A 257,670-nucleotide genomic window follows, 5' to 3' on the forward strand; every position below is an offset into this window, starting at 1 on the left:
TCTTTTTAATTAAAAGATGAGTTCATTCATGATGGAAAACAAATTCTAGCCATGGCTAGAAGAAGGAGGAAGAGAAGGGAGGCAATGGGATAGAGAACGAATTCATGAAGTATCTTCACTTGCCAGTTGTTTGAAAACAGAAGTAAAACCCACTTCTCCTCCCCAGCTTCCTAAACGGTACTTTAACTGTATTTCCTATCCTGCTCTTTTCACTTCTCTGCCACCAGCATTGGAATGCTTTTACAGGGATCATTTAGTGGTGCTTTGAGTAGCAATTTGGGTGTCATATGGGTAAGCATCTAGGCTGACAGGCACTAACCATGCAAACTCTAGTAAGAACTGAGACTCCGTTGTACCCTCACAGGATTGATGTTTTACATTTGGTGCTGCCATTTGCTGTAGAGTCACATCTGATTGCTTTTAATAGGATTATGCAGTGCTACTGTACAACAGACTCTACTCCTAATTGGCAAAAGTTGCAAGACTTGACCCTGCAAAACACAGTGTTTTTCCTTTGAGATGTTCCTCTCTTGCTGCTGGGAGCTGAGGACCCTCAGTCCTTCCAGGAGTTGCTCAGCTAACTTCAGGGTCCAGTCTGTTTGAGCCTGTTAGCCTTCTCTGTGTATTAATTATCATCGCCATAGAAACAGACATAAAGTGCATTTGACTTAAAGAGGAATCACGATTAATATTTTGTAATTCCAATTTAAAATGTTATTAACCTTTCATAATCAGAACCTGATACTCCCAAATTTTGAAATGATACAGTATTTTATTAAGTTTTGAAGCTGCCTCCATTAAAATCACTGGAGGTGTTAAAGACATGTCTTTGACTTTTAATGGGATTGAGATAAACTCCTAAGTACCCAAACTAACCACAAGAATTTTTTATGAATTATGGAGTATGATGCTCCCACGAGATTGTGGAAAGAGTTTCACATCCCTACAGTATTAAAGAGCCTTGTTGCAATTATTACTCACTTTCTCCTGGCCTAAGCATCTGCGAGGCCAAAAGGGGATGCTGAAAGGAGGTGGGTCAGCAAAAAAAAACAGTATGAAAAGAGCGTGATGACTGTCAGATTATCAAAAGGAGACAAAAAGTTTAATATGCCTAATTATGGAATTTTTATGGAATTTGTAATCCAAACCATTGGCCACCTTTATTTTTCCAAGCAGAACCGAACGCTGTAATTCATGATACCTCTGGGACCAATCACACTGCAGTAACTTGTTAAAAACATAGCACATAACAGCATGTCCAAACTGGCCAACTGTATGGTCAAACCTGTCTGCTGATACCCACCTTGTTCTACTGGAGGAAGCAATTCACTGCATTACCAGAACTGTCTTTGCACAATGCTTCTGAGTGGGAACATGGATTAAACTTTTTCTCATTAATACACAGCTCATGGACAGCTCAGAAGCCCTTTGGGAAGGAGACAAGTCATCAAACTTCACAATGAGTAGCTACAGCTAAGGTAGCTTTAGCATCTTTTTCTGATCTCACTGTTTTCCTTAGGGAAAATCCTAGCGTAAAGGCAATATGCTCTGTGGTATGTTGCTGTACACCAGATCTTCAGGTGCCTTCAGCTGCCTGCCAGCTTAAATCACCAACATGAACATACATGCACACGTGGGATACACAACATGTGAGTTGTCCAGAGAACTCCACAGCAGCTCAGCTGACATCCTCGATGCAGTAAGTAAAGCCAATGAAAACATGATAACATCCTGGCATTTCAGTTCCCTTCACCTGTTGTAAAGCTACACCACACGAGTTTAGGAGGCTCTTGCTTTGCCCAGAAGGCACAGCTGGAGGACCAGTGGAGCACAGTCTGCGCTTACTGACACCTCCATGCCTGCATTTCTTCAAAGGCAAAACTCTTGCTGACTCAAACGGTGCAGGATCAGAGGGAAGATGCTCCTTGATTTCATCTGGGGATCTGGCCACCCTCGTTAGGTGCCATACCACAGATGATGCACAGACGCCTGAAACAAAAACATTTTCTCTCTCAGGAAATGGAAATGTAAAAACAAAGTATGAATGGTTCATCTAGTAAAAGCTTCACAGAGTGTTTGATCACACAGCAGTCAGAAGCTGCCTTAACTTTCTGTCTGCTTTTAGTGCAAAGTACAGCATAAAGCCTCCAAATGCAACAAAAACCCATGAACAGAGAAATACCTCATGTCTGTACACTTTTACACAGGTGCACTGTAATTTACACAGACTTTGTTATGGTTTACTTTTTGTACAACCCAGCCTTAAAATCACACATTAAAGTCATTAAGATTTGTAACTACGAGTAAAAGATATGAGTATTTGTAAGCTGCATTGCAAACAAAATGCCAAAAAAACAACCAAAACTTAATACCTAGAGTTATAAGCTGCAGGAATATTAAGATCTTATCTGGTAACAGCTTCATAGTATGCCATCAAGGAAATAAACACAAATGATTGTGAGTATTTATTTTTCCCAGTCTAAAAAAACTCATTGCATTTTTCGGGTGAAAAAACAACTGCTCAAACAAATCTGACAAGAAACCATCAAAAGTTGAACATACACACAAACACATATGGGAATCTATCTGTCTCTATCCACCCATATGATATATAATGCAATTTTACCATCTTTACTCCACCATGGAAAGCAAAGTCATGAAAAGCAATAAATACATGCTTATTTAAAATGCAATCACATTCAGCCCAGAACCTGTTGACATACCTATAGCTGTACTCTTCTTCTGATAATATTTAGCATTCTTCCATCTATTTACATGTTTACATCAAAATGCAGCTATTACATACAACCATTGCAAAGCATCCCAGGGAAACTGCGGATGTCTTACCCCTGTTTTATAGGCAGAGACAGAAATGCATCAAGTAACAGTCCACAGACACAGAATGAACTAGGATTAGAGGCAGAAATCAAATTCAGAGATCTGATTGGGGGGGAAATAAAGCATAAAATTTTGATTAATCAAAACTGCATAATTGTTGTAGAAACGTATCGGAAACAATCTCTCAGTGTCTCCCATGGTGCAGGGTGGGAGCTGGGATTTTCGTTGTCATATTCAGACATAGAAGAGAGCTCTGCTCCAGAATGGCTGAGCAGTTCTGTACTCATATCAAATACAGGTAGGAAAGAGTCTTGTCCTTCAACTAAAGTAGATTATTAGGGTTTTCAGTAATCAGTGTGAATGCCCCAAATACTCAGCTACTACTCACTGCTACTACCCTCACTCCATAAATAAATATATAAAACAAACAAAAAAAAGGTCTCATTTTCATCACAGTATAAACCAGGAAAAAAGAAGAAATCTCAAAAAATTTCATGGGATGCAAAATACCCAGGGAGCCGTATCTGGGAAGTGTGAACTCCCAAACAAGTATTTCTTTCTCCAAACCATGTCGCTTCTGTATGCTACTACTTCTATATCTCTCTCAAACAGAAAACACGGAAGCAGTAAGGCTGGGAGATGCAGCCAAGAGCAGCCACCTGCAGATACTAGGAAAGCCACAAAATATTTCCTGGAGCAGCAGATGCCAATGTTTAGCCTGCTACAGAAACTGAGGAGAAACAGAGAGGAGGCTCAAGTAGGAGAAAAACATGTGGAAAGCTTCTGTGCTTAACTTACTGAAGGATGGAGAGATTAAATTAAGAGATGGCTAAATAAAAATGTAAATCTGGGTTCATATGTCTTTTCTGGCAGGTATAAAATGTGCAGAATAAGCAGGAACGTATAGATTGTTGTTTTTCTTTGATTCAAGTCCACATTAATATTTCTGGTCTCAGAAATCTTCTCTCATTGAAAATGAGGTACTCCTGACAGAGGAGTTTCACATTCAGAACTGTTTAGCCTAAGGGTCTGAGCAGACCTGAATATGAGTCAATAACGTGAAGTGAAACAAAGTAAATAATGAAATCAATGGAAAAACTCCCATCGAGTCTAGCTCCCAGTGGACTACCGATCAGGCTGTAAGGCAGTAGGAATTTACCCAGTGGAACAGAAATCCTGAGAGGAAAAGATATTTAGGAAAAAAATATTTCTACATCTCTTTTAAAGCAATTAAGAGCTATGGAAGGAATTCAACCATTTGGTACTACAGTGCCCCTCATGATGATGCAAAGACCTACCTCACCAAGAGCCCAGGCTACTGCTGAGGCTAGTAGGAATGTGCTACATTTGTGCAGGAGAGCAAGTTGTTACTGGGGAGAGAAGCTATATTCCTTAATTGTTGTGCACATTGGCAATTGACCCATATTTTCTGTCAATTAAGACTTTTAAATTTAGGTTTCAACATAAAAGGAAAAGAAAACATGGTCAGCATGAGAAATACGCTGGGAGGAATGAATAGATAGTACTGCAAATAGGAAGAGGTCAGACCTTTTCTTCCACTTGCTGATTCCTTCTCAAAGGTTTAATTCGAACAATGCCTGAAAAAGCTGAATCATTTGTAAAGAATGATTAAAAAGCAATACGGAGTCGTTTGAGAAAAGATGGGTTATATGTGACCACAGAAAAAGAAATTAAATGTAGTAGGAGTGTAAAAATATTTCTGCTTGTCATTTAAAAAAATATATCTGATTACCTCCTTTTTCATCATTTGCCTTTTCCTGTTTCCCAGTTCAGTAGAATTAAAGGACCTTAGTGGGTCCCTTCAGCAACATTGTTTTCTGTTTGGCCAGAGCTTTTAGAGGATCCGAAATTGCCAGGTATTTTTCTGGACAGGAAGTACGAGCCGTGGGCTGTTTACCAGCGAGGTTTCTTAGACAAAGAAGTAAAGCACAGACTGCTTAAATGACCTGCACAAGGCAATATGGGAAATCTGGAGCAGAACTGAGAAAGAAACCCACACCTCTTCAGCCAGGATTCAGCACTGTGACACCTAGACCACACTTTTGTCACTACCTCAGTGTTATCACAAAAACAGAACAGGAATTAAATTCTGATAAATAATCAATTACATAAGCCAGGTAATCTGTCCTGGGGAAGATATGTTTTAATCACCAGTTCCCCTCATTCTTCAGCCAAAGCCTGATGGCTATGGCATTGCAAATCAAGAACTCAGATCTGGCAGAATAATGCAGAAAAAGATACAAGTTCTTTAGTGTTATGACTTACCTGCACTTCTTTGTTAAGTAAAGGAGAAACAATGCGGGTTGGTCACTCCTTCGAAATCATAATGAAAAAGTTAATTCTCTTGGAACTAATCAGATGCTACACACCGTTCTACGGTTATTCTATTGAACAAAGATCCATCTAAAGCAAAACCAGTCTAACACCTCTAAATGATGCAGTCACATGTATTTTCAGTTGTCACAAATAAGAGATGTAGTCACCCTCTTAGCATCAATTTTTGCTATATTGTTTTGTGGAAATTGTTCTCTTCAAAATTCATAAGATCTCTGTGTTCATTTAATTTTATCCATTCTGAAGAAAGATATTAATACTTTGGCAAAGATGCAGAGGTTATTGTTTGTAATGACGACTGCCCAATAGCTGGATGAGTTCAAAGGATCCCTGCCTTTTTTAATTCAAGACTGAATAGCATTATATCTTCTTTTGAATGCTGAGCTATAAAACCATCTGCCCGTACAGTTGTTCTAGATTTCTCATTATTTTTGACTGTGTACTATGCATTTGTTATTTTAAATTACAGTGCTGTAATTCACACCCACTGGCATGAGAGATGGAAACTGAAAAATCTTAATGCCTGCTAAAGGCTGAAGTGCTCAAGGGGGAGCAAGAAGCATAAACAAGCTGGCATGAATGCCATTCTCAGTGATTTTTTTACAGCAGTTGGGTTGAAACTTGTGCTTGCTGATGATAGATGTATTAAATCATCATGTCTGGAAGCCTTGACTCAACACCTCCCCATTGTAAGGCTCTGCTGGCCCATCTTGTGGCTCTAATACAGTGTGCAGAGCACTTGCACTGTGCTGCAACACACTCCAAGATGAAGGAGCTGCTACCAGGCACTCTCCTGGTAATGGACACCAGCTTAGGCACTTTGTGAATTGAGCCTCTAGAATTTTCCAGACTGACCAGAATAATGCAACAGCTGAGATATATACAAAAAAGCTTACATCCTATGATGTGTCTGTTAATATCTCCTTAAGAAAGTCCCACCACATTCATGAACTAGTAAGAAATGGCCTGGGAAGGAAAGGAAACACATATTAAAAGACAAACAAACTCCTTGCTGGGAATCCCCGATGTCCAGACTTGTTATAGTGAGTTCCTCTGAGATTTCCAGCACAGATGAAGGGCCTTTTTCTTTCTTACCTGTATCCTATTGAGACCCACAATAACATCTGCCTACAACCTTGCCACATGATGCTAAGAATTTTCCATAAATCTAATGAATTAAGATATCCTGCAGCAGAAACCTCATGGTCTGCTCCAACGTTTTATCGTTCTTTCGTACAAATAGTGCTGAATGTCTACACTGGGAATCTAGCTAAACACGTAATAGCCGGTACATTTTTAAAGGTGCAGTCTAAATTGTTCTATATGTATGTCCTTGTGTGGGCAAGCCTCTAATTCAAGAATGTTTATGCAGCCTCCTTAAATAATTATCTGCCTAAATAACATAAGAATTACCCTTCTGACAAGTGGCTAATAAGCCACTAAGGTTAGCATAAACTTTTTCCTAACAAGAATAAACTAAGTGTGACAGAGATACCAGAACTGGTTTCATTAAATCATAGAATAGCAGCTTTATTTAAACAAAGTTAATGCTGTCTGTAAAAACTTTTCAATGTTTAAAAGTCGGAAAGATTGGTGAGGGGTTCGGTAAACTACTTGTTGCTTCTGTTACTGGACTCTCAAGGGAGAAATCTGGAGAAAAACATACACATCCACACAACATGCCACTACACTCAGTCAACAGTATGCTCTGCTTTAAAAGTGGTATGGAAGAGCTCAGCTGGAAATTGAGTGTCGATGTTCTCTCGCATTGACCACAACAACATATTTGTCTTAGTGCTCTGACAGTTGAACAAGCAGGCATGCATGAATGATGCTTGGGGATGGCACTTGTGTATGTAATGCTTCCCAAACCTCTTCAAGGACATGTCATCCTTGGAACACGCAATTCCTAATTCTGTCAAGTTTAGTGATTCCACGGGTTATCTGCCAAGTAATTGTCACTTCTCTAACCTAAAAGTGTCTGGGGACAACTTCAGAGATCAATGGGAACACAGAGATATTTTGGCTTTCTCCTCTCTGCACGCTCGCCTCCCTTCAGCTGCAAGTTTTCCCCACATCACACCCTGTTTTCATACATCTATGTCCTCATCAAATGATGATCCTGTCGTAACTTGGAGCAGTACAGGGCAGACCTGAGCTAGCTTACGCTGAGCACCTCACAGCCAAGGTGACCATGGTGCAAGGGCTGTTGCAACAAATGAATGCTTGTGAGTGCTCCCGGCCCTGGCCCCAGTCACCTCTGCAGTCCTGCCTCCATGTTATCACACTTCCACTACTGCTTTCACCTCTGGCCACAAATAATCTACCCACACACATCCCTGCTCAGCCTCCTCCATCCTGCTTTGCTTGGTGGGCTCCTGGCTTCACCCCTGGGTCGTGCTCGGTGCTGTTTTACAGCTCCCAGCAGCCCATCCTGCGGCCACCTCGCACAGGGCTGAGACCCGGTTCTCACTACAGTTTCGGGAAGACGTATGCAAAAAGCACTGATTGTAGAGCTGGAGTACAGCAGCACACCTCACTAACTACTGCCTCATCACAGGAACAGACAGACCAGAAAACATCAAGCACGCACATTGAGGGCATGGGAGGCCAATGGCAAAGAATGGGGACCTAAGGCTGCCCTGACATCCGTAAACTGACCCGGCTTCTGAGCAATGCCCTGGGCACGCGTGCACAAACTTGTCAGCAGGGTCAGGAGCACACGTGCAGACCCCAGGTGTGAGCAAACATGCTTCGTCTCCTTTTCAGTCCAGAAACGGGCTACACTCATCTCAGAGGGACCCATAGCAACAAATCACCACCTCTTCTCCTTGGACTGACTCAGAGCACAGTAGAGCGAAGGAGATCTGCACAGAGGAACGGAGGGACAGTTAAGCATATCAGTAGGGCAAGGTATTATTCTGAAAGATTTGGGTGAGACTTTACCCTCTAATTTCAGCTGTGATTTCCCGAGTGGTCAAATGGCACATTGTCAGCTCACTTCCAGTTTTTTGCTTCCCTTGCCTCACCCCTGCTTTGAAAATGCAGACAAAAAGACGTAAAAATGCCATGCCACAACTGCAGTCTTACAATGTTCAAACAGAATGTCATTTTTCTTATGGTAGAGAAGCAAAAATAAGAAGCTTTATGCTTGTTGTAAAAAATAATATGCCATAAAATGTTATTAAATGCACCTCCATCCAAATACCATTTCATCTAAGTCTCCCTCTCCCAAAAAGAAACTGAGATTAGTTTGATCCATTACTGGAAAGTGACAAAATAGCATGTGTTTTGCTCAGTAAAAATTATAGGTGATCTCTGCAATTTCTTGTTAAGACTAGTCTCCCTGTGCTATCCTTGTAATTTGTCATTTTTACTCTGTCACTAACCCAGCTATCTACTAATGATGCAGAAAAACTCCCTTTACATAGACAGAAAAGAGGTTCCCTTCACTGGTCCTGCTTCACTGCCAGGGTGAGAGAAGAAGGGGAACGCCATCCTGGCAACGGAAATCAGGTGGTTCATAGCCAACTTCTGCACCAGCCTTTTGACGAGGAGGAAGAGGCTACAGGAGCGAAAGACATACTGTTTTGCCTGCCTCTGGTCACTTGGGCGAAGGGGACCTGCTCCTGTCCCGCCTTCTCATTCCCTCCCACTGCCTGCAAGCGCAGACTGATCCACAGCACTGCCCACCACACTGCCTGCAGGCACTGAGATGCTGTAGGGCGAACCACAGGATGCTCCATACTGACTATGCCGCAATCACATACAGGATAAGGTGCCAATACAATGAGGTAGCTATGCTGTAGTGCACTGACAAATGTGTTTATTAATACACTGTTGCAGACCTGTGGGCAGCCAGGAAGAAAGACGTGGCCTTCTGCCTTATTTTCTTAGCTGTGGATGTAAGAAAAAAATAATTCTATTTTCATTTAGGAAAGAGGATTCTATTTTTCCCACTGGTGCTGCTGGAAATAAATCCTTTCTTGGAAAGTAGAGTTATGTCATATAGCCAAAAGCATATGGGTTTTCTTACAGCATAAAAGCATAGTGTCCCTTCAATCTGCAAAAACAAAATGTAATTGCTCAGTAGTCTCAATTATTAAGACCTTCTTATATCAAAACCTTGAGACTCAGGCCAAAGGAACATGACTATGATCTTCATGGAATGTGCCCATACTGGATAGAGAGTAGCACCTACAAGGCCGTCCAGATCGTGTCCCTTCATGCACTGGAGACAACCTAACACAAAGGAAACTTGCTCTGAGTGCAAATCTCTCTTAAATTGCTCCAAAATGTGAGTTAAAATGCAGATTGAAAGTCCAGAGGGCATTCTATAATCTCACACAAGTTTGTTAATAAATGCTATATATTCCAATTTCTGCCTCTTTCCAAAAAAGCTATGAAGTCATTGTGCCACCACACGTTATTCTTTAGATTTTTTACCTTTAAATTTATGGCAGATTGGAAAGGTTAAAAAATTAATTTAGCAACAGATTTTACTTTCATAAAAACAAAAAATGCATTCAAAACAAGTTAGGAAAACAAGGAATGTGGTTTTTTTTCAAAAATCGGAATTTTCTGACTTGAAAGGAGTTGTGCTACTTCTGGGGGTTTTGAACAGTGGCAAAGCAGTTAACAAAATCTATGAAACGTAGGTCAAAAAATCTATATTTGAGACTGGAATTGTGGTCTCAGATAGAAGACATTAACTAATAAAAAGATGAACTCTCATGAGACATTCAGAGAAACACTTTTGTGTATTCCTTTTCTAGAAATATATCAACGCAGATTTCTATTTCACCTGTGTGAAAGACAGAAAGGAACTCCACTCTATAGCTTCCAGATCGGCAAGTGCCTTCCTATTTCACTTCTGGTGCCATCTTGTTTCCCTTGTGCTCTGCTTCTTTGAAGTATCTCTTTTCCAGCCATCTGGCCAAACATCTTTTTATTTTTTTGGTTAAGGAACTCATGAGAAAAAAACGAATGCCCGCTGATTTTGAACTGCGCACATGAGGCATCTATCACTTTATTTTCCAGCTATTCTATATATACTGACACGAAGTCAGCTCTTGTAGAATATACGTTATTCATGAAGACAGTCTCATTTGCCCTAAACAATGCTCTGCTTTTAATTACATTGTCACAGAACAGCTGAACGACTCTCAGGAGTCCATTCTGAAATTCTACAAAAAAAAATTACTTGGCTCAGACTCTGTTTACTGCAAGGTTGTATCTAAACTATATATCTCTATATACAGATAGATATGTAGACAAAAGATACAGATAATAGCTCTGGTAGTGGTGCCACTTCTTGGCTGGTGTTGCATCAAAGATACAACTGCCTCTGCATGCTCCTTGCTGCAAAGCAGAAACACAACAACATGATACAGTTGAACAAAAAATCTCCCAATCTTAGACTTTGCTACTTCCCATGCACTTCAACCCCAAATCCTATTCACTTGGACCATATAAGCCCCCCTGCTATAAAAGGTGTTCAAATCTGCTTTTGTTTGTGTCAGTTTATTTTCTCCCAGATCTTTATTTGGTTATGTAAATGATGTGCCTTAATGATACAATGATCCATCCTGGTTCTATCTGTATAGCATGGCAGAGGTCTTTGCTCGGTGCTCCATAGTCCTGTTCCCCTGATAACGCAGATAGGTTAAAGCTGTGATTTCCTTGGAAACAAAACCACAGAAAAGAGGGGTGAAGTGTGGGCATGAGTATCATGTCCCTGCAGCTTACACCTGAATCAGTCAGCTAGGAAGAGCTCCTAGGTGGTACACAGGCTTGCTCTTTCCACATGTTTCACAGTTATTTAGGATAGTAAGGAAAAATAAACAATAATTTATTAGGTAAAGGGTTTTTTTAACCTCTGTGAGACGGTGATATTGTTCAGGCTACTTTAAGCCTGACAGTGAAAAATCTGTTGCCTGTAATTGCAGATATGTAAACCGTAAAAGATCTAACTTAAGTTACTTTCCTTAAGTGAAAGGTGTGACCTAAATCTTACTAGAATACTTTGATAGCAAGAAGCTTCCTTATAATTCAATCAGAATGACAATGTAACAAATGGTAAATTAGAACAACCAGAAGACTGAGCTGTTGGAGTCTTAAAGTAAAACCACCAAAAGCCTGTCTAAAAAAGTCTATTTTCTTCCCACAAATCTATAATGCCAGAGAAAAACAGATTGACCCATCAGTTACAGGTTTAAAAACTGACACTGAAACTGCCCTTAGGTTTTGTTCACCTCAGCTGTAGAATCAGCTCTGCAAAGCTGTCTTCTGGTTAGAACCTGCCAGGGTGAAATTAAGTTGTGTTCCATTAATAGAAACTTCACACAGGGCCTGATGTTTATTCCTTAAGAATTTCTGAGTTTTAAAAGTCTTATTCTTAAACAGCGTTTTTAAATACATTGCTTCACAAACATTGCATGCATAATAATATAAAAAAATAATATTACATTTCAGAATAAAGATTTTGTTAAAGTGTGCAATTGTGCTGAAATTTGTCAATGAAGTGCTTACATGGGATTACTATTCATTCCTTGGAAATTTAGCTGTCTGATTCTTACAGTAACTGTTGATACAGAGAAAAAGGAATTGAGTAGTTCTAATAATCTACTTTTCACATCCAAATAGTATTTTCTGATTACTTTGGCCACTGCCATTCAGATGCTTGAACTCCCTTATTATAATACAGGTGGGGTTATTTACTCTTAAATCCAATTTTCAGCCCAAACCTCTTTAGCTGTTCACTGGTTTCCAGTGGAACAGTGTCAGAGTTTCTCACAGTTAACAGTTTCCTGTGGTTTCGTGTTAGAAAACAATTTCTTCCACTGAAAAACAACCCTTTGTGTTTCATATAAAGCTGTTATAATTACAAATAAGGGAAGACATATTTTACTAATATTTATTGTACCTTTTCATACCTAATGCAAAATCAGCATACGGTACTTGCCCAAGGAAAGACTTGAGAGGCAGAGCTTAGCTTCATAAATTCCTGCCTCAGCACAGCCTTTAGGAACATACTTACCTCTATGTTTAAAAAGAAGAATGCGGCTGAAGGTTTGCAGGAATCAAGGCCAAGAAGACTAATGCCCATCACTGCGAAGCAATGAATAGAATCATAGAATCATAGAATGGTTTGGGTTGGAAGGGACCTCAAAGATCATCTAGTTCCAAGCCCCCTGACATGGGCAGGGACACCCTCCACTACACCAGGTTGCCCAAAGCCTCATCCAACCTGGCCTTGAACACTTCCAGGGATGGGGCATCTACAACTTCTCTGGGGCATCTACAACTTCTCTGGGCAACCTGTTCCACTGCCTCACCACCCTCTGAGTGAAAAATTTCCTCCTTAGATCTGATCTAAATCTATCCTCTTTCAGTTTAAAGCCATTACCCCTTGTCCTATCACCATATACCCTTGTAAAAAGTCCCTCTCCAGCTTTTCTCTAGGCCCCCTTTAAGTACTGGAAGGCTGCAATAAGATCACCCCAGAGCCTTCTCTTCTCCAGGCTGAACAGCCTCAACTCTCTCAGCCTGTCTTCATAGCAGAGGTGCTCCAGCCCTCAGATCATCTGTGTGGCCCTCCTCTGGACCCACTCCAGCAGCAACATGTTCTTATTGTGTTGAGGACTCCAGAGCTGAACACAGTATTCCAGGTGGGGTCTCACAAGAGCAGAGTAGAGGGGCAGAATCACCTCCCTCGACCTGCTGGCCATACTTCTTTTGATGCAGCCCAGGATATGGTTGGCTTTCTGGGCTGCCAGCACACATTGCCGGCTCATGTTGAGCTTCTCATCCACCAGCACTTCCAAGTCCTTCTCCTCAGGGCTGCTCTCAATCCATTTTCTGCCCAGCCTGTACTTGTGCTTGAGATTGCCCTGACCCATGTGCAGGACCTTGCACTTGGCCTTGTTGAACTTCATGAGGTTCTCACAGACCCACCTCTCCAGCCTGTCAAGGTCCCTCTGGATGGCATCCCTTCCCTCCAGCGTGTCCACAACACCACTAAATTTGCTATGTGATAAATGGTCGCTTTCAAATCACAAAAGATATGTGAAAATCACCTTTGTGAAATGAAATAAGAAAATATCTAAGTCCGAGTACTAAATAATAAATCCTTCAGGGATTCAAAAGACTCCGTTAATTAGTAACAGAGTCTGAAATTTTAATCTCTAGGTCACCTATTCAAATCCAGCTAAATTCAGTAATAAAAGGTTATTGCTGTTTAATGACAGCTTCCTGAACAAGCAAAAAAAAGTAGGTTTAAAGGTAACCTTAAAGGAAGCCCAAGGACAGAGGGAGTCCGTCTATTGCCAGTCCAGCGATTTGAAAGAGAAAACACTCGTGTTAACGTCAGCCATAACACACCAGCATTTTTCCCCCACACTAATGGGAAAACTACAGCAATATTATATTTGAGTAAGCTAGGAAGTTTTTCCCTCTTTGATGCTGTTGAATTACCTCAGTTCTTCACAGCGATCCGTAAGGAAGGATCTTTCCTGCATGCAACGTTTCTGTTTGCCTGAATCACTGCACGGGAGAGGCTTTACACAGAGATGGTTTCTAGAAGAGAGAAATTATTTTGTGAGGTAATATAACAAGCAGTGGCTCGAGGGGAAAGGAAAACATGCAAGGTGCCAGGGGGCTGACTCTTTTCTTTCTTACAGCAGTTTTTAAAAAGCTGAACTGCGCAGGCTTTCATACCTCACGTGAACATTTCAGAGTGCATGGGCACTGCCAGATGAGACTGTGGATACTCTACCACTTCTTCACAGAGTAAAAAATCCTTGCAAAGGTGAAAGGCAAAGGATGGTCAGGACTATTGGATTCATCCCCAATAAGGGATAGATGTACACCCTCGGAGGGAAGACAAAGATCACCTATCAGCATTACAGCCAAGAACACTGATAATGAACTGCAGCTCAGTGCATCTTGCCACAGCTTTGGGACCAGCTCTGTGACGGGAACCTGTCAGAGTACAATTCAGTTACTTTTCACTAAAGCAATGACTGGAAACTGCATAAAAGACCTAATGCTTTACTCATTGCTTGTGAAAGGATTGTAAGAGAGGAAAGCCTGTTTTCACTAATAGTTCATGCTTTATGAACAAGGATACAGAGCTACTAGCACATATCGCTGTCAGGCAAGAGTGGTCTTTCTCTTGATCTTATATACCAGCACATTCACTTGCCTGCTTCTGATTCAGAAAACAGAATCTCCAGAGCTTTCTTACACCTCTGGAAGAAACCACTGGTGCTTGTCAGCTGCTCCTGGGTGATTATCACAGGCATTACTCTATAAGCTTCAGGAGTTTTCTCTGTTGCTGATGGAGAGAGATCATCTCTTCCAGAAGAGATTCAGAACAAAAGTCCAAAGCAGCTGTACTTTATCACATCTGAAAAGGCTTATCTTTCTCCACTGACTACAGAAGAGTCCATGGAAATGGCCCTCACTAGGCTCAGGGTAGCCTTGCACAATATTCCCTTTCTTCCTCCAGAGCGTATACTTTCCCATTACTTTGTCTTTGTTTACAAGCAGCCAGAAAAGGAAAGAGAAAGCTTGACTACCTACAATTTATCTTGCTTTGTAGGCTTTTTTTTTGTGTGTGTAATGTTTATTAATAACAAATTATGTTGACATAATTTAATAATTAATTTAATAATTAACTGGACTCTTTAGTGCATTGACCTCCTAAATTATAGGCAAGAAGAGCAACAAACAATGACAGAAGAAGCACCAATAATGCAGAGTCCTTCACTCGGGGTACAAAAACCCCAAGCATCACTATAGGCTCGGGGAAGAGTGGCTGGAGAGCTGCCTGGTGGAGAAGGACCTGGGGATGTTGGTTGACTACCGGCTTGATATGAGCCAGCAGTGTGCCCAGGTGGCCAAAAAGGCCAATGGGATACTGGCGTGTATCAAGAATAGTGTGACCAGCAGGAGCAGGGAAGTGATCCTGCCCCTGTACTCGGCACTGGTGAGGCCGCACCTGGAATATTGTGTCCAGTTTTGGGCCCCTCGCTTTAAGAGAGATATTGAGCTCCTGGAGCGGGTCCAAAGAAGGGCGACTAAACTGGTCAAGGGGCTGGAAAATAAAACTTATGAGGAGCGGCTGAGGGAGTTGGGGCTGTTTAGCCTGGAGAAGAGGAGGCTGAGGGGAGACCTGATTACAGCCTACAAATACTTGAGAAGGGATGGTGGGGAGGTAGGGGAAGGGCTCTTTACATTAATGATGGGTGATGGAACAAGAGGAAATGGGTATAAGCTTAGTCAGGGGAGATTCAGGTTGGATGTTAGAAAGTATTTCTTCTCTGAAAGGGTTGTCAGCCGCTGGAATAGGCTGCCCAGGGAGGTGGTTGAGTCCCCATCCCTGGATGTGTTTAAGAATAGGGTGGATGATCTACTTAGGGATATGGTTTAATGGGGATTAGGGACGGTTGGACTGGATGATCTCTAAGGCCTTTTCCAATCTAGAAATCTATGAAATATGAAATCTATGAAAACAGATTTTAACGTCCATATTAAAAATGAGTAACATTGCCTTTGGATTTTTCTAAGATACCAAGACTCAGACCATTTGCAGAATCAAGGGGTCTATACCAATAGGTCACATTTCACCTAAAAATAGCTAGAAGCAATTTTAGACCATGAAGTACAGTAGACTACTTTCTGATATCTAGATTTGACTGCATCTCACATTGGCTGAAGTTTCTCAGTAACCTTTTACTGTGTTTTACTCTGACAAGGACAATAATCAGGGTGAGGTAAAAGACAGGAGGGAGCAGTGGTCTTGACCACTCATACCTGGGCACAAGGAAGAAGCTGGAGATTTAGGGAGATCACAGATCAGGACTTCGTTAAGAACTGCTCAAAAAAGGGTCAAGCATAAATTTTCCTCTTCTTGATGTGTTTCTTCGCTTATCAACATTATTTCAGTCCTGTATTGCACCACATCCTGAAAATTCATCTTCACCAAGGCCAAAAGAGACCCAGACCCGTCTGATTCAGCACTTGAGACTGAGTGAAACCAAGACATGTTTTATCAGCCTACAGAGCACTAGAGCCTGATCTCAAGATCTCTTTTGACGACTGCAATCAACCTGAGTATAACTGATTGCAGGATTAGATTTATGTTTGTAAACATTTGAGTTCTGCGCTTAAAAAAAAACGACAAGCCTATTTGCTTGTCCATTCATTGCAGTTTTACACCTTTGAATAATGTCCACAGTGGAGTTTCTAGTGACAAGTTATAACTAGTAGATTTCTTATATAGTATAAGATAACTAACTTGCATTCTTTATTCATTTTTTTTATTAAAAGCAAACAAAAACAAATGAAAATCAATTTTTTGTAGTTTATTGCTTTATTGTTGGATATGTGGGAGAAGAAAGGAAAAACGTGAGTAAAAAGGACACCTTACAAGGGGCCAGTACCTTACCTGCAGGCAAGGCAATCTGGTCTACTTTACTTATGGTCATGCAAGAGTTGCTTATTTAATCCTACAATGCAGTTTTAAGAAAAAGCCTAAACTGCACCAAAATTCATTCAAGTCTCTTCAGCAATACCTTGCTGAGCAAATAGTTCAGTCAGGGAACTCTGCTCTTTCTTACTACTTTTGTTTTATTCCTGTGGGAAATGTTTAGGCAGGACATACTGTCTCTGTCAGGTTTGTACAGATAGTGTTGGAGAGGAATTTTAGTATTGGCCAGTTGCCACCTCACGAGTCTTTCACTAATATCAATGTACCCTACGGTAAAGGAAAAAACACTGCCAGTGGAGTGATAAACATTGGAAATATCATATGACATTATCTGTGTAATTTTTAAAAGATTATTCATATATTACTTTTATAAAAATATCTGGCTGCTATTTTTTAATTTTAAAGCTAGTTACTTCTCATATTCCCAGATGCTTGGGCTCTTTGGTACTCTATCTAGTTCTCCATCTCAATGATGGGCAGCTCACATTAAATCTCCACAGCTAAAAATTGAAAGAAAGCAAAGGATAAGGAGCACTAGACAGGCCTGTCACAGGACACAACTCAGCAACTTCTATTTACGGATCCACTTTCTATATCCACCCATCCTGTTTTGGAAAGGACAGTAGAGTAACTCATTTTAGGTTAATGCATTAAACGAAAGCAACCCAATCAGATTTCCTCGTTCTTAATATTATGTCTGCTTTACTTATGTGTTTAGGCACTCATCTTAGTATTTAGTTCACTGCGTTAAACATTCACGAGCCACTTCACAGATGAGCATGGTAGCAACTCTGCTGCCCTGGTGGCTTAACCTCCAAGCCGTGCTTATAAACAGATTCAGCTGCAGGGAACAGCACTGCTCCTGTGCAGAATTTGTCGGTCAAGGCTTCAGAGCACACGGCTGACACTCCATTACACAGATTATTTCCACATCACAGTAAGTAATCCAATTGACTAAAATAGGACAGAATTAGGCAGTATCTAACAGCAGTAATGGTAACAAAACTGGCTCTAAGAAAGACCTCACCCGCAATTTTGAAAGGCTTGTACTATGTCTGTATTTTTCCTGGTCAATATGCATCATCCTGGTCAAGATCTGGATGATTGCAGGTCAGTAAGGCTAAGAAATGCTGGTGTGTAGAGAAGGTGAGGAATAGCTGTTTTAAGGTCTCCTCCCTGCCTCTGGTTAGTGCAAGAGACAATTATAAAGATATCTTGTGCTGGACAATAACTATGGGTTGTGACTCTAGCTGGTAATAAATAATGTCTCGTGACATTATCTGGTTTCAGGGACAGACTTTTGTTCCCAAATGCCTGCTTTCTATTTCCTACTTTTCCTTCCACACACATAAAGCCCTAAGAACTGCTCTCTACCACCATCCTTTCAGCAGTCTGTGTACCATATGGTCCATATTCCATGGACAAATCATCCATATTTGTGTTGTCAGTCTTAAATTATTCTGGATCAGGCCTCTGGTTTCCCTCATGGAAGAGAACCAATGGCTTGAAGGATATACCAATGGGGCCAGCTCCAGGCTGGGGAGGATGTCTTCTGTGCAGGCTACAAAAGGATGGTAGAGTGCCAGTTGGTTGGTTCTTCAGGCAGCTGGATATAGGGGTGCATTGGAGGCAAGACTATATCCTAGAAGTCTGGCACCAACCCATGCTCCTAATCTCTCACTTTTGCTATGAGATGCTGATAGGCAATGGCTTAAACGAAGCTGTCGCCTTTCTACATGACCACAGGATGGCTACATGTGGCACAAACACATCAGTGATGGAGTGAAGAGCCAGAGGCGCAAAAAGACCTTGGTGGTAACAGTGTGGTCACTGAGATGCCTTGTGGAAGCCTCTCCACAGCCCCAGAAGGACAGTTAAAAGGACAGGACTGGTGAGACAACAAGTAAGAATGAACTTTCAACAACCCTTTTGAGAAACTGAACAGAGCTGCACAGCATTGGTCAGAAAGTAATTTTGCAAGTTTCTTTCCCCTGTATTCAGAGCTCTTTGCAGCTTTTTCAAACATTCTGGTACACCTTTGGCAAATTAGGTGTTATGTTTCAGTAGTGTATAAATGGTTTTCCACTAACATTCTGAGGCAAAGACTTGACTATTAATTTTTCTGGCCACCTGAGTTCTGCACTATCAAATTGTCACTATGAACTGAAACAGAGGAGTAAACGTAAGGCAACACAAGACAGAACATTTTTCTTTGAAGAGAGATGGCAAGGTTGTAGTAAAAGACAGCATGACACCAAACCACTTCTGATAAAGACTTTAAAGACAAGCCCATCTGGTTTTTCAAAGGCAGTACGTTCCAGCTCTCGCAGAAGGCATGGGACAGGTCGTGCCAGTCCAAACCGTTACAGAAACATGACTTTTCCCTGCCTGCTAGGTAGGATGAATTTATCTTTTCTTCCACTCCAAGGAGAGAGAAGAATAAATTACTTGCAGCTGCTTAAATGCTATGTGGTGAACTTTGTTGTCTATTAGGAAACACTCCTTACTGAAAAAATAAAAAAAAATCCTAATCGTAAAGATCTATTCCAGACTAGTTTACAAATCAATGTCTTCCTAATATAGATCAAACAATAATCTTTATGCCCATGAAAAGAAACTGCCTCTGTGCCAACTTTGGGGAGAAAAAGATGGAACAACAAGGTAAACCTATATTTAATGGGTGATTCTAGGAGCATGACAACCTTACCCAGAAGCCTCACTTTTCTCTGTTTGGAATTTGTCCTCTGTGCTCATGTACATATGTTAACAATTAACTTATTTTGTCGTCTTTCATCTATTGATTCAAATACATAAGAGGAAAGACAAACCAAATTGTTTTCATTTGAGCAAAATAGCTGATGCCAATGATGAGTGAAAAATAAGGAACAGACCATGAATACTTTTCAAATGTAGCAAGTTACTGGTTAACTTGAGAAAACACCAGATATTACCTCTTACAGTACGTATGTTATTTAAATATATTGATGTTGAACCACTACTACAAAAACTAATGACTGACCTTCCATGTTTGCAACTGCCCTGTGGGTTTGTTCAAGACAAAGGCAGGTTCTCACCCTGCTGGGAGGGACATTAAAGGAACTGAGTGTATAAAAGAGAACTAGAGAAACACACAGAGGCATGAAACTATGAAAAGCTCAGAGGACCTTCTTCCACTTGTACCCCACTTTGTAGATTTGATTTACATGTAAATATTAACCCTTTCCTCAAGACAATACATGCATGAAGACCAGTCTGAAAGTGAAAAATACATTCTTAAGTCTTCCACACCTTCTTTGAGTCAGGAGGGTTTCCCTAAGAAACGTTTGCTTCTGTCTCAATAATTATCTTCCCTTTTCAGCCTTGGATATTTTCCTGAGTCTCATCCTAAATAGAAATCTGCCTATCCAAAAGCTGCTTGCTGCTAATTCACTCTTGTCGTTCTTAAGTCTGGGATCCCATGCTGCCTGGTCCTTTTGGGGGGCATAAAGCACTCAGAGATGCCTTGAATTCACAAAACCATTACATATTGCAAGCTCAGGGTTGCAGCGATGGACCACAGCATCAAACCACATTGAAGCAATACAGCTGTCAATCAAATAGAAAGCTCAGGGACAACTGGACATATGTGGAGAAGAAAGGAGATCTGTGTTTCAGGAAGCCAGCCAAAAAAGTGAAATGAACCGGAACTGGTCTAGGATAGATGGTCAGTGGTGTACTACAAGTCCTTGGATGAGTAATTGAGCACTAAAAACTAGGAAGAATTTAATTTCTAAGAACCTCAAAACAACATTTAATCTAAGGATATTAAAGCAAACTCGATACATTAGTTCTTACTGTGAAATAGGTTAGCTCTTTTACTGCTAAGAAAACTAAGGCTCACCATCATACGGACAAAATATGGCAAAGCCATTTTTTTTATCTAGGCTTTCAATAAGATCCAGGTTTAGCCAAACAGCAAGAGCAAAGGTCAGATTAGCTCCAATTTTTTCTGCATCATTTAGCCCAAGCAGTAAATCAAACAAGGGAGTTTCAGTAGGATAAAAGATCAGATATGAAATGATGCTGAAACTTCTGGATTTCATTTAGAGAAGACAAATAATTCACAACTGTGTAAGATCTGAGCGGACACGTGTGCTCCGTGCGCACACACACCAGCTGGCAGTATGCAGCTGAGAGCCACTACTCTGATTTTACCGAAAAAAAATTCACACAGCCTGTCAGGTGGTAGCTGGACACATCTGACGCATTATCGCTACGTGTCAAGGTGAGTCAGGACACACATGGCACAGACAGGAAAATTAAAAAGATTAACTCTCCATCACCAAAAGGCTTTTGTGGCTTGGAGTAAGAGAATCCATGAAGGATCAATGTAACCAGCCACAACAATTTTGAACAAAAGTCTGTGAAGAGGAAACATGCAGTAGTCCTAACTAGAACCACTGGAAAAAGGTGCATCACTTTTTTCCAGAGACAGTAAATAGTGGAATATTTTCACAGGAAAGATTAACTAAAAAAATAATTAAATACATAACCTCACTGCTTATAACCTCAAAGCTATGTAAGACGCAGAAAGAGAAAGTGACTTTAAAATAGACTCAAAAATAAAGTTGAAGTAATACCTCAGTCAATCAGGGTACAGTCAGTAAGTCACATCTTGTACTTTTCTATTAAAATGTGCTGCTGAGCAGAATTAACTCATCTAGTTAGGGAAATAACCATTGGGAAGAGAGGCACAAGGACATCACTTCAACTATTACATGAGGGCAATTTGCATAATCCACGTGGCATCACATGTAGTTGGGGTGATAAAAGCTCAGGAACATTTTCAGCTTTGTTTTTTATGAAATAGGCAAGGAGCTATTAACTATGGAATCAAAATCTTGCACAAATCAAGCACTTCTAATACAAAGAAATAAATGAATAGTTCACACTGTCCTCTGGTTTTAAGATGTCTTGTTGATATTTTTAGTCATCTATTATATTATACTTTTATTCCTTAGCACAGTTATTGGCTTAGTAATCTCCACTCTAACCACTTTTCCTTGGGGCTATACACTAAAAAAGCCAGCTTTGGTTTGCAACCAAGACGTCCAGTTATTCCCATCATTTAGCTGCTAAATACAGCTGTTGAATGGCTGCAAAACCCAGTTCCAATGTCCATGTCTCGTTCTCTGCCAACGCTACTCCCCTCTGCTTCAGGAAAATGATGTCACCCTGGAAAAGAAAGTAAGTTGCTTTTCCAAGGATCCTCTTATAAATTTGTTGCCTCCTCATCTTGATTTAATCTTGTTAGAACAAACTCTAAGCTCGTACCTGTAAATGCAATATACAAACTTGATGACAATGAAGAAAGCGCTGCTGGGAGAAAACAGTTGCTACACTCATAGTGCTGGAGTAAGACGTTTTAGTGCAATTGGAGATAATTAAGACTAAAAGAAAACACAGTAGTAAATTGTTTTCAGTCACTCACAATCCACTGAGCTTTGTCCCTTAAATATATGCTGTATCTGGTGGCCTTCTACCTTTGCTGGGGACTGTGGGTACAGAAATGGGAGACTGGAAGTAAAAGAACATATCAACCTCTATGTAACAGCAGTCTCTTCAATTCCAAGGGACAAGGGAAGAGAACAGAGGTGCCTGTCATGACTTTTAATGATCTCTTAAAGATCTAAGGTCCAGATGGAGTTTCATGAGATCTCTCAAAACAACTTCATCCTTAATTGCTATGAGAATAATTGTATGAGACACCAATCTGAATCTTAAATGGTGAAATACCATAAAAATTAACTTCCATTTCTCAGCTCCATAGCTAAAATTCTCTTCAAGTATGTGAGCATTGATAAATTGGTCTGCAAAGAGAGATAAAAGTTTGTAGGTCTTTTTCTTTCCTTTATTTTCCTGCCTCTCCCTTGCACACATAACACCATGGCCTCGTTTGCTTGCACTGAAGGACTGCAGAGTCTATAACAGAAGCAATAAAAAAAAAAAAGATGAAAAGCAAAGAGTAACTTCAGTGAGATATTCTCAAAGATGCCATCTGAGGTTGAGTATGATATCTTCATTTTCATACTGAATACGATCCTGCAAGTGGTCAGAGTTCAAATTCTAGACTCAAGCTTCTTGCAATGTTGAAGAAAACACTTTTAATCTTTCATGTTTTTATAGAATGAGAGTTAAACATTTTCTCTAGGCAGCATTTCTTGCAGTTCATCTTCTGTGCCTTCTGAAATCTTGGGGAAGAAAGGGCAGAGATTTTCTGCCCTTAGCTGGATGCCTAGCTGGACACTTTCGGTGAACCTTCCTAATAAGCACTGAAAGCTGCATGCATTACTGATTCTTCATTATGAGACATGAATGATCCCCTCCCTTAGGTGGGGATAGAAGGAGTTATGACGAATAATTCCAAAGATACTGGTAGGAAAGAGACCTTTCATAACATTGATGCGCCCTGCCAGAAAAGGGTTGAAGGAGCGGAGTGAGAAGTTCTCCAAGTTTACAGCTTGATATTCCTGGTACATTTCTACAGTAGTTGTAAACTTTGAATATTAGCCACATTCAACTTATGTGTTTAATTAGAGGAAATGTTTGAGACAGGTTGTCATAGAACTTCATTTTCTTTCTTCTGTTTTTCTTCCTCAAATAGGAGACAAATCTTCAACACTTGTCTTATTGGGAAGGGAATTAACTGGTGTCTACCGTCTCTCAGATTAGTGCCCTTGCTCTTAGGTTGTAGGCTTCTCTGGGGGTGGAGTGTTCTCATTTATGGACTGTTGAGCAACACAAAAAACTTGGAAAACTTTTCTCCTCTTTGCCCTCAGAGTTCTGCACTCTGCTCTGAGTCATAGCACTACTTCAAAAAGAAAAGTGGGGAATGTACATGTTCTCCAGGACATTACTGCAAGGCAAAAGTGAATAATTTGAAACCCCTGAGACTACAAAACATGTTGAACACAGATCTCCAACTTCCTGAGCAAGTGCTCTAACCACAGGACTCCTAAATAAGTGGTCAACACTTCTCTCTTCTAGGCTCTTAAAGAAAAGCATGAGGCAGTCCCTTATTCTCAAAGCGCTGAAGATTGAGCAAAGTTTTTGTGGTTGTGAATCACACTTTCCTCACATACTGAACTCAGAACTGCAGCCAAGCGCCAAAATCGGAGAGACAGCATTTCATACACATCTGGTCCTCGAATGGCTGAAGCCTCCTTCCAAACAGTATGCTGGGTGTTATGAATCCAGCTTGTGAGCCCTGGGAACTCTAAGTCGATGTCACGCTACTTACTTTCCCTACGAAGAGCTGGATGTCTAACTCAGGGTTGTGAATCACATGTGCAAAGGCAAGCCTGTTAGAAGCATCTCTGAAGAGCTGCGCAAACGTATCGCATGTCAAAAGGAAGCTGACCAGTAACTTTTTACAGTTAATCTTAACCAGAATGTAAGCGGTATCGTTACAAACTCGCTATCTGAAAATATGTATCAATCAGTATCTCTGCATCAGCTGAATGTGCCTAAAAATGGGCCAACTGTTAATAGCCTCCTTATCTGTTACATGTATCTTTTAGACCATTCAGGCTAATTCCCTATCACTAGGCAAGATCTAAGGCTAGAACCATGGCAAATTAGGTGTAGCTGGTTAAACAAAAACAAAAACAAAAACACAAAACAAAAACAAAAAACCCACAAAACAACAACAACAACAACAACAAAAACAAACAAAAAACCCAAACCCACAAAAACCCCAGTAGAGTTATTTTTTTTCCAGGCCGTTCAGTCAACACGCAGCAAATTTGCCCATTCAGAGCACTTATTATAGAAAAGTGTCTTGTCCCTTGATTATGCAAATCTCCCTCTCACCTCCTCTCATGCATCAGTTCTACCTTTCTCTAAATGCCTGACCTCTGCATGATTGCTGGAAAATGATTCCCGATCCTGCAGCTGAACCCACAGAAGAGGTATTTCCCTCTGTGGGAGAGATGCAGCCCAGTGTTTTGTTGGTATAACCAAACTGGATCAGACCCAGCCTTGCCCAGCATAGCAAAACAACTGCCTGAAAACATGTGGGTTTTTTTTCCATTTAGCTGATGTCATCCAAGAAGTAATGCAGCTCAATTAGGGAAGACAAAAAAAAAAAAAAAAGAAATTAAAAAATACCCAACTCAAAGTGTCAGCCCGCTCATTGTTTCCACTGGGTGGGTATGCTGATAAAGCTGCATCAAAAGAGGCTTTTCCAGTGCAAGTCCTGGTGCAGGTGGTGGGCTTTCCACTGCTGTCGTTACATTACTGCAAGCAGCAGACTTCATTTGTTGATGCTTTATTTGGATTTTTTGACACTATTTAGCACCTACCAATGTAGTTTTACTTTACAGCTGCATTGCCTGTTGGACACAGCCGGTCGAAACTGAGCATGTACAACCCTTGGTTCTACTACTTGTATTTGAGATACTTTTTTCAGAGATACTCCCTGTATTTTTGCATTCTTTGGAACGTCTTGTACCGTTCTGTATTGTGCCTAAAGTGAATTATTGACAAAAAAAACAAGCGACTTGTACAGTAATGTTGGGTTGAGGCAGTTTTTCATTCTTTCAGCCTCCGTTGCGCTCATGTCGTGAACAGCTCTGTACGCCAGTAACTTTGCATGCATCAATAATCCTGCTGAATAGTCCCCACGTGACTTTGCTGGTAACCATTTGTAACATTAGGTGTTAACAACTGGGAAGCTCTGCATACGAAATTTAGGGTCCTGTTCAGAGGAGGTGTCCCATTTTAGGGTCTAGATTATTGCTGTCCTTGGAATGATCATCTCATCGCAGAGGCTAGAGAATCTAGCAATCATCACAGAGGCTAGACAATTTCTGTCTTTGCATAGAAAATACTGGTTGTTTCTTACCTCATGCTCAGGAAATGAGCAAGATGTCCCAAAGATGGTGATGAGGGTGGCAGTGAAACTCATGGCGTGGATTCACATTTAACCCCTAGCACCCAGGATGGACACCAAAAGAAGGCAAGAGGCTGGTGAGCTCAGAGGGCTTTTTAGGAGACACAGGAGCAGAACCCCATGTGATGGTTATTTTCAACTCTTGCACCCATTCACAAAGTGCTATGGAAGTATGGTGACCTAAGGAATTACTTCAGAATACTGACGAAAGGCACTTCTTCCCGCAATAAATTCTGCCCCCAAATATTATCACCTAAGTAGTGATGAGTTTTGAGGGCAATCTGTGAAAAATATTATACGCCCCCATACACAGCGATTGAAACAATATGCTCACTGAAGCTGAGAGTGGTGTTTCACCATTTAGGAAGCTTTTTCATCAGTCAGCTGACTTTCAATAGCTAAACTCCATATTTGCTACCTTAAATGTTGCTTTAAAAAAAAAAAAAGCAGCATAGATTCTTATCTCCTTTTCCAAGCAGACTGAATTATTCAATCCTAAACAGTTTTATCTTGGCACAGCTATCAGGCTACGTTACACATTTCTGGGAAATGCGTGTCAAAATCAGAGTGCGTATTGTTTAGTTTAAGGAATAGCTTCACATCTAAATGTGGGGCAATGCAACTCAGGAAAAAAAAATAGAATTTAAAAGAAAACCAGTGTAAAAACTAAAAGAAATCACTGATTTTGCTGGATGCGAAATTGGGTCCCTGATCCTTCAGTTTCAGGTACAATCCTGAAATTTGACAGAAGCGTTTGCTCATATACTTGAGAGAGTTTTGCAGGACTTGGTTCAATGTTTCTATGTAACTGTCTTCTCTAAACCTGTTTTTAATTAATCACCTATTACCTATTCTAACTTCTAAAGAAGGGGATTTAGAAAAGCACTGGGCAGCAGCCTTACTCTATTCCTATTAAGTCAGTGGTAAAACTCCCCTTAATTCCACCGGGAGCAGAATTAGCCCCGTGCCAAGCCCATTTTCAAAACCGCGTCTTTACAGCTTATGCAATGCCGTCTCCCTGCCCTTGTTTAAAGCACAGACTTCCCTCTACCGTTTTTTTTTTTTCCCCTCGCAAAATAAATTCATGCAAATGCACAAACAAACCAACCTCAGCATCGCAACTTCTGGGACCAACATATCTCAGCTTTCCTTCCGACTCTGTGGTTTGCATTTTGGAGGACACGTCTAAGTTTACGGTGCTGAACTGCTGCCAAAGTCTAGGTGGACTCTAAGCATGTTCCAAAAAAGTTGGAGATACACCTCTGGGCGTCGTCTGGATTCCGTTTTTCAGTTAAAGTGACCCAGCATTTTATTGTGGTTCCCTGCTTCTCATATCCCCGCTGTTTGTTACACTGCTCTGTAACAGAAGCAAAATTACAAATCGGTATCTTAGTTATTTTTGAAACTTTCGCTCTCACGGGAGGCTTGGGGACCTCGGTGCAGCGATTTGACCAGCCGTCAAACATGACATTTCTTTGCGCCATCACGCGTTGTTTTTTTCCTTTGCGCTAGCTTAGATGAAAAGTCAAATTTCCGCGCTCGCATGGATATATGCCCCCTACTTCCTCGCAACAGAGGCACCCTTCACCTGCAGAAAAGGAAACTAGAATTAAAGCCCCGTTTTTATGGCAAAGAACGAGGCTCCTCCCAGGAGAGCGGGCCGGGATCTGCCCCCAGCCCCGCGCCGCCGCCGGGCCCGCTCACCCGGGCAGGTGCGCGCCACCGCCTCCCCGCGCATCGCCCCTCGCCGCCTGCGCGTACGAGTGCGCGTACGCGCGCGTGCACGGGTGCCCGCGAGCGGGCACGGGTGCGCGTGCACGTGTGCGCGCACATCCGCGGAGGGGCACGCCCGCGTGCGCACAAGCGTGCACGTGGGTGCGCGTGTGCGCGCGTGCCTGCCTGCCGGCACGTGCCGGTGCCGTGCGCCCGCCTCCGGCCGCCGCCGGCCGCCACCGCCCGCGGGGAGGAAGCGGCCGCCCCCGCCGCCCCGGCCGGGCGGGCCCGCCGCCGCCCCGTCCCCCGCAGGGCAGGGCAGGGCAGGCAGCGCCCGGGAAGCCCGCTCCGGGGCCGAACCCCAGAACCCGCGGGGCCCGGCAGCGCGGGAGGGCGGCGGAGCGGCGGCGCCCGCGCCCCGCGCCGCCCCCGGCCCGCCCCGCCCCGCCCGCGCCCCGCCCCCCCCGCCATTGGGCCGGCGGCGGCCCCGGCCCGCCCCGCCCCGCCCCCGGCTGCCCGGCAGTTCCGCGCGGGCGGAGCGGGGAGCGGCACCCGCGGCGGCGGGCCGGCAGCATGGGCTGGAGCTGACAGCGCCCGCCCCGCAGACGCCGAGCGCTGCCGGCGGAGGAGCGGCGGGAGCGCGGCCGCGGGGAAGAGGAGAAAAGTTGCCGCGTCCGCCCGGGGAAACTTTCTGCCGCCCAGGCGGGGAGGGGGCGGCGGAGCCGAGCCGTCCGGTTGCGGTGCGGTGCGATCCCTGCGCGGCGGCGGCGGGGCGCGCTGCGCTGCGCTGAGGCGGCGCGGGGGCCATGCCCGCCGCCAGCCTGCTGCCGCTCTTTGGTAGCGCGGCGGGGCCGGGGGCGCTGGGCGGCCCCGCGGGCGGCGGCGCGGGCGGCGGGGGCAGGAAGGCAGCGGGCCCCGGCGCGTTCCGGCTGACGGAGAAGTTCGTGCTGCTCCTGGTGTTCAGCGCCTTCATCACCCTCTGCTTCGGGGCCATCTTCTTCCTGCCCGACTCCTCCAAGCTCCTTAGCGGCGTCTTCTTCCACTCGGCCGCCCTGCAGCCGCCGCCGCCGCCGCCCGGCGGGCAGCCCCGCGCCCCGCCGCAGCCCGCGGGCGGCCCGGCGGCGGCGGAGGCGGCGGCGGCCGCGGGCGGGGCGGGCAGCCTGGAGCGGATCCGCGCGGACCACGAGCGGGCTCTGCGGGAGGCCAAGGAGACGCTGCAGAAGCTGCCCGAGGAGATCCGCAGGGACATCCGCCAGGACAAGGAGAAACTTCTGCAGGACGCCCGCGGCAGGAAGGAGGCGGGCGCCCCCGGGCTGCCCCAGCGCCTCTTCCGCCAGCCCGTCGGCGCCGTGGGGCAGGAGCCCGCCGACCCCGCCGTCCGGCAGAGGAGGGCCAAAATCAAAGAGGTGGGTGGCGGCGGCCGGGGACGCGCCTCGGCACCCCCGCGCGGAGCAACAGGTCGCTGCCGGCGGGGCGGGGGGGGAGACCTGAGCCTTCCTACCTCCTCCTCCTCCCCGCGGGAGAGGGTCTTTGTGGCCATCTCTTCCTCAGCAGCCGCCGCGCAGGTCGGCTTCGTCGCCCGCAGTTGCATCCTCGCAGCCCGCGGTGCGTCCCGCGCCCTTGCGCGGCCGCGGAGCGAGCGCTTGCCTGCGGACCCGGCTGCGCCTCTCCCAGCTGTTGCACCGAAACCCGGGGAAGGCAGCAGAGCCCGGGAGCGCCGGCAGGCTGCCGGGCTCCTCTGGGGGAGCCGGGGCCGGGGAGGAAAAGCGGCGCCCGGCAACCCCATTGCGACGCAGGTCTGCCTGCGCGCCCCGTGGAGCATCCCATCCCGGGCTCGGCCGCCGGTGGGTGAGCTGCCAGTGTCCCCGCAGGGTACCGGAGCCGCGGGGGGTAGGCGCCCTCCCCGTGCCACACTGGGGGCAGAGGAGGAGTTGCCCTGTGCTGTCCTGCGCGGCTCCGACGGGTACGTGTCCAAGTGCGAGGCGTGCGGCGCTTCAGGGATGTCGCGATCCGTCTCGGATTCGTGCGGTTCGCTGTTCTGTGATAGCGGCGATCTAAAGAGTTGAGAGTATTTGGCAAAATACAGTCAATTTGGGTTACAGCGGTAAAGCATCTGAGCTGTAACGTGTTTTGACAAATTCCTTCAACTGTCTTGTTCGTTCGTGCTGCTTGGTTGGTTCAAGTACCGCTTTAAAGTCCTTCCTTCCAGAAATTCTCCAAACTGTGTATAGGTAAGACTGTCGTGAGCACAGCTTGACAGGGTCCTCTGGCAGAAGAAGAATTTCCTCGATAATGTAGTTCAACTTCCCGTCGTTACTGGCTGGTTTATTTATCGAACTGACAATTTCAGCAGCCTGCAGAGATTAGGGTTTATGAATTAATTAGTAGTATATGTTTCCTGTTCTGTGGCGATGGAAATGAGATAGGAGTGAGACTGTAACTACTGAGTATTTCTATGTTTGAGAAACATCGTTAGCCTTGTTTGGACTGATTTATTTTTATGGCACGTTTGTACGGAGCGGTCTGAAAAGTGAGCCCAGACATCGCACAGAGCACCAGGTAATGAGCTCTCGCAAATCTCAAGTTGTGGTCTTGTGCCCTGGAGTCCTCGCATCGGTTTAACTATTTTAGCAAATTGTGCGGCAGTCCTAAGCAGTAAATACTAATGCAAAGGTATTTTCAGGGGAGAAACTCTCAAGAGTGCATGGTATAGACCGCATCTTGGTGTGCAGAGACTACGTTCTCTTCTGTTTCAGTCACACAGCCTCCCTGAGGCTTACGGAACAATTACAAATACCAGCAAACTCTTTTCCCAGTTATCTTGAATGGCCGTGTAGAAGTATTTAGAAGTAATGAGACTCCAGACCTGATGTACGTGATTCTGTAGTATAGAAGACTGCAACAAGTAAATAAACAGAGGGAAGAAAATAAAACTTAGACTGCTTTTGCTGGTCCCACTCTGTGCAAGCTACTCCAAGTTATCTTTTATTATATATGGATACACGTGTGTATGTGTGCATGTATTTGTGTGCTTGGGCATATATGTATGTGGACATACGTACCCCCATTATCTCTTCAATTTTTCATCTTCTCTTTCCATTCCCTCACTCTTCTTTCTCTTCCACTTCTACACAGGAACCATGAACAGCACAGTAACTCCCCAAACCAGATTTTTGGCCGTCTAAGCATAGGAGATGACAGAGAGGCTGCACTCAGTTTCCAGATCTTTATTTTTCTTTCATTTTTCAGTATAATTCCTCAATACTTTCTTTTCCTCCTGGTTCAGGGTTCAGTATATGACTGTAACATGTTGTTTACTTAATTGCTCTTGCATTTTTGCAGTATTTTGACTGGTTTTATTTTTCTCTTTTTAAAGAATGCTTCCTTTTTTTTTTTTTTTTCCCTCCCCTCACTGACCTTAAAACAGTGTTTCCTATTCTGTGTTAACTTGCTTCACATTGTTTCATGTGTGGGCCTTTATGTTGCTTTTCTCTCTGTCTTTGCAAGCTCTTTATCAACTTTTTTTATGTTGATACTTTATTGTCAAGCTGGAATTCTGATTTGCAGTCTTTTTAGAAATAGTTTTAAATTGTAACTTTTTAAAGTGTGGATTTTTGTACTGCACTGTCCATGCACAGAAACTGGAATTACTGCTTAAAGCTCCTCTCCTTGTGCCTGGTGATTGCATGCTGGAGCTGCAAACATAAAGAGTCTTTCTGCTTTCGTACCCTTTTTGAATCTGCATTGTATGATGTACATTGTGTACCTAGAACTCAAAATTTGAAGCTATTCCTGTGGATATCTCTGACAGAAGGAAGTGGGCTACTTTAAAGGAAAAGAATGCCAAGAAATAAGGTTGTTCTTCCCTGCATTTCTGTCCTGGAAGAGCTCTGTATCATCAACATGCTGATATAAAGCTGAGGGGGAAGAGAGCGTAGACATGTTTTGTTCACTTACTGTTTTAAATTTCAAGTTGAAATAAGTGTTGAGAAGTCTGGCCATTTCTAATAGGGTTTACAATAAGAAAACAATAAAATGCCATGACTTTATAGCATTTCTTAACAAAGTTTTGTTATAGAAATTTTAACCATTTTTTTCTACGGCGTACTTTTTTTTGTATTTAAAAAAAAAAAAGGTGAAACTTAAAAAAACGCAGGAATATAGATTCTTGAACTTTATTTAGTCTCAAAACCAGCACAGTATGACAAATAACTAGAAAAATAAGTTGCTAGAAGCTTATTGAGCAAGTAAAAGACTTGTGGAAACACAGAGAAGTGGGGATGGTGTTGCTGTCACTGCCTTCCATTTCACCAGAACGATATGGTTGCTCTCCAAGTCTGTGTGTGGTGACCGTCCAGCTGTGTTCCACCCACAGGGCCTGCCTGCACGCAGGTGTACCCGTAGGAGTAAGGGATGTGGGCCAAAGAGTAGAGATACTACTGAGTGCTGCAGTGTTCCTCTCTTTCTCTTATGATGAGTTACAGGCAAACTCAAAAGAAACAGGGTCTATCAGTACTGCCGGCAGTGGGGTTTGCCCAGTGCTTCCTGCTGTAAAACCGCTGACAGTTGCTTGTGGCTGCTGAATTTTTTTACTGGCTGACCTCACACGTTGCTTGCTCTGAGCGTCTTCCTCATGCCGGATGCTTCCAAGAAAGCTTGAGCAAAGAGGCACGGTTGCTTTTGAGCATACCAGTGTGTTTGTAATTTTTCAGAACTTGAGTTCTTCGGGCAGTTCCACTGATGCTCTGGTGTCTCCATGACTTGGGGCAAAGCCTGGGTACCTGGTACACCTCACTCTGGTCTCTGTTTTGGTGTCCTGATAGGAACCCCAGACTGTGAATGAGGAAGTTGTGATTTGTATTGCTGCTCTTCCAGTGATTCGTTTGAGAGATGGCCCCTCTTTTGAGCAAGTACCTCCTGTGATATCTGTTCTCCATCTGTAAAAAAGGGAGAGTGGAAGGCAGTGATGACTCTGTTCCACTCGAGCTGGAAGTCTTCCGTTTCTGCTCTTGTCACTGTTGATTGTAGCTGGACATCATTATTTCTGATGTCCAGAGATGACTCGCAGGTGCATCGGCAGTTTGGAAAAGGTGGCAGCTTAATATGAACAAAAGACGTGACTAGAAGAGGATGGTACTAGTGGGACAGACTATGGAGGCAGGAGATGCACTGTTTCAATTAGAGAAATCTGACTTTGAATCTTTTCCAAGTCTCATTCCTCTCTCTCCCGCCCAAAAAAAAGTGATTGAATTATTTAGGTGCTAAGAAAACAGCAAAAACTGAACTCTTTTTATTTCAGAGGAACGGAATAGAAAACGATGAATGAGCTAGCTGAGGTACTAGAAGCAATATAATCACATTAGTGCAGTGGTCTGCCCAGGCTAATTAATCCTGCTGAACAGCAAGCTATTGGTGTTGGTGGAGCACCATACTAATGCAGCTGTGCTGCTCTTGTACAAGGTAGCTAGCTTGGAAACTGCACGCATTATTGTTCGGAGCTGTTTGGACTTGTTTTCGGGATAAAAGCCTCCTTGGTAAACTGGAATCGATGTCCAAAGAACATGATCATGCGGTGCTCCAAATCCTTGCAGAGCTCTCAAGTGTTGCAGTCATCTAGTAGAAGTCCTGGAGAGGAGAATTTTATTCATTGATTCTACAGTCAGTCCTGAGCACTAGTCCTTTGAGCTGGATGGAGCAATGGTCATAAGTCAGCAAAACAGGCTGCAGCTGAAGATTACTTCATGCTGGCTTCTATAAAGAACAAATTGAGGTTGCATTGGCACTGTGAATTCTAGAGCTTCCTAAGTCCTCAGCATTCGTTTTGTTTGTTTGATTGTTTCCTATGTCTTTTATTCGGTTTTCTCAGTAATGTTGCAGGAAAGTTCAGAAGTATCTGGAGGAAAGAAAGCTTGTGAGCATGGAAATAAAGCACTAATCAGAGATCTAACACGTACTTGACATAGCAGCACTTGGGCTTAATCAGAACCCTCCAATAACAAAGAGGAGTGATGGCAAAATTACAGGAGGTGGCTGACTGCTGAAGAGGGGTGGTTGGCCCCTTGTGCCTTCCTGCATGTGTCCATTGCTTGTTTTCCTACTGCCTGGTATCCCGGTGCTGCTGCTTCGGAGGGTCCAGTGACAAGTTGGGGGGAGATTTATTTCCTTTTCGTGATTTTTATGAGACAAAGTGAGCTCACTAATAGTTGTTGCTGTCAAAAGAGGGGGGAAAGTCTCTTCTTACCACTTTTGACTGCCTTCTCCCACCATCTACTTTGAGTTAATTCCACTGTAGCCCTCCGTAAGCTGCTTCAGCTCACTAGACCAGCAGAAAACTGCCAGAGCAAAAAAAGTTGGATAGTTTTCCCTGAGTTGGTGAGTTGAAGGCCTTGGTAGAAGCATTGACTTGGTGCTAGTTTTGGCCGTGATGAGGGAACAGTTCTATGCAGATGAATGAGGTTTGAAGTCTCTTTCAGTAGCCTTGTTTTAGGAGCTGGTATCTGATCTTCTGGCCTAGCTTCTCCATTAAAATTGAATCTCCACAATGTGCTGTTTGCAGAGCAAAGGTTCAATCTACTGTAATAAGCTTCTGTAGCAGGCTGAAGTGCTGTGTTTCAGGAGACTGTTACCTCCCAACCCCTCTTCTCAGAACAGAGAAGGGGAAAAGAAACACAGTGGCAGAAATTACTGAAACGCCAGCTCCTGCAGACCAACATTCAGAGTGCTTTTACTGGGAGGAAGGCCCACTTCATAGGAGGAAGATGGAAAGAGTTAAAATGCAACTGTGGAAGTATTGAGTAGTTTGGATTTCAAACAGAAAAAGGCATCTTCGCTGATGGTTTCCTTAAGAACAAGATACAATGAAAGGACAGGAATTGACATGTAATGAATGAGTAAGCAATGTGGTGATTCCTGGCAACGTGCTGATGATGCAATGCATTTCAAAAGAAGTTTTCTTAAAGTACTTTGTGACCTTAATGGTGACATCTCGTAGCAGTCATGCAGTTTGTCAAAGGAGTTTAAAAACTAATCTTGGCTTTTTCTTTTTCCTCAAAGTTTTATTTACCTACCTATAATGTTCAGTATTCTTGTATCACTAGTTCTTTTTGAGCGTTTTGCAGTCGTTTCTTTCCTGGTAAATACTGTTGGGTTTTGAGGGTTTTTTGGTTGTTTTTTTTTTTTTTTTTTGGGGGGGGGGGGGGGAAGGTAATGATTTTATAAAAGACTGTAAGGAGGAGAATTAAATGCCTAAATACAAGGAATCAAATATGGAAGATAGGTAGGTGCCTTATACCCCTAATTTAAGAGCATCCTTACAAAGCTCACAGACATTCTCCCTAGGTTTGTTGGGAGATTCTTCACTCTGGTGAAGTGGCAGCTGGAGGTGGAAGGGGTTATCTTATGGCATGTAAAATGCCACAAAACATTAAGTTATATTGCTTGCTTGAGGATAATGGCACTACAAAATGCAGATAATCATAGAATAGTTTGGGTTGGAAGGGACCTTTGAAGGTCATCTAGTCCAGCGCCCAGAGAAGCTTCATCTGTGTTACTAAGAGTGTGATTCAGTGACTCTGTTAAGCAACCGCTTGTTTCTGTTGCTTGCCAGACCCTATGCAGACCTGCTAGCGGGACAGAAAGCTACCCCTGCTTTTGTTGGGTTTGTGGCCTTGTGGGATAGGGAGCCAAAATAGCTTAGTGGAGGTCTGAGGACTGTGGAAGCAGTGGATCCCCACTAAGCCAGTGCATTTGAAAGGAGAGCAAAGTGGAGGACAATGGGATCGAGGCATCTTTTTGTCCTCAAGACATGAAATCGGGTATGCCTTTGCCAAATTAATGTTCTTTCTGCAGGGAGCCCTTAAGGTCTTTTTAGGGGAGGACATTGTTTCAGGTGAGTTGCTTCAGCTGCCGGTTTCTGAGAACCTGGCAGCCTCTTCTTAGCCAAATGACTTGAAGTTTCTGCCATGCAGGCAAATGCCTCTCTGATTTGAACATCGGTCATGAGATGGAGGGACGTCTCAGTGCGTGGCTGTGTGCGTATTTGACCAGAATAGGGTGTGATGCTGTTGCTAGTTCATGTTTTTTCAGCCTTACACCTGTTTTCTCTGAGCTAAGAAGAATTTTTAGTTTTCTTCCGTTCAGACTTGGTCTACATTCTCAATAGGTAAATTTACCAAAACTAACTGAATGTCTTATGTAACTAGATCCTCAGAATTGTGGTGAAAATGAAAAGGCTTTAAATGTTCGGTGGAAAACATCTGGCTTTCAGAAAAAAATCAAGCACATGATTAATTCTTTAACTGAAAACCCACGTGTGCACTTTATGTAAAGGCAAAACTTAAATTCCAGAAACACACAGGACTCCTTTCCTGAAAGCTAAATAAGGTGATGTAAAGACATGAGGTAAAGCTTAAAATGAAATGTCTCCTGCATTTTGGCAAAAGTTATAGTCTCATGGTGATGATTTTGTCTTGAATGATAGTGTAGCAGCCTATGACAGCCATTCAATATAAAGAAATAGATTAAATCATAATGTTGGTGAATACAGTTGCTTAACGCTGTAGTTCTATGGGCAAACTGAAGGAGAAAAATTCTGCCTGTTTGTTAAAATCTGCCATTAAGGCCAAAAAGTGTCGTATCTCACTCTAGGGGAGAATAAGAATGGTAGACAGCCAGGCTTTGATAGCTTCTTTGAACATTAATGAAAGCACAGGACTATGAAAAGGAAATCATGGAGGGACAGGACACAATGCTTCCTGTGGAAGGTAATTAGTCCTTTACAGAGCACTTGTATGACTGCTGGATGGACGCACCTTGTCTTAAAGCTATCTGAAACATGCTGCTGTAAGAGTTGTTCAGTGTGTTAACTTTCTATTTCGTTGTTTTGGTTTGGTTTTTGTTTTTGTTTTTCTAGCTTGGGGAGCCAGCATAGGTGTAAATTTCTGTGGTTTTCTGCTTAAATAGAGTATCTTAACAAGTAGCTCCTTTATTTGCAAATAATAAATTTGCCTTCCTAACTTGTTTGGCAAAACAAGAGTCTAATACTTCAGGAAAGTAGCTTTGAATCAGTGTTTGCTGCTGTCTAACGGTGCAGCACTTCTGGCAATAAACTGCCACCTGAGATGGTGCAGAGATGATGAAACACTCTGCTTGTGTGCTTTTTGGTAACAAACTCAACTATTCAGATGCATCTCTGTGTAACGTACGCTTTAGACATTCAGTTTTGAAAGGTTTTGTGGACTAAGTTATTTCTAGAACTGTCATTTTACCAATGAAGAAAATAATTGTTTAGGTGGGCCTATGAATTTAGTATCTGGTACATTGCCCATATTGCTCAATATACTGGTTCCTTCCTTAGTGTGAAAATCTCCTTTATCCACAAAATTTGTATACGGATTTTTTTAATTTTTTTTTAAGCATGCAATTTTTAAGAATGTGTGCATGCTTGTAAGAAGTATCTCTGTTTTTCTGTTTTCTGTGACTTTTTATAATCGAGTCTGCAAGTATGTCATGAAAACATAGTTGGTGAGTAATAAAGCGCATGCTTGCCTGAACCAGATTAGATGAAATCTCTTACAGAACTGTGGTTAAGTCCCTGTTGTATCGGCAGTCTTGCCTGTGGAGTCCAGAAGACTTTACCTACCCATTGTGAGAAAGCAGTTTGATTTCTCCAGGGTTGAGAGGGGTCTAGTGACTTGCTCAAGATCGCTCAGCGTGATGGTAAGGAGCAGAGCTTGAGCACCTGGCTCTGATTTGTTTTTTCCCGGCTAAAGCAGGGGCTGTTGCTGTGTGGTGGGCGAGGGCTGTCTTCGATTCTACCCACGCTGCACGTCTCTAGCCTGGGCACGTCAGCTCACTAGGGTCAGTTTAAACCCAGGTTTTGGAGTCTGACTCACAGCTGCGCATGGACAGCTGTGGTTTGTCACTGAACTGCTGCTGGTCACACTGTGTGTTACAGGGGGAGGCTGAACCTGAGACTCTCTGGTTCTGTTTAGGTCACTGGCTGTAAGCTTTTTAAGCAATACTTGAAATCAAATGCTCTGGTCCAACACTGTTTTGAAGAAAGGCAAGTAGGGTAGAAAACCTCCCAGTTTGCCTTTCTTGCATCTTGAAATCTTCAGGTTGAACTCTGTTGCAGCCAAGAAACGCTTGTACGAAATAATGCGACAACTTGCTATATCTCTGCGGTTTAGCTGATTGGATTTTATAGCTGGTGTTTATGAAGATACAGGTATTGCTCATTCTGATGCCTCTAATTTTAAAAGCTTTTCAAACAGATTGCATGAGCGCATAAACTGCTGTTACATTCTTATAACTGTTAAAGTTAAACATTCATAGCCCTTGTGGGAACACTGAGATATGCAGTCTCTTATGCAAAGGTAACTACAAGTGTAAAATCTACTTTCATTTATCCTCCCACTCCCTCTTGGAAACTGTACGTACCTTGGCTTTTAAATTGTCTTAGGGAGAAAGCAAGTGAATGGAAGTCTGGCTTCTAAGAAGCTTAGGCCTTTTTTTTGAAAATGCAAATCTCTAATAAAGTAAGAAAAGACACGAAGATCAGAAGGGGCAGTAGGCAATATTGAGCAGAGGACCAAAATGATGCTGTGTGATGGAGGAGCTGATGACTACGGAAAGTCCGGCTGTTACAAGTCTTCCTGACCGCATCTCGAAAATTATTTCAGAAGAATCAACTTTTTTCTCTGATGCTGGGCAGAAACAGAAGTTGCAATTTTAATGTAAAAACATGCAGCTTTGCACTTCTCGTGTGATGACATATGTTGCCGGCACTTAGGTTAGAGGCAGTACTGTGTATTGTTTATATGAACAAAGTAGAAAGGAAAGAACATTTGATACTTTTTTCCAGAATTTTACATCATCTGACTTGTGTAGGGGTGATCTTATTGCTTGGCAACATAAACTCTCTTTTTCAATTATTTATTCAAAGTCAGTATGTGCTTTTAAAACATTGCAGTAAAGTTGCATTAGATCAGCGTGGCTTGTTTCTTTAATTAGTATTCAGACCACTGTGAGACTATTTTCTTAAAGTATCTGCATATTTTTCTTTTGCCTAGTCCACTGCATAATAAACATCTCTGTGCCTTTTGAAATTTCTTTTGTTCAGGGATTGCTTTCTTCCAAGGAAACAGGAAGTAGCTCATGTGAAAGAATGAAAGCAAAATGTTTTTTAGTTTGGTAAAGTGTAGTGCTTAAGGAGATAGTAATTTTACTATTCAGTGATACACACATGCAGATGCAGACCCAGTCTTTAACTCCACTGTCAGTTTTCTCACTGCCTTTGAGCACTGACATCTGTTGGTGCACTGAATAGTGATACTGATGATAAAGCTTTGCCCATACTGCTGTCTGTAGGGAAATGTGCTGCTTGTTACTGTGGTTATAGTTCTCCACCCATCTGTGATTTTGAGAATTGCACTTCAAATTTTGTGTTGGACCTAGACAGTAATAATATATTCTTTAAACCAAAGCTTAAAGGAGAGAAATAGATGTTAATCATTTGCGGTGATGGATTTCCGTATGCCCCTCTTCCCCCTCTTCCCTCATGCAACAGAAAACCTAATTACCATTTAGAGAGTAGAAGAGTTATACATATTACATATTTTAAAAGTCTTAATACTTCAAAGCTGCATGCTGCTTGCTTTGTTCTGCTGAGATCGTCTGAAGAATCACCATGGGAAAAACTATGCTATGTAAAGACAAACTGCAAGTTGACTGATATTTTTATGTCTTGTTCTGTAAAGCTCTAGAGCAGGCATGGTGCTGAACCTGAACTGACTCTTCATAGAAATGTGTGATCTTGTCAAGGGCTGAAGTGACATCACAGATCAAGAAGGGCATTTCAAAAAATGATCTTTCTGAAGAAAAGACCATAAGAGTCATGCAGTTTCTTTAAAAAAATCACTGTATTCATATATCAGGACAGAGATGTATTTGTATCTCTCTGCATATATATGTTTTACATAAGAGCCAAACATACTGTACAGTTGGTAAATGATAAATTCTGTTGTCTGGAACTGAAGATGTAGTTTTTTGGGGACAAACTCTGATCTGAATAAACACCTTGAAAAAGTAAATGGCATAACATTGTTTTTTTCTTCCCAAGTAGTCATCTAAATTGAAAAGATAATATACATATGCTGCAAGCAAAACATTAGGATGGAGCGAAAAAGTCCTTGCATCTCAATAATCAGTTTTGCTTAAGTTATTTTTTTTATTCTGTAAATCTGAACCTTGCAGAAAGTGGATACTCTGTGAGAAAGTTTTCAGACTTCATGGAAACAGTTTTCTTATGCAGCCTGATCATCTGAAAGCATTATGGAGACATAGTTGGTCTGTATTTGTGCCCACTGTAGTCCTGTTTGTTCTTTGTCCCAACCTTCTGCTTACCATATGATTTTGTTGTTGAGAAGCAGAGAGATTCACACTTACCACTGGACCTCTGGAGTTCTGTTCTCCTGCTTAGAGCCATGCTAATTTCAAAATTAAATCAGATTGCTCAGTCTTGTGCGCACAAGCGTGGAAAATCTCTGTAGGGGGGGAGATTCTGTGGCCCCTCTGGACAAATATATTCCATTGTCTGAAGACCCTTATTGTAGGTTTTGGTTGTGGTTTAGGCTGATCCGGCAACTAAACTCCACACAGCTGCTCTCTCACTCCTTCTCCAGTAAAGTGGAGAGGAGAAAAAATGTAATAAAGAGACTGAGGGTCGAGACAAGAACAGAGGGAGCACTCACCAACCATGGTCCCGGGCAAAACAGACTCGGATAGGAAATCATAGAATCATAGAATGGTTAGGGTTGGAAGGGACCTTAAAGATCATCTAGTTCCAACCCCCCTGCTGTGGGCAGAGAAACCCTCCACTACGCCAGGTTGCTCAAAGCCTCATCCAACCTGGCCTTGAACACTTCCAGGGATGGGGCAGCCACAACTTCTGTGGGCAACCTGTTCCACTGCCTCACCACCCTCGATGTAAAAAATTTCTTCCTCATATCTGATTGAAATCTCCCCTCTTTCAATTTGAATCCATTGCCCCTTGTCCTATCACTACACGCCCTTGTAAAAAGTCCCTCTCCAGCTTTCCTGTAGGCCCCCTTTAGGTACTGGAAAGCTGCTATAAGATCACCCCGGAGCCTTCTCTTCTCCAGGCTGAACAGCCCCAACTCTCTCAGCCTGACTTCATAGCAGAGGTGTTCCAGCCCTTGGATCATCTTCGTGGCCCTCCTCTGGACCCGCTCCAGCAGCTCCATGCCCTTCTTGTGTTGGGGACTCCAGAGCTGAACGCAGTATTCCAGGTGGGGTCTCACAAGAGCTGAGTAGAGGGGCAGAATCACTTCCCTCAACTTGCTGGCCACGCTCCTTTTGATACAGCCCAGGATACGATTTGCTTTCTGGGCTGCCAGCGCACATTGTCGGCTCCTGTTGAGCTTCTCATCCACCAGCACTCCCAAGTCCTTTTCCTCAGGGCTGCTCTCAATCCCAGCCTGTACTTGTGCTTGGGATTGCCCTGAATAAAGCAGTTCATTTTATTAACAGTTACTTTGAAAAGATAGAGATAAAGAAAGCCAGTTAATTGAGAGGATCAAAAGAAAACAAGGCCAGATCTTAAAAACAACACCCCCCCACCCCTTTTCCTTTTCTTCTCGGCTCTACCTCCTCCCCCAGCGGTGCAGGGGGACAGGGAATGGGGGAGTGCAGGTCAGTTCATCCCATGTTGTTACTGATATTCCTTTCTCAAAGGAGGAGGAGTCCTTAAACCCTTTTTTTCCCCTTGCTCCAGTGGATCCCCTACTCTCGAGGAAAATCCACGAACTTCTCCAGCGTGAGTCCTACCTGCAGGATGCAATCCCTCCCCGTTGGATTGCTCCGGTGTGGGCTTTACCACAGTCTCGGATTCTTAGGGAGTTATTGCCACTCGCTCCAGGTGTGGGTCATCACACAGACTCTAAATGCGTCTCTCCCTTGTCATGCTCCCATGCTTCACGATCGTCCTCAGGCCCAGGCATCTCTTCTCCAATGTGGCTTCTCCATGGGCTGTTAGTGGGTCTCTGCTCCACTGAGACTGTCCTGGCTGCAGGGTTCCGCCTGCCGTCTCGCCACTGGTTGCAGGGGAAACTCAGTTCCGGCACATCTTATCCCGTTCTATCTTCACCGGCCTGGTGTCTGTGTAGCCATTTCTCTCAGATCTCAGTCCTCTCTGGGTGAACTCGGCCCGGTGGGCACCGTGGGAGCGGGGCTCTCCCCGAGTTCCCCAAGCGGGTCTGCCGTGGCCATCCTCAGCGGGTGGCGCCGGCCCAGCACGGGCCACCACCCAGCTGGGAGCCGGGGAGCAGGGGCAGCGCCCCCCTCCCCTCTCCTCACTCCTGGGCAAAGCACCTTTTCCTGTTCCTTTGTTCCGACTTAAACAGGGCAATTCACAGAGGCGCTGATTGGCTCAAACCCCAAGGGGGATGGGAGTCCGATCTGGTGGCCAGAACCGGGAGATCATAGGCAGCAAATCCCCTCTCCTGCCACTAGAACCACCCCACACACATCAAACCATCACAGTTTTTTAAGTTATTATTGTACCTAGTTGAAATTTCTTTTGCTGCAACTTGTGACCACTGCCTTTTCTCCTTTCATTGTGCACCACTGAGAAGAGCTTGGCTACCTTTTCCCTGTGGGCACCAACTAAGTCATTAAGAAGCCTTCTGTTCTGTAGTCCAAACAAACGCATCTATCTCTTCTTTTATGTCGTGTGTTCTCCATTTTTTATTTTAAAAATCTTTTAATTGGTACAACGGAGCTGAAAACCAAGAACAGGTCTCCCATTTGAGGCATGAGGTATGTCACATAGAAAGTGTTAATTTCTTCCCATCACTAGCAAGCATTTTGGCTATTGCAGTCCACTGTACAGTTAGCCTTCGTCACTGCAAGAATGCCTGACATACTTGTGTTCAACAGGTTGTTCACCAGGACCCCCAGGACATTTGCTGCAAAGTTGTTCTCTAGCCTGTAAGTTCCTATCATGTGGAACTGTGGCGTGGTATTATTCCACATTAGGTATAAGATTTTTGCAATTGCTTTTTTTTGGGGCTTGTCAGCTCAGTTTTCCAGCCTGTTGAGGTCCTTCAAGTGGGAGCCCTGCTCTCCACCTTCTTGATTGCTGGAGTTTGGTGTTACCTATGAAGTCAGTGAGGGTGCTCTGTTGTTCAGATTAACCTCGGAGATATGTCACTCATAGCTAGCTGCTAGTTAGACTTTGACCTATTTACTGCTTTCTTGAGCTTGTCAGTCCAACCACTTTTTTCATCAACTTTTTTGACCAGCCATCTAGTCCATAGTGATAAGTGGGACTGCGTCAAAAAGCGTACTAAAGGCAAGGTAAATGATGTCTGCAGCTCTGTCCTCATCCACAGATCCAGTGGCTTCATCATAATAAGTAACTGGGTTGGTTGAGCACATTTTGCCTTTGGGAAATTATGCTTGCTGTTCGCAAAGGTCTTTCTGCCCTTCGTGTTCCTGGAAATAGATTCAAGGAGGATTTGCTCCATTTTTTTCCCAGGGTTTGGAATAAGGCTGACCGACCCGTAGTTTCCCTGAATCTTCCTTCTTGCTTTTTTCCTCACTTACCAGGGAACTATGGCCACTATGGTCACTATGGCCTTTCAACGGTGATCTAGAGAGGCTTTGCAGTAACATCAGCCAACTCCCTCAGCACTGTCAGAAACATCTCATCTGGTCTCATGGACTTGTGTATGTCCATTTTGCTGAAGTACTCCATCCCTAGGTTGATCTTCATTTACCACTAAGCCCTGTGAGTATGCCTGGCCACTAAAGACCAAGGCAAAAAAGACAGAGTGCTTGTGCCTTTTCATGTCTTTGCCACTGTTTTTCTCAACCTATTGAGCTGCAGGTCCCTGTTGTGTTTGGTCCTTCTTTTGTTGCTGATGTACCTGTACAGGCTCCTCCCGTCCCGTGGCAGTTTTCAGCTGACCTTTGACTTCCATGCTGCCATGGGGCAGCCCCTGCCTGCTCCTCCTCTGGAAGCTTCCCTGGGGGCTTGGGCTCAGCTGAGTACTCCCCACGCAGCCACCCCGATCTCTTACTATGGGCTGTTCTCATACTTGAAGACTGACAAGGTCACCTGGGCACCTTTGCCCTAGGAGAACTCTTCCATGGAATCTTGATTTGTTCCCCTGAAGTCCTGGGTCTTTATTACTTGCCTTCCTAAGTTCCTTCAGGATCTTAAACTCTCTTGTCTAGCATTTAAATAGGCTTGGGATGTAGACATTTCTCATTCATGCATTAATTGTTTTGAAGCACAGTTTTCTTACGGGAGGTGGAGAAGGGCAACTGCATGTTAGCTCAGCGAGTATTTTGAAATTTAAAAAAAATGAGGAAATGTTTACTGGACAAACAGGTATGGTTAACATAAGGAATTACCATTTGAATTTTTGAAATATAAGATATTGATGGAAAACTAAACTCTTAGTTGCACCTTTTATCACTTTTGTGAGTGTAAATGGGTTACTAGCATACTGACGTGAGGTGGGAGACACACCATTGAAGAATTGTGTGCTGTTCTGAAGCATCTTTCTTCTGCATACCTCTGATCAAAATATCAATCTTCTGACGTATAAACATTGCAAATATAAAACTAAGGACGTGAAAGCTAATATCATGTCAGTTCAAAGTTGATAAGCTCAGAGTTTGTATTGTAACTGACATGGATACCATTGGATTAGATTTAAAACACAGTTCTGTTTGATTTCTTTCTTAAGAGTCTAATTTCCATCTGTTTTGTGTGACTTACTGCATGGTTTACAGCAGGCACTGTAAATGTTTTTACAGTAGGGTTGTACTATTGCACTGCACAACCAATTCAGGAGAGTCCAACTCATCAGCATTTGATTTTCTGTCACTTTTGACATCACAAAGAGCTCTGGCTTTACAGAAGCTTGGTTCTGAAAATGAAGTCTTTCTTTATACTGCCTCATGCTCAGTGCCCGAACTTGCTAGTCACTTCTAAAAGGGTAGGTTTCCAGCATTATAGCGATACAGGAGCATCCCTTCACTTTGACATGCCTATTCTGATTTTGTGATGTGAGAAGCAAAGCTCTCCCTAGCTATAGCAGGGGCTATATAACCTTCCTTTTGCCCCAACTTTATGATCCTTTGTTATGGGAACAGTGATCACCCATAGTTTTTATTTGGCACTTAAAGCAAAAGTGTGAAAAGGTAGCTGTAAAACCTACATGAGTACTTTTGATGGAAACAAGTTTAAGGAAAGGATCTCTGAGTTTTGGGAAGGAGTCAAGCTTGTTTTAACTTTCATTAGACTTTTTTTCCCTTAAATTTTCTACTAAGTCTGTGTATGGAGGTTTCATTTCATCAAGAAAGTAAGTTATTTTGAATCTTATTTAGCAATCTAAATTGTCACCAGCAGCTGCATCTCTACTTTTATATTTTTGACCTGTGATTTGAAGGAAAAATCCAGCATTTCATTTTCTGATGTAAAGCAGGTCCTGTGGTCTAAGCTATTGAAGCTCACACCACTTGAGTCTCTTGCATGTGAAAAGAAACTTTAGATGAATGCTCTTCTGACCTGTATGTGCTGAGCATTGACAAAATATTTTCTTTTGTTAGCTGTAGTCTTGATCATGAGAACCTAGGAGGACACAACTATTACAAAGTTATTTTAAACACAGAATAGTGTACTGCAAGATGTGACGTGTTCATTTCAGGGTGACTTTACAGGAGCCGCCTGGTGTGCTAATTGCCCATTTCTGTGTTCTGTGATGAGGTGATTTTGTGGAGTTTTTTCTTCCCTTCTGTTTGAACACAATATTTTTGTGGTGCCTATTTTATTTTTTATTTGCCATGAGGAGTCTTATCCACTTCGGATTCGTGCCACTGTTTGAAAAGAGTGTATGTTTTATTTTCTGAGGAAGGAACAAGGCCAGCAGCTACTGCCAAAGACAAGAAAACAGCTTTGAAAGTCCTCTGTGCTTGTGTGAACACTGCAGTGCAAATAAATGGGGACATGATCTACTACCTCAATGTCAAACACACCTAGTGTCTGTTTTACCAGCCCTGCCTTATGTCCATGTGGAGAAACATTTCCCTGAGAACTTTGTGGCTGGTTTTACTGCAGTTTCACCAATAATGATTCTCTTGTACTTGGTAACTTCATGTTGCTGTTAGTCTTGTGTTAGGTGGGGAACTTCTGCAGGATGTAAAATGAGTGGTGAATGTGCTATAATCAAACAAAAATAATTTATTCATAATTTCTTTTGGATATTCCTGCTGTGTTTTAATATCCAGTTTCAAATATGCTTTTTATAGGAAACATCCTGGGTGGCATTGTATGTGCCGTAATCAAATCAACTGGGAATTTGTTATGTGTAATTTTTCTACCACCAACTTGTTGCCTCCCCAAAACCCCCCTCAAATTTCAACTTCTGTCTTTTCCTTAAAATAGTTAAGGACTTGACTGAATTCTCCAAAGATGTTATAGAGAAGGAGGAGAGAAACAGAGTGAAAGTATGTGAAGGAAAACTTGCTCATCTTTCATTTGAAAACTAATAATTGGGAACACCACAAATGTGCCACGTTTTACCAGAGAAACTAGCATATAAAAGAGTGTTTGGAGTGAAGTGGAGGAAGTTTTGTTTATGTATGTATATGTATATATAAATATGTGTGTGTGTTAATGAAGAGACCACAGAAGAAGCTCATACCTTAATGTGCGGAATTATTGCCAAAGAAGTAGAGCCACACTGTAATTTTTAAGATCTTTTAAATATGGTAAAGATAGAGTTGTAGCACGTTTTTCTGTCTGTATTTGCTCTTACTGTAATTAGCATGAATGTTTCACAGCCGTTATGGTTTGTGTATGAGACTGAAACCTGGGAAAGGCCCTCGTTTTGGCTGGTGAGTAGGGAGGAGGTGTTTGGCAGCTTGAATGTTGAAAGGTAGTTCTTGAAACTTACAGTTGTATATGAAGATGTACTAATGACTTTGTTTAATGAAATCTGATTGAATGTTTTATCATTCATATATTTTACCTTTTGCCCTTTGGACTGCTGGGGAGAAATAATATTTTTGATCTTCAGAAGTGCTACTACTAATTAAATGTAGACCTCTGGATAAGAACAATATTTGCTTGCAAGTCACAACATGTTTAAAAATAAATTTTATTAACTATTTTATAGCTTACTGAAAATTCTACTCAGCAGTACTAGATCAGATTTTTATACAAGGAATTTGAGAACAATTCATTTTTACAATTAATCCATCTGGTTGACTCCTCTCACTTTGGGACATCACTCGTTTCGTTTGTGCTCTCCATCTTTTGTGATATAGTTAGTGTTATGGAAGTAGCTATGACCTCAGTAATATCTCCAGATGAATTTAGAAATATTTTTGTGGTTTTTTTCTAGCAGAATTTTCATTTCTTTTAGCATCTATCCCTAAACCTACTTGATTCTATTTCCGCAGACAAATACTGAAAATACGTATTGTGAGAAAAAAGCAAGTATTTTTTACTTCTTTTACACCTTTTAAGATCTATACAGTCAACCACTTTCCCAAAATCAGCACCAGCCCATGTTCCTTTCGTTCTCCCTCGGGCTTTGGCAGTACACTTAAAAATCTAACCAGCCATGGCCCTGCCAGATCAGAGCTGGAGGCAAATTCACCAGTAACCCCGTGTGTTTTTGGCACACATCTTGCCACTGAAAAATGCTCTTCCCTGAAGGCAGAGTGCATGTGCTGATGTTGATCGTAGAAGAGATGTATGTGCACTTGGTGCCAAGCCTTTTGGACTTGCAGGGGCCAATTGTTTCTGGAAATGAATGGGGATTGTGGAATATTTGTTCTTTTTCTTGAAACTTTGGTCATGCGATGAACATGCATTCCTTTATTTGCTTTATAACGTGGACGAAAGCCAAGCCAACTAAAACTATAGTTCACTTTGATCTGTACAAACCATACCTTGCATGAACAAATTGATTACAGTAGTTTGCTCTCAAGAAGAATATTAGTGTGCACATATGGGATCACCTGCAGATCCCTCCAGCTGGGGCAAGGGATGAAACTCTCCCACTGTCTGCCTTTTAAGGATACTCATGACATAATGGCATGAAACTGGCTTTTTGCAATGCTTTCTTAAAGCATTCTAATATCCCTTCTTCAGTGTTGAGAATGGAAATGGATAAGAATTCGGGCACTGCAGTGGATGAGTGCTTCCTTTCTTTATGGCTGTATCTGTCAGTTTCAAACAAGGCAAATGCTGCTCCACAGAGACTGCTGTTCCCGAGAAAGAAAGCAGTAAGCAATTTCTCTTAAAATCAATGAAAAAACCACCAGACTGCAAATATTAAACAAGCTTTTCAGGGCATGTATTTTGGAGGACTGTAATATTTGAATTTGAGTTTATTTAATACTGTCAGGAAACTTTGAATGCAGATGTACTTATGATGTTTTGCCTCTCTCACAGACTCTTTTTTTTTCCATTCTGCTTGACACCCCCTTGGGTTTAGTCTGCAGGCTGATTACAGCACTAGCTTGCACCAGACAGCATTATTGACTTTTAGAAGCAGGTATGTACATTTGATGCTGACTTTAAAGCTTCCTCAAAAAATGTAAAATAGTTGCTCAGTATTTAAACTTGATAGTTTTTTGCTGTGGCTTCTGATTATCACCTATTAACAAATAGCAGTATCATCGTTTATAAGGTAGTGTCCTGGTTTTGACTGAGACAGCGTTTTTCTTTTTAGCAGCTAGAAGAGCCCTGCATTTTGGATTTAGCCTGGGATTCATTATGAGAAGAATGTTGATAGCGCCCTGATGTTTATAGTTGGTACTGAGGCCCCAAGGACTTTTCAGCTTGTTGTGTTCTTGCCAGTGTGCAGGAGCACAACGGGCTGGGGGGGAGCATGGCTAGGACAGAGGATCCACAACTCCCCTTAGGATTTGAACTTAGATTTAGGATTGAGGGACAATAGAGTATTCCATATCATGCAGCGTCATGTCCAGTATATAGAAGAGAGTTGACTGGGAAGAAGCACACTCATCTGGGGGCTTGTTCTCTTGGACTCTGGGAGTGCTGTCTCTTTCTCTCACTACTTTTTCAGGCCTCTCGCTTTTCTGGGATTGTAGTGTCGGGACTTGTCTGTTTTGGAATCCTTTACCAGGATGGGACAGGCATTGGTCACTAGGTGATGAGCAATTACACTGTGTATCACTTGTTTGTATATATTATTATCATTATACATCTATAGATTCATATATTATTATTATCATTATTTCATTTAATTTTATAATTATTATTACATTTTATTTTTATTATTATTATTCATAGAATCATAGAATCATAGAATGGCATAGACTGGAAGGGACCTTAGAGATCATCTAATCCAACCTCCCTGTCATGAGCAGGGACGCCTCTCAACTAGACCAGGCTACTCAAGGCTCCATCCAACCTGGCCTTGAACACGTCCAGGGAGGGGGCATCCACAACTTCTCTGGGCAATTTATTCCAAAGTTTTACCACCCTCGTACTGAAGAATTTCTTCCTAAAATCTAATCTAAATCTGTTCTCCTTCAACTTAAACCCATTTCCCCTTGTCCTATCAGTGGACACTCTTGTAAAAAGTCCCTCCCCAGCCTTCCTGTAGGTTCCCTTCAGGTATTAGAAGGCAGCTATTAGGTCCTCCCGAAGTCTTCTCTTTTCAAGGCTGAACAATGCCAGCTCCCACAACCTGTCCTCCTAGCAGAGGTGCTCCAGCCCTTGGATCATCTTTGTGGCCCTCCTCTGAACACGCTCCAACAAATCTATGTCTCTCTTATGATGGGGACACCAGAACTGGACGCAGTATTCGAAGTGGGGTCTCACAAGAGCAGAGTAAAGGGGGAGAATCACCTCGCTTGACCTGCTGACTACGCTTCTCTTGATACATCCCAGGATGCATTAGGCCTTCTGGGCTGCATGGCTCATGTTGAGCTTCTCATCTATAAACACCCCCAAATCCTTCTCTTCAGGGCTACTCTCAACCCACTCTGTGCCCAGTTTGTATTTGTGCCTAGGATTGGCCCGACCCAGGTGAAGGACCTTGCATTTTGACTTGTTGAAGCTCATGCAGTTTGCACTGGCCCATTTCTCAAGCCTATCAAGGTCCCTCTGTATGACATCTCTTCCCTCAAGTGAATCTACGGCACCACACAGCTTGGTGTCATCGGCAAACTTACTGAGGGTGCGCTCAATGTCGTCATCCATGTTGCTGATAAAGATGTTGAACAGCACTGGACCCAGAACAGACCCCTGAGGGACACCGCTTGACACTGGTCTCCATGTAGACATCGCATCATTGACCACAACTCTTTGAGTGCAACCATTCAGCCAGTTCTTTATCCACTGAGTGGTCCATCTGTCAAATCCATGTCTCTCCATTTTAGAGACAAGGATGTCATGTGGGATAGTGTCAAACGCCTTGCGCAAGTCCAGGAAAATGACATCCGTTCATTAATTATTAAATTGTTCAACCCACGAGTCTCCTTCCCTTTTCCCCTTTAATTCTTTTCCCTATTTCCTGGGAGTGGGGGAGACTGAGCGAGTGGCTGCGTGGTGTTTAGTTGCTGGCTGGGCTAAACCAGCGTGGAGTCAGCTAGAGAAATTGAAAGTCTGAGCTGCTGCATATTTTAATTTCACTGATGCATTTGTGGGACCAACAACAGGCCAACCCTCTGGCGTTCAGTTATTGACCAGAGGCCCTGGTACGAGACCAGCTCCAGTAGCACCATGTGCCGGAGCAAAGTCACCTCTCCTGTACCGCACAGCCCAAGAGCTTTCCTGCCGTGTCTTGCTGCTCTGGGACGGGACATGAAAAGCCCCAGCCTTCAGGACTCCAGCTGCGGACTCTGCCTGGTGTGACGCTCCTGGAGGGGTCTGCTTTGCTTTAGCTGGAGCAATGGTTAGTGGCCTGTTTCAGAGCCAGTGACAGACGAACACACTGCCTGGTAGCTTTCATCAAAGATGCTGTGCTAGTACGTGCAAAAGAAGTAGCTGATTCAAAGCTGATTTCTCCTCAAAGAAATGATGGCCTTAAAAGAATACAGGCTATTAATGGGTACAAGTAGAATACAAGGAAATGAGCCTCTTCTGTTCAGCAGGGTAAGGCAGTGATAGAGCTGGCTTGTTTGTTTTTATGACTGACAGATAGGACAATAAGATTTCCCCTTCAGCATCCACATCAGCACTTCAGTGCCTTCCTTATCTAGAGCAGGTAAACTTTTAACTCTCAGTTAACCAAGCTAAAAGTTTGTAAATAGGCTTAATCTGGCCTGGTTGTAACTACATGTGAATCTTTTTGGGGACTAACCATCACTGTTAAGAGCTGTTACTGTGGCAGCAGTAGTACACTAGCATAGGGCACAGCGTTGAGTTTCCAGATATAGAGTTATGTTGTTTTAGATAAAAAACATACCTTCCCATCCTTAGGTATGCTGCTCGGTCATAACTTAATGAAAAGTTTCCACCTTTAGTCATAGGCTTAGCTTTTACTTAACGGATCTCACAGAACTGATGTTTGTTTTTTGTTGTTTTTTTTTTTAATGATGCTTTAGACCACTAGCTTTTTATTTAAGTGACAAGCTAATTCTATCAAGTCTGAATCTCCTGGCCACGCAGAATCCTGTATTTTGACTGCTCTTTTCAAAGTGAATTTACTTGTTAGAACAAGTTCCACTTCCTTCTTAGAGAGTAGCACCTTATTTATGTGGAGGAGTCAAATTTTAATTTTGACACACATTTCTTTGTACTAGCCCTCAGCTCATATTTCAAATACATACAGGTTTGCTATTTCAGGAAACACTTATCAGATAAGTGTATGAAAAAGATACAAGTGAAAGTCAGTGGACTCTTGAACTCCTACTGTCTGTCCACAGGGGCCTGTAGGTTGCTGGGGTTCTAAATTAATACCATACTTTTTAAAGAAAAATACTTCCTTTTACTTATCCAAAATGGGGTATATATACATATGCCCAGCAATACTGCATTGCTAAAAATTAAGAGCAATGAGGTATTTTAAGATACTCTGAAGTAGCTCCTAACAACATGCTCCAAGTCAAGAAAGAATTGTTAAAATAAATGTGGATATGCCAGAACAGAGGTCTCCAGATTGCCTTTGTAAGCCTTGACAGTCAAACAAAGAGAGTCCTGAAATATTCCATGTGCTTGGCAGACCTAAATCACTGGCTGCAGAGGGTGATGGGGCTTGCTTTTTATGATTGACAGGAAACAACTAGGTATACATTGTGTTCTACTGTAAACAAGTGATGCCAGGATCTTCCAAAGTGTCCTGGTTTTAAAACAAAGAAACGAGCAAAAAAATAACTAATACGGATCCAAGTCATGATGTGCAGTGAGCTCTCTATGTGTGATAAATCATGTCCTGTGCGTGTGGAAAATATAATCCAGCATTTTGTGAAAGTGGGCAGACAAGGCAGACTTACGGGTGTATCAGGAGGTTTTTTTGTGATGGATTTTCTTTTCAAGTGGTCATTACAGGATGGAAACCTTGGAATGAGAATGACATAGCTTTTCTCTGTTAGTCTCAAGCACAGCAGCAGGGGAGCATTTGGAAGAAAGGAAATGTCTCTCAAATTCTTTGATGTCAGAGTGAAACATTTCACATTTTTGTAAAAAAGTAGTATTATTCTAACAACTATTTCTTCCCCTTTCATTCTTGTGAAAGGATAAGTTGTAAGAATGAAACATTGCAGTTTTGAGAAGACTGTAAGAAGCTGTCTAAATAGCTTATATGTTTGACTTCTGTGCTCAAACAGGGAGCTTTGTATAGTTCTGGAGAAATGTAATATCCTTAGAAGGACTGAAACCTCTGTGTCCGAACTGTCATCTCTAAGACATGTTAGTTTAACGTGCTAAATGTTATATTTGAATCCTTAGAAGTTAAAATCTCTGGATTTCTGTAATTTGATTCTGAAATCAGTAAGTGTATGGAGGCATTGAGATCATAGGCAGGTAACCTGCACATCAGTGTAAGCGAAAGGGTGCTGCTCATGAACGTGGTGTAGACACTGGATGCTAAGAAAACACATGATAACACATGGCTATTTTATGTAAGGTTTTTATGGATGGATCTTATGAAGCGTTTCACAGAAGACCAGAACTGCTTCCCAATTTTAGAATGCAGGAGCTAAGGCAGATTTAAAACATTTCTGCTCCTTCTAATACACAAATAGTAGATAATTAGAAGGAGGCTAAATTACACATCTGTGACAGTCATTCTATTCTCCACTGAAGATCTTTACCAAAATACATAATAAAAGCATACTTTGTTTCAAAATTTCAAGATTAAATAGATTCAGTATTTTCCAGGAAAATAAGGTAATTGAGAGAAAGAGGTCATAATAAGACATCAATTTTTATTATGTATTTAGTGGTGTTATTTAAGCCCATTCTGAAAAATATTCCTGTTTGTCGAATATAGGGCACATGAAATGAAACTACTAGGTGACAAATCATAACAAACCTGTTCTTTAGATATTGTGTTGTAGAGCTGTAGAGCCCTTTCTGCAAGATGTTGTGAATATCAAAAATTTACACAAGTTGAGAAAACAGTTGAGTAATTTCACGAAAGAAAACTCTACTGAGGGTTATTAATCATACAGGCATCACATCTGACTCTGAAAGTCCCCAACTCTCAAGCTCTGAACACTCCTATTACTCACAGGAAGTATTTCTGTTTGCTTGTCCTATTCCTAAACTTTTGTTAGGGATAGGAAGCTGCAGTACATAAGCCTCTTAGACTCTCGTCTAGCAGTTATTTTTTATGTTGAAGATCTTCTGAGAACTGGAACAGTTGTTGCCTGGTTTGTACTGAGAGAAGTCTACTTTTGAGAGAGGAACAACTGAAAAAGGCCCTGAAGATGGATGCTGAAATTGTTTCAGAATGGCACAAACAGAATTTCTACCTGTCTTAAACAGAATTACATTAGTATTACCCAAATGCTCAGTTAATAAGCTATAAACATGGGGAAAGGTCTGTTCCATCCTGTACATTTTTAGGAGGTCAGGAGACCCCCCTTAGCTGTTTCCTCATCGGCAGGAGGAAGAGCACCCAGGTTCCCCCTCACCGCATAAGTTGAATGCAGATATGACCAGAGCATCAACAGATTTATTGTCCTGTTCCAAGACGCACTGATAATGTGCCCTAAAACACCTAGTTTCTTTCCCCTTGTATTCCCTTCTCCCATTCTTCCCTTTCCAAGTTCTTTCCATTTACCATCCCTGTTGCTTCCCAGTTAAACATCTCAGCCCTGTTTCCCTTTCCCCACTGGCCTCACTTCTGCTGACTGGTAAATTCCGTTAAGCTGGCAGTCTCCTTCTGTTCTCTCTAGTGCCTGCCTGCCCTTTCTCGTGTTGCTGTCTTGTCAGTGGTGCCACAACACAAGGGTGAGCCGTCTGCATATACGCTACTCCTCCGCTGTTACCTGCAGCATTTTGCACTTGGTGGTGGTGTTATCTTGTTAGAGGCACCACAAGCCTGGGCGTGCCATTCGCACGCCACCCTGGCATACAGAAAGTCTTGTAGTCTGCAATTCTTTGTGTCTGTGCACTGGTAAAGATCACAGAATACTATAGTTTACATATACCTCCATGTTTATATAACTATAGATGTGGCTGGGGATTTCCTAAAGTCTTTATATTGGGATAACCACAGCTGTTTGCATTGGAGATCAGGGGACTTGGTAGGTGGAAAAGGGTAGACTTGGAAAAGGGATCAAGCCCAGAGCTGGACAGAGAACATTTCTTGTGGAAAAATTTGAGATTTAGGGAAGAAATGTGAGACAAAACAACAATCTATTTATTTTCTGAAAATGTTTCGCCTAAGAATAGAATCTTCAGAAGTTACAAAATTTGCTCATGGGCAACCACTATACCAGAAATGAAAATTGACAGGACCTGTCAAGCAGTCTGCTGGGTAAGCTCAGTCCCTGCCTGCTCTGCTCTGCTCCTCACCCATCAGCCTGCCTGGAATGGACTTGGTCAAATTCGGCTTTCTATCCATAGCAAGTGAAGTTGATGGTTTTTTGGATTTTTGTTTGGTTGGTTTTGATGGGGTGAGAGGGAGCTGGTTTTTAACATGGACAACTGGATTTTTAACAGGGAACTTCACCAACTCTACTCTGCCGGAGACTTTGTAGCTCAGTGTCGTGGTTTTAGGCTGATCCAGCAACTAAAACTCACACAGTCTCTCCTTCTCCAGTAAAGTAGAGAGAAAAAAAAAAAAAAAAAGGGACTGAGGGTTGAGACAAGAACAGAGGGAGCACCCACCAACTGTGGTCCCGGGCAAAACAGACAGGGCTTTCTTAAAGCAAAACAGTTTATTAATGGTTACTTAGAAGGACAAAGGGAAACAAAACCAGTTACTCGAGAGGACAGAAAGAAACAAAACCAGATCTTAAAACCAACACCTTCCCCCCCCGCCTTTTCCTTTTCCTCCCGGCTCTACCTCCTCCCCCCAGCAGCACAGCGGGCAGGGACTGGGGGAGTGCAGGTCAGTTCATTCCGTGCTGTTACTGCTGCTTCTCTCTTAAAGGAGGAGGAGTCCTTACACCCTTTTCCCCTGCTCCAATGGATCCCCTACCCACGAGGAAAAATCCACAAACTTCTCCAGCGTGAGTCCAGCCCACTGGAAACAATCCTTCCCCACAGATTGCTCCGGTGTGGGCTTTACCACAGTCTCGGGTACTTAGGGAGCTGTAGCCACTCGCTCCGGCGTGGGTCGTCACGCAGACTCCAGATGCCTCTCTGCCTTGCCGTGCGTCCCAACACGACCATCCTCAGGCTCAGGCATCTTCTCCCCACGGGCTGCGAGTGGGTCTCTACTCCACCGAGGCCGTCCTGGTTGCAGGGGGGCCGCCTGCTATCTCACCATCAGCCGCAGGGGAAACTCGGCTCCGGCACACCTCCTCCCACTCCATCCTCACTGACCTGCTGTCGATGCGGCTGTTTCTCTCAGATCTCAGTCCTCTCCAGGGGAACTCAGCCCAGTGGGCACCCTGGGAGTGGGGTGCCCCCGAGTTCCCCAGCTGGCTCCGCCGCCTCCATTCTCTGTGGGCGGCGCCGGCCCGACGCAGGCAGCCACCCAGCCGGGAGCCAGGGAGCAGGGGCAGTGCCCTCCTCCCTTCTCTGCTCGCTCCTGGGCAAAGCACCTTTTCCGGTTCCTTTGTCCTGACTTAAATAGGGCAATTCGCAGAGGCGCCCTATTGGCTCAACCCCAAAGGGGATGGCAGTCTGATCTGGTGGCCAGAACTAAGCCTAACCCGGTTCCAAAACCGGGGAGGTCACAGGGAGCAAAACCCCTCTCCTGCCACCAGAACCACCCCCCCTCCACATCAAACCATGACACTCAGTGACTTGACACAGGTATTATTTTTTGGAAGTTATTGTAACAATTTGGATGTTTTGTTTTAATTTTTGCTGCATATTTTGGCTTATCTTTGAATTGTTTCTTGGAAACAGTTGTAGCAAACTCTCAGATGATTTTGGATAGTTTAGGCTGAACTATCCAGAACAGTTTGAGGGAGTGCAAAGACTTTTGTATCCGGAAGGATACTGGTGCTCTGGTCACCCGCGACATAGAGAAGGCTGAGGTACTCAATGAATTTTTTGCCTCAGTCTTCACTGATAAAGCCTCTTGTCTTACCACCCAAGCTGTGGAAAGAACTAGCAGGGACTGTGAGGATGAACCACCGCCCACTGTACTTGAAGAGCAGGTTTGGGAACATCTGAGGAACTTGAAGGTGCACAAGTCCATGGGACCTGATGAGATCCATCCGTGGGTCCTGAAGGAACTGGCGGATGAAGTTGCCAAGCCACTGGCCATTGTATTTGAGAAGTCGTGGCGGTCTGGCGAGGTCCCCGATGACTGGAAGAGAGGGAACATAACCCCCATTTTTAAAAAGGGGAACAAGGAGAACCCGGGCAACTACAGGCCGGTCAGCCTCACCTCTGTGCCTGGCAAGGTCATGGAGCAGATTCTCCTGGGAACCATGCTAAGGCACATGGAGAGCAAGGAGGTGGTGGGTGACAGCCAACATGGCTTCACCAAAGGCAGATCGTGCCTGACCAACTTGGTGGCCTTTTATGATGGGGTGACAACATCGGTGGACAAGGGTCGACCAACGGATGTCATCTACCTGGACTTGTGCAAAGCTTTTGACACTGTCCCGCACGACATTCTTCTCTCTAAACTAGAGAGGCATGGGTTTGATGGATGGACCACTCGGTGGATAAGGAATTGGCTCAATGGCCGTACTCAGAGAGTAGTGGTCAACGGCTCGATGTCCATGTGGAGACCGGTCACGAGTGGCGTCCCTCAGGGGTCCGTGTTGGGCCCGGCCCTCTTCAACATCTTTGTCGGTGACGTGGACAGTGGCATGGAGTGCACCCTCAGCAAGTTCGTCGATGACACCAAGCTGTGTGGTGCCGTCGACACGCTGGAAGGGAGGGATGCCATCCAGAGGGACCTCGACAGGCTGGAGAGGTGGGCCCGTACCAACCTCATGAAGTTTAACCAGGCCAAGTGCAAGGTCCTACATCTGGGTCATGGCAATCCCAGGCACAAATACAGACTGGGCGGAGAATGGATCGTGAGCAGCCCTGAGGAGAAGGACTTGGGAGTACTGGTGGACGAGAAGCTCAATATGAGCCGGCAATGTGCTCTTGCGGCCCAGAAGGCCAACCGTGTCCTGGGCTGCATCAAGAGGAGCGTGGCCAGCAGGTCAAGGGAGGTGATTCTCCCCCTCTACTCTGCCCTCGTGAGACCTCACTTGGAGTATTGCGTCCAGTTCTGGAGTCCCCAACATAAGAAGGACATGGACCAGTTGGAGAGGGTCCAGAGGAGGGCCACGAAGATGCTAAGAGGGCTGGAGCACCTTTCCTATGAGGACAGGCTGAAAGAGTTGGGGCTGTTCAGCCTGGAGAAGAGGAGGCTCCGGGGTGACCTTATAGCGGTCTTCCAGTACCTCAAGGGGGCCTACAAGAAAGATGGGGAGAGGCTGTTCAGGAGGGCCAGTTGTGATAGGACAAGGGGTAATGGTTTTAAAATAGAGGGAGGTAGATTCAGGTTGGATATTAGGAAAAAATTTTTTACCATGAGAGTTGTAGAACACTGGAACAGGTTGCCCAGAGAGGTGGTGGATGCTCCATCCCTGGAGACGTTCAAGGCCCGGTTGGATGAGGCCCTGAGCAACCTGATCTAGTTGGAGATATCCCTGTTCCTTGCAGGGGGGTTGGACTAGATGACCTTTGAAGGTCCCTTCCAGCCCTAACGATTCTATGATTCTATGATTCTGTATTGTAGTTTTAAGTACAATAAACACTTTGATTGATCTCCTTTGGGGAACTTGAAATAAAATGTGGAATCGACAGAGCTGATCTGGGAAACTTGCCTGCATTTACATGTCTGTCTGAAAAAAGCAAGAGAATTAAAAGAAAGGAGTAATATGTTGTGGAAAACAAGTCCCATCCACAGTCTTTCCTTTCTCCAAGCTTGCAGGTCAGTTAGCTCTATAACTGAGTTCCCTGTTCCTGCTTCTAAAGGGACAGAAATTTCAGATGACTGCATTGTATTATGGAGGAGCAGCCCATCTTCCATATTTTTTAATGATACCTTATGTATTTGTGTGAGGCACCATATATATGCCGAGAAACTGGTAAGTTTAGATGGCAATGCAAAGCTAAAATTTTTATCCATTGTGAGAATAAGTCTCTACTGGGTGGGTGGGGTGGAAGGTGTTTTCTAATAACACTACACTGCATGAGAGTCATCATGCCATTAGCTGTGTTACAGATAGCACAAATTGCAATTATGCTCCATTTGTGCTGTGAGAGCTATAAGGCATTTGAAGTACTTTTTGTTAACAGCTTAGGAAATGCAGTATGAAATTTGGACCACTATGACCATCTGATCTCTCAGATCCTTCAGTATCCCATGAAGTGGTCACCATCTGAATCTTCTGGCAATGATTCCCGAGTGTTTACCTTTTCAGTCACAAACCTAACATTTGTGTTTTATTTTCTGCTTTTCTCTTGTACAAAGATGTTCGGGAGGAGCTCTTACTTTACTTTTATCTTGTCTTTTTGTCCATTTACAAATAAGTAGAGCTGATTTTTCAGCCTTTTCATTGAGGCAAACATCTCCATGCCTCTTAATTGAATTCTTTGTCTTTCTACTGCCAGGAGGTGATTGGAACAGGCCACTAGTATTCATCTTGGCTGTTTTAATTGTGTATCAGTTTTATGGTTTTCCATTCATTTCCCTATACAACTGTAAGGAAAGCATAAGCACAGACATCCCTCCATAAGCCTATGACAGTTCTTCTCAAATCCATGTAGAGCTGATGAAATATCAACTATTGCTATCTCATTAATAAAGGCTTCTTACTGAGGAACATTTAGATATGTAAGAAAAGTGTTGTGTAAAGCATCAATATGCTATGTATAGCACTCGAAGAGATGCTACCTAAGGGTTAAATTACTTCTAGTACATAAAAGCTGATTTGTATAGATTTTTAAGGTTGTTTTTAAATGAGGTCTTTCCACAAAAGGATTCACTGCATATATATACTTTTCAGTATAAAGGTGTCATTTCCAAGCTGTCATCATTAGCTCCAGCTGGGATTAAGGAAATTACAGACATCAGTAGGTACATTTCATGTGCTGGGCAGGAGGGCAAGTGTCTTACTACTCTTTTGCAGATGTGTTCATCTGAACTGGAAAGCTGACAAATCTGGTCACCGTTATGTAACATATATATACTGTGGTAGTGGAATTAAGCAAAAGTTGTAAGGTCTGAGTGTCATGCATTTTGGGAACTTCAGCACTGGTTGTGTCAGGATACACAGGCCAGGTAATCACATAAATGTTTCAAGAGGAAAACGAATGCGAGACAAAGAACGGTAATGTTTACGTTTACAGTATCAATTTTGAATGCTGTAGTAAAACTGCTAAAGGAAAATAACTGATACGTGTTTTTTGTTGTGGTGGTTCTTTCACTGTTCATACACAGAGTGATGACTAATTCGCAACAACAAATTTTTGCCTCAGAAAATTTGGTACAGTACAGCCCGTGTTTCCTGGAGATAGTTTGAGGGCTGCAGAAATAAATCTTTCTTAAAATAATTTTCTTCTGAAATCAAACGTGGCCCTGGGTAAACTGTTTGATCAGTCCTGACCAAGATAAGTAGATGTAAATGTGAAATCATGAATTCATACATGACACTGGATCTTTATCATGTTTCGCCAGGGTCTCATTATCTTAATTGTTCTTCTTGAGTTTTTCTGTTAAATCAACAAGTAGATAGTTCTTAACTTCCTGTCAGAAATGAGCTGGCGGTGTTTCACATAGCTGAAGTAGTTTATTCAATATAGAAAATACGCTGAGATATTTCTGAAGGCTGGGAAAAACCTTTAACAACTCATAATTCTCATCTGGAATATTTTAAACAGCCACAATCTTGGCCTGGAATTTGAGTTGTGTCCTTGTTGTCGATGGGGAGAAGCAGGTCGATTTACCTGGTCTGTAAAATGTAGGCAAATATGTGCAATCCGTACTGAATTCAATAGGATGGCAGGATAACTTGGTCTGGAGGTCCATGGAAGTCCCTGGTCCAGCCATGCTGCAGCGGACTCAGTGCTGGGGTCTCCCCAGGCTGCCCAGGGCTGTGCCCTTCGGGGCTGGAAACCCTGTGGATGGAGCTGCCACAGCCTCCCCGGGCAGCCTGTGTCTCTGCCCTGCTGGAACCTGGGAAAAGCCTTTTCCTTGTCACCATCTGAACCTCTTTTGCTTGGTCCAGCTGATGCCCCTTGTCTCTCTGTCTCCTGTTCTGGACCACCTCCCCACAGGTGCTGGGGGCTGCTGTCCACCCCTCCAAAGCCATCTCTCCCCAGGCTGGGCCAGCCCCATCCCCCAGCCTCTCCTCACTAGGCAACTGCTCCAGCCATGACCAGCTTGGGCACCGTCCTGCTGGATTCACACCAGTTTATTGATATCTTTCCTGTACTGGGAGGCCTAGAACTGGATACAGTATCTAGATGTGGTCTCCTGAGTGCTGAGAACAGGGGGATAATCCCATCCCTTGGTGGGTGGGCTGTGGTCTTGCTGCCCAGGCACTACTGGCACATGCACAGCTCCCTGTACACCAGTGTCCCAGTGCCTTCTCTGCAGAGCTTCTCTCTGGCCTCTCCAGCCTGTACCGGCACCAGGGGTTATGGACTTTGCATTTGTCCCCATCGAGTTTTATGAAGTTCACTTTGGCTTGTTCCTCCAGCCTCTCTTGGCCTTTGTGAATGTCAGCCCTGACTCCCAGATGGCATTTCCCTTCCCCACCCAATTTGGAGTCACCTGCAAACTTGATAAGGATGCACTGCATCACATTCTCCAGGTCACTGATGTAGATGTTAAAAGGAAGGGGGGAAAAAAAAAAGAAGTCATAAATTAGTATCATCTGCTTTTGACCTCTGTGTAACTGGTTTTCAGCTGTTGGGAAGCAGTCCAATCCTTTTGCTCTAATTTCAGGCTATTAGGCTGAAGATACTTCTCTGAGGGTAGCGGTAATGATGCAGACTTAGCCCTTCATCCATGCAGCAACTGCATATCAGATTAGTCTATGTAAATACTTTTCAGTGAACAGGCTCTCTGACTTCTGGAAGTGCAGTTTCACCATGGCCACAATAATGAGTTTTAGCAGAGGAGTACTTCAGCTTCTTCAACTGGATGCTGGAGAGAGGAGAGGGGAGTGGAAGGGAAGAGCTCATTTGGGGCAGGGGAAGAGAAGAAAAATACTTACAGCTGACAATTAGTGGCACATGGATAAGGATTTTATGTGATGTAGTCTGGTCAAAAGCTAATGGCCTGAGGATGGGGAAAGTATTGCCAGTTCTCAGTACTTTGGAAAGCTCAAAAGTACTCAGAGCTTTGTGAATTCAGTGATGTCGAACTTAGTAAGTTTCTCATTAACTGATATCTAATAGTTTTTATAACTGATTTGTGTTTTTATTTACTGTTATTAGCTACATAACTAGGTTGGTGGCCGTCCCAAGTCTACTAATAATGGATGGCTCGCTGTTCAATTTTTTTTCTGTAAGAAAAAAAAAATTCTATGAAAAAACACTTTTAAAAGTAATTGCTTTGAAAGAATGCAATGAAGTAAAAGGAAATACAATTAAAGAAAAAATGCATTTAGAAAATATGTCTGAAATTTTGCCTTTTAGTGCTGGTATGGCATTCCTATCACAACTAAAACTTACCATCAAGGATACTCTCTTGTCCCTCCCAATTTCTGACATGTGCTCTCGTAGGGAAGCAGGATTGTGGGATGAACGTAGACTTGTTCCCCGAGGGGGAGAACCTTCTGGTGGATTGTTGTTGGTTTTTTTGTTGTTTTTCCTATTTGGTTTTTGTTTTGAAGGATGTCCTGGGTAGGCCTGAATATACTGACAGTTTCCATGTAATGAGGTGGACAAAAGTTTGTTACTTACTGGCTTTAGTGGCAGAGTAAAACTTACGAGCATGGAAGGGGAAGTTGCGAGTTCTAAATATGGGAAAAAAAAACCCCAACAGGTTCTTTAAATCTGCCTACTTTCTTTTTGTGGATTTTAGTTGAGCTCTGAAACAACAACTTGAATCACCTTGACATTAATAACTTCATCTGGATGTGTTGTACTGCATAGCACTGTGCTTATTTTTTATTTGCATTACCCCTGCTGAGATTGGTAACTTCAGTAGTAGCATGGCTACGTAGTGCCAGGTACCCAATGAACAAGTAGGAGATATAGTCTGTGCCCTGCATAATTCATAATCAAATTAGAAGCAAACCTTATCAAATAACTGTTTAAAGAACAGTAGGAAAAAAGTAGAGAACAAAAGCATGACTGTTACATGCAGTTGCGGGAGCCTAGCTGTGCACACCGTTCAGCCTGGGAGTTCTGCAAACTGTAGCAAGTCCTAAGTAGACCAGGGGAAAAAAAAGAAGACACTGAGCGCGGTGGGTCTTGTGTATACCATTATTCTTCATAAGAGTTGTGTTTCCACAAATGGCTTTCTTTTTTCTTTCCCTTTTATGACCTTAGCCAAATTATACATGAACTTCAGAGGCTGCTACTAATTCTGCATAAGATCAAAGAAGTACATTAGTTTTTTCTGCAACATAAGCAATGCTTTTCTGCTTTAAGTGAAAATACTTCAGCTTTCTTTCTAGTTATTGTCAGTAATGAAGCAGGATTTGAGTTTGTGCACATTACCTTGTGTTTATCTTTAACGGATGTTTCACTAATGCAATCATCTCTGTGATTTCGTTCTTTAAAAATTAGCTTTCAGTGACTTTACTTAGGAAAAAAAAACTATTAGAGCATCACTGCTTTGTCCCATCACAGGGATTTAAAAAAAAAAAAATAATCCAAACTGCTGAAATCATAGATTATCTGAAGAAACATCATCTACTTCTTATGCGAGTAATAAGGAAATATTTTTTCAGTCTATCTGTTATAGAGTCCATCTGACTTTTTTGCTAAGTGTTTGACGAGGACTTAGCTTTGCAAAAGTGCAGTAGTCTTGAGTGACAAGCTGTAGGCTACGATTTTTTTCTGAAATGCAGATCTTGGTAACAGTTGCCAAGTTGTAAGATAGGAGCTGTATGGCTTGTTTTTTACGCTGCTCTTTTGTTTGTAACTGGATGACTTAGATGGTTCATTTAGGATTTCCATCTTGTGCATGTATATGGTTGTAAATGGTGACTGAAACATAGAGTGTCTTCAACATTAATGTCAGCTATGCTCCATTTCATAAAGCTACACTTCAATGCAGTATTTTCATTTCTTTTTCTACTGTTGGTAGCTACTGAGAGTGTTATTAGTTCCTCTACTAGTAATTGAGAGTTGGAGGCCAAAGCAGTTCGAGAGCATCGTAATTGATGCTTTCAAGGCAGATGTTTTCAGCAAAAACTCTTAAAATGCTTGCAGAACATATTCAAATCCTAGCTTACCTGGGAGCTAGGTAAGCTCCTAAATAAATCATCCAAATAAATCATCCAAATAAATCATCCAAATAAATCATCCAAACCCCTCAGTTTTAAAAGGAAAGAGTAATTTCTTACGTACCACTTTTCTTTCTATACGTTGGGCAAAAGACAGCTGAAGTTGAGCAAAGTAATCTAAAATTGAGCTAAAACTTTTCTATTTCAGATGGTTCAAGGTAGGATGAATGCTGTTATAATGGACTTGGGTAACTATATGGGCAATATTTTTGAAGCACGCTATTTTTCTGTTCCTGAAATTGATTATTTCATTCGACTGAAATTAGCCAGACCTTCTACTTCAGAAAGTGCAAAGACAGTGCTCTTTGTGGGGAGGGTCATGCGTTGCTCTTTCCTTCCTAGGTTTTGTTTAGCCAAGGAAAGGGTCTCTGCTAGGATGCTTCTGTGCTCCACCAGATAGTTTGTTTTTCTTATATCTGTGGTGTTGGGATGGCCAGGTAAGAAGCAAACTGTAGATACCAGCTTGTACTGGATGTGTTTGGAGTATGGAGGTGAACTCTAGTCTTCCTTCAAGTTTCTCTGCCTTGTCGCCTTGTGACTTCTACTACAGTGAACTGCGAGATAGTTAAAGCACTGTGTCCCAGTGCTTACTCAGAATTTGGGTGTCTCCAGTTTTTCAGTAAACTTGTACTTTTAGAAGTGTTTTACTGTTCAGCAAAGAGATATGCCTGACAAATGAGTAAAATGTAGCTTGTTATCATTGAGTAGTTTGGTACGTTGTACAAACATTTTCAAATGAGCGCTTTTTTTTTTTTTTCCCCAATACGGACATATCAAAGCATCAAGGCTGCTGTTCTTATTAATTATTTCTTACATGAAATAGTCTAATTTTTCCTGTGTGCTTGTGCATTAAATAAAATATGCAGTAATAGAATAAGTGTAGAAAATACCTTACCTGCAAATTTCCTGTTCTCTTTAGTTACCTTTTAATTAGAATTCTTGTTACAGTATTAACAGGATAATATATTCCTTTTGAAACGTGTAACAGAATGAGGCACTGTTCAACGTCTGTCCCTGGTTAACAAATGATGCCTAGAACAGCATATGATGAATATTAGTTGGATACTTTAATACACTACTAAAAAGGCTTATGAGCTACTGTGAGGAGTAGAAAATAGAAGAACAGAAGCTTATCTATAACTTAACATAACACACGTGGGAATAATACTTAACATTTCTGTCAGGCTTTCCATTTGAGGGTTTTGAAGTGCTTTGCAATACAAATGACGAATTAATCCTCAGAATAGTCCTTAATGTTTTTATTTTCCCTCTTAGCTCCTTTTTAATATGCAGATATTAGATTTTTGTTTTTGCAGGCAAGAAATGAATTATTTGTAGGAAACTGAAATGCTGAGGAGTAGCAGGAGTTGGCTCACATATCCCTTTAATACAGAGCATTAAGTACCGAACCATACGAAACATTTCATGATGTGATGTGCATGCTTTATATTAACGGAGAACCCTGTCAATCAGTTTGGCTACCTCTAGCTCATTTGGCTACCTCTTGTCATTTTAAGAGCTGTAAGTATTTCCCCACCTGGTGTGCGGCATGCCCTATGCAGTGGGTGCCGCTCTCTGATGAACTTCTGAGTTGTTAGGAGTTCTTCACTCCCATCACAATGCGAAACAACGCTGTGAGCTGAATGGCAAGTGCCTAAACGTTCCCAAAATCTCTAGCTGCTTCTTAGTGGAAAAGAGCAACTGGGAATTCTTGTTACTGGCCCATTAACTAATACAAGCGTCTCCGTCGAGGATTTACTTGGCCAAGTGGAAGTCCCGTCAGGAAGCACTCACCGGAACTCCTCCAGCTTCCCGGCGCTTCAGATCATGGTTGTCACCCACCTGCTAAATTAGAAGTGGTGACACTTTGGCAGTGGCTGTTAAACAAACACTGACAGTGTATGTAGCTTGCTCGGGATGATGCCATTAGGAAATGAGATTATAAACACCAGAAATCTGTCAAGCTCCTGATTTGTAATAATCTTCTTGCTGACAGATAAGAAGTGGTTATATATACATGAAGGTTCATAGTGACAGGATTTATTTTACGTGTCTTGGAGGAGAAAAACAAATTCTGTTGCCAGTAGGGTAAGGGAGTATGTTTTCGTTTGTATCTTCTTTTGTCAGATTCAAGGGAAAAAAAAGTAAGCAATATCCAATGAGATGAACCTTCTTTTTTGATTTGAGGTTGTTTGGTTTGGGTTTTGTTTACAGTTTTGTTTCTGGAATAAGAAATAGTAACTAAAAATGAAGAGCTTAGAATAAAATTCTGTCAACTATAAATGCTCATTTTTCATTTGAAACCAAACTCTAGACACAAATCTACTTACAGAAAACCTGATTTGAATATAAACCAGTTTTATCTAGTTTTCTAGTGAATCTTGGTCTTCAGTCAGGAAGTTAACTTCAAGTTTTTGTTTTATGAAAAGTTTCTTAAAACTAATGTTGCCAGCAGTCTAGCATAACAGTAGACAGTGGCAGTGTAACTGGTAAAAAACCAAAACCAGACATGTATCGCTCTTAGTCATATCTGTGTGTCTGCTTAGATGAGGTTATGAATTAATTAGTGAAGAAGAAACTTCAGTAGAACACCCTATGTCTTTACCGAAAATTTTTACTATAGAGCAAGTCTCAACAGGGTAAAAAGCTGCACATACTGGTACAAATTATTTGTAAATACAATTAATTTTTTTAAGGCAATTCAAGGCAGTTATTAGTGATCAGAACACTTCTAGATGGAGAAGACAGTGGAATGTGTTACAATTACATGCAGAACTGCAAGAAAAGCTAGAAACAAAGGGTTTGAAGTACTACCAAAGCAATAATAGTGAATTATGACAAAAGTAACAAACTTTTGCTCTGAAACAAGGGAAATTGTCAAATGGTTTCGCAATGTAATTGTGCTTCCTAATCCTAGAAAAAAGTGTTATTTATTGAGATCTAGGGAAAAATTCGCCTATTACTTCATATTTCCAAGATGCAAATTATTCAAGACAAGATCAATGAAACTCAGTTAATAACTTATATTTATACAGAAGTGCAATATTGCCCTAAATACCGTTATGAAGATGATGAAACACAAATGTAATACTTCTGATAACTAAAATAAAAAAGATGATAGTGTGTTGCCAAAAATTACTCACTGTGATAATCAGTAGATTCTGTAAGAGCATATGAAACAGAGCTCTCATATACGCAGCATGATCTTGTGAAAACTGACAGTGAATTAGCTGAACGAGACCATACAATTTTTCACAGAGAAATCCTGATTGGTAAGAATACCTTCAAAGGTAAAGTTACATTTATTAATAACAGATTTCTGGAATGATTGTGAAGTTTTTCAGCTATACTGCAATTTGGCTGGTACTTGGGGACTGTGAAAACAGTTGAGAATAGGACTTTCAATAGGGGTTGGGCAAGATGACCTCCTGAGTCCCTTCCAACCTCAACCCTTCTGTGATTTTGATTCACTAAGTCTCATTTAGATTCGATTGTTGATTAACCGTAATGGGAACGGAAAGTAAGAAAGTAAAGCTGTCTAAAGCTTGAGTTTTTGCTCATGATTAATGTAGTAGTGTCATCAGAGCGAAGAAACCAGCTGGAGGTTGTGTTGTGGTCACAAACTTCCCACACTGGAGGTACTATGAGACATTGTGGTGGGTTCATGTGGGCCAGCAGCCAAGCACCCACACAGCTGTTGGCCCACCTGGTGGGGCTGGGGGAGAGAACAGGAAGAATGAAAGCGAGAAAACCAGTGGGTCAAGATAAAGACAGTTTATTAGGTGAAGGAAGGTGAAGGCAGGGAGAAGTGATGCAAAGGCAATCATTCACCACCTCCCACAAGCAGACTGATGCCCAGTCAGTTTCTCAGCAATGGCCGCCTTGAAAAAATCCCTCCTTCTTCTACCTCTGCCCTAGTTTCTATTGCTGAGTGTGACATTACATGGTAGGGAATATCCCTTTGGCCAGCTGGAGTAAGCTCTTCCAGCCATGTCCCCACTCAACCTCTTGGCCAACCCCAAACCTACTTGTTGGGGGGAGCTGTAAAGGGGCAGGATTGGGAAAAAGAGAAAGCTTTGATGTTATACAAGCACTGTTGAGCAATAGCCAAAATATTGCTATGTTATCAGCATTATTTTAGCCACAGATTCAAAACAGAGCACCATATGGGCTGCTCTGAAGAGTGGTAACCACATCCTGGCCAGACCCAGTACAGTCATCAACCATGTGAGTTAAATTGAACAGGGGAAAGGTTAAAGTGGAACGTGTATAAAGGTTTCTTACTAAATCTAAGGACTTTGTTTCCCTTGCTGATGCGTTTTAGTTACAGCAACAGGAAGGAGAGATAATTCAGGGAGACTAGACTGAATGAACATGTAGTTCTGGTAAGGAACAGTTTAAAAGGTGAGAATAACGTAAATGTGTAAAAAGATCATTGTAAACTGAGAAAAAGATTAATTAATCTAGCAAAAGGAGTTTGGTAGAGATTAGAAAAGCAAACTGTTATGTTTTCTTCAGAGTTTTGTTGTGTTTTTTTTTAACTTGTCTCTTCATGTCTTGGGCTTCCAGTACTTCTTCCAGTCTTCTGCCTTCCTCCCTTGTCTTGGCATGGTTTAAATGGCTCTGTTGAAAGTCAGGATGGTGCTATTTCGTGCAACTAAAAGTTTTTTTTTTCCATTAATGTCCCAGTTCTAGAAGGTGCTTGAATTCTTTGCCTGACATCCTCTGTGACATGTCTCCAGCTTGTATCTAACTGCTAAAATAAACCTTATTAAGTTCTTATTATTTTCACTCCACCTGGTACTGCAGTAGTTTGCATCTAAATACCACGATTACTATGCTGATTCAGCATCACTCTTGTTTTCTGGCAATGTGTCATGCCTGAACTCTTGCATACTCCTGTTTGAATAGAACTATATTTTCCATGTTTCAAGTGGCTTATGTGTCCTCCATAGACATTGTGTTAGAGTGCTTGGGGAGATGGCAGTAACTCAAATACCAAGAAATGGGAGTGCATTATCATCATCTTTTGGTTGGCCAGCATTATAACCATAGTAAAAGTCTTTTTCTGCTTCTGGAGAACAAATCTGATTTTATATTTTTTTAAATGTTCAGTGGATTGAGAGGGATTTAAAAATTATCCTTCAAAGTGCTTCCTTTAGAGCTAACAAAAGAAATGCACAAGTGCTTTCGTGCATAATGTCATACCTTCACCTTTTTCTTTGTGACATTACTGATATCAATTACAATAGCATACTTCAATCTTCTTCAACTGAGGTTAGGTAGTGTTTGGGCATTTTCTGACTTCATAAGTAAAAATCAGTGCCCTATTTTTCTCTGAAGATGTAAAAGCAGCCAGCTTACTAGTGAGACAACGCTAGCCAGCCAAGCCTTCGACTGCTGCTTCTGGTTGTGAAAGGCCTTAGTTAGAGCTCCATCAGAAACAGACTTTGCTAATGTAGACATAGGACTTCCTAGTGAGCTGTCAGGCTCTTCTAGAGTTTGAAGTTCAATGAGCATATCTTAGTAAATCTAGAAGAACTGAGGAATTTGTCTATGCAAATGTATCTCTGCCTATTGACATGCTGGAGGAATAATAAGGAATTATTTGAAAGCACTTGGGTGAAATAATTTTATTAATTGCACTGTAGAGAAGTTTGAAAGTATCTAGAATAATCTGGTCAAAAGCTGTTAGACTCTTCATCATAAAGAATTTCTCTTTTTAACAGTATCCATAATGTGTTGAAATACAGATGATCTTAGTAACAGTCATCTTGAGACATTTCAAATGATCAACAGTACTTCTACAAGTAGTCAGAGGTGTGTTCAAAACGGCCCTTGTGAATTAAAAAAATCTGGAGATACTGATTTGGGGACGTCTCATGCAAACGGAAAGGTGAAGACAGCAAAGACAGATGGACTTCTCCAAACAGCTGTTAAAATTCATTCCTGAACTCCTAGTGCTAGGAGTAGGGCCAAAGCAAAGGCTTAATTATCAGTGGGCTAGGTCTATTAAAATTGCTACTTAATATGTTAGAACTTTTTCATTCTTATGTAGAAAATACAGCTATTAACAAATAAGAAATTAATTTTAGTGGGAAACTTAATACAGTTTTGTAATTTTCACAGGAGGAAAAGCATGTAGAGCATTTTCCATGTATTAAATTCTAGAAATTGAGACTTCCTGCTAAGTTAGAAGCACAAACTCACTTGTTCAGCAGGCAGTGTTGATTAAGATGAGTCTTTAAGGCTCCCATATCTATGGGCTATTTTCACAGTAAGTACAAAAACACTGAGTCCTAGTAACTTTTTGCTAAATAGCCATTCACATTTGTGTCTTGTTGGAATAACTCCTGTCCTTTTGAATCACAAGAGGGCTTGCTGCCTGCCTTTAGAGTCGCATTTTAGAATCATAGAATCATAGAATGGTTAGGGCTGGAAGGGACCTTCAAAGGTCATCTAGTCCAACCCCCCTGCAAGGAACAGGGATATCTCCAACTAGATCAGGTTGCTCAGGGCCTTGTCCAACCTGGCCTTGAACGTCTCCAGGGATGGAGCATCCACCACCTCTCTGGGCAACCTGTTCCAGTGTTCTACCACTCTCATAGTAAAAAATTTTTTCCTAATATCCAACCTGAACCTACCTCCCTCTATTTTAAAACCATTACCCCTTGTCCTATCATAACTGGCCCTCCTGAACAGCCTCTCCCCATCTTTCCTGTAGGCCCCCTTGAGGTACTGGAAGACCGCTATAAGGTCACCCCGGAGCCTCTTCTCCAGGCTGAACAGCCCCAACTCTTTCAGCCTGTCCTCATAGGAAAGGTGCTCCAGCCCTCTTATCATCTTCGTGGCCCTCCTCTGGACCCTCTCCAACTGGTCCATGTCCTTCTTATGTTGGGGACTCCAGAACTGGACGCAGTACTCCAAGTGAGGTCTCACGAGGGCAGAGTAGAGGGGGAGAATCACCTCCCTCGACCTGCTGGCCACGCTCCTCTTGATGCAGCCCAGGACGCGGTTGGCCTTCTGGGCCGCAAGAGCACATTGCCGGCTCATATTGAGCTTCTCGTCCACCAGTACTCCCAAGTCCTTCTCCTCAGGGCTGCTCTCGATCCAATCACCACCCAGTCTGTATTTATGCCTGGGATTGCCACGACCCAGATGTAGGACCTTGCATTTGGCCTGGTTAAACTTCATGAGGTTGGTACGGGCCCACCTCTCCAGCCTGTCAAGGTCCCTCTGGATGGCATCCCTCCCTTCCAGCGTGTCGACAGCACCACACAGCTTGGTGTCATCGGCGAACTTGCTGAGGGTGCACTCCATGCCACTGTCCACGTCACCGACAAAGATGTTGAAGAGGGCCGGGCCCAACACGGACCCCTGAGGGACGCCACTTGTGACCGGTCTCCACTTGGACATTGAGCCGTTGACCACTACTCTCTGAGTGCGGCCATTGAGCCAATTCCTTATCCACCGAGTGGTCCATCCATCAAACCCATGACTCTCTAATTTAGAGAGAAGAATGTCGTGCGGGACAGTGTCAAAAGCTTTGTACAAGTCCAGGTAGATGACATCCATTGGTCGACCCTTGTCCACCGATGCTGTCACCCCATCGTAAAAGGCCACCAAGTTGGTCAGGCACGATCTGCCTTTGGTGAAGCCATGTTGGCTGTCACCCACCACCTCCTTGCTCTCCATGTGCCTTAGCATAGTTCCCAGGAGAATCTGCTCCATGACCTTGCCAGGCACAGAGGTGAGGCTGACCGGTCTGTAGTTGCCCAGGTCCTCCTTGTTCCCCTTTTTAAAAATGGGGGTTATGTTCCCTCTCTTCCAGTCATCGGGGACCTCGCCAGACCGCCACGACTTCTCGAATACAATAGCCAGTGGCTTGGCAACTTCATCCGCCAGTTCCTTCAGGACCCGCGGATGGATCTCATCAGGTCCCATGGACTTGTGCACCTTCAAGTTCCTCAGATTTTGCTCTCAATGTTATGTCCATAAACCTCCAGATGTCTAAAGCGAGGATGTTCTAAAGGTGCATTTTCTTCTGAGGAAACGTACTTGCTAAGCTTGGTGTTTTTATCTAAATCTAGACTTTCTGGAAGAGTCTTCAAAACTTTACTTAGCCAAAATAGATTAATTAAATCTTTTGCTCAGAAGATTCTGGTATTTTTTTTCCCCCATGGAAATATTTCTTAAGGTTTGTGTTGTTTTTTTTTCAAATTACAAGTTTTGTCTGTCTACTTGGCTTTTTGAATTCATGCATTATGATTTTCTAAGAATCATTTAGACAAATGTACCTGAGTAGTTGGACTCAGCAAAATGAGAGGACATTTTGGGGGAAAAAAAACCACCAAACACCATTTGTTGTTCATTAGCATGCAATAATAAATATTGTTAGGAGGTAGTTGTCTACTGTTCGGGTTAGCTTCTTGCCTTACTGCCTAAGGGTTGACTATCAACAGGGTAATCAGAGTGGTTTCTCTTAAGAGCTTACTTGTGCATTTACAATGCAATATCAACAAAATGTCGATCAGTTTGAAAAAAATAAAGACAACTCAGTACATATGGGACATCTTGTAGCATCATATATATTTTGTGACTGTTTTGGTTGAACTGAACTGGGTCTAGAATTGTTCCTGCCTTTCCCAGTTGGTACTCATGGCAGTCTAACTTGGGCAATGAGGCAGGAAAAAAATAATCCTCAAAAGAAAAATTTCACTTGCAAAAGTTTGTGTTTCCTGAACTGACTTGGTGTGGGCGTAGATGAGCACTGCATCTCTCATGCAAGAGAAAGAGCAGGGATGTGCTAGGAGAAAAAGGAGGGGAAAAGGGAAGGACCATGGCAGTACTGGCTTGAGCAATTTTGGTTTTGTTATAACGCTGCATCTTTAGGCACTTTGATTCAGATCACTTAATTACAGGTTTAGTGGTTGTGTTGTGTTTTGTTTTGTTTTGTTTTTTAAAAAGAGCCCTTCTGTGTTGTGTTCCTAGATTAAGATTAAACAAATTCAAAGATTCTGATTCTGATGTGATTTTATGAGAAAACCTTTGACAAAGCACAGAAAACATCAGGCTCAGTGCAAATCAGGATTTAGCCTACTGAAATCTTTGAGAATTTGTACATTAATATCTAAAGCTGAGCTTGCAGGTCTGGCACATGATGGCAGGGCAAAATAAAACTCTCTTGTATAATGTACAAAATTAATAGAAAACTTCAATTGGTAAATTCAAAAATATGCTGTGGCCAAATGTTTGGTTTCATATGATCTTGATCCCTGTAGCCAGGGATTGGGAATGCCCCATAGACATAAAGTCTACCACTTGGCTGCCTATTACCAGTTCTGCACTGGGACAGAATGCCCTGTTCCTTGAGAGCTCTAAGCCGTTCTGCAGTAAAGTCAGCAAGGGAAACCGCTCCCGCTGTGCAGGGTATGGGTGCCATCCATGGCCTGAGACTATTTTGACAGAGCCTCTTACTTGCTGCCTTTCAGCTGAGATTGACACCAGGCTAATCTTCTGATTGAAAATGCTCACTTATTAAATGCAGATGCTGATTTTTGCATTTGTAAAGCTGGGCCTGTAAGGGCTCTAGAGTAAATTAACATCCCTGAATTTTCCTGCAGGATAGATGTGTGTATTTATGCTTCCACAAATAGCAAAGAAACTTTATTCTCACAAGTGTGGCAGTACTCTAGAAAATCTGTTGTCATTCATTATAGTCTGTCTCAATGCAGATTTTTAATTGACATAATCTCTCTGTGATTTGAGCAAAGGAAAAAGGAAGGAAGAAAGTGCAGGATTATTATTATCAGCGTGTCCCAAGGCTGTTGCTTTTAAATTTAGGATTATAGCTGTTATTTAACAGAATTATCCTTGACACGCATGACCTCAAGAAGAAGTCTGAAAGCAAGGGCAGAGCAGCATTGTCAGCTGACAGCCTGAAGCAGTATCTTTGAAAAGGTCTGAAATTGTCACATTTTGTCTAGAAGATGACCTCTGGCAGTCCCACTGCTGCTCAGCCTTGTGGAAGAGGGGAGGGAAGTGACAATGAGATGTCAGAATCTTTCTGTTACGTAAAGTCAGGCTGCTTGTGGTGGCCCTTAAAGAAGACTCTTCCTGAGCAGACGTTAAATGTGGTGGTTGGCAAAGGGTGGTTGGACCTTCTGGAGTGACAGTGGTACTTCACCAGGCCTGGAGAGCTGTGTGCATTGTCCTCGTTGCATGTTTGAGGAGGAAAAGGTGGGCTCCTGGCCATGCACCTGGACCACCCCAAAATGACCGTTTGGGCTAAATCGGTCTGATTGTGGTGGTAGAGAGTGTGAGGTGTCCTTGAGTCAACCCACCGCCCCAGCTTCTGGGCGTGGATGTCCTTGGCTCTTAACCGCTCTCAGAGGGTGAGAGCTATGCTGGGTTCCCTGAGGCAGTTTCCCAAACCAGTATTTATTTGTGATGCACTTCTTTATGCAAAACATATTTTCATAGCGATAGTTTAGTTGTAAAGGTTTTTGGCTGTTTGTGCAAAATGACGTGTGAAAGTAGCTACAGAGACGTTCAGTAGCATTTACAGTCATAGAAGATTATATCATAATAACCTCAAAACCTTTCCTAGGTATTTCACCCACCCACTTCAGCTTTATTCTTCTGTTATTAGCTGTACTGAGTTTCAACTAGCTAGTTTTATGCAAGAAAATCTCTGCCAGAATCTGAAAACTACTGTGAGCTGAATTTTGACCTTAAAAATTCCTGCTCTAGGAGAAAAAACTTCCTTAAAAATGTTACTTCCCACAGTTTCAAATGTGTATGATTAAAGGAAGTAAGATCTTATTTGAATTGATATATAATACAATAAATTCCCTTCCTAAAAATTAATCGTTCTTGAGTGTGTCTTGACCATAAGCATGTGGGTAACAGTAGAGGTGGATGGGAGAGACATGGAATTCTTGTGGTAACCATCTCACTGCCACTCGGAAAACAGTGCCACTGTTACTCTATATTGAGCATTTCATAGTTCTAATGCATACAACATGAATTTAATTAAGCATTGAATTAAATGTGTTTAATACTGAGAATGTTCTCAAGTCAGTATTTGCTGTGGCTTCTTGCTAAATCAACATTATAATCCTGCTTTCGTTTCCCTACAGATGATGAAGCACGCCTGGGATAATTATAAGCGTTACGCGTGGGGATTAAATGAACTGAAACCCATATCTAAGCAAGGACATTCAAGCAATTTGTTTGGTGAGTAGAGTGTACCTTTGTGCTTAGTGACGTTAGCATAAAACAGCAAATCAGCTGAAAAGCTTATGGGTGATAAACATGTTCTTTCTACCCTCCGTCGTGCAGCGTGGTGTTTCTTGCTTAGGTTACGTATCAAAAGTAACAGTAAGTGAAGGTGATGCTTTCTATGACTTTTATAGATTCCCTTCTGAATGAGAAAAAATGAAGCACGTCATTGCTGCAGGATAGGGATGTAGTTTTGTTGTACTAAATACTGCCCTGCCTTAAACTTTTCCTATGAAGTGGCACTCTTTGACACCGCATTCAGTAAGCAGGAAACGAAAACTGTGAGAGAGGAAACAAATTCTGTACGAGGAACAAAAGATGCTCTCTGTAGTCATGAAGGCAGCTGAAGCTCTCTACAGTTCTCAGGAATTTATTTCCATTCCTTAAAAAACTTGTTAATCTATATCAGTCAGGCTTTCTTATCAGGCTTTCTCTTTCATGAATATAACCGTTATTTGCACCTCTAAATGTTACACAGGAGATACTTAAATAACACCCAAGTTGTTATCAGTGTAGAACAAATACGGGGCTGAGAAGTTCTAGTAGGAGAGGCACACAGCAGAAATCCAGTGTAATGAGGCAAGACTTTTTCAATGTTGAAGTGGGACGTAGGGCTGGATAAACAGCAGCCAGAGCCAACAGCGTTCTGAAGCATGAGAAAGCAGCCCTATGAACTGTCGTCAGGTTCAGTTTTGCAGAAAAATGAAGAATTAAACTGTTTGACAGCAATCTTTGTATTCAAATAGCTTCTGTTTTCCAAACAGAAAGCTGAAAAATGGACTCATCTCTATAGCCGAGACAAAATCAATACATTATTTTGATTTTAACAGGAACTTATTTTGTTGAATGTTTGGAAAAGATAGTTTGAAGTGGAAACATTTCCTAAAACAACCTAAATAGAGCACTTATCAAATCCTCAACTATATTTGGAAGTTGCTAAGAGACAGTAGTTGTGATTACAAAAATAATTTTGAAAATACAACGTCTAAATTGATCTTGCTGCACTGCTTGTCAACCCAAGATAACATCAAAAATGTTACTAGGTCATTATTATATGGTTAGTTGGTGGACTTTAAATATGAATTGGATGCTTGAAACCAAAGTAGTTTGGGTGAACTTCAGGTTTAAGTCAGGCTTCTGATTTCTTGAAAACTATCTTCATTCAGATAACTGATAGTTGTGCAATTTAATATCATATTTGAAGAACTATTTAATGTGATCCTGTTTGCTTTGAATTATTGGAGGATAACAAAATAGCACGTGATGTGTTGACAATTAAAATGCTTAATGAGTTTCATTTGGAATCGAAGTGGTATAAAACTTTACAAGGTTTGAGTTCTTAATGAAATTGCACAGATAACCAGAAAAAGCCGTAGATGTATTATTGACTTGTGAAACTCTTAAGCAGAAGTTCCGTGGATGTTGCATAAGAATAAGTCACTGCAGGCACTATTAAGTTTGAAACACGCAAGTGCTGAATTTGAACGTGAAAGTGCGTTTAAAGGAGTGAGAGCCAGAGTCAGTCTAAATGCAGATCACTTTCTCATCATGGTCATCTAGTATAAGATCTTATTGCTGAGGAGATTTCCTAGAAACATCTTCACTCTTATTGATCTTGCTGGCAAATCAAAATAAGCATTAGATCTCTTTCTGCTGAATTGCTTTACTGAGTACTAAATGGCAGCGTATCTGCAGATCTGTCTCATAAGCTACCCTTTCCTGAATCCATAATCTCCTTTTGTGTTTCAGAAACAAATCTTGGTTTCTGTAATCTTGTCCTGATCATTAGATCTGATGTGTACCTTCATGTTTGAATTCAACAAATGCCTTCTTTTTCATAAAGCAATAAAAGGATGATCTGGCTTTGTTTTGTTTTGTTGTTGTTTTGTTTTTTTTTGTCAAATAGTTAAACTTCTTTTTCCTCATGAAACAAAACAAACAAGTTTCCTTATCATCTTTGTTTCTGGTTCTTCTTTAAAAAAAAAAAAAAAAGAATTCCAAATGGTTGATGACTTTTAAGGTAATTTTGAATTGAATTATTTGAGAATAGATTAGCTCCAGCTCTGTGTCCCGCGAATCTCCTCGCAATCTTTAGAAATCAAGTAAGACCTTCAGTTCATTGTCATGTATCATAGCTATCTCTAATTTGCCATGATCATCTTTTCTTCTTGCTTCCAGGTCTCAGTTTTTCAAAAATACAAGTTTCTGATTGTCTTAATAGCAGTAAGATATAGCATATTTAATTAGCCAGCTATTTAATTTTGAACACTTCCCCTCCTATGAATGAATTGGTGCAGTTATGGTACTTTGCATATATTGAGAGTGTCTGTTATGGGATAGAAACTTGAAATACCTCACTGTGGGGAACAGCAGGTTCCAATGCTGCAGCTCACTGATGCTTAATGTTCTATTAAGTTGCAGACAGTATAGCTCTCCTGACACAGAAGAGGAGAGTTGTTTTCAAGTGATATTGCTTTGCTAAGCTTAATTTCAAAAGTATAAATGCCATGAAACCAACTTTTGAAGATAAGGACCTACCTTGGTATTCTGTGAGCAGTGTGTGTGGATGGTATATTTGATAAGTTGGTGGAGTCTTTAGACTGGTAGACTGTAGACAGAGCAGCCCTGAGGTAAAGGACTTGGGAGTGCTGGTGGATGAGAAGCTCAACATGAATCGACAATGTGCGCTGGCAGCCCAGAAAGCCAACCGTATCCTGGGCTGCATCAAAAGAAGCGTGGCCAGCAGGTCGAGGGAAGTGATTCTGCCTCTCTACTCTGCTCTCGTGAGACCCCACCTAGAATACTGTGTTCAGCTCTGGAGTCCCCAACACAATAAGGACATGGAGCTACTGGAACGAGTCCAGAGGAGGGCCACGAAGATGATTTGAGGGCTGGAGCACCTCTGCTATGAAGACAGGCTGAGAGAGTTGGGGCTGTTCAGCCTGGAGAAGAGAAGGCTCCGGGGCGATCTTATAGCAGCCTTCCAGTACTTAAAGGGGGCCTAGAGGAAAGCTGGAGAGGGACTTTTTACAAGGGTGTGTAGTGATAGGACAAGGGGCAATGGCTTTAAACTGAAAGAGGGGAGATTTAGATTAGATCTAAGGAGGAAATTTTTCACTCAGAGGGTGGTGAGGCAGTGGAACAGGTTGCCCAGAGAAGTTGTAGATGCCCCATCCCTGGAAGTGTTCAAGGCCAAGTTGGATGAGGCTTTGGGCAACCTGGTGTAGTGGAGGGTTTCCCTGCCCATGTCAGGGGGGTTGGAACTAGATGATCTTTGAGGTCCCTTCCAACCCTAACCATTCTATGATTCTATGAGCAGAAGCAACTAAGTCCCACCCAGCTGCTCACTCGCTTCCCCCGATGGGATAAGGGAGAGAATCGGAAGGGTAAAAGTGAGAGAACTTGTGGGTTGAGGTGAAGATAGTTTAACAAGTGAAGCAAAAGCCCTGCACACAAGCAAAGCAAAACAAGGAATTCCTTCAGTGCTTCCACTGGGCAGGCAGGTCTTCAGCTATCTCTAGGAAAGGAGGGCACCATCTGCTTCGGAAGACAAATGCCATCTCTCCGGACATTCCCCGCTTCCTTCTTCTTCCCCCAGCTTTATATGCTGAGCATGACATTGTTATATGGTGTGGAATAACCCTTTGGTCAGTTGGGGTCAGCTGTCCCTGCTGTATTTTCTCCCAACTTCTTGTGCATCCTCAGCCTTCTCAATGGTGGGGTGGTGTGAGGAGCAGAAAAGGCCTTGGCTCTATGTGAGCACTGCTCAGCAATAACAAAAACATCCCTGTGTTATCAACACTGTTTTCAGTACAAATCCAAAACACAGCCCCATGCTAGCTACCACGAAGAAAATTAACTTAATCCCAGCCAAAACCAGCGCAAGTTGCTTCCCCTCACATGGGCACACTAAAAATAATTAGCTTTTGGAGAAAGGCTACATACATAAACTGAAATATTTATGTTTCAAGCCAAAGCCACACACTTGCCTCTGACCATTGCAAAGTCTTTTCAGCACATCCATGTAATGTTTTGGTTTCCTTTTTATTTGCCACTTTAGCTTTTACCGTGTTGTCTTGGCAAGTAACTAACATTATTGTGGGTTTTTTATAGTTTACTCCAACTAGAAAGAATTCAGTTACAATAACAACTACTTGAAAAGGCAGAGACGAAGAGTCATTACTAGTTGTCTCTGTAGCATTCTTATTAGTTTAATTCCATGAAGTGTACAACTATTTCTAGACTAATCAAGTAAATTGGAATAGCTAAGCATCTCTTTGCACCATAGCTGTGCACCAGCAAACCCAGGCATTTCTCCTATGCTGCTATGACTTCTGCTGCACGTACTAATCGTGCTCTGCCCATACCTGGTAGAAAGTAGACCCTGAGTAAATGCTGTTAATTTTGAATACTTTGACCTTTAAAATTTCAGATTACCGTTAACAGTGTTTGCTAAAATAAAGCTTTATCCGTCTACTTTCCTAGTGTGGAAGTGGCAAAATCACGGTTTTGACAATTTTTTCACAGCACTGCACCACCAGCCCCCTAACCTGGGAGCTATTCTTCTCCAAGCCTTCTGTACTAATTTAAAATTAATGAGCATTGCTGCACTAGCAGAGAGCTCTTTCTAGAAGTGTTTTCTGCACTTAAGTGAGTCTTACTAAAGGGCTTTTTTAATTATCTGTATTTCATGTGCTGTATTGCCAGTTTAATAATATTGTAACTTGTGGGCATAATATAATTAGTCTCCACGAGTGACAAAGGACCTTTTCTGGAGGGGAAAAGGGAGTCACTTAGTAAATACTCACAATATACAAAGCCAAAGTACTATAATTTACAATATGCTGTTCCTTCCACTTTGAACTGATTTTTGTGGTTTCTGGTATGGAGCATTAAGGTATATGAAGATTTTTAAGGCCTGCCAAAATTCGTACTAAGAACTGTCTTGCAGTGTACAACAATGTGTATTTTTAAACTGTAAGTTAATTAATATAGCTTTAGAAAATTATGGTACATGTATTTAAACAATATGTTAATTTAAATCGAGACGCTTAAACAGCTTCCCCACCCCCCAGCCTTGTTTCTTTTCACTGTTGCTGCTGAATTCCTTGGAATTTTGGATTTCAGTATGTGGCCTTAATTTTAGAAGTAACCCTGTCATCTTTCCCAACTAAATTAATAGAAACTCGTCTAAAGAGTAATATTAGCAGATACGTGGACGAATACACATATTCATACAACACAGCATTTGTGAGAGGAGGTCATGCTGCACAACTGCTGTTTTTTCAAATAACTTGGTCTATATGAAGACAAGTTTATTGTCGTCTTAGATTTCCAGAAAGCATTTTTCAGGGTTATTGCTGACCTCTTGCAAGGATCCCTTATGCTCTCAAATTACTTATCACAGCACTGGAAAATTAAGTGACCAGAGTGAGAGTCTGGCAGTGCTAACAAGTTAGTCAAGGTAGCTACAGCAATAGCAAACTGCAAGTGATTCCAGGAACCTGGAAGGATTCCCTGACAGATGATAATTGCACTTTAAAATAGCAAATGGTTTCTAACATGCCTGAATTTAAACTGGTATATAGCAGCATGGGAGATGGAATTCTAAGTTAATATGCAGAATTGGTGGACTTGAACTCAGAAGTGGGAAAGATCGAAAACTTTTGAGTACAATATATGGAGGCTCATAAAAAGTGGCCTAGATGAGGTGAACAAGGATTTATTGTTCCTTGTGGGGAACAGTATCCTTTATAAGGAGTGGAAATACCAAATCAGTAGGCGACGTGTTCAAACAAACAAAAGAAGGTGGTTCATAACGAAACGTGTAGCTGAGCTGCGTGGGTGCCAGAAGTGTGGTGGATGCCAAAGGCTTCAATGGAAGGCAAAGAGGAGGAAAAATTCATCGAGCTCTATTAAATGCAGAGGCCCAAGAGCTCGCTCTAAAATGCACAGATATGGATACTAGAGATTGGAAGAGTATTCTAGAAATAGCACAGTATTGTTTCATTTTCACATATGAAAAGTTAGATCTGTAAAAACTTAAGAGTCTTGTTTCTTTTCCCACTCTTACCAGCTGGCAATAGTAACTGAAATTAAAAATGTTAGTGTTGCTGGAGGTTTGCCAGTACTTGAGTAAGAGTTTCATGTTTTGGCATAGCACCCTTTAATAATTAATCACTCTTGACACTTTAAATTGCTAATGATATTGGATAGGAACCTTTTCAGTGAACTTTATTTAAAGGAAAACATTTTTTTTTAAATCTGAGTCAGCTTTTTAAACAATGGTGTAAGAAACCTACAGCTCTAATCAAAACGTTGATTTTGTCAAACCTATATCCTTGAATATATTGAGAATAATGTAGTTCAGAGTCATTACTGTACAATGTATATGCATATAAAGCTGGAAAAAAATTGGATGCTTGATTGATTTTTATTTTTTATTTTTTTTTAAAATGGCATATTTAATGCTACAGAAGTTATCTGGTCTAATTTCCCATGTTAAGAAAATATGAACTGTTCTAAGTGGCCAGATTAAGAAAAAATTATGATGAATTATATTGCTGGAATTTTGAATCTGAAATGACAAACTGAAGGAAGATTTAATGGAATACATCTGCTATGACTGAGCTTCTTAAACTTACAGTAACTGGAAGGTGACGACAAGTTTGCCTGACTGGCTGAAAACAATGAAGAGTCTGAGAAGATCAGGGTGGGGCTGAGTGCAACTCAAATGTGGCTACGTATGAAATTTTCTTTCTTTTCCACAGTAATACAAAGTAGCTTTAAAAAGCAGTTCTTCTGACAATAATTGAGGAAACATTTTTTTGAAATTCGCACTGTTTTTTGAAGTGATATCCATTATTATTTGCATGTGCTGAATTTCCATCACATAAAAAAGTTACAAATATGGATGTCCCATATTAATTTTCGTGCTTCATATCAGAAACACAAAACTGTAACTTTTTTCTGGAAGAAAAAATAACATTCTCATCTTCTACCTTGACTGATTTCTTTTGCTTTCTCTTCAGTTAAGTAGCTTGTAGGATATTTTACATGTTCTGTATTAATCACTTACATGGAGTAAATGATGCTGCTAGTAAAGAGGAGAGAGAAAAACAGAAGTGGGTTTAACAAAGGAAGTAAAACGGAGCGTATATGAGTACTTGGTCTGGAGGTTTCGATAGAGACTAATAATGTTTCACTTTGGTAGGCTTGTACATCTGGTTACCTCTTTTATCCTCAAAATTACTCAGTTCGAGCTTATGTTTTATGAATTTCAAGTCCATCTTCTCTACCTCGAGTATGCTATTTTTTTTGTATTATCTGCAAAATATATCTAATTTCCTGAGGTGTATGAATTTCCTCCGAGTATTGCTTGTGATATCTTCCTTCTGCCGAGGGCAACTACGAAACTCTACCATGGTGACTGCAACTTTGCTGGCACTTTTTGTAACCCAGTGCTCACTGTTAATCAAATGTATAGCAGTACATTAGGTGTTTAACAAAACAGTCTTCCTGTCCAAATATTCTGTGTCATGTGAGTGCGTATTGTAATTGCCTAGCAATAATCTTTGCCTCTTGTAGACCATGACTGCTGTGTAATTCCTTGGGCGTGTTGTGTAGGAACTAACATGAATGATAACTGTATTTAATAATTTATGTGGTGTGCTTTGAGAAGCATAGGATATATAGACTTGTGAAATGTTTGGTCTTATTCCATAATAAGAAATGTTCATTTAAGTTGTTTGCATTCCTTTTTGTGTCGTTCACACACACACACACACACACAGACACACACACACTTCCTTGTTTATCTGCCTGGTTATAAGTGAGCTGTTCAGCTACACAATTTCCTTAGCACTCTTAAGTTTGGATTATCCTGTTGGCTAACTTAGTGTAAACTGCAATTATTCACAAGTCATAATTCTGGCCTCTAAACTGACACTTTAAAGATGTATTCTGTGTCCTTTTATCTTTTATCAAGAATTTTGAAGTATAACTGTTGGAGACAATTGACTATTTAATTGTCATGTTAATTGCTTTATTCTGTGTTCTGGAGCCTTCATAACAATAGCAAATGTCATTTCAAATAAAGTAAGGCCTACTTGAGATTCTCCCTTTTTCTTCGGTCTTCCTGCAGATTCGGGAAAAAAATAAATCGTAGGAAGTTGGTGGCTCCAAGGGTGATTTCTCAATAAGATTGAATTTTCTCCTCTTTTTCTTCTGACTCAGTAGTGAGTTGCAGCTCAACTACTAATCCTTAAAATTGAAAGTTCAACTGTTTAGAGGTGGTGTTAGCTGTATTACAAGAGGATTATCACAAAGAATGTCATTGCCCGCTGAGCCTATCACAATCCACTCAAGCAAATCAGGTTATAGATGATTTTTCCATAAGTACAGCTCAGTTGTAAAAGTTCACCAAGAGCTGCTTTTGTTGTATGGAGTTACTAAACATCTCCAGAGCCTTTGTAGTAGTGTTCTTGAGCACATGTCCTCCAGCAGTTTTCCACAATTGCTCTTGCTTTCTCATGAGCTCAGGAAAAATACAAGTTACTTAGCCAAGTTTAAAGGAATGCTTTTCCTTTAATATGAGAGAAAGACAGCCAAGCTCCAAATAAGCTCTGGGAAGATATGATGTCCTTCTTACCAAAGTATGCTGCGGTTTTATTAGTGGAATATCTAGGGGAAAATATATAGATTCCTTCCTTCAGAGTAGGAAAGGGATGTTCCAAAAAGGATGCTATATGCAGTTAGCAGCTGCTCAAACAGAGAGAGCATCTGATTCTGTCAAATGTACCAAGTAACTGTTACAATAATCTCAGCTATTATTTTGTTTAAGGTGATACAAATGGAAAATTATTTTTTTACCTGGAAGCTTGAGTTATGAAGGTGTCAATCCTACTATATGGAGGTCTCCAATCACTCCTCCATTTCATGAGGAAGCAGAAAACCTTGATGGTAGTAGTTGCAAGAGTTGACTGAAATATTGGATTTCCTATTTAAATATGAATAATTAAATTCTGATACTTGATGAGTCTATAAGACTGAGTTTACTTTTTCATCAGGTATTTCAGAGGCAAAATGATAATCAAGTTTTGTAAAGTTAGTTGTAACTACTGTCTTGTTTTTCCCTTAGTGCAATCAATTCCTGAATGAGTAGTCAACTATCCACCCCAGTCATTAGCCCTGCTGGGATACAGAGAGATTGGACCTAATGACTTTCTCTGTTCCTTGCAACTAAATTATTCTGCAATTCTAAATGTTTGTGTCTGTATCTAGAGTCTTCTCTAAAGAATATCTTAACAGTAGATAAGAATTATAAATAATTCTCATTTATAATGAGAATTGCTGGAGCCAAATTCAAAAATACAAAATTGAGTAAAGTGGCCAAAATTGAATTTTTGACAGTATTCAGTAAATAGGAATTCAGACTTTTCTTAGATGAAAATGGTGTTTTAAAAGGTCACTATAAATTCAAAAGAAGCCTGAGAAAATCATTTGAATGGCTTTATTTTCTCCCCGACCCTCTACATTACCCTTTCAGTACAGACTCATGAACACTTAATCCATGCCAAAGTGAATATACTCATGATATTTCATCTTGCGATGTTAAGTGAAGGCCAGTAAACTGGCTCTTACCTGTCTCCACAACAGAGGCAGAAGGATGCCACTTTTGCAAACACCCAGAACTTGCTCTGAAAACGGATGTCTGGCAGCCTGTCCTGAGCTGAGAAATTCAGATGTGTGCAAGTTTGCCTTTGGTCCCCCAGTGCTATCTTGAGCAAGTTACATCGTGATGTACAGTATCAGAAAAATTGTTTCTCAGAGAGGGTACTTCTTACAGGGCTTGCTTAACTGAGATGTGATCACTACTTACCAGCTTCTTAAAGCTTTTTGTATATTATTGAGTGTAGAAACAAAAAAGCATCTCCAAACTGAAAGAAACAGTCATTTCTCCATTTATTGAGATTTATTGTCTATTCTGAATTACATTTTACAGTGAACTGTTACATCAGTGTTTAAAAATGCAAAATCATGACTGAAAATGCAGTGCATCAGAACCGCTCGTCAAAACTTCGATACTGGAAGAAATACGTAAATGTTATGATGCTGTATTGTGGAATGAGAATCAAAGTTAAGACTGTGAATTGCTAGTTGCCCGCTTGAATGCTTATACGCCCAATTTTTAATTGAATTAATTGAAATCAGATTTTGAAATGAGAATTAATTTAAATTAATTAGATCTAACTGAAAAGCCTGATGTTGGAAAATAAATCACTGGCTCTTCATGTGTTTCAGGTAACATTCAAGGAGCAACAATAGTGGATGCCCTTGATACACTCTACATCATGGAAATGAAAGAGGAATTCAAGGAAGCCAAGGAGTGGGTTGAAAAAAACTTAGATTTCAATGTGGTAAGTAGTGTTGCTGATTAATATTTAATGCTCTGTTAGTCTCCAGGGGCCAAGTTAGGACTGGGTTCTGATATTGCAAGCATGATACAAGGCTACAGAATTTAGATGACTGATAGATAAAACATGGCAGGAAGCAGGAATGTAATAAACTTACTGCTCTGCTTATACGCAGTTTTCAATCTGAGAGATTTAGGTAGATAGGAGGCAACCAGCTAGACTGAAGGAAGGAAAAAGGAATAGAGTATTTACCATTGTAAAAGTAAATAACAAACTTTTCAGCCCTTTTGGATGGAGGAATTGGGACACTTCAAGCGTAAATTTTTTTAGTTATGTAAACACTTTACATAACTTTTCGCTTTATGCAATCTTCCACAAATTAGACTTGCATCTAGAGAAAGCTACACGCCATACACACCATAAAGTTCCTTTATGTATTCCAGTAAAGTTGAATCCTGTGAGTTAGGCTGAACTGTTGGCACAAACTGAGCTGCTTTAGCCTTAAGAGGCACCAGGTCATCACAACGGCATGTACAAATCATGCTATTAGCTGATAAATGTGCAGTTGAAAAGAAAGTTCATTATTAAAGTTTTTATTTTGGAAAGGCCCTGAACAGGCAAGAACCTCTGTAAAACTTCAATTAAATTGAAAAGTCCTGGAGTCCTGGGTTTGGTCTTTTTTTTTTTTTTTTTTTTTTTTTTTCCTTATGGGCCAGAGTATGTATTGTAATTGCTGGGTACTGAGAGCTAATGGAATACTTCTGCTGATCGGTGTAGTAAAGTGTGAAAGCGTTTTAGGCATGGTACACTGAACATTTAAAAGCTCTTGTAGTTGATGTGTGTAATGGTAGAAACACTTTCTGAAAACAAAGTACTCTTTCTAATATGTTATGCAGAAGTCAGGATTAATTAGCTTCTCTTATATGCTTGAGAATTAATTCTCATTTTAAGGAGGAGGAGTTAATAACAGTGGATATTATATAGCTTATTTAAGCAGCAATTTAGTGTGCATTTATGTTTACATTAATAATGTAAATACAGGATGTTAAACTATGCTTCTGAGTAGTGTCAGATTACATGCTAACATTATCTTGTGTGTAAAATTTTTTTTCTAAAGAAATTTTTGTAATAGTAAATCCCTGTCTTATTAGCTTAGCGTTATTAAGATGTTTAAAAATGTAAGAACAAAACTTGATAGAAAATAGCAAACTCCACTTTAAAGGAAGAGCTGAGCTCCACTTAGAGGAACATCATAAAGAACCTTAGAGTAATTTACGTTAATAACACTAAAATCTTTCATTTTATGTAAATCTTGCTATACTTTTGTACTGGAAACTTCTAGATAGCATTGCCTACAATTTCAGCTCCTCTTGTTAATTTATGTACTTTTTAAAATCATGTAGCACTTATTTATTGTTTCTCAGTAATGCTTAAAAGCTATGAAGTCTTTCAAAAGGCCTGAAATTTTGTATCGCGTTGGTCGGTCAATGCACCAATTCCCCCGATTTACCAAAACTGCTTTACAGATAATACTGATATGCATCAGGAACAGTATCTCGTTCCTGATATTCCTGTGAATAGCTGCCTTGAGTTCAACACTTCACAAAATTATTTTACCTAATACTTCATAGCCATATAGAATTGAATTTTACAGTGGCATCAGGAATGAGTAGATGAATTTTCCCAAAGTGGAACCAGGAAATGAAAATAAATAACTGCAACACCAACTTTAATAATTGACGTCAGTTTGTTTAATGGCTGAACTGTTTGAAGCTACTCAACTTTTACGTGTGTTTAGTTTTCCGCTCTAAATATAATTTCTAGTTTGAAATGCTGCTTTGTACTTGTATCTTATGGTTTAAAGGTGGAACTTACTTAACACAAAGAAGAGCAGGGCCCTCTCTTTAAGCATTTTAGAAACCTTTCTCCCAAGAAAGTGATTTAGTTTTCAATAACTGACACACTGACACATCCTCAAGTATTATTTCTTGTGAATAGTATAAAATGTGTGTGTTTGATGTTTCTGGTCATTTCCTGGGCAGTGACTGCTTAATCAGCTTTTGAGGAAACATGTTTGGTCTGTATTTGTATAAATAGGATTAATTTTTTCTCTCCATTTAATCTTAGAACTATGCTTTTTAAATTTTAAATTTTCTTTAAGGTGTTCTTTACAAAAATAACTGTGACTGTATTCTGTGACAGAATCTTTCTATTCTACATCAACGCCATTGGATAAAACAAGTTTTCCTCTCTAAAAGTTTGTAATATGTCAGATACTCATTGTATGTGTTGATCAACGTGATGTGCTGATAGTCCATTCTTGTCACCTGGTCATAAAAGTTTGCAATTGTCACTTTGTAAAGTAGGCACTAGTTTATCCATATAAGAGGTTTTATGGAATAAAGATGACTTAATGGGAAATGACATCATCTCTTCACGTTACATTTCAGTCCTTCAATTCAATTAATTAGTTGTCAGGGATACTCTTGTCTACGTTTTTGTAGAAAGCAAACTGTTTTGATTTCAAAGGGAAATTCTAGGTAAGTGCCACCTTCCTCGACAAACTTGTCAATTTTGGTAAGCTTGAGAGTAGACATGTTTGGACGCTTCCCCTTTTGGAGTAAAACAAGCTTAGGCTATTTTTATTATAGCTGGAGCTGCTAGCCCTGTGATTTTATAACAGATACCCACATAGCAATGCTTGGAATTTTTTTCTCTCATAACTACTGAAATTCCTCGTATTTGGTACCTTGCTGAAGTTTCAGCCAAACTGTGTAGTCCTTCAGGAATTAAGTTGCATTTTCTGATTCTGTCAATATTTTAAGAGATTTAGACATGCTCATACCTTTGGAAAAAGTTGACATTTAGCAGCGGCTAAATCCATGGTCTTTGCACATGGATGCGTGCTCTGCTTAAATCACTTCATCTCCATGGGAGTGTATCTTTGCTTTTCAGTTAATATAGCTGAGGATTTGGTGTGACCTCCCCAAGCACGCTGCTGCCCGCACACCCTTTTCACAGTGCTTGTGCACCACTCTGCCCAAGGGCCAGGTGGTATATCAACACCTTGCGACGGAGGAAAAAGGAGCCAGTCTTTCACAGGATCACTAGGGAGCTTGGCTGTTTCCTAGCTACAACTACGCATTGCTGTGTGCTTCTCTGTTTTATTTTTTTTATTATTTTCTTTAGGACCTGCACACACACAGAGCATTCATAGCTTCCTGAAAGAGTTTCTGTACCACCACCCAACTTCTGCTTCACACTGGGGAGAAAAAAGCTATCTGTCTCTGCAGTGCAAGGTGTGAACCACAGTGAATCAATACTTGGGGAAAAAGAGGTTGCAAAAGAGGGATCTTAATGAGACAGCTGAAGGAGTCAGGAGTGGGGAGCGGTGGTGCAAGAGCTGAGCCACTTGGCACAGCAGTGAAGGGTTGGGAGATGCCAAGTGCTGGAATTGATGGTGCTTCATTTCTACACCGAGATACGTCCCAACTTCTTTAGGACGTGAGACTAATTGATCCATCCCCCTCTACTTCAGCCCTCCTAAACTCCTTCCTTGCAAAAAGGCAGACTTGCCCATACTGCATACTGGGAACAGTCCTTGTCCTATGGTGTCCTAAAGCATGCCTGGACATTGACTGGAGCAGCAGGGGCCCAAACCAGACCAGAGGTGCTAACAATTAAATGGTATGTGGGACAGTGCTTGAATTAGTGCCCTGACCCACTGATCAGCTGTCTGATGTGGATGTAGTCAGGCAGGACCAGAAGGGGAACAAGGTATGGAGCAGGGAGCCATGCACTTGTTGGGAGAAGAGGAAAATAGTTTCTTCTAACGTAAGATTTCTCAAAGGTGAATTTGTGGTCAAACTAAAATAACTGTCCTGTTGGTTATTAGTGAATTTTGCTTTGTTTGTCTTCTCCCTCTCTATTTTTGGCCAAAATGAAGTATGGCAGGAAGTTATGATTGCTCGGTCGGATACAAGTGACAGCAGTCTGTGGAATAGCTCTATCTATGTGGATGTAATTTAGTTGACTTTAGTTGACATTTTGTGCAAGCACTGACTCATCATGCATTTTTCGTCGCATCGCAGATGTGATTGTTAACTGCACAAAATGGATCCACCCAGGAAAGAGTTGATGATGCGCTTTGGGGAAAGTATGAAGAGTGTTCCATTATTTGCTCTTGAAGATAGGTACTAAATGAGTTAAGGAACTGAATAAAGAGAAGGGAATGAGTAAGATGGCAAGGATACGTTGAGGATTGTGTCCCGCCAGCGCTCTTAAGCAAAGCAGTTTACAGAGGGCAGTCAGTCACTGTATCTGATTTTATAAGCCACCCTGAAGCCTTGCTTACCAGTTCTGATTTTCATCTTCGTACTTAGCTTTGCAAATTTGGTTTGCATGTAATATATCTGCTGTTCTGGGAACTAGAAAAGAGTGGAAAAAGTATAGAAACTTGGAATTACGTTTATCTCTACTGCCATGTATAAATTAACATCCAAGATCCCAGAGTAGCAAATATTATTTGGATCTAATTATTAATGCTTCAAGCATTTATCTTTAGCTGAAATCTGTCTGTGGTGTGGTAGTCAGTAACAGGACGAACTTTTAGAATCCAGAATGTTATTTCAAACTTCAGCATTTACAAGTTTAAATCCTACTACTCTCAAACTGTAGGTATTATGATTGTCTTGTAATTGTATTTAACAGTCCATGACCTCATGTTCTGGCTTGGAGGCAGATAGGTTTTGGTGCTTTATTCCTGGTGTTTTTTCCTCTTTAAGTGAGAAAATCAGAAGGTTTCCTAATATAACAATTTGCAACAGGATGGCTTTCCTATCTAAAAAGAAAAAAAGACATGTGGGAGGTGGGAGTAAATGGACTTCACATAAGTGTATAATGGGTCTGTGAGGAAGCTTAACAAAACCAGCAGTTGAAAATGGTTCTTTAATTTGTAGGACTATTTGTTTACTAGTTTGCCACGTAACTTGTTACTACACTCTAAATGCCAAATTTCAAAGTGACTTGATTTTATTTTGATTATGATTAAGAAATTTTTTTGATGGGCTGAAAGGAGTCCCTGCAAATTTATTATTAAATGCAGCTCTTTTGCTGCTAGAGTTTATTAATGCCTTCAGTAACAATTTCTTTTTGTGCCTGTTTAAGATATTACAGTTTGCCATGTGGGGACTGCAGCAAGGTTAAATAGCATGATATGCAATAACTGAGCTCCAACGCTTGCACTAAAAAGATTGCTAAAATTGTTTCCCTTGTCTGTGGGAACTGAGTATTTTAACAAGCTGCCACTCAGTTTCATTTGTGGAATAAGAATGAAACTTTTTTTCCCCCCACAACTACAAGTAATTAAAATGTTGTTTAATTACAGTAGCTTAAAGTGAGCTGTTGTAGTAGTCTTCATGTCTCTATCATACTTCCTGGGCTGCCTGACAATGCTGAGATTTGTTGTTGTTTTTCCCAACCTTTGTGCTTCAGTAGTAATAATAATTACAAGTCCCTCTCATTTCACTTGATATGTGGGCCCTTTGTGTCCATTATTTTAGTCTAGATTTATGTACATTATTCAGCATTGTTCAGTGTAGGGTTCCTGGCGTTCTCTTGCACAGCCTGTTAAGCTGCAGCATACAGGCTGTTTGTGATGGCACGGTATGGTGTGTGGGGAGTCACTATATTCCTTGTACTTAGGAGCAATGGATAGAAATGCAGATGAAGTGACTGAAGTTTTATTACACTCTCGATGAGACAAGAACAGGAGAACTGAAGTAAGTTTTGGAAAGAATCTGTGCAATAAAGAAGACTGAAACAAAATTATTTGGTAGGATTTGTGGCCTTATTTGGATCTTTATAAAAACTAAGAGTAAGCTCTTTTATCAAATAAGAATTAAAGTGACTTGATTATTGTGAATACATTCATCCACGTAAAGAGCACACAGTATTTTCTCCAATTGAATTATGAATGGCAGAGCAAGTAGCAGTGCTGATGAGTGTCGGGTGGAAGCTCATACTAGATGAATAAAATTGGGTTATATTTCAAATTTTGTGTTTATAAGTGAGGGTGACTTCCCATGAGAAAATGTAGAAATTGTTTTGGCCTTGGTCTGCGAATTTGTGAAGAGGAAGTATTTCGGGAAAGACATATGTTAAGAAAACAATCCAGAAGGATGTAAATACTGATTTTTTGGGAAACTGTAGGCGTCCAATAGAAGGGCTTCAAGAGAGTCCATCTGACAGTAGTTTTGTTGTCTGAACAGTGCTTTCAACATTAAAATTCAACTACAGCTGGTTGAAGCTTCAGCGGTTTACCAGTTGTAGACATAATCCTCCAGTTTATGGAAGGGTGAGGGAAGTGAGGTGGTGAGGTGCAGCTGAGATCAGATGGGCACTGTCATAGATTTGCAAATAAAATACAAATGCAGAGTAACATAAACTAGCTAATGTAACTCTTGGCACCTCTTTAATTCCTACCTTGTTTGGTAATATTTTTTGGTTTTTGAAGATGGAGATTCCTATGGTATAGTCAACCTCCCTTTATTTAAAAGGAGATAGTTTAACAGGTTTACTGTTTGAAACCATCAGGTTCTGCAGCTTCTTGAGTGTTTCTGAGTGTTGAGCAATGGTTCTTCTCTTGCTTTAAAAAAACTTATTTCAGCATTTCTCTTGTCAAGACAAAACATGGTAACACTCAGTTGTTTTGTCCTTTGATTATGGAGACTTGCTTCTTTGCATAGCCTGAGTTTGAGAATAAGCGGTCTCCAACACATGTAAATAGGTTCAGTTTGGTGTTATGTCTCTAGGCAGCAATGTAAAGCATGTTACATCTCTTTCTCAAAAAAATAATTTCGTCTTTAGAAGCTAATCAAGAAAACCAGATGAAATTCCATAAAGTTGTCACAGTTTTGCTCTTGCACCACGAGAGATACATATATTGCTTTTCCTTTTCTATTTCTCAAAGTACAGTGAGATTAGTCACAGTTTCTCTGGATTTCCTATAGTACTTGGACTACGCCACTTACGATTCACTTATCAGAAGATCAAATAGTGAATGATAAATTATTGATCAAATGTAAGATGAAAGACCAGATTAATCCCATACTTCAATTAACATAAAAGCCCTGGAAGTAAAACAAAAATACGTTGTTCCCAATATGCATATCACTTTCCCAAGCCTGTACATACTTTCCGAATCCTTTGTAAAAGGGAGGCCTCCAAAATTAGCAGATAGCACAGTATTATATTGCATAGGGAAAATAAGAGCTTAGCAGAGAAGTGTGCTAACAAAGGTGTTTCTGGTATCATCGTGCACAGCAGAAGGCCATATGGTCTAATTGAGGTACTAATGAAAAGACTGTAAAATTAGAAATCATATCTACTTGGTCAGAGCCATCTTATATACTTGGGATCTTACCAAAGGAACATCATAGTCATTTTAAAATAAGCCTATCCAGTCACTTTTCCTTACAGAAGTTCCATTAGATATAATGGAATTATTTCAACCACTTCTCAGATCTGATACAATGATGGTTTGAAAGATAAGGATAAACTTAAAACAAAAAGTAAAATAAAATATTTCTCTCCTTTTCAGCTGGTGAAGTAGAAACTTTGGGAAGTACAGATAAAGGTTTTCCTATATGTTTTGGCACCATTAACTGGATCATAAGATATTTGTGTACAGCTGGATCTGAGAGCAAAATAAAAAATAACATTACTTATTGCTGGCTTAGGATTTGACTGCTGAGTGGAAATACACAGACTTATTTGTGCAAACTGTATGTGGATGATGATTAAAAATATGAAAAGAGGGTAATGATTAGAGTGTGGCCTCTTAACTGTGTAATACCGTAACATTAAAAACCAATAATTTAAAAAATCAAACCAGAAAGAAGGGTAAAGTTGGTGTAGCAGAAATCTGCTACTTTAGGGCAAGTTCACTTTTCTTAATGGACTACGTCCCATGAACTTTCCATGTAGAGATGAATGTTTCATTGACATGAAATTATAGCACTTCTTTGACTGTTTTAACTCAATTTACTATAAACAATTAAAAATCAAAAAGTTCAATTTTTGAACTTTTGAAATTCTGAATTTTTGAAAAGTAATTCAATCCTTACAGGAAACACAAGTGTCTGGAATATCTGATTTAACTAATTTCCTTGTCTAATACCTACCTCTTTACAGCTTCAACTTTTTCACATTAAAGAAAACTTCTTGGCGTGTGCTGAGGCCCACGATTGAAATGGAAAGAACCTGAACTTCTGAGGAAGGTTCCCAAGTAAAATACTATTTATAGGAGTTTCAGCTAGCTCAAGTACCAGAGAAGAGAAGCTACCCCTATCATTCCTTTAATCATTCTTTCTTCAGTCACATCAAATCAGCCATTTTTAAGTCAGATCACTTCTCTACAAGCTGTTTCATGCATAGGATTTATTTAAGATAGACTTGTTTAGTTATTATAGAGTTCTTACATAGGTAGCCTGCTTATCAGGTGAACAGATGTACTGCCTAGCTAGTTCAAATTTCTAGAGGATTTAAATATTTTTGTGGCAATTTCCTGGAGTTAACTATATACCATAGTATAATAAAAAAAAAATGCACAGAAATGGCACTAGTTGAAGTGAATACTTGTTTCTAGTTACTTCGTTCTCCTCCTTTCTGGATTCAGTGAGACAACGACTGAACACTTGGAAGCAGAAATATCAGATTAATTTTGTAAACAGAAATTAAGCCTCCTTTTTTTTTTCTCTTCTTTTTCTTTTGTAGTTTCTTTCAGGAAGAATAAGAGTAGACGAATATTGGGAGAGTAGTGAGTGAGGAAAAACTTCAGAATTTTAGTACAGTTAAAATAAACTTGCAAAACTGTTGTGTTCTGAACAGTGCAAGACAGCAAGATAATCTTTTCAGTTTGCAGTCTTAACAGGTGATGCCAGGTGTGAGTTTTTGATAGGCAGATGTGTGTGATGGCTTTTTGTTTGACTACCCCTTTGAATTGTGCTTGTGTGTATAAAAAAAACCCACTACATAGGCACATGTATATGCTATGTGAATTATATACTAATCAAAACAATTCTGTGAATGAAATTATATCCTCAGTTTTTTGAGGGGGATGTGCAGAATAGATTTTAAAGGAGAAAAGTAAAATGCCTGAGGGTATGTGGACAAGCATCATAGCAAGCCCGTGAGTGTTCTTTGAAGTCTGTACCTTTACAACTCATGAAATGCTGAACAACTCTCTGCAATGTGTCCAGATACCTTTCTTTAATCAGAGTGCCTTGCAAGCTGAAAAGCCTGAAGTAATATTTCTAATGAGTCATACAGTGCTGTTTTCTTCTACAAAGGCAGTTTACTAGAATTTCAAATCCATACCAAATGGGGAGCGACTTCTTCCTTCCTACATAAACTGACATCTGAGCATTTAAACTGGAGAAACTGGCTGAATGAGAAAAGCCTGCAAGCTCTTTGGAAGATAATCCCCCAGCTCCACCATGCATTGATTTATACTGAATATAGCTATAGTGTATGTCAGCAAATAGAAGATGGGAAAACAACTCAATAGGAGCAAGAGAGCAACCCAGAACACACAAAAGTCAAACACTTTATTTATGTGCCCACAAGTTTAGAAGATTGACTGCTGGGTACCATTTTTCTACAGAAATACAAAAATATAAAAAGTAATATTACATTAAAAAGCAAAAATTAAGAAACTTTAGTAGATCAGCTTTTCAGCTTAATGCCTCTTGAGTGGATTGAATGTTGTGAGTTGAGATGAAACTGGAATTAACTTGGTAAAAAAACAAGAGAAAGTAGTGATTGTGAGACTCAGATTCTGTTTTTAGGTTTCAATTTAAAAAGGCAGAGAAGAAAGTGCTTTGAGTTTTGGAATAGATAATGGCTGTATCTGTACTGCTCAGTACAACAAAGCTAGTCTCTCTCTTTGGTGAAGACCAGGCCAGCTTGGGAAGAGCTGTCACTGTAAGAGTGAAAGTTCATCTCCTTCCTAGTGAACACATGCCATGATTACATTTTTATCATGCACATATAATTGGCTAATTGTAATGTTACCTCTCATTTTACAAAACCTGCATTTAGACTTGAGGCAGTAAAATTCTTGATATGACATTCTGATCAAGAACTCCTCGTAGGGATCTGAGAAACAACGGTGGGAGGTGAAGTAGTACAGGACATAGGATCTGAGAGCACATTTTGTGTGTGAGCACAAAATCTGCAGGGAGATATATAGATATGTAGATTTATAGGATGCCTTATGTCCAAATGGAAGAGATGAAAAATTAAACAGGATGAGAATAATAGACAGGGTATTTTTTTAACATAAAGAAGAGAAGGAAATACTTTAAAATGCTCTTAGTTCACTTATGTTGGCTTTCCCTATATCATCTGTGTTTTGCCATTTACAGCTGTTGTTACGTAATACCTGCATGTATATAAAACAAACAAACAAACAAACAAAACCATACAGATAAGTATCAGGGAATAAAACTATGTTTGTTTATTTCAACAGAATGCTGAAATTTCGGTATTTGAAGTAAACATCCGTTTTGTCGGTGGACTACTTTCAGCTTATTATCTTTCAGGAGAAGAGGTAAGATAGTTCCATGTGGTTTATGTGAAATACCATAATCTAGATAAGTAGTTAATTTTTAGTTTAATAATTTTATTTATCAGAATTAAATTTGTTTAGAACTTTGAAAATAGCTTGTACAGCAAAGACCTGTCCAATGGATTTTCTTGTTTCTAATACTGTTGCTTTGTGTAAGTCTTAAAGTGTAAAACGAATTTTTTCCTGAGTTGAAACCATACCCAGTACATCCTTACTGGGCTTTGTGTTGGAGTGGCTTCGTGTTGGGATGTGCAGTTACGGAGTTCCTATACAATGGTAGTGGTAGATTTGGTGCAGCAGGCACCTGCTTCACAACTTGTTTTGGAGCATATTCTTTAACTCCTGTAAACTGTACTTCTGTTGGCCTCCCTGAAGCTGAAGCTTCAACCCGCATGGAAAAGACACGTTAAGAACACAAGGATAATTGGTAAACCTATACATACGAATGTCTTTAAAACATTAATATTCCATTAATCTCCATTGCCTGTCATGGTTTCTGGAGAGGATGAAGAAGCAATTTCATCTAAGAGCTTTGACTAATGCAATTATTTCTGTAATATGTTTAGAGAAGGCTATACTAAGTCACAGGTACTGTGATATTTTAAATTTCTAGCTTGGCACTTGAAAAGTCATTAATCTTGCTAGTTTAAATTCTTGTTCCTGTCTCCAGATTATAGTAGTATTTTATTGTAGGATTAACACAAGTTAATACTCTTTAGCCGTAAGTTGAATTTATCACTGGATTTCTTTAAATCCAAAGCAATTACTTGTGGAAACTCCACAAAACTCTAAAGATGTACAATTTTCATTCATATGTAAATTTCCCAAATACTGATTAAAGCTGTTTTGAACCTGTCACTTTAAATTAACTTGAATTCCATGGTGTGCATGTTGTTTTTTGTTAAAATTGATCATTATGTTAAAGCTGTCTTAGCAGGTACTATTGGGTCATGTATATGACAAAGCAGTTATAAAGAGACACTGTTCCTCTGACATTTTTACATCTTAAGTAGACTTACCTATTTATGTCTCATGGTCCTGCTCTGAGTGTAGGGGGTAGATGGTATTGAAAAGACAACACTAATATTTTTAAAAACACAGTTTTTCCTATTTTAACTGTCTTGTGATTTTTCTGGGGAAAAAAAATGCACTTAGACCCATTTCAAATTCACGCTTAACAATAATGAAAATAATTGAGGTGCTCAGTCGCTGACTTCTTCATCTTTACTAAATACTGTTTTCCGTAATGTTTCATCTCTGACTTGGAGGAAATCACTTGTCCTCCCACAGTAACTCAGCAACCAGAAATAAGCTTATTTAAGGGTGTCTAGAGCTGAAAGCTCTTCATTCTGCGATTAGATAGTTGTATCTTTCAGTTCAGATCTACTTCTTGCAAACAAGAGTGAACTTTACCAGTATAACCTATTGCTACATTTTAATTAACCGGTTCTGAGAGAAGCAGAGGATGCTTCTTGGCAGACAACAAGCTGATAGAGGACTGCCCGTGAGCCTTTACGTCAAGCAGCAGTTGTCTGCCAAGAAATGCCAGAACCATTTGTCATCGGAGCTGTTGATTTCGTCTGTATGTTGATAGTTTATACCTTGTGTCTGTTAATGAGCAGTCTCTCTTTCAATCAGTGCATATAGTTTCTCCTACATAACACCCAATTATTGCTTCTCAACCTTTCCATCACCTTTAGAGAGGCTGTTTTACCACCGCCTCTTGGACTAGATTGGTAGCAACACTGATGTTCAGATAAAAATCTCTTGTACAAATGAATTGAGGAAACATTTGAAATAGTGTTTTACACAATGAAAAATTAAGTGGAACTCTTTGTGTAGAATATTGGTGGTACTGGATGCTAACATGCGTTTTAAAAATGGGCAGACTCATTAATGAAAGTAAAATGGGCTCCTAAACATGAAGATGACGTGTATGATTAAGGAGGGTCCTGAGCTCTTGCAGGCTGGGAAAGACACCGTCCAAGCTTGCCACTGGCTTTCATACTCATAGAAGCATAGAATAGAATCATAGAATGGTTAAGGTTGGAAGGGACCTCAAAGATCATCTACTCCGTGATAGACATCTGCTGTCCAACACAGAACGATGTTCCTAAACTAACAGTTGTTGTGGTGGCTTAGAGAGTGCAACTCAACATGCTCTGCCTTTATCAGATTTTGGGAAACTTCCCGATTTGTCTCCTAAATCCAAGACACTGAAACAATAGCCAGCTGCTGCCTACAGGAGGAGCGGGATGCAGCCGTTCTGAGGACCAAGCAGCCATTCAGCAGCGTGAGGTTTCCCATGTTGCGTGGTTCTGTCCTTCACTGGTGCTGCTGGCCAGTGTGGAAAGGACTGAGGTCCCCAGAGACTGACTGCCACCATCGAAAATATATCTTTAATCCTCCTTTAGTCCATTATATTAGTGGGCGTTCCTAAGGAGGTGGAACAGCCTGTATGCAGGCAGTTTGGACAATTAAGCTTTCTCAGTTAAAAGCTCATGATATTCTTTATCAGATCAACTGTTTAAAAATCTTGTATTTGCTGTACACACTTACCAATATCTTAATTAAAGAAAGCTATGTTTCGGTAAAAGGAGTGACGGAAATAATTACTGTTTGTACTTCTGAATTACATTTCCATGGGTAATGATCCAAAGCTGCAACATATTGTATGTTCCATAGTCATTTGTAAGTCTAACTAATCATGATTAAAGAATATCCTATCATACTGAGTAGTTCCTGAAACATCCTGCTCACATAATAGTTCGTTTAGATAAAGGCACCAATGTGAATAATTTTAAAACTGAACAAATTGAATACTTCGTCTCTGGATAACTGTGTGGTGCTTCCTTGCAAATAGAGCTGTGAGATGCATTATATTAAACTTCCTAGAATTTCTGCCTTACTAGAATTAATGTGAAATGCCTAAAAGTGCTAGAACAGTGTCATACACTTTGTCACGTTTGTTTTGTATTTTATTATTGCTATTGAAACCCAAGCTAGAAAGAATTGCAGTCAAATATCAAACTTCATTTGTAAAACAGCTACAAATACCAGAAAATTTGATTTCAAGGTAAGTAACTTTTTAAGGACTGCTCTTTTTCTGTCTTTGAAGTCCATCATAGTAATATTACATGTGAATGATTCCCTGGTATTTTTCCATGAGTCAATAGCTATAAGGGATTATTAAAAATAAACTTAGGTCCTTTAAAGCGATGCTAGTATTGATACAATTTTTGTTTGTTTATTTGTATGAAAGCATCTGGAGGAGCCTGTAATATGGTAAGCTTAAACTATAAGAACAGGGTAGATTTATTTGCAAACTTTCTTGATTGTTTTGTTTAAATTAGACCTGAATTCATTAGTAAACATGTAATTCCTCTTCTAAGCAACTTGGCATGTGACTTTTTTGGTTTTGTACTGGAAAATAAGATATCTAGTAAGGGAGAGATGTGTTTTACAAATGCTTTGCAATACTTATCAGAATTTTGCATCAGACTGGTATACCAAGGGTCAGGAGTATTGCATTCAACAAGATCTCCTGTTCTGCAGACTCAGATTTTTTTTTTTTTTTCATCTTCCTTAAAGCACACTTCCAAATGTAGTCATATGAGGAGATAATTTGTTAATTTTTGGAGCAGGACAATGCTGTGTCCTCTAACAGCAGCAAAGAACTTCCTTGGAATTCATGGAGATGACAAACATTATTTTTGAGCACTGTAATCTTCACTGTTGGGGATAACTGTGATACTGGAGCTGAAAGGCATGGTAAGCGTATGGCAGTGCTTGAAGTGCTTGGTTTTTTTTGTGGAAGCGCTTGGTTTTTTTTTTACTCTGACTCAGACTGATCTGACTGGCTCTTTTCGTTTACTAATAGCTGGTTCTTAGAGGTACTGCTAAAGCTGGGTAATAAGGGAGCTGTTTTACTTGAAGGTTGATTTCACAGCCAGGGAATGCATTGCATAGGCAGAAATAGAAGGAGCTTTTAATAATTGTTGTTTGTATGAGTAGCAAGAAAGTAAATCCAGAATGCTCTAAAGTGAATAAAAAGCATGTGAGTTTCAGATCCAGCTGGTAAGTTCCCAGATTCCTTTGAAGCTTTTCCATTTTTTTGAATGGGATGAGGTTTTTTTTTTTTTTCTCCCCGGAGTTAAAATATTTTGGATTCAGCAGCTGTTCTTCCTGCATAAGTGAACTTTCTTTTTTCTAGGACTAAAGATAGTTATCTTCACTGGAGGAAGACGAAGTAAAGTTGATGATGTACAGATTGCCATTTCCCTCCATGGCATGAAGCAGAAATGTGACAGGTTTTTCTGTGGGTTATTTTTGTTATTGTTATTGGGGTTTGTTTTGTTTTGTTTTGTTTTGTTTTTTACTCTGACAGTATATCCTGTTTGAAGGAACACAAATTTATACTGATCAGGATGAAGGAATAAAAAACCCACAACAAACCACTTTTCATCATGATAAATGTTAGACTTTGAGTTTCATCTCTTACTCTCTACCAACTGTTAATTAGAAGTAAAAAGGAAAAAAAAAAAGAAAAAAGAGTGATGATATCACCTAATTAGTTTATATCTGCATTTAGAATAGGAGTCACAGTACCCACTATTCAACTTCACTTGATGATCTTAGCCACCTGTCTGACTTCAGACCTAATCATTGCCTGCTTAAAGCAACCATCCATCAGTGATGGTAGTGCTGTCTTATTAATGAGGAGCAGACACAAAATAATGATGCAGATGCTATTGATCTAGAGCTGCCTTTGCCAGGCAGAGCACAAAACATTGCTGACTTCATACAGTGATAAGACATTCTCCAGAATTTAGCTGTAGCTATTTTTATCTGGCTCTCCCTCCCATGTAGAGGTCTCCCTTCATAGAGAGTATTTGAATTCCATAAATAAAAAAAAAATAATTCATTATTTAGCAATCTTGAATAGTAGGAGGATGAAGTTCGTCATCTATACAAAGGTATTGGCCTATTTCTTCAAATCAGGAATGTAAGTTCCAGTACAGATGCCTTGGGGATTTTATCTCACCAATGTGAGAATTGACCGCATGTTTTATCTCCCGCTTCCCTTTGCTTAACTTGACACTAATTAGCAAGAGGACTTTTCCTTTTATGTCTTGGAAGCTTAATTTCTAATGCTGTTTGAAACTCCAGGCATACAGTATCAGCTTGATGGCTTCGGTGTGAATGCCACTTAACTTCTCCTTAAGCATCTTCACAGACTGGCAGTAGAATTTCCTGTTTGGTAGAAACTAGAAGACTGCAATTGCCTGCAGTTTTGTGCAGCCCTGTTTTCAGATTTGGGTCCTGTTTGCCACCTACCATCCATCTGCTGCCACTTTGAGTGATACATCAATACTTCAGTGGTGTCATGTTTTAGTTCCTTTAGAGCTCTGAAATGATCTTGATGATTTGTTTCTTTTTTATCGATTTATGATTTTTTTTTTTAGCTTCTCTATTTCATAGAATCCTGGAGTCCTTCAGCTTAGAAGGGACCTCCAGAGGTCATGTAGTACAGCCTCAATATTGGGACAGTGCATAAGGCTTGTTCTTTTAAGAATCTCCTTGCATGGGAACCTGCCTAGGCTCTTTAAGACTGAACACAGGCAAATTTAGCTTTTCTGCAATGGCTTTGTTTCATGCACTGTGCTCTTTTACACAGACATCTCTTAATTGTTCCTCCTGGCTCTCTAGCAGGCCTCAGGTTTATCTTTTTGTTTTTTTAACTTTAAAAACTTTTTCTTCAAAATTTACTTTTAATTTGACAATAGTTTTTCATTTAACTTGTCAGACATTACCAGTTTCTGTATTCCTTAATTGGACTTTTACTTTTAATTACCTTCTTTACAGTCATAGAATCATAGAATGGTTTGGGTTGGAACACCAAAAGAAGACAGAAGTCATCTGAGCCTTTTGGTTTGAGGATTTTGTGATTCTAAACCTCATATATTATCCTCCGAGTCATCTCCAAGCATTTTACCTGTTTGGCTGTTCCTTTCTAAGTTTGTTTCAGCTGGTCTTTTTCATTCTCTTTCCAAACTTAAACATTACCAAAGTGAACCTTTCTCTATAACAGCATGTTGAATTGGAGCATGTGGCCCCTGTTAGACAGTAATGCGTCAAACTAAGTCAAGAGCTACTTTTTCTCTTATAGTCTCTGAGTTTCTGCAAGAAGCTGTCATTACAGTGTATGAAAGCATGGTTTATATCTGCTCTGATGTAGCACTTAACAGCCTACTCAGGGACAGAGAAGGATTTAAAATCTCCTCTGTTTCCCACAATCACAGTCTGTAATCTCCATTAGTATTTCAGTCTTTTCACCACCTTTAATAGATCTGTCGCTGTTCTCTTTCTATGCTAGCTGCATCAAAATGTACTACAGAATCCCTGTGGATTCACATTCTGGAGATAACCTTGACTTCTAAGGTTTTCTTTGTTGTAGACTGCTCTGCTGTTCCAAGCAGACTGCCTTTCAGTCTTCTATTTCTGTCTAAGTTCCTGCAGTGCAATTATACTGTCGCTGTTGATGAAACCCGTCTCGGTTAAATAGGTTTCCTGCTCTCCAAAATTCCTAATACTTCTGTCCCCTTTCTCTCAATGCTGCTTGCTCAGCTGCTCTGTGCGACCCTGCCTCTCAAGCTGGCCCCACACACAATGTGGAGGAAACTTCAAAGAATGGTAACGGAGATGCTGATTTCCAGTCTTGCTCTTAATTCAAATTTTGCTTCTCAGTTTTCCTTCTCTTTCCTCTCTTCTTTGGAGTTACTGATACCACGTATACATACCACAACTGGGAGCTCTTACTCAGCTCTAAGTACCTGAAGCCTTGTGGAGCTTCTGCCACCTGTACACCAGGCATGCAATCAGCAACCATCACCAACAACTTTTGTGCCTCATAATAAAGACCCTCAGGCTACTCTACTAAACCTAAAGTGAAAATAGTGGCAATTTACATTAATTCAGTGAATTGCTGCCTGCTGGAGTTCAGCAGCGGGTGTTTCTCTTTCAGATGTCTGTCATCAGCATGAATATCCACAGCAGGGGGACAGAGCAGCTATGGTGGTAGCCTGCTGCAGCTGCTATACCTAAGCCTAGTAGCCTACTATGAAACCAGGAGCCACAGCCCTGATTTTGGTCTGCGAAACATGAGTTTAGAACTTTGACCTGTACATAACCACATCCTTTACTTTTAGTGGTTTCCCTTTTGCGGTTCGTTTGGAGAGTTTTTTCAAACTAACAAAAAAAATGTCCCATGGCAAACTTATTTGATGTGTTTTTGAATTCATGCATTGACTTTAGAAATAATTGAACAGGAATCTTTCTTGCTCATTACATTAAACAAAAATCCCTGCTTACCTCCAGACTGCTATAGTCTGATGCTAAAGCTGGTAAACTGTTAGAGCTAAGTAATGTCTGTCTGTGATTGTAACAGCGGGTGTGTTTGACATGAGCTTGTGAGCTATATTATTAAGTAGAATTCAAGCAGCTGAGAGAGAGCTGGTTTGCTTGTTCTGAGGACTTGGCTCTTAACCAGCTCCTGCAATTTCACTTGATTGTGGTTCTACAGAACAGTTGGAAAGGGCATGTCTACCAGAAATACTAGTGTGGGTGCCTTCCTTCTGAGCAGCAGCACTAGATAGACCTGAAAGAAGAATTCTTTTCATGTAGGTTAGTATACTATACAGAAAAAATTATATGTTATTAGCAGGCTGTCCAGAGTCACCATGCATCTGCAAAGAAATTCAATCTCCAGGATGTTTGTCTCTTTCGTTTATCTCAGTGTTCAGTTCTGTCATTTTGCAGCATCAAATGCAATTGCAATAATAAAGCAGAATAAAAGGAAAGTGAAAACATATTGCCTGAAGAGTTAGTGGGATTGTCCTGTTCTGCAAATTTAATAGACAATATACAACATATGGTTAAATACTTGGTTCTGTGAAGCCATTTGCAAGCAGTGCTCAGATAGTATATTTGTAACAATCTAAAGAATAATCCTTATATGTAATTTTACAGCCAAGAATCTGCCTTATTTCTGCAGATGAAAGCAACTTAAAAATATCTCAGTCAGAGATGACAGGGGGAATAGATCAGCATTAATTTATCCTTCTTTAATTCTAGACTATATAAAATATTTGGGAAAGTATATTCTCTCTGCTGATGTATTGTAAAAGTTCAATTAGATGATAAGTAATAAATGTTACTGAATCATTGTACTGAGGGTTTTTTTGCCAAAAAAGTACAGGTGAAAATAGTGTGTACCTGCATTTTACTCAGGGCATGGAGCGACTCTTCATTTCTTCATCTAAATCTTTTACAATATTTAGCTACTTTATATAAAATTCCATTTTGTGCTTTGTCGCCATAGACTGACTCTGATCCAGAGGTTATTTTTCATTAAGTTGGCAGTTAAGTAGATGATAATGTCCTCTCCTTATTAGCTTAGAGAAGATAAATGCATAAACTATGCAGTAGAAGATTTTCGTGTTTTTCCATTCTGTTGGCAACTGCTAAGGCATTCCCAAAATTCCCCAATCTTTCTTCAGCAAAGAACCCTTCTACTTTTGTATCTTTTTTGCAAAAATTTTAATTACTTCTATTATCATATTAAAGAATATGTAAGCATTAATTAATTCTAAATATTTTAAATACAAATTGAGTAGAAGTTTATAATGAAATTGGGAAAGCTCCTCAACCAATTTGCTGTTTGAAGGATCAGATTAGAGATTCACTACAAAACACCACTTTGTGCCACAGACAAGTCCTGCTGCTTGAAGCTAAATGAAAATCATTGAGAAAATTCAATGCCTGAAATCAGAAGCAGACATCATTGCCATTCTTGCTTGCTCTTCATGCCTCCAGCAATAGGTACAGATAATGGCATCTTTGCTGCAGAAGAATCAAATAGTCTCCTTTGGGTTTAGCAACACATCTTTCTCAGATCAAATCTGAAACAGATACACACAAGGTTCACTGGCTTTAAGTTAGCATGAACTCTTGGGATCAATTTATGGAGAGTGCTAATTGGCCTGTGTATTTTTTTGGCAGAATCTATTTTTTGTGCTATTCAAACAACAGAAATCTGAAATTTTTGGAAAGAAAGATAAGGAGGGAGCTTTTTACCAGGTCTCTTGGAAATTGCAGGAATCCACATGCTATTCATTTGCCGTTTGTTTGTAAAAATGCAACAATTGAATAATGTTGATTAAATGTTGTGGTTGATAAATGAGTGCAGTTCCTGTCTCTCCTGTGCCAAAAGCTTCCCTCCACCATACGCAGGCTGTATTTGCACCCTACATGCAAATGATTGAGAAGGAATTTGGAAAAGATGTTCACATGAAAAATCCTGTGCTGCTTCCAGCACAAGGGATGCCAAGGGAAATTTGGGGTTTTGGCAGGTGATTGCCCCTAAAGAGAGATGTCATGAAGCCTTTGAAAGGCAAATCTTTGTTTTCCTCAAATCAATGAACATAAGGGCTGATTTTGCATAGGCCTAAGTGCACAGAAATGGACAAACTGCAAACTTTTCTTAAGCCAGACACTGACAATAGGGTGAACAAAATCACTTCCATGAAGATTTGAAAAGTGAAAAAGAGGAGTAGCACATAGTGCCAGTGTTTCATATAAATCTTACCTGCTTTCCTAAAGAAAAAATAGTTTAGGATGTATTTAAACAGCAGATTCAGTTTCTTAGCTCACTGTTTACATTGCAAGTCTTTTGTCAACAAGTATTATACTTTTGTATTCCTGTAAGTGTTAGCTGGTCAGCTATCTTACTGTTTAATTTTCTAGTGAAGCATAAGATATAAGAGAAGTCAGGAGATGGTAAGATATTCTGAAGAACCTGGATTTCAGCTCTGATACTCTTCACTCAACACCTTTGATTGCTTGCATTAACCCACCTGACCCTGATAACTCCTTCAAAGAGTAGCTAATTAAGACAGTACAGTATGACGGGGCTCTCATCATTCAGCTACATGAACGCTCAAAATCTTACTTTAACATCTGAAAAAAACGACAAAACTCTAAAGCAAACAAGGAGATCATTCCAGAAGCAGTGTTACTGGAGTAGAGTTAACCTTGAGTTAACAAAAAGCAATCTTCCTTCTGGCATCAAAGGCCAGTTCCATTGTTTTTTATGATTCAGATACATTGAACTACCAAAAAAGCTCTGTAACTAGTTAATCTGAAGAACTAGATGTGTCTGGTTTGTTTCTTCTTCAGCCTTTAGGCAGTCATCTGCTTTTGCAGGCCAAGCAAAATAACCACACTAGTTGTTTGTGGAAGCTGGTTCAGTCCAGTTAGTGCTTTAAAGTCATGATGTCCCTTGGGGGGCAAGTTGTCCTTAATTTTTGCAAGCATGACTAGATAATTTTACAGTCCAGTAGATCCTCAGGATCATCATGTGAAAAGGATATGCTATGAAATTCATTCTTTTCCATTTTTCTTTGAAAACTCTTTTGTGTTTTCTTCAAATCAACAGCTGCAGAACAAAGTCAGCAGCTCACAATGCCATTTCTTAAAAGACGCTATTTTCCCCAACTTGTTCTTAAAAACACCATTCATAGTATACAGACAATTTCAATCTTTTTCCTTTTATCATGCAAAACCAGTGAATAACTCAAAGCGACTCATCAGCATTTGCTGCTTGTAGGGTATCTCTTACAAACATCCTTCAGTCTGTGCTCAGTCTTTTCTCTCCAGAGTTGCTTTTATTTCCATTTATATTCTAGTGGGATGAACAAATAATCTTCCTGATTCCAGGCAAGATCAATAACTGCTGAGATGCTCTGGGCAAATATTGCCACACTGCTGTAGGAGACTGTGGCGACAGCACTCGGCATGTCTGGACAGACTTACTCCTATGTTAAATGCCATCAGCCTCTCCAATTTGCCTGAAGGTTGTGTGTTAAGTTAATATGGTTATTAACTGACCCAAGGTCGAAAAGAAAGACTTACTGAGATGGCGAGAAGAACTCCTTGCTCAACCAGTTTTTTCTTGATGGACTATGACAGTCGGTGATAGAAGTAGTAAGTGTAGCTGGTGCTAAAATGCCTCTTTTCTAAATCATACTTCCATGACGTTTTTGTATCTAGTTTCAACATGAAATTACAGTTAAGGTACTGTAATGTTTTAATTTACATACCATCAAATAAAAATAATTTAGTGAAATGTGCAAAGCGTTTTCTCTAGGAATGGCTATGTGAAGTGTTCAGTCAAATAGTGAAATAAAACACTAAAGCCATGTCATGAGTTTTGGTTAAAACAAGAGAGAATTTAGATGACTGTCATGTCTTTTTTTTTTTTTCTTTCCCCTTGCTTCAAGTGGAGGGATGAAAAGCAATGTAATGATACCTATATATGCTAATATGCATACCTGAAATCTTTATGAATACTTCTAACCATTATTTCCTCCAAATATACACTGCATTCAAAAATAATGTTAATCTTTAGAGAGAACATGTTATGGCTGTTTAATTATAGGAATGATTTTGAGGTTTAACTGTAAAAAAAGTTTTAACTGCAGGGAATTCAGGTGATGATTTAATTTACAACATAAATACAGCTTCTTAAATCATAATTCTTCTCTCTTGAAGTCTCTTGTTTGGCTTACATAAAAAGAACTACAAGAAGGTTCACATTTCTTACATTTAATTTAACGGAATTGCACAAGCACTTTATTTAGGCTCATTTTGGATGTGCTCGTTATTCGTCAGACAATTCAGTGACTATTGTCTTTCAGAGAAATCTCAACAATAAGAAAGCAAACACTGAGTTAGGAAAAAAAGATGGTGGTTTCTTGCTAGACAAAAGATTTTTTTTTCTTGTTAAGTTACTTATATAAAAAGCCAGCTAGATGGTGTATCAGAGATCTTGTGGAGGAAGGAACCTGCAGAGTGTGCTGAATTTTGACATATTCTGCTCCCCTGAAAAATAACTTCTTAGGAATGTGTCATCAATGCAACTACTAGTGTTAAAAAACTCACCTGTCATGGAGTCAAGCCAGGCTGTTTGCACAGTTGCAAATCCAAACTGAATTTACCCATATGGCACCTTCTTGATCCCATTGTTTTTGATGAAATTTACCAAAACAAATGAAATAAGTAGTTTCTACCATGTTAGCGGTTATGATGGTTATCAACATTTACTTGTAATATAAGAAACCACTGAAACAGTGCTGGAAGAGATAAAACTCTTATTTCCTTTTCCATATATATATATGTATATATAAGTGAAATAGAAGTAGTCTGTAGCTGCTGATGGCAAAGAAAGATAAATGGGAGGGTTTTATGATCAAATGGCTTGTTCCTAAGTGATCCATGCTGTAAATCTAACAGAGTGACAGTTGGCACTATCTTTGTACTTATGATTATTTTATTTTTTAAGGTTTATGTGATGTTTCCAGTATCTGAGATCACAAAATCTTGAATTCCTGTGGTGACTTCAATCCCAAAATAAGGATTAAAAGAAGTGCCTTACTGTTTAAACATGAGACAGCCTTAATATAAACATTAATTTTCAGCAAATAGTCACTATATTTGATATATGTTTAAAGAGTAGAAGAAAGACTCTTTTTAAAAGAGTAGTTTTTAATTTATTCTTGTATCCATGAACACATCAAATTAATAGTCAGTGGAATTGCCCATGCATGAAGAGGAACAGAGCATCTCTGGTAAAGGACATTAGAGTAAACTTTAATGCAAATGAGACTCCTTAAGCTTTTTGTGTTTAATGAAGACTGTAAAGCCTGCAACTCTGTAATTCTGTGCCCAACTTCATGACTGGTTTTTAAAACTTCAGTATTCAGATTTGTTTGTTTGGATTCTCATCCTGCTTTGTTCCTTGCCCTAATCCTTTTGTCACCTGCCTTGCATGCAGTTCACTAATTACTGGTTGTTCTTCTTATTGTTATTATTATTAGTTTGCCTCGGTACTTTCTAAAGCCAGCCATTACTACCTTAGGGGAGGAGACTCTTGTTGATAAATATTTTGTTCCAGTGTCTACTGAGGTTATGGCTTGGACAAAGGTCACCTAGGGCTATACTATGACACTGGCCTGTATGTGTCCTAATAGCATGCCATAATGTATGTATAGCATTTATATGTAACTCTCAACAGAATCCGAAACAAAGAAGGTTCCCTCTGAACATCAGGAAACATGTTTTTACAGTGAGGGTGATAAGCACTGCACAGATTGCCCACGGAGATTGTGGAGTCTCTGTCCTTTGAGATATTCAAAAGCCATCTGGACATGGTCCTGGGTAACTAGAACTAGGTGGTCCTGGTTGAGCGGAGAGGTCGAACCAGATGACCTCCAGAGATCTCTTCCAACCTCAACCATTCTTTTATTCTGTGAACTTTCTCTCACAGCTTCATGAAAACACTACCCCTTGGCTATCCAGAGCATTTTGCATGAAAACACCAGGGAAAAGGAAGAATTCCCTTTTTTAGGGCCATGGCACTACCACTACAGACACGTGACAATTGATTCCAGGCACAATTACAGACTGGGTGGAGAATGGATCGTGAGCAGCCCTGAGGAGAAGGACTTGGGAGTACTGGTGGACGAGAAGCTCAATATGAGCCGGCAATGTGCTCTTGCGGCCCAGAAGGCCAACCGCGTCCTGGGCTGCATCAAGAGGAGCGTGGCCAGCAGGTCGAGGGAGGTGATTCTCCCCCTCTACTCTGCCCTCGTGAGACCTCACTTGGAGTATTGCGTCCAGTTCTGGAGTCCCCAACATAAGAAGGACATGGACCAGTTGGAGAGGGTCCAGAGGAGGGCCACAAAGATGATAAGAGGGCTGGAGCACCTTTCCTATGAGGACAGGCTGAAAGAGTTGGGGCTGTTCAGCCTGGAGAAGAGGAGGCTCCGGGGTGACCTTATAGCGGTCTTCCAGTACCTCAAGGGGGCCTACAAGAAAGATGGGGAGAGGCTGTTCAGGAGGGCCAGTTGTGATAGGACAAGGGGTAATGGTTTTAAAATAGAGGGAGGTAGATTCAGGTTGGATATTAGGAAAAAATTTTTTGCCATGAGAGTTGTAGAACACTGGAACAGGTTGCCCAGAGAGGTGGTGGATGCTCCATCCCTGGAGACGTTCAAGGCCCAGTTGGATGAGGCCCTGAGCAACCTGATCTAGTTGGAGATATCCCTGTTCCTTGCAGGGGGGTTGGACTAGATGACCTTTGAAGGTCCCTTCCAGCCCTAACGATTCTATGATTCTATGATTCTATGATCTACAGCAACAGGGGTAACTCTCCAGCAGGAGCAAAACCTGTGCTGGCTGGAAAAGAGCTACTTTGTGCTACCTGGTCTGAGGACATTGCCAGTATAAATTTTAATCGTTTGAGGACTGACCTCTGAGTGATATAAATACCTGACTTAAAATATCTGTGATGGTGTCACATTGAGACTGTGGTGATTTCAGAGGATGCCCTTTTGAGGGGGACCAGAGCAAAAAGAGACAGTAGTTTGTTTTTTTTTCTGTTGGCTGGGGAAGCTGGCCAGGTTTGCTCTGCAGGTACCCATTTGCTAGTGGTCAGTTCAAGGAAGATGGCAGAATATGGGAGATTCTGAGCCTTGGACCCTTTTGTCCAAGGATCCTTTTGATTCCAGCTGTTGACAGTCATTTCATTAAGCTATTACTCTGATGTTGGAGTAAAATATTAGAGTAAGTACATGAAGTTAGAAAAAAAAAGACATGCAGAAGAACAGTTAAAGTAGGCATACTTGGTATCCTGTTCATGTTGTTATACTTGTACTTTTGATAAGCATGACTTAAAACTCTTTCCATTAACAGCTGGAACAAACTTAAAGTATCATGTAACACTGGCTGAAACAAACAGCTCTCCTTTTCCTCTTAATATTAAAAAGCAAATAAAATTTTCTTTACTTATGCAGGGTGATTTTAGCCTTTTCTGTGCCTGCTACCGTGTTCTAGAAGCGTACATTAGAGTGAAGACGTCGCTCTAAATCACTTAATGGTATCGGAATTAAAAGATGCAGTTGAATTTACAGGGCCAGAAATTAATGTTCTTAACATAGCATAAAGTGCAAACAGGATGTAATTATTGATTCACCATGCAAAGTTTATTAGGCTTCTCCACCCCACCCCCTGCTTTCACCAGATGGTGGTGCAAATCACCTCTCAATGGTCACCTGCTTGAAAGGAGAGTTTCATATGCAAAGAGCTGTTCTTTATTCAGATATGATAGCTTGCAAGATGTAAAATGAGGCAGCTATTTAAATTTGTTGTTACAGCACTTGGGCTGGATACACAAGATTAAATAAAAAGAAAATTAGGAAGCAGATGCTTGTGGCTTAACAGAGGAATTGTGCTAAAAGATACTCTTCATTACTGGTGGATATGAGTAATTTTACTAAGGCAGCTGTTTCCTTAATCGGGAATAACGCAAACCTCTAACATGACATCCAGATGTTTTCTGTATCGCTTCACAATGTAATGAGTTTCCAATGTATATGCCATATTTTTAATTTCATTCATATTTACTTACATCCAATATATTTTCAAACACTCGCATCATCTTCCTTCACTGTAGAAGACCTGAGCACTAAATATGTGTTATTTTGTGCTCATAACATCCTTGCCTGGTGTTAGTCTACAGGTTGCTTCTAGGGCTAAGAGTGTCTCACCAGCATCCAAACATTTGAATATCGGACTTCTGCAGGTTTGAGGGGGGTTTGTTTTGTTGGAGATGGAGGAGTCTTGGGAAGGAGTTTTTTTAGTGATAGTGTCTGCTCATCCTTCAGTTGTGCAGTTGTACGGTTTCTCTTACAGTGCTTCCTATTATTCAGAGCAGGACACACCATAGTGTTAATACATATATAGTGGGTTAATATTCTTTTCCATTTATGTGGAAATCAGGTAAAAACAGAGATTTAAAACTTTTACTAGCTCTTAGGTGTGGGCTCAGCCCTCTGTCATGGGCTGCTGACAGTTTTAATGCCTGCTAGCTTGTCGCTTGCCCTCGCCAGAAAAACATGCTTTGTTTGTCTGGAGACCTGGAATTCCAAGCTTTCTATTGCTGGCAGGACACAAGACTGGCATCCCAAACCTGACACTGATTTACTGACACTGAGCCGTTTTGTAATTTATTTATTTGGAGTGGTGTGGGTTTTCAGAATCTTAAGGTTTGAGCACAGCTTTTGTAGGCGTGAGTGTTGTTACCTGTGGTTGGGGTGTCGGGATCAGCTGCCAGCTCACAACTGATCTGCACATGTGCAGCAAATCCAACTGGTTACTCATCGCGCGTGCTGTGTATCGCACCTGCCGAAAAATTAAGGCTGCCCTGAGTTTAGGGTGAGACATTCTCAAAGGCTTTTATACCTAACAAGTTCCTCTTATTACAGACAATGGTAAAGTTTATTTACTACGTTCATTACCACCTTTTCTTGAATTATCACAATGGAGATATTACTAAATGGTCAGTTCATGAGATTTCCAGGTACTAATGCGTTGTAGCTAAGCTTTTAATTGTGCAAATATACAGAAGCTTTAAAAAAACTAATGCTTTCTTGACATTAGTAGATAAATTAGCAGTTACTTTTTCTCTTGTGGTCTAAAAGTCTTTCCTGTTAAATAGTTCTTGGAGTTTATGTCTCTGTAAGCGATCTTAAATACACATGAATAGCACAAAAGGAAATAACTAAATATAACTGGAACAAATTCTTCCTTTATGATTTTTTAGTTCTCCAGTTATTTAGCAATTACTTCCTTCATTCCAATTTTAAAGTGCAAGTCAGATGTGTGTAAGTTACTGTGCATTGGTATTTCTTCGGTTTATGCCTTGCCTTTTCTGCTAGTTTGTACCATTTATTTCTTGCATTCCTAAAATAAGATTTTCAAACACAATATATCTACTTAGAAATTCTTTACTTAAAAAACAATCGAAGTCATTACATGTGTTAGCTACTGCTGATAACTTGAGGGGTTTTGTGCTTGTTGCTATGTACATTTGGATTAAATCTGGAAATCTCTCACTAATCCAGTTACTTCCATTTGATTAAGTTCTCTGCAGTCTTTTCTACAGGGGGGACTCTTCATGGTACTATATGACTTCTTTGATACAATACTCAGCTAGAAAAGAAAATTAATTTTCTTGCCACCAGTGAAACCATAACACAAAAAGCTAATTGAATAAAAGAAGGGATTTTTAATATATTTTTTTAAAAAAATGTAATCTAGTTTTTGCAATGTGCATCTTTTGAAAGTGGATTTGCTTTTACGAGCTGGTGACAAGCGTACTGGAGTATTCTGGAAAGGGCAGTACAAATTGAAAAGCTTACCCATGTTTGTTATTTCCTGGGGTTGTGAAAAAGACATGTACTGCTCTAGCAGTTCACAGGTGAGAGAGAGTTGTTGCTCACAGATGCTACAAGCTGTCTGTATCTTTCCAGTTGAGGTTATTTGCATGCTTCTACAACCATGATTTTCAGAAAATGGAAACTTACGTGCACCTTCCTGAATTGCCATGTCATCTTGGGTGCCAAGAGCTTTTGCAAGGTTCCAGCTCTCTGATGCCTGCTGCTCTCACAGATGTGTCAAATACAAGATTTGGATTCCCCTACTGAAGGTCTCATTACAAATACTATCCTGTGGCTGTTTCAGCCTTTGGATTGGGATAGAAAGTCTCCTTTTACTACAGGATCTATATTTTCCAGGCTTCTCCACTGGAAAGTGTTTGTCAGCATGTTCCAGCCCAGCACTGGATGACGGTGGATGCTGAGCAAGATTGTGGGAGTGGCTGCAGATTGTCATTATTTTTAAATGATACATTCCTCCTGCTTTCTACAGCTGTGATATTGTTTGTCTGTGTGAGGGAGAGATTTGTACGAAGACTGGTGCTGCTCTGACAATTGTAATGAGAGAGGAGCATCAGAGATTATTTACCAAACTAAGGTTATTTTAAATTTAGTCCTTTTCCTGGGATTTCTGACATCTCCTAAACCCAAGATGCCCCTCTGCTGTGCTATGTAACAGCTTAACTTGTGCTCCCTCTGCCGACATCCCGATGGAATAGAAACCCAACCAGTCGCACTTTGCTCATCTCCAGGGAGAGGGAGATTGTTTAAATCGTCAATAAAATAAAATGCTGCTCTGTCGGGTCAAAATTCTTGTGTGAAGGTGTGACAAGCCCTGCTTTGTGAAGAAACTAAAGCACGCTTTGTTTCCTTCATGGCACTTTTAAAGAAACACCACCCATTTAAATTTCCAGTGCACAGTCAGCCCATCACTGCCCGGGCTGGCTGTGCCTGGGGTGCCCTGACCATGGGTTTGGCTCGGGCAGCACAGGCGGTGTGGGGTGCTGTAGGGTGTTCAGTGCAGAAGCATCCTTTTGCTTGTGTAGGGAAACTTCCCGCATCCAGCCAAGCCTCTGAGCTCCAGGTTGGTGCAACCCCAGGAGAGCCAGACCTGCTCTCCTTGGCCATCAGTGACCCTCTGGTCTTGGGGACCAAGGGGAGGTTTATGAGCTCTGAGCAAAGCAGTACCAATGGGCAAAGGAGCGCTGGGTCTGACGGTACGCTTGCAAACCAGGAAGCCCTCCCAAAAGCCAGAGTGCTGAAGATCGTGATGCTGACTGTGGCGTCCATGTGAGCAGTCGTGCTGATTAGCCCTGGCTTGTCTTTGACTACTGTAGGTGTAGCCTCGAGCGGAGTTCCTCTTTTTTAATGCACTATCCTCTTCTGTATCCTGGTGGGAAGACATGAGGTTGGATGCAGCCTTGGGCTGGAGGTGGGCTCATGCGTCAGTGTGGCTTTTCACGTGAGCTCTGCTCAGATCCAGCAGGTTCAGGGCTGGCCCAGAGCTAGCAAGTTGGTCTTGGACCCAATCTGTTTCCTGGGGAAAATGCTCACAACATGTTCTTGATTCTTCTGGATCTGGGTGTACAATAAATACTAGTATGGCTATGAAGATCCTAAACAAAGTCCCTCGGAGTCTTTCTGTTGGTAGTGGTTACCACACTGACATCACTCATTACAATGCTTGTTTCCAGAAATGTTAATAACTGTCTCCTCACCTTGTAGCACAGGTAATTCATAACTAACTTGGCTTAGCCAGGGGTAAGAGAGGACTGAATGAAATTAAACTCAAAACCACCTGCTAGTGTCAAGGTGAGAGTGTAAAAGCAGTAATTGCTGCTGAATTAATGCCAGCAACTGAGTAACTTATCCAGGTGCCATAAACACAGAAAATATAGGAAATTATTTCAAATAATATGACACTTAAGTGTGGCATCACTTGATACTGAAGGTAGTGGAAGAATTCAGCTTATGTTATTTCAAGTATTCTGGAATGTCAGGTGGAATGCCACAATTTTTGTAGCATTTCTAATCTTTCATTGTAAAAATAAACCAAATGCAAACATAGCAAAAATCCTGGATTGTTTTCAGCGAAGACGGTATTGGAACAATTCTTCTAAGAGAGCTCTCTTTTGGTTAGCAGATCACTTTAAACCTAAATCAACATTTGTTATGCTGAAAGGATTTCTATTCAGTGTTCTGAAGAGCAGCAAAGCGGCCTGTCCTTATTCATTTTTCTGCTCTAGTTTCCTGCTTTTGCATTGAAATATATGTTCCTTACTCTACTGGGAAAGACAGTCAGGCATAGGAAAGAAAGCAATAAATCCTACTTAGTGACTTGTCAGTTTCTATCTGTAAATATAAACTAAAAATGAATAATGCTTAATTTGACAGAATTAGAAACATGGAGAAAACATCTTTGTCAATTAAAAAAAAAAAGTTGTTTCTTTTGGTGTTAAAATTTAACTTCTGGGACTTTTTAAGGCAGAATTCTGGCTGTTTTTTAATTTATGATAATGTAGCATGTTATGCTCTTTTTAAATAATATGTGCCTCATATGCAGTTCTTAGATATTTCTTTGTTTCCCGTGTTTTCTTTTCTTCCTGATTAGCAACAGCAATTAAATCTATGATGAGGTAATCTAATGTTTGCAAAGGGGTTTGTCATTCCAGCTAGAGGAAATGTTTTTGTTTATCCAGAGGAGATAAGATTCTTGCACTGTAATGAAAGCCAGTACTCATCAATTGACAGCTGTGGACTTAGCCCTGCCATTGCATCCTTGCAGGCAGATCCTCATTTCTCTGTGGGAAAACTGTTTTCCCTAATAAGATTTGGTAATGGATATAAGAGTCTGCAAAATCTGATTGGGTCTAACGTAAGCAATGCAGTTCTGAATGTATGACCTCTTTTAACAATCTTTTTTAAAAGAAAAAGACTGCTTCTCTAAAGCCATTAGAAACAAAATAATCACAAAACACACTTTTGATATCTGCAAGGTTGTGTAGAGAATGCAAGTAACTGCCTTAAATTAAGTGGGTATTTGGAAAAATTGGTTCATTAAATTCACAACTTCTTTTTCGTCAGAGTTTGTCTCTGTGTCCTAATTCACAGCCAGAACCTCTACATTTGCATCAGTGGCACAGAGTAAGCAGAACCAAGAAGATCCTATACGCAAACTGCTTTCCTAAGCAACAGTGCCCCACTGAATTAAGGTCACATTTGAGAGAAATAAGGAAATTTTTATTAGGAAAACAAATTCCAAACTTCTGATGGAAGTACTGTATATTTAAATGCGGTTACTCTCCTTACCTTTTTCAGTAATAGTGCTAGCAGTCCTACTAGAATGGAAGATGCAGATTATCGTTCCTAAGGAAGTAGATAAGTTTTGGTATTGTGATGGAATTGTGATGTACATAGGTACGGTGTTGTGTAAAATCATACCTCCTAGCAGCTTGTGCAGTGGTTGTGTGGTAGGGGAAGTTCCCAAGTTAGTTCCTTCTCTCTTATAAAGACGAAAAATATTTATATCTGTTTCAAAAATAATTAAGAACATCTAATGGAGTGAGGAAATAATGTTTTGCTCCCTGGCTCGCTATGTGCATTGCCCGTGGATGGAACAGACAGTAGCAGGAAAGCTGTGTGTGCACAGCAGTGAGGTGGATTTCTTGTTCATGTGTTACTACATACTCAAATGTTGTCTGAAGAATTGCTGACATGGAGTAAAGGTGGCAGCATTTGGTGTGATTTTTGTGTTTGTAAGGCACTTCAGATGGGTGACTCAAAGGGCAATGAAGGTGCTGCTTTACTGAGCATTGAGCTTATTTTAACTAACTATTCATAGTCTACTTATATAAACAGAGATCTCAATAGAAGATGTAGTAACTTTAACTTCTCTGGAGTCTATTATGACTATAGTAAATACCTAATTTTCTTTAGTGCTAATTTTAATTATGAGTAGGACTGCAGTGTGAAGCAGTCTGTGTATTTATTCCACAGAGAAGATGTTCTTACACAAGACCTTCACACAGTGAAAAACAGTATGATACAAATTTGTTAGAGATCTTGCATAAACCTTTTAAAAAATGTTAATAATGCTTTCAGTTTAAAAAGAAGAATTCTTTCACATCCAAGTTCTGTCTTCTGGCAAAAACTAGATTAGAAGGAAATGCTTGAGAAAGCATTTAATATCCTACCTAACTTTATTGTTACATACTGATCATGTATTTCTAACTGATTTCAATTATGATTTTGTTTCCTCAATCACGGTATTGCACTTAGGATAATTTTCGTTGTTGTAGAATAGTATCTGCCTGAATTAAATGTCAGTGCAATTTTTAGTGGTTTGGTTGCTTTTTGAAGGTAGGCACAATATTTTCCTCTGACTCCTCAATTTAAAACAAGGGATTGATGATGGTGTGGCTTACTCATTGCATCATCTGGTGAAGGGACAGCTGATATGTCAGGGAAATAACTCCATAGTCTCTCTTCCTTAAAAAGTGTGCAGTTTAGATATGATAGAGCAGGTCATAGAGGTCATGGGAGCAGTTTGTAGACTTTTAGACTTGAAGGTAAATATGTAAACCATGGGAACTAAGTGTGGAATGATGGGTGGGTGCAGGCATGGGACCGTGGCAGCTTCTGCCAGGTCTTATCCAGTTGGAGTACTTCATGTAAGTACACCTTCGTTACTGCTGGCTGAGCATCCCCAAGGAGAAGCCAGGAAAAGTCCTCAAGCCTTTTCCGAAAACCATTGCAATGGGAAATTTTGCTGTAGATCCTTCAATTTGTTATATATAATGTCTCCTCACTTTTGTGCTCTGTCATTTCTGCCTTTACTCTGTGCATCTTGGTAATGACTGTCATACTCTTTGCTTACTGAAAAATGACTTTACTGAGTGATAGTGGGGAGAGATTAGAGTTTGGCAAAAAGTTGAAATTCATGTCAGCAATAGAGATATTAAATAGAAGTTTCTACTGTTTATTTACTTTTATTATCAAAAAAAGTATCTTACCCTAGCCAGTATTTATTTCTTGTCCAGTATTAGTTTCTGGAAAGGAAAAATACGGTGAACATTGTGGACGGTGTGCAATAATTACAACACCTACTTCTATTATTTTTTAACTGTTAAAGCTGCAAGTTGAAAAATAAAGTGGTTCCTTTATTAATCTTCACCCTTTTACCCTTGCTGAAAGAGCATCATTTTGATGCTTGTAGTTGCTATTTATTGTGTTCAGTCATTCAGTGTTGTATTCTTGTCATTCTTGCCTATACTGTGCTACTTAATAGATAGTGATTTAGCAGTTAGTTGTTCAGCCATGTTAAATTAGCCCTATAGATAAAGCTGGATAATGTCCATAGTCGGATTTTTTTTTTTTTTTAATTTTGGAAGAGGAGGGAAAATCACTAGCATGCATTAGTAATAACCTGTTGAAATTCTCTTGTAAACGAGAAGTGCGTCTTCACCTCAAGACTTGTTCCAAAATCGTATGATGGTTTAAAAATAAGTTTTTAATTCTTTTTTCCTAGTTGCCTACTAGGAAACTCTACATTGGAAGAGGTGCGTTTTGGACAAGAAAGAAGTTGGAATGCCCAGCTTCACTGTGTGTTCTAGTGTTAGTGTTCAGAGCACTGTCTTTATCAGGAGTGAATTACATTTTCCTTGCATATCCGTATGTGGAACAATATTTCCTTACTGGTTCTGATCAGATGTATTTATATTTTAATAACCATGATTTTCCACATTTCCATGAAGTAGGCAGTTTTATTTTGAAAGAAATTGGGCTGTTGATTTGTACAAGAAATACAATAGAATTGAAAAAATATATGAGAGTTGGTAGAAATATTTGAAAGTAAAACATTATTGCTGTACATCAAATCTTTAATTAAGATACTAAAATGTTACATTTTTGTCCAGAAGCAATTACTGCAGCAGACCTCTTTCAGTGCTTGCATGTAATCTTTTTAATGATGAAGGATTAATACAGCCTGTAAGGTGCAGCAGTTACTGAGCCTTGCTACCACTGCTAGGTATGTGTTTTTTGAAAGGGAGATCTCCTCTTGTTCTTAAATACACATCTAAAAAGAGTACCTGTGGCACCACTAACCACATTCCGTAAAATACAATATCTGCCCCCTTTGCATGTGGCAAAAGATCATGTTTTATGCTGCGTCCTTGTGCACCCATTGCTTGGGAGGCTCATCGTAACCGCTCTGCTGTTAGTGCTTTAATGTTTCCGGCAGAGGTGCTAAGGTAAGCTGATGAGTTGATCACACCATATGTTGGGAAAGGCTGAGGAGGCCTCTCTTGTGCTGAAAGAGCAAATCATAGGTTTGGGTTTTACAGACCAAGGTGAACAAATGTGGCTGCATAGCGTAACGAGGGGAAAGCTCGTGCGCTCCTGGTGGGGTTACTGCTGCTTGCTCCTCTCAAGAAAATCTATGAAGAGACAATTATGTTCTGCACCAGCTGTTTCTGAGTGTCCCTCAAGGTTTCAACCCTTGGGGAGACTGAATTATGTGCTGGATGAAGATCACAAATCCGTAACTAATTCTCAGCAGAATCCACATGATTGGTAAACTGGGAAGTCAGAAATAACGTGGATTGTGAAGGGATTTTGGACCAAATTGTTTTCCCTGCTGCCTTGATTCAAGTTTCTCCCACGTGCAATCCACTTGAAAGAGTTTTCTGACTTCAGCCGTAATTTGGCTTCCAATTACTTTACCTCCTTCAAAATAGCTTGCGCTGTAATTCTAAATCTTGATCTGTTGTCACAAAAATCTTGTGGTCTCTGTCATATGAAAAGACTGTGGGATAGTCTGGAGCTTCTTTATGGTAATTTGATTATCCTGGAGTTTTATAATCTCTCCTGATCACGCATTTATCAATAATAAAAACCTTTACTCAAAGTGGCTTTTAGAAAGTGGGTTTTTATAAATTGTATTTTATTGATGTGGAAAGAAATTTCTTCCTTACCTTGTTTTGACTAGCAAATGTCTTTATTTATGTATTCACATAAACATGTATGCATTTTTTCCTTCTCTGAAAATTTGCAGTACTGTACTTGGCTACACTGCAAGAGGCATCAGATGTACATGTTGATTTCTAATACATAAATAAATAAAAATTCATCATAAATATGTCTGAGGGGGAAAAAAAATGAATTGAAAGGAGCCATTATTAGAAAGAGAGAACAATGAAGGTGACTTTGCTATTTTGGCTACTACACCTGGGATAATCCTTTTCAGTGTTGTGCAGAATCCCAGTGTAATTCCAAGCAAATAGGCCTTGAATATCCACATATTGAAATCACTAAATAGGTTTCTATATTTAAGTTAGAACAATATTGTTTCTAATTAAAAACTCTTACTAGAGCACTCACTGCTCAAAAAGTCAGGTTAATGTTACCTGAGTTGAGCTGGCAGTTGAAGGAGAGCAAAATATTCTTTGTTCTAGCTTTGTAACTAGTACTCTGAAAGTAAAAGTTCCTGATGTTAAATTGTTTGTCATTCTTGTGGGCACATGCTAAGCAGTTGGGGTCTTTCCGCTTCTTCTTTTCAAAATGAAATCTAAAGCTCTTATCTGAGATTTAGCCAGTCTTTAGCATGTAATCTGTAGGGGTATACTCCAATTTTTGGATTAGTCATGGCATTGAAACTCAACTGGGTATAAGCCAGTTGAGTCCCTATGACTCTGGTGCTGCAAAAATATAATTTTTCTCTTTTTTTTGGGGGGTGGGGGGGGAGTGGAGGGTGGGGAGGGCATTGCTTTTACCATGGATTGCCCATGTAGTGCGTTCTCTCAGTACGGCAGGTACAGAGCAATCCAGCCCGGCTTCCCGCTGCTCGCTGAGCCGCCGTTAATAAACCTCACGCAGGGCAAAGGCGGCATTTCTGTGGCAGCGTCCGCACCGCTCGGGGAGGGGGTGTTGCTCAGGGGAGGGAGCTGCCTGCGAGCCAGTCTGGATCCGGAGCAGGCATGGCGGGTAGTGCGCAAGCAGCTCTGCACAAGCCGGAGCGAGTCTGGCCACGCCGGTGTCTCTGGCTTGATGCTGGTCATGGCAGGCGCAGGTCGTGTGGGCATCGTCACTGTGTGATCCTGCTGTGTGAGTTCTCCTGTTACTGTGTGTAATGGAAAACAGGTTGTGCTGCTTCATTCCTTTGACGTCACTGACAAAGCAGGGATGCTTCGCTGTGCTGAGATGACTTGTACTCAATAACAACTTAACAGTATTATCTAAATTAATTTAGTGGGAGCAGCAATGCATTTTCCAACACTTTGTTTCTTCTTAACTTCCAGATTTTCCGAAAGAAGGCAGTAGAGCTTGGAGAGAAATTGCTACCTGCTTTCAACACTCCCACTGGGATACCTTGGGCATTGCTTAATATTAAGAGGTAAAACAACTGCTTTTTGGTGACTAGAGCATATAAAATAGTTATATTGAAATGGTCTTCACCACAGAACTATTAAAATTGCTGCACAGTTTTTGTCATTCCAGGTAGGTAAAAGTTGACATAAGATCCTTGGTTCGACAGTTTACATTAGGAAATTTAAGTAGATGTACATTACACACGCAAGAATGCATACAGAAATACATTTATTCACCTCAGAGTAAGGTGAATAAGGCAGCTTTTTGTCACTTGGTGTGTGGCTCTTCACTTTTCCTGAAGTCCTCTATTGGTTTTAGTGTTGGTCTCAGTAGGGTAAGAGCAAAAGGACATGTGCTACTCTGAAAAGATAAGGTTTGTAGCCACTTTATACTACTATTTTTACCTGTTCTGAAAGGTAGCATCAGCATGTCCTTCAGTGTGTATCAAGAAACAAGAGTAATATCTGCTACAAGTAACTTGCTGATTGGCACTGTTGTGGTTTAGCCCAGCTGGCAACTAAATGCCGCACAGCTGCCTGCTCACCCTCCCCCATCCCCAGGCAATGGGGAAAAGAATTAAAGAGAAAAAGGGATAGAGACTTGTGGGTTGAGATAAGGACAATTTAATGATAGCAATAATATAAAATTAAAGGTAGTAATGATAACATAATAATATATGAATATATCTATAATGATAATAATATATACAAGCAAGTGATGCATAGTGTAATTGCCCACCACTCAATGACCAATGCTGGTCCCATCCCAGCAAATGATTCCAAGTCAGATAAGTCCCGACACCGCAATCCCAGACGAGTGAGAGGCCCAAAAAGAGAGCAAGAGAGAGATAGCACCCTGAGAGACTGAAAGTCCAGGAGAGCCCCAGAAAGAGCAGAGAGCACTTCTTCCTGGTGCACTCTTATCTTTATACTGGACATGGTGTTGCGCGATATGGAATACTCCATTGGCCAATTCGACCCTCAATCCTAAGTCTAAGTTCAAATCATAAGGGGAGTTGTAGACTCTCTGTCCCGGCCATGATCCTCCCCAGCCTGTTGTGCCCCTGCACACTGGCAAAAACAGGAGAAGCTGAAAAGTCCTTGAGGCCTCAGCAGCAACTATAAACAACAGCACGCTATCAACATTCTTCTCATAATGAATCCCAGGCTAAATCCAAAACATAATGCTCTTCTAGCTGCTAAAAAGAAAAACTAAGTCTGTCTCAGCCGAAACCAGGACATGCACCCTCTCCCAAGGACTGGTTTTGCTTTGGCCAGTTGTGCTCTGAAGACTGCTGCGTGTTTGCTGTAGGAGATGCGTGTTCTCCTGAAGTCACTCGGACCTCCAGTATCTGACTCCAGACACATGTCAGCGATTCCTTGGTCTGCCTCAGGCCTGCTAGCAGTGATACTGTGCTGGTATAGAAAATGTTTTCTTTGCACTGCCTGGGGAAGAATATTGAAAGTTACACCTGTGGGGTATATTTGTGTATTTGCAAGGACACATCAGCTTTCTTCATACTGCGGATAAGCCCCAGCACCACCTGTCACAAGAAGGTGAATCAAGGGGCATTTCTTATGTGCATGTGTTGGTTTTGTGTTGTGGGTTTTTTGCGTGATTCTGTCCTTGACAGCCAACATCTTCCACTGCTCTCTGCTTGATCTGTATTTCTGGGTACACCTTTTCCCCAGAGTAGGATGTACGTTGGCATGTTTCCTGGGTTGTTTGTGGTTGCTTCAGGCTTCCCAGTAAAAGGCTCAGAGCCAGTCCTACAGAAACCCCAGTATGTCAGCTCAGAGGGGCTTATATTTCACGTTCCTTTCAAACAGAGATGAGATGGGGGGTGAGAAGCACGTTTGTGTGCAGGAGCAGGAGGGAGTTAGTGGCTCCTGAACTTTCTCATCATAGAAGAGGCTGATAACAGACTTCGGCCTCTTCAGGGATCTCCTCACGAGAGTACAAAGGGATAAAGCCCTGGAGGGAAGAGGGGACCAAGAAAGCTGGTTAATATTCAAGGATCACCTCTTCCAAGCTCAAGGAGCAGTGCATCCCAACAAAGAGACAGTCTGGTAGGAACACCAGGAGGCCTGCATGGATGAACAAGGAGCTCCTGGACCAACTCGGGCACAAAAAGAAAGCCTATAAGGGGTGGAAACAAGGACAGGTAGCCTGGGAGGAATACAGAGCAATCGTTTGACCAACCAGAGATCAGGTTAGGAAAGCCAAAGCCCTGATAGAGTTAAATCTGGCCAGGGACATCAAGGGCAACAAGAAAAACTTCTATAGATATGTCAGTGATAAAAAGAGATCTAGGGAAAATGTAGGCCCTCTCCGGAAGGAAACGGGGGACCTGGCTACCCGGGATATGGAGAAGGCTGAGGTTCTCAATGACTTCTTTGCCTCAGTCTTCACTGGCAAGAGCTCCAGCGGCACAGCCCAAGTCACAGAAGGCAAAGGCAGGGACTGGGAGAATGAAGAACCACCCACTGTAGGAGAAGATCAGGTTCGAGACCATCTAAAGAACCTGAAGGTGGACAAGTCCATGGGACCAGACGAGGTGCATCTGCGGGTCCTGAGGGAACTGGCAGATGAAGTTGCTAAGCCACTATCCATCATATTTCAGAAGTCGTGGCAATCTGGTGAAGTTCCCAATGACTGGAAAAGGGGAAACATAGCCCCCATCTTTAAAAGGAGAAAAAAGAAGACCCAGGGAACTACAGGCCAGTCAGTCTCACCTGTGTGCCCAGCAAGATCTTGGAGCAGATCCTCCTGGTGACTATGCTAAGGCACATGGAAAATAAGGAGGTGATTGGTAACAGCTAACATGGCTTCACTAAGGGCAAATCCTGCCTGACTAATTTGGTGACCTTCTACGATGAGGTTACAGCATTGATGGATAGGGGAAGAGCAACTGACATTGTCTACCTGGACTTATCCAAAGCATTTGATACTGTCCCACATGACATCCTTGTCTCTAAACTGGAAAGACATGGTTTTGATGGATGGACCACTCGGTGGATAAGGAATTGGCTGGATGATCGCTCTCAAAGAGTTGTAGTCACGGTTCAATGTCCAAGTGGAGGCCAGTGACGAGTGGTGTTCCTCAGGGGTCAGTACTGGGGCCAGTGCTATTTAACATCTTTGTTGGAGACATGGACAGTGGGATCGAGTGCACCCTCAACAAGTTTGCAGATGACACCAAGTTGTGTGGTGTTGTGGACACGCTGGAGGGAAGGGATGCCATCCAGAGGGACCTTGATAGGCTGGAGAGGTGGGCCTGTGAGAACCTTATGAAGTTCAACAAGGCCAAGTGCAAGGTCCTGCACGTGGGTCGGGGCAATCCCAAGCACAAATACAGGCTGGGCAGAGAATGGATCAAAAGCAGCCCTGAGGAAAAGGACTTGGGAGTGCTGGTGGATGAGAAGCTCAACAGGAGCCGGCAATGTGCACTGGCAGCCCAGAAAGCCAACCGTATCCTGGGCTGCATCAAAAGGAGCGTGGCCAGCAGGTCGAGGGAAGTGATTCTGCCCCTCTACTCTGCTCTCGTGAGACCCCACCTGGAATACTGTGTTCAGCTCTGGAGTCCCCAGCACAAGAAGGACATGGAGTTGCTGGAACGAGTCCAGAGGAGGGCCACGAAGATGATCAGAGGGCTGGAGCACCTCTGCTATGGAGACAGGCTGAGAGAGTTGGGGCTGTTCAGCCTGGAGAAGAGAAGGCTCTGGGGTGATCTTATTGCAGCCTTCCAGTACTTAAAGGGGGCCTACAGGAAAGCTGGAGAGGGTCTTTTTACAAGGGCATGTAGTGACAGGACAAGGGGCAATGGCTTTAAACTGAAAGAGGGGAGATTTAGATTAGACATAAGTAGGAAATTTTTCACTCAGAGGGTGGTGAGGCAGTGGAACAGTTTGCCCAGAGAAGTTGTAGATGCCCCATCCCTGGCAGTGTTCAAGGCCAGGTTGGATGAGGCTTTGGGCAACCTGGTGTAGTGGAGGATTTCCCTGCCCATGGCAGGGGAGTTGGAACTAGGTGATCCTTAAGGTCCCTTCCAACCCTAACCATTCTATGATTAACTGCTGCCTGGTGATGATCCTTGGAGTTTGGTTACTTACATGCATGCTAACGATTTCTTCTCAACAGGCTTTTAATGAGTTCTGCACAAGTTAAATAGCACAAAGACTTGTGGTTTTGGTTATTTGTTTTTAAACTATTACAAAAACTTCAGAGTACAAAACCCTAGCATACCTTTGTAATTGCAACGCAACGGTACCTTACTTTGCATAGTATATCTGAATGTATTTAAAGTATTTAGGCTAAAAATTTGTCTTATATGTAGACCTTATCTAAATCCCTTTTTATCTGTTAAATATAGCAATGATTTTTGCAATTAGTTTGAATTCTGTGGTAGGTCTTCGTGGTTTTGTTCCTAGCTTCTCACAACTGCTGTGGTGCACCACAGATGTCAGCCACAAACACTGCAAGGTGGTAATGCAAAAGGGATTCGTTTCTTATCTGGCAGCAAAGTGGAATAGGATCTCTGCTGCGATAACTTCCTTTGTTATGGCAGAAAAAGTTACATTAAATGCTCGGTTCTTGGTTATTCGTTCTGAATACTTGCACATCTGTGTAGATTTGACCTTCAATAGATGACTCTTCCATAATACTATGCGTAAACAAATACGCTGTCATCCAGGCTTAGGAAACGCTAAGCCACTGAAGCCTGCATATATTTCAGATCTAATACGCCTCATTTCTGATTAGTATTTTATTTGATTTTATTTTGATTTATGCTTCAAATTGGAGAACACTCACAAGAGATTGTGAGTGTCAGTGGTTATTTTTAAATGACTATTTTTGGATTAACAGATGAGCTGGATATTTGTTTCACTATGCAAATGTTCTTCACAAAATAGTTTGTTTTCTCTGCTTGTCCTGTATCATCATAGCCAGACTTGCTCTCTCCTTTCATCCCTCTGTGTGTAAACATATATATGAGCTTTTGTCAGACTGTGTCCTTACATGCCAAAGGCATCCGCCTGAGGTCTTGTACTCTTTCTATTCTCCATTGTTTTTCTTCATCCTGCTTTTTTCTTTACGGCTAAATGACCATGAGACAATTACTATCTTATTTGTGGAACTCTAATTATCAAATACATTAAAAAATTCACTGTACTGTTCTTCAGCTAAAATTATTAGCCAATTCTTGAGTGTGAGTGTTTGTAAAATTTCCTTTTGTCTCTGAAGTACGTTTGAAGAAATTAGATTGGTAGTTTGTACTGAGATTTCCTTTTCTTTCTTTCTAAATGTTTCAGTTGTGTTTCCATGTTTCTGATGTCCTTGATACTGCTCTGTATCTTCATTTCATCTTCAGCATCTGTTTTTCACTTCTGCTTATACTGCCGAATTTAACATTGCTTTTACGGCTCACTTTCTTATTCGAGTAACCAGTGTTTAATACTTGTTGACTCTTCTGGCTGAAAACACTGGTAGAAAGAGAGGCTGCAGAGTGAAAATGTGTGTAAGGCAGTGGTGGCTTGACAAATAGGTTTGGGTCTTCTTTTAGGGGTAAGGAGCACAAGCTGGCAAAGCCACTTTTATTTATTTATTTACTTATTTTCCTCCCTCTCCCAAATCCTTTGTTTAGATATTTCATCTTCAGTACCTCTAAAACAGCAACTATAAACAGCTTCTTAAAATACCACTAGTTCGAGATCCTTTATTTTTCTTCTCAATGAGCCATGACAATCTGGCTTCTTCATGATAAAACTTTCATTTCCCTTTCTCTCCAAAAACTTCAAGTAATCTACGGCTGAGCAATCGGATTGTTTGTATATTTCTGTAATATACCTCTCAGATTTATAGAAATAAATTATTATTAAATTATTTATAGAAATAGTGAGTTAAGTTGTCTTAACAAATTTCCAGGTTGCATCATGTTCGCAGGATCAAGTAACCTTTTTAATATATCCATCTAATTTTAGCCCTGTAACTATTAAAAAGGAAGCTGTATGGGGCTTGTGTTTATGGGCTGATGCCCAGCTGTGAAATACAGAGAAGAACCCAGATTGTTGTTAGTCTATTGGATCAGTCAGGAATAAACTTCTAAGATGCTGTACAATATTTTTTCTCTTTTGGATGGACTTTTGGATGTCGCTTTTTCCCCTGTTGAAAGCAGACCTATATCTTTTTCCAGTCACTATTAGTTCCAATAAGACCACATTACGACTTTCTAATAAACACAGAAGCATTCTTATATGAAAGAATGTATTTTGCATAAAATGTTTGCTTTGTGTACATGGACCAGTTGAATAGTTGTTTTAAGGTTATTTATTATCCCTTTTGTGCTACTTTGTAGTAATACTTGTTAGACATGAAGGTGGCTGGCATTTTATGAAGAATCAATGTATCATAGAACCTTGAAGTGCACCTGAAACTTTGAAAAATAGTTACACCTGACCTTATTTCGACTGGGCTAAATATTATTGTTATTTCTGGAAACAAGACAAACTGGAAATGGCTTTTTTGGACATCCAGCCTGTTTACAAATGTTGTCGCTAAGGGGGACACTGTGCTTGTTCCCCTGGCTCAGTGACAAAAGTAAACAATGTAAGCATTTGTGGATATAGGGACCATGGGAAGTTCTGTATAGAGGGAAAAGCTATGAGGTATGGGTGAAGTGGGTCAGAGGAGGGAAGCTTAACAGAAGTCAAAAAGGAGGAGTTTGTAATGCATTTGATTAGTTTATATTAACATCAAACCACAGGGAGTGATAAGATTTACTTGACATAAAGTGTTTACTGTGTCTGATATCAGCCTAGGATTTTGTGCCTTTTACACTTTAGCGTTGATTATACAGAAACGGTGGACCCAGGTTGAATTCAATATTATGTATTTTATGAATATAAATGAATTTATGAAATTTTTTGAACAAAGTAGATACTCATTTGTAGGTAACCAAGGACTGAAGTGACAAAACTGCAATATTTATGGTATTGGGAAGCTGTCAGCATGATTTTAATGCAAGGTCGTCTTCTGGTAATTTTTTTTTATTATTGGTTTTTAAATTATCACGTTTTGTACAGAACATTTAAGTTATGCTACAGACCTTTCCAGGCCTCAAAGGATTCAAGGTTTGGACAAAAGTTTCTTGGAGCTACTGAGGCCTCGAAGCCTCTGCATGGATTCAGAACAAGAAGATCATAGAATCATAGAATGGTTAGGGCTGGAAGGGACCTTCAAAGGTCATCTAGTCCAACCCCCCTGCAAGGAACAGGGATATCTCCAACTAGATCAGGTTGCTCAGGGCCTCGTCCAACCGGGCCTTGAACATCTCCAGGGATGGAGCATCCACCACCTCTCTGGGCAACCTGTTCCAGTGTTCTACAACTCTCATGGTAAAAAATTTTTTCCTAATATCCAATCTGAATCTACCTCCCTCTATTTTAAAACCATTACCCCTTGTCCTATCACAACAGGCCCTCCTGAACAGCCTCTCCCCATCTTTCCTGTAGGCCCCCTTGAGGTACTGGAAGACTGCTATAAGGTCACCCCGGAGCCTCCTCTTCTCCAGGCTGAACAGCCCCAACTCTTTCAGCCTGTCCTCATAGGAAAGGTGCTCCAGCCCTCTTATCATCTTCGTGGCCCTCCTCTGGACCCTCTCCAACTGGTCCATGTCCTTCTTATGTTGGGGGCTCCAGAACTGGACGCAGTACTCCAGGTGAGGTCTCACGAGGGCAGAGTAGAGGGGAAGAATCACCTCTCTCGACCTGCTGGCCACGCTCCTCTTGATGCAGCCCAGGACGCGGTTGGCCTTCTGGGCCGCAAGAGCACATTGCCGGCTCATATTGAGCTTCTCGTCCACCAGTACTCCCAAGTCCTTCTCCTCAGGGCTGCTCTCGATCCATTCACCACCCAGTCTGTATTTGTGCCTGGGATTGCCACGACCCAGATGTAGGACCTTGCATTTGGCCTGGTTGAACTTCATGAGGTTGGTACGGGCCCACCTCTCCAGCCTGTCGAGGTCCCTCTGGATGGCATCCCTCCCTTCCAGCGTGTCGACGGCACCACACAGCTTGGTGTCATCGGCGAACTTGCTGAGGGTGCACTCCATGCCACTGTCCACGTCACCGACAAAGATGTTGAAGAGGGCCGGGCCCAACACGGACCCCTGAGGGACGCCACTCGTGACCGGTCTCCACTTGGACATCGAGCCGTTGACCACTACTCTCTGAGTGCGGCCATTGAGCCAATTCCTTATCCACCGAGTGGTCCATCCATCAAACCCATGCCTCTCTAGTTTAGAGAGAAGAATGTCGTGCAGGACAGTGTCAAAAGCTTTGCACAAGTCCAGGTAGATGATATCCATTGGTCGACCCTTGTCCACCGATGCTGTCACCCCATCATAAAAGGCCACCAAGTTGGTCAGGCACGATCTGCCTTTGGTGAAGCCATGTTGGCTGTCACCCACCACCTCCTTGCTCTCCATGTGCCTTAGCATGGTTCCCAGGAGAATCTGCTCCATGACCTTGCCAGGCACAGAGGTGAGGCTGACCGGCCTGTAGTTGCCCAGGTCCTCCTTGTTCCCCTTTTTAAAAATGGGGGTTATGTTCCCTCTCTTCTAGTCATCGGGGACCTCGCCAGACCGCCACGACTTCTCAAATACAATAGCCAGTGGCTTGGCAACTTCATCCGCCAGTTCCTTCAGGACCCACGGATGGATCTCATCAGGTCCCATGGACTTGTGCACCTTCAAGTTCCTCAGATGTTCCCGAACCTGCTCTTCAAGTACAGTGGGCGGTGGTTCATCCTCACAGTCCCTGCTATTTCTTTCCACAGCTTGGGCAGTAAGACAAGAGGCTTTATCAGTGAAAACTGAGGCGAAAAAGTCATTGAGTACCTCAGCCTTCTCTATGTCCCGGGTAACCAGAGCACCAGTATCCTTCTGGAGGGGGCCTACGTTCTCCTTGGACTTCCTTTTGTCCCCTACATACCTATAGAAGCTTTTCTTATTGCTTTTTATATCCCTTGCCAAATTTAATTCCTTCAGGGCTTTAGCCTTCCTCACTTGATCCCTGGTCACTCGTACAGCTTCTCTGTATTCCTCCCAGGCTATCTGTCTCCGCTTCCACCCTCTATAGGCTAACCTCTTCATTTTCAGTTGGTCCGGGAGCTCCTTGCTCATCCACGCGGGCTTCCTGGTCTTTTTGCCCGACTTGTTCTTCATCGGGATGCACCTCTGCTGAGCTTGGAGGAGGTGCTCCTTGAATGTGGACCAACTTTCCTGGGCCCCTCGTCCCTCCAGGGCCGCCTCCCACAGCACTTTGCCCATCAGGTCCTTGAAGAGGTCGAAGTCCGCCTTCCTGAAGTCTAGGGCACAGAGCTTGCTGTATAGTTTCCTTGCTGCCCCATGGATCTTGAACTCCACCGTGTCGTGGTCACTGCAGCCAAGGCTATCCTTAAGTGTCACATCGCCCACCAGTCCCTCTCTGTTGGTGAGCACAAGGTCGAGCATGGCACCCCTCCTTGTCGGCTCCTCTATCACCTGCAGGAGGAAGTTGTCATCCACGCATTCCAGGAACCTCCTGGACTGCCTGTGCCCTGCCATATTGTCTCTCCAACAGATGTCAGGGTGGTTGAAGTCCCCCATGAGGACCAGGGCTTGTGACCGCGAGGCTGCTTCTATCTGGCTATAAAGCACCTCATCTGCTCTGTCCTCCTGGCCAGGTGGCCTGTAACAGACCCCTACTGTAACATTGCCTATCCGTCCCCGTCCTCTAATCTTGACCCATAAGCTCTCTGTCAGCTCCTCCTCCGACCCCAGGCGAAGCTCCACGCACTCCAGCCAGTTGCTGACGTAGAGAGCGACACCCCCTCCTCGTCTGCCCTTCCTGTCCTTTCTAAAAAGCTTATACCCCTCCATGTTGACACTCCAGTCATAGGAGTCGTCCCACCACGTCTCCGTGATGCCAATAAGGTCGTAGCCCTGCTCATGTGCACGCATCTCCAGCTCATCCTGTTTATTTCCCATGCTGCGTGCGTTGGTGTACATACACTTCAGCTGGGCCTCCGACAAAGCCGACTCGCTGGCTGGAGCGACAGGGGTTCTCTTGGACGGCAGTGTAAGATCGTTCGAACATACCTGCGATCCTTCCTCAGCTTCTGGACCCTCGGTGCTGGCACTGGTGCCATGCTGACAGCGGTATAAATCTGACTTCTTGGCTGGAGTGGCTGGAATTCCCTTCTTCTGTTCTACAGGTACTTCCAGCATATCTTTATCATTCTTGATATTCCCCCCCTCCCCCTTCAAATCTAGTTTAAAGCCCTGCCAGCTTTTGAGCTAAGACCCTGGTTCCCCTCTGAGAAAGGCAGGTCCCATCCGGTGCCATCAGACCTGGTTCAGCAAAAGCCTCCCCATGATCAAAGAAACCAAATTTCCATCGGTGGCACCAGCCTCTGAGCCATCTGTTAATCAAATCTGATTTTCTATTCCTTTCTATGTTCTTTCCTGCCACTAAAGGGACTGAAGAAAACACTACCTGGGCTCCTGACCCTTCGACCAGTCGCCCCAGTGCCCTGAAGTCCCTTTTGATGTCCTTTGGACTTCTCTCTGTTAGCTCATCAGTTCCAACCTGCATGACCAGTAATGGATAATACTCAGAGGGCCGTACCAGAGCAGGGAGTTTCCTAGTGACGTCCCTGACACGGGCCCCAGGGAGGCAGCAGACTTCCCTGTGGGTTGGGTCCGGTCGGCATATTGGCCCCTCTGTTCCCTTCAGAAGGGAATCACCTATGACAATTACCCTCCTTTTTCTTTTAACAGGGGCGGTCAGAAGTCGTGAGGCAGACTGACTCCCCTTAGGCAACCCTCTGCGTGGGCCCTCGTCTATGCCTTCTTCTTTTGATGAGGTTTTAGTACCGATGGCAGTCCGATCCGGCTTTGGAGACACCTCCAAGCAGGGACAGCCATCACCCTCCCTGTCATCCAGTTCCCCTCGCAGAGCACTGTACCTGTTACATAAGGTCACCTGGGGGGGCAAGGGAATTGCCAGGCAGTTGTGCTTGCCTCGCCGAGCAGGGACCTTGTGCCATTGCTCCTCGTCCCCTAATTCCTCACGTTCCCTGATCCTCTTTACCCTCTCCACTTCTTTCTGCTCTGCCACAACCAGATTATGGCAGCTGTCAATTTCCCTCTCACTTTCCCTAATTATTCTTAACCTGCTCACCTCCTCCCTGAGCTCCAGCACTTCATCCTGGAGCTGCACCACCCGGCTTAACAGGTCATCGACCTGCTCGCACCTCACGCAGCCATCCTCAGGGTTGCTCCCAGCTACCAAGGATAAGCTGTGACATTCCTCACAGCCTGTGACCTGAACACCCACATCCCTTCGAGTGGGTGCTGAAAGCACATTTTTCCTCCTCCGAGTGGCCACCATGACTCCCTGATAAGATGAAGTACCTCAAATCCCGTCCAAGGAGCTGTAAACTGCAGCAGTTGTCCCCTCATTAGGCGGGAACAACAGCCTTCCTCAGCTCCTTCGCGGTGGACAACGACTAGCCGCTGCCCTCCCTGAGGCTATTTATAGCCCCGTGACTCACAGCTGTGCTGGCTCCGCCCGGCTCTCGCAGCAGCCGCCTACGCCGGCACCGCCCCCAACAGCGGCAGATCTGGTCCCGGCTAGAAAATGCTTCCAGAAAAGCCCTAGAAAAGAGCTTTTCTTCGGCTTTTTCCTGCAGTAGCTCTCTCCAGTCGCAGTCTTACCTGCTCTGAAGTGGATCTCCGCAGAAAAAAAAAAAATACACCCACAGCACATTTTTTTCTCTCATGTTACTTGAAAAAAAAAAAAAATAACTAGGAAAAATACACATGTAATTTTTTATTTTGAATTCTTTAGCTTCTACCACCAGCTAGGATTCCTGTTCCATGACAGTGGTGCCCAGCAGGATGGCTCCTCCTGCACCAGTCTAGCTTGCCCAACAGAGGCTGGCTGCTTTGGAGAGGGATTTTACACTAAAATGCCACAGTGTCTGCCAGGGTGACACAGGCACAGGTGATGTTCTCTTCTGGGGCACATGCTGTGGTATTTCAGAGTACTGGCAGTATTTTAGGTTATGAGCATTTAAAGGAGCTTGTCTGTCAGCACCTTCTGCATAGGAGGAAACATGGCAGATAAAGCAACCACCAAGTTGTGAAACATTAGTCTTTGGACAACAGCACTTGCTTGAAGATACATTGAAGTTTCAAAGTAATTTCCAAATTCAAAACATGTTTAAAGTCTCATGTACCTAAATCACTTGAGGAATGATAGCCTTCAGAATGTCTTCAGTGTGCTACGTCACTAGAAAAACTCTAGCATTCATAAGAAAAGATATTAGCGTATAACAGAACAGTTCTCATTGAGTTCTGAGACTTCTTCCAAAATATCATAATCAATGCACTTAACAGCATATTCCTTTATAGTTTGTAAAGGAATCTTAATGCATTGGGAAAGTTTGAAAATATAAAGAAGAAAGGTTCCAAATGTGTAAATTTACTGAACGTTTTGGACAGCTTAATTCCCTGCCATGAGGATGGAGCCAGGCTCTTCTCAGTGACATCCAATGACAGGACAAGGGGAAATGGATATAAGCTGGAACATAGGCAGTTCCGCTTAAACATGAGGAAGAACTTCTTCCCAGTAAGGGTAACGGAACACTGGAACAGACTGCCCAGAGAGATTGTGGAGTCTCCTTCTCTGAAGATGTTCAAAAGCCGCCTGGACACGTTCTTGTGTGATCTGATCTAGGTGGTCCTGCTCTGGCAGGGGGATTGGACTAGATGATCCTTTGAGGTCCCTTCCAAAACATTCTGTGATTCTGTGATTCCCCCACTTACACCATCAGAAATCCCTGGAATGTGATTGTTGCATTAATTTGCAAAATTTTCCTAAGCATCAAGTTGTTTGTATGATATTATGTTCTTTAACAGAATTAGTGGTTCATGCTTTTACTTGTCTTAGTGACTGAACAAGCATCTGCTTGCAGAGATTAAATCAGGATGGCTAATTTAAATTTTCTGGTTTACACTGTTTTCTGGTTTACACAGTGTCTAAACTAATTTTTTTTTTTAAAAAAAAAAAAGACTACAGATTTAAATAAAACTTATTCTTTTAATTTTACCGTCTTTGACAAAAATAAACCTGGTTTTTAAAGGGGTTTTAAAGAGGAGAAACTTACATTGTTTGCACAGTTTGTCATGGTAAGACCATGCAAAAGTTGTATTTAGATGGAATCTTTAGTTTTATCTCTTCTGTCTAATTTGGGCATAATTTTAGAGGAAAAAAATCAAAACTACCAAAGAAAAAAAAACCTGCAAGTAATCTAGTTTGCATGCTTAATAAATGTTTTGTGTGTGTGGTTTTGGCAAACGCTCCAGTGATCTAATAAATTAAAATGATAATAGTAACAAAAAGGATTTGGATATTGAGTTAAACACTGAAATTTACCCTATAGCAAAACAGACCAGTTGAAACCAGACTTTCTCCCTCAGACGTTTGGATCACAGTGAATTCATATTAGCACTGGAAGCGGAGAGATAAATCCTAGCTGAGCCTTACCTGTCTAAAAATTATTTCTCTGGTGTTAAACATATGTTTTGGCATAGAATGATTTGCCTTCTAGAGATACTGATCTCTTTCCATTCACTAAAGACGACCGTAGGCAAATAATTGAAAGAACTAACTTTTTGAGTTGAGCAAATGAATTCCGTCCTAATTTATAAGGAAGTAGGGACAAGGATGATTTCAACAAAGGGTACATTTTTTCAGCACTGCCATTTCAGGTGCTAGTTAACCCGCTGGTTCATTGCATGATTCATAAACAAGTTTTCTTTTCATGAGTCAGTACTGGATGCAAAATAAGCTTGAAAAATAGTTTTGTGTTTGGGGTATTTTGATATCACCATGTTATATGTCATCTAATGAGCAATTTAATTGGTTTAGAACATGTTAGAACACCACAGTAAACAAATTGCATGCTGTGTCTTTGCCTCATCTGAAATGAGTAGCCAGTTCTGCATTGCGTGACTAGTGCTTTATATTCAATAAGAATCAAAGGAGCTATTGTAAAATTATATTTCATTAAAAAACAAAGCAAAACAAAAAAACCCAAACAAAACCAAAACAAACAGCTTTCCTATTTTCCTTTGAGTTTCCATGAATAATTCTTTCATAGTCATAGATAAAATTTAAAAAATTGGTGCGAGAGTGTTTTTAAAGTTTAGATTTTCTGGTTGTAGGTATCAGTACATACTAGCATGGTTTTCAGGATAGATAATTTTGACCTGTGGTAGTGTCAGATTTGCCATTGAGCAGTGCAAAAAATCTCATTATAAAAATATCAGAAAAATTGTATGAGATAGTTTGAGCAACATATCTGTTTGGCAGGGGGTGGAAAAAAAAAAGAACCAAGAATAATATTATTTTGGTGATAGCCCATAATGTTAAGCTGTGTTATTCAACCAGCAGCTTCAATTCAATATTGTAATGCTGAATTTGTGTGGGAGGCTGCCCTCTGGCAATAACACTGGAAGGATTTGGGACCTATTATTGCTACTGCACAATATCTTTCTCGGTTCAAGTGCTTTCTTTATAGCCAAAGGGAAGAGCTTCTAGTGCCAAAATCTAAGTTTAAACACTGACTCTTTCCCCACAGTTTATTAGTGCACTGTAAAATCAGTATACTTACAAGTACATAATTATCACACTACTTATCAGTGTAAAACCCTGTGTGAGTATCAGTAATGTGATTCCTCAGCATAAAATGTATGATTGCAAACACTTTGTAGATCTCTGTGGTGCTAGCAACAGATAGTGTTCTTTTATGAAACAAAACAAACCTTTCGACAAACAGTTCCACAGAAGTCAGCTGGTTACAGGAAGGTCTTGGATTTCACTTCATGGGTTTTGTCCCCCTTCACAGCAGATGCTTTCTTCAGGGTATCAAAATCTTCCCCAGCTATCATAAATTTTTGTCTTGACAACTTAAAAAAAATGGGAAATGGCTTTTTTGTGTGTATTATTTACAAAGAAGAGATGAAAGTTTTCTGTGCTGGAAAGGGGGAGGGATTTGAGTCAGGGTAAGCAGGTTGTGCTATTTTGTGTAATGCCCTGGAAGAAATCAGGAGTAGGAAGTTCACCCTGGCCACCTATGGCATGAACCAATAGATGACATGTACCAACCAGGTACTTAAAATTTTCTACTACTCTGGCTGAAAATTAGACAATCCTTGACTGAAACACGGTGACATAGGGAGGATGGTGATGAGTGTGGGAAAGTTGCATCAAATCCTGTTTGCTTCCTGAGAGTTAAAACTGCTCTTGCTCCCCAAAGAAATCTGCCTGCAAGATTTTGAAATGGCATTTACTGAAAATAGGGTTTTATAAATTAGTATATAGATGTTGGTGTTGCTTGTGCTCTTGCTTTAGCTGGAAAACTGCCACTATCGCCTTGACATTGGCAGATAATTGTGATTTATCCCACTGCCTAGGGGAAGGAAGGGAGCCCTTGAGTCTCTCTGGTAGTACGGAGTTGCCAAATATGTTTGAGAGCTGGAGCTGAACGTAGAGATGTGCAGGATGAGACTTGGTTCAGGAAGAGCCAGGTTTGTACGTTTTACCAGCGCAGCAGGAACTAGCTGCCGTTACGGTCGTTAGGGAGCCAGGCACTACAAAGTAGCTTGAGGGACAGTTGTCTTGCCCTGAAATAAATGCCCGGTGCCTGGCCCGTTAGGCTGCCCGCCCTTGGCCGTATTGACTGTGCTGGGAACACCGTCACCTGAGTGCAGGCACATTCATCTTTGCCCTGGTTAAAGATCATTTCACTTTCAATTGCTTGTATCATGTATGTCCTAATTTTAATCTGTGTCCAGTAAGTGATAATCCTATAATAGACAAAATGTGGCTGTTGGAAGAAGCTTCCTTCAGAGGGAAGGAAATCGATTCCTACAGGCTTCATGTTTCATTAAATAAATAAAATGAGCACAAGCACTGCTCAGTCACTTCCACCACAATTCGAGTCACCTCAGGGAAACACTTCATCTAAAAGTAATAGTTGCATTAGGAGTGTTTCTCCTAAGAATTTTCTAAATGTCAAATTGTAAAGACACTTATGAATTATTCACTTTGTCTGTTTGATACAATGCACATACATTTGTGGCATTTTGCCTGCAAAATCCATCGCTCTAGTTCACTAGGGAACTCTTTAAATGGCCATGAGAAGGGGAGAGGGAGCATTTACCAAGTGTTTTCCGTGTGTATTTTAGCTCAAATTGCTTTAATACCTCTACCTCGATGAATCCTAAAATGGAGTGTGTCATTCTTAAAAATAGTTATTTCAAAATGGAAAGGTAGTGTTTGTTTTTTTCCTACTCTAGTTTAAGCATCTTTGTAATGTGTTGCATAATAAGGATTGAGATCTACCAAGCGCTGTACTTTGACTGTCTGACTAAGTTGTTGGTGTTAATATCCATAAGGGTATGATACCTGTTCAGCATTAAAACACTGGAGGAACAAGATTTTTACCTAGCATCAAAAGTAGGACTCTTTTAGATTCTAAAATAAACACTAGTTTAAATAGGTGACTAATGTTTGTAGTTACTCTGTATTCTTCTTATCCTAAAATAATGCCTGTGAAGAAGGAGTTGCTAACTACGTTTTTTTCAGAAATCATTACTGAGAACAGATTCTACTGTCCTCTTCATGGGATCCTTTTTTTCTCACTAAAAAGACATTTTTTCCTTCAATACTTCTCTAAGTGCATTAACCTTTTAATGTCTTTCATTATAGATACGGACACACATATATGCACATGTATATGTGTCTGTGTATATATATACAGATATAGATAAATCTTCCTTCATCTTTGTATGGTGTTTCATTGCTTCTGATACAAGAGGATCTCACCTTAACCTCCTCCAAGCCATAACCTCCCAGCTGGACAGCTGAAACTCTGCCTGTAAGTGATGAAGTTGTGATGCGTCATGTGTATCACAAAAAACTGTTTCACTTATATGAATTTTAAACTTCTCTTCATAGTACTTAATAATTCTATTAATACTATGAAACTTGAACTTTGTGGTTTTCAGTTTCATTGTGCCAATGCTGATGGATGGTTTTTAATGCCATTTTTATAAGCATGTTTAATTTTAAGCTGACTAGTCATAACTGCCTGTGACATCTTTTGTTCTTCTGAAATTCATGGCATATCCATTTTCATGGATACATCAGATACTCTTTCAGTGCAGTTTTCCGTTTAATCTTGTAGAGTGACCTTAAAATAACAAATCAACATAAAACAGGTTTTCTTTTTCTCTAGAAATCAGTCTGTTATATCAGAATAGTAAGAACATTCATGCAGACTGATTTTTACCTTTAGATTTTAACAGAAACTAAAGTTTATTATTTGTTAATTGTTCAGTTAAGTTTAGCATTTAGTGAGATTTGTGAAGTTTCCTTTCTTTTCAGGAGTCTTAAAACAATGAAAGGATTATTGTCTTCTTTGCTTGCATTATTGCTGATCCTTAGTTAGATTTTCTCGGATTTATGACCAGCTTCGTACACCCAGCTGAATACAGAACACGTCCTTGTTTTTAAATAATAATCTCACAGAACACGTCCTTGTTTTTAAATAATAATCTCAGCATTAAATACAGATACTTGAGGTGCTGTACTTGTTACTTTCAGTTCTCTCCCTGTTAGTCAATGCAAGCAGGTTTTGGTTGGAAAAGAGCTACGTTGTTTCTCATAGTATCTCTTCAGCATCCGGACTGTCTTTGAATCCTTAATTAAATTGCAAGTTTTTATTATAAGCTTCTGAGATCATCCAGTGCCTTTTAGTTGCGTTTTCTGTAAATCAAGAACTATTGCAATGCATTTTTGATCCCATTTTAATGTATGTATTTCCTAACCCTGCTACTCATAGTCCATGCTTGCTGCCCTCTTCTAATCCATTTTTATTTTAGAGGAGAAGCACACCAGTGGTGATTTTCAGCTCTGATGGATGTTTTTTTTCTGTTGAATTATGATTCTGCCCTTGCCCCCACATCTTCCATAAGAGGAATCTGAATCTTGGATGCATCATGTTTTCCAGACCTATGGGTTGCTTCACTGAGTCTTTTTTCAGATGTTGCAGTTTCATAGCTGGCAAAAGTTAATGTTTGGGAACTGTGCTGAGTATTGTGCCATGTCTGTCTTCTGAGACTTCTGGGCAGACTGCTTCTCGGCCCCATCCTTCCTCTTGCCTGCTTTTGAGGTTGCCTAGTTGATCTGCTTCTCTGCCTGTCTGCAGTACTCAAAATGGGACATAGGCTAGGGTTGCCGCCCAAAAGTAAAATGCTTTATGGAAAAGTTGGTCCCTAAATCCTGCTTCTCCTAGTGTATTATCATGTAATACGCTGTTAATTAAGGTCTTGACTATATTAAAGTACTTGAATATTCTGGAAGGTGTGATAATCAAGCTGTTCTTAGGCATATTTTATTATACATTAGAGGGGGTGTATATATGTATACATGCATATAGGTTTTTATATATATAACATATTTCTATTTTTTATATATATGACATTTAGCAGTGTAAGGCAAGTTGGGCTGCTTTAGGGAAGTTTGGGAGAAAGGATAAATAAACAAAAAGCGTTCACTTGGCTTTGCTGCTGAAAGCTATATATTCTTTAAAAATCTATTTTCCTAGCTCCATTCTCTCAAATATAGAATTATGTGAGTTTTACCATCCTCTGGAAGACTTTAGAAACATTAAAAAAAAAACAAACAACAAACCAACAGCAACATTTTCAGCCTTCATTTGCTGTTGAATATTCAGTCTTCCCTTTCTGACACCTAAACTGACCATGTGAAAACTTCTATTACATCAGAATAAAATAGGTTGCCACCCTTTGGAAGCCATGATGTCATAATTCTCATATTTCTGCACTCGTTCTTATCTTTTACAAAGCAGGGAATACAAGGGGCGAAAAGAAAGAATTCTGAAGCAGCAATGAGGCTGGAGAAATGAAACATCTTTCAGGTACAAATGGAAAATGAGAAAAGGTGCATTCGTTTTATTCAGTTCTCCTTCCCTCACAAGAGAACCCTTGAATAATCCTTTCTGGTTTATAATACCACCTTTTGATGCTAATAAAAATATGGATGCAGGAAAATGTGTGCAGCTTGAATGCTGCATGAATTATCTTTGCAGTATTTATAACTGAACACTGATGATCAGAACTCTAATGAACTTTAGTTTATATCTCTAAAGTTGTTTTCCTTTCAATTTCTTGCAATTTCTGCTCTGTGAAGGCTGGATGGGTATGGGACACTTTTAATAGTTTCTACTGGCAGTCAGCTGATTAAGAAATTTAAAAAGTGTCAGCAGTGAAGCCTTTCAACAACGCGACTACATGTAAAACCTCTTTTCTAGTTGGAAATATGTTGAAATACTGTGCACCTCTGAATTTTGTAACTAAGGAGATTCTTTAAAAATTCATTTTAAGCTTATGTAGTTCTTCCACTAACTATACTAAGTCACATAATTTATAATTTATTTGCCTTATTACAACACTTCATTAAAATGTCAGAAGATACAGCTTCTAGGCAGGGTATTACACCAAGAGCTACGCATGCGGTGCTTTTCACATGTGGAAATAAGTACAGCAGTTCTGTTCTGCAGCATGAATTAACAAAGATTGATTGCAATCTGTTTTTATTAACTCAAGGAAGAAAAGCAGTTAGTGATATTAAGAAAATTAATTATAACTTTCTAATCTGGTAATTAATGTGCAGCTGAGCATGAGTGCAGTTAGTGCAATTCAGTGATTTGGCAATCCTGACAAATTAACATCATCTGTTTTCAGGTAGACAACTGTTTTTTAATCTTTGCTCAAATTTTTATAATCTTTTGCATTTCAGAATGGTTTTAACAATTTGGATGTTAGATATAGCCATTTACTGTAATAATGTGAACTGAAGTTCAATTGTATTTTTTAGGACTGAAGTTCAGTTGTATTTTTTAGAACCCCCTTTTATTCTTTTCCAGTGTTGTACTGAAGTTTCTTATGAAGCAGTTGTATGAAACAGTGATTACTGGTAATTGACCTGCATATGTTGAATAATCTTAGAATGCTACTGGGAGTTTAATGTACCCTGTAAATTGAGATGCTTCCAATTAAATAGAGTTCTTAGGATAATCACTTTCAAAACTAATCAAGTAATATAACGATGTTACTAAAACTCTTATTGACTTAATTGTGACAAATTAATAAACCTAACCAATGCAATTACTGTAATGGTCATATTAGTTTGCATTTTTCATAACCTATCCATAAATGTTTTTCAGAAACACAAAGGGAAAATAGAAATTACCTAGGTGTATTGAATTAGCATGACAAGGTGACTTGAGTGGGCGAGTGCTTGTGCCCTTCTTGCCTTCTTTATGAGGCATGAAGGTTATTGTGGATCACCCCATGCTCAGTGTCTCTCATCTATTAGGAAATCAAATGTTATGGAACAAAAATTAGAGCTAGGATTCTAGCACTGGGATTGATAATAGAAAATGCTCTTAAGCAGTGTGACTGGTTTTGCTACTATTAAATTCGATCTCCTAAAATACACTGGTGAACAAAGTACTGTAATCTTGTCAATAAGGTTTCTCTTTAGTGTTATTTTAACAATGGAATGAGAAGAAGCGCAAAGTATCTGTGTAAATGAGACTCTCAAAACTGTACAAAACTATTCAATATCCTTACACTGTCAGAGAACAGATGGCTAAAAAAACCTGTTTTGTTTACATAAGACTTTTTAGGGGCTTGCTTGTATTCTTTAAGGGCATTTATTGTTGTTGTTGTTTAAATGTTTGTTAGGAATGCATTAGAGAAGGCGTCCTGGGAGACCAAAAGCCAGGAGTTTTCAGCCCAATGAATCTGTCCTTTTGGTTGTTTTGTAACACAATTTCAACAGGAGAAAAGATGGACAGCCTTTCCCAGAAAAGCTTCTTGTCTAGTAATTAAGACTTTGTCCAGGAATTTAGCAGGTGTAGGTTTGAGCCTCTTCAGCTGGAGGAGAATTGAACTGAGGTCTTTCACTTCTTGGACATGTGCTTTAGCTCCCTAGGTTATCGCTTCCCTTAAAAGAAAGCATTAGCTATAGAGTTTAAATCAGTCTGACCTTACTTATAGGTGGATGGTGTGTATGTTATGGCTTAAGGGCTTGTGAATAATTAAGATCAAGGAGTCGATTTGGGTGTCTTAATTAGCAGGTTAGTTCAACTCAGGAGTGAGGTTCTGAAGTGTTTCTTCCCTGCTTGCCGCGCTGTGGTTTATGGTTAAACACAAAAGTGCCTGAAAGTGGATGTTTGCTCGGCACCTTTGACCTACTTGGGATCACAAACCAGCCTAAATGCCTAAAGTAAAGTGAAACCTTCTGTGTCTTTTGTTTGATCCAGCTCAAGCTGAGCAGAGAGACAGCCAAGATTTTAAGCAGAAATGAAAAGATTTTATTATTCCACAATGATAATCAGTATATAAGGGGTGAGGGGGAGGGTGTTACTGAGACTCTAATCAAATAAAAGTCTTGGAATTTTTTGAAGGACTTACTTGGAAATTTGATTGGTTTAGTGGTTGAGAGTAAAATTCAGGCAGATTTCATATTGAGTTTGCTTTGTGAATAACTCCTGGAGACACCAAAAAATAACAATTAAAAAAATCTCAAAAAATACTGAATCACAAAAACTGGAACTTGAAAATTTGTGGAGATTAGTTGGCTGACATTAATGACTGTGAATATTGCATGGTGGTGTTCACCATCTTTTGCCTTCTTCTAATTTGTGTTTCACAGTCAGTGTCATATCAGTGGCTTCAGAATTCTGAAATATTGTTCTCCATATCAAAACAATTTCATTTATTAAAGTAGCTTATATTTCAAAATAAAAAAAAAGGCAGCAATGCAGTTGATTGCATTAGTTATATTTTGCAACAAATCAAATGAAAAAAGAATATAGCAAATTTGGCTTTTTTTTTCTTTCTGTTTAGACACATGGTTGTTCGTATTTTCATTATTTTTGTCTGCTTCAAACCATTTTGTCAGTATCTTAAGTTTTCGTATTGTTTTATTTTCAAATTTGCTAAGTGTCTTCTTCGCACTCACCAATGTAATAGAACTTTCAGGAGCATTCATAATAATAAAGCTCAGTTTGCACATGGCAAAATAAGAATAGTTATATGAAATGCAGCTGTTTGGAGAAAGAGATATTTTGAAGTGTCTTATGTGTTCTCTGAAGTTGTTCTGTGGTGGATTAGATGCTCCAGTACTGTAAATCAGTTTGATCATGCTATAACTTTCAGTTAGATCAGCTATACATTCATTGTGTGCTTTCGTGTACTACCAGATATTACGACTGACAAAGAGCATACATTACAGAATTAGTTTGGATACGTAGGACAAAATATAACCCTAAATAATATCTAATGGTATAATTCATTCAGCTGTACTGACAAAATGGATGGTTACAGAACTGTTGTAGGTAGTGAAGTCCAGGAGATCCTCCGAAAACAAATTCAGTCTCATATATGAATGCCTCAAGGCTTTTTGTAGCTATCTGTTATTTTTCCTCTTAGTATTAAAAAATATGGAATGTTAACCGCAACACTTCAATCTTTCTGTCCAGTTTTGATAGATAGATTGGCTTTTAAATGCCTTTTTGTTTTAAAGAAAAAATTTTCACTTTTTTCTTTTTAATCTCCTGATGGCTGATCAGTTGCATGTACATATAACTTTGAAAGCTGATCCTCCATCATATCTTTGGGTTTCTGCTACGGTGACCAGCATGATGTTCATATTGAGAAAGAAACTGTAAAAGAAGATGCTGAATTCTTCTGACAGAAGTAAGGATTGTCAAAGACCCTGTATCTACTGAGATTGTTCTGGATTTTCTCTATGCTATTTTGCAACGAGTTGTTGCTAAAATTCCTGTACACGTTCAAAGTAACTGTATGTCATTATCATATCAATGTTATGGCTGGATGAGTGTTTCAAGTGAGTGGGCATCTTGCTACTGGAGCCTGCTGGTGTTAGGCTGATTACTGGATGCTATGTAGGCTGAATCTCTGCTAATTTTTTTTCTAATATTGCCATATAATTTGGAATTGCTATAGTAGAGAGCTAATGCCTGGCTAGTCAACCTGTGCAACGGGCAATGCTTCCATGTTCATGTTCTGCTCTGACAGACCTTTAACTCATTACAGACTGATTTGTGTAAGGGTGGAGAAGAGTAGAAGCTCACAAGCATATCTGTTGCAGAAAAGATGTAACCTGACTTCTTAGTCCAATGGGCTAATGTGGACTCTTGTAAGCGTTAGGTCAGGTGGATGCACCTAGCCAACATCCAAAATATGTGGTGTTCTTGCTCTAAATTCACACTAAAATACAACTGACCTTGTGTTTTCTGCTTTTTGATGAGCAGACCTTGCTTGCTGTAGTACACCATTACCTGACTGAGTGAACCTGGCTTAGAGGATGTGGTATAACTGAATGTAATTTTTGAAGACTTGTCAGAATAGTCAGTTTGCTCTATATTAAACAATCTGCTGCTCACCAACAAGCAGTAATAAAATCCCAGCAGTAAATGCCATAGACACATGGATGTCACTGTAGGAATCCAGACAGCAGAGGGTAGAGACAAAATGAGACTTCTACGATGGTGGGGTAGTTTGAGAGCTATTGAGAAGGAAATAAAAAAGGGGCTAGTGAGCCAGCTAAGCAGTTTGTTCCAGAAATTTGCCTTCATTGGTTTAAACTTCATATTAAAATTACATTTTTATTGTTACAACAGTGACACATCTTTACGAGGAAGTTAATAGGAGGGAACAATCTTTCAGCAAATTAAATGAAAGACTACTATTTCCAGCTGACATCTGTGAAACTGCTGCTACACTCCTTGCGATAGTGCTTAGAGAAATAAATGAGCAAGTATTCATTACAATCGAGCTGTAATGGTATCCATATGCTATATATCTTGTAATGGTGCTCATGTTGTGTGGTTTCTGTGTAGCATAAAAAAATCAAGTATCAGTCTGTCAAAGGCCCATTAATGTAAATGTCTTGATTCAATATTTAGCCTTGGTGAGGCTCATGTGTTTTAAATATATCCCAGCAAACTGTGGTTGGTGCACCAAATCTGACAGCTTTTCTGGTTGACCTTTCAGATTGTCCATTTCATGTCATACAGCATGCTTTCCAGATAATGAAATCTGTTGAAGCAAAGAAGATTTTAAATGTGTTTAATTTTGATTTTAATTCTTTTGAAATTAGTATTTTCTAACGGATATTAGAATGTGCAATGTTGTGTCACATTGTGTCATGCTATTCTACTGAGGCCATAAATAAACTATTTTCTCTATCTTCTACCCAGAATTCATTTTGTAAATTAATTGAGTTTTGCTTAACTGTGTTTTAGTCAGCTTTGTTTTAACAGCTAATAGCTTTTGGATCTGTCTTTGGAGGCTTATATCTATGTCGTGGTTTTAGGCTGATCCAGCAACTAAAACTCACACAGTCTCTCCTTCTCCAATAAAGTAGAGAGGAGAGGAAAAAAAAAAACAAAAGGACTGAGGGTTGAGGCAAGAACAGAGGGAGCACCCACCAACCATGGTCCCGGGCAAAACAGGCAGCGCTTTTCTCAAAGCAAAACAGTTTATTAATGATTACTTAGAAGGACAAAGGGAAATAAAAACCGATTACTTGAGAGGACAGAAAGAAACAAAACCAGATCTTAAAACCGACACCTTCCCCCCCCCCACCTTCCTTTTCCTCCCGGCTCTACCTCCTCCCCCCAGCAGCACAGGGGGCAGGGACTGGGGGAGTGCAGGTCAGTTCATTCCGTGCTGTTACTGCTGCTTCTTTCTTAAAGGAGAAGGAGTCCTTACACCCTTTTCCCCTGCTCCAATGGATCCCCTACCCACGAGGAAAAATCCACAAATTTCTCCAACGTGAGTCCAGCCCACTGGAAACAATCCTTCCCCACAGATTGCTCCGGTGTGGGCTATACCACAGTCTCGGGTACTTAGGGAGCTGTAGCCACTCGCTCCGGCGTGGGTCGTCACGAAGACTCCAGATGCCTTTCTGCCTTGCCGTGCCCCCAACACGACCATCCTCGGGCTCAGGCATCTTCTCCCCACGGGCTGCGAGTGGGTCGCTGCTCCACCGAGGCCGTCCTGGTTGCAGGGGGACCGCCTGCTATCTCACCATCAGCCGCAGGGGAAACTCGGCTCCGGCACACCTCCTCCCGCTCCATCCTCACTGACCTGCTGTCGATGCAGCTGTTTCTCTCAGATCTCAGTCCTCTCCAGGTGAACTCAGCCCAGTGGGCACCCTGGGAGTGGGGTGCCCCTGAGTTCCCCAGCTGGCTCCGCCGCCGCCATTCTCCGTGGGCGGCGCCGGCCCGACGCAGGCAGCCGCCCGGCCGGGAGCCAGGGAGCGGGGGCAGTGCCCTCCTCCCTTCTCTGGTCGATCCTGGGCGAAGCACCTTTTCCGGTTCCTTTGTCCTGACTTAAATAGGGCAATTCGCAGAGGCGCCCTATTGGCTCAACCCCGAGGGGGATGGCAGTCTGATCCGGTGGCCAGAACTAAGCCTAACCCGGTTCCAAAACCGGGGAGGTCGCAGGGAGCAAAATCCCTCTCCTGCCACCAGAACCACCCCCCCCTCCACATCAAACCATGACAATCTATCATTTTAGTATTCAGCCTGTTGTATGGTGAAGGTTTACTAGCATGAGCATTTTCATGATCTGTACAAGTTCACAAGCCTGCTTTTCAGTAACTAAACTTTGGACATCGGTTCAAGCTTGCTTCTTTTTCTCCACTTAATGAAGTCTAAACTGTCCAATTTTTGCATGATAGACTAGATCTTCTGAATGATGTACCACAGATGCTTTGATAAGGCATACCTTAAAAATTAGAAAAGGACTCTTTATAGGCTTTACTTGCTTCCCTTCTTCTCCTATAATGCACAGGAATGAGATGCTGTAAAATTTTTATTACTATTTTTAAACAAGCTTAATTCATCAAGGATGTATGATTTAGTTTTGTATTGTTTTGTCAAACATTTCTTTGGAAGTTTCAGAAATTAAATAATCACAGAAAATAAGGCAGAAGTCATGTAATCAATCCATATGTTTCAATACTGAACACCTAAGCTGTGCCTGTTATCCCAGATGGATGTTTGTCTAGCCGTTTTTTCAAGACCTGCAACATGGAGAATCCATGCTTTTCCAAGAAAGCTGATTCTCATGCTTCTGTGTCTTCACTATCGGGAGTTTTTTGAGGTGGGTGTTGTTTTCTCTGATGTCTATCCTGGAACTTAAATACTTCACTGTTTCTGTGGAAGATTTATCCCCTTTTACATGTTGGAAGAAGACTATTGCCATGTCTAATCTATTATCCGTTAACAAGATCACTCTCTCCTCAGTCCTGGGGCAATGCTTTCTGTGTTCCTGATAATTCTTGTTACTCTTCTCTAAGCTTTCTAAAATTTGTCCCTTGAAATGTGGTTTGTGTCCAGAACTGGATGCAGGTCAAGGAAGGCCTCTCCATGAGTGAATAATCATAGAATCACAGAATGGTTTGGGTCGGAAGGGACCTCAAAGATCATCTAGTTCCAACCCCCCTGCCAGGGGCAGGGACACCCCCCACTACATCAAGTTGCTCAGAGCGTCATCCAGCCTGGCCTTGAACACTTCCAGGGATGGGGCATCCACAACTTAACATAACATAGGCCCTTCAGCACCTTCATTCCTCAGTTCACGTTTAAGCCACACGATACATGCTGTGACATGCCCTGCTTGCATTCCCACTTAACAGCCTGCTCATTTCCGAAACCTTCTTCCCCGCACCTGCTTCTCCAAGCTTTTTGGGATGCTTCTGTAGCAAATTCTAATCCTAGGTAGCAGCTTCATGAATTCTCCAGACCTCTTTTCCTTACACATTTTTTGAGTCAGCAAAATACTTGTTTTCTCAGAGCATCTGTGGTATAGACTCAGCATCACTTATGCTTATTTCCCTCACTCAAGTTCAACAGAAAGAGAAAATATTGGACAAAGCCATGGCATCATCATTGCTTTTATGTATTTCTTTTGTGTTATTCTATAACATATCAGCATTTAATCCTTTGATATGGGAGTCTTTTTGTTTCCATGTCTCTTGAGCCTCTTTGAAGTAAATAACCGGTTTAATTTTCCCTGTTTTTGTTTTATGATCCTTTGCAATTGTGTAGCTTTTTGTGTGTGTGTGTGAGCCAGATATTGGTTTGTTGTTAATCAGTCATGTATTGACTAAACGTTTCTTAGCTACTTCAGAGGACTGGAAAAAGACCTGTTGCTGTCCACAGAGGTAGCAAGTGTAGCAGAGGTTGTTCTTTGTTCTTCATGCTCGCCTGTTAGGGAGGAGAAGGGAGCCTGGACTTTTGTATTCCAGCCCTGCATTCACCCGCACATCAAAGAGGATTCAGGCTCTGGTTGCTGGCCCTTGAAGACACCCTTTGGAAATCTGCCTACCTGAAAGAAAAGGGTATAAGAAAGGGGAGCGATCTCTGCTTTTGTTTTCACTCTGGTCATTTTGACTCAGGCCAGAGTTTTGCTCTCATACTCCCAAATTCGTAATATAGTAAGAGTCAAGAAATAAATCATTTTGATGGAGTAGACAGACTGTATTTTAAGTTACTCATAAGAGACCTAAAAATAGTTTATTTTGATGGCTTTTGAATGCGAAGTCTCTCTAGTATCCAAAAGACAATTGTTCACCTTACCAAAAATACTTATTTTGACTGACATTATCTTTCAAAAGTGTCAAAAAGACTAACCAATATGCCATATCTATCTAGAATATACTCTGTTCCTGACAAGATCTTCATTTTCATCGAATAACAAGTATGACACTTCTTATGTGATGATGCTTGCAATATACTCCATGCTATACATTTCCAGTCTACAGCTGGAAATAAAAAAAGGAAAAAAAAAAAAGGCAAAAAAAGGGTTAAAAGAAAGTTAAAAAAAAAAAAAAAAGGTTAACATACAAATTCTTGCACTAAAGCCATTAAAAGCAGTGAGAGATTACAAACAACATTCAGAACCTTTAATCAAATGTTTTGCTGGAATTAGGACAGAAACCTGTTTTTCTTAAATGCTTTACAAAACTATAGCATCATTGTTTTCATTGGTAATTTAAAAAGAAAATAGCAAGGTACATCCCCTTCTCTACATTGTTTAATATGCAGAAGCTTTTTCAAGATGGTTAATGAAAGTGTGTGTTGGTACAGGAACAAAAAGTACACATACTGTCTCCAGCAGGATTCCAGAAGTGTGTTTTTTTTTCTGAGCCTTTGATTGTTCTATCATTTTAAATAGTAATCCTCTCATGCTGATTTCACTTCAGCCTTTATTATCTTATTTTCATTGTATTGATTAAAATCCCATTACTGTTAAGAAAAGCTTATTTGACTACTTGATGCCAGCCCCTGGATTATCTGGTAATCTGTTATACAGAATCCTCCAAGGAATCTCTTAAGTGTGGTCACAAGTATTACTGCACGGATTGTGATTATATTTTCAAGAAGTCCTTTCAGAAGAAATGCTTGGTACTTCTCATTTTTCTGCTCTGCCAAGGCAGCGAAGGTCTTTGAGCCTTTTTCAACTCTATTGAATTATTTAGTAACTGAATGGAAAACTCCTTTCCTTCTTCAGGATATTCACTACTTCAAAGTATCATTGTATCATAATTTAAAACATGGATTACTGCAAAAAGATTAAGGAACAAAATTACTTTTTCTTTAAAAAATACAAGTCTTGCCTAATCTGACTTACTGAGTTTTCAAGGCAGTGTTTGTCTGATATAATCAGATTGTCCTGGATCATAATTTTTAAAGCATATCTGAGAATTAGGCTGTATTGTGCTGTATCTTGCTATCTGAGATAGTCAGCATCATTGGTTTCTTGTAAATAGCTCATCTATAAAATGAGCAGCGGCTATGTAAAAGTATTTGTTGCTTGAAGTAATTATAAGTAGATTAAAGGTGAAGTTATGGATTTGGTAGAATGCAATTGAATAACTGGTAGTAGAGACTCTACCACAGGAGAAGTGTAATGGGCATATTTTCCTCAGGTGAAAATGAGGTGCATATTACATTATGTGGTGGGGGGTTTTTCCGTCTGCCTACTAGACAGTAGGAAATAGTCCTATTTAATCATACCTTAATTAATGAATTTGATTGTATTTTAACGGTTGTTTTTCCTTGATCACACAAACAATGAACAACTTGTTTCATTTATAAATATGTGATCCAATGAAATCACATTTAATGTTTATTAAACCATATTGCAGTATGTTTGGAGCACAAGTATGACATTCCAAATCAGAAACTGACAAATAATATGGATATCTTTCACTTGCCTAGTGATATACCTGAAACTAATGTCATTTCAGAAAAATAGGAATAGCTCTTTATCATTAAATTGACTGGATTACACTGAACAATACGTATCTTCTGTAAGCGTATAAAGCAAGGAGAAAGGAGTCTGTAAATTGTGAGTACTGCTTTTCTTTACAGTAATTGACTTTAATCTTGATTTTCAAAGAGTTATGGGCGTTGAAGTATAAAGCTGTGCATAAGCAAATGTGTCATGTGCTGGCAAAAGAAACCAGAACAGGCTGTTTTTGCATTGTATTGCTGATTTTCAGAAAGAGAACCAGTTCCCACATCTACATGGTGTTATGGAAAGAATTTATACAGTGAGACTGGTGTTTCAGTCAGGGTGCAGGGATTCCCTGTATTCATATTACCTATTGTCTCTGCAATAATTTTAATGATGATTACAGGATGTTTGTATGTACAGGATTTTTTAATGATGATTACAGGATGCTTGATCAGTGTCTGTTGAAGCCACCAGGAATTTTTCTGTTGACTGTGAGTAAGGATCAAGCCCTTAGTGACTGGCACTGAGAAAAACAAATGTTTGTCTGATCCCAGAACAAATGGATTTATATGACACAGCAATGTGTGGGTAAAGAGCAATGAGAAGACTGAAGCAGACTAGAAAAAAAGGAATGTTTATACTTTTCTTAAAGCATTTGTCAAAACAGATTATGTCTTTAGCAACACTAGTGTGAAAAAGACTACTTCAGGTTTTTTGATCTGGAAAAGCTGTCCCTTTCAGTGAACCAGAATGCCATTTCAATAGTGTTTCATACAGCTGTCACAGCATCTGTGAAAGCAGATACTGAAGAAAGAAGTGTCCCTCGACAACAGTGGTGTACATGTTTAAATTGATATGCATATCTGTAAATGCATACAGTCATTTATGACTTTTGTAAGTTAATGTTATATCAGATGAGTATCAGAGCTGCAAGTCTTGTGACAAGCTGTCCAGTATCTGAAACCACTGTTGGTCCAACAGCTGTATTAAAAGGAGAAATAATTGACTCTCAATCAGAAAGCCTTTGGCATAAGCTCCCTGCAATGAATGTTAGCTACAAAACTGCTTAAAACAGACCTTTGCAACTTGTCAGCCAATTATTTTTAATAACGGAGCCATGCAGTTAGTGTGATGATTTTGATTCTCACTTCAAACATTTAATGGTACCACATGCGATACCAAGCACAATAAATGTGACTAAATGCTTTTTGACTTAGATGACTGTAAATCCACTTAAAATATTTGCTTGACATAAGAAGCTAATAAAAGCTAATTGAGTTCAGAAAAGTAAGAGATTAAAAAGACTTTTTAAAGTTACCATCTGGTGGTAAGGAATGAATATGATCTGGATAAACGAGTGATACAGATATATTTCAAATGACTGAGCTTGACATTAGGACCATCTAGAGTATTCTAAAATCACTGTTGGGAAGTGGGAAAGTGGGAATTAGTGACTGGAATGTTTCATATGGCCTGTCACTTCCCATCCATTGCTTTGATGCTTTAAATCTTTACCTTCTCTGAAAAGTCATCATCAGACTTGAAAAGACCAAATATTCGGATTTTGTTCTGTCCAGATCAGTCATGGCTTTCCTGAAAATGTGACTCCTGCCCTTCTGATAGAGAAGCCACTGTTTTCACAATATTTCAGTACACTAATATTCTTGACCGGGTAGTGAGTGTCCTTAACCTGAACTGGAGGTGATTGCTATTGCAGAATCGCCATCATAGAAATGCATTTTGCTGCTTTGCACCTGAGGACAACTTAAAGATCTTAAGTGACTGGCAGTAGAGGGAAGACCATCTGGGAACACGGATGTCTTTTGGGAGAGCAAGAGGAGAGTTGTGGGGTCAGAAAGAAAGAGCAACAGCGAAAAAAAAACAACAAATGCATCAAGAGGAAAAAGAAATGGGGAAGTTCTGAGTTCTAGCACCAATTCTCCACACTGTTTCTGTTACCTAGTCACCTCCAAAGGTGAACTGCTCAATGCTTATCCTCATACAAATTATTTTACAAAGGAAATTAATAACATTTATTTGCACTTGGACAACCAGAATAATTTAGCAAAGCTTGAATATCAGTTATTAGTAAAGGAATTCTGATGTGGGATAGAAACTCACTAAATTCAGAAGTTAATGAACTAATCGGGGTGAAGGGGGGATTTATAGAAAATAGCAGAAAAAAAAAGATACGCTGAAAGTTGGATATTTGAAAAGTGATATAAAACTGGGAGCAGAGTTTTACAGAGATGTACTGAGCAAAGTAGATCAAGAGTGCTGATTGACATGGCTATGGTGGTTTAAGGCAGCAAGTGCTCTTAATGTGAAATGTAAAGTTCTGAAATAAGCTTTAGACTTACACAAAGTTAGTTTGTCTTTTAGTATTAAAAGAGATGGCAGAGTAGAAGAGAACGTATATAAATGATGTTTCTCATGGACTCTTCCAAAATTCCTAATTATTTTTCTTCCCAGTGAATCTGTTAAGAAGATATTTTCTGTTGGCTTCTCAGAACCAGGAGTTTTTGGAGGTTTTCTTGTTTTGGTGTGGGTTTGGTGGGTTTTGTGGTTTGTTTTTTTTTTTTTTTTGAGGTAGAGGGGCTTTTTTGGTAGGATTTGGTTTTGGGAGTTTTTTTAGGCTTTAGGCTGTCAGTAACACTGTTATGCCAGTTGCTACAGCAGGGAATTTCATTCTAATACCTTCTTCTTTTACTTAGTCTAACTTATTATTGCATGGATGGCAGAACTGTAGATTTCTATTCATGACTTTTCACTTCTTGTTATTTTCACTTTTCTTTGGGGACCTGATTAAAAGTAGTCTATACTGGTACTTCTTATCTCTAGCCTTGCTCTGTTGTGTTGTATTCCCTCTTCCTTTTTTAGCCCTTGGAAATTGATTAATTAAACCTTTAGTGCATAAAGTAATAGCAAACATGAATTGCTTACTTTATTCATTAGTGTGTTGTGGGAGACGTAGGTCTGTGCTGTTCTCAGATAACTTTTATCAGAAATTATTACAGTAAGAAGTAGTTTTAGGTGATGACACTGAGAATTACCTTTAAACGCTTGACATGTCTCATAGTGACATTTCAAGTCATGCACTGCTTGGCTACTAATTGTCTCTCCAAGTCTCACACTCCTCCACATAGGCGCATACGCATGAGCTTACTGCTGTCTTGGTTTGGGGCAGAGTGCCAGTTCCACAAGCTTTGATGCCCCTATAGAGCACCAGGAATGTGAAAAGTGTCACAGGGCAGACAGCCATAAGGAAAGGATTGTACAAACCCTGCCAGTTAAGTCCTAAAGAAATTCAGTATTTTTCTACAGGGAAATGCTGCACGAATGTAAGATAAACGAAATAGCCCAACAGTCTGAATGGACTGGTGAGAATAAGATACTCTGATTATTTTAAGCGTCAATAGACACAGTATTGCTACATCTAAATACTCAAAACCCATGTATCAGATCATGAAAGAAATATCCCAGGGTGTCTGGTGGTGGTCAGAGTCTGTGGAGGAGGTGTTTTATTTTTTATTCTCAGCAGCTGACAGACTTCAATGTGTACATTAAAGCATGATCTTGCCATAGGCAATTTCACTGGCATTTGCTTATTCTTTGCTGCTCTCCAGAGGCAGAAGAGAATGTCTTCTCTTTGTCTTGGTTCTCTTGGGCATTTTGGTCTCCATCTGCATTTTGGCTCCTTCTGCTCCCTTGGCCGCTGTTTCCATTCACTTCAGTATTTCCCCAGGACCCGTCATTACCCTGACCTAATCATGAGCAAGTAGTTTTCACCACAGAGGGGCTGGTCCTGTTGCCATGACAGGAATTTGCTGATAGTATTAAACAGTGGGGTTTTTTACTGAGCAGAGAGTGCTTAGTGGAGTTTCATGGACTGTGACTTGGACGTGAAGCAGACATGACTGTCTAGCCTCCTCTGTGTGTTTACATTTCTCCAACACCTCCTTCACCACTGACTTGATCCTTCAGGGAGGTGGGGACCTGTCCTGGCAGAGACCACAGCACAGAGTGATACTGGAAATTTCATACCTCATGCACCTTCTGTTTCCTTCCTGCTTTTACATTGGCCATGCTCTTCGGTCTCTGTTGCTGTGCTGTGCAGTTTCAAGAGAAATTGCCCGTTGGATGGTCACTTTGAGGAAGATCAGCCCACTTGATAGCATTCCATGATAGATGAGACTATTAAGCTTTTGCTTGCAAGTACAGTAAGGAGATAGTGACTGTTCTAGGACAGCTTTAAAGGTCACTGGGTAGGTTTCCTTACAAAGGTGAAAGGCAAAAAAGTTGGGAGGAAGATAACTTTTGGTTTTGAAAAATTTAACCACAGGCAGTGCAACTGATATACCTAGGTACTGTAGGGTCTCTAAAACAGGTGTTGTTCTTCCAGAACCACAAAACTATTCTGACTGGTCCCATCTTCCTAAAATTGACAAGAGGAACAAGGAGACTATTTCCTCTTGTCCTGACCTTTTACAGATGGACATCTCTCTGATGTTTGGATTGGAAAGTGTGCTGCATACGTTGCCTTTGAAGGACTTGATGAACCTCATGGAGAAAAGCAGGGGTCTTGTTTTAAGTTCTGTTTCATATTAGCATCTTTTTGAAGCTGTGCTGGTAGTTTCTCACATGATGAACGGTCAGCCACAGTAATCTGACTTTTCCTACTCTCATTTCCAGCCAGATGATGATGTGCATGTGCCTATAATACAAATGGATGTGTCTCCAGTACTGGCAGAACTGAAGTTGCCAGGAGATCAATCAGCATGTATTAATGCTGACATTGCATATGACTAGGCAAATAGACAAAATTAATGTTCTCAAACTAATAGGTCTCTAGGCTATACCTCTTCATTACCTCACTTGTTACATTAAAAAAAACATTCGTGTTCTGTCTGACATTACAGCATAGAAATTTTTTTATTCCCCGTCCCACTGTAAAATTGAGTAACCACTTTTGTTGTTAGTCTTCATGCTGATGGTACTAATTCACTGTCTGCCTCCTCCTGCTATGTCAGCATCCCTAGAAATCACCTCACCAGGTAATTACTGGTATCAGTCAGCCTTCAGAGAGGGCAGCTCAGCTGAGCAGGAAGCTGCCAGCTGGGCAATGATTAGGCAAGGGCAATAGTTACACATTCATTGTCACAGCTGAAAAACTAACCAGCTGTTAGCATTTGCCTAAAAGATTATCCTAACAAAGAGGAATAAAACAGACATCAAAAACTACCACATAGGCTAGCCGGTCGATTTAAGTTTCTTTTTCTGCCATTTCCAGCTGTCGAGACATTGTGTGAGAGATGCTTAACCAGATTATAATCATTTCCCTTTCTGGGAAAGGGGATAGTGTGGAAAAGTCAGTACGCCAGTAGAAGTCTGTGCCTTGGTTGATGCTATCTGGAAGGGAGATAAGGACCGCATAAGAGTGCAAAAAGTTAATTGCTGTTTATTGGAAAGTGGACAGGAAGGTGTTTATCTTTGCTCCTGGGACTAGAAATACAGAGCTACTGTGCTGGCCCTGTCAGGGGGTTCCCCCCGTTTGGCTTTGTCCACAAGATGCTGTTCTGGCAGCTCCCACCACTAGAGTTGAGTACCAGTGGTGCAGGCAAACCTGGCATTTCTGTGTTGCTGTTTCTTCTGTCAAATAAGGGTACAGATTATTTGCCAGGTATGGCGAAAGCAAAAACACATTAAATATCTTTGAAGCGTTAACAAATAAATCATTGATTTCAGTGCTTGTGAAGACAGGCTCTTACACCAAAATCCCATGTGTTGTACCCTTGGAGAGGGTGTGAAGGAAATAAAAAAAAAAAAAAATCTTCTGAGCATGTAATTTATCAAATACAGTAGTTGAAATTTTAGCAAGCATTGCCTGTGTGCTCCATTGTTGTGAGGTTTTTGTTTATTTTTAAAAGTATGAACCTATAATACAATAATTTCCTCCTTCATCACAGCTTCTTTATGCATTGAATCATAAACCATAGTTGATTAGCATTGTTAATTAACTGCAGTACTAAAAGGAGAAGGATGCAGCAGAGGAGTTAGAAAGGAATCTCTTCTGAAAAGTATCAACAGCAGATCACCCTTTAACTTCCCTGATTTGGTCTATCGTATTGGATTTAGTTTCTCTCTTAGCAAGTTGCTAGCAAGGGATGTGTGTCTAATGATTGGCATTGGTTTCTGGGAAGAGAAGCAGCCACTCTTCTTTTCTTTTTGTGACACATTGACAAATAGTTCCATTCAGGGCAAAATAAAAAATCCTTCTTACAAAAGCATTTCAGATGTGACAATCCCAAATAATGCATGAAGCATTAGATATTCTATGAAAATGACGTCTGAAGATCATCCCTTTGGCTGCTATAGTGACTCCTTTAGCTAGGGGATCACAGTATGCAGCTATAGTATCCAGGAAGTATTTTTTCCCATTATTTGCTTATTTTTATATTGGGGTGTGTGTCACAAAGTATATTTAGAACATATTAATTGTTTGGGTTTGAGTTCATTCATTTGCCTGGGAGATGCTGAAAGCAATTGTTTTATTTAGCATTTTGATGTATTTTGTGCCATCTATGACTCTATAGCAACTTACTCTTTTAAATATATTTTGTTTCAACTGAGAAATAGATACTGAGTATGTAATTGAAAACCTGACCCTTTACTGACCTCTTTTCATTTGTTCTAAGGAGACTTAGTTGACTTAAATTAAAATATTATTATGAAAGATTGGTAATGGCAGAAAAGAAATAGACTGAAGGCTTTTGCAGTGTATAAACACTTTATTAGAAATGCAGTGACTGGACATTAGGTAGTTATACTGGCTTTTTCTAAAAGGAAGACATTTGTTTAAAAAAAAAGTCATCCATAGAAATAATGACCAATTCTGCCAAAATGGAATGTGCTCTTGGAAGTTTTTCTCACTGGACTGAAGTATGGCAGAGAAATTAATAGTAAATTGACATTTATAACATCTATGAGAGAAATTTTGGACATATTGCATTATGTTAACTTCTTTGTTTTAGTAATTCACAATAGTGATGTGGCACCATCTGTATGGCTTTGCCTGAAGATTCATGGACTTTGATATATAGAAGATTCATGGACTTTGAGGTATATTTTTCATGTCTCAGTACTGCAGAAAGGTTTTCTGTGTTTATTTTTGTAGTTCAGTCTGCCAAAAGTTATCTTCCATTATTTTATAAAAATGTCATCCAAATGTGGCCTCTTGTATTGGTTTTCTGTTGTGGGGTTTTGGTAGCAGGGGAGGAGCTACAGGGATGATGGCTCCTGTGAGAAGCTGCTAGGAGCTTTCCTGGTTTCAAGTCAGACCCACCTCTGGCCAAGGCCAAGCCTCTCAGCGCCTCTGTGAATAACATATTTAAGAAGGGGAGAAAAAATTGGGGAGCTGCAGCAAAGGGAGAGGGGAAGCACAGACCTCACCCCAGGCTGCCTGGGCAGGTGGGTCCCTGCAGCCAGGGTGACTAGAGTGGGTCAGACCCAGCATGGCAGTGGGGAGAGAGGAGTGGGATGTGAGAGAAACAACTCTGCAGACACCAAGGTCAGTGAAGAAGGAGGGAGAGGAGGTGTGCCGGAGCTGAGATTCCCCTGCAGCCCCTGGTGAGATGGCAGCGGACCCCTGCAGCCCGTGGAGATTAACGGTGGAGCAGAGATCCACCCGCAGCCCATGGAGAGCCCCATGCCAGAGCAGGTGGCTGTGCACGAAGAAGGCTGTGACTCTGTGGGAAGCCCATGCTGGAGCAGTCTGTTCCTGAAGGACTGCACTCTGCAGGAGGGACCCACGCTGGAGCAGTTCATGAGGAGCTGCAGCCTGTGGGAAGGTCTCATATTGGAGAAGTTTGTGGAGGACTGTCTCCTGTGGAAGGGACCCCACACTGGAGCAGGGGAAGAGTGTGAGGAGTTGTCCTGCTCCTCAGGAGGAAGGAGCGACAGAAACGTGTGACGAAGTGACCTCAGCCCGCATTCCCCATCCCCCTGTGCCACTGGCAGTGAGGAGGTAGAGAAATTGAGAGCAAAGTTGAGCCCAGGAAGAAGGGATGGGGGTGGGAGGAAGGTGGTTTCAAGATTTGGTTTTATTTCTCATTATCCTACTCTGATTTGAATGGTAATTTTTTTTTTTTTCCCCAAGTTGAGTCCCTATAATTGCTGAGTGATCTCTCCCTGTCCTTGTCTCGACCCATGAGCCTTTCATTATATTTTCTCCTCATCATCCCACGACATGGGCCTAATCCACGACACCTGTACAAAAAAGGACCATTGAAAATAAATTGTGAGCTAGGAAAAACCTTCTTTTATAATTAAAGAATTAAAAATATAACATTACAAAGCATTTATCTCCAGTCCTACTTTTTTATATATATATTAGCCTGTAGAGAGTTAAAAAATTCATCTGGTACCTGTGAAGCTAATTGAAATCTTGGGGAGATTTGGGCACCTGGCAAGGGAATAACTGTAGGTAAGATTGGTCTCCCTGGGTTTACTCTGTAAAGGGAGAGACTCCATCTTTGGCTCAGTCTCTTCTGTGAAGTGATTTAATTCTGTTATCTCCTTGTACTGATTATCAGGGGAGCCCCGGAGAGATTGATTTCTGTGACTACCCTCGCTGGAGCTGCACTGCTCTCACGTTTCCCCATCTTCACTCGCAGTCAGACCTGTAGCTGGTACACAGCGTCCGTGTGCTGAATGACACCGTCCGGGTATGAGCCGTGCAGCCGAATCGCATGGGGTCATAGTCCTAAGGATAAAACGTCGAAAAGCGATCCTGTTATGCTTTCGAAATTGTTTGAGGACCACAGGCTTCCTCTGGGGGGAAAAACGAGGGATGATGTTTTCTCTCACAAAAAAACTAATAATTTTACTTTATTTCTATTTATTAGGAGTGTACGCTTGGGAGTTGAGACTCAAGGAGAAGCGTGACGTGTGTTCTGGGGAGCTGGGAGTGGGTAGAAGGAGAAAAAAAGCTGCAGGAATGTTTGTGTGGCTTTTGCATCACCCTCCCCCTTTTTCTTGACCTCCATTTGGGAAGATCTCTCTCCCTTGTGGGTGTCAGAGGGGTGGCTGATGGTAGGGAGCAAGGTGAGCAAGCCAGAGGCTGCAGGTTGGGCTGGGTAATGCTCTCCTCCTGTGGGTTTGGTTTCCTGTTAAAACAGGATTAAGCCCAATCAATTCCAGTTCTAAGCTGTGTTCTCCGGACAGATCCTGTTGTCGCCTCAGCACTCCTGGAAGTACCAGGCACAACCTGTATTATCCAACTTGAGTCTCATGGCTCTGGTGAACTTAAATGGACCCTTCCAAGTGCGGTGTTCTCATTTCTCTGTTGTAGCAGTTTGAATTTTGACCCATCATCATAGTTGAAGTAGCTTTTTTGCAAAAGACATCAGCATTTGTAAAGTCCGAAGGGGCTGTAGGGAGTTATTCTCATACTTAATCCTAAAACCTTTTGCAACAGCAGTTCTTGGACGCTTCACATTGTTGCTGCTGGATCTCTTTTATTCTGGCTTTTCAGCTTTTTTTACTGACTAAGTCTGGAGGAGGATGCTGACTAGGTTGTGCTTTTGCATTTTGCGTTAAATGTTGAAATTCTGAAGTCCAGCAACTCCTGCTTGTGGAGTTGTCCTGGCACCCTCCAGGAAAGGTTAGGGGATAATAAACAGACTGTCTGCAGAGACTGAAACATTTCTGCTCACTGATGAGAAGAATTTTGATTTGATAAGTGTTTTGACTCTTTGAAGTATTTGTGCAGTTTCCCTGAGGATTTGCCATTCCTTTCAGTTGAAAATGAGCTTCTGCTTCATATATATTGGGGATGTATGTAATTTTTTAAAAATCTTGTAAATATTGTTGTGCCTCTGAATCTGAATTCTTTTTGGAAAAAAAAAAAAGCCCTCACCTTTAAATATTTGTATTTCTTCTGTGGTACCCTGTCCTGGTATGTTCTGTATGTTTTAGAAGAGATACTGATCTCATACATTCCGTTCCTATGCACAGAAGGATCTGGTCTACTGGAAAAATACTGAGTTGAGTTACCAACAGCCCAAGTCAATCAGGCTCGTATTTCCTTAGAATGAATGGCAATAGAATCGCAAACACTGTATTTCAGGTTCTGTGACACACAGTATTCAGTAACAAAGTTTATAAAATAAATGGGAAATATCATAAACCAGTGATGGTCCTGCTTTAATATGCTTTTCTGATCCAGATCCTCACTTCAGATTTCACTTAACTGTATAAGACTAGTTACACCATTAGATACAATAATACAGAAATAAGTTCTAAAGTTCTATTAATATTTTACAGAAATTTTTTATGGGTTTTAAGTAGTATAAACAGTATGATTTTAGACACAGTGATTTAAGATACGTTAAAATAGTGCCTTGTAAACTGAAATTATTTTAGTACTGGTCTGGAACTTCAAACAAGTTTAAGTCATGTGGCTTCTCCTTCCTTTCTGAAGTGTATAGGAGTTTCATTTCTGACTCTGATGTCAGTACATGACTGACACTTAGTACAGATTGTAGTGAGTATCAACAGAAGAAAATTGAAAAATACAGTAGTAAAGTAAATTACAAAAAGAAAGCAAGATAAAGGAATGTAGCTAATAGAGACAGTGAGTGTCATACCTGGGCCCCCCTTGCTGTCCTCTACTAGTGGTGGTATGTACCTATCTCTTTCTGAAAAGTGCATTTGTCAGCTTACAAGGCATTTGGGACATAAAACCTTTTCAGAAGAATAACTGAGTGAAAATAAGCTGCAAAAAGTTTTCAATGCTTTACAGATTTTGCTTTGGTTGAGATGAGTGATCTGCACATACGTTTGTGCAGCTCAAGAACAGAGCCTTAAGCCATCTTTGGAAATCCCCCAAATGCCCTGATCATTCTTTGGGTTCAGATTGCTACTGTAGTTTCTTGACCTGACTAATGGGTGCCCTTGGAAGAAAAACTGTAGGAACTTGCAACTTTATACATAGTTTTGATAAAAGTTGGAGTAGAAATAAATCCTTTTACCAGAGCCTCAGGCTTACATCTCAAGGCTTCGGGAAGAAAGCCCATAACTTCATAACTGAAGAGTAAATAGATACCCAGCACTTACTTGATCACTGAAGAGTAAATAGGTACTTAGCATTGACTTTTTTAACTTTGAAGAATTTTTGGTCACCCTGATGATAGTATTGGTGGAGAGCTTGAAAAATGTCTGAGTTGGAATGTGTTGTCTCATGCATGGGCAGTATTTTACTATGTCTGGTTATTAAGATTTACTGAGCTATTACACTTATTTATTGTGTGCTATTTTCTAGGGCACCTCATGTTATTTATAAATATACTCATTGTTTATAATCCTTGACACACAAGCCTTTTTCCATTTCACCATATCCCTTCATCTGTTCAGGTTCTCTCTTGCTTAAGGTCTGTTCAGGTTCTCTCTTGCTTAAGGTCTGTTCAGTTCAAAAGCATACAATATTACTAAAATTTATTGGGGAGTTGGGTGGAAAAAGAGCACCCTCTTCAGTTTCCTTTTTTTATGCTAAGAGACAGTTAAACAAAAGCCAAAGTCTTCTTTCCCTGGTCCAAAAAGATCAGAGAGTGTGAAACCTCTCTCATTCTCTCTGCTGAGAGCTTTGTTGAGTATCTCCCAGGCTCTAGTAGTGTCTCTTCAGGAGCTGACTGTCTGCATAGCCATGCACGCTGGACTATCATCTTAAAGTAAGGATAGAGTTAAATGGAACCAGAAGCAATACTGTGGCTGCTCGTTAGTATGAGGGAATATGGAAATCTTACCTGTTTCGTTGCTCCTAAAGATGAAATATAAGAGAGAATATCAGACTAAAGGTTGCATGAAATGTAGTTGAGGCATTGAATTGCAGTTCTTGGGTTCTACCACTTGTTGAAACAAGCTTGGCAGTTTTGACTTAGAGCACCCATCTGAGACTAAACCGACAGATATCCTCATTGTTTTGCAGATTTGCCAGAAATATGTTGATGCCCTTTTTTCTCCTAAACAGCTGTCCCAACCAAAACCAATAAAAGCTACGTTAGATAGTACATAGGTGCAACATAGATGTTTATTTCTACTTTTTTTGCATGAAGAGGAAAGAATTCAGGTTTACAGTTTTCAAGCTGTCTTAACAAGAAGAATCTTCCACTCATGGTAAAACATGCAGGCAGAAAACCTCTCGGTAGCCATGCTTGGAAATTTTTCCGGTTAACAAAGTGGCATACATCAAAATGTTCTGACAGTTTGTGTTGATATCAGCAGATGTTGTGGTGGAGTGCAAGTAGGGACTTTATTACATTTTCTGCCAAGTTTGGTTGATGCCTTGCTGCAGGAACAACTCGATGTTTCTACTTTGAGATTTATCAAGAAATTTAACAGAAAAAAAGTGAGCTTTTGCCAGTTGCACCATAACATGGTAACTTTTCAAAACCTTGAAATATTTCACTTTTTTTTTTCTGGCGAGCTTTATTTACCAGTAGTGTCTTATGTCATCTCTTTTAATCTGAGTGATTTGGAAACAAGCTAAAATATTTTCATTAGAAGTCAGCAGTTAGGCAGGGCTTGGGCCAGCGTGTCCTAGAGATGGTGCCTGGTTTTGGGTGAATAACCAGTTTGTAGGTGTAAGCTCTTCAGTCTGTAAATAAGAGTTTTCCAGACATGTTGTCTGTAATACTCGCCTTGATCTTATTTCTGTAATATCTGACGCTTTTGTGTCACCGTTTGGAAAAATTCTGACTCATGGTAGATTGAAGTGCAGGCAGCTTGTAAACCAGGTGGGTTTTTCTCTTCGTTTTTGTTTTCATCAGATGTAAAAAGCACTCTAATCTTTGCAAGATTGCTCTTAAAATTAGATATTCAGATCCCATAAAACTCGTGTTTTGTTTCTGTCATACAAATGTCATATCAAATTTGGATTGTGTGCGTCTTCGCGGTACCTGATTTCATTATGTCATTGATTTTGTCTGCAGCTATGGAGATTAGAAACGTTTTTCTCCTTTGGAGTTTTGGGCAATCATTCACATCAGAGGACTTCATGTGTCCCAGCCTCTTGCACCTTTATGATCAGCCAGGGCAGTCTCATTTGATCTCTTTCCTTTTGCTCCCCCAAGTTCTCCCCCACTCAGCACTCAGATGAGCTTAGTCACTTCAATGCTTTACAGTCTGGGAAAAAGAAAATCTACAGCATACCTAAAGGGAGTATTTGGCAGATGCTATGGTACTTCAGAAATGGGACAATATAAGTCTACCTATCAGCAGGTAATATTCTAGGTTTATTTTTGGTGGCACTTGAGTGATTTCCAGTGCTGCCTTCAGCTCAAGGCCAGGCAGCCAAAGGTGTTGCATGGTTTAAGCTGTGGTGTTTAAACAGAACACAAATGTGCTCTTTGTTTGTAGCCTTTACTCTGCTTTTGAAGTTTAATGACTTGTTTTTATTTTCTGTGTGTGGCAGAAATCTCAAAATAATGTGTTAATATAGCTAGTGGGGAATTTAATTTAATGGAGTCTTAATTTCATTATATTGGTTAAACTTCCATTATAGATACTTGGCCTATTGAAGAAAAAATTTTAATACAACTGAGGACTTCTATCATGATGAATTAAAGATAGAGCTTCTTGGATTTTTGCATTGCTTTGTTTTTTCCTAATATAACTCACATTTTAACTCAGGAAGAATACCAGATTTTCATGGTTGTGCAAGTGGTAACTGATGACTGTAGTGGCTGCTTATGTGTAAAAGTAAAATTAATTTTTTATTTATATACGTGTGTGTGTGGTTTTTTAATGCTGTTTAAAACTTGAAGATAAGGAAGACATTCCAGTGTATTTATAGCTAACATTCATGCTGATCATATGCTGGTCTAATATGTCATTATTCACCTGGATGCTCCAGAAAGCTGGCTAGCTTTTCTTTAATTTCAGGGTTTTTTTTTCTGAATGTTGCTGCTGGAAATTTCAAGGGGGAAAAAAAAACCTTTTTGTAATGAAACTTCAGCAGACTTTTCATCCTGAATCTCAACCAGCATTAGTTTCAAGTGGGGATTTAGCAATAAATGTGCTTTTCTCTACTCTCAGCACAATACCTGAGATTAATTTTGCTGTGAAGTATCTTTAGGTCTTAATTAAAACTGAAGTTACTCATCCTGGTAAGAGTGCCCAGACAGACAATGCCTACATATCCTACTGTATTAAATTCTCAGGTGTTAAGGATATACTGCATGGCGTACTTTGAACTTAAAGCCTGTGCTGTATATATGCATTGTAGAAGGAAGAGTTAGAATTGGAGAGTGTTGTGTTAATTCAGGGAAAATAAGTGAAGTATGAGAATGTTTTCTCATACTCAATGTATTTTCTGATGTCTTTAAACATGGTATCGTATGGGGAAACACTGGTACAGTGATACGTGTAATGGAGCTATTCATGAGCTAAAAGACTGGCTTGTTGCAAGAAGCGATTTTACAAGCCTAAGCAGAACTGGGTGGAAGTAATTCAAAGTTCTGTGGTGAGGTCATGGAAAGCTGTTGAAGCACGGTTTCTTACACAAATATTAATACATTTTAAATTAATTATCTTCTCGTGATAATAGTATATCTACTACCTGTTACATTTTATTATCATTGACTTATAGATGCTCATGGTTATTTTCTGTATTTCTCTCCCCCCCTCACCTTAGTGGAATTGGTCGAAATTGGCCATGGGCCTCAGGCGGCAGCAGCATTTTGGCAGAATTCGGAACTTTGCATCTGGAGTTCGTACACTTGAGCTACCTGTCTGGAAACCCTGTCTTTGCTGAAAAGGTTAGACTGCTCAGGCAAAATCATGCTGTAAAGGATAAATGGCGTGTTGGGAGACTAATATCTCTGGGGAGAGATTTGGATTTTCTTCAGTTTTAAGTATTTGTCACAGGAGATAGATATTTTCTAGACGTTTCGCTGATCACCTTTGTGTGTTTCTATATTATAACGTCAGAAATCTGTTCCAAAATCATTGCAATGCATCTTCTTGTATATAGTACTTACTTGGCCCCACAAAACGTGTCGTTTCTGTTTATCTTCTAAATTAGTATCACATTAAACAATCAGACAATTGATATTATGTTAGGGATGATATGTGATACCTATAGAAAGCAAAGCACCATGGCTACCTTGTGTGATTTCAGCAAGTTTGGTCCTCAAAGTGCTGTATAATATCACTACCATCAGTAAGGTCAGAAAGCCCTTCCATTGCACTGACTTTTAAGCAATGTGCTTTGAACTTTCTTTGGGGGAAGAAACAAACAAAAAAAAACAACAAAAAACTCCTTTGACAAAACAGTTGTTGTGCTTACTAATTCTTCCAAAATTTGATAACACTGTCTTCGGGATACCTTTTACTTACAAAAGCCGTAGAAAACAATTCTTTTTCTCCTTCCCTCAATTCCCAACTAAGGAATTTTGCTTTGCTTTTTGGTGCATAAATAGTCAGCGAGTCCTGTTCTTTATTGTATCATTTATCTTTTTTTTTTCCTATTTAAAACTTCCACTTGTTTTGGTTTTGTATTCTTACTCCAACTGCCTCATGTTAGCTAAAACTGATATTATCTATCTAATAATCTTATTAATAATGAGACTCCAAACATTTAGCAGTAGGTTTAAAAGCAGTGGTCAAATCCAAAAAGGAACACTAGTTGTATGAAACTTAAAGGACTGAATGACTTTGCTGTAATAACATTGCCAGCACTGGAATAAATTTTGTGAAACAAATTCCTAGCAATTTGAATGTATTTAGGGATGAATTTAAAGAAATTTCTCTTAAACAAATCTGAACTGGAAGAGATTGGAGGAGGGGTGACAGGACCCAGGAACAGCCCGAAACAAACTAGCTAGGAAACAGAATTATCTTTTGATTTAATTTATAATTTAATCACATTTTTAATTATTATTTTTCTTAATTTGTTTAATTAATCAAAATTATTACTTTAATTAAATTGCAGTATATAATCATTAGAATAAATCAATAAATTGATTTAATGTGTAACATCTGTTCTGTTAAGAGACAAAGTGTGACGACGGTGCGTACGTTAAAAACCCTAGCCCATGGTTCTCTTCTAAAGTGCCATCGAGCTGTAGCTGCGAGATGCTGGGAATCTGTTTATGTAAGCTGCTCTTAAAACCCTTTAGAGACTGTGATTCCACAGCCCTCCGAGGCAAGCTGTTCCAGGGCTGGTACACTTGATAAAGAAGAGGAAACACTGCAATAAGCTTTGCATGGAAGTATTTGTAGAATTATTCATTAAATGAGGTCTCGGACTGGTTGCAGTCTGCGTTTGGGCAACAACTGTTTGCAGTGTAGCATCAAGATGCAGAAGGCAGTTTGTGTACCACAACAGAAATGCTTCTGCGGCTTGGTGTAAGCTGATTTATCTTCTTTCTCAGCAGCTAGTTCACTTGATCTCTAGGCATTCAGGATGTTATAATGAAGCCGTCAGTACCTTTTTGTTATGATTGCTGGTCTGCGGTGCTCGGCATCTTCATTCTCCCAAGTTGCTACGTTTGCTTTTTCTGTGAATGTTAAAATTCAATACAAATTATTTCATGTGCTCTGCAATGGATTGTGCTGCTGGATGAGTCCAGCTGCAGAGCATCTGGACTGTAATTGTTTCCCCGGGCCTCTCATTTGTTGCGAGCTCCTTAACAGTGCCGGCAGAGCGCTCGGGGCTGCATGGGTTCCTGCTGGGCAAGCTGGTTGTATGAAGCTCAGTTCCAGCAGTGCTCTCTTTTCCAGGCAAAACTGCTTTACAGTTCACTTCTGCGTCTGAAGTAGGTTATAGGCTGAATGTTTAATGCCATTTCTGATTTGGGTGCATGAGGAATATAATGCTGAAGTAGCTGAGCTTAGCTAAGGCAACTAGCTCCATGAATTTCAGAGTCCTGTGGAGGGATGAGATACTCTGTATGGCAAGTCCTGAACTTCAGACCTTGCTTCAGTTGTGTTGTTTCATTGCCAACAGTTGACACAGAAACACCAGAGGTTTTGAGGAGCTCATTTATGTGATGATAGCCGCTTAGAGAATCTTTTTTAACAGCAGTATGGTTGCACAGAGGTATTCAGGTATATGTGTTGAATCACAACAGTGATGTGAAGTATTGGAACAGGCTGCCCAGGGAGGTGGTGGAGTCCCCATCTCTGGAGGTGTTTAAAAAACATGTAGATTTGGTGTTGAGCAACATGGTTTAGGGACCCTGACAGTGCAGGGTGAATGGTTGGACTCGATGATCTTGAAGGTCTTTTCCAACCAGACGATTCTATGATTCTGTGAATATAAGACTATTTTTTTATTTATAAGAATGTTTGCACTTTAAGACTTTTGTACCGATCCTGCTTTATTTTGGGGGGGAGGGGGGGGAAATGGATCAGTGCTCAGTGTTTTGTACCCTTCCAATAGGTAATGAATATTCGAAAAGTTCTAAATCGACTGGATAAACCAGAGGGCCTTTACCCCAACTATCTGAATCCCAGCAGCGGCCAATGGGGCCAGCGTAAGTAAATTACTTCGTTGGTACTATGAATTGTCTGACAGTGTGCTGTTTGCAGTCATTAACTTCTTTCAATCACTGTTGTGTGTTTTTTATATAAAGAACTTTATAAATAAAGTATAAAATCTCACATTATATCTGAGGCTCTATTCAATGTAAAAAATACTACAAATATAAAAATAATAATCCTAATTGCTGGATTTTAATGTACTTTTCTTTGATCTTTCAGTATGGCTTGTGCAAGCAAGGAAATGTCTGAATATGTATCATTTTGGAAAGGAATTTGTAGACTACAAAAGTCTTTTATTCAAAAATCTGAAGTGCTCTCTAATGTAGCTGTTTAAGGAAACATTATCAGCTCATTTGAATCAGATTTCAAATTTTAGAGTGGTGTGGCTCCACTGAAGCTAAAAAAATAAATAGATAAGTCTTTCCAGTTAATACCAGCTGTGATTTCTGTTGAAGTTTAATGAAAACAACTGAGGAACAACTAAACAGAACTGTGTCACGGCATTTATCCCCATGGAACCATTACTGGAGACACCAAAATTAGAAGGGAAAGAGTATAATAAAATGCTTGAAGTATTTGAATTTCTTAGCCCCTTCTGGATGACTGAGCCTTTTCTTATTGTACGTTGCCTACTTCGATCTTCATAACATGTTCAAAGCCTACATAGTGTGCAGGATCACAGTTCTAGAGACCCTACTTCTTCTTTTTTCCACTTTTCCTACTTAGGTTCTATCTACCACTATCCCATTCATGTGACTCAATGTTCTCATATTTTTTCCTCCCTACGCTGCTGGAAGAAAACAAGCAAGACATGCTGTCTTGGTCTGAAAAGACATGGGTAGATGAAATGGTCCTGTAGATATCACTGTTGGAGCCAATTAGACAATACAAGAGAGGGAAAGGACTGGAGTAGTTTTTGAATATAAGGGTGCAGCTAAAGTGGAAGTGAGGTTCTGGAGTACTTACGGGACCGGCCACAGTCTGGATAGATAATTTTTGCAAAGACAAAGAACGAGTGTTTTATTAAATAAAATGTCTCTTTGAATGCTTTGTGTCACTCTCTGAATTAAAAAGACATCCAGAAAAGTTGTGCTATTCAGTTGCATTGTCCCATCAAGGCAAAGGCTGTTTCCCTTTGTGAATTAGAAGCATGCCCATCATTTTAGAAAGCCTTCTATTCTGCTACACTGTGAGGCTTCCTTTAGGTCACTGTGCCACAAGGCCTGTGGCAGCTGAGCATGCATAACCATTAACTCCAGTTGGCATGTTGGTGTAAACTCTGACATCCATTTACAGATCTGAGAGATATGTGCCCACTTGTTACCCGTGTTGGTTTAGCGCAGCTTTGTAAAACATTAAAAACTCCCACTGGAAGTGTTGATCCTACAGCAATAGGCACTGGGTTTGGTTAGAAGGCCACTTTAGCATCTGTGAGCCAGGTCCAGTTACCTCCTTCCTCAGCTTCCGTCAGCCACAGAAACTCAGCTTTTTGGCGAGCTGCATGAGAGAGATCTTTCCAGTGGCCGCTGCCATTAGTGGCTCTGTCTTATTTATTTTAAAGCAGTCAATTACTTACTCTGCCTTATGGCCTTTGCCATTTCCCTGTTTTTGATACAGTTGTGTCTTATGTGCTCCTCGTTCACATTAAATGCTATTTTTGTTGGTGTGCACAGGAAAACTTACAGTTTATGCCAGCTTTGCTTCCCGATAGCATGTGGTATTGACAAAGAAATAGCTTCCTGCACATGCAAATGATGGACACAGATATTGATGCAGGTCAGCCCCTAGCACGCTGAAGCAGGAAAAGCAAATTTGATCTTGTTGCATCTCTTCCAATTCAGTTGCCTCCATTCACAGACACTGATTTATTTTTTTTCTTCTCATAGTAGGAGTATCAGAATGTAAGATTTGAGGGATGTTTTATTTGAGATTGCTTTTCTAGGCTGTTTTCAGTTGATTACAACAAGAAAAAAAAAACACAAAACAAACTAGACCCTTAATTGGTACAAGACAGAAGTATTACCTCTCAAACATCAAGTAGAAGGAGGGGGAATAGTTTCTGAACATTTCTTCTCTAGCAATGCTGTAACTGAAGGACGCTGCTGGATCACTGCCATTATTCCTGTAAATTCATTTAGCCCTTGTTATTTTGACAGTAAACTGACAGTGATTTGCTGTAGCATGCGTCAATTGGATTTGTCTACTGCAATAATGTATATAATAACAGGGCTTATTATTGATGAAACTCTGCTTGTGCTATTTAGTTTGCAAATGTCAGAGGTTTCTATGGTAATTTATTTAGGAGACCGTAAAGGTCATTTAAATGCTGCTGTTCAAAGATCAGCCTTCGATCATACTAAATGTTCTCTTTTTTTAAAAAAAAGAAACCTCTTTTCCTTTTGGATCATGAACATTTAATTATATAAAAGATGTATTCTTTCCAAAAATTTAATACATCTCATTCAAAAGAGATGGGAGGGGGGGAGGGGGGAAGGAGGGGGAGGAAAGCTGTTTATAACTCAGATTTGATGGTACAATGTATTTTTTAGGCAAATGGACAGCATAAGTTTGTATGTCACAGGCTAGTGGAGGAAAATGACAGTTAATAAAGTTTGAATAGAAAAAAAGTCTATCTTCTACAGTTGCATGGCTTTGCAACCTCTTTAATAGTCAAAAGGAGGCATTCCATGAAGAGAAGATACGAAGGAGTTTAAAAATAAATACTCTGTGTTCTTTCGAATTCCACCAACATAAGCATAACTTTGAAGCTAAGATCAGAGTTAGGTGTTGGGAAGCGTGAGCTCTGTACCGCTCGCCCTTCTGCATCTCGCTTTACGAGCCTGGATTACTTTGTACGTGTTCTGCTTTTTCTGAGCCCAGAATTTTGTGATATGACTCACGGACTAACTGCATGATATATGTAACCACATCTCCATCCTGGATGTCTCAGGTCGAATTAGCAGACCCCTTCCTCACTGTAAAATCGACAGTTATAACTGAGTTGTGCTGGTAAAGCACTTTGAAATCCTTTCACTGAAGACTCAATAAATGCCAAATCCCTTAATGTTACCAGACAGCACCAACTTAAAAAAGAAACTCTCTAGTGAGTGTTCTCAGTTTAATGGAGCTTAAAGAATTTTAATCTCTATATGGTTGTAGTATTTTATGTGTTTAAGGGGTCTATCCTGAAATCATATGATAGCTCATTAAAATTTTGCCAAGAATCTTTTAGGCTGCTGGACAGTAAGTGAGTGCAACCTTGTGCAAGCGGCTGAGAGCATCACTAACTTTCACGTTACTGGTGCAACTGGCATCAATCGGTCTGACTCAGTCGGTGTTAGTGTTTGCGGAGTCACGTCCTAACTGTCTGCAGTTGAGTAATCACAGCATCTGTAGTACCAGATCATCTCCCACAGTAAGCACAGGGCAGAATAAAGCATTGTGATAGCAGTAATCATCTGTAGATGGGGCAAAGTCTTTTTTTTCTTTTCCTTCTAGAACCACCGCTGAGTTCTGAGAGCAGCCAGATGTTCAAAAATATAGCAGTATTTTTAAACATATGGGTCGACATTTTGAAATACCATAAAACAACCTGAAATTCAACTCTGCAGTAAAGAGCTAAAACATTTTGGCCTTTTTTATGAAGTGACTTAAATAGAGCGTTAGTGAATAAAAGAGCAAATAAAAACAATGCCTGCATTTTAAGAAGGGAAAACCTTTATCATGTTAGAGAGAACTTCCTACTTTTCTTGCTGTTTTTAGAAGAGAAAAAGGAATGTAGATTAACACAAGAAATAATTTTCTATATATACCAGTTAAGTTTTCCCTGAAGTTCCAGCCTTACCTTTGTTAAAGATTATTGTAGGAAGAGATCATTAAATGCACTATTTCAAACTGTAATTGTATTTTATTGCCCAGGCTGAAGATGAAGTTGTTGTTGAATCTCTTTCTTCCCTTTCTAGATCATGTCTCCATTGGAGGGCTTGGGGATAGCTTTTATGAATATTTGCTCAAGGCATGGCTGATGTCCGACAAGACAGATGAAGAAGGCAAGAAAATGTATTATGATGCTGTTCAGGTAAATAAGATATTTAAATCTTCCTTTCCATAATAATCTAATCTATAATAATCCTAAAGAGACAGGCTTTGGATATGATGTGAGGGATTTATGTCTTTCCCACCACAATGTGGTTTTTTTAATAGAATTAGTTTCTCTTGTTAAAAGACTTCAGCAAATATAAATGCTAGAGGAATACAGATACTGTGGGAAAGTGGAGAGTCTTGAAGTATAGCTATTTTTTTTTCCAATTGAAATACAGTCAGTTCACTCTAACACTGGAGGAGAAAAGTATAAAATATGCAACAAAAAGATATCTACAAGTAGCTCTCAGATAGAAGTTCAATTCTTTTTCCTCAGTTCTCCCTAAATATATTCCTTTTGTCCTTCTTCCTTATGTTTCCACCTTGTATTTCAGCCGTTACAGTGTTTTGATTGTGGTCAACACAGGGATCAATATATTATGGTAGATAATATAGATGAAAATATAAGTTTTTCTTGCACAATGACATTTTGTTACAAGATGCATGTATTTGCCAACTTGTGTGAAACAGCCAATTATTCAAATTGGACACAAGAGAAAGTCTCCAAAAATCAGGATTGTTTGTACTTACATTTCTATGTAGTATTTTATTTATGATCCTTCTACTCTGCAGTTTGCTTTGTTATTGATGGTATTTCGTTAATATACTGTTTTGGGACAAACACTGGATTGAGACTTAGGAAGTATTACATTTAAATCTATACTTGCAGGCTTTCCTTGCAGTCTTGGGCAAATGACCTTTTTTCTCAGTTCTTTGCTTTCAAATATATAAAAAACAGAGGATAATATTTCTTTTTCCCCCATCCTTTCATCTGTTTTGACTGGAAGCTCTCTAGGGCTAGGACTTTTATCTCTTATTAACTGTGTGTATATACAGTGCCTCTGTAGACAAGACTTCGAGATGCTAAGCAATATCTGCTTATTCTTTCATGCATCGGAAAATGTGCTGTTCCTAGGGAAGAGACAGAGGTTTCCTTTTACTTCCCACACTAAAAAACATCCCCGGCTCATTACAACTATTCTTTTTTTTTTTTTTTTTTTCATTAGAGAGAAGAGTCGTATGTGATAATTTGAGGGAGGGTGTGATCTCTGGTGGTAGTAAATTTGACAACCAAGTATCCTCTGCTAAGAAAATCATGCCTTTAATTTTGTAAGTGCAGATTTGGATGCGGTTGGCCTCATTTTCACTGCTAACATGGTTTCAGCTTCAGAGCAAAAGGTGGACTTTAAATTAGATTTGAGTGCATTTAAGTCTATAACATAAGAACAGTGATACTGTAATAGCTCAGCCATTAGGTTGGCAGCCAAGAAGAGAGAACAAAGTGTCTGATAATACAATATCAATTCATCTCACCATGGAAGGCATTTTGAAGCACCTCAAAGCTGCTTCTAGTCTCCTACTTCCACTGGTTTAATAACGTCAGGTTTTTCTTCTAAATACAGGCTTACACAGGGTAAGCAGTAGTGCATAGACGCATGCAATAAGAAACGTGCTTTTGCTAGTACAGCTGTTCTGGAAACCGCTGCAGGTAGAATATCTTAGGAGTGGTGCGGCTGTCACCCTTGTTGGCAGGACCATGGGTGTGTTGCCTCCCATCCTGCCAGGGAGCAGCAGGGGCACGTTGATCCCAGCTGGTAACAGAAAGTCCAAGAGAGCCCAGTGCCTTAGTAGGAGGAGCAGGTCCTGGGCAGCTCCTACTAAGGCTGAAGGTTCACCTTCGCCTGACTTGAGCACAGCTGGAGCAAGGTACATCAGAACGTCTCTCTTGCCTTACGCCACGCGAGCGGGTGTGCCTTTCCATGTCAGCTGCACAGTGGCAGTGTGCCTGGGTCACTCTGAGCCAGCCTGAACTCCCCAGCAGCATGGCTGGGGTAGAGAACTACCTGCTGCTGGCTGGTCATCACAGGGAGAGGGCCCGGAGCAGCTGCACATCCCCAGTGCAGCAGGCAGGACCTCACGCTCCAAGGTGTGTCCGTGCAGGGTGCAACAGCACAGCTTTGTTTAAACTTGTGCCTTAGCTATACCACGATAACAAGCTCCTTGGGTACAGAAGTTGTCACAGGCATCCTGGGGTCCTGGTGGGGAGCAGAAGCAGTGATGACCACCATGCCATGCGGCTGGTTCTCCCTGCTCAGGATTGAGCCAGGGGCGTGGAATTGCCTGGTCAGCAGCATTACTGAATGTGGCAATATCAAGGTCTGAGTTCTCCTGCATATGATTAGATTTAAAGTACCTGTTATCTTAATATTTTTTAGAAGTACTAGCTCTTATGTAGTCCAAGCATCTTGTTTGTCCAGAGTATCAGTGTTTGAGAGGGCTAAATGATCACTGTGTGCTAGGTTTCACCACGCTGCTGTTGGAATGCTATTTCCAGTATATTCTGAGCGATGGCATTCATGTTCTCTGTTTTCTGTACCGACGAACATCTGTACTGAAGCTGAAAGGGTACCCGCAGCATGCAGATGTACAGCTTGATGCTGTAATGTAGCTTGTTTAGAAAACAGCAGGGAAGTTGTAGTCTCAGAGAAACCGCAGGCCGTTTGGGCCCTATTGAGATGCCAGGTTCTTCACCAGAGTAACAAGCCTGTTTTGAAATGCATCCTGATATTGGCTTTATTGCTATCGATCCCTTACTTATCTAAATTAAAGCTAATTTAAGTGTCTGCACAAGCTGCAGTCTTTCTTTATGACTAAGCCTACATGGTTTGGGCATTCCGAGTCTGCTTCGTATTTTCTTAGATAAATTTCCCATGACGCTTTCAGAATCTTTTTAAGACTATGCCAAAGGGAATGACTTGATTATTCCTTGCCTTTTGGTCCAGCACACACCCACCAAATTCTGAAAAAACAATGTGAAGGTTTGATGCCTAATTCAATATCTTTCGCTATTCAGAAACCACAAATGAAAATATATGGTGAGTTATAGTTCACTGTGAAAAGCTGAAATTTATTTAGATAAAGCTTTGGGATTATTTCTTACATTGTTCCATAACTCATATTAAAAACAAAGAGTTCTTTCCATTAGAATTTTTGTAGCATCTATATAGATTGTTTTATGGCTTAAGTTAAAAGCAATAACTAAGATGTCAAACTAGATTTAAAAACTTTTTCTGTTTGCCATGAGCAAGATGCATATTTGGCTGATGCCATTTAAAGAAGACTTTATTTCTAATGGGAAAAGAGACAGAGACAGTCTTGTTTTGAATACCAGAGCGTAATATGAATGTATTTATAAGGCCGTCAGAGGGATTGATAAACTCTAGAATTTGCACGAAAAGACAAGTGAATGTCTTTATAACGTAAGTTATTTTTCTCTTTTGAAAAGCTGTGCACATAATACCCTGTTTCACATAATACAGGAAGTAAGAGATCTTTTTAAACTGTTTTCATTGGATAGCATGCAACATTTAGTTGCAGAACAAACACATATTCAGCTTTTAGTCGTATTTTGAGTATGTAACTGCCCATAGAATAATCTATCAGTCTTTGCAAGTATCCGGGACAGGAACCATCCCACTCTTTTCAGTGAACACAGTTGATCTCTGAGACACAATTGAGTAGGTGTAGTAAGAGAACATGACAATGCAGAGCAAAAATGGACCTGTGGGTTCACTTATATCTTTATATGTAGTCTAGCGACAGCAGTGTCACAAGCAACTGCATCGAATCCTCCCCTCTTGAACGTGTCATCCCTCAGATTTCTAAATTGAAGGGCAATTTTCCCACTACTCTTGTTAATAGGTTGTCTCACGCTTGATGTCCGATGGTTAGGTGTCTTTTTCCAAATTTTCCCATTACGTTTATTTATGGCCATTGCCGCAAGCTTTCTGCATCTTAAATATTTATTCTTTCTCTCTCTGATGCTGCCTTCATCCCCTCCTCAGCGTATTTCTAGAGAAGAGGCATATCTAAGGGCTGTAAAGAGAGCAGTAACTGAGCTCAGAAGAACTTCGCAGGAAGGGGGACAATCCCTCACCAGCACTTCCCAAGCAGCTTGTTCTGTTCAGCCCATGGTGGCCCCGTGGTATCAGAGAGGTAAAGCTGCTGCAATCTGCAGTTTTACCTTTAGACGGGGTAGTTTACTTTTAGATATTTAGATTGTTTAATTTTTCTTGCTGGGTAACAACTACTCAGAAGATTGCTAACTCTTAAGACTACCCTTGTGTTGTGTTTTAACCTGGCAGGCGGCTAAACACCACAGAGCCGTTCGATCACTCCTCTCTCCCGCAATGAGATGGGGGAGAGAATTGGGAAAATGGTAGAACTCATGGGTTGAGATAAAGACAGTTTAATAGAACAGAAAAGGAAGGCAAAAAAAAAAAATAATAATCCTCCAGTGGTTGCTTCCGCCATTGTAAGCAGATCAGTGTTATCAACACTATTCTCATCCTAGATCCAAAACTCAGCACTATATCAGCCACTGGGTAGAAAATTAACTCTGTCCCAGCTGAAACAAGGACACTTTGATATACACAGTTTGTCCTCTGCCAAAGGAAGCTATATGGTTTTGATTTTGTTTCGTTTTTTTTTTTAGTATATTTAATTGTCAGCATTAAGTAGTGAGTATTTTTCAGAGCTGTCAAGATTTCAGCCTTTCAGATAAATAAAATCCATGTAGACTCATTTCTCATTGAAATGAGAGAGAGAGCAAAGCATTGTTAGCAAACTGAAGCTATGGTACTGGCAGATAGGCCCTTTTTATCTCCAGAGTTTCATGAGGGTCTGCTTAACTGTGGTGACAGTCTGGTGGCTGGTCTGTGCTGATTGCCATTTCCCTTAAGTTGCTCGAAGTGGTTTGCTTGGTGATCGTAGTGATCTTAAGAACTGCGTAACTGGCGTGGACAGTGTTTATAACTTAAATATATAAAAATGAAGAAATATGCAGTTTGTTTACGTGTTTTGTCAGCTGTCACGTTTGAAATATTTATCACCCAGCTGCACTGGTGTTTTGCACGTAGCAATAGTATAGCTGTATTGTGTAGGAGCACAAGATCTATTACACTTAAGAGACGAGAACATCCAGAGAACTCATTGCTGCTTTTTATTCTCTCTGCTACATTTCCCCTCGTGAAAGGAGTTTTCAGGCTCTCTACAACTGCTTACAGAAAGCATCAAGACTGAAGGCAGGCTTTATAGATTTTTAAATTCTTAGTGGTTTACTTATAACTGCACAATGTCTATACTTTGGACTACAGAAAATGCTTATTAAAATATTTGCTTGTTTATGGAGTATCAGAAGAAGCAACAAGCTATAATGATGTTTGAACTCTTTAAGGAGGATTTTAACTAGAAAACTCCTGGGAAAGAAATTGTCCCCTTTTTGCTCGTGTCTTTGCTCTTGTCAGAGCAGCTGTGACCTTGATATTTGTGCTTTTTTTGACAGCAAAAAAGCTTGTCAGGGACAATAAATATCTTAGAATATTCAGGAAATACATAATGTAACATTTTGAGAGTGACTTGCTTTGATTCATGCCATTCCATTAATACTGTTTTAAGAATATGAATAAATCTAGCCTTCTGGTAGCAGACAGCATTAAGTACATTTACTGCAAGAGCATTGGTGCTCTTAGAGACACTAATAGATCTATACAGGGGAGAAAAAAGCCTAAGTAGATTTTCAGACAAAAGTAAATTACCAGCTTTCCCCTAGAACTTAATCATCTTTTTAGTGATCAGATGGATAGGTATCATAGTAGTTAAATGCTTGCCAATGTTTCCATTTCAAAAACTTAGGCATCTCCATTATAAGCATTCACATTTAATTTCACATGTAAGCTTGTCTGTATAACAAGTCCAGAAGCAGTAAGTGCCTTATTGCTTTCTAAATGTTCCTTATATATTGTGTTTAAACAAATGAAAGTTCTGCTGTGTTCAGATTTCAGTTTTGATTTTTAAAATGCAGTTTAGTAAGAAGTGAGGACCTCAGGATAAGAAGATGGCGCTTTTCTGTGGCAGAAGTATTTAAATAAATTGTAACAAGGACTTGAACTTCCTATTCCATCCTAGTTTTTCTGGCAGTATGCTTCCACATGATTCATGCATCTTGTAATACATATTTAAAACCTGTATGAGGGATATTTAAGAAAACAGAATCAACTACTAAATATAAAGCTTAAAAAAACATTGTACAATGTTTTTCTGCCATCTCCGAAATGGCTGTAATAATTGAACAATGCCAATCCTAAACTTTACATAATAAACTCAATGGAATTTTGGATAAATTTGATGAATTATGAAGATTGCTGAAGAAAAACATCTATTGCATTAGATCAACTCAACAGAGAAAATATGAGAGAAACTCAAAGTCAAGAAAACCGGCAATGGGCTTAAAAACTCACAGCATGCAAAACCACAATAATCCTGACCTGCTCTTTCAAAGCAATAAAATGTATTGGTGCAAGCAATAAATATTAAAATAAATAAGCAATTGACATTATACATCCTTGAATTATTGGAAATATCATGTGGTAGAATTCTCTTTCATACTCACTGTTCCTTCAAATCGTCAAAATACTGTTTATGAAGAAGATTCCTAGGGGAGAAAAATATATTAGAAGTTTGGACTGAGAAAATTTATAGTGCTTTGTTGCAAAGAAGCCTGCAGAGTTGTAATTATCCCCAAAATAAACATTATAAACTCCGGAAATTTAGAACTAGGATCATATTTTTGAAGTTTCAAATTTATAAGGTATGGAAAGATGTAGCTGATTTGCAAGACAGTTCTATCTCCTGCTACAGTGACATCTTGAGGTGGGAAATGAAACACCTGGTTTCTGTTAAACCAGCAGTAGTCATTGAAATTCATTAATCATAATTAAGCTGTTATTGTAAAAGAAGTGATAAAATGCCAAAGTGCTAGAGGAAGTAGAACTGCAGTTTTACGTTGCATTTTGAGGTTTGTACTTTTTTATCCCTGCTCCTTTAGCAGAATTAACTTTTTTGTGGCATGTGTTTATTTTGGATTGAGCAACTTTGAGGTGCAGAACATTTCTCCTGAGGAGCCTACATCTGTGCTTTGTAGGCATCTCATTAATATTTTTATTACCTGTCAGCATAATCCACCAAGAGAATACCCTCCATTAAAAATAAGCTTGGCAATGAGGTTTTTTCACTCATTCGATCAGTGGGATGACTTCATCCTCTACATTCCACTATAAGCAATCCGGTTCGACGACGTCCTAAACAACTCCGAAGGGTAAATACAGGACTTCCCAATCACAAAATTAAGTCAGAGATTGAGGAAGCTGGGGGGAGGGGGGGTGGCTTGGTTAGACAGGGTGGAGTGAAGACAGTGTTTGAGCTGCTTTTTGGCCCTAGCAATCGCCAAAGGCTGGGAGGAGCTGACATAGTAATGTAAGAAGGTCCCAACTCCCTGACACACAGATTCTCCTGGTGACCCCAGGGCAGGCATCAAAGAAAAATGGAGGAAAATGGCGATTTATTAGGCGAGATCAGTTCTGCTTAATTTTGCAAGCGTGAGGACTGATAAGCAGAGAACGCAAAACATAGTGCCTTAAGAAAGGGAGCAGGAAGGGGAGGAAATCAGGTTGGGAAAAATTGAAGAGGGGTTTGGGGTTTTTTTGTACTGTTAATAACAGGGATTAGACACACATGCAACGTGCAATCCTGTAACCTAAACAATTCATAATGTCTCATTCACGGCAGTTCTTTCAGTGTGACAGATGGGCAAGGGCATAATTTTAACATGCGAACTCATGAGAAAGATGCCAGGAGTAATACAAGGTGCACTTGAGTCACAATTCGAACTGCAAAAGGGACCATTAGTGTTTCTAATTGAGTGCTCAAGCGTTTTTACAGTTGTTGTATAGAAGGAATAATTTCCCTCAAGATGGGAAAAAAAGTAATTTAGTTAAAGGCTTTATTGCAGTGAGGACTGTAAGCAGAGCCTTACATAAAAGCATCCAAAAAAAAAAAAATGCCAAGAACTGTATCAGTCATAAAAGTTAGTCTGGCTGTAAGAGCTTGCAGATACACTGTAAACCGTATGCAATATAAGCTTTACGTGCAGTAAATTTCTTTCTTTATATATCTGGCAAATATTTTTTATTTCTTTTAGTTTCTCCTCCTTCCTCTTCTTTTTTGTCCACTACAGTCTAAAGTCAGATTGTCTCAATTTTATTCCCTTCCCGCTCCCCCCTCACTCCCAGGTAGCATCTGCTATTGCTCCTTTTGGGAACACACATTTGCAGCCACTTCTTTGCAAACTTTTTTGTTGCACAGTCTCTCTGCTGTACCTTGATGGAAAGAAAGAAATTACTATTTGAATTGCAGAAATACATTCTGGAAAACAGTAACATGAAATTTCCATTTACTTAAAAGAAAAACTGTACCAGCTCCAAACAATTATCCATCAATAATGTATTTTTAGCCAATCAAAGACCCCATTCTTCTAGCTTTTTTTATTATTTGCAGACACTGTATATTGGTTTATATTGAGAATATTCATTATAGTAAAATGAAATAATAATCCTTATAGTGATAAATATGACTCCACCTGATCTGCAAGCAGTGCAGGAAGGAATTATTCATAGGTGGGGGCCAAGTTGTAACAGAGCTGCAGTTCAAATAATCTTGTCCCTTTTTTAAGTGTGTAGATAGAATTAATTTACTTTTATTTTGATATAACTAAATATGAAATTCAGAATTAATTTTACCAAACAGAGCTTTTCACTTGGATGGATCTTTGTCGCCATAGCACCTATTGTCCTTTTATAGTAACGTGTTTTAGTAACTTGATTTCCCTGCCAGAACTGCACCCACAGCATTGCAGAGAGCAAGTAGCATTTTCCTATGGGATTGTAACCCTTCCATCCTACTGCTCAAGTTCAGAGACTCATTATATCTTTGTTTAAACTGATAGTATTTCTTCTTCATCCTAGTACTTTCTCAATTTTGTGTTCAAGTTTTTTTATACTTAGAACAATTGCTCATATTTTCCAGCCTAGTGATTTAGTCCTGCTCTGGACCTTAAGCTTATTTAAAAAATTAATGTTTTTCAGAAAGTTCAGTCCAGCCTGATGGCACTTGGAAGCTTTGTGAAACTCACTGAAAAATATTCTGATATGCTGCTCACAGAAGTACATATTATTATATTATTTAAAAAAAATATTAAAAATATGAATAGCAGTTTTGTGAATTTCCAACAGATGGTTGGTAGATGACACTTCAGAAGTTTGGGTATAGATTCAGGATTGGTAATTGAAAGAGTACTGGATTTTTTTTATTGTTTACTTTGAAAATATTTTATTATACTAATGCATTATGCAAATGCATTATACAAGCATTATACATTCCAGAAGTAGTGCTTTAACAATATTGGAAGTAAATTCTGAAATGAAACTATAGTTAGGTTGGACTTGTGGGGAGAATGAAGATTTTACAACATCTTAATGCCACAAATACTGTTATCAATACAGGAGTTCAAAATTTCAATGAATACATTCATCAATAGTTGATGTTAGGGAGTTTGTTTTATATGTTCTGCTCATGAAGGTTATACTTTTTTTTTTTGAGCTCAAAAGCATTTATATTTTTGACACTTGCTAAATATGCTGGGGTTTTTATAACAACTTTTTGTTTAACCTGGAATTCCTGAAACAACTGGAACATACCTAACAAATTCATTATAATCTGACATTTCGATGCCACACTGGAATTATTCCAGACTTCATGCAACTTTGATACTGCGAATTCGTTAGCAAGCCTTTCGAGAACGTTGTTGCAAGGCAAGCAGCTAGTCTGTCTCTTCTCAGTCGGAGGGTAGATGAATAGTGACGAGAGAAGGGAAACCTATTTCTGACGAAAACAGTTTGTCTAGCTCAGACCAACAATGGCCCATGAAGAAACTTCTCAGATTTAGTTGAAGCTCTTGACAGCCTCACTGAAAGCTCCCCGGCAGTGGCTTTGTGAGCTCTGCTGGTGCGCCCCCCAGTACCACAAAAAGAAGCTACCAGAGCCTTCTGGGAAGAGGCGCTCCTCTGCTTTTCATGCTTTACGAAAGCTGTTTGGGTAAGGTCAGTTCGCTTAACTCATGTAGCTTCTGCAAACTACTACTTCATAAGCATATAACTTCCAATGAAATTTAGGCTTTACAAAGGTACAGTATTTGTTATTTTGTCTTCCAGAGTAAGAGTTTGTTGAGTGCTGATGGGCTGGCATGTTCAGCACACTTAGGCTTACGGCTTCTGAAGGTTATTTGTACATATCGAAGCTTATTTGGATTTCATGTCTGGGTAGAAATGATTAGTTACCTAGCATGCTGTTAATAAAGGTATATGCATCAGTGTAAGTATTACTATCTAGCCCTCAGACACCCATGATTGTACAAAGTATGACAAGGTAATTTGAGAGTCTGTAACATATCAAATAACTACCTAATAAAAATAGCTTTAAATAGGACACATAATAAAAATAACTCTTAATAGGCATATCTGCTAGTTCTTAAAAGGACTCATTTATAAAACCAAGTTGGTTTGCTTTACTGAACATGAATAATTAATCTGGAAATATATTTTTATTTTTGTGACATCCCTTAGCATCAATTAACATCGATTTATTAGTTTCTTAACACCAGTTTATTAGAATAATTTTAAAATTTCCCAAGTTGAAGTCATCATTTTTCATCTTTGAACTTGAATCTTGAGCCAAAAGAGAGGAAAAAAAACTCTGAAAGACTAATTGATATCGCAAAATCCGTTTCATATTACAAGAATCAACTCTCATCTAGTTACTATAGTTCTAAAAAGTTTATGATTACTGTTATTTCTGTCAGGTACAGTAGTACTTTGTTGTCTTTCATTAATTCTTTACTAAAAGAATTGCAACATAGGTTGTCATGGTTTGATGTGGAGGGGGGGGTGGTTCTGGTGGCAGGAGAGGGGTTTTGCTCCCTGTGACCTCCCCGGTTTTGGATCCGGGTTAGGCTTAGTTCTGGCCACCAGATCAGACTGCCATCCCCCTCGGGGTTGAGCCAATAGGGCGCCTCTGCGAATTGCCCTATTTAAGTCGGGACAAAGGAACCGGAAAAGGTGCTTTGCCCAGGATCGAGCAGAGAAGGGAGGAGGGCACTGCCCCCGCTCCCTGGCTCCCGGCTGGGCGGCTGCCTGCGTCGGGCCGGCGCCGCCCACGGAGAATGGAGGCAGCGGAGCCAGCTGGGGAACTCGGGGGCACCCCACTCTCGGGGTGCCCACTGGGCTGAGTTCACCCAGAGAGGGCTGAGATCTGAGAGAAACAGCCGCATCGACAGCAGGTCAGTGAGGATGGAGCGGGAGGAGGTGTGCCGGAGCCGAGTTTCCCCTGCGGCTGATGGTGAGATAGCAGGCGGCCCCCTGCAACCAGGACGGCCTCGGTGGAGCAGAGACCCACTCGCAGCCCGTGGGGAGAAGATGCCTGAGCCTGAGGATGGTCGTGTTGGGGTGCACGACAAGGCAGAGAGGCATCTGGAGTCTGCGTGACGACCCACGCCGGAGCGAGTGGCTGCAGCTCCCTAAGTACCCGAGACTGTGGTAAAGCCCACACTGGAGCAATCTGTGGGGAAGGATTGTTTCCAGTGGGCTGGACTCACGCTGGAGAAGTTTGTGGATTTTTTCCTTGTGGGTAGGGGATCCATTGGAGCAGGGGAAAAGGGTGTAAGGACTCCTTCTCCTTTAAGAAAGAAGCAGCAGTAACAGCACGGAATGAACTGACCTGCACTCCCCCAGTCCCTGCCCGCTGTGCTGCTGGGGGGAGGAGGTAGAGCCGGGAGGAAAAGGAAAGAGGGGGGGGAAGGTGTCGGTTTTAAGATCTGGTTTTGTTTCTTTCTGTCCTCTCGAATAATTGGTTTTTGTTTCCCTTTGTCCTTCTAAGTAATCATTAATAAACTGTTTTGCTTTGAGAAAGCCCTGTCTGTTTTGCCCAGGACCATGGTTGGTGGGTGCTCCCTCTGTTATTGTCTCAACCCTCAGTCCCTTTGGGTTTTTTTCTCTCCTCTCTACTTTACTGGAGAAGAGAGACTGTGTGAGTTTTAGTTGCTGGATCAGCCTAAAACCACGACATAGGTAAATTTAGTCATCAATCTATTTTTATATTTGTTTATTTTTTAAATAAATTCAGACTCAACATCTAAGTGACCAGTAGAATTATCAACTATTGCCAGAATTGTTGATTTGGTGAGATGGGGATACCATGCTGAAAAGTTTAATGAAATATATTTTTCATTTCTGAACTCAGTTTTAGGTAGCTTATTTTTTAGAATGCCTAAGCAGTCTGAAAGCTATTTCCTTCAAAATTGTTGTGTGTTTTTGTTTAATAAAAATGCAAACAGAACTCTGAAGTGTTCTGGAAGTTTCCAATTATTTATCTTTCATAAATTTTGCCCGTTTACGCATTAATACATTTTGTAGCACGTTCTTTGAACCCTATTCTGTCAATTCTTTAATTATGAATTCAAATATTTTATACCCACGTGAGCACAAAAGACATGTTTTAAAGAACATGATTTTTTTAAAAAGTACCTGGACATTCCTCTACTGGTTTCCTAATCTGACATAAAAGCTTTTTTGTGTGCACATGGAATACACAACTACCAATTGGCTTGACACGACTCACAACTCAGCCTCTGTAATTCTTGCATCTTCCACAGTGGAGTCTGTGGTTTGGATGCTTAAGAAAACTGTTTTCCCACCTTTCCCCTTTCATATTTAATTCCTCTTTTTATAAGTTAAATTATGCAGAGCTTGTTTAAAAGTACAGCAATTTTCTTTATTTACTGCTTCTTTAAAATTTAGGTATGCTTTTCAGTAGGTACTAGTGCTAAAAACATAAAATCAGGGAGGAAAGAAAGGGATGGAGGAGTTTTCTGAGCCAATAATGGGTCTGGAGGTGGGCAGAAAACGTCCTTACTAAGTGCTTTGCACTAATACTAGTGGAAAACAAAGTGTAGTTTTCGGTGAGACGTTCTTGGCACAAAAAGCTACTTAGTAAGTAAAACTTGTACAATTATTCTGCTGATGCTTCTAGTTTAGAGAAGATTTTTCATGCTTATAAAAACAACCTTTACAGGTGTTTAAATGGGAAGAAATAATTACAATCAATACCTTCTCTTTATAACACTTTCTTTTAATCCTGTCTTTTTTGTTAATAGTTCTCTGCATTGGTATTTTATTCCTTTTTTTTCTCTTGTATAATGCATGTTGAGTACGGTTTCTGGGTGTTACGACTTCAATAGAATAAACGAGAGTACTGCTGGATAACTGAATATATGATAGCGTTGTTCATCTCCTCCCTATTACCCTTTTAAGAGTAAACAGCTTGCTTTCTGCGTGGACTTCTAATTAATGCATTCTTCTGAATCTCCTCTGTTGTTCTAATTCTGTTCTAATTCTGTTCCTTTCATAAGGGAACGTTGTTTTCCTGGATTTCATAATCATTGACCGTACGTTGCAAACAGCACCAACTACTAATTCTCTAGGAGATTTGTATGATTTTATTCTGTCTAGGTTTTTTTCCAGACCCTACTTTGACAGATAACTACAGAGGAATTCAGTCTGGGAGGAAAAATTCATTGGACTTAGGGAATGCCATGTAGACTCAGAGGCCTAACATCATTCAGTGCACTCACTGAGTCAGGTGTTTTGAATATGGGTTATGTCTGCATAGAATTGACATGTAATCATATCAATAACCACATCCTTGAAGTCAGAATTACAATGGGAAGTATGGAAGCTGAAGTGATGGCTAATCACCATTAAAAGTGAAATCATCTGAAATTGCTCAAAGTAGAAAGGGAAAGAAATAAAGAATTTTAAAATTTAATTTTATTTTTTATGCCTTTTCAATATTTTTAGAAAACTTACTGCATTAATTGCCCAAAGTTGTAGCAAAATTAATCATCATTACTGATATATGCTAATCTGGGTTGTTTTGGCTGCACTTTGAGGTTATGCTAGCTCATATTATCGATTTTACTTTATATACAAAGGCAATATGGAGAAAAAACAACCAACATACAAGACAGCTTTGTCTTTGTCCTTCGTGCTTTACCAAATGGTACCAAAGGGATTGAAATCATGTACTTTTTGCAGGCCGTAGAGACCCACCTCATTCGCAAATCAAGCGGGGGGCTGACATACATCGCGGAGTGGAAGGGTGGACTGCTCGAACACAAGATGGGACATCTCACTTGTTTTGCTGGAGGCATGTTTGCTCTTGGAGCAGACGGAGCACCTGATGACAAGACGGGCCATCACATCGAGCTGGGTGCTGAAATCGCAAGGACTTGCCACGAATCCTATGATCGTACAAGTAAGTACAGTATTGCAGAGTTTAGTTTCACGGTTTGACTTTGTGAAGGGAGCCATCGGTATTTTTGCATAATTTTGCTTGAATGAAAGTTGTACGACAGTGAGAACTCTTCATCCTTTCTGAGCTGCTTTGCTCTAAGAGTATCTCTAAGAATGGCTGCGCTCAGTTATAAATAATTCCTGTGCACCTGAATCATATTTACTCACTCTAGTAATTAACATGACAGCTTTTTTTTCACTTTGCTGATTTCTGTATAGCCAAATACAATAAGAGAGGGAGCCTGTTAATTTATGCATCAGTATAGCTATTAGACATGTTTTATGCACAAAAAAATATTTTATTCTCAGTTCTGTTGATACAATGCTGCAAACAATAGAATTGCACAAAGAAAGTGGATTTCTGTGCAGGAAATTTCTCTGGATTCTTTCATCTTCTTATAAAGATAACCCTGGCAGCATTTCAGGTCCCAGAGTGTATTTTCCAGTTTGATATAGAAAAGTTAATATCCTCATCTTGTAAGCAAAATTTCATATGTTGCTAGTTATATGAAGTCTTCCAGAACGCAAATGTTAGCATCACTGTTCAAACTGGAACTGCTGCTTTAGGCATTGATGAAGAACACCTCTCTTCTACTCTGAATTATTTACAAAATATTAAAACTAGGAGGTGCTGCAGTATCTTTCAGAAATCATATACCTTTTGGGTAATGTGGCTTTGTGCCACATGAAAGGATAGTTGATTTGGGAGGTTATATAATTTAAACCTTTTTTAATGCCTTTATTTTAGCATGTGTTTTTATATTGGCTAGGCATGAAACTGGGACCAGAAGCCTTCAGATTTGATGGTGGTGTTGAGGCCATTGCTACAAGACAAAATGAAAAATATTACATCCTACGACCAGAAGTTATAGAGACCTACATGTACATGTGGCGACTCACTCATGACCCAAAGTACAGGCAGTGGGGATGGGAAGCTGTAGAGGTAATGTTCTATTGGACTTTTTTTTTTATTAAATCCTAATATCTCATTAAGTGAGCTATTGAAAAATATTTGGGTATTGTTTAGCAGTTGGAGAGTAAATATTTATTTTAAATCAGTGATATCAACTCAAATTTCCAGAGATTTATTTACTTAATAGATGAACTAAGATCATTTTCACAAAACCAAATACTGCTGGTATTGTATATTAGAAAAATACTTTGTGATTTCTCCTTAAATACTTCACAGACCAGGGTCATATTTGGATGTACTGCTCACAAGATGTTGAGTGATCATCACAAGATGATGGCCCCTTCTTGAACTGAGGGGCCCAGAACTGGACACAATATTCCCCATGCGGCCTCACCAGGGCAGAGTAGAGGGGGAGGAGACCCTCTCTTGACCTACTAACCACACCCCTTCTAATACACCCCAGGATGCCATTGGCCTTCTTGGCCACAAGGGCACCTTGCTGGCTCATGGTCGTCCTGCTGTCCACCAGGACCCCCAGGTCCCTTTCCCCTGTGCTGTTCCCCAGCAGTTCAGTCCCCAACTTGTACTGGTACCTGGGCTTGTTCTTACCCAGATGCAAGACTCTACACTTGCCCTTGTTGTATTTCATTCAATTTCTCCCCGCCCAACTCTCCAGCCTGTCCAGGTCTCTCTGAATGGCAGCACAGCCTTCTGGTGTGTCAGCCACTCCTCCCAGTTTAGTGCCATCAGCAAACTTGCTGACCATGCACTCTATTCCCTCATCCAAATCATCAATGAATATGTTGAACAATACAGGTCCGAGTACCGACCCAGTACAGAAGGTTGCTCTACACTAAGGAAAGAACATGTAGACTTGTGTCATGCAATTTGTCATACACAAGGGACATTACTAGAGACCTGTTACTGGGTTATGACTCCATATACCTGGCTGCAACATGACACCCACCAGTTACCTGGCTCCCTCAACAGCAACCAAGATCTGTTACTGTATTCATTGTTCACTGTGTGAGGTACCGAACACATCTCAAATGTTGTGCAAATGTTGTTGAGTGTTGTGAAAAAGCAGTGTTTCATGTTTGGTAATTAGATATTCTTGAAGAATGAAATTTATGGTAAAATCTGCTTTCCATAAAAGAATAGCTTCTAGCATTAACTATGCTTCTACTCTGCAACTCCTCCTCCTTTGAATATTCACAGTAATTCCATATCTGCAGTCAACACTGGATTCAGCTAGGTAGGCTGATTTATTTAGGACATTTTATTTGCCTCCCTCAGGTATTGGCTTTTATCGGCCCTGAAACAATATGCTTCTGAGTTAATGATTCCAAAGCAATTTATTTTTTTAAAAAACTTCTAATTTAGAGTGCTGTTCCCTTACTTTCTTCTTCACTAACACCACCCAAAGGCACACATTTTACTACTGGAATCTTCCCAGGCAGATTATAATTGGAATATTTACAATGGCTATTTATGGAAGTCATCCCACCAGGCTTCAGCAATGCCAAGTGTTCCTTCTCCAGGAGATGTTTTTCGTAACTCATTGTTGCTGCCCACACTGATAACATTGTTATAAACAATTGAAATGTTTTCATTATTATTATTCTTTACCCTGTTGGTTCAGTTTGTTTGTGTTTATTTCAAGTTTGTACACTCATTTACCTTCTTAGTGCTCCCCATGTGCTCCTTGTTTAACATTCTTGTGGTTACTCTCATCTGGCTCTACCATGGATTAGAGCCCATGTGTGGGAGATGCAGCTGGTCCCATGCTGTACCAGCCCATTCCACTGTCCTAATGTGCAGTCGCGTGTTTCACAAAAACAGATCTAACAGCTTCACAGAAGTTATACAGTGAGTTGTAGGTTTCAAATATTCTTTTCTTTTTTTTCCTCTTCTTCCTTGATATTTGTAGCCTGTACTGCTCCACCTGATACTGTATTTTTTTTGTTCCAGCATGTGTCATGACAGCTTACCACAACTATTTCCTCAATTCTACTCCCTCTTGCTCCTGAGAGCACATCAGTCCACCCTTTTGTTTTTGGGGAAGTCCCTGACTGCTGACTACCGTTGGTTTAATTACCAAAAACAGTTGCACAAAGAGGAAGCTGAGATCGAAACAAGAAAAAAGGGCAACAATCAGACCATTTGTTGTTGCCCAAAAAAGTTGTTCTTCAGGTGTTTCATGTCCATTTTCAACTCATGACACTGGCAATAAGAACTCATTATGTTTGTTTCCCAGTGCCCTTGTAGTAGAAAAGGAGGCTGTACTGTAGGTCATGACTTCTAAACTTTCCAGCAAGTCTATTAATTCTTCTCTAACTTTTGCAGACTAAAAAACATGCTCTAGCCTCTCCATTTTTTTCTCTAGAATCTTGCTTTGCTGCTTTAATTTGAGTCCAAAATAATTCTGTATGTACTTCAGCAGTTGGAGAAAATGCAGTTATGACCAACAGCAATATCCGTCATTACTGAGTCAGAAAGGTTTTATCAGCTTAGCTCTTGAAAGTCTCCCTTTCTGCATTATAAATGCAGCACATATTTTGAATTCATAGCACTTCTTTTGTTTTTTCCCTTTATGATACTTTGAGAGTGTCAGTCAGCCAGTTTTCACTCAGCTTGATGTTTTCCATTGCTCTAGCACAACTGATCTCAGCCACCCTCATTTTCTGAGAACTACTAATTTAAAATGTGTTTGATTGTTTCTTCCCGCCCACCACTACCCCACTGTCGATGTGAACATCTGTACTCTGAAACTGCAGGTACGGGCACAAAAGGCCACTACTGCCAGTTAAAGGAGACAACCAAGAGCCTTTTTATTGTACTGAAGCTGCAGGTGAATGTCCTGTTCCTTTAATTAAGTGGAAAGTAGCTTCGAGGGGTAAGATACTTCACATTTGCATCAAGTAGATACCACCAGATGGCTAACATGGAGCAAATTAACCTCTTAGTTTCCGTTATAGCAGACTGTTCAGGTGCCTGTATGGTATCTCCCTACAATGATCTCATAAAGAAGGCTCTAACTACATGTTAGAGCACATAAACCGCAAATGCAATTTGCTTTTACTTTACCTCACCCTGTTTAGCATGCAGATGTTTCCTTGAATAATATCCTTATCCTTCAAGTTCTCCTTCTGCTGTGCCTTGGAAAACATAATCTTGTGTTTGACATTGAAAATCCAGACACAGATTCAGCATTTTGAATTCATTGCAGGTTGAAATAGATGAGAGGGAAGAAGTAACAGTCAGGGGAAATTACTTGTTTAAACTTAAGTATATTTGTCACTTAGTAAAAGTGTCCAGGAAAATTAAAGAACCTGAAGACACGTAAGAAAAGACAAATAGGCCTGTTATATTTTAAAGGATCTCTCCTGGAGAAAAATCCCTTTTAAATATACAATAGGCAGCTTACTCTCCAGTGAAAACCTTGGAGAGCCTGACATGCAAGCTAAATACATGCAGATAGCTACAGGGACTCCAGCAAAAACAAGGACATTTAGGATATCTACTCACAGCAAAACACGGATCTTGAACAGCCTTTAGAGCAGGTGGAGGTGATGGATACCTCCATAATTAGTAATGACTTTTAGTCTCATCTCTCATCAGAAAATACTTATTCTGCCTGTTTGCTTCTTTTAGACATATCTTCTGCCTTTTCACAGCTTTTTCCATATGTGGTTTGAAATGCAGCATCTTTCCCTAAATAAAATCTATGCATCCTGTAATCACTTCTGTGATAGTTCCAATAACTTCAGAAATGGAGGAACTAGTTGTCTTCCATCTCTCTTTCGGGGGTTTGATAAAGCTCCAGGTATTTCTGCCTGAAAGTTGTTGCTCCAAGACCTGTCTCCACAGCAAGCACCATGTTTCAGATCGTAAAATGGTTTGGGCTAGAAGGGACCTTAAAGATCATCTAGTTTCAACTTCCCTGCCTCTTCTCCAGGCTGAACAGCCCCAACTCTCTCAGCCTGTCTTCATAGCAGAGGTGCTCCAGCCCTCAAATCATCTTCGTGGCCCTCCTCTGGACTCGTTCCAGCAGCTCCATGTCCTTCTTATGTTGGGGACTCCAGAGCTGAACACAGTATTCCAGGTGGGGTCTCACGAGAGCAGAGTAGAGAGGCAGAATCACTTCCCTCAACCTGCTGGTCACGCTTCTGTTGATGCAGCCCAGGATACGGTTGGCTTTCTGGGCTGCCAGCGCACATTGTCGATTCATGTTGAGCTTCTCATCAACCAACACCCCCAAGTCCTTCTCCTCAGAGCTGCTCTCAATCCATTCTCCATCCAGCCTGTACTTGTGCTTGGGATTGCCCTGACCCACATGCAGGACCTTGCACTTGGCCTTGTTGAACTTCATGAGGTTTGCACAGGCCCACCTCTCAAGCCTGTCCAGGTCCCTTTGGATGGCATCCCTTCCCTCCAGCGTGTCCACAACACCACACAACTTGGTGTCATCTGCAAACTTGCTGAGGGTGCACTCGATCCCACTCTCCACGTCGCTGACAAAGATGTTCGGCCTCAATACCAAGCCCTGAGGAACGCCACTCGTCACTGTTCTCCACTTTGACATTGAGCCGTTGACCGCAACTCTTTGAGTGTGACCATCCAGCCAATTCCTTATCCACTGAGTGGTCTGTCTGTCAAATCCAAGTCTCTCCAATTATAGAGACTAGGATGTTGTATGGGACAGTGTCAAACGCTTTGGACAAGTCCAGGTAGATGACATCAGTTGCTCTTCCCTTATCCAACAAGGCTGTAACCGCTTAGTAGAAGACCACCAAATTTGTGGTACACACAAAGTAGTGTGGTCCTGAGTAAATGTAGTAATCCATCATGCTTACCATCATTTTCATTGTGAGAAGTTACTTAGGGCTAAAGAGCATTTTCTGGATTTGTTTTTGAATGACGAGTTGGTTTAAATATAATCATCTTGGATTCTCTTCATTCCTTTACTATACTGCTTGGTACCAGAGTGTTATTATAAAACAGAATAAGAAAAATGAAGAGACTAAGAATACTTTCAACCTTGTTCAATAGGTCAAATATAAAGGAAAAAGATGAATGAATATTTTTAAACAAAGCAATGATAAGAGAACTGACATTCAAATGAAGTATTGGATAGCAGTCTATTTAAAGAAATTATAGCTCGTATATAGGTACCACTTTTCTAATGCAAACACCTGTCTAAAGTAAAGAAAAGCAGCAAAGTTTATGAAATAGTATAACCGTATACACCTTCTACACTTCCAGCACCAGGTACATGGCTTTTGCCCTTCTCCATACACCCTTCATCTGGTGGTTTTTCTCCTTCAAAATTAACTGATCATGTAGAACATTTCTGTGGGCAGAAAAGAAATTATATTTTTAGGTGTTAAATAGGAATCAATCATCTGCTTTCCACCTTTTAACTGAATACACGGTTTGGAAACTAGTTAGAGAAAATCATGTTCTTATCCTTATATCTAAAACATGTTGCATTAAGTCCAGCCACGTACTAGCTTTCCGTCTACTCCTGTGTAACAAAGGTTTTTCAGAAAGGTATCACAGAAAAATAGTACCTACTGCAGAAAAGAAATTCAGTCACAGCCCAGTATCAGAGGTTTCCCATTGAAAAAATGAAATAATTGCAAAGAGAAACCAAATGACTTACATTGAAAGTGGAGAGTTGCCTTTCCTTTTTCGAGCTACTTCCAGGAGGTAAGGAAAAGACTGGTCTTTATCATGGCATTCAATTATATCACAATAATTTTTAAGCACTAAAATATGACCAAGAAAGGTATACGTGACACGAATTCTGAAGGCTGATAGACAAGCCTATGAGAGAGAGGCTACTGTCATTCCTATTAAAATGTGTCTTTTAAAAAAGCATTTTCTATCAAGAGCTTTATCTAGTTTTCATCTCTTCATCAAAACATTTGTGACAATTGGTTTTTTGGCTAGTTTTATTGTCAAACAAACAAAAACTGACAGATGATTCATTTTGTTAATCCCGCTGTCTTTTTTTTTTTTTTTCACCCTCTCTTCAGGCACTGGAAAAACATTGCAGAGTAGACGGTGGCTACTCAGGCATTAGAGATGTTTATAACAATCATGAAAGCCATGATGATGTGCAGCAAAGTTTCTTCCTTTCAGAGACGCTCAAGTAAGTTAAGAAAGTTGACTTTCATTAATACAAAGTAGTTCTGTGTATCATCTTTATAGATGTATTTGTCATTAGTGCCCTTGACATTCATGTAACAAAATCTGACTGAAATACTGGAGCTTTTTTTAGGTGACAGGAAGACATATTGCCTTTTTTTTTTTCCTTCTATATCAGTAAACTAAATTCTATGACTTCTGGAAATTATCTGTACTTCTGACGAAGGTACTTGATGGTCTTTGTTAAGAAATTACATCTCCTGGCATTGATAGGATCTAATTATATAGGCCAACACTAGTGAAGCAAATTGACTAGACAGAGGACTTACCAGACTTGTATTGCATACTTTTCATTTTAAAACTACAGAAAAAGAAAAAAGAAGTCAACTTGCGTGGTAAGCTTGCATGTCCTCTTAAGAGGAAAACCAAAAGTTTTCATTATCAATCACCATTTCCTAAGTTTTTAATGAAACAAAGGAAGTTTTGTCTTGGTGTCTTTAAGATAGTGCGCTGCTTCTACTATTACCTTTTAAATTGGCCTATCAGAATTACACTAAGAAAGGTCTTCAGGGAAGGATGGTGATTGAGAAAAAATAAAATCTCATTTGCTAAGCAGACTTCAGTAATCATGCTACAGTAGCTACCACTTTGACGATAAATGACAATAAATAAAATGTTGGATTTGTTTATTGCTTACCGCAGGGTTTAATAGACCTTGTCTTAGTAAATGGCTACCCAAGCTCCTGGTGTAGTGATAGTTTTCTCTAAAAATCCTAAGCCAGAAGTTGTTCTCAGAAGTAAAACAGGATTGGACTACAATATTTTCATTCCCACACTTCAACATATATGGACATTCAGGAGGAAAAAAATTACTGGTTGTATATTATCAGTACAATATGTAATAAAATTACCAAGGATGAAATGGAAATGAAGTGAACTGTTGCTTAACCTTGATAGCCTGAACTTCTTTGTCCTCTATCAGGACAGAGGTGTTCTTTTGTTGGTCTCGTGTTGCTATTGTCTTCAAGTCCTATCTGAGTTGAGTAGCTCCAAAGTTGGCCTCCTGTTGCTATTGTCCTCAAGTCCCATCTGAGTTGAGTAGCTCCAAAGTTTTGTGCTAATCATTGTGATGCTGGGACTTGCTGTTTTGTGTTTGGCCAGCTGTTTTCCTTGCTACATTCATCTAGGGAAATCAGGTACTTATGTTTGCCTGAAAACTATTGTAGTTTCACTTCCCTGATGTGGCCACGTTTCCTGCTTTTTTTCTTGCCAGGTACTTGTATTTGCTGTTTTCTGAAGATGATCTTCTTCCATTCGAACACTGGGTCTTCAACACAGAGGCTCATCCTCTCCCTGTTCTTCACAAAGACGATGGGAATAAAGAAGAAAACCAGAAATAGATGAAGATTAAGTTATACTTTGTTTAATTCCTTATGTTTCTTGCCAGGACTTGGGCACATGATTTGGTTTTAAATTGCTGAGTTAAATTTTTAAACCAAGTGTTTTGCAGTCTGTTTTCTTTAACAGTATTTATGAAGGGACCCAACTGATTATGATAGAACTTCATTCCTCTTATCCAGCTGAACCACTTCTTAGAAGAGAAATAGGATATTTCTCCAGATTTTGTTAGGCTGCAGTGTCATCTTGGCCAAAAGAAAAGAGGGTCTGCATGTTATTTGTTTCCTGTTATGCTTTTAATTTGACTGCAAAATTCTTTTCTCCTCTGTGAGGAGATGTCTGCTTTAAGCTGTAATATTTTGCCATGTTGCAAAAAGCCATATTGAATTAAGTATAAAGAGCTTTTTTTTTGTTGTTGTTCTATGTTAATTTGTTTTGTGTGTCATCCAAGACAAATCTTGTGACTGTGACAGCCTCTTCTTATGCGGGTCTATCATTACTTGGTAAAGTATCTATGTATTTTATTGTCAATGAAGTCTACATAGAAATATTTTCATCTCATGCAGACATGACTCTGAAACTGCAGTATACATTGATGTTAGACTAAAGTACTTTCTGTGGATTTAGCACATTAGTTACCAGACCTTAGTTTTTCAGGTTTTGATTAGAATATTGTAATAGAATAAATTGTTTTCTCCCTTTTCTAAGTGGTGTTACTCTCATGTCTTTAGTCAGGCTACTATGGAGTAAAATAAGATAGTAATTTCTTAATAAGAAAAGGGAGTCTTACCTTCTTCATGTATTTAGTCCAGTAGCTTTCATTTGGTTGGATGGTAAACAGACAAAAAAATATTGGATGACATTTTCCTGGAAGCTGAGAATTATACCAGAGACAATTTGTTTGGTTTTCTGAGACTTTCTCAAACATTCAGATAGGTTCAGACTTCTCACAAGACTTTGATAGTTTATTATCACAAAGCAATTTAATGTACCTACATGAATAAAACTGGGTGTTCAGATGCCTTGAAGAAAACTTGTCTCCTTAAAAGAAGATAATCAGCTGGAAGTTATCCAGCATAGAACTAAAAGAAAGTTTTAAAGTTTTAAGAACTAAACTAAAAGCTTCTGAAAGCACTGAGTCTGTCTTCTCCAAGTGACAGAAATGCAGTGCTTAAAAATATTCCCTAGATTAGCGGCCTGGCTTACTAAGAAGGGTAACAGCTTTGCCAAAAATGTTTTACTTTGTGGCATCACCAAAGGGGAAAAAAATTGAGGCACAATTAAGTCCTGTTTCTACTTAAGTGTGGTTTGGAGTGGTTTACATGATTATTTAGTCTACCTATGTTTTCATTTAGTGACAGGATGACTTTTATACATTTTGCCTAGGGTATAACACCTGGCTTCCCATTCTGAGAAAGCACATTATTCGCAGATTGGACTGCAGCAAACAAATATGGTTCTGAACATCAATTGTCTTTAGAGGTATTTAGTAAGATAGCTCACATGTCCAGCATAGCTAATCACAGCTGAGGAAGCACATTTGTTTGTTTAGGCATTACAGAGTACATTTTTTCTGCACTGATAGAGGTCTGCGATGTAGGTTTTCTTAGGCAGAAGCCAAAAGCAAAGATAACGGATTACATTTTTATAGAGAGCAGCTGGAGGCTGACCCGTAAACTGGACCCTCTGGAGTCTGTAAAGACAGCACTGCCTCTCTGCTTCCCCTGCAGGCAGAGAAGAGGGCATGTGCCACATGAGCTGCCAAAGACTTTTATGTAGGGGGCAAGGCAAGAGGATCTTCAGTGATGCTGATCCCTCCATCGCAGACCTGGCAGAGTTCTACATGGAATTTAATAGGGGTAACCTGCTGAGCATGGCAACCCAGCACCGGGAGAAAGTATACAAATGTGTGTGCATCTGCCTCAGATAAAGCCTGCTTACATGGAAACAGCACATTGGCTCAAGACTTTTTGCTTTACTGCTTTTCTTTTATTATTATTTCCTTTTTTAAGGTATGGATTCCCTCATGTCACAGTAACAGTTTTCTGAAACTGAATGAGCAAGGATGAAGTCTTGGCTCCCCTCTGTTGAAAAGCAGAACTCCTGCTGATTTTGATACTCTAGAATTTGTATCTTTGGAGGACTATAATATTTCATTGTATTTCTTCAGAAGCAGTATTTATAAGGGAGCTTCCCCACCCCCTGCCTCCCCAACTACCACAGAGAAATTATAGCTGGGAGTTAAAAAAAAAAAAAAAATCTCTTCCCTCTTTAACCAAAAAGTAGTAAGGTAACCAAAGACTTTTGTCTTAGTTATCTTTATTGGGTCATCTGCTGCTGCCTATGACATGGTTTTGCACGTGCTGCTACAGGCCTCATACCAGTTAAGTAACTACAATAGCTCAGATAAAAACAGTCTTTGAGAAATGTGTTTTGCAAGCCTCTTTTCACATGGTTTTCTTAAACACAATAGGCTTCCCCTAGGTGTGTCTAGTGATCTTGCCTTTACTTAACAAGCGGAAGAGAAACAGTGGAGAACAAGCTAGCTCTTCTCCATGTTTCAAAAAGCAGGCTACAAACACACCACTCTTGTATGCATTGTGTCCTATATAAGCATCATGACTGTTTCCTTCTAATACAGACATTTAGTATGAATATCTTTTAGTTTGGGAGTTGACAATGATTTGAAAGAGCACAAATTTGATGTGACTGGTATTGGTATTCAGGTTGTATGTACAAACTGCACTATACTGTACTTTTTGTAAACTAATGTAAGTAGACAAGAAGATTGTACAACGTGTAGATCTGCCAACTGTAAGGAAAAACAACTTTTCACAAACTGAGAATATATTTATTTTTCTTCTTTTTTCTTTTCTTTTTTTTAAATGACCCCAAAACACCAAAGTTACAGCAATCATTTTGAAAGAGTCAGTACTTACCACTGCTGGTTAGATTGCTGAGATAATGTGCATTTTATTTCCCGTTCATTTAACTAGGTGCATGGAAGTGGCTCGGGATGGTCACTTCGTGTTCCTAGTCATTCACAGAGCAGAAGAAATTGCTTTATTTTTTTTTGAGGGGGGGGAGGGAGGGAGAAGGGGGCATTATATTTGCATAAACACACTGCCTGTGGAAAAATGCTTTTTCCATTTCTTTGTAGCATAATAATGCATTTAAATCTGCATCTGTTAAGTCCTAAGAGGTAAATCACTTTAAATGGCACCCACGTTGTTTCATGGGGAAAAAAAAATATTTTGATTGTTTGTGAGATAAGTATTGCATATGTGTTGGTTGTACACAGATTTTTGCAATGCCCAATGGCTCACTGTTTCTATGGTGACTTCATCATACATATTATTCATTTTCCATCATGCATTTAAATTGCTTTTGATTTGTACATAGTCCATAGCCTTTTCATCTTTATAAAAACTGAAATTATGGAATACATACTAGATCAAGATGCTTAATTTTTAAGAACTTATATTTGTAAAAATTTCTCTATTGTGAATAAAGTCTTTTAATATATCTGTTCAACTTGTTATAATTTTTTCTAAGTGTCTTGCAGAAGTACCTACAGGAATCTGCTGCATAGTCTGGTTTGGCTGCTACACTCATGAATTTTTGTCAGCAGATTGGTTTGATACAGATTAGTACTCTCTGTACTTGTTAAGATACTGTTGTTAATTCACGCTAGTCAGTGTATAGAATTGCTACCACAAAAATGAATTTCTAGAAATTTTTGTCAATAAAAGTCATGCTACCAAATGTATTTTGGTAGAAAAGCAAGCTTACTAATGAAAAGCAGGAAGCTGGGAAGTCAGAGGTGGCAGACTGAGTATAGTGAAGGTCAGTCACTCCAATTCATGTTCTGCACAATACAAACAGGCTTCAGCTAAATGCCATTTAGGAGCAAACACTGGAGCGGAGATGACAAGGCTGTCACAGTGCCCAGCATTACATGATCATGTAATGAAACACTATCGTTAGTCCATGCTCCAGAGGAGAAAGGAACAGTTGTCATAGGAACTGTGACTACATTTTGTGTCAGAAGGGCGTGTTGGTAAGATCTCCCATCTAAATATGAAATAACAGCTACACCTCATAGATAACCTTGTTTTGTCTGTTTAGTAGGAAGCCTCATCTGAAGAGGACAGTGAAATAAACTGCTGTGATTTTACAGAACAGTCTCAGTAGAATAAATTTCTGTCAAAGGACTTACTCATTAGACCTGCTTAAGTAATTTTCGAGGGTAGATCTTAGATGTGGCGTCTCATTTTTCCAGCATAGTTGCGGGCGCGCAGCTCTGCAGTGCAATCCTTGGGGTAGGCAGCAGGCAGTCCCCTCCTGTGGCTGGCTCCAGGACCACACAAGTTGCTACTCAGCAAGTTAAACATGAGCTAATGCAAGCCTTAGCGCAGATCGTCGTTCACAAGAGATGTAAATACTAACCTCGGTTAGAATTTCAACTGATTCGGTCTCTTAATTGGATGCTTGATGTGGGTTGTTTCCTGCAGGGGAAAAAAGAACTAGGACTAAGTTAACAATTAGTCAAGACAAACAGGATTTGCCCCGCTGTCTGCATTGCTTTGTGGCCTTGCTGTAGCACAAGAGTAACTCAGCACTCATATGACAGCATCTGCTATGGAAACAGTCCTTCATCTGATCCCCCTTAATCTTGGGATTAGTCTGTCCTGGTTGATCTCAAACACAGGAGGAAAGGTTATGCATCAGAAAGCCATCTGCCAAACCCAGGAAACGGTCCCCGAGACTCAGAGTTCCTCTCTGAATTCTGCAAGAGAGGTAAAACACAAGAGTTTTGCTCTCACCTGGTTTTATGCATTTGTACATGCACAAAGTGGCGGATGGAGCAAGTCACATAGCTGCAGAATCCAGTCAGAGCCCAGCAGGCTGTGGGCATTCAACAGGACCTCAATAGCCAGCGGTTTGACCTTCATTTCTCAGGTATCTGCTCCTCTATCTGCACCAGCTCTCACTCACCCTGTAACTAAAATCACCATCATCAACCTTCCCCTTGGATGCCCCGCTCTAAAACTTTCCACATGCTCTCCAAACCTTCTGTGCACACTTTGTGGGTGATTTATGGAAGGTTGTTTGCCTTTCACCATTTCCATACTAACATTCTATGAGATGTTAAAGACCCCTCTCAGTATTTTATCCCTTCATTTCAATTGTGCGTTGCTTTCACACCAACAATCACAGTAGCACAGGGCTACTATTAGTCTTGAGCACCTCGAGTTAGAATAAAAAGAATAAAATTGTCAGTATGACTTTATTATACTGTTACATCTGCCAAGTAGCATCACCCTAGAACAAGGACACTTGATAGTACTCCAGAAGCTCAGAGAGGTGTTGTAGTTGGCAGGGGAGGGGGTGCACATTGCCAAGAAGCATGCAGGGAAAGAGGATTTTGGCATGGCACAAGATTTAGGGGATGTTTAGAGGAGGCACGAAAGGTGGGCAGGCAAGGGATATTGGTGATTTCCCAAGGATGGGAAAACAGAGGATGAGTGCTGAGTATGTCTGTGCTGATCTGTGTCCCTGGCCATGTATATATACATACATGTGTTCTGTATGGGTCTGTCTGTGTGTGTATGTGCCTGTGGGAATACATGCTAAGTCCCACTCCTGGCTGGACCTGGGGCACGGAGCTGTGGCAGCCTCACTGCTGCGGAGCCGCTAGATTCAGCTGCCCCAACATGACATGGACCAGCAGCTATGGATAAGGATTGCACTTTCGGAGTGCAAGGTGGTAGGCAGCTGTGTAGCTGGTTGACCTGAGCTGATTTGAACTTAGTTTACACGGTCAAAGTTTTTCAGCTTTCTTGCACTGCTGTAAGAGCTCCCAATTGTGATCCTGCTGCTCCAACCCAACAGTTCAGGTATTGTAATCCATCTTTTATCTCTAGCTGGAAGCTACCACTAACCTCTACCTGCTAAATACTTGCTATTTAATAACCAGCACGTTCCCTCTCAAACAACTTTTTATTTTGATGCTTGTTCCTTGAGGAACCCCGGTTGTGTGAAACATTTCTGTGCTTCAGTCCTGCTTTTCTCAATCCAGCTCTTTACGCTTGCTACTGGGGGCACCTCTGCTTCCCTCTGCTCCGAGTACCTCAGGTCTCCCGGCCCATCTCAAAGGTGGAAACTGTTCTCACAGAGATACAGTCTCAGAGCTTGCTCCTCCGCTGCTGCTTAAATCTTGCAATTCACAGTTTCTTGCTCCTAGCATGTTAAATCCCCTGACTCCAAAAAACTCAGAATCAAAAGTAGGCTCATAACCTTCTGCTTTCACGTTTGCTATGTCGAATTGTATATTCAACCCCATGGGAAAAATTGTTGCAATGTACTGTGAAGAGCTGTATCTGTAATCTTCATACCAGTCCCTCAATTTGCAATTTAAAATATTACAATGATCTATTTCAAAAGCAAAGCACAAAGGGGGGACGAAGTAAGGGATGAGCAAAACTACATCAAATGCTGTATTTACAAGAGGTTTCATTATAGTTTGATTATCTTTTAGCTACAGCTAAATGTTCAGCCACAGTTGCTTTCTATTCCATTTGCTTCTGGGTTTGATATAATTTCCAGCTCCTCTTCTACATATTTCAAATGCTTTTCCTCAGACATTTGCATTTAGCCTTCTAGTGCTAACAACTAGCTGTAAGTGCTGCATGTTTAAAAAACAAAAACAAACAACTAAAAAAACACCACCAAACAAACAAAAAAAAAACCCACCACTGCAGAACTTTATGCTATTTTAAATATTGAGCTACAATTCCATGGTACATAAGTAAGCAGAAACAGAACTACTCTAAAAACATATTTTTCGTGTGCAGTTCCAATCATTACAGTTCATGTAACACTTTCTAATCCACCGCTTGCACAAGAGTTTTGGGATTCATCTCAGCCCTCCTTGAAGACACCACTCAGAGCTAACAAGGGTGGCAGCAGTGAATTAATCCCACAACACCCCACAACCATTCTGGGCCGGAGCTGACAAACACCAGAGCGCCGGAGAAACCCAGGGAAAGCAAAACATAATGGTTCAAAACACCACAAAAAGAGCCTAACATCCAGATGCATTTACTCTGCTGTTCCCTGGGAAGACAGAGAAAAAAGACTCAAACATGACCGCACAGTCCTGCTGCCCACCCTCATGCCACTGCAGAGTGACATGCCGGTGGCTGGGTGCTGCAGACCTGCTCCTTTGGGTGTGCCGCAATGGAGCCTCTGGTGGTGGCCCAAGAGCATCTGCTCCCAGCCCCTTGCTTGTGATCCAGTTGACTCTAATTACTTAGATTTTTAACCCAGAATAACACAACAAAGAGAGGTTTTAACCACTTCTGAGCCCTCCCTGACACATTTAAGGCTGTGGCACCTTCTAATCAATGAGTGGTTTCTACTCTGTCCAGAGTGAACTGAAACTTACTGAGACATATAAAACAAGTTGTAGGGAAAAAATCCCCCATTCACTGCTACGTGAATGGATGAAAACTAAGGGTAGAGGTAAATAGGGGAGTAGATTTGCTAATTGTGAAGCAAACATAGTTCTTTGTAAATGCACCAATTTCAATGAACCTCTTGGTTACAGAAGATTTTTTCTAACCACCACTGTCATCTACTAACCAGAAATGCCACCAGACAGCCAAAGGCTCAGGTACTCACTCAGGCAGTGAAGGATGCAGGTTGAATGTATGATCCGTTACAAAGAGCCTTGAACTTTATCCTATGGGGTCAGACACCTTCTCAGTCCCACTGCGATTCCCACCGATGTATCAGAACAGGACTCAGCAACAGCAGCAAGGCCTTTGGAAGCACTCAGCTGCAACAAAGCCAGGGATTGCTCACAGCATCTCAGCCAAGAAACACTACAGAGATGTGTGCTGCCAGCACGATATGGGAAGGAGGGTTATTGTAATGGCTCGACTCCTCATCTAGTCCAGTCATTTCTGCAGAAACTCTACAGCCCAAAAAATTGTTATTTTGTTTCAGTATTTTAACATTAAGCAGCACACTGCTAAGGAGTAGCTTTCGAACTTGCTTTTTCCATGTTTTTCCACTGCTAGTTATGGTATAGAACCAACTCTCACCACCACCGTGATCCCTGTGTTTGGGAGAGACCACACAGACTAGAAGTGAGCATGAACAAATCCAAACTTGCCTAAGAGCTAACAAAATCTGCCTCATAGCAGTCAACTGCACCAAGGACTTGTGATAAAATACTCACTGTTAATCAGCCACCACCCATGGAAGCTGGGAACAGAGCTATCCCCTCTCCACAGTGCCAACTCCCTTCCTCATGTCTGAGAGTGCAGAAAAGCACAAGAGTGAAATTCCTAAAAGCAAGAGCAGTGGCTTCTCATGGTACAGCATGGGTGCTGCTCAGACAGCCCAGGAAACTAATTTTGGTGACTTTGCCCCAGTGCAACCCATGCCAGCAAAAGATCGAAAAGCAGAGGAGGAGGAGGAGGAGACTTAGCAGGCTGAGAGAGCAGAAACTTAAAAGAAAGATGCTAGAAAAACCTGAGAGTCTTTAAAGAAAAAGAAACTTGTTATTTCCTCCTTTTCTCATGAAGCACCTTTCTACTCTAAGTGTCGCTGCATGAATACAGAGAGATAGAAAACTAATTAAAAGACACATTTATGGTCCAATGAGATGGAGACAGAAAAAGGGTGTTTATCATCTTATTGATCACCTCTTTTCTGACACCCACAGATGCAAACAAGAGGGAGAAGATAAGCCAGGACCTACATAATGAGCAATTACCTGGGAGGTGTCCCCGGGGGTCTCCCGGCAAGACCAGCTCAGAGCAAGACAAGAGTGCCTCTCACAATTTCTGCAAGGGCCCTCAGCTGCTACCAGAACCATTTCCACCCTGAGAGCTCTAGAGAAAATAAGTTTACAAATGAAGCCTGTTGGTGTTGCACCCACATTTAGAGCCCTGAAAGACTACATTAAATTACAAGAAATTGAGGCTATAGAGAAAAATAATCCTGTTTTTCAATTTGCTGTTCTTGTCTCATGCTTATGTCTGACTGAATAACCAATGAAGTATTCTTTGACTTTTTTTCCTTGGATCCAAAATTGAATACATCTGTCCAGTAAAAAACCCTAATCATTTCTCAATAAAAAAGAAAAAGTAAGGTGCATGTAGGCTTTATTAGTGTTTTATACAAAGATATATTTATAGATATAAACAATCTTTATAACTATCCCTTCTGTGGTAGGATTTGATAGACTCTAACACAGGTCTCAGTATCTAATTCTCATTTCTCTCTTTTCCAAGGCAAAGAGGAGGAAGAAACAGCCTCACACTGAAGTGTATGAACATTTTCCGACTAGAGAATTAACTGGCTGCTCACAGTCACAACTAGTTTGGGGTACTAAATCTTCTGTCTTTATACCCGTACTATCACCAAGGTGGGCTAACTGGGGAAAATTTCTTACACTGGTGAGCATTTTTCTTTCTAAAAATAACTTACACAGCAAGAAAACCAGCTCCATTTAAGTTGATGGCAAATCTCTCGTTTATTTTAGTGAAGTCAATTTTTCACTTGGAGAAAACAATTTCACAGAATTTTACATGGAGATTTATGAAGCAGATACAGCCTAAGGAACACTCAAAGAAAAGGCAGCATAGGTGCTCTGTCTCCTCTTTTTTTTTTTTTTTTTTAAATATCCTATGGATGATCTATTTTTCAAATGTGGTTATTTCAGACAATAAACACTATGTCTAGATTTATTTTCTCTGAGCAAACTATCTATTGTCTTCTCATTCCAAGCTATGTTGTACCTAGTGAAAACAAATCGGTGACTTTGATTCAGCTGATGTTTGGCTTATTTAAAGTGTGCATGTCTTAACATGAGCAGCTTCAACAAAATTTGAAGCTTGCTTTTCTCTGTTGCTCTCAAATGTTTTAATATATCACATCCCTGGCTCTTTTTCTCTCCCTCTCCCAACACTGGTTGCCAACACACATAAAGCTGAATCTCCACCTTTCATAATTTGCATGCAAAATCCTGCAGCCTCTTTCCATTTCTCAGCGAAAATTTAACAGCCAGCCACAGCAGTGAGTTCCCGTTTTGTGAGACTCCATTAATTTTATAAAATATGCTGCAGAACACTTACAAGCATGCCATAAATATTATATACTAAAATAAAAGTACACTTGTCAATATAAAAGACCATTTTGAGATGCATTATTAATAATAGCCATTTATACTCTATAATGGCATAAAGGCAGAGCAAGTTATACAGACACATTCTCTTCCTGAAAATTTTTACAATAAAAGATAAGATAAATGTAAGTCACTAGGCAATTATTCAAATAAGAAAAGGGCATAGGGAGATCAGTGGTGAAAAGAACAAGGCAAAATGAGTGGCTGAAACCATTGGGTTGAAAGGAAGGTGATGAAGAGACAATGGCATGACTTTTACAAGCAGAAGCCACTAAACCAAGCAAGGTCAACTGTGATAATGATGAAATACTTGAGAATGGAGGAGGAGGTGGCAGCAGAGATAACGGGTGTGTCTCCCACACAAACCCAAACTGTACACTTCAAAACAGTCATCTTCAGACAGGCTAAGAATTGAATTATGGTGAAAATGGCACTGCAGTCACAGAGATGCCTTCTCCTTTTCAGGTCTGAGATGTGCAGAGGAGACTTGCCAGGCAGGGCAGCTAAAGCATGTCTGCTCTGCGTCTGTGGGGGCACTGACTTTGGAAACATAACATTGAGTCAATCATTGAAAACATAATCTGCTAACTACAATGAGGAAATAAAAATAAAAATCATTACCCTGACATGAACCTGCATAGCAGTCTGGCCTTCTGTCCTCTCACGACTCCAAAATCCCCCTCCATCCTCCCAGTATGTCCACGAGCTCTGTGAGCCTCCACAGCACAAGCAGGTGCTGGTAGCACAAAAGGACCCAGCTGCCAGGAAACATTGAAAATAATTGCGTGTAGCTTTCCTTCCCTGACTTATTAAAGCACAGAAGGTGTTACATCCACTTTTTGTCTTACTCTGTGTTAAAACAATACAAGAAAAACAAAACCTATGAGTTGATCATTTTTTCCCCTGTTGTAGAGACAGCAGTCACAGGTTGTTGGTTGCTCATCAACACGAACATCACTCAGCAGTTTCTACTGATCACTCTGACTCTCTGTGTAGCCTGCATAGCTCTGTGTAGCCCATACACCTCGCAGCCCACTTGAACCCCTTACCAGACTTGCCCTTTTGCCAGGAGGTAGGTATCTATAGACTTCCTTCAAGTCAATCTCCTAGAGATGCACACAGACCTTTCAAAAGTTAGGACAGACAGAGATATCCCTGAGCTCATACAGCTCTTTCCTGTCTGCCCAGACTTTGAGCATTCGTACAGCTTCCTAAATTTGAACAGGCTTTTTAAATCCTGGTGGTAAATCACAGCCCAGGCTGCAAAGCGCTAGGATTAGTACTCAGTCTAGTGCGATCACTGCAGACTTCAGCGAGTCCCAGGCCAAAGCTGTTTGTAGTGTTTAGTGATGAGCCCCAAAACTGTTGTAAACAACATTGTTCACAGATTTACAGCATGATGAGCTGATTAAAAGCACAAAAACAGTGTGTATGGTAGTACAGCCACAGTAGCGCCTTCAGAGTGATTTAGGGGAACATTTTAAAAGAGATACAAGTCATCTTACTGTCTCCAGTTAGCAGCAATAATGTGTAAATAATTCATTAAGAAAGGGCAGCCTGCACATCTTCATCACTCAGAAGAACCAGAAAGCCCACAAAAATTAAACCAGAAACATGATCATTACATTAATTACTGATAACGTGAAGTTTAGCAACTTCATTTTAGTCTATAATATCCCAGCTTCAAAAAGACTGATAGCAAAGACTTCTTATAAACCAAAATGCCAGTAGAAATAAGACAGTCTCATTTATTAGCATTCTTAAGAGTCTAAAAATGCTAAAAGCAACCTGGTTCAGCAGAAAATAGACATTTTGGGGTTTTAATCCATTCACACCACTAAGCAAACATTGTTTTGCACTGTGGAACCAATGAATTTTTGATAGTCCCACAGATTCTTATGAAGTATACTCTTGAACTTTCGAAAACAAGAGGCCATGTCAGAGCCAATCCAACTTACCCTCAAACTTCCTCTTCTCTCTCTGTCCTACCTTCAAAAATAAAACACACACCACAACAATATCTGTTGTCTTTTTCCTTCACTGTGAGGAAAACAATTGCTCCAAAGCTAATTTATGCAAAATTTTTAGCTCATTTCATGCATTTTTTAGCATCCCCCTCATCCTGGCTGAGTCCCTCTCTCATTTCAGGCCATCTCTAAACCTTGAGAGGGAGCTGCCGTTCAGCCCACACCACAGACCAGCCCTGACCATCCTTTAACTTGGGGACTTTCACAACATTTTCACTAGTAACAAGAGGAATTATTTCTTGCATAGTTTTCCTGTCTCCTTTTTACTCTTTGTTTTCAACAGGGAAGTCCTGGGAAAGAACTTCTCAGGCACAATTCATTTGTGCCTTCAGTCCAGGTTATTTGTCCAAGGAGGTAGGTTTCTTAGAAGATCTTACACTTCATCATCTGAGTCTCATAATGCCCAGTCCCACAGGCCCTAATCTTTTTATCTTACTATTATATATCTTTAAAACCAAAGGATATTTGCTTTTCTTTCAGGATTACATTCCACTCTCTCTGTCCCCAGGAAAGATGTGAAGGCTGAAATACACTTACAGAACAAATTTATCAGCCACAGGAGCAGAAAAGAGAAGGGGAAAAACTTACTCAAACATGGCAAAAGATCAGCACCACGCTGGAGTCTCCTATTTTCTGGTGCTTCAAATGGGGAGAACAAAACCCTCTACAAAGGATCCAAGAATTAGGTCTGTCTTTACAGAGGGGAGCATGCACACCAGGCACACAAAATGAGTCACCCAAGGTTACAGAACCCGGCAGTCAAACCCCCTCAGCACAGCTGCCAATTCTCAACACTCCACTTTCCAGCCGCTGAACGATATTCTTCCTCCCACCCCCATGTAAGACATGAGGCAATTTTACTTTTATGAGACTAAATTGCCTCTATTCATCTCCTGTCACGGTAAATGAGTTACTAGTGAACTCTCTCATTTCTCAAAATTTTATTCACAAAGTCTTGTCTTTATAATTCCATTTACCTGTATGTGAAGAAATATACGCTGTTTATACAAGCATGAATAAATCGGGTATGATTTCCTTCGCATTAAGTTGCTGTTTCTTTTACTGCAGGGGAAGAGATAAGCATGAGTAGTAAAAGGAAAAAAAAAGAAAAAAATTATAAGTGCAGAGATTATAGCTAATATGCCTTAAACAGGAAAAAGTATTCCCAGTTTCAGGAGGCAGACTCAAAGAGACATCACTGTGAAGTAACAGCCACAGCACAGGTCAAGGGAGCCGGCTCAGGATGGTGCCTGCATCCTCCCTTCGCTTTCCTTCAAGGGAAGAAGGAAAAGCCATACACCACACAGATTGCTCCACAAGCAGTTGTGTGCAATCAGGAGTCTGCAACATAAGAGTGTAAGAATCATAGAATGGTTGGGATTGAAAGGCACCTTAAAGATCACCTAGCTCCAACCCCTCACCTTCCCCTCATCAGGTTGCTTAAAGCCTCATCCAGCCTGGCCTTGAGCACTTCCAGGGATGGGGCATTCACAACTTCTCTGGGCAACCTGTTCCAGTGCCTCACCACCCTCATTGGAAAAAAGTTCTTCCTTATATGTAATCTAAATCTACCCTCTTTCAGTTTAAAGTCCTTGCCCCTTGTCTTATCGCTACACGCCTTTGTAAAAAGTCCCTCTCCAGCTTTCCTGTAGCCCCCCCTTTAGGTACTGGAAGACTGCTATCGGATCTCCCCAGAGGCTTCTCTTCTCCAGGCTGAACAAATAACATTAAATAAATTAAAAGGTGCAAAAAAATGCCCAAAAGGATACCAGGAGATACTTTTTTTCATCTTTCACTATGCACTATGAGACATGGCAGCATGTAAATGATCATGGCCTGACAATGCTCCTGGAAAAATTGAAAATTTCTAGCTGTAATCCATTTCTAAACAACCATTTAGTCCACCCATGTTAGTTTGTCTCTTCTCCAAGTGCTTTCTAACCTGTCAGGCTGATTTCAACCGAATTTTTCTCCAGAGATGGAGCACTCAAGTCCCACTAACAATTGCATGCCTGTAAGCTCTTAAAAATACATAGTTAAGAAAAGCAGAAGGTATTTACAATAGCTACAAAAGTTTTGATCCTATCAGTGTGGTGGTGGGAATCAGTTGGGAATATGGAGCTACTCATTTTAGGAAAATGAGGGACGAAGCAGTCAGACATCAGTAACTCAGGGCCCAGCACTGGTGCCTGCTCTCAGCAACAGGATCACCAGGGAGGAGGCAGCTGCACCCCACCAGGAGCTGCAGTGTTTTGGAGACTGCGAGGGGGATGCTCAGCCGGGGCCAGGGCCCTGATTGGTCTGTGGGAGGTCAGGTCTTGGGAAGGAAGCATCTTCAATCCCTTCCAACCCTAACCATTCTATGATTCAAGCAAAGACTCTCTTCTTTACACCAAGGAAAGAACAGAGCACTCCTTAGCACCTGTCTCGCAATGCCGTTATTTTCAACTTATTGGAGTACCTAAAGTGTGCCAGGTCCTTTTCCTAGCCTGAGGGAAGGATTCCTTCCATTGAGGGTTTACAGTTTAGGGAAATAAAAACAAAATTTTTATTGCTAAATAAGCGTTTTATATGCCTACACAAATTTTGTTTTCCTGTCTTGTGACTTTTTTCTGAAGCGATGTTTTTTTCCCTGGTGACTTGAAAACTGTAGCCACATCAGCATTTCTGTAACCAAAAGTTAAAAAAAAATCCTTGTAAGAACCATGTAAAGGAGAAATATTTAACAACTCTTTCTCCTTTACTAAATAGAAATAAGCAAGGCCCTGGGAGGTGTTTGGCTTTGAGTTTTATGTTAGGCCAAGGAAGAGAGGAAGAGAAGGGTATTTTAGTAAAAAGTACGTCTACTACAGTTCAATGGACTTTGAATTCCCCAGTTTTTAATTAAAACATGGATGAAAGTAACAACGAATGCCAGTTGGAAAGCCTGCATTCATCTGAAAACAGAGACCAACCAGTCCAAAGCTTTCCAAACCCATCACATTCAGCAGCCCCACAAGGGATGGAAGGGAACAGCACAGACCTGCTCAGCCAGCTGGGCTGTCAAGTGGCTTTTATTTCCCCATGCGAGAGATCAGCAAAGGTGTTGAGCAGACAGATGATGAAAAGATAGGGGGGAGGAGGGCAGAACATCAGAGGAAACAGATTCATAAGAATAATTTAATTTAGAACATAAAATTAATCCAACAAAATAGAGGAACAGATGCGAAGGGAATTGAAACTCCTTCTTGGATCATATCCCCTTAACTTTACTATACTCACAATCTGAATGCGATCTTATTTATTCATAATATTGAAACCATATTAATTAAGCAATAAAATACTCCAGACAGCTTATTGTTAGGATTATTTACATAATGCGTGTACTAAAGGGGGAGGAGGATAAATTAGTGCCTCCATCCTGAGAGGTGACTAAACGCTGGAGGAAACAATTCATGGCTTTTTATAGCATGAAGGATTCCTCTTGCTGTTGGAGCACTTGCCACAGAGAGTTTTTCAAAGAACTTTGCTAATTAAGATATGTACTCATATGAGCAAATATTTGCCTATCTCAGTGTTGCTGTTATCTCCCCTGTGAAGCTGAGAAAACCTAGGCAAACAGAGAGGAATAAGGAGATCTGAAATATTTCCCAACTCTGACCCTACTAAGTAGGTTAAGTCAGTCCTATCTTCTTTAACCACAAGGTGATTAGCACAGCAACGACAAACAGATACAAATCTGGATGAGCCCTCTGGGGAGCCTGCTAAGGAAAATATTGCCTTTCCAAGCAGAAGACATGCCGTTCTTTGCCATATAAATGATGCACAACCTTGGGCAGCAAGCTACAGATCTCAAGGACGTTAGTTTTGCCTCCAAGGTAGGAAAACAGAGGTCACATTGCTAATGCCCTCTGCTGGCTTCTGCAAGCCAAACTTGTCTGTTATTTCAGAGATATGATAAGCAGGACCTGGCTGAATTTCACCTGTACAAACTTGACAGACAGAAATTAATTAAGAGCAGGAAGTTCATCAACAGATGCTTACCCGAATATTTAGGCCAACAGGCAACAGAAAAGTCACTTTCTCTGTCCATGCAAAGAGCTCTCTTACTTCACAAGCCTCACACTACATTCAGATTTCAAGGACATGGGTCCACAATTTGTTCCAGCAGGGATTACCATGAACCCTGCTCACCTTAAAGCTGGATTCAGTTTTGAGGGACATCACTCATCTCCTAAGTACTTAACAAGTACAGGTCAGGCCATCACACCTGTGTAACTTACTAATGAAACAGTTGTATCTGTGCTCCAGGTGCCTTCACTATTTGTTATTTGTTTTACTTTGGAGATGGATGAACCACTACCACCTGAGCTTTTCTTCACAGTTTTAATCTTCCTAGTCCCATGTGCCAGCCATTCCCTGGAGAGCAGTGAAGAACAAAATCAAACTGATGCACAAGCAAGTACAGCTGAGGGAGGAAGATAGAACATAATGTCTCTCATGGGCATGGGCTCAATGTCCATGACAAACATCAGCACAGCAGCACTTGAGAGAGCTCAAGTTTTTAATAACCTCACTGACTAACTCCACAGAACTTTGGGCTGAGTGAAAATCCAAGAATACATCTGCGAAAACATACATTTGCTTGTTTTAAACATTTCTGTCTTCCAAATATAAAAATTTACCTTTAGTAAGGTATTTCTCCCCAACATCCCCACTTTTACCAATCTTCCTATGTTTTTTTGCAAGTGACTTAAGAGAAACGCTTGCTTTTTTGTGTAGATAAATGCACCTTGTATGAGGAAGACTCAGTCATGTTCAAAGCCCTACATATATATTATGGTAGTTAAGAGTGGAGACTTCATCACTGCAGTGGACAAACTGTTACTTTCTCCATTGTAAAGTCTAGACACATCTTTGCTCTTGGAAGAGAAAACTGTTTTATTGATCTTCCTTCAGAGACTAATTGAAGGAAGAAGATTTCAAAGGGTTGGTAAGAAAAAAAAAAATGATTCAGCCACCAAGCCATTACTGACAATATGCTAGGATGCTGCAATTATTCTGTCTAGCTTTTGATACCACTGCTCAAAAAGATCTTCCTCCCCTGAATCATTTCCAAAGATTTTGTTTTTCTCCCCCAACCAAAATATTTATGTTGAAAACTGTATTCTACCTTGCCATCACATAAACATCTTGTCTGTACATAGAACAACAAAGGAAAGTCTTATAGGCAGACTGCACTACTGAAACCCAGAAAGCCTCTGTTCGGTCAGTCACAAGAAGCCATGGCTCTGATGAATAAATAGAAGAGTTTCTACTGGAGCAGGGCATTACCGATCTAACCCAGTTACCTGGGAGGCCCGAGTCTGAAATGCTATTTTAAATTGTGTCATTGGACAGTAAGGAATTAGAATTATTCATTGTGTCTAACCTAACCTCATTACGCCTCCACCGGGAATCATTATTTCAAAATGTTTCTTGCTCTTCAGAACTTAAGGGCACAATTTTTGTGTCTTCCTGAGCTTGGCTCAAATCAATTCTCTACATTCTGGGGATCTGCTCTGACTGCCAGTACAAACTGAACCCCACCTAGGAACTAATTTTATTTGCAACAAAGAAACGCAGGTGGTTGCTGTGGCATTCATGTACCTGCCCGACCCCAGCCAACGCCATCACATGGCAGCCCATGGCCGTGTCTCTTACATCCCTTTCCATCACAAAGATCCATTTCCCCAAGTGGGGGAATCCCACCTTTCAGTCAGGATGATGTTATTGCTAACAAATTGCTACAAAGCAAACCTGCCAAAAATCAAGAGCTTTCCTAGTTTGTGCGATTTGCAACTTTCTGTACGTTTTGAAGAAACACCCCCCACACCCCGCATTCAACCTCTGGCAGACAAAGCTTTTCTAAAACGATTCATAGGGGGCACAATACTTCACTTGCAGAAAATGGGTCATTGCACATATTTCTTTCAACATCTCATCTGATTTGTGAAGATCAGAGTGTACTTATTAAGAAATGTGATCTCAGTGAAATAAACTGCATAAAGTTCTGGTGATAATGCCAGCACAGCTGCAGGAGATTATCAAATTGCTTTTTAAAGGAGCAACTAGAAAGACACTCTCAGTAATATTTCGGATTCTTTTCACAAATATAAAGTACAGTTCCAATGAATATGTGTGCTATGAATTCTGTCAGTCAGGTCTTGACTTGTCTAATACCACTTTCTTTTTTAATAGTCCAAATTAGCCTGTTCAGAGCTGGCCTTTGTCCTTTCAAGGATTTTTAATGTTTTTATGAAAAGATCTAGAAAGCCGCCATGCAAAAGTAGTTGAGGTGAAAGATGCTCTCCTCTGTTTTTTTGTACACAGACTGCTGAAAAAAAAGCACTAAAAAACCCCCAAAGAAGTAGTGATAAAGCTAGAAGCAACTTCTAAAGAGCGACCGAAACCAGAAATAGAAGTGACAGTCAACTGGAAGAAGCAATCTTCCCTTTCTATTCTTCTGAGTCACATTAGACATCAGTAGAGTTAGTCTACCAAACTCTTCTACTGTTTAGGCGTGTGAATAATTACTCCAAAACTAAAAAACTTTAAAAGTTCCCGGAATATTACAAAGGAATATTCTTTGGCATTGTTCTGAGCAATATGAAATAGATACAAACATTGGTCCTGTTTCACAGTAAGCTACTTAGTCTTCCGGAGACAATTCAGAACTGAAATAATCTCTCCTGGGATTTTCAGGCATAAAATAATTTCATCTGCACAAATAAACAGATTGTGGTATATTTCCTGATTAGCAAAAAGAGCACAGCAAGACAAAATTAAGTAAACCAGCTGAGGTAAAAGCAAGATATAACATCTCGTCTAAGTGAAATGTTGAAGTGCTAAACAAAAGGAATCAGGAAAAAGGCATTCGTAAAAGTGACCCACTGTTTCTTCTTTTTCAAAGAAGCTCTTATTATAACACGTCATAAATAAATGATATTTTACATCTACAGAGTTCCAGTAAACACCATTTGGTAGTTATGTTGGTTATCTCAGATTTACAGGGATTTTCAAACTACATCATTGATGCATAACAGGTCCAAATCACGTCATCAATTTACAACAATATAAATAATCACAATATAAACAGTATAATCATGTCACCAATTTTCAGCAATATAAAACTTGTCTGTTTGAGCTTTAACCAATATAGAATCATAGAATCATAGAATGGTTAGGGTTTGAAGGGACCTCAAAGATCATCTAGTTCCAACTCCCCTGCCATGGGCAGAGACATCCTCCATGAATATGCCCCAGAAGCTTTGGTCTGTCATCTGAAAGCTGACCTCTCATTCAAAACACGAGAGACAAAGACCATTCCTGTTAATGAAGGAAATGGGCAAGGCTTCCTTTCAATGCTCAGCTAGCTTCTTTTCAATAAGCTAATTTTTGACATTCATTCAGGAAATCTTTTATTAGTACTAAGAACTCTGGATGATTCTTCAGTAATTCTACTTATTGTTATCCTCAAAGAACAAAGAGAGTTCATGACTAATGTTTCGGACATACACATACCTTCATAGCATGTTACCAACAGCCTAGCACCTTCATTTCACTTAATTGGGAATGTAAGAGAGGGATGAAATTGTACCAATTTTTCAATGGGAGATGTAGATCCAGTTTTAGTTCAGGGTGCTTGGGTGCTGGTAGGTTTTGATTTTGAGGTTGCTTTTGCAAGTTTTAGTCCTTCACTCAGCACCATAAAATTCCAACCTGTTCCAGCAGCACGTTAAGCAATTTGTTGTCTCAGTTTCTTCACGGGGGGAAACATGAAACGATGCATTTTAGGGCTCCTGGAAGTATGCCTCCTTCTACAGTCGTGGTCATTCCTCCCCAATATGATTCATACAAAAGATTCTTCACTCTCCCCCCAAGCTAGAGCAAGTTATAGCCTCAGCACCACAGTCGCTTGTTTACTCTTCCGTACATGAAGAAATGGCCTGTTTGTTGCTGTCAGAAGCAGCAGCAATTTTACAGTATTTAATAAGTAAAAGATCAGTGGCTGACCTCTTAGAGGCAGGTTTTGCCTCTGTGTACATACACTATACCCGACTCATGGTTTTAAACTTCGCTACCTAAGCTTAAGTCAAACAAAAAGATACAGTTTAAAACATACCAAAACACACCAGGCAAACAGAAGTTATTTTTGCCCTGTTGTGAAGCAAAACAAAAAAATATGTACATTTAATTAGAAGCAACTGTGTGTGAAATGTTTTACACCCACTCTGAGCTGCCACAGCCTCTACAATTTCTGCGAGTGAGCTCTGACAGTGCTGTGCTGCCACCCTCTGTCCTCAGTCCTCCTAAGCATCAGCAATTAATATTGGGGCAATATTCATATATATCATTCATGAATATTCATATATATTCATGAATATCTCCTCAATCTGGGAACCCGCGAAGGTTAAAATCGACATCATACAAGCAGCTGATGAGTTATCAGAGCACAAGAGAGAGCTTGTTTTGCTTCCTAACCATGCTAAATCTTGCTGAGCATCCTGTGCAAACCGGAATACTGTGGTTACAGGACCGTTTGGGAAGCCTGTGGTAAAAGGTCTTGGCTTGAATGAAGAGTCTCAGTGAAACAGGCTGGTGTGTACCTGCAGCTGCACTCAGCACACCAAAGAACAAACAAAAACCCACATTCATAACGACCCAACCACTTCTGCTCCAGTGATTTTGTTTAGGTTTTTAAGGTCAGCCGGTCTGTCGTACTCATCCGCATTTACTCTACAACAGTATTTAGAAACAAATAAAGTTAAGCATTTTTATATACATGCATTTCCTGTATTTCAGGATATGTTTATTTAGTATTGCTCATGTTTGAAACATCTGGAGAAACATGCTTTCCCTTGCAGGTCCCAAAGCGTCGCTGTTTTGCAAGGCTCGCCAGTGTAACGAGAGGCTCAGAATCTTCCCCATCACACTGACAGGCGCTGACTGGCCCAGCATATTCTCTATGAAGTTGAGAACTAGGATTATTTTGTCCACAGAATCCTCTCCCAGACTAGACCCCTTCAAGCATTTCAGTTGAGCATTTGTCACTTTGTGAGAGAGGGAGGAGCAATTAATGTAGCTGGAGAACTGAAAACCAACACAGACCCTCAACCACAAAGGCGGAGGAATGCTATCTTAATAACCAAGCAGAATGGCAAAACAACTTGCACCTGCCTGGCCAGAGTGTGTCTCTGGCTCCAGTCCTTCAACTCAATGCCAGGTAACTCTTCCGCTCCCATGTTTAGGCAAGTTCCATCAAGAAATCAAGAATTATGGCAAGAGAGACTAGATTGATAAACTCTGAGCAGTAACTTAGTCAAATATACACATTTCTAGCCTAGCTATATAACAGCAAGGAAAAGCCCCATGGCTGATGACAAGGGAGACCTGAACAGAACATAAACAGTACAAAAGTGTCCTTGGTCTGTTAATCTCAGCTTTTCCTAAGAACTGCCAATGTTGCTTTCAAGGGCTTCTGTCTGCTCTAAAAGGAAGGCATAAAGCAGAACATGAAGCCGAAAACAAGGATAAATGCAGATAAGACCTTCTCTTCTGTGTGTTTTTTCCACAAGAAGGGAAAAATATGGACCATAATCTGCTAAAATGAGCTGGAGTCCAGAGAAAGCCAACTATTTCTCAAGAGGCTGCCATGCATTAACTATATTCCACTGTAGAGCAGCAAGCTTACATGGAAAGGATTTTGCACGGCGCTAGCGATGCACCAATGCTTTGTGTAGCCTAGCTTTAGGCAGACTTGAAATCCCTAGGCAGAGCTTTACAAACTGCAATGAGGGGCGAAGCTAGATCTTCAGGGTGAGGCAAAGTTATTCCAGGGCATGTAGATATTTCTAGATGGCTTTGCACCGTCCTGCTCGCCCTTCAGTGTTCAGCTGTTTCTGTTCATTTTTAGATTGTCTCCCCCACGGCACTATTATGCCTTACAATGTTTGGAAGTCACAAGTGCCCTTTTGCACTCATTAAGCTCTCAGCAGAAAGTTGCTGTAAGCGTAAAGTAAGTCAAGGTGTCAAAGTGTCTGGCAAGAAAAGAAAGCAGAAAGCGTGGAAGGAGTGCAAGGAAAACAAAAGAGCATGTGCCAGCCCCTCCTTCCCAGGGCAAGGGAGAGTTCATAAATTGGCCAGGGGTCACTACACAATTGCTGATGCCAACCTCCCGTTAGCGGGCTGCTAAGCTCTGTTCGGGCGGGGAGCGGCAGGGAAGGACAGAAAAGCAGACATTCCTCTCTTTCACAGTTACAGCTCCCAGACATGCCAAGCAGAGAAACAAAAACCAATGTCATCTTACATTTAGGGAGGTCACTTTTTGCTGGTGCTTGTGGCTTTATCACAAGCTGTAAGAGACTCAGTGAGCAGAAGACAGGCATGCACCCACATACACAGGGAAAGGTAAGATCTAAATAAAGACACTCTAGCCATGCAGGAACTTCTGAGGCTAACGGGACACTGTAATAAGTGTGACTCCACTTGGAGCCCTTGAAATCAGGGTCCTTAGAAATCTCCATGAGATGTGAGTAATGCATATATTCATAGGCATCCCCACTGGTACATAAAGTTTACTGCAGAAGAGAATCAACAGTTTCACTTACATCAATGACAGCCTTTTTCCTAGAGGAAAAAAACCCTCCCTTGTATAAAAAAAGCCTCTATTCATTGACCCTAAGAAAGAAGGCAAACATTGCTTTTCTCCTGTTGCTCAACGATAGCTTCAAAACAGCTCTTAGAAGACAAGAACTTTCCTAGCCCTCTGACGCAGAACACTTTGCCCCCTTGCAAATATATTGGTTTTCCAAATTAAACCACAAAGTACACCACCAGCATGAAGACAGCCTCTTGACTTTATACTCCTTCCCCTCTGGCTCTCAACACAAGCACGCCCGGGGCTCCACTGCTCTCAAAAAGGTCTTAGTAGAGACTGAACTGAAAGAAATTCTATTCTGCAACTACTACCTCAACTCCATTTTTCTATCACACTTGCTATCTAATTTTCTCTAATTCAACTTTCATCCTTTTCAGCACCAGTCTCTCCTGAAATTCCAGGTGACATCTTCCTTAGCAAAATCTGTATTTTTATACTTTAGCTTATTTTGCCTTCTCTTAATTTTTTGATTCAGTTACATCCTTATTCACAAATTTGCACAGACCTAGTCATTACAGTTGAGAGCATTGCTCGCTGTGGTCCAAAAATCTGTTCACAACCTCCTATCTTCTATGAACATATCAAAAAAAAAAAACCACAACAAAACCAACAAACTGAAAAGCCACACATTCAAGCAAAATTATTTGTATTTTTAGCTTGTACAACATCTGTAGCAATGAGGCCTCCATCTTCACCATACACTGTGTGAAAGACTATCTCCTCTGCTCTAAAGCTACTGCCTGAGTTTTATGGTGTGTGTCTTACTCCTGATGAAGATGACAAAGGCACACAAGAGAGTAACAGTTCACTACAGGAGATACACATGCAACCCACAGATACTGAAATAAAAAGGACATTGCTCTTTCTAAGCAACTTTGGCACGAGAGCTCTTCAACCATCATTATTTACAAGGCCAATTAAGCACTCAAGTTGCTTGACTATAGTAAGGTGTTTCCTTCCCTCCCAAGCCACCAACCGATGCTTTGCCGTTGTTTGGAGGGAACCTGTCGGTGGCTGTAGATTCTAAGCCTGAACTTTGATTTTCTCCTAGCAGTCAGAGAAGGCGACAGCCTGACAGCCTTCTGTTAGTACGAAAGCGCTGTCTAATACACCTGCTATCAGAGGTAATTTTACTGAGAAGCCTAGAGATAATTTTTCAATTTGCTGTCTAGTGAATCAATTGCAGCTCAGTAATCAAGACAATGGTTGTAAAATGCAATGTGTGGAGAGTGTAAGCGGAGTGATGGTTTCATGCTGCAAATCTGAGTCAGAGCAGAGTAATAGTATTTTCCCTTAAGCCTATAGAAACCCCAGGAGGACCTCAGGATTTAAATGAGTAGAAGCAAATTACAACTGCTGATATTCTTAAAGATTCTTCTTAGCTCTGGTAAAACTAGCAGGGAAATCGATGTAGGCAGGCTTCAATAAAAGCATTGTGCTGTGGAAAGGCATAGCTGAGATTATATCCTTCTTGTAGAAGGGTTGAAGAAAAATTTAGAACTGTTGTAAATTGGGCAATACCTCCAACTCACCGACATCACTGCTGCTCTTCACTTAAAAGATCTTCAAATGAAACAGAGAAACCTAAAGGCAGCTTTGTCATTGTCATGACAGTAAGTCTCATGCAAACAGTTTAAAGTTCTGGCTGGATTTTTGTTCTGATTTTTAATATATGTTTGCTTGAGGAGGGAGGATGGAGCAAAAATAGGAGAAATATAACAGGAAAAGAAATAAAAGCTAAATACCTTGATACTATGACCTTAAAATGTAACATAACAAATTTTTGTGCAAAGTCCTATCAAGCAAAAAGGGATTTCAATTAGAAGCAAAGCAAGTGTTTCCTGTGTCCTCTGGTTGCCATGAACTAGGATGTCCTCTCAGATTCTCAAACTTTTACGAGGCCCCAGTTTGACTGATGAAAAGAAGGTTTCAATTTCAAGTAAAATTAGAAGGAATGTTATATACATTGCACTTGTAGAGATGGAGAATCCTCCTGTACGCCATCATTTTTAATTCATTAATTGTTTATGTTTTTAAGTTTACATTCAAAAAAACAAAAAATTGTTTATGTTTTTAAGTTTACATTCAAAAAAAAAACCAAAAAGGTTGAGGTTGTCATCTCCTGTTTCCTTTATTGTGAATTACATGGGCAGGATAGGAAATTACATGTCTTTCCAAAGAAAAGAGATGAAAAAAAGATAAAAAAAGGAATAGATAACCAATTTATATACTAATCTCAGAGTACAGGTAACTGAAAACAGTTCCTCTAGTGAAAACAACTTCTCCCAGAGGCAAAGAGCATGCCACTACAGCAAAAAACCACAATAATTTCTCACTGTTTACACAGTTATGTTCTCCAGGCTTAGGCAAAGCAACTCCTCACTGAAAAGGGAACAGAATTCCAGCAGGTTACACCATGTCCATATGTTCAAAAGGTTTTACCTAAAGGAATCCTAAATGCTGAGCAGTTATAAAAATACAAGAAAAGGAACAGCAGCAGCAACAGATTAGTTTGGAAGTTGCAATCAGTTTATCTTGTACGGACCTTGTAAGAGACATTCTCTGTCTCAAACAAGTTATAGCCTACATGGGGAAGGCAGAAAGGAAGCAATATTACTGAAGTCCCAACTGAAAAGGGTTTTAACCTGTTTAATTTGTCTGTAGTAACACAGGAAGGCTACAGCCAAGTGAAGAACTCTCTGACTAGTGGTTTATACGTAAGCCCAACTTTCCTTTTAGCCCCTAAAGGAGGTTAAATATCTGAAGAGCACTTAAATATTTTTCTTTTATGCTGCTGAAATGAAACTGAAGAGCTATCTGCAATTTCTTGTGGAATAGTGTAAAAATCAACAAACCAGGATAGATGTAGGTAATACTACAGTTACACACAGCTTATTTTGCCATGAACATTTGCAAAAAAAACCCAAAACCAGATGTTTCACAGCTTTGGACAGATGCACCATTTTTAGAGGCAATAATTTAAATTCATTGTGGGAATAAGCATACTTGCACTTTAGCCTGGAAATTTATCTGCCTGGGAAAACAGCTTTTGCATAGAGAGCACTGCCTACTTTCTTATCGAATGCCTAATAGAATTGACACTGCAGGCTGTTAAAGTCCAGTTCATGAACACACAAGATCGAGAAAGATAGTTTGGAGACTCTTCTGGTTTTATTAATACGTTGATTTGTAGAACAGCTTTTAAAATCACATCTCTATTCTAAGAGACAAATTATGAATACTCAATCTAAAACCACCTATTGGATTGCTGGAGCTATCTTAATACTGGATTTTTGCTTCAGGTATATAAACTTAAAAACAAACAAAAAGCTGTACATCCAATTTAAGCATTTTGTTGGACTTGTTAACCATTTGTAAACAAAAATGTGAGCCAGTTATCCATCCATTTGTCTAAGTCCCATGCCTAAATATATGTCTGTGGCAAGTTATTCATGGCAAAAGGCTTCTGCAAATTAAGAAAAGCATTTCTAGGCCCACAAACGTTGTTCCATGCGTCTCTCAAGACCTCCAGTTTCTCACAGTTACCGTCTGCTCCATGAGAAGTGCCACTGCAAGGACTTGTGTGAGAAAATAGGTGCAGCAGGCTCAAGATGGGAATAATAGGAAGCACTTAAAATACCCGTAAGTGGAAAAAAAACAGCAAGACAATGTGGGAGACCAGTTTAGGCTGGTGCACGAGACATCATAAATCAGTGTTGATTTTCTAGTATTTTCTCTCCAATCCAGGCTAACCAGGCTAATACTAAAAGCCTGAAGTCACAGCTTGTCTCTGCAGTGAGGATACATCACAGGGGATGTCTTCCTGTTTCTACAGTGTAATTCTCTCTTTTTCTCCCTTTATATGGACAGAGTAATATGCACTGAGCCATATAGTTTGCTTCTATTGTCCAGCATTTCTGACGTATCTGTTGCGACAAAAAAAACCCAAACATACAACACACACATACAAAAAAAAAGAGGGGGGGAGGGGAGAGAGAAAGAGTCACTTTCTTTATACAAATCCATAAATCTAGGAGACAGAGCAGTCATCTGGCTGCTGAAAGTTCACAGTATCTAGGAAATTCCGCTGGCAGGTTTCCTATACCACTGGGGAAAGCTTTGACCATTGCCAAATTTGCTGCAACAAATCCCAGTTTGCTCTTGCCATGCCCTGAGAGAGACAAGCCAGCCTTCTTTCCAAGAGAGAGTGTGCAACTGTGAGTTACATGTGGAATTAGGTACCTATTTATCTTTGGCACTTCCTGATGCCTCTCTGACCCTGTTGGTACCCAACAATCCCTTTCTTAAGCATCTAACCACTGTGCATTACCTGGAAAGCCCAGGAATCTAGCTCCAGGTTGAATGTTCTCTTTTTTTGGTCAAAAGGTCGCTAATGCAACAGTAACTCCTGAACATGTTGGAATATTTAAGCCAAATCCCACCAGTCTTATTAGCATACCAACAATAATCCGATAGTTTACAAGGAGTCTGTTTTCACTCCTGGAGACTAATTCTAAGCAGGCTCATTCAAAAATTAAGCTGGAACTCCACATCCAGCAGATGCTGTTAAAAATGCATCTGTGTGAAGAACAGATGACTGACTTGTGCAGTACCCATGCAGAACTTCTAGGTTGGTTACATTTTACCCTGGAGGAGTTATTAACATTTTATTGGACCATGTGTTTCACTGTGTCATGTTCTAGCAGAAAAAATCAAAATAAAATGTTTTCCTCTCTACCAAGTCAGGAAGTATCACTGCTTATTCCCTCAGTAATTTAAACAGAACTGCAAGCCATTCTGCACTTAAAACAGTAGTTCAGGCTATTTCTCATTTTGCGTGATCAAGGTAAGAAGCTCTATAACAAGAATTTTTGGGTACTTAAGCTATTTTCATGCAGTAAGTTAATGATCATCACACTGAAAACCAAGTGCTCTTCTTTGCCAAGATCCCTTTCAGGCAATAACTTGGACTTTAGGGGCTCTAATAGCCTCTCTGATTTCCACAAAACAGTTTCCACATATCTTTGAGGAGAAGACTATCTCCCTCAATGACAGGACAGCAGGAGCAAGTTTAACTCTTTTGTAAAGATTCAGTTTTAATGCAAAAGAGATAACAAACAATGTCTCCGAAAAAGATAGTTCCTAGCCAAAAAGATCCCTAAATAGAAAGACCAGCTGATAAGAAAGGCACAAATTCTAAGTAGTCTTTTCATCATTTGTTTTTTGTTGTTTTTTTTTTTTTTTTTAAAGAGATAGGAATTGAAGATTAAAGTCATTCAGCGCTGTCCTCCTCATTTCCAGAACAATCTTTCAAAGAGGGCCAGAGCACAGCACAACGCAAAAAATGAATTAGTTATACAAGTCTTTAGACAGCAGCACCCACAAAACCTCCTTCAGCTGGTTTCAGAGTTATAGTGATTTATTTAGAAGGTAAAGCAGAAGATAGGATAGATGAAAAATCACAGCAACACACCAATGCAGCTTTATGCGTGAAATGCTCACGGAGAGTTCACGGAAGGAGCAAAGCAGGAAAAACTTTTCCCTTGGTACCCATTTTTTTCTGAGCATTAGCACTGTTTACCTTGGAATATTTGATGTCTGGAAAGGGAGTAGCCATCAACCACTATTTCTCAAGACTGAAAACTTCTGGCAGCATCACACCAGAAGTGGAATTTGCTGTAACAAAAGTAGCATTCATGGTGTATGTGCTTATACAAATAACTCATGGGTCTCTCTTTAGGCCTCCTGTATCCAGCTTTCTGTCCTATATCAAATCACAGAATATTGAACTTTTCAACTGATCCCTATAATCTTGGCCTAAACATCCAGTAATTTCAGTATTATCCTTCGCCTTACCCTTCAAGGCAATTTGTCAGAGTTAGATGCACAATTATGAATAAATTATAAATCCTTGTTTCTCACCTTCCACACAAGTGCCCTAATCACCACTGTAGGAGGATGGGTGTAAAGACACAGTCCATTATTCTTGGTCAAGCCACTCAACATATAATAAAGGGAAATCAAGATTAAGAAGAAGAGCACAAAAGACTGTGACTCTACACTGACTATAAGCTAGAGTTACAGTCTGTAGGAGGGAAGAATTAATTCTCTTAATCTTCTCCACTAATTGTTTAACTTCAATAGAGGAAAGTCCTCAAAGGAAGGATCAGAGCCTACATCAGCACCTTGCAAGTGAGTGACCTCATCACTATATATATTAGGAAACAGCTGAAAGAGTTTGTTATTGCAATCAGCTTCAGCTTGTCTCCTGTTTCCTAGAGGAGTTCTCTGACCAGAGATGATGGCTACTTCTATACAGAAAGCTAAATAGTGCCTGAGCCTATTCTCTGACCCTGACACCAGCCGTTACAGACCAGCCACATTCATAGCATTAAACCTCTTTCCCTCCGGAATAGTCGTGCCCCATTCAAACTACACATTGGGAACAGTTCTTAGCCTGTACTGGGAGAGCACTTTTTGACTCACCCAAGGAGCCAGGCATCATACTAACAAGTTAACATCAGACACCTTTTGATTTGCTGGTATAGACACAATTCATTAATTCTGTTCAGTCATTTCTCTGCCATTCAGATACACAGCAACACAGGGCGGTTCCGCAGATCTACACTTCTGAGCTGCCAGAAAACTTAATTTTAGAAAGGTAGGGATTACAAGTTAGGTATTTCTGTTGCTGAGCAACAATCTAAAAAATATTGAAATGGTTCCTTATTAACTCATTTTTTGGCATTCATGTCTCTTTTTGGAGTGATTAGGAGATATACACCTGGTTTGGCTGCTATCATCAACATAATTACTTAGCTTCGCCATGCAGCTCTTGATGCATTTTTTTTCTTGGTTAGTTAGCTGTTCAGAGCCTACTGACTTAAGCAAAAGATTAAAGCAAAATATTATATATAAATCTGTTTGTTGGGAAGCGAGTGAAGAATGCAGGGCGGGCTCTGAAAACAGGGATCCCTCTCCCCCATAACCAAATACTTAAAAACTCTCACTACATGAAAGCTTGCCAGAGGGGATTCAGGAGCACTGTCTCAGGTGGTGCTCTCTCAACCTACACATTATTTCCTATTTTGCATCACTCTTCACAACTGGGTTTCAACATTAAAAGACAAATGTTCTCAGAGAGAAGATGTATTTGGTGCAATTCACCCCCAAACCAAGAATCTAGCACACATACTTTCAACCACAGCGATTTCCCCTCTCCGTACTCTTCCCCGCTTTTCTACCCGCAAGGAAACAGCTGATTGAGGATCACAGGAACGAACCACTGTATCAATATCCCATAGAGAGTACGAACCTTGCAGTAGTGTATGAAATACTGTGATTGTAGTCATCACCAATTCTTACCAACACTAGTGAGGTCTAGGGCGATGCTATTTAGCTTTGATTTTGAGCCAAAAAAGACTAGGAAAACAACTACAGAAATTCCAGCGCCATTTTCAATTGCCTCAGGTCATTCACCACCCAAGATCAGCCATCATAAATTAACACCATCAATGTTTTAGAATGAAGAAGGGTTTGATTTTGATAAAGATACAGCCAATTTAAAAACAATGAGCTCAAGGGACAGGTAAAGTGGTTGGAAGTTACCTCAGCCTTAACCAAAAAGACAGGAGAGCCTCTTCATAAAACAAAGCAGTCGACCTCCATGAATTTATAACCTGTTTCGGCACTCCTGAAGTATACCCTCTGCGAGGCGCCAGCTCGTTGCAGTCACTTCCCTATTGATCTGTCTGCCGCATTTCTGGAAAGGTCAAGTAGGATGAGGGCCCTTTCCAGTGCTCTTTCAAAGCACTTCATTCCCTTCCAGAAAGGGCGAAAGCTCTCAGGTGACAGGCTAATTAATTCAGTCTTTCAGCTGTGTAGAACTGTGACATTTATAATTTATTCTGAAAGGAAAATAAAAATAATTTAATCCTGTTGAAGACAGCACCACATCCCTTACCAAAATTTAGTATTACACTATTCTGTTCAGACAACACTTGAGATGTGAGTGCCAGATTAACACTTTGTACATATCTGTATTCTGTACTTGCCTCTTTCAAAGACGGCTCCAGTGCTACCACATACAAATAACATATGTATTTATAAAAAAATAGTAAATTATGGTATTTCACAGCAGTGACTACAAACTCATAAGAAGAGCTATTGTATATTATTATTTTAGGACTATTACTGTAGTATTTTCCATAAAACAAGGTTTTTGATTTCTACTCTTGCTTCAAAAACAGTACAGTTACTTATTTCAGTCATCCATGATAAAGGTTTAGTTTATTTTATATAAAAATAACATTTTCTTGAGTGTTCAGAAAGAGAACAGATTTTTCTTCAGGAAATGTGAAGGTCATCCTCGCAAACAAGAGATGTATTAAAGAACATGAATGCTGCAGAGCAGTTAAGTTTAGGGAAACTTTCAAGGCAGTACATATGTAGAATAATTTCTTCTAGATGCCCAGGCTAAATGAAAACAAGCCAAATGCAGACATTTTTTTTTGTCTTGTTCAAAAGTGTCTTTGCTTTCCTCAGATGCAAAAACACACAACAGGGCTCACTATGTCCTTAGTAGGATGGGACCCTTGTAACAGCTTTAAATGGACAAGGCTCTCGACTATTAAAACAGATCTTTTCAGATGCAGTCTGTCCTTCAGATAAAGGCCTTCATGTATACAGTCTGCCTTCTGTCAAAATCAGCAACTAGACCAATTTTTCAGCTGAAGGTACCTTTCCCTTAGGCAAGAACATAAACATTTACCATGCAACTCCTCACAGTAGAAGGCCATGACAGCTGAATGGACACTGGTGTAGACAGTTCTTGAGACTAAGCCTCCTTGATAATAAATACCTCTTATGTTTTTCAGTGGCTCAAGCTGTCCTAGATCCTTTGGAGAAATAACAACCTTTTAATATTAACAGCATTTAAGAATCAGAGTGATTTACCGTAGCTTTTCATCAAACTGCTCTGCCTATATTTCTAGAAAAACAATGTCCTTTACAGAATTATGTTCCCAAGTCATCAACTCTTGTCCTCTGCTGTCTCCACAGCCATATCAAATAATTTATTTAACAGTAAATCAAGCACCAGTCAAGGCCTAGATAATTTTTAAGCCCGATTATTCCTGTTATAAAGCTATTTCAGAATTTTAATGCCGTGATGGTTTGTAACTTTCGCCAGTGCTTACTAACCTTATATTCATCTGTTCTGGAGCAAACATCATACCCTGTGTCTTAAACAGGCTTTCTTCTATATGATGTTTACCACCTTGATGTCCTTAAAATTCTTAAACGTTCTGTTTGTCAATCTAATCTTCCTAGACTAAGTCAGTCAAGTCCTTTCAAGAAAATCCTTCAAAGCAAGTCAGCTACAGCAACTTTTGGCTGACTATCAGCCCACCAACTAGGCCACATGTTATTTACAGTTTAGGTTTAATCTCTTTCACCTAGTTCAGCTCTGCCTCTTCGTTTTACCCAGCAGGTCCCACAACTATTTTCTATGATATTTTCTACAATAAAACACTTCCAGACGCCCTCAGCTGCAAAGCCATCAACTTCACATCAACACGCAGCTCTCAAATACAGTGTGAATTACCACCAAATCAAGCGAAAACCCACATAGATAAATCAGTGTACCCTCTAGAAAACATAATTACCTCTTCAGCAAGAACAAGTTTCATCTAAACATCCTTATTTGCTGCTTTCTACTCCTCAGTCTCCTCAGTAGCTGCCATCTGTTCGCCTTTCCAAAGCTTTTCCCTCAACTGGCTCTGTCCCACTTACCCTCAGCAGGTAGCTCTGAGCCATCACCAAAAGCAGGGAGTCTTGTCATGTCAGCTGCAAGGTTATGAGTTTGCTCGTAATGCAGAGCTCCCAAAGGGAGACTAGATTGCAAACAAACCCACCACCATACAACAAACGAGCAAATTCTCTTTGCTCAGAGAAACCAGGATGGCTCCTTCCTCACCCCTGAGGACGAGCCTCAGGCAGACTCCCGGCTCACCACGGCTTGTTCAACACACCCACCCGCTCCAGGGAGCAGGAGGAGGCAATGACCGGCCGGGCAAGCCCGGTCCACTCGGAGGCCCACGCAGCCAGGAGGACGGATGTGATGGATAGCGCTGCCGTGGATGGTGGGACACTACAGGGGATCATGGGGGAGATGTGTGAGGAACAGGTGGACTTCACAGGGAAACGGGGAACTGGAGGGGAGTCATGAGGATATTTTGGAGAGTACAACCTTGCAAAGCCAACACCACATAGATTGTTCTTGTTGCCAATATTTTGATAAAAGTCCAAGATGGTCTGGGTAATGGTATCAGAAATACCAAATGTGGGTACAGATATAGCAAAACAAGGACCAATGTGGGACAGGTGGACTGAACATCCTGGTATGACCACATCGGTGCCTGATCCAGGCCTGATGGCATCAGCAGCGCCCACCACTTCACATTATTACTGCAATTCTTGCTGGCATGTCTCTGTGGAAGTACATAGAGAGCACACACTTCTCCAATGCTCTTCCCAGCTCTTACTTCTATCTGTTTATTCAGACTTGAATGTTTTCTCCCTAGATCATGGGGACAATTTCAACAGCTCCCACTACTTTTCCCTCCTAATCTTCCAAGTTAGATGACACTTCAGGATTTCTTAGTTTTGTCCTCTCCTTCCTTCTTTTCCCTGGTCAAGTACTATAGTGTTAAAAGAGTGGGAGCGAACTCTCCTCTTTTTCAAATATGCTGATGATCTTTTATTCCCTATTTATTTCTCTTCTCATGTATAAATATTGTCAGCTGTACCTGATCATAAAGGAAGTAAAGGATAGTTTTCCATTATTTCTGTGGCAGTCTTTATTGACAGTTTTCTGGTAGAAAGGGAAGTGGGATCAAGTGGAAGCTCAGAGAGAGCATCCCTAGGCCAGCCTGGGATTTTCAGGAGGAAGAGCTTCCAACACACCAGCGTGAAACCAGTGTCAGCTTAGGGAAAGTCCTATGTTACCTATCACTTGCAAAAAAATCATTGAACTGGCATTGAAAAAATCCGTAAAGCTTGAAATTTTCTAGAGACTGTCTATCCTAAGTTGCAAGTGGCAGCAGACCAATTCTGCTAGGCTTTAGTTTTAAGCCTCTGTTAAACTTTCTGCTTGCAACACTCAGGCTTACAACACACTCTAATGCTGTCTTAGCTGATGACTTTTTGATTGATGTGACTGCGTCGGATAGAAAGACTCTTTTCTTCTAAGTACTTTTTCCTTTATGAAGGAAAAGTCACCGAGCTCTCCTTAAGGGAAGAATTTTTCCCCAAACAAAAATCAGAGAACATGGCCAAAGCCTGAACCTGGGATCTTAAATGAAGCTGAATTTCTAAAACACATATGCTGGGCTTATGGCAGATGTAATATATTGCAACAAATTGCAAATTTAATCTTTGTGATCTCTTGAAAAGTTTGTAACTTAAATTCTGTACTATAGAATCAGACAAAACAACATCAGCTTTAGTCACTAAATAGTGTAATATACAACGTAAGGTATATCCTCATATTTTTCTTTTATTTATAGGTTGTTGCCGGGCACTCTGAAGTATACCAGTAATTTAAGAAACAAGAAAACTAAAGTTTATCTCAGTATTTGTTTTGATTGTATTCTTTACTAATGCAATCTGGGGAAAATGGTTTGCACTATCCTTTTTTCAAGATGCAATCTGAATGTATGACAATAAAAAATTTTATTTACTAGCATAGTTTTACAGAAGATAATTTTCCTAGCTACATTTTTTATGAATTCTGAAGGTGCATATCATTAGTGAAATCACATAATACATAATGAAAGCTTTTAAAGGACACTAAGTCAAAAGCCTCAGAACATTTTAATCAACTAAATGTTGTAATACATTTGTCACCCAGGTATTATTATTACCCTCTAGTGTGAAAAAAACACTCAAAGTTAAACGCTAAAAAGAAGTTAAGTGACTTGCTGAAGGTCCCTGAGTAGATAATAGCCAAAAAGAGAGATCCGTGATTCCCTGACGCTGAACAAGAAGCCTGAGCACTTCTGCATACCTGGGGATTCTCAGGAAGAGAAAGGGGAGAAAATAAATGCAAACAACGTGATGTGCATTTTCTTAGTGAACAGAAACCCTCCCAGATTCCCTGAAATGCCTTACAACAAATTCTCGACCACATAAACAATTTGTTGAAACTGGATTGACAGTGGCTACAATTTCTGACTTTGATCTTAACACGGAAACAGTTTCTTATGATGTGAACTTTTAGACTGCTGTATTAAGCACTCTTTGGAAAAAGACAAGCTGGCAAAATTTAACCACTCATGTTTCATCTGTGCACCATCTGCACAAGTAACAATCTCCATTTGTCAGAAGAAATTAAGACATTGCTTTTGTGTGACTGCAAAAACAAGCTGGCAGTTCACTCAGTGATTAAACTATAGTAATTTGATGCACTTCATGCTGATCACTGTTATATTGTACTTTTATTATATTTGTTGATACTTTAAGTACTCCAAATTGGGCAAAAAAGCATAAACTATAATATGCAGAAAGTAAACTATTATTTGAATCATCATGTATGTTTCTCAGTGCGAGTGAAGTGTTTATGAAACACTTAAAATCTAGCGCTAGATCTGCTTCTACAAATCAGTGCTGCTCCACTGGCTTCAGTGAAGAAACAGTGATTTACAGTCCTTGAGGATCAGACTTGTAATACTTGTTCATTTTGCTACGGTTTGGAGAGATGGGAAAATCAAAAGAGATTGTCATATTAGATTCTTAAAAGTACAGAGATTTTTAGCTTGGAAATGTGCTGTATGAGAGGAGTTAGAACCAATACCTGTGAAACGGAATGCAGTTCCTTTACTAGAGTGCAGCAAGGACTTTTAAATGTTATAGAAAGTATACTTTGCTTTCTTATGCAGTCAACAATAAGTTCTTACCATAACACCTCAGTAAAGTTGCTTGACTAGATTAATTTGAAAAAAAAATTACAAAACTATCCAGCCATACTTAGGAAATATTCTCGCCACAACAATTCAACCATCTCTACTTGCTTCCCTTGTGCCATTCTCATTCTTTTATGTAATTATTTACTTATTTCTGTATTTGTTTGCAGGATGGTGAAGAACTACATTAATTTATCTCCTACAACTTTATGTGCATTATCTACAAAATCATAAAATATAGAGAAATATTAACTATTATTTTTAGCAAATTATCCCAAACTTCCTCTGATGCTTTAATGCCTTTCTGTTCTGTACCAGGACCCACCATATATCTCAATGAGAAAAACCCACTACAGGAGCTATCTTACATCACCAGCTGTCCTCCTACTTTCCTTTAAAAGTGAAACAAGGAGCTGGTCCAGTTCAGAAAATGCAGATATTCAACTCTCACTCCCAAACCACTCAAATTCCGTGTTAAGGCTGGAAAGTTTCTGAAAAGTTCCTGCTCAAACAGGGAGATTGTGTCATGAGTGTTTATAGACTGGAAACTGAAAAAAAAAAAAAAATTACCAAAAAGAGAGCTGACGAGATAGATGACTGCAAGGATTTACTATCTAGATGGACTGTCAATGAACTTTACAGCCAGAAGAAGTTAAATAACACAATGTAGACACTTCTCCTTCCTTCTGCTAGAGCAGGAGCTTGGTAGTCAGGCCAGAATGACAGTCATTATTGCGTGGCTTGTCGCTTGTCTGAGATGTGAAGGTCTTTGAAGACACTGAGAAGGAGGAATCACTCATGTAAACAGGGATTAATACTAGATTTCAACTCCAGATGGCAGCAAACCCTCAAGTATATCTGCAGTCTCACTCAGGTAATCTTTGATCCACACACAAAGAAGAAAAAATATGCTTTAGCATACTAGAAATAAACAAATATGTGTTTTAAAATGAGAACATATTTCCCAAATTAGAGAGTGACATAGCTCACAGAAACATGCAGGATTTTTTAGAAACATCCACATGCCAGCAGATGATGAGAGGTGACAGTTCCCCCAGTGAAGGTGCCAATCACTCGCATAAAGAGTCCTAGAAAAAATGACAGTGAGCATGGGATGTAGATTCTCCCTGCCTTCTGTCAGGCCCTCTAGCAGTCCCTGCAGCTCTGCAGTTAGCAGCAGGAGGAAGGAAGTCTGGTAAAACAGGACACATACATGTCCTTGCCCCATAATTTAATTCAAAATAATCAGGGGACATCTACTGAGGACACTATTATTGAGACACATAACAGTCAAAATGGAGCCAGTAGAATTTCCAGCCAGGAGACTGGTCTCAACACCTACACACTGGGAGTAGACCAAGAGGAGGCAATCCACATCTGCCTTCACAGAGGAAATAGATGGTGTGACAGAGTGCACACACCTTAGCAAGAGATGGGCTTGTAACAACATCGCCAAGTTGGGGGTGTGCTACAAGTAGTGCTGGCAGGACTCTGAAAGCAGAGGAGAGGATGATCCGAACACACCTGAACCCCAACAGCTTAGTGGGCACATTAGTGAAAAGGTGCACCCTGAAGAACAAGGAAAAGATTCACCCCCAGGATATAGCCTAAATGATGCTTTTTTAGACTGTATTTCCAGGAAGCCTGAAATTGTTCAATGGCCTTGGGCTATGAGGACAAGCTTATCTCATCGGTTAAACATCTGGTTCTTGGTTTCTGTACCTTCCTGAGACAACTTACAGTAGTAGAGATGCGACATTCAACCTATCACTGAAACAAGGAGCAGTGAGACAACACAGTTGTAGACAGTGATCAGCTCAGCTCTCATGTTCTAACCCACATGAGGGGAATTTAAGGCTCGTTTTTATCATCCTCTCACCCGGGGCTCCCCCATACGTTACATGCAGGCCTACAACTTCTACTCATCCATGCTGTTGAGTAACTTTTTTTCATATTCAGACAGGCCTATGCTGATTAAAGAAGTATATCCACACTCTTCTAAATCGTTAGGTGAGTACTAGTTGTAGGTGGTGGTTAGCAAAGTCAATTGCTGTAGGCTGTTTGATAATGTGTTTCTTTATTGTCTTTTTCACTTCGTTTTACCTCAGCTCTTACTTTTGCCTCTGATGTATACACCTACCCCTTTCCCTAATACAGTGGATATTTCTATTTAAATTTCCTCTAATTTTAATTTCCTTTTCTTTCTTAATGGATGGGAGGTCACAGGAACTGTATGTTAATGGACCTTACCCATGGTACAAAGCTTTATCAAAGGCAAGGTGTGCCTTGAAAATACAGTTTGATTCCAGAAATCATATTACTGAGGGCTTTAAATGCAGCCAGCCTATGAGCTGATTCTTAGCACTTATGCACGGTTTCCTTGAGGGTTCCTCAGTGCCAAATATACCCTGCTATGTATGAGAAGACAACAGGTGGAAAAAAAACATTGAAGTCAATGCCAAAATTGCTACTGAAGTTAGCAGAGTGAAGATTTCATACTAAATCTGCAACCCAGTGATCCTCTGATAATTGGTGTAACAGCTTAATTTTTTTTCCTTCCCCAAATGAAAGGAAAGCATGCTGGTAGAAACTCAGCAGGACTTTGAAGTTTCTGCTTCCCAAATAAGCTTTCTGCTTTTAATCCACTTGTTGTCTTGCCTCAGTGTGACTGCTGAGGATTGAGCCCAGCAGGAACTGAGACATGAGAGCTCTTTCTGATCATGCCTGATCCAGAGCTCTTCCCACAGCCAACCCAACATTTCAGTGCTGCTTCTGTAACAGGAGGAGGCTGAAAGACAGTAGCCACATCTTTTGGAAATGGTTATTGGGGTTTAGCATTCTTTTCTCTAGGAATTACAAGAAGAAATATACGAAAGAGTTTCTCTTGGAAATGTCAGGGCCCTGAGGGCACCCAAAGGTCTTAATGGCCCTGACCATCCTCACCTGGGACCTCCCACCACGCCTGCCCAACAGCCCAGGAGCCCCATTTTGGCTCAGGCTGCAGCTGTCAGCTGTGTTGGAGCAGTGCCCATCTCCCACCTCTGTCTCTGGCCCTGCCTCCTGGATGCTCATGGACCGATGCTGTGGGCACCTTGTCTGCTGGATGGCCCCTATGGTCATATGTTGTAGCTTGTTTCACATCCTGCCTCTGGCCCTGACCCATGGAGGAACTTCAGACCCATGTTGTAGCTTTGTCTCTAGTCCTGTCTCCAGCCTCCTCTGCTTTAGATTTGGATGTGAGCCCCTAGATGGTCCGTGGCCCTGGTTCTTTGCTTCTGTATCAGAGGCTGTCCATGAACCTTGTTACAGGCCCTGGCTCTGCCCAACGTGGTCAGACACACCCACCAGTGAGGGCATGGCCTGCAGTGTGGTCACCCTTGGGTCCCAGCTCATCCTCTCATAAGAAAAAAAAAGCAGGAAAACAATGTATATTTAATCACGAAGAGCTAGCAATGTTGCTTCCTTATGAGCTCTCTGAGGAAAGGCAAAGAGAGCTTACTCTGATCTTTGGAGTAGCATGACTTGTAGGAAGGACTTGTAGTGAGTGGGTAATGACAAACAAGAAGCTCTGAAGTCTCACCGGCATCTTTGCAGGTCATTTAGCCGTCAGTCATCACTGTTTGATAGAGCACATTCCAGGCAAAACCAAATTTGCATCTTGAATACAGCTTTAAGGCTCATTTTGGAAAAAACAATTTTATTTCCATCTGCATGTGCAGAGTGGAACAAATCAGCTGAACTCTAGAGAGGCAAACTTGTAGTCACCGGATAGTACCATGAGACTACAGCTTCTTGAAGATCATTAACACTAGTGTCTCTGCGTTCAACTTGCACTCTCTTGTTTTAGAGCCTTTATCATTCTGCAGGTTACAGACAAGCTTATTCAGTAAATATTCAAGGCTCTTTTGGGAAGGAAAAGCACAATTATAACTTTCATAAAACCTCCACACTGAATCCCGGCAGTCTTCAAACATGTAGCTTTCCCTCAGTCTATCATGGCAACATGGTTTTTTATATCTTTCTTTCTCTCCTCCAGTGTGTGTTTTAGCAGCAATGACCTTTTCCAAGTCTCAGAATACTGCTTTCAAACTGCTAGGGGCCAGTGCATGAAACAATGTGGCTTTTTTGGGTGCAGGACTCTTCCGGAGGGTATTCATTAGGTTGATGTGCTTTGCACTTTGAAAAATAACTCTAAAATGTATTCTGCTTAGAATGCCTTTCTCTAAACTGGGTTAGGTGAGCCAATAATAATGCAAAGAATAACCCAACCCACATGCACATCACAATATTCCCTGGGAAAACTAAACAAAACCAGAGTAAAATCTGTATTAAAACTGAGCAGAGCCGATGCAAGGTTTTTTGCTGCCTTAGGCAGATAAATATTGCTGTCCTCTTTCCCTACCAGTACTCGCTCTCTTTCAAAATTTTCCACCCTGCCCTGTGCAGCTGTTGCCTCTTTGGGCTCTGACAGATGTCCTCTGGCAAATCTTGTAGGGAGATGTAAATTCTCAGATATCTGCGCTGTCCCTGTGTCAGTGGATGCTGCTCCAGCAGCAGCAGTGGGAGAAGGGAATATGTGTCTACTTTTTTACTGCCCTGATCAATAGTCTAAGCTATCAGCACGAACCCAAGCAGTGGGCACCCTAACTGACCAGAATTAACTACACAGGAAAAAATTATGTCTCAAAAATAATAATATACCTGAAACAGTGTTAAAAATTATAGTCTTGCTCTTATTGTGTCAGTCCTTTTCCCTTTAGCCTTTGATCCTCAGTCACCTCATTCACCACGTACATCTCTGACATGACAGTTGAGCAGCACCAACTTTAGAACTGATGAAAGAAGAGGTTTCATGATGCACACAGGACACATACAGATGTCAGATTTATGTCACATTTGTCACATATAGCAGATCCTGGACATATAAAACAGGTTCCCACTTGCAGATACGCAGATTCAAAATGCAATGACTCTTTTACTGAGTTGCCACAGACTTCTGAGAAAAGTTCCTTAAAGTTCCTTGAAAACAAAACAGCTGGTTCATTCTGAAGCCTCCAGGGTCATCATCAAAGCCTCATTACAGCACAAAATGAAGAGTTTAAGCACAGGTATTTCTAGCTGTGAAGAGCAACAGAAAGGCAGCACATGTTTCTCAGGCAACATGTTTTGAAATAAAATAACTTCTGATATTCCCATGTTTGTAATTTCAGTTTTATTTTACGTTCTAAATACAGTCTGTGAGTCTAGGTAGCTTAAAAGGCAATTTCAGGTTTTATTTTATAGTATTTCCTTTTAAAATGTTAGTATTTTTTATTATTATTATTATTATTACCACATCTTGTAATTTTTTCAGAGTAACTCTATGGAATTTTTTTTATAAACATGAATTTATAAATAAAACAGCCTAAGGAAAAGCTGTGGTTTCGTATGTGTAAGACAATAAATACAAAGAAAATATTTTTCTCTTAAAATTCAGTATATCTTACATGCTTTTCAAGCAAAATGCACAATTCTTTTAGAGACATAATCAGATTCACTTTTAAGCATTATTTTATAACAGAAATACGCATAAGGAGGTAGACTTTCCCCTTTTCTTTCTGTTTTATACTTATTTACAGTTAACTTACTGTATACACAATTTATTTATGCATGTTTAGCATAAGCATGTTTATGCATACATGCAGGAACTTTCCAAAAGGAGACCTTACAGTACCAGGAAGCCACATTGCTCACAAGATAGATTTTCAGAAAAATCTGACTTATTTAAAGCTGTCAGCATTTGTATGTTCAAGTCTGCATCTAGTTTTTGCCTATAGACAGTGAGTCAGACATACAGCCAGGCCTGCAGTATGCAAGAAGGTACACAGGTCACAGAACACTTTTCCTCCCAGGACAACAAAATCTCTCCTCTTCCTGTCACGTTGCTCAGTGGCTGACAGCATTAATGTTTCACGGATTGGGGCGATAGAGCTTGGAAAGGCAGGAACATGCTGGGAGGTTTTGGTGTTAACACTAACTAACTTCTCTACAGACTTCAGTCATCTTTGCTGCATTTCAGTAGGCAACTTGAGGAACACGCTTCTCCACGGTTTATCTTTCGAGCTCAGTGGACAGATACCAGAGGCCCACAAGCGCTGCCCCTGGGAAGAGAAAGAAGTCAGGAGGAGGAACAGAGCAATTCACACATCGCACAGATCTTGTCTCTGGCTGCTTTCCCTTCAATACTCTTTCATCCAACAGAGAACATCTTTAGGTGAATAAACCACAACACTCTGTGTGCTGGTTTTGGCTGGGATAGAGTTAATTTTCTTCACAGTAGCTAGTATGGGGCTGTGTTCTGGATTTGTGCTGGAAACAGTGTTGATAATGCAGAAATGTTTTCATTATTGATGAGCAGTGCTTATACAGAGCCTTTTCCGCTTCTCACCTCACCCCACCAGTGAGTAGGCTGAGGGTGCACAAGAAGTTGGGAAGGGACACAGCCAGGACAGCTGGCCGCAACTGACCAAAGGGATATTCCACCCCAGATAACGTCATGCTCAGCATATAAAGCCGGGGTAAGAAGAAGGAAGGGGGGACATTTGGAGTGATGGCTCTTGTCTTCACAATTAACTGTTATGCGTGATGGAGCCCTGCTTTCCTAGAGATGGCTGAACACCTGCCTGCCCATGGGAAGCAGTGAATGAATTCCTTGTTTTGCTTTACCTTTTAAACCATCTTTATCTCAAGTAATGAATTTTCTCACTTTTTCTCTTCCGATTCTCTCCCCCAACCCACCAGGGGAGAGTGAGCGAGCAGCTGGGTGAGGCTTAGTTGCCGGCTGGGGTTAAACCACAACACTCTGAAATGCAATTCTTTGGCAGCTTAAGCCAACCTAAACTGGGTGCTATGTGACAGGAAAGGAGCTGGTTCAGGAACTGGACCATTTGAAAATTAATCTTACTTAACAAAAAATAGTAGTTAGTTTTCGGCTGATCCCTGTACCAGTACAATTTCCATGGATGCAAATGCCTACAGGAAGAAGGTGCAGGAACATGCAGCCAGGAAAGAGAAGACAGGACTGCAGCAGCTTGGCCTACGTAAGCTTTGACTGCCACAAAACACTTTTACTTCCAACATGATTTAAGCCAATACAAGTCAGCTGCTGCAATCCTGCCCACAGCTTTGCATTGCTCTCTCACAGTGCTGCCCATAGTGTTCATGTTGACCTTCTGACGAGTCAGTTCGGAAGGCTGTCTTAACAGAAAATTAAATCAGAAAGGAAAATATACGGTTCTCTGCCCCTTTCACTATCCAAACTAGCTCACAATGCGGTAAGTAAAAATCCTGTGCCAAAGAACAGAAAGGTGAGAGTGTGCAGCTGAGGGAAGGAAATGTCCTGGGGCTGTCACAGCACCAGCCTAGCTCAACTTCAGTCACTGTGGTGTTGCTCACTTACCCAAGCTATCATTAAATGAACACCTTAAGCCAGCAGAAATCACCCAGCCCTTGCCCTGGTGCTGGCACAGCCATTTCTGTTGCCCTCCAGCGAGCCTTATCGGAAAATTCATTCAGGTTAAAAAAGCCATCTTTTCCAAGAGCAGTATCCAGTTGAATCTGTTCTTCAATCAAGTGTGAAAATTCTGAGAAAAATAATTTTGAACTCAAGATTAGTAGCACTATTTTTAAAGAGGATGTGCTTTATTTTTCATAATAAAGTGCAAATTCAGCACTGAGCTGCGAAACTTTTGGTACCTGTCTGATTTTGCACTATGTCTGTGAAACGAGTACATTCCGATGGCCTCCGCGACAAGAACTCTGTGACAAGAGTTGGTAACAAAACTACATGTAGAAGTAGTACCTTACTGTCACGTGCAAGGAGTATCTTTCGGAGATTTTTTAACATCCATTTCCTAAAATATAACAGCAACAAAAAATCCATTTGGGCTTCTACATTCGAATGTGGTATTAAAAGATGTGACCACATGACATTTATCAAATAACGCAACTATGTATTTGCTGTAACTGTAAGCATTTGAGGCATTTTATACTGATTACTTATTCCTGTAGATTTAAACTGATTTCATTGTGTTAATGGTCCAGTTCATTCCTTATTACTTAGCTGTATTACTCTCAATTTAACTCCTCAAGAATGTATTTAAATAACACCAACACAGTCTATGTACCACATATTTATTTTGTGTTAGCTATGCAACCCTCCTTAGGTAAAAAAGCAGGAGGTTAGGCAGTGAACTGTGAAACTAACTTGCACAAATAGGTGACCTACATTTGCCAGAAAATTTTCATTGCTGCTTCTTTCTTTACAGATAATTTTAACATGTTCTGTACTTTCCACCTATGTGACTTCCATGAGCACTTGTAAGAAATAGTCCCACACAGTATCGCAAGACAATGGAACGTGCATAAATCAAAGGGTGCGTGATTATATGTGCTGTCTTTTCTTGATATCTTCATGTGTAAATATATATCCTTCCATACTCTGATGCAAAGGATTTTTCACAGGATTTTTTTTTTCCTGTTGCCAAAGGCAGCTTTGAGCAGGAGCTCTGTAAACTCTGAACTTCTGAGGAACGCAGCATGGCTAGAGCTACCTGCTGCCTGCAGGAACTGAAGTCACCTCAACACAGCTGCCAAGCGAGCACAGTGTCAGGCACACCTGACGAGTCTGCCCAGGGGCAGCCCCCCAAGCAAGCCACAAGCTGGTGGTCAGGTAGTTGTGTAGCAAGATGGGAGATAGCACAGTGCACTATCTTCAGCCATGTCAGAGACCACTCCTTTTGCAGAATACAGAACACAGAAGAACTTCACATTGATATAGTAGAAAAATAAATATATAATTCCATAATTATAGAACTTCACCTCGAAGTTCTGTATCTCAGCTCCTCAGATTTTCAATACACTTTGTAAAAGTCACTAGGTACTTCTCAAAGTTCTCAGAAAATTCTTCCAATCCTCCTAACTCCTGTGATTTATAGCTCCCATTCTTTCTCTAAGCATCTAAGCCTGTGGCAGAGCGGCTGGAACTAGATGATCTTTAAGGTTCCTTCTAACCCAAACCATTCTATGATTCATGATTGTATGATCTGAACTCCAAATGCATGACCAACAAGCCTTTTTTTTAAAAACTGTGTGCTTTATTAGTTTGAATAAACAGTCAAACTGTGTTAAGTAACATGTAATTTTATCAGAAGACACAAATTATATGCATCAGTGAGAAAGCACGTTATTTTTATAAGAACAGCTGTAAGTGGGTGGATGGCTTTAGCCATGACTGAACAAATGAATTTGTAGCATGGTATAGCAATGAGCAATCCAAGAGCAAATCTGCGAAGCCTCCAATAGTTTGTGCTAAACTGTGTGGGATGCCTCAGAAAGGGGAAAGATATAGTCTTGAATTCATAAAAGTTTGCTTTCTCTTCTTTTCTCTATTTGGCCATTTATTTCAGATTTCAGATGGACCTGGCGGTTACCAGGCCTGACATAAAACCATTTTAGAAATAACATGTGCTGGAAAGGATTGGCGATAATCACAGCAGGAATAAGCAAGCCATGACCAGACAGGGGCTTTCTTTCAGCCCTTCCAGTCATCACATTTGAAAAGCGTTATCCACACCACAACAGGAATTCGCAGGATGCTCGCACTTCATTGTGATGCTTAGGAAGAGCATCTGAACTCCAATCATAAAAAATCAGAAAAAAAATCCCCCTGAAAATCAATTACTGGTAAGAACAGATGTACCGACATATTCTGAGACTCTCTGAATGCTCCTGAGGACCCGCACGGGCCGCGGCTGTCCGGGAACAAGACGCAAGCCAAGCTGCACGCTGTTCCACACAGGGCAGCTGGAGAACCCGCCATCCTCACCGTCATTCAGACAGGATTAACCTGAAGCTCTGAAACTACTTTCGAGAAACACGTCAAGTTTTAACAGCCCTTGGTGAAGCAGGCACCCGCCCGGGAGGCGGATGACACTGAGGGTCGGATAGGGTCGGATCAGGTTGGGATGGGTTGGGATGGGATGGGATGGGACAGAATAGGATGGGTTGCGTCGGGACGGGACAGGACGGGTCAGGACGGGTCGGATTGGGACGGGACAGGACGGGCCGGGTTGCGACGGGACAGGATAGGACGGGTTGGATCAGGACAGGAGGGGGTGGGACAGGACAGGTCAGGTCGGGACGGGTCGGGACGGGACGGGACAGGACGGGTTGGGTTGAGACTGAACAAGGCAGGACGGGATGGGACAGGACGGGTCGGGTTGGATCAGGACGGGAGGGGATGGGACAGGACAGGACAGGTTAGGATGGGACGGGACGGGACAGGATGGGTCAGGTTGGGATGGGACGGGACGGGATAGGACGGGTCGGGACGGGTCAGGACAGGACAGGATGGGTCGGGTCGGGTTGGGACAGTCCTATCCCCCCGCCACCCACCAACCACTCCGCAGTGGCCCCATGGAGGCCGCACCAACACTGCTGTGAAGCAGCCACGCAAAGCACCCACTGCGGGTGCCAAGGCACATGCGTGCACTGAGAAGGCACGGGGGGGTGCCACGGGAGCCCCGCAACCGGAGGGCAACCGTGGCAACAGTCCCGGGCCAGTGGGCAGGGCCCAAGCATGGGCTGGGTGGGAAAACAGAGACTCTGGGGATGCTGCGGCGCCCGATCCCCTCCCACCTCGTCCCAGCAGGTGCCAGGGGTGGCAGGAAAGCATTGGGAACGTGTCCCGGGCTTCACGCTCACAGACACCTCTGTCTGAACCCTTTCGTAGAGAGGGCTGCGCTGGAAAAGGACACAGAGGAAGCAAACGCCACTGAGAACTTGAACACTTACAAGAACGGGACTATTTAAAATGGTATTGGAGTTGTGTTTTGTGCAATGAAACTGTTAACGTGAGCGGGATTTTATGGTACTGTGCTTCCCCTGTGTAATCGAACCTCACAAAGTTCAGCGCGGCGTCTCCAGAGAGGTCCTTTGGAAGTCATTTTTCATTTTACAGTGGGTGATGTGAAACGGCCTATCCCTGGCATGTGGCCTGGTAATGTCTGTTAGGAACATAACTCCTGTGTAGATGCTTTTCCATCATCCCGGGTCAGCCTGTAAGGAACATATGCAGGATAGAGCACTAAGGTTTTGCCGTGGTGCTAGAAAATTTCTCCTAAAGTTTTATTTCGTCTGGCTGAGAACTTACATATTTACAAGCATCTTATGAATGTAAGCACCTTAAAATAAGGACTGAAACCCTAATGTGTGGCTTCATAAAGGAAGCCAGCATCAGGAATAGAGAAAGGTTACTTTTGCTCATAGCAGCCACTGCCATGGGTGTGTGTTTCAGATTAGGCTGTTTCCTAAATTGCTGGTTTCATGTATGATGCAATGCTGCAGTCCTGCGGGGACGTAATAAAGCCGTTTTCTAGAAGAAGTCAGTTCTGTAACAGAGCACATAAAATGTTATTCATGGCTGTCATGCACAAAGAGCTCATTCTGGCTAAAAACTTACTCCGTCTGCTTCCCTTTGCCCTCTTGATGGCAGTCATATAGCTATTCGTTGTTAGGGTAGATGGGCTTGGGTCCAGCCAGGGTTACCTCCATATCCGTCTACTTGTTCACATAAAAATGATACAAAAGTAGACACTGAACAGAACCAGAGCAAAGATTGATCTTCCTGGGACTCTCCGAGGCAGGCTTCTCTGTGAAATGCCAACTGTAGTCTGCTCCTGTCTCCGAAGTCTTGGTGGACTACACATTAATATATAGCCAGTCTAAAACAGGCATAAAATTTCCTAAAATAATTCCTTCTATTGTCAGTCAAGGAAAGAAATAATTCATTCACCATGGCCCAACAATGTTCACTGAGACAGAGCAAAGACAGCCCCAGGTTACTGAAGTGACCTAGTTTCATCCTATATATTCACCACAGAGAAGCATTAAAAATGCTCTGACAAGTCAAAGAAAGACTGGAATTTGAAAGTGATAAACAGGAAGTTTTACAGCAGGAAGAGGCAGCCAAATAACATGGTTACTTTTTAAAAATGTTATAATATTACCTTGAAGAAACTCGAGTAGTTTTTATCACTGCAAATGTTTCCAGGGGACAGTTCATTGGTAAACAGCAGTTCCTTCACATCCCTAAATGAATGAATTCTTGCATGTACGCAAATCGGGAACGCGAGGCTGACATGGTGCCTCAGCCAACGTTATCCGAGAGATCCCAGCTACTTTGTGTCACTATTTCTATTGTGAATTTCCTCTGCCAAAACCTTACAAAAAGAACGGAGAAAGTTTATGTCAAGCTGTAACCATTTTTGTAGTGTATCAATACAGTACGTAATATGTCAGAAAAACATCATTGCTGATATCATTTGGGGCAACTTAAAAAATATTTTTTGCTCGGAATCTGTCCATAATGGTAACATTACTATCCTCCCAGTCTGGTGAGCAGCTGAGTCGTGTTCTTGGCATAACTCTGAGCGTAGCTCACTCGCTTCGTGGCTGTACACAGGTGAGGTTGTAGGGAGGAGCCCTCCTTTAGTTCTGTCCTGCACTTTTCTGTTGCCAAGAGACAGCAAAGCAGGTGACTTTCCTGGTGCCTCTGTTGTGAAGGATTGTTTAAGACAGTATTTTCATGATGAGAAAGGTTGTATGTTGGAAATCTTAATTTAAGGGTTATAAAGTTTAATCTTGTAGATTCTGGGCTGTCTAGCAAACATTATAGAGGGCTATGAACCAAGATCTCTACAGAAGGAGGTATCTTTTATCTTCTATAATTATTTTATATGAAAGCATTTCTTCTGTCCTGGTCAGCTTCACTTTGGTATCATCCTGCACATCTTGAAGGGAAGCACTTCTTTCATTACATAAAATTCTTTAGTGATATACATACAGGAAGAAATCTGAGAAAGAACTCTTCCCGCCATCTTTCCACCTCCCACACAGACAGACTTAAAGGAAAAAAGCTTTCTATAAAACTTGATTTAATTGAAAGAAATCCATCTTTTCCTCTTTGCTCTCCTCCTTCTCTTGTTCCTCAAATCCTGACAATGGAATTACCTTAATTCTTAAATTAAGGCACAGAAAAGTATCAATATCCTTAAATAGCTGTGTTTTGTTAAATTATTAAGAACGTCATCTGCTGTTTCAGATATTATCCTTTGCTAGGAAAAGGGAATGTTTTTCACTTAGGAGGATGAGTCAGATAGTACGAAATGTGTTAAAGGCTGCAGGATAAATACCATCTATACTGCCGGTTCACCTAACAGCTACTGGCCAAATGTGGAGTTCAACTGTTCCTAGCAAAAGCAAGGTACCAGACAGAGGGACATATCAGATAACCCTTTAATAAAACCACACCAAAACCCTAAATAATGCAAGCCAGTGCCTGTTGCTAATGCTTGCTTTTAAAGCTAGTCAGAATGGATTTGCAAATGCATTGCTGGAGCACACTCAGCCTGGAGAAGAGAAGGCTTAGGGGGGGATCTAACAGCAATGTGCTAATACCTACAAGAGGCTTATCAAGAAGATGGAGCCTTGTAGTGGTGCACAGCAGAAGGATTTATAACAAAGGTTCAAACTGGATGTAAGGAAAAACTTTCTCCATGAGGACAGTCAGGCAGCATAGCAGGAGGCTGCCTGGAGAAGTTGTGCTGCCTCCGTCACTGAAGGTTTTCCAGTCTTGACCAGGCAAAGCCTGGCTCATAGCTGAGCCTGTTTGGGGCAGGAGGTTGGACTAGAGACCCCCTGAGGTCCCCCCTAACCTGAATGACTCTATGAATGCTTAGAATTACAAACCTGTCTGGGTATGATTACTTTGTGTCATAACTATTTAGCAGAAACATACTTGAAGTAAATTGTTGTTTGGTTTAATAAAGGGATTTTGAGCTTCGTGTTTTGTGTTAGAATTCCACAAGACATTGTGAGACCTATTAGTGGAACTGTCATCAGACAAAAAGGGGTTTGCTCTAACACTTGGCCTTCCACGTGAAACCCTGGCTTTTCCTTGCAAGTGGCATGGGGAAGTAAAATCCATGAAATTGCTTTCATTTTTAGACATGTTTATTGCCTTAAAAAAGAACTACAGAAGACTAACTTATGCTAAAATGAATTGACATAGACATATATCAATTATTTCTCTGATTGATACATAATCCTGCTTTTTAGCAGTCATTTTAACAGAAAACTTTACAAGTATCATTTCCCTAGTAATTTGGAATACAACTTTGAATGCATTTCTTTAAATCTGGTCCATGAATTTTAAGTTTAAATTTGTACTATTTATGTGAAATATTATAGCTTCCAAGTGGAGACAGTGGCACTACAGTAGAAAAGTTGCAGAGGAGAAAAATAGCTCAGAAAAAAATAATAACGAAAGAAATATTTTGGAAGAAAATGATGGAAGACTGGTTCGTTACCACTGTGATTTCCTTTTTAATACATGTGTGCAAGAGTGAAAAGGGATGAGTGACATTCTGCAGTACAGAGGCACTGTACATACCTGAAGTTTTTGGGAAGTATAGAAAATATCTCAGAGAGAATGAAAGGATGCAAGAAAAGAGAGAAATCTTTGCTTCATTATATAATAGTGAGGTAGTAATACTTGGTGAACAAGTAATTCAAAATTATTATAGGGATTTCTCTCTTGTTAAGATGTCAAATCTTGATTAAATTAGCATTATGTAATTAGTCTCCTAGATCTGTTCTTCTTCTATACACTTGTCTTGGGATCGTAACATGGAACTGATACCAGAAAGAACTTCTAACAGCATTGTAAAAAGAGTTTTCTCCAGGTGCTACAGATTGAACCGAAGACCTGAAACTATCTGTAAAAGAGCAGGATGTTCAGTCTCAGTAGCTACTCTTGTGTCCTGCCAGACAAAACATAACCATGTCGCACACGCTCTAAATTAGCTCTACACTATTAGAAATACTGATTCTGTGAAGTGCCAGGTGTCGGTTAAAGGGGTTTGTCAGTGGTATTCTGTACCAGCTCTGTATCCAAAACAATGATGATAGTTTATTTCTTCCTTTTCTAGGAGGAAATGATGACTGGATCCTCTAGTCCAGGACTAGTGGCTGGTGAAGCCAGCTTCACCACTGTGTTCACTGAGGAGGAATAAAATGCAGAAGCTGCAGGTATTCAAACAGAGGTTAATATTCTTCTCTTCAGCCATGTCAAACCCATTCCATTTTCATACTTAGTTTCTCAAATATGGAAATTATTGGAGCTGCAGAAATAATCATCTCTCCTGAGTAAACATGCATCTTTTTTGCATATGGCTTTCTCCTTTCTTATTTTTATCAAAACAGCGTGACAGAAGAACATGTTTTCAACAGCACATTACATAAAATATTTAAAGTAATTTTTTATAAATGGATTTTCAAATTACTTGGTGTTTGGCATAATATTCGTTTCTTTAGCATGGATCTCCTACCTGATACTGTGAAAGACAGCAGTGTGCTACATTGGACACTGTATAAATTCTAAGATACATTCATAGAAGTGAATTTGTATTTATACACAGGTACAAATGTATAATCAGCTGTAAACCTTATAATTAAAAAAGAAGAAATTTAATTCAGCTCATAATTGAAGGTATTGATAGCCCATTAATGGCATATTTTTTTTTAAATTCTTTTGCAGCCATCATACTTTCACTAGAGTAGTTGAAAATAAGCATCTTAATACTCTTTTTAATATAAGTTCATTGATTTTTTCCCTAAATACTTGATCTGACAAGGCTAATCAAGTTCTCTCAGGTGCAATTTGGAATTAGATTTTTCTTTCTCTGAAGGGAAGTTTAGCATAAAAGTAAATACTATGATGTATTCCCATTGAAATGGATTTTTCGTTTTTCCACCGAGAGTATGCACCTGCACACTAAATTGGACTGTCTTAGCTATTGTGTAACTCTTTGAATGACATCAAAATATTTACAACAAACCAACAATAAATATCCAGTTTAACTAAATATTTATGGACTAACTGAAGTAATTGAGGACTGGGATCAAAATTAGGCAGTAGTATAGTTTGCTTCATTCTTCATTGTTGAAAATAAATGGAAGGTAATTTACAAAGCAAACACAATGAGAAGTGCATGACAGTCCTGTAGAGCTGACAGATGATTCTGAAAGAGCTGTTTTGTGATGAAAATTGAGTTGGAGCGGTGGGCACTATTTCTGAATCAGACACCTTTATCCCTCAGTAATGCTAGATGAGAGCTGAGCAGCTGAATTATGTATTATTATCAAATAAATATTAATTTCTTGCATGAAGAATTAAAATACTCTATTAAAAAAACAGCTGTGTATAGATCTTCCAGTATTTTTCATACTTGGCATGTCTACCAGATGACAAGCTCTCTATTTCTTTCCCCAAATATGAAGTACATCTTTTACTAGACTGAGATATTTCAGATTTCTGAAAAATAGAATCAGGATTGTGCCACAGTCTTTTTACTATGAGAATTTTGTTTTAGAATATGAGTATCAGATTCCTGTGCATGTCAAATAGGTTATAATGTAAACTGGATATCTGCATTTACCTGTGTATTTACATAGTGTAGAGCAATACATAGAGCAATAACATAAACTTCAGTTTTATTAAAGTGGCTTTCCACCTAGGCAAGCACAAGTGAGTATTTTTCCCTCATACATGTATGGGTTACATATGGCCCTCAAGGCCTTCTGTAACGGTAGGATATTGTAGAGATTTACCTTCTAGAATCGAGGCTTTTTCCACTATTTCTGCAGGAGTTGATCTGAGCCTATTTTTATTACAATTCCTGTTCTGGCAAATTTGACATCTCTCCAGAGTACACACAGTATGACAGCTACATGGAGTAGAATCAGTCCCTTACTTCTCAATATCTACTTGGCCTTGCTCTCAGTTTTGGGTGGATGCCAAATTGAGAGCTACGTGCTTCTATGATGGACCCATTTGTGCAGCACAGAAGCTCTGGCTCAGAAAAAAGGCTTCTGAAAGGTAAATGTTTTTGCCCTGAGTCAAACCAAGTGCTAGAGATTTAAGATGTCTTTATGAGAGTTGATATAATTTATAATATAAACATGTGAAGCTACCATACATCCTTTTTTCTCCAGATCCTCTCTAGGTAGTCGTTAAGTAAGGAAGCACAGTCTGGCATCAAAAAAGCTTCAGTGGCGAATAGTGCAGAAGCCAGCTGCATAGCGTGTCGGAGGACAGAGCCTTCCACAGGCCTGGAGTTCATTCAGTATAGGAGATCTTTAAAATTGTGATCTGGTTTCAGTGAATGAAATGTTATCCTCAGCTAATATGGCATATGTACTACACTTACAGATTTAAAATCTCATATACAGAAACCTGGCACTTGAAATTACACAGATACACTCGCTGAAGTACTTTATAAGAAATAAGGGAGTTTTACAGACAAACTGGACTGTCATAAACATTAGAATGACTGGATTTTCTTCAAAGTTGGGTTTGAATATCAGGTTTCAAAAGCCCCCCAGGTGTTAGATTTCAAAAGATTAAGGTGTAATTATTCCTAGTACCTTTATCATGCTTTTTGGATTTTCAGTCTCAAATAATTCAACTGGTTCTGAAAATTTTGGCAAGAAAAAAAACCCACCTTTAAACTATGATTCAGCCCTGTGAATGTCATACCTGAATGATGTTAGAGAAAGCCGTGGATAACTTAGCTGTGGAGAAACAATACCCAGAATTAAAACAAAATCGAAAACCTTTTAGCCTTCTATAAAAGGTTGATAAATGGGATCTCTTCTGTTCAACTAAATATCAGCTGGGAAGAGGGTTCCTTGTTACTAAGAGAATGAAGTATTTTTATTTCTCTGACTGATTTCCATTCTGAAGTTCTCTGAATATTATAATAGGCTTAAAAAAAAAAAAGAGAGTAAAAATACCTAATAGCAGTACATTTCTGCATTTGGCTGGTAGAGTGTGTGGCAAGACTTCATCAGGTGAAAGCTCATCTCGGAGAGATTACTTGAATGCTCAAAGCTAAGTATGTACCTGGTGGACTGAGGCTCTAATCGCTCAGCTTACTCTAACTGGATGAAGACTTGGAGTGAATTCTTTCTCTCACCCTTCAGGTTTCCTACTTCAGAGACTCCACTTCATCACAATCTTTGACTTTAAGAAATTCTTTGTGGAGTAACTCTTGATATTCAAAATGCTGGGTTTTATTACTTTCCTTGCTAACTTTAGTACGTATTTTATTTAGTTTTATTTCATTTTATTTAGTTCTAATCTTACAAATCAGGAAGCTTTTAATGTTCAAAACACAGATTTATGTGAAAGTTGATAAACTCTATTGTAAGTAACTAGTTCAGCATACAAAAAGCGGTAATGATGATTTCAAAATTATTCTCTTAACATCTAAGGATAGTAAACTATGCTTACAAGCAAGTAAAACTAGATTTTATTATAGTAATTATGGGCACTTGTAACTAAGAAGTAAAGTAAAAATTAACATTGATGTAAAAAATAACATAACAGTAAAATGTAATTTTGCCCTAGTGTTCATAAATTTCAAAAGATGCTTCAAGAGTGTTTTATATGCTATGTGTGGAAAAACATAGCTTATATTCACTTTGTCTAAAATGCCTGTTCCTAAACTTCATAGGCAATAATTTGTAAATTTAAGGACTATTCTGGTCATAGAAATGATCTGTATCTTTTTCTCTCAGTCTCCAGAACATTTTTCAATATATTATTTACAAACTTTTCCCATAATAATCAAAAATACTCACATTTCTGTGCTTATAAACTAGCTCGATTATGCATCAAATGGGATACTATGCCCTTATTGAAATCATATGCATGATATGCTGAAACACAAGTTTATGCTGATTTGGGGAAGAATGTATTTTAACTTTCAAAGGTAGCCCATTCTCTTACCTTTGGCCAGAACCAGGCCTATGCTACACTAACCCTGATCCCTTCCAAATTTTTAAATATTGTTGAGGCAGTTGGGCTCCTCTCAAGAACTGGGGACCCAGCATTGTGCTGAATGCAAGCTGTGGTGCTGTTGATTTGAGTTTGAGCATAACGGGACATTTTCAGGCCTGATGCACTTTCATCCAGAGAGCTGATGATCCTGTAGTCTGGACTGTTCAAGTCAAATCTGGATGTCTGGCAAGTAGGTCTCAAAACATCACTGAATAATAACAGTACAGTCACCAGATGACAAGTGTGGTCACCAGAACTTACAATTATAGCAGGCTATCTTATTCAAGGCAGATAAACTTTGCTCTTTTTCCCCTACCCCTGATGGTTTTAGTTACTGTATCAGTTTCAATAGACTACACTATGTAGAAGTACAAGGGAGGCCTCTTGATTTTTACAGGTTAATTGAAGATCAGCATTAAACCCAGAGTGCTCTTCTTTATCCTCCCTTAACCACAATTTTTATGGAATGTTTTATAAAATGGAACTTTCAGTCAGCATCATGCATACGCAGATTCATCTTAAAGTATTGTTGTTTTCAATACCTTTAATTTTGAAAGAAGCCTTCAACTATTTGAAGGGAATAAAAACTTTACAAAAGCCATTTTTATTTTAATATTGACACTTGTGCAAAGCTTTTGTGGCCTCAACACAATTTTAGCAAAACCATAAATCCACCACTGCTAATTTTCTGGAAAGATGCCAACCTATCTTTCTTCCTTCTTGAAGCACAAGCAAAATCCTCTCTAGTCTCCAAATCTATATGCTCAAATCCCCAAAACCATATTGGCAAGATGCAGCGATTTGAATTCATATGTGTCAGGGAATAGACTGGCGATAACTATGTGGACCAGAAAATCCTGAACCAATGTCGGAGATTAATTAGCACCATTGAAAGTACAACCCTTTAAGCAACTAATCTCTCCATTTCCAATACTGTCATAGTGAGAAATACAGATCATAAATGTTGTCTGTGTTGCTCTGCAGAATGACCCTGAGGGCAGGATCAGAGCTACACCAGCCATCTGTTTGAACTTTCCTACTGGAGCATTTCTGTGGCTGCTTCCAAGTGATCCCGTTGGCACTGAGGGAGAAAGAAAACCTGAGCAGTCTTGGTGCTTATGGTGCCTTTACCTGCACTGCAGAGAAGACCGCCACTCAGTGCAGCTTTCAGCTGTGCCATCCAACCTTCCACTGATGATCTCAAGAAGAGAAAAAAATAAATCTACATTTCATCCATTATGCCTATTGCAAGGCAGCATGAATTTTATAGGCATCCTGAAGTCTAAATGAGTACACACATGGGACGATACGAATGCCAGCACAAAAAGCAGTGAACTAAGTCCACACTTAGCTTAACTCTGTTCCAGTGGTCCTATAACGAACAGGTTTATGATGCTAGTTCAAGTTTCTGAGAGCAGTGACCCTTGAACTGGGGGCTGTCGCTATAGCTGCTTTTTCCTACTGATGATTTTTTCCCTGAAGATGCATAGTAGGTGTGATAAATACCAGCTGGCAGTAACTACGCCAAAACCAAACAAACATCATCAGCCAGCAAGATTTTCCCAGGAAGGTCAGAGTTGTAAGTCTTCTTCTCAATCACAATTGTTTAGTATTGTGTCTCATATATTAATATTCTGAATAATATTTTTATCAGTCAGAATTATTTTTATATTTTAGCCTGTAGAGCTGCTTTTCCTCCAAAAAGAAAACAAGTGCATTACATTTCTGTACAAGTCCAGCATTCTCAAACAATGTCAGGATTGAGTTAAGCAAGTCATACTAATACACCAAAATAACCTTTACTGGTTGCTACAAAAAGGCCATGGCAGATCTCCTTGTATGTGTCCCCTTTCTCAGTTCTTTGCAACGCTTGCATTAAAAACAACCCAGCCCCATGCACAGCACTCCCTTTCATTTAATTCTGTCCTCAGAGGAACATTGCCGAAGTTAGCAAGGTTACTTAATGCATCCCTGGAAGAAGATCTGATAATATACCAAAGGTCACTGCTCCTTTCAATAGGAATGCTTTCATCCTAATGAAGATGAATATGAATGTATTAATTGAATTAACTGAAATGTATTGAATTTTTACTCTGAACAGTCTGCTTGATGAGTTACTGTCGGAGGAGCATAAGAATGTGAAAGATCAACAGTCTGTGATAAAGGCCTTCGAATCCAACTATTACTTAATCCATCAATTTTCGTCCTATCTGTCATTTTGTCCATGAGCAAAACCAAAACCACTTTATAACAGCCTTGGATAAAAGCGTCCTATGCAGCTGATTAGATTTATATTCCAGTGTAGAAAGCAAGACTGGATCCCTCCTCTGCAGTAGATAAGTCAGCATAGTAAGAATTATGCTAAATTTAGCATATATTGATAAAATTGTGTTTTCATGTGCAGAAATGTGCCTGCAACTTGAGTTTGAATAGAGAAATTAAATGAAGCTTTCTTTGCTTCCCTAAATGTATGTGTAGCATATATCTAGAAAGATTGATTTGAAGATCAGGATTTAGTCTGCTGTATTCCAGGCAGTGGAAAACAAGGTTGATTTACACAAGTAGTGCAAGAAGGGACAGCAGATCTTTTAATGTCTGCCAAATTCCCCATGAGGGTCCTGCTTAGCAGACCTGGTTTGAAAAGCAAGTTCCTTGGTGTCCTATGCCTTGCCATAAAGGCCAACCCTGTCCCACGGGGTCCAAGGTTACTCAACGAGACCTCTCTGTTCCCTTCCTCCTGTCCATTCACTATTCCTCCCAAGTACTCACTCCCAGTGGAGCTGTCAACATCCCTGTTTTAGGTCTAATTTTTTTCCAGCTGAAAAAACATGCATAATTTAATAAAGGAGAACAGCATAAAATGAGAAAACTTGTTAAGGAGCAGCTTGAAGCAGTAGCTAACGCGTTAAATCTTTGCAGTTGATGTGAAAGACTATAAGGACTATTGCATCCTGTTTAAGGACTTTATTGGCAACTTAGAGCAAATGCATACCATTTATTAAAAAAAAAAATCTTGGAGAAAAAGCAAATGAAACATTATTTAAAGTAAGAGGGCTTACTTCAGAAAACATATTTTGTCAGCCAAATTGACTCTGGAAATGAAGTAACTAATTACTAAAAGCCTGTATCTGAGAGGTTCCATAGGGTTCCATGCTACATCTTGATGCAGACGGCTGGCACAAAATATGCTGTAAGGCTACTATTAACACTGACATGAATTTCCAGCATGAGCTCTGGCTTCATAATGACCAGTTGTCTTACTAATTTTCTGTCCAGTTGTGAACACTGATAGGTTGAGTTCTCTGTTTTGGCAAGAAAAGCATAAGAGTTGTTTTTTTATGTGTCTAGGTACCTTCTCAATGTTGGTAAATACCTTCCTGTTCTGGTAAATTAGAAGGGGACTTGACTGAAATAGCACTTTACAGATTTATAAATCAATAGAAACACTTAAGAATCACACTTAACTGAGGATTCATCCAGTTTTCCCCATCCGTGCAGCTACAGAGAACAAAAATACACCAAATACTCCTTTCTAAAACAAGAGATTTTTTTTTCACAAGGTAGTCTCTTAAAGCATCTTTTACCCAGCTGTATCTCAGCACCTTCCAGAAAAGCAGTAAGTGATACAACCAACACTTACTTTGTGTGACTCCCACCTCTAAAGCACAGTCATGCGTAAGCAGTGGGACGTTTTGCCAAGGCGTTAGTTTTCCTTTGTTCCCACTTCTGATGTTTTTTTTTCTTTGTAAAACACATCTGTGTTTTCTCTGTAATTTTTATTTATTTTCTCTAAAATATAACTTCTCTTCTATGAAAAAAAATATTGATCAAGCTTAAAAACTAAAGTTAAAATAAATTATAAGACAACAGAAGATTAAAAAAGAGAGCTATATCCAAAGAAAGATAAAGCCTTACGCTTTTCATATTGGACTTTTTCTTTACAGTGGACTTTTCCATCCTTAACTCCTCTTTTGTGCTTGAAATTAAAATAATACAAACATCTGATTGAATGAAAGCAATTGACACAAAAGAGTGAGGTACTGTTGATTTTTTTTTTTAACAAAAAGCCCCTAGCCCCTAACCGCATTATTTCGATGTGAGGATAAAGATGTCGTGCAAGAGAAAATACAGGTGGATTTACAGAAAGAATTATTTGGAGATAATTGTTCGTGAGAATTTTTGTGTGTGCCAGTGCACATCTCTACAGAATCTAGAAAATTAATTTCCAGAGAATGATAAAAAATCCCAACCATTTAAATACGCTTGTTAACAAGTTGCAGCTAAACCACTCTCTCTTCCATCATATCTTGACAGTTGTTCCAGTTTGGACACATGCATGAGGTGGCATTACTTTTAGGTATTGGTGACCTAAATTATTTTCCACACGCTAAACATGACAGTTTCCTAGATGGGCAACCAGACATAATAAAGGACACAAGTTTCATCTGAACCAGATGTGTGACCATTCTTTGCTTGATTACTTACTTGCTTGAAATATTCAACTTATGCCAGGTTTCACATACACATTAGTTCAAGACTAGCAGGGGTTGAGTCTTTCAAAAGATGTAAGGACCAAAGATCTACCAGGTAGAGTCTTAAACCTGTATTTGTCACCCTGTACCACTGACTCATTGTTGACTGAAAGGTTACTTGCATACACAGAGGCAAGAGGATAATCGATTGAATTACTCAGATGAGTATTCTGAAATGTTGACCCAATTGTGTACGTTACATAAATCACAGTCTTGCTAACCCACAAATTAAAAGGTCACGAGATTATTTCAAAGTTATTAGGACATTTAGTTTTCATTTGTGTTTGGTTCTTCACCTCCCCGCTGCATATCCTCCATGATGATATATGCGACCATAGCAAGGCAATTTTGGCTACTCTTTTTCCTTTAGAGATCTGAAAACATGCCTCTCTTTGTATGATTATCTGCAGCTAACAGCAGACCTTGTTACTTGCACACTTTCAAAACAAAATTGTTTTGTATGATTTCTTACACAGACATCTCAGCATCACAGATTAACCTCAGCCTTAGCAATGAGGTCTTTTATGTTAAAGTAGGACATCATGAGCTTATTCGATTATTATATTCCATCAGGTTTGTTTGGACCAGAAAATTAAAGCAGGCATGACAGATACATTTAAGCTGTATTGTTATTTTGAGTATTTTATACTATTCTTTTAATTGGTGAGTTATTACTTTATGAAAATAATTAAACTTGTATATAAACTTAAGGTACATATATAATAAATGGTTAGTTTAGCATTCTGGCAGAAATAAATAGAGTTTTTCTTAAGAGTGTCTGTATTTTAAGTATTTAGTTGCTAAATACTTGCATAATTCAACCATTCAATGAAAATGAAAATGAGAGTTGTGACACAAACACCTTTGTTCAAACATTCACAAAAAATTTGAAACCTCACTGTTCAGAGTTGTAGCTGCAAGCTCAGAAATTAAACAGCAGAAACCTGCAAAGACCAGTAGGTCAAATTTCTTGCTAACTGTCCTTTCAGTAAAAGCTGCTGACTTTCTGATACCTCCAGAGTTGTCAAAAGGCATTATCACAAAGCAAGCTCAGCCCTTGTAACACTTTCTGTCTATAAAGAATCAGAGAGAGAGTTTTGTGCCTATGGCTTGAAAATAAGGCATACAGTGATTGCACACATTTATCTTGGTCAAAGCTGTGATGAGATAAACAAAGGGCTTTTTGTACACATGGAGATCTGTAATCCATAATATTCCCAGCACATTGAATGCAAATGAAATTCCTTCCTGGTTTTTCAAACCTTGGTAATGATATTTCATAGTTTTAGAAAACATACACACATACCAGAACATACAAACATCAAATATGCAGATAAACAGATAGGCAGTAAAATACAAAAAAGCACAGGTAGATTCTCACATAGGCAGTGTTGTTGATTTTACATCAGAAAAAGCAAAACTAGAGAGTCATTCTGTGTCTTGCACACATGCTGCTATATATGCATAGCAGATACATAAAAATGCAACCTTAAAGTATATATTCACTATTTTCAAATCTATAAAAAATACCAAGGGCACTCCTACACAGAGCCTATACTCACATGGAGACACTGGATGGGTACGAATTGTTTGTTGCTTACCTAAGCACTAAAGGTTTCACTGTAGAGCTTTCACAGCAATGACCCACGCCACGAGCCCTGCCTCGTTCCATCGCTTTTTGCACCCTCCAGCAAACACCCAGCACTGCCTCGTCATTTGCCTCCAGACGGCCTCAGCCCAAGCCCTGGGAGACCTTTGCACCTCCAGATCCTATTACACTGATAAGATGTGAAATCCCACCAAGGAAAAAAAGCACTAGGGTCCTGACTGTTGTGCTGCTTAAAGCCTCTTTTTGGCAGCGACCTTAAAGGAAACAAGCTCTACGCTACACATGCAGACCTAAATGGAAGAGAGATTCTTAGCGGTCACCATCTGAGCTCTAAAGGCAAAAAAGGTGTAAAGAGAAGCTTGAAAAAATTTGAATATGAAAACTACTACTGAAAGGCACATGAAATATTGATGAAGGATATTTAACCACTTTTTTTATTTTAAAGCACCTAGATAAAACTTAGTATTTAGCAACTCAGTAGAAGGAGAAAAAAATCAAACATATTGGACTGTTTTGTCCTAACACATACAAGTAACTTTGAAATGCTTCAAACCCATGATTTGGGGCCAATATGAACCACAGGAAAATATGCATAGACCTCAGAAAAAATGAAAAAAATAAATCAGTGAGGTGTCTTACAAGAAATGTTGATAAATCCAAACCACTGCAATTGATATGAAAAATAACTCTATCGAGCATATTTAAAATGTGTCAATTAAAATTAAAATAATACTTTCGGCAACTTTTGAGATTTCTAGGAGCAATAATAAATTGAGCCAGCTGTTCCTTAACATCAGAAGCATTATTTGATACACTAAAGAAAGTGTATCGAAAGTTGCACAAGAATTAAGAAGCTTAAGGTCACACAACCATTATCAGTAACCAAGTCTCCGCAATCAGTCTACCGCTTTAATTAGTAGTTTGACCTTCCTAGGCATGAAAAATCACAGTCTCATCTGCCACTGAATAATTTTTAATTTGATAAAATTGAATTAACAGCATATGATATTCATGGATGTCATCTATGAACATGGATTTTATACAGATGCTTCTAATATTCTTTCTTCCCCTTGTGTTTCATCTGTATGAATCACTGCCTGGGTAGGCACCATCTGTCCTTTGTTCTGTTGCCAGAATGGGCCACTTCAGAAGGGGGAAAAAAAAAAAAAATCAGTGTCAGAATTTCCTGAACAATGCAAATTCTGAGCTTATGGCAACACGGCTACGTAAACACTGGGATTAAATCACTTCTTAGACTCCTCGCTATTCAAAATAGTTTGGTTTTATTACGTCTTTCAAGATAATGAGACT

General features: G+C 40.4%; 1 protein-coding gene across 1 annotated transcript; it reads left to right on the forward strand.

The window, feature by feature from the left end:
- Positions 1–28,138: 28,138 nt before the first annotated feature.
- MAN1A1 (mannosidase alpha class 1A member 1) lies at positions 28,139–195,629 on the forward strand. Its single transcript, XM_086632109.1, has 12 exons — positions 28,139–28,738; positions 74,594–74,690; positions 85,038–85,153; positions 95,682–95,762; positions 121,411–121,505; positions 165,652–165,775; positions 168,403–168,496; positions 172,466–172,581; positions 186,686–186,905; positions 187,714–187,886; positions 193,898–194,013; positions 195,283–195,629. The coding sequence occupies exons 1-12, from the start codon at positions 28,139–28,141 to the stop codon at positions 195,407–195,409; spliced, it is 1,959 nt and encodes a 652-aa protein (XP_086488235.1). The 3' UTR covers positions 195,410–195,629.
- The last annotated feature ends 62,041 nt before the right edge of the window (positions 195,630–257,670 follow it).

Source organism: Tauraco erythrolophus, chromosome 2, assembly GCF_009769465.1.
Source record: "Tauraco erythrolophus isolate bTauEry1 chromosome 2, bTauEry1.pri, whole genome shotgun sequence".
Taxonomy (NCBI): domain Eukaryota; kingdom Metazoa; phylum Chordata; class Aves; order Musophagiformes; family Musophagidae; genus Tauraco; species Tauraco erythrolophus.

What these genes read in the sequence shown, in the direction of transcription:
- MAN1A1 (XM_086632109.1), top strand. Translation starts at nt 28,139, where the DNA reads ATGCCCGCCGCCAGCCTGCTGCCGCTCTTTGGTAGCGCGGCGGGGCCG. An exon ending in ATTATCTTTCAGGAGAAGAG is followed by an intron (nt 95,763 to 121,410) that starts GTAAGATAGTTC and finishes CTTAACTTCCAG; the next exon opens with ATTTTCCGAAAGAAGGCAGT. An exon ending in ACCCTGTCTTTGCTGAAAAG is followed by an intron (nt 165,776 to 168,402) that starts GTTAGACTGCTC and finishes CCCTTCCAATAG; the next exon opens with GTAATGAATATTCGAAAAGT.